The 250307-nt window shown below is 40.0% G+C and overlaps 13 protein-coding genes and 2 long non-coding RNA genes across 31 annotated transcripts; 6 read left to right on the top strand and 9 right to left on the bottom strand.

The window, feature by feature from the left end:
- The first annotated feature begins 1363 nt into the window (after positions 1-1363).
- Positions 1364-11508, top strand: dpf2 (double PHD fingers 2). 2 transcript variants are annotated; one of them, XM_074671866.1, is made up of 12 exons: positions 1364-1445; positions 3028-3188; positions 3803-3910; positions 4112-4290; positions 4378-4470; positions 4577-4655; positions 5121-5162; positions 7334-7471; positions 7580-7711; positions 7830-7942; positions 8030-8111; positions 9142-11508. In XM_074671866.1, exons 1-12 carry the CDS (start codon positions 1414-1416, stop codon positions 9222-9224), a joined length of 1242 nt encoding a protein of 413 aa, XP_074527967.1. In that variant the 5' UTR covers positions 1364-1413; the 3' UTR covers positions 9225-11508. The 2 variants fall into 2 exon arrangements, with proteins under 2 accessions (XP_074527967.1, XP_074527968.1); XM_074671867.1 differs by lacking the exon at positions 5121-5162.
- Positions 11509-12898: 1390 nt separating this feature from the next.
- LOC141792032 (sodium/potassium/calcium exchanger 3) lies at positions 12899-44568 on the bottom strand. The gene is made up of 17 exons (XM_074672783.1): positions 44085-44568; positions 36808-36918; positions 22887-22963; positions 22622-22696; positions 22440-22524; positions 21745-21848; positions 21599-21673; positions 21464-21489; positions 19709-19762; positions 19472-19614; positions 19190-19356; positions 18829-19066; positions 18052-18218; positions 17844-17958; positions 17630-17742; positions 17411-17476; positions 12899-16619 (listed from the first exon to the last, which is right to left on the bottom strand). Exons 1-17 carry the CDS (start codon positions 44185-44187, stop codon positions 16509-16511), a joined length of 1830 nt encoding a protein of 609 aa, XP_074528884.1. The 5' UTR covers positions 44188-44568; the 3' UTR covers positions 12899-16508.
- A 6225-nt stretch (positions 44569-50793) lies between these two features.
- sipa1 (signal-induced proliferation-associated 1) lies at positions 50794-94519 on the bottom strand. 2 transcript variants are annotated; one of them, XM_074671849.1, is made up of 16 exons: positions 94140-94518; positions 76059-77696; positions 74219-74343; positions 73834-74022; positions 71938-72112; positions 71492-71595; positions 69242-69399; positions 68256-68865; positions 66418-66692; positions 65310-65696; positions 61925-62051; positions 61697-61820; positions 60106-60204; positions 59132-59204; positions 57433-57511; positions 50794-56085 (listed from the first exon to the last, which is right to left on the bottom strand). In XM_074671849.1, the coding sequence occupies exons 2-16, from the start codon at positions 77170-77172 to the stop codon at positions 55942-55944; spliced, it is 3783 nt and encodes a 1260-aa protein (XP_074527950.1). In that variant the 5' UTR covers positions 77173-77696; positions 94140-94518; the 3' UTR covers positions 50794-55941. The 2 variants fall into 2 exon arrangements, with proteins under 2 accessions (XP_074527950.1, XP_074527951.1); XM_074671850.1 differs by having other exon boundaries at positions 55948-56085; positions 57433-57500; positions 94140-94519.
- A 660-nt stretch (positions 94520-95179) lies between these two features.
- LOC141792207 (uncharacterized) lies at positions 95180-98104 on the bottom strand. Its single transcript, XR_012598360.1, has 4 exons — positions 97960-98104; positions 97475-97725; positions 95818-95894; positions 95180-95416 (listed from the first exon to the last, which is right to left on the bottom strand). It is a non-coding gene; the product is annotated as an uncharacterized LOC141792207 (long non-coding RNA).
- Positions 98105-99694: 1590 nt separating this feature from the next.
- LOC141791997 (histone acetyltransferase KAT5) lies at positions 99695-109035 on the bottom strand. Of its 5 annotated transcripts, XM_074672740.1 has the most exons (17): positions 108958-109035; positions 108810-108876; positions 107835-107903; positions 106893-107029; positions 106180-106248; positions 106025-106093; positions 105771-105938; positions 105032-105205; positions 104872-104946; positions 103846-103908; positions 102673-102921; positions 102494-102583; positions 102259-102399; positions 102079-102172; positions 101823-101982; positions 101312-101393; positions 99696-100793 (listed from the first exon to the last, which is right to left on the bottom strand). In XM_074672740.1, exons 1-17 carry the CDS (start codon positions 108985-108987, stop codon positions 100659-100661), a joined length of 1872 nt encoding a protein of 623 aa, XP_074528841.1. In that variant the 5' UTR covers positions 108988-109035; the 3' UTR covers positions 99696-100658. The 5 variants fall into 5 exon arrangements, with proteins under 5 accessions (XP_074528843.1, XP_074528841.1, XP_074528845.1 ...); XM_074672742.1 differs by lacking the exon at positions 105771-105938 and having other exon boundaries at positions 99695-100793; XM_074672741.1 differs by lacking the exon at positions 106180-106248 and having other exon boundaries at positions 99698-100793.
- A 3039-nt stretch (positions 109036-112074) lies between these two features.
- Positions 112075-127115, bottom strand: abcg4a (ATP-binding cassette, sub-family G (WHITE), member 4a). Of its 2 annotated transcripts, none has more exons than XM_074672570.1 (15): positions 126218-127115; positions 124195-124432; positions 118959-119076; positions 118712-118844; positions 118570-118620; positions 117955-118100; positions 117720-117843; positions 117391-117505; positions 117168-117307; positions 115956-116054; positions 115642-115810; positions 115450-115550; positions 115210-115368; positions 113768-113886; positions 112075-113657 (listed from the first exon to the last, which is right to left on the bottom strand). In XM_074672570.1, the coding sequence occupies exons 1-15, from the start codon at positions 126317-126319 to the stop codon at positions 113432-113434; spliced, it is 2040 nt and encodes a 679-aa protein (XP_074528671.1). In that variant the 5' UTR covers positions 126320-127115; the 3' UTR covers positions 112075-113431. The 2 variants fall into 2 exon arrangements, with proteins under 2 accessions (XP_074528671.1, XP_074528672.1); XM_074672571.1 differs by having other exon boundaries at positions 126024-127110.
- Positions 127116-132028: 4913 nt separating this feature from the next.
- Positions 132029-136853, bottom strand: hinfp (histone H4 transcription factor). The gene is made up of 9 exons (XM_074671485.1): positions 136379-136853; positions 135825-136051; positions 135529-135640; positions 135235-135387; positions 135079-135156; positions 134364-134484; positions 134137-134275; positions 132924-133048; positions 132029-132829 (listed from the first exon to the last, which is right to left on the bottom strand). The coding sequence occupies exons 1-9, from the start codon at positions 136536-136538 to the stop codon at positions 132499-132501; spliced, it is 1446 nt and encodes a 481-aa protein (XP_074527586.1). The 5' UTR covers positions 136539-136853; the 3' UTR covers positions 132029-132498.
- A 935-nt stretch (positions 136854-137788) lies between these two features.
- dpagt1 (dolichyl-phosphate (UDP-N-acetylglucosamine) N-acetylglucosaminephosphotransferase 1 (GlcNAc-1-P transferase)) lies at positions 137789-142031 on the bottom strand. The gene is made up of 9 exons (XM_074671853.1): positions 141546-142031; positions 141303-141423; positions 141005-141218; positions 140402-140548; positions 140216-140300; positions 139952-140140; positions 139752-139839; positions 138916-139071; positions 137789-138825 (listed from the first exon to the last, which is right to left on the bottom strand). The coding sequence occupies exons 1-9, from the start codon at positions 141698-141700 to the stop codon at positions 138760-138762; spliced, it is 1221 nt and encodes a 406-aa protein (XP_074527954.1). The 5' UTR covers positions 141701-142031; the 3' UTR covers positions 137789-138759.
- Positions 141346-169468, top strand: c2cd2l (c2cd2 like). Of its 2 annotated transcripts, none has more exons than XM_074671852.1 (16): positions 141346-141462; positions 142910-143212; positions 143483-143910; positions 155920-156015; positions 156272-156391; positions 156859-156969; positions 157768-157881; positions 159199-159298; positions 159384-159516; positions 159692-159756; positions 159974-160095; positions 160610-160781; positions 160884-160976; positions 161440-161534; positions 162042-162255; positions 164157-169468. In XM_074671852.1, exons 3-16 carry the CDS (start codon positions 143557-143559, stop codon positions 164405-164407), a joined length of 2040 nt encoding a protein of 679 aa, XP_074527953.1. In that variant the 5' UTR covers positions 141346-141462; positions 142910-143212; positions 143483-143556; the 3' UTR covers positions 164408-169468. The 2 variants fall into 2 exon arrangements, with proteins under 2 accessions (XP_074527953.1, XP_074527952.1); XM_074671851.1 differs by having other exon boundaries at positions 161401-161534.
- A 369-nt stretch (positions 169469-169837) lies between these two features.
- On the top strand, positions 169838-170465 carry h2ax (H2A.X variant histone). The gene has a single exon (XM_074672619.1). It carries the CDS (start codon positions 169930-169932, stop codon positions 170356-170358), a length of 429 nt encoding a protein of 142 aa, XP_074528720.1. The 5' UTR covers positions 169838-169929; the 3' UTR covers positions 170359-170465.
- Positions 170466-172656: 2191 nt separating this feature from the next.
- Positions 172657-213704, top strand: phldb1a (pleckstrin homology-like domain, family B, member 1a). Of its 7 annotated transcripts, none has more exons than XM_074671634.1 (25): positions 172657-172851; positions 180976-181074; positions 181694-181817; positions 182632-182802; positions 184485-184610; positions 185856-186874; positions 190121-190342; positions 190428-190559; positions 190643-190780; positions 191295-191423; positions 192193-192348; positions 192448-192558; positions 192660-192749; positions 192851-192973; positions 200203-200325; positions 200479-200637; positions 200816-200956; positions 203226-203333; positions 203402-203480; positions 204105-204252; positions 204543-204633; positions 206078-206224; positions 208781-209000; positions 212079-212164; positions 212881-213704. In XM_074671634.1, exons 2-25 carry the CDS (start codon positions 181015-181017, stop codon positions 213019-213021), a joined length of 4044 nt encoding a protein of 1347 aa, XP_074527735.1. In that variant the 5' UTR covers positions 172657-172851; positions 180976-181014; the 3' UTR covers positions 213022-213704. The 7 variants fall into 7 exon arrangements, with proteins under 7 accessions (XP_074527735.1, XP_074527734.1, XP_074527737.1 ...); XM_074671633.1 differs by lacking the exon at positions 172657-172851 and adding an exon at positions 176317-176472; XM_074671636.1 differs by lacking the exons at positions 172657-172851; positions 191295-191423 and adding an exon at positions 176317-176472 and having other exon boundaries at positions 212881-213702.
- Positions 176036-178644, bottom strand: LOC141791309 (uncharacterized). Its single transcript, XR_012598313.1, has 3 exons — positions 178554-178644; positions 176219-176311; positions 176036-176133 (listed from the first exon to the last, which is right to left on the bottom strand). It is a non-coding gene; the product is annotated as an uncharacterized LOC141791309 (long non-coding RNA).
- Positions 213705-219476: 5772 nt separating the features above from the next.
- On the top strand, positions 219477-223694 carry atf5a (activating transcription factor 5a). Of its 2 annotated transcripts, none has more exons than XM_074672294.1 (4): positions 219477-219735; positions 220642-220974; positions 221189-222377; positions 222497-223694. In XM_074672294.1, the coding sequence occupies exons 2-4, from the start codon at positions 220749-220751 to the stop codon at positions 222681-222683; spliced, it is 1602 nt and encodes a 533-aa protein (XP_074528395.1). In that variant the 5' UTR covers positions 219477-219735; positions 220642-220748; the 3' UTR covers positions 222684-223694. The 2 variants fall into 2 exon arrangements, with proteins under 2 accessions (XP_074528395.1, XP_074528396.1); XM_074672295.1 differs by having other exon boundaries at positions 219481-219735; positions 220642-220890.
- A 1363-nt stretch (positions 223695-225057) lies between these two features.
- On the bottom strand, positions 225058-231343 carry stk36 (serine/threonine kinase 36 (fused homolog, Drosophila)). Of its 2 annotated transcripts, none has more exons than XM_074671418.1 (20): positions 230871-231343; positions 230645-230785; positions 230454-230531; positions 230239-230369; positions 229896-230145; positions 229590-229683; positions 229280-229467; positions 229021-229193; positions 228858-228936; positions 228689-228763; positions 228428-228604; positions 228255-228346; positions 228076-228139; positions 227790-227900; positions 227618-227692; positions 227409-227526; positions 227201-227327; positions 226921-227101; positions 225773-226714; positions 225058-225412 (listed from the first exon to the last, which is right to left on the bottom strand). In XM_074671418.1, exons 1-20 carry the CDS (start codon positions 230952-230954, stop codon positions 225293-225295), a joined length of 3300 nt encoding a protein of 1099 aa, XP_074527519.1. In that variant the 5' UTR covers positions 230955-231343; the 3' UTR covers positions 225058-225292. The 2 variants fall into 2 exon arrangements, with proteins under 2 accessions (XP_074527519.1, XP_074527518.1); XM_074671417.1 differs by having other exon boundaries at positions 225059-225412; positions 226921-227104.
- Positions 231344-233076: 1733 nt separating this feature from the next.
- Positions 233077-244632, top strand: LOC141791835 (A disintegrin and metalloproteinase with thrombospondin motifs 15-like). The gene is made up of 8 exons (XM_074672496.1): positions 233077-234012; positions 238571-238703; positions 238846-239013; positions 241114-241397; positions 241484-241661; positions 241753-241925; positions 243310-243485; positions 243626-244632. The coding sequence occupies exons 1-8, from the start codon at positions 233077-233079 to the stop codon at positions 244416-244418; spliced, it is 2841 nt and encodes a 946-aa protein (XP_074528597.1). The 3' UTR covers positions 244419-244632.
- Positions 244633-250307: the final 5675 nt, after the last annotated feature.

Here is a 250307-nt window from a genome sequence, read left to right as displayed (position 1 = left end):
AACAAATTTTAAAAAAGTTGAATTCTACGTTGCAACTTTGGATTGGCTAATTTTGTGTTTGGGTGTGTTATTGAAGCGGCATCCTAAATGTGAAGAGCAGTTTGTTCAGTATGAAGAGAAAAGCTGCTGCAGAGCTATGTTTAATGATGAATCAATGATGCAACTGCTGCAAATGAGGTCAGAACTGATGGAGTAATGACTAACAGAGTAGGTCCATGATGAATCACTGGATGCTGGGAAAGATGTCATCATCTTAAGAGCAGGAAAACCTTGAATGGGATTTTTTTAAGAAGATCATGAGGCCTAGTTTCTCTCAGTAGCTATAAACACTTAATAAAATGAACAGGCATAATAACAGGACCACAAACTTTGCAGAAAGAGGGATGTTTCAGGCGCTGAGAGTATGTTTCCCAGTATTTGAAAGGGTTTAACTTGGTTGGGGCGAATATAACAAAAAAGATAAGAATATTTTTTTAAACAGAATTCATGATTTTACCATTGAGACCTGCACTGATAAAACCTGAATACAAAGGAGGAGTGAGAAAGCAGATAAAGTGAAACTGTACACCTTAAACCTTGGTATCATTAAAAACAGGGGAAAATAATATCACATAATAATGGTTTGTGAATGTAACTAAGTAAAAACTTATCTGATGCCATAAAAATGAACAACAGCTATTTGTCAGCAAGCATCCCTGTAAGCTGTGAAACTGACATCCATATAGAATAGAATAGAATAGAATAGAATAGAATAGAAGATACTTTATTTATCCCCGAGGGGAAATTCTGGAGTCACAGCAGCAATCTGAAAACAAAAGTAAGATAGTGTAAAAAAGTGTCCACAAGAAAATAGCTGCTGACAGCTCGGTCGGTATATATGAGAGAGCTGAGATTTAAAAAATAAAAATAAATAAAAATAAAAAACACTAATTTCAGCCAATCTCCTAGGGACATGCAGTTTTCAGTTTGTGTTAGTCATAATTAACAACATTAAAATGTGTTTTATACAGCCCTATCATTCAGGGACATCAAAAATAACAAAACAAAGAGAAAATATCGTTGAATTACAGTGTTTTCAAGCTCAAACAGGACAGGACAGGTCTCAGATAGGAGCAGAGGTGAGTTCCTCTGTGTGGGGTTTACACCAAATTGTTTGAGTGGAACTTTCTTTTCGTGCAAGAGGGACCAACCAAAAAGTTCACTTATTACACAAAAGTGATTATGAATGATTCATTCTTCAATACTGTATCTTCTGACATTTTTTTGCGGTAACTGCAGTGCTGTAGTCAATAAAAAATATCTGGTAATGTCGAAGTCCCACCACCAGGGGGCACGTTCCTGGTCACTCTGCCTACAAGTCCTTACAGAGGGCATACATTACCCGTAGCCACTCTCTCGGTGTTTCAAAGCAAGATGGCAGCTGTTGTTGAGAATGTTGTGAAACTGTAAGTGCTGGACTTTTCTACACACCTTACACTCAGCTAGTTGACACTCCCCGCGGTCATATCTTAGCGGCTTTAACACCAAGCAGTCTCTTCTCTCTGTGTCGTTGGTTGGCTCTGCAACACTTGTACTGACTTACTGGTGAGGTTAGCCAGCGCTGTCGGAGCGTCGTGTGTTGTGTTCACATCCTGGAATGGAAGTGTAAGTTAGCAGGCACGCAGATGACGTTTCTGAAACATGAATCACGAGTCAGTATAACAGAACATGCGTCAGTTTGCTCAAAAATGTATTGATAGACTTGCGTAGCTCACTTTGTTTGTCTGTCTAGAGAAACAGCAACTATGGTGCTAATGTCGGTGAAGTACATTAGCTACATGGCTCGCACGCTAACAAGCTAAAGTGAGTGAAAATGTTGTTAGCACAGGTTTGAGTGCTGTGGCTAATGGCCAAATAGTTCAAATGAATGAAAGACTGGTTTTTAAACTGGCAACCACAATGTTTTTGTCACGAAATCGCAAGTAATAACTTAGGGGAGCGTCAAGGTAAAGTTTCCTGTTACCTGGTTGTGCTAAAACGTGCTTTCATTTCCTGTTTTCACCTTGCGGAGGTGCGCAGGTGGCCGACGTTAGGACGTTTGAGGGTCTGTGTAACTATGGAAACACGTGAAATCATGACTCTAAGCTGTTAAACGATTTCTTTCTCTCTTTTTTTTTCTTTTGTTAAATCTGAAGTAACAATTGGGGACCACTCATCAAAACACCTGACAGACCTGAATATGTTGACGTTTTTTGCCCCCCAAGCATGATAATGAAACCTGCAGAGTTCTTCTGAGCACAACAAATAACAGATTAGACTAGTTCTCCTATCTCTTCTTTCCAGGGTGTTTGAAAACAGTACATATAGAAGACAAGACTGTATAAAACAGAGTAGGAAGAAAACACGGCTATGACTTTAAGTAAATAGAACAGAGACAACACAAAGGTGGTAAGAAAAAAAATACCTTTTAAAAATTTCATAATCTTTTAAGGTGGACTGGCCCTTGAGACTTTTTTCACTGCAAGACTCATGAAGTCTGCAATTCCAGTTTAACAGGACAATGCCTTGCTCCAGGGTATGCTGGTGGCTATAGCACAGACGCAGCTGCTGCAGGTGTGAACACTTGTTATCACACATCTTTTTTTCACACTAATAAAGGTATCTCTGAAAAGCTGAAGTTTCTGTTATCTTGTTATTTGGAAGGAGACAGAGCTCACTGTGGTGTTCAGGTTTATGTTGGAAATAACACATGCACAGCTGTGTTGTCTACAAAGCTTTTTTTTTTTTTTTTTTTTTGGTTGTTGTTGTTATTGATGTACTTGCATAAGTGCTTCTGCTTCTGTACCCACTTCTGATTTTTATGGTACAAAGTCACTTCTTGTTGAGTGACTTGTTTTTTATTCTAAAGCTGAAACACCACAGAAGATGGCAGGCTTTTAGAGTAAACTGACACAGAGTTTAAAAAGTCTGAAGTTAAACTGCTCTAAAGCAGCCACACCTGCTGATTTTGTCTCTTTTAATCACCAGCTCTTGGTTTGTGTGTGGCAGGTTGGGAGAGCAGTACTACAGAGATGCCATGGAACAGTGTCATAACTACAACGCCCGGCTCTGTGCAGAGAGAAGTGTCCGCATGCCGTTCCTCGACTCTCAGACCGGGGTGGCTCAAAGTAACTGCTACATATGGATGGAGAAGAGACACAGAGGACCAGGTAAAAACTAAAGAAGAAGAAAAGATCATATGCCACATGGTCTACTGTACAATTATGAAATCAGTTAATGAAGGTGAATTTGTAGGAATATGCCCAAACAGTTATTGTAAATACACTGTTACAGCTGAAGGAGTAACTGCTGTGATTAAAGAGTAGAAGTATACCTTTTACATTTGCAAGATTCAATACCGATGCCTGATGTCTGGCAATTGATATTGAAAAATAGTACCAATTTTCAGTACTTTGTTGTGTGTTTATGTGCTGATAAATATTAATTTAATAATTAATAATTAAATATTAGAGTCTAGGACGCGTTTGGTACCATTTGATTTAGCAAGAACCAACACTTGGTACTACAGATAGAATTCAGTCGGTACCTAATCTGGTACCCTTCCATACTGCAAAGAAAGGGTTTTTGAAAGAAAAGTTAGCATCTTTCTGCTGCCTTCGTTTTCAAAGTTAATGCTAGTCTTGCTAACAAAGCAGGGATTTCTCAGAAACTAATCTGCAGATGTTGTATTATCGTTGTGTTAGTTTGTGAAACAGCTGACATGTTCTGAGGTGAGAATTATGGCTCAGTGTCATGTAGATGGATGTGTTCTGATGGCCCTCAGGCATGGCTCCAGGGCAGCTCTACACCTACCCTTCCAGAAGGTGGAGGAAGAAAAAACGCTCTCATCCTCCAGAAGACCCTCGGCTCATCTTTCCTCCTGTCAAGTCAGGTACCAGCTCGGTTCATTTCTCTTTTCCTCAGATCAGCCTTTAGGAAAGACATGCTCTGCTTTCTCTGTCTGCAGTTAGTGGTGTGTCTTGTGGTAGGAATGTATCATTTGGTGGTGGTGGATGGGGGGGGTGTTACAATTAAAAACCTGTCCTGGTCCGGCTTGTGCTTATGTCTCAACTCTGATCATTTTTCTTCACAGAGCAGGAATTAGGACTGAAGAAGGATCCTCTGTTGTCAGCAGACGGCAGCAGCCTGGAGGCTTTACTGAAAGGGGATTCTTTGGAAAAACGCACGGCCGCAGATCTCCGAGGATCTGAAGAGGACTCAAACCAGAGTGACTACACTGGAGGCTTGAACCCTGCTACAAGGATCAGAAAGGTTTCTTGATTGTTAGCTTGAGGCATCACACCAGCAAGGTTTTAGTCCAGAAAATGATTTGACTATCTGATTATTTCCTTCTTAAAGAGAATCCTTGAACCAGATGACTTCCTAGATGACCTGGATGATGAAGACTATGAGGAGGACACGCCTAAAAGAAGAGGCAAAGGGAAGGGGAAGGTATTCATGGCCAAATAAGAGAAGAGATTCTCCATGAAACGCATCCTGACTCTTTGTGTTTGTGCCCCTGCCTGCTGGTTGACTCTATTAACATCCATGTCCTCAGGGTCGAGGCGTCGGCAGCACCAGGAAGAAGTTGGACACAGCAGCGCTGGAGGACAGAGACAAACCGTACGCGTGTGACAGTGAGTCCGGATGGGGGAGGGTAGATTATGTGACCTTATGTCTACAGGTGTAATGTTTGGTGTCATGTTTGTAATCCAATCAAGCAAAGACTCAGCCTGAGCCCTCAGTCTTTATCACCTTCTCTCCAGTCGTCTCCTCTTTCTCTTGTTGTTCTCCATCATCTATCAAACTCTGTGAACTTGATGTCTTTTCAGCTGGTCTAGAGTCAGCTGTATTTTTCTCTTTGTCAGTGATATTATACATGTCTTTAACTTGTGTTTCAATCTTTCTGTGTGTGAAGTGAAAGTGTTTCTTCTTTTCCTGTGTCGTCGGGCTATATCTGTACTGCTTGATGTGTTGTTTTCCTCTTTAGTGAAGCATTTTCACTTTTTAGCCAGGTTCTCAGCAGTGACTGACTGATCTACTGTCAGTCTATTTCTCTGAGTCTCTTCTGCTATCTCTCCTCTCTTTCTTCTCTCTTTCAGACACTATCAAACAAAAGCATATTTCAAAACCTTCTGAAAGAGGTATACTTCTCTCATTGCTTATTACTCCAGTCTGCCTTGTCTGTCATCTTCACTGCCTGTTTTTTTCTGTTTGTGTTACCAAGTAGACTTCCTCTTTGTGTAGATTAGCCATGGTGTAAATGTTCTGCACAAATGACTGTCGTTAATGTCGTTAATGTCATTAACTAGGCTTAAAAAGGTCATGACCATGTTGTTATACTTCTCTATTAAACAGTAGTCTGTGTGATGAGCGGCCTCAGTTAGAAGAGATAAGCTGTGGCCCATGAAAGCATTTTTTCCCCTCGATCTGGCCCTGAACTCCCCACAGATTTAGATAAGCTGGAACTGCTGCTGATTTTCCTCTCCCTGCTTTGTCTCTTATCTTGCTGCTTATTGCGTCCACTTTGACTGCATTACACTTTTTTTGTCCTCGCTTTTATTCCCCCTTTTACTCGTATTCACCACCTCTGCATCCTGTGAAATCTGACTCCATGTTCTGTGTTTAGAGACAACTGCACCTTTGGTTTTAAGTCACTCTGATGCATGTTAGACCCTTTCAGACAATTTTATCTCCATGTTCCTTTGTATGTGGGGAACAGGTTTTGGTGACTTTGTTTTGCAGAAGCTGAAAAAGTTGTTAGGTTCAGAGGAAGTGAAAATGATAGAAAGTATGGAAGTGAAAGAAGAAGTGTTTTGTGACACATATCACACACACCCTGTGACAAAGACGACTTACAGTTGCATATTTTCTTCACTAAATCAGCCAAGCTTCTTTTGCCCCACATGAACAGAATGTAAAATATGATTATTGGCAATAAGAAAAGCTGTTCTTTTAAATAATAAATGAAGCAGATCCATAGATGCATTGCATGAATTAAGACATAAAACTACAAATCTTTGTTCTACACTGTCACTTATTTATTAATCAGATGACTATTAGGTAGGGATGCACGATATCGGATTTGTGCCGATATCCGATATGCCGATATATCGAAACCCCTTTTGGCTGATACCAATACCAATAATCACAAGTTTGTTTGTTTTTTTCACTGTAAAGAAAGCGAAGTCTATCTTGTACTGGAATTTATATGTTACTCTTATTGTGACGATCTTATTTGTTTAAGAAACACACATAAAACAAGACAAAAAACATTTGATTTTACCATAAACAAGAAATGTATTATTTTTTTAAACTCAAGACATTCAGTATTGAAATACAGAAAAATAATTTTTAGATCACATGAACTTTAAATGTACAATACATTTTCAAACACAACCAAGTTGCATTTGATTATTTTAGAGCTACTGTAACAACCTGGTGACAGACACAGAGCTCTGCAGTGCAAATAAATGAAGTGCTACATTTTATCACAGGAGCTTATTTTTCAGATGGAAAATAATAATAATCCTAACTGAATAGCACCTTATCGGCTGTGCATATTGGCAGAAATTTTCATATCTGCCGATACCGATAAACGTGTTTTTAAGCTTGTATCAGCCAATACCAATATTGTGCCGACAATATCGTGCATCCCTACTATTAGGTGATCAGAAGTGACGGTAAATATCTGACTCGTCTGCGGTCATTCACTAAGTACATATGTTTGGAGCTTAACAGGATGTGATGACCATTTTTAGTTGCATCAAAGCATGTTCATCATATTCCAAAACTTCTTCCTTATGCTTCATTTTTCCTTCTTATTTCATGACCTACATATCCATGTGCGTTTTGGCTTTATGGATATTAAACCAAAATCAGGATTTAAAAGAAGTGCTTGTTGTCATCACTTCCATCCAAGTGACATCACATCACTGAGTTGAATGGATTAGGATCAGCTTCCTCTGGAGCAACAAAAGGCTTCATAGCTTCATAGTATCACAAGTCAAATCCAAGATGAGTGAAGAGACTTGTGGAAACTTTGTGGGGTTCCCCTTTAAGGCATAGGAGATATTACAAACAGGTTAATATCACTGTTTCCTGTATGGGCTATAAAAGAGGGCGAATGAACACAAAATCCTCGACAGTAGAAGTGATGCATATAGAAAGTAGTGTTTTAATTTCAGCTGTGCTAGGAATATCATTTGGTTGGAAGTGTGCATGTCATGATGGCAGCTAAAGGAGTATCAAACCCTCCATGACTTACCCTTACTTACCTTTTTACACACGCTGTGTTTTCTGGTTTTGGTGGCAGTTTGTGGGAAGCGCTACAAGAACCGTCCTGGCCTGAGCTACCACTACACCCACTCCCACCTGGCTGAGGAGGAGGGGGAGGAGAAGGAAGAGATGGAGATCAGTGAACCTGCACTGCCTCTGCCCAGTGAGCCCAAAAGTGAGAAACGAGCCCCCTTTTAAATTTCACTACTCATTCACTGTGGTGCTGGACTTCGGAGAACCGAACTCTGATAGTCTCTCTGGCTGTTTCGATCTTGTTTCTCAGCTCCAAAGAAAGGTCCAGATGGTCTCGCGCTGCCTAACAATTACTGTGATTTCTGCCTGGGAGACTCCAAAACCAATCACAAGACGGGCCAGTCAGAGGAGCTTGTGTCCTGCTCTGACTGTGGACGCTCAGGTGGGTTAGACACATACAGCTGCTAGGAGTAATACTGGAGTAATGCAGCTACAGGAGTTTGTTCACAGAGTAGATGTTTCTACAGCAGAGTGAAGACGCTTCATGTTTCTCCACACAGGTCACCCCTCCTGCCTGCAGTTCACACCTGTCATGATGGCCGCAGTGAAGACGTACCGCTGGCAGTGCATAGAGTGCAAGTGCTGCAACATGTGTGGCACCTCAGAGAATGACGTCAGTTCACCTGCATTTAGACAGTCACGTTTGTTTTTTGTTTTGTTTTAACAAGATGCTGACGTTTTCTCCTCTCATGTCTCCCAGGATCAGCTTCTGTTTTGTGACGACTGTGATAGAGGTTATCACATGTACTGTCTGAACCCGCCTATGTCTGAACCTCCAGAGGGTAAGTTTAATGGACTTAGTGCTACTGACTGTGATTCAGTGAATTTTGCCTCGAGTTTGCTTCTGAAAATGATTGTTCTATGTTCAAGTGTGAAGTTATCAGAGATACAATATTGTTTTTGAAAAACCCTTACCTTTGGGTCTGAGGTTTGGTCTACCAGTGAAATGTTAAGTTCAGTCCTCAAGGCAAGCTGCCCAGGTGACGCTGAGTTTCATTGCATATCCACACATAGCCGAGTATTTCCAAAAACAAGCTTCCCTCCCCTCATTTGTTTTTAAAAATACTTTCGTCCACATGCAGTGGGCAAATCTGCCGATAAGTACAGCTCGAGGCATGCCAAACCCATATTTGGTAGTGTTTCCAGACGTAAAACCCGTGCCAGCCAGTCAGAACGAGCCCCCATCATTCAGCTGTGACATTTGAGAATCGAAAACTCTGTTTACCGGTGTCCACACGAAACCATAAAACTGGAGTTTTCCAAAGTCTTCACTTTGATCTGAGTTTTCAGAAAACATTGTTTTCAGTGACGTAAATTTGCTATTTTGTGCGGACTACAGGGGTAAAACATATAAAAAATGTGCATTTCCCAAACACCCGGCTACGTGTGGACATGGCCTTAGTCTCACACACTCACATATTCATCATCTTGGACACAGCCTACACACAAATTTATCTCCATCTCCTGGATCCAAGTCCTGCCAAACCTTGCCATGCCACAAGAGAGACCCTGTCGTCTGTGCCTGTTTAGGTGCAGAGGAGTAGAGCATGATAGTGATAGAGCTGTAGCCAAAGCTTCAGCCTTGTCACGGAGCAGGGGGCCTGCTACACCTTAGATGCGACATATGACAGGTTTTCCAGGCCTACAGTCAAGATATTGATAAAAAGTTTCTCACACTAGGTGACAACATTTGGATTACTGACACATCCCTAATAACATTGTCTCCCTTTATAACCCCTTTAGCCATTTGCAGCTGTAAACCTTTCTGGTGTTCATTTAATTAGTGTTCATTCTCTTTCTTTCTGTACTCAGGGAGCTGGAGCTGTCATCTATGTCTGGACCTTTTGAAAGACAAGGCGTCCATATACCAGACCCAGAATGCTCCACAGTCGTGATGGTCACTCCCCCCCTCTTCTGCACACAACTCATCACTCAGCCGTCCCTGAAAGTTAACGTTTTACCCGGAAAGATCGATGACAAACTCCTCTGACGAGCTGAACGTGGAGGGATCATGTTCAGAACAGACGATTGAGAGTGAAAAGGGCAAGAGTCCCTTAACCAGCCTGGCCTCACTTAGCTTCAGATGTGATTGTTGCACAGTTTCAGGCTCAGATTCTGACACACATAGTTTTTATTTTTAACTTTCTGCCCCACAGCAAACTCAAGCAGTAATGAGTTTAAACAAGTTTTATAGCCTCACAAGCCAAAATTTGACCTCCTGTTCACTTTTTTTTTTTTTTTTACACAAAGATGCTTAAAGCTCTGTACTGATTTCTCCATGAGCAGAAATAGAGCTTGGAATCATGTAGCATGCCTGTGCTTGCTATCAAAAAGAGACATTTTATAATATTTATATATTTCTATGGTATATAATAGTGTTAAGTATGTACAAATTGGAAAAAAGATTGGTCATGAAATGATCATTTTATTAGTGCCCATCTTAGCATTTAAAAAGAAGATGTATAATCACGTGTAATTTTATGGCGCTACTGATATTTGGAGGTTTACTTGATAGAGTCAGGGATCTGCTGAGACTGTAAATGATATTTATCTCATCCACTGCCACCTGTCACGACGATGAACTTATCAAAGTGGCTCCAGGGGCTGAAGGATTCTAGGGAGGTTTGACTTTGTGGCTGAAACCAGCTGCACACAGATCAAGCAGTTGACACGAGCATGTTTCCCTCAGGCTTCGGGGCCTTTTCGACAAATCTGTCTTTTTCTCTGGTCTGGAAGACTGCAAAGATACAAAGCAGACGTGATGCTGAACCTTGACTGAAAAGATATTCTTCGATCTACTCACCTGGCTTTTGTCCACAGATATGATAATGTTGCAATGATGATGGTTATTACCATCAAATCAACAATAAATCCTTTGTTTATTTTCAAACAGGTGAAGAGAGTAGATCACCTTCATTGCTGTGTCCTGGCAGTTTGAGTATCATGCTTCATATCCAGTAACTTTTAATGTTGTGACACCACTTGATTTATTTAATGTAACTGACTTGTACGCCACCTTGCAGATGGTCACTTGCTGACGATGTAAAAGCAATACATTGATTCCTGTAGGACGAAGGAATATAGGGTCTGATCACAGAGTTGCTCTCAGCTCTGCAGGCAAATAATGTGCGATACTGTAATTATTCTCTCTGAAAACATCACAAATTGGGGACTGCATCAGTAATATGCAAGATACCATATTGTAAAAAAAGAGATTATAATGTGTTCATGCACAGTCCTGAAGGAACGGCTCTTTGTTACTGCTCGCGTGGATTTATTATGCAATGGTTTCCTTCTGTGGGAAGGCTACAAGAAAAAGTTTGTCTGAACTGCTAAAGCAGTTTCTTTACCTCAAACAGAAACAGTATTTAAGGGACTGAAACACGCTGTTGAAAGATGGGACAAAGGCAGCGCGATGAACGGTAATGAACAGTGCAGTTTCTGCTTCAATAACTGCACACTCTACTGGCTAACAAGTGCATGCTCAGTAATTGTCTGCACTATCATATACGATGTAGTCATATCAGCGTCAGGTCGGCAAAGGTGATGGGAAGTGGTGTAGTATAAATTAACCATGCTATTATGTTGTTTCAATAGCCAACTAACAATTACTTAAGCATTACACAAGTATAACTCGGTTTATTTTCTCATCACGTGTAAACTTACTTAGAGACTGTGGCTACTAGAATATTCAGCTGGTTGTTTTTGTATTCATGGATGATGTTTGCGTACTTGATGTGTGGGACATTTTGGGACTTAAGTGGATGTTGCTTTCTAGTTAATCCTGTGATCCAGTTCTCAACGGAGCCGCTCTCATCCAAAGCTTGAAACGAGAAAGCTCAAAGCTCATAATGTGATTAGGAGGCAAATAGTGGATTTGCACCTGTGGCACTGAATGCTTAGGTAATGATGGACCCAGAATCTAACTTCAAGGCTTTACGAGGAACAGAGCCATAAATAAAAAGGGAGACGACCTGTTGCTTATCAAAACATAATTTTAAGTATCGCTCCATGGTCTCGATCTCCAGCTTTGGGAGAGAGCTGTTCATGATGATGGCTGAAGTTTAGAGCCAGATCATAGGTTTACCAAGTAGGTGAGTTCTCTTAGGGTGGACTTTCATTTGGGTTGTGATGGAATGTTTTATTGTAAGAAATTTGTCTTCAGGAAAATAAAATACTAGGCACTATAGTCTGCTGATGTTTTTCCCTGACTCTCTTTGATTAAAGTCTCACTACAGCATTTGGAAAAATAGTAAAATGCTGAGGATAAAAAAAACAACATTCACAATACATTCAGAGCACCCCAGAAAAAAAAAAAATCACTCGTTGATATGCTTATTTTGGCATTTTGGCAGTTTGCAGGTCATCACTGCCCAACACTTGCACAGCAATTTCATGAAACAACAGTGATAATGCAAAAGCAGTCAAATTTGTCACCACTGGTCTGGCTTCAGGTCTAGGTCATAATTTAAAGCCCCATTTCCACCAAGCAGTTCAGTTCAGCTCAGTTCAGTTCAGTTCAGTTCAGTTTAGTTTAGTTTGTCACGGCACAGCACACAGTTTACCACCTTTTCACTGAGTAATCCCTGGACAGACCCCCCAAATAACCAATACAAGCCGTCCCACTTTTTTGCACCCTTAGTGGTGCCAGACTAAACTGATCCGATCTCGGAAGGTGGAGCTACAACACTTCAAGCCGTTGATTGGTCGAAAGAATTGTCACTTACCGTGCCACAGTGGCTGTATTTCGCCTGGCGGCACACAGACTTCTCTGCAACAAAGCTTGATTTTGCTTTGTAACGATGTAAAGATGAAATGCTGGATGTCTTCCATCGTTACTCTTTGTTTACTGTGTCGCGTTTTTCTTCTTTGTTGGATTTATTAGCAGGGTACACTGTGTAGTGCTGCTATGGCGTCACGCTATTATGTTACAGAAGCGGCTATCGACTTCCAGCTTACACACCACTTACCACGAGGGGGCACTGTTGGCTGTGGAAACGCAGTTGGTACCAAGCTTAACCGAGCCAACCCGTACCAAACCGTACTGATCTAAAACCAGACTGCTTGGTAGAAACGGGGCTAAAGGCTGCTGCGTAACCACCTGAAGACTCCTCACAGAAGCTTTTACCAAACATCTACATATATAAGAGTCACAGACTTCCCAAAGCTTTGATTTAATCCTTCATTCTTAATCATCGACATCTCATTACATCAGGGATCTCAAACTCATGCCATGGAGGGCCAAGAGGTTCCAACCAAAAACATCACCAGCTGATTTCACTGATTACCTTACCTTCAAGCCGAGAGCAGGGACTAATCAGTGAAATCAGGTGACAAAGTTTTTAGTTGGAAAGAAAACCTGCAGCCTCTTAGCCCTCCATGGCACGAGTTTGAGATCCCTGCACTACATGAACATGATAAGTTTCAGGTTTTTGTGCTTTTTCTGGTTTGCACCATTAGATGGCGGTAATGAACTGACCACAGTGCGGTGCATACAGCAGCATGTCCATTTCTCACTGTCGGACTCCCCACAGAAAACAACAGGAGATGGAAGTATATTGTTATTGCACAGTTTTTTTATTTGACTTAAGATACAACATCCTTCTATGGCCCCGTAAGATCGCTAAGCAATACATTTCCAAACTCTGAAAATATTTTTCTACTTTGAACATCACAGCAGAAGAAAACAGAACATTCACTGAGTGCTGTGAAGACTCGAGTTCTGTAGATCAGCTGATTGGTTTGGTGCCATTGTGTGACTCTGCAGAGCAGGAACAGGTGATCAAAGATTATCACGACAGCTGGATACAGAATCTCGAAGCAGCCAAGTGGATGAACGTATTAGCAAGGAAGAGTCTGTGAATCATCTTCAAATAATGCAACACTGGTTTGCTTTGTTTGACAGGCTGAGGAAAAAAAACAACTACTTTTCCTAACTAAAAAAAAAAATTATATCTTTTTAAATCTTTTAAAACTTTTTCAATTTGTGACTCGCTCAGGTATGAAAGTGAAAGATGTCTTTCTTTCCCTCAGTCTAAGGAAGGTCATTTAGATCAGCAAGCCTTCCCAAAAAGAATAAAACAGCTGTTTATTCAGATCCCTACTCTGTCTTCTTTTTCCTGACATTTTAACTCTATACCCATCACCCAATGATGGATTGATGCAGACGTGATGAAATGTGAAATGACTTAAAACAATAAAAACATTGTAAAGTTTAGTAAAAATTGAAATAATCATTTGGATTAGACACAGAGTTGTCTGTAACGCAAATTAACTCACTGTACAAAAAAAACATAGTACAAGAACATCAAATGGTAATAATCAGCCCAATTGGTTTCATGTAAAAACTAATTTCCACCACAAAAACCACAACATTTAAATATTCTAGCCATTCTTCAAAAAATTGTTTAAATTACTGTTTTTTTTTCTTTCAAACTGTAAACGTTAGCTTTACTTTCTTGCGATCTCTTTCATGAATTCAGGTCAAGTTTGTCAATGAAGAAATAGTTAAATAGAAGAAAATCTTAGCACTCAAAGATTGTAAGACACAACCATCACAATTTAAAACTAATGAAGGGCTCACAAGATTATAGCCTTCAAACAACAACAAACCATTCATTCAATCTGCTACAAGTATCACTTCAAGGCTTACATTAAGAGAATCAACAACATCACAAGCTAGTCTCTGTCAGACATTCATCTTGTAAAACTATGGAAATTAAACATTTACAAACTGATACGTATCATCCAGTAGACAAAGCCTGTAATTATACAGCTATTTGAAATAAAGAGAGTAACAGATTATTTCTTCCTTTTAGTGGAACATTTAGTCCCGTTTCATCATTGCCAAAATGCAATGTGAGATTAAAATGTGCTGGTTTAGCGCTCCTCTCCAAACATTAAAATGTTCCACCAAAGAGAAATAATCTCATAAAATGTACAAAAAACAAAAACATCAATAGATGTACTGAAAGAGAATTCACACTACTAACCTTCACTTAAAGTCATCAAAGTTCGTGACATTCAGGAGACGACATTGTATATATTAATTTCATATAATAAGAGTTTAAAAATACTGTAATGCTAGATTAATAATCTCTTGACGTACATTAAGCTGTACCAATACTTGCTCATAAGCAGTGAGGCAAAATTTGTCACAACAAAATCACAACAGTGTGCATTTCAAAATCAGTGTCTCATTCTAAAAGTCTTTTCTCGCACACTCACACACACACACGCACACACACACACACTGCACATAGACACAGTATTTGCTGTAAATCAGTGCTGACTGCTACATTTGAGTGCATGTAAAAATCTCCACACTGATGCTAAGGTCAACTAAAGAGCACATTCAAAAACATGTAAGGCCAACAGATAGTGGTTGCTTTTGAACAAAATAGTCACTAACACCAGGGTACCATGTAAAAAATATATCAATATTTACAAAATCTATAAACTCTTCATTCATTTGCTAAATCTCATGAACAAAATATGGTATCTGATCCCTGACTTAACCTTGTTCTATAGTTTATTTCTGAGTGGTGATCCTCTTGGATTTTATACAGTGGTTTTTTAATTTAACACTTTTTTCTGCCTGCTACTTACAACATGATGTGCTGTTTGGAAGAGGCTCACATTGTTGACCAGTCTTCATACACTGATGCAGGAGAAAAACAAAACAGTAAAAAAACAGTCTCTATATTGAATAACAGGGGAGGGTGAGTACTGGTATCAGTATTGGCTATCTGGCTGATACCAGCCTTTTTGTAAGGTATTGGTACTTGTGAAGGCTGCTGATACCAGGATACGGCAAAAAAAATGTTACGCCGAGTAAGTCCTCCTTGCCATTGTTATTTTTTAAATTGTTATGTTGAAATGTTTTTTGTTTTGTTTTGGGACCCCCTTGAAAACGAGATGCTGCATCTCGAGGGGCTATTCTAAATAAATGCAAACTCAAATTTCATTAGTTGCCGCTATTTGCTGCGGTTCAACACCACAGCAAATGTGCGTCAGGTCCTGTTCAGACAACACGAATGAACCAGAGTGAGTGAACAGTCAAAGTGCTTTATTTTTCACTTTAGTTTATTACAAAAAATACTTTAACTCTGACAGCTGTTTTATTTTGTGCTTTTGTTAATTTATCTTAAAAAAAAATGTAATCTCATAGAGAGTTGTTTGTGTTTTATTTTGGACTCTATGTCAGAGAGACTGTGCTGTCTTTGTTCGAAATGATCTGTCACTGTGAATTTAAATTTTAGGCATCAGAAGTACTAATAGTATTGGTACTCGGTATTGATGAGTATCCAGAAAGGGAATACTCGTACTGGTATCGGTCTGAAAAAAAGTGGTGTCAAACATCCCTACTAAACAAGTATTTTTGAGCTGTTGATGAAATCAACATGTCAAAAGTCCTGTTGTCATTTGTTCTCCACTGTAACTACTTTCTAAATGTTAAAAATCAAAATGAATCAAATAGTTGTCTGAGTCTTCCTGCAGCTGCAGCTCTTTTTATCTCTCACTTTTTCTCACTACTAAGTAATTTGATGTGAATAATTAACATTTGGGAATAAAAGCAGTGTGTATGATGTTAAACAACACCACATTTATGTTAATTTAAAAAACTAAAGTTTTATTGCTATAAATAAAAACAATGATACTTACTAGAAAACAGTCATTAAGTATGTGCTGCTAAGATCTGTAGTTGCTAGTTAGCTGGTAAGCTAGCTTTGGCAAGAACTGTGATCTCTCCATATCCTAAAGCCTTCAGCTGAGAGAGTTTATCAGAGAGCTCAGTTTGAGATTTTTACATGCCTAACAGGGAGGAAATATCTAACCAAAGTTCCCAATGTATACAACAGCAACAACACTTTTTTCTATGATCTACCTGTCAAGGACCAACACAGTTTGTTTAATGCAGTCATAGTTTTTGTTGATGTCACTTCCTGTGGCTTACCTTTGCCACATTGTTAAAGTTTTTGCTGAGTTAATGCTTCCAGGACTGACTTCAGTGTGTGTTTTTGTTGTTGCATGTGCACAGCCACAGCCCCGTGGATCCAACAGATGTGATAAAGCATCACCAAGAGGCACCACGCTTCCCTTTTTTGGCTCCATGAGTGTGGAAGAAAGGTGGGTACTCAGCAGGTTGTGTGACAGGGTTGAACTTTGACCTTCAGGCCTCACATGTGCCCGAAGAGGATGGAGCAGAGCAGGAAGATGGCATAGAGGAACATCAGACCCAGACCTAGGCGTCGATCCAGCCTCCAGTGGTTCAGATGGACACTCGCCACCTTACAGCAGAGAGCAGGAGAGGTGTGAGGAGGTGACAAAGGTCCCACAGGTACCGTTTTAGGGTCAATACAACCAGTCATTTTTATCCAACAATCTTAATCACTGCAGATAGTGAAAAACTTTTCTATGTTACATACATGAACAGAGGTCATGAATTTATACTTTTCCGCCATGTTTTACTTTACATTTAACTCCTGAGATAAATTTCTATCATATAAGCTGTCAAGTGGTCCACAATGACAATCACTGATTATTACTTCTACCACTGTGACCTTGTTTTGAATTTGTAAAGTGGGATGGCCTCATTCCTAACTGAAAACAGTAACCTACTGATACTAGAGGCATTAAAAAAACACTGTAGGAGTTGAGCTTCACATGAGTTTCGTGAAAAAAACCATCCAGCTATGATGACAAATATCTGATCTCCTGTGATGCTACATTTCCAGAGCGGCTGTAGTTTTGTGTATGCTCAAAAAAAAAGTTTCATAAATCCAAACACCCTCATTTTGAGAAAATTTTCTGCCATCTCTTCTGTTGTCACACATTCACGCTGTCCTCTCTGTCCTGCTGTTGTTACAAAGTGTCTGTTTCAACCAACATGATTTCGAGACATGCTGCACTCTCAGTTTTTCAGCTTTTTGTATGAATACAAATATTTTTGAGATGTCATGAGGTTTTATTACAGCCTGGGAGCATTATGATTTTGGCCTACCAACACAAAAGTAAATCTGACTTATTTCAATAGATATCAATCAGTTGAGCTACAACAAGTACATGTCTCTTTCTTTACCGTCAGAAACACAGAAGCCAGCAGCAGGATCACAGAATACACCAGACCTTTGTTGTTTATTGAAACCTGGGAGAAGGAGAAAAAGGAAGAAAAGTCATTTTTCTATGATATTTATGTGTCAATAGTGGTCTCACACTAATGCACGCATCAGTCAATCAGATGCAGAGTAGACAGAAGGAAAAGAAGTTTATGCTTTTGTAAGATTAAAGTTCAGCATACTGAGGATCCGTGTTCCACCACAAGGGTTCGCAAAGCCCAGGGGAAACCCAAACCCAGTAGGATGTCAAAGATATTGCTGCCTATGGAGTTGGATACTGCCATGTCCCCCATGCCTGAGAAGAAACATCAACCGTAGAAGAAAAAAGTTGAAGTTAAAAACCTGAAAGAAAACACAACCAACTTTAAGCACAAGAGTCAGAATGTAGTTTTTTACCTTGCCGAGCAACAATCAGACTTGCCATGCAGTCTGGTACACTAGTCCCAGCTGCCAAGAAGGTGATACCCATGATGTAGTCTGGGATGTCGAGTGTGTGACTGATGATGGTGACCTGAAACGTTGGACACATTAGAGTCAAGCAGTCAACTGGTGCACAAGAGGTATGGCTTCTGCTGCATAGATAAAGACATTTAGGATCCCTTACCATCCAAACCATGAGGTAGGAGAAGATAGCGATCCACAGAGTGGAGGCCACAAAGGTGACCATGAACCAGCGGTGCCAGCGCGGCAGAATACAGTTAGGCACAGTACAGTAGAGCAGGAGGCCCAGAGGCCATGTGATCACCCACTTCACCCGTGCACAGCAGCCTCCTGCGAAGAGCAGGAAGTCAGTCAGACAGTGGGTCTTGTGGTTTTTTGAATCAATCAAAAGTTGAAGGAATATTTGTCAATTAGAATCCTTTTTGGTTTCAAACATTTTATCTAAGATCTGTTGTTATTTTTCAACACGGTAAACAACCTTAATTTTTAATCCCACTGTTCAGTCTTCCTTATTCAAGTGTAGGAAGTATAATGCTGGCCCAAATATTGTCTTCACAACCTACTGTTACTTTAACTTGGTTTATATCTTAATATCTCTATACCTAATATAGAAAATCACTTTTAGTTTAATTCCATGCAGCTCCTTTTTTGACCAAGTGAGGGGAATATATTTTTTAACAGGGCAGGCTAAAATCTATGGCATGGCATTCTTGAACAGTTACAGCACATACTCTCCATCCAGTACTTCAATATCACTTCTTTTTGCCCTTACAAAGAACCTTTGGCGGCACAGTTACACTTTTAAGAGAAACAACAAACTTGGATTTTTCTATGCAGATGATCTGCGTCTTTACGTTACAGATCCCCAAAGAATAACACGACTGCCAAAAAAAGGAAACAAATGCCAGATGTTGAGTCTTTCTTGTTTGTTCTTCCTCACCTGGTATGCGCACAGGACTGAAAATGCCATCTTCATCATCCTCTTCTTCCTCTACCTGACATGCCTCATCCCCAGGCTTGTCTCCTGACTCTGCATCTATCAGCCCATGTCCTCGGCCCCCATTCTCCACACTGCAAGAGCCAGTCCTCTTTAAGCTATTGCTGGTCGACCCGCTCCGTGACCCCGAGCTGGCCTCGCCGTCCCGCTGGCTCCTGGAACTCTGTATGAGCCTCTGTCTCTGTAAGAGGAGAGCAACATGATTATGTTGCAGATGGTATATCAAAAGTGTTTCTAATCATGAAGCCAAAAGATCTCAGAGCTCTGCTTAGTCACCAAGGTCAAGGTCACCAAGGTCATTTACCTCGCTGATGAGCATCCGCCCGGCCATGGAGAGTCTGGTTCGTGGGGAGAAGTGGGGGGTGATCATGATGCGCAGGCCGGCCTCAGAGAAGGACAGTTTGTGGGGATTGAGGATGAGAAGCTCATCCACCATGATGACAGGAGAAGGCTCCTGACCATTGGCTTGGCCTGTGACAGGATGGGACACATGAAACTTACAATATGTCAACATCCTTTTTTTATTAGCTGCTTTAGCTCAGATGCAAATCAGTATCGACGTGAAGCTGTTCTGTTATCTTCTGACCTTTGTTGATAAGAACCATAGAGGTGTTGCAGGCAGAGGCATCCTCTCCCATCTTGACGTCTCTGTGACCCTCTGAAACGTGGCAGCATGGCCTGGAGCTCCTCAGCTTATGTGTCACAAATACCATGATCCTGGAGTTGAACCTGTGACAAGCATACTTTTCTTACACCTGACTAAAACAAAGTCAGACTTTAATGGAGCGAGATGATAAGATGACTAACTGTTAATTAAACTCACTTCATGATGAGGATGTAGATTCCGTACATAGTCATTAGGAGTATTGATTCCCACCTAGACAACGAGACGGTCACAGTGTTAATGTGTGAAACACAACCGTGTTAACAGATTTGGGTTTGCACAATAAGTGATTCTATAAGATCTAATATTATTAACAAGACAACATGGTGGATATGACTCTGCAGTGGAAATCACTGCATGAGCTCAAAATAACATCCAAAAACCAATGTGTGGATGCTGAATCCTCCGCTCTAAAGAAAGGTAAGTGAACTGGTTTGTTATCAGTAAACAGGGTGGTATCCTTGTTATCCTAGCTTGGTTTGCTGTGCAGGTCTCCCTTGGAAAACCTTAAACACATCAAGAACCTTTGTAAGATTCAGAAAAAAACAGTATTTGAGTAAAAGTTTGATGAGTGCTCGTGATGCCAGAACAATGTAAATACAAGCTAAAGAAATCACACTTTCGTTGTTTTGATGAAGTAGAAAGGTCATTTTTTTATGTCAATTCCTAAATTAAATAAATAAGAATTATTTTATTCTATACTTTGACAATGAAAACAAAAACTTACATTTTTAAAAGAAATACTTCTCATTTGAAATGTAGTCTTTAAAGGTTGATGTAGTGTCTAGCACTTTTGAGATTCAAACACAGGATTAAGGATACTGGTAAAGATAACAGATCCTTTGAGTAAACAGGGCTGAGTACTACTATAAGACTAATATCGTAATACATGCAATTTGAGGAGCATGTTTTTCTGATAAGACAAATTGTACTCGAAATAAGACAAACACTTCAGTTTTCGCAGTGTGTCCTCTCCTTCAAATGTACAGACTTACATCTGAGATTTAGCTTCACTTGCAGTACATGAAATGAGCTAAGACATAAATCTGACAGACTGTTTTCAGAAGGAGAGTGGCGGGGTAAAGTACTTGAAGACACGCTCGGCTTGGCACTCTACAATTTAATTAACAGGCCACATTAGATCACCAATGAATACTCTGCTGACATTAAGTCCATGAATAAATCTACTCTTTCACTAAAACCAGGGACACAAACAACAATAGCTAGCCTTTCACAGAAGAGCCTGAGGTGGACATGGTGGAAAACATTCAGAGCAGCTATTTTCAAACCAATCTTATAGCCTCAAATAACTGAATTCACTGACAGACTCCTCTCCCCCACACACAGAAAAAACAAAATCAGTCAAAAACAGATCAAGTGTTCCTCATTACCTCTGCTGACACAGAAATCAACCAGCTCTGAAAGGAGCCTCGTGTTCACATAGTTTTCCAATTGTTGAGTATAAATCAAGAAAGAAATCAATCACACATGCTCCACAGTCACTGATTGTTGTTCAGCTTGTTGACACCTTCATCTTCTTGATTGTAATTGCATCTATTTACGGTTATCAACTTCAGCCAGTTGAGCAAAGCTGATTAAGAGTCACTTCTGATGTGTGACAATATTAACAGAAAGTAGGGGACTTGGATCATATAATGAGGAAGGCTTGCGCAGTAAAAAGTGAATGTTTTTCATCGTCCTATGAGCATGGCCAGAACTCTTTTCTGACTCTCACCAGTGTGCCAATACTCTCACATGATTAACTCTTAAGATATTTGCTCCTGAAATTAAAACTCAAAATCACTCCCACCAAATTGATAAATGCATTGAAGGCAGTGTTATTTAGTACTTCAGTCCTCCAGTAATTCATTAAAGAAATAAAAGAAAAAACAAATAAAAGTTACATGCACTCACCAGACAACTCTTGCATCATAGATAACCTAAAGAGAGGAAAAAGCAGATTCTTCAACAAACAATGAAGCAGCCAGAATAAAAGCTTGACATATATAAATATGTATATTGCTGAATATGTTAAAAAGCACATCTTACTATGATGAGCGTCAGCACAGAGAGGATGTAGTAGGAGGAATCTCTGAAAAGGGACCACCAGGTCAGAACTATTGTCTGCAATGAAAAATCACACATACATTAAGTGTTCAGTCACAAAGAATCTGCTCGTTAATAGTTTTTCCTACCTGTCCTGCAAAGATCCCACTCAAACCGATGATGACCAGGATGTTAAAGACAGCTGATCCGACGATGGTACCCACGCCAACATCTCCTTTAGTGATGAAGACGCCTGAAGGAAAGACAATCAAGTGAGCCATTAAGTACCTTGTTTTGATTTCATAAGATTAGGTGAAATTTGTGCTATAACCTGTCTTCCTTCTGCCTCTGTGGGCTCCATCTTTTACATTTAATCCAAACAGTCAGAATAACGCACCCATACATTATTTCAATAGTCTCTAGTTCACTATAAAGCGGTGGGATTTATTATAATAATCTGAAACTCACCTTTCCTCCCCTTACGCTACAGTTGGATGGTCTGTATTGTCTCCTCATAGACAAATCATCACCATGTTCATATCTTTAAGGCACTTCTTACCTAGCTTAAATTTTATTTATGCGATTTAATCAATATGAAAAGTGCAGTGGCTGATCTTAGTCAAGAATCTAACAGAAATCTGATCTAATCTTAACACAACACATAACTCTGAATTTGGAGTCTCCAAAGTTTAGGGAAATCTGTTAAACTGAGTAAAATCTAACTGCACTCTGCTGACATCTCCTGGATACTTTTGGTACTGCTGTGTTTGGGACTTAAATTTCAAATTAAAGCTGCACAGAGGTAATTACGTCTTGACATGCTTTCACAAAACTTGCCACTTACCTATGAGAGAGGTGAAAAGCTCTGGAGCAGAGCTTCCTGCAGCCATAAACGTTGCTCCAGCCACATCTTCACTGAGCTGCAAGTTCTGACAAATAAAAGCAACCGAGCAGAAAAATACTGTCATATCAAATCATTATTGATTATACAGTACATCAAAAGCCTGTGCACTACTTTTTTCTCACCTCAGATATTTTCTCCAGAGAGGGGACAAAGTAGTCATCACAAACGATAGCCAGAGCGTAGAACATGTAGATGGCCTGGAGAGTACAAAGGAGCGCTCGTAAGAGAGAGCACAACACAAAAATGAAAACGTGAAAATTTTATCAAGGTAAAGCTTCAAACTTCAAACTTCCTGCATTTTCTTCTCATATTGATGCTCACTGTGAAGCGTAAAAAAAATCAATGAAGTTATTTCACTTTTACAGATTGTATGTGTGCGATACTCACACAGAGTGCATGCAGTAAAACAGCCCCTTTCTTCCTCTGCTCCTTGGTGAAGATGTCCTCAGGAAACTCATGGATAGCTGCAGGAAGACAAACATGTAAATAAATGCATTACAAACTAAATACATATCAGCTATTTCCATGTGAAAACTAGCATACTATGCAAGCTGCAAGTATATAATCAATACCCAATAATAACTTGAATATACCAGTTAATTTGGATATTTCAGAACATTGTTCCTCTGGTACCTCTTTAAAAGCTTTGCATGATTTACAGTTTACAAAAACAAAACAAAGTAAAAAATGCCACATTGGTGTTTCATTCATTCATTCATTCATTCATTCATTCATTTTCAGAATGGCTTATCCTGTTATCCTGTTCGTGGGTGGCTGGAGCCTATCCCAGCTGTCAGTGTTTCAGAAAACCCTTATTTCAGCCTCTGTTTGACACTTTGTTTTAACTGCTCCCTCTTTTCAGCTCCCTGTGTCAAAAAAATCCCCTTCCCTCCAGGGATGGGAATTGATAAGATCTTGTCAAAACCGATGCCCTTATCAATATCTGTTGTGCATTTTCTTGGTACAAAAAGTAGCTTTACAGATTTTCTGTGTCAATAACATTTAATTGAGTTTGTACTGTAAGTGAATAAAATGTAATTGGTCCCTGAGTCTGGATATTTCTGGGCATAGTTATACAGAAACAGGTAAAAATTGCACACAGTGTGACGTTGATGTACTGTGTTGTAATATATTAATAAGTCAAGTAGGCCATCTAGTGTCTCAAAGTGGTTATAGCAATGGTTTAAGTTGTTTGGAAGCTTTCCGTAGTTATGAAGTCAGCCATGAGCCTTTCAATTGTCTGTTAGCTTTTGACATTTGAAATTCTCAGTATTTTTTACAAATAGTTGATGTGATATGTTTCTGTGATGAAAGTTGAAATTCTATTCTGAAGCTAGAGTTATACTGATGTATGCTAACTGCTAGCATATCAATGCAGTTTCCCTTATACGTTAGCATCAAGCTTGCGCTATTTTGTTATTTTGGTAAATAAGGTCATTTATACTATTTTGAATGCACTGGATATGAATCTCCTGAAAGAGAGTAATGTAAATTTCTTTATGAAGTCAGTTCTTCAGTAAAACTTCAAGCTGAAAATCCTGAATCAAGAGTTTTCTTGAGAAATGTTATCTAACTGCTAAGCTAAGATAGCTGCAGGCCCGGTGGCTCCAGCACAATGTAAAGAATTGATAAGAGAATCGATAAGGGATTGAAACATATCTTATCGATTCTTAACAGGAACCGGTTTTCGATTCCCACCCCTACTCCCCTCTGATTGGCCAGGCTCCCAGAGGCCTATCAGGAGCAGAGTTATGGGCAGACCTTGGTGTTTGAGGTCTGTCCTTCCAATGTGACACAAACCAGTTGTGTCAGAAGATCTTGTGTTATATCAACTACAGACAGGTTTGAGCAGATAACAGACATATTCAGGGATTTCTACAATCTGTGTGAGTGTAAATCGAACATGACAATGTAAGGGAGAAATGATGGTTAAATTTTGTCTCAACCCATCTGCCTTCTTTTTAGCACCATTACTTTCAGACACTGTAAACTGACAGCAGCATCATGCACACACACTTGCTTAGGGAGCTGTGAAGATTAAGACAGGAAGTGAGGTGGAAATGAAACTAGCAGCTGCTTCCTGTCTTTCCTTGAGTGTATAAGATGTTTTCAAAAATGTTAATGGTGTTTTTGCCTCCTGCATTCCCCTGATGTTACATCTGTGAGCCTGGGGTGTGGGGTACATTTCCAATTTACAACTCTGAGCCGAGCTCCATGAATTCAAACTACTGGGGAGCGTGGAGCTATAAATAGCTCTTCTGCTGGGTGAGACAACAGTGGGTCGACATGCACACAATGAGTGCAGCCGGCACTGTGCGTGCTGCGCCACAGAAACTGAAAACCAGATTGAACGGATTAAGAGAAGGTCTCTTATGATCATCGGTTTGGGATGAGATCCTCCAGACACCGTGGTGTTAGGGAGAAGGAGAGGCAGAGGCCATATGGTGCTGAGGAGGAGAAATGTTCTGTTAGAAAATGTAAATGTTTGTGCTGAAATGTTTACACGTTTGTGTCCACGCCAGAGAGTAACACAGCGTTTCTTTGGCAAAGACAGGAGTGCCTGTGTGTTACAGCTGATTCTTGTGCATGACTTTAAAGGTTCAGAAGTTAGTTTTATATCATTGTTTTATTAAGGACAGAAAAGAGCCCCTTTTCCTTTTTCCTAATCTAGTCTAGTTTTCTATTTTGTTTGAAGGGAAAATAATAGAAAAAAGAGAAAAATTGGAATAATAAACTGTTGAATTATTTGAACATGAAAACACCAATAAGAGAAATTAATTTGATTTTAACTTACATAAAGGAGGGAGGACCCTGTTTTCTGTCTGTTGGTAATGCACACACCTTACATTAAAAAAGGTAAGCAGGTGAACTTTCTGTCAGGTCATTGTTCTGTAAATGTGAAGTTGTATTTTGTGTCTTTCTGTAAAGCTGATCAGCTGTTGGATTTGCTCTCTGGGATTTTTTTTTTTTAAAACTTCTCCTTCTTCTTCGTTGTCTTTTTCGTCTTCCTACTGAACTCTTTCACTTTCCCTTTCTGCCCTAAAACATTTACTCTCAGGTTATTCTGGACTGAGAAAAAAGCCAGGCGGTGACATGTAGACTCAGATGGATGCTTGGAGGAGTTTCGCTGGTAAAGGTAGTTGCTATGGCGACCCTCTCCCTGGGGGCTTCTGCGTGTGTGTGTGTGTGTGTGTGTGTGTGTGTGTGTGTGTGTGTGTGTGTGTGTGTGTGTGTGTGTGTGTGTGTGTGTGTGTGTGTGTGTGTGTGTGTGTGTGTGAGTGTGTGTGTGTGTGTGTTTTCATGGGTGGCAGTAGAAGTCTAAAGGCAGGGCAATTACATGAACAGTGAGAAAGGGGGGAGGTGAATATGTGTTTCCCATGGTTTATGAAGGGTTTAAAAAAAGAGAGTGACAGCAGCGCTGGACCTCAATGTCTAAAAATATTTATTTTCCTTACAAACCTCAGGAGAGGTCTGAGAGCAGGGACGGGGGGAGACGAGACACAGACACATAGAGAAGGAGGACTGGTTAGCTGAAGACTGCTTGGCAGAAATATGCTTCGGCAAAGCTCTTCCACTCATACGTATTGCAGATCAAGCACAAAAACATTTTAAAAAATGTTTTGTTTTTTTATTTAACATACCATATCTTGTGCCAATGTACCAAAAAAGCTCTAAACCCACTAATACCTCTGTATTATTGAAGCTTGTTACATTTAAAACCAAACTTTGTCTTTTAAATTCCACAATGGCTTCCTCTGTTCAAATAAAATACATATTATCGTCCACATTTATTTCTGAGACTTTTTATTTAGTTACAACTAGCAAATACTGGGAGTATATTCACAAAAGTTGAGCATAACATATGCTCAGTTGGATTTTTCATCATTTCCTCAGGCGCTCTGCTCCCATCTCTTTAACTCCTCCTTTCACAAACTGTCATTGATAAGACAACAATTTCAAACTTGGATTCACCCCTTCTTAACTCTCTTTTCCATCAATTTTATCCCAATCTTTGTGAGCTTTGAGCTGTATATCTGAGCCCTCGGACATAGTTTCCCTTCCAAAAAGTGGTTTCTTGGCTGCTACCCTTACCCCCCAAAACATTTTTCCTGATTAGGCCTCTTTGGACCATAGAAGGGCCGACACAGATCTCCACGAAGCTGCCAGATGCTGAGACCAGTACTTGCTGGTCTCTCAAGAAGAAGAAAACTCTCAGAAGTTTCTCATCAGACTTTAAAGACTCCTTGGCCTTCCCCTCTTTTTTGTCCTTGACCTCCACTGATTCTTCAGATTAAATCATATTAGCTAGTACGCCACATCTTGTGGGTCCAGTTTCCTTGCTAACAGCCATTTGAAAACAGCTTTGCTGATAAAAAATGATTTTTGTCAGCCCGTTTCTGTCATCTTTGTCATTTTGAAATTGCAAATTGCAATCAAATTGCAAGGTAGTTTTATACAGTTTTGTGGCTTACATTAACTTTACATGTAGCTCAAACCATCAATTTTTTTTACTGTGTATACATAAATCTAGCATTTTCCAGTTGACTTCCAGAGATTCAGATAGAAAGTGGGAAATAAATAAACACAAATAGGTATATATGGTATATACATGGCCTTTTGTTTTGAAGGAAAAATTAATCTTCTTCTTAAAGTGCATGTCATCAAAATTAATTCCAGCTTGTTTCATAACTAGTTGAAAATGCTCAGTAAATTCCTTCTTTAATTTAGGTACTATTTCTATTTATCTTGAAATTTTGTTCTGATAAGCTCAAACCTCCTTTTTGAAAAGTTATCCAAAGATTTCTCCGCCTGCAGATGCAACACGTTGATCAAGTCACCTCTGAGATCACATGTGATTGATGCACAGGATCAGCTGGAGTGATTTAAGTCTGTCTCTTGTCAAAACTGAAAAACAACTCACCAGCTTTTAGGGATTTCATTTTATATTGTTAGATCCCTTCAACTCAAGTTTCATTTTAGTATTGATTATATATTTCTCTCTATTTCTCTATATTTATGGCTCTCTGAGAGGATATTAACTGTTCATTAAATGGATTTAATTTAATACCGATGCTACTTTATGAACATTATGAAGTTATTCTGAGAAGGGGTACTGTACAGAAAGATTTCAGGATTTCTACAACATATATGTAGTGGTTTGAAAACCTGCCAATGTTTGATCATTGAGCATTGTTGCTTTGTATCCATGTTTAAAATATGGGAAAGCATTATACTCCCTCTTTAGTATCTGTAACAGCTGACAACAGGGCCATGCCTAATAAAGGTGAGCATGTTGCTGAAATTTCCCTTGTTTCCATTTAAGGTGAAACATCATAAACTCTCGTTCAAGACAAAAAAATGTTCCAAAAAGGTAAGAGTCACCTCCTTGGTAACAAAAAAGAAACTAAAAGTTTCTAAAAGTTGCATTTCCACAATTAGCGATGAATTAACACAATCAAAAAATGTGTTTGTGCTGGGGAAACGAATCACATTACAGTATCTGTAGCTTGTTAAGGAAGAGTCCATAGAAAAAAGAGATGTAATCTTTAGCCCTAAACTGTGTTTTCAAGCAGTAATTTTACAGTGAATGTCACAGACATTGTGACTTTACGACATGATGTATCTGTCATTTATGCCCCCTCACTCTAAGAGCTTCTTTACCTCTTTTTAAACAATATATTAAGTCGATTTATGTTGGATGTAAAGAAAGCTTATTGGTTGTTTTCTTGTTGTTTCTTCTGTCAGAAAGGGACTAAGGAAAAAAAGGAAAGTAAGGACTCACAACCTAAAATAACTTTTATTAACTTCACAGTCATTAAAAATCGGGGGGCATATGTTCAAACGGGACAGTGTTTGCCAAGGGGCACTGTGTAAATAGACCCTCATGCACCTGCTGTCTGGCTTAACATACTGAGCATTGGCTGTATAAAACTTTATTAGCTTTTAGCTCAGTCCACCACAACCTTTACAGCAACTCTGTTTCCCAATTTGAAGGAGAGACTTAAAAACAGTGGGCAGGAAATGATAAATAGCAAATGATGGAGTGATAATAAATTCATTGTTGTTGAAGCCAGGTCATGCTGCAGTGTCAGAGCTGCCACGTTTTTCACAGGAGACAGATCTACCTTTAACTTGTATTATATTTGTATTTTATCTATTTCTGGATCAATAAGTCCTGCAGCAGTGGTGAGAGGTCAGTGCTGAGCAACACTTTTTTCAGATGGCATTTAAAGTGAAACCAGCACTGAGGGGGACAGCTTGTACTGTAAGGAGCTGAGCTCACTGCTGGGCGGGGGGGGCAGGGGTTAGTGTGGCTGAATGAAGGGGCAGAAAAATGTTATCGACCTGAAAGTAAGGGGCGTCCAGGAGTCAAGCTACGATATTGACTAGGCAAGCCGAGTAGAGTCGTATCATGCATCAAGGAAAACTACAACTGGGAGGACACACACACACACACACACACACACACACAGACGCAAACACACACACCTCTGCAACGAGGCTGAATTTTTCATGAGGAATGAAAAAATAAATGTTTCATCTAGGTGTGTAATGTAAATTCAATTATGCATTTGATCTTTGATTTACTTTCCTTTGAGGCAGTTTGAATACATCATTAATGAAACAACAGCAGGACTTCAAACTGCTCCCCTGTCAATAAAAACACTAAACATCATGTTGTGGCGTGCAGAACGGGAGGCAAAACAGCTCAGGGTGTTGCGTTCTCTTCTGTGCCGTCATCAATCATCGTCTTCACAAGCTTTTGGAAACATCCTCCTTTTAAGGACACTCAGCCTCAACCTCTGCCTTTGACGCTCTTTACGCCGGTCAGGGAGTGAAAAGGGAGTTAGTAAGATCCAACACTCTGCTTTGAATTTTCCAAAACATTTCTTGATGTTTGCTTTGTGTTGCCTCCACAATCTGACTTGCCTGACAAAGTTCCTTGGACTACTTGAAGACAGTTTCTGTCACATAATCTGCCAGCTTCTTATTCTTGATGCTTTCCCATAAATACCACAAAAATATTACTGTGGAAAAATACTATTCCCAGCTGACCATCGCCTGCCAGAACAAACAACAACAAGCCTGGACGACGACTCACAGTATGAGCCTTTAGCCTCATTTACATCATCTGGATTCATCTCCCTCTCCTCAGGCTCTATTTTTAGACCTTTGCTTTGCACTTTTAATGCTTGAAGGACAGAATTGTCTGGGTTTCAAAATTTAGCATTCAGTTGCCTAGCAACAGTGGTCTCCGAAGGCGGGTCACACCGTCTCCATCTTGTTAAGCAGCATAGGGATGAAAAGAGAGGAAAAGCGAGAGCCTGGGGCTGAATGTTACCGTGCTATCCCCGAGATAATATCCCGCAAGGCTCAGGCCTGGCTCTTTAATCACACTACAGATTATGCAATCACTGCCAGGCGGCCTGCTGAGGAAGAGGCAGCAGCCTGAGCCTGGACTCACTGCTGGGTCTCATACTACCTGTCCAGCCTTTGTTCTACCACTCGTCTCCAGTGTCTTACCACAGAGAAGGATCCAGCCTGCAGTACACCGGCGTCTTTGACAAAGATAATGAGGGAGATCTGTTTGCAAAGCAGAAACTCAATAAAGGTTAAGTGTGTTATCAGGTAGAAAGACACAAACAGCTGTGTGGAGCAAATGGAGCAGAGGTAGAGACAGAGACACTGAGTCTCGTTTTCAGGCTTAAGTGTGGAAAAAAAAAAGATTTAATGAGGTATCACAGAAGAGGATGTGTAGACAGCAAGGTGCCTGTATCGTGTCAATTTCCAGGAAGTGTCAAATCAGTCATCCCTGAAGTATGCCCAAGGGTTTATTTTTACAGTCCCAAAGCTCTGGACTCAATCGTGTCCATGCAGGTGTATCTCTACATCTCAAAGAAATTCTTTTTTCTTCTTCTTAAGCCATTTAATGGTTTGAATATGCTCTGTAAGAACTCTAAAACTTAAAGCATACACAACATGACACTGTGAAACAAGGAAATAAATCTAGTTCATACAAAGCCAATACCTGCATGTGAGAGTGACACTGAATGCAGTCTTGACCATGTAAGGAGGCAGACGCAGGAGATGAATCAAACCCACAGATCATATTAGATCCACTATGTCACAATGTATTGGTCACGGGGTGAACTCCTCATGTCTATATATGTAATCTTACTTAGTTATAACTATTGCGTGTACTATACTCAAATTTACAATCTCCACTCGATTTAACTTGTGAGAATGCAAAAACATATAAAAACAATCTTTTTTTATAATTGTTCATTCATTCAGGCATTAAGGGGTTAATAATACCAATTTACAAACCCCCAACCATGAAATACAGCAGCTACTACAGGTAAGTGATAAGTGATGGTGTGAAGTGGTAAGAGGTAAGTGATATTCACGTTAGCTTTTAATTTATACTGAACTGTTTTCTCCTTTTAATGAGCATAATGATCTCAAAGCGTAGTCAACTTATTATGTGCTCCTCATAGGTGGTGCGGCCAAATCAACCCCCCCCCCCCCCCCACACACACACACACACACACACACACACACACACACACACACACACACACACACACACACACACACACACACACACAAACACACACACACACACTCACATACACACCATAAACAAAACCTGAATAAAGTGTATTTGCTGAATTACCCCTAAGGCTCATCCTTTGTTGTGCATTTGGTGTTTTTATTCTGAAATCACAGCATACCATGGTCTATCTGTGCAATAAAAAACAATGTTTTGTGTTTGTTTTGTTTTTTGTTTTTATCCTCTGTGAGGCACTTTGCGTTGCACAAGTGCATGAAAAGTGCCATATACAAAAAAATAAAGTTGAACTTGAAGCTGTAACACTAGATGACCAAATCCCCAGATATCTGCTCCAGCACTAACAGAGACTGAAGAGACCTCTGTTACACTTCACTTCCAAAAGTGACCACTTTTTTGTTTTTTATTTAATTTAGTTTAGTTATAAAGGAACCATGTACAATATTTAACATTAATGTCACCATTTGATGCATTGTAACACAGTTAGCTTACAGCTAATTTACATCTGCAGTCCTTTGGGGTCACAATTAAATCATTTCTTTGTTGTAAAACAAACATATGCCTCCACCCCCAACACACACACACACACACACACACACACACACACACACACACACACACACACACACACAGACATATTGTAGTTCAAGTTAAAAGCAGTTCTATAAAATCAGTGGTATATAGCAATCTTTAAAAGAAGATATCCTTGTGGATTCATTGGAGTTCACTGACCGGAAGTTGACAAACTGACACAGTGGAGGCAGGGCCAAACCATTTACAATTTAATACACAAGACGTAAATTTGAAAACATCCTAAAGTCCTAAAAACTCAAAAGATATTGTTCCGCCGGTATCCTGCAGTGGTGGTATTGTATTGATTTTCTGTCTGATATCTTTAGGGTTTGTTTATAAAGAGACTTCAGTGGTTTAATGACTATCTCCCCAGCCTGGCCCCAGCATGTAATACAGTCTGACACATGGGAAAGGATCATAGGATGCATAAAAGTCTTGGCTGCATTCACTGAAAGGCAGATTCTTAAATGTTTAAATTTTGCCAAATTGTATTTGATGTTTCTGTCTCCCAAAGTGGGCCAACTCCCATGAGAGCCCAAACAAAAGATTACAACTTCAGACTTTTCGGGGTTGAATTTGTTTCATTCACACATCTCAGTCATAATTATTGAGGGGTTCAGTAAACGTGACAGGCCAGTGATACACCGTTAGCTGAACTTTATCTCTGAAGGTGTCATTGATGACTTCCACAGATGTTTTTCCTTCATTAAGAATGTATTGGGAACAGAATGGTAGGGCCAAGTCGTCCCATTGCTGGGTTAGGATTGGTGGTAGTAACTGAGGCCTTACAAAGATGCCACAGGATGACTGTGAGCTGTTACAGCAGGCAGCCAGAGCTGTGCATGTGTAGGCATGCATGTACGAGTTCTTCTGTGTATATATGAAGCTACCACTCTGTGTTTTCCTTTCATGCTTCCACAACACCAAAGCACAATGTGAAAGCAGACACTGGAGCACCAACACTACAACACTGAAGGGTGAATATAACTGGCCTGTTCACAGTTCACCTACAGGGGGAGAGGCAGAAGTCTCTGATACACTCTGCCGTCTTTGTTTACCTGCACATGCCACACATGAGCACTGATAAACATATCTAGCCTTACATAGATTTTATAACTAGGCTAGACAAGATAAAAAGATCACACATGGTAGATCTTATTTTATGTTGCTGCTGGGGAATTATATAAGAAAAGGGTTGTTGTTAATTACTGTTTGCTTATCTGGAAGTAAGGACGGCAGATTCAGTACATACTGTGTTAAGAAGTTTCTTTGAAAAAGGGCAATAAGGGTCCCTTTATATAAAGAAATCCTTTATATACGAATAAATACTATTTAGCTACTACCCAGGACCTTGAATGGGATACACAGGAGATAATGGATTAATAGACAGGCGGATATTTAGCTCCAACCATAACATTGTGGAGATCATTCAGCAGCTAATAAATCAGCCATGGGCAAAGACTGAGAAGCTCTGATAGCTCTAAATTTGCCAGTCTTTTCATGCTCTCCAGTGCCAAGCTCTTGTCCAAACATGGTCAATTCTTGTTCAGAAAAAAACAAGTTTTTGTTTTTACCTCCGCTACGGGGGTTTTGTTTTTGTGAGAGTTGGTCTGTTTGTCTGTGAACAACATAACTCAAAAAGTAAGGAACAGATCTTGATGAAATGTTTAGAAAATGTTCATAATGGGATAAGGAAGAAGTGATTAAATTTTGGATATGATCCTGATCACTGTCTGGATCCAGGATTTTTTTAAAGGATTATTTATCATTGTGAGATAGGGCTGTTTTTACCTTAAGTGTGTAGAACTCCATGATAAATGGTTGGATTGCTTTGAAAAACAATACAAGACAAGGTTACCATAATTTCTGACAGATGTAAAAGTATGATCCAGATCCTGCCAATATTCTGGATTCTGAGATCTGGAATATGAAATATGTACTGGGTCATCATAATTTTCAACACTGTCTGGTAACAAACGTACAAACCTGTAACTGACACTAAATTGTAGCTGACAGTCTGAAAGGGAGTATAACATTAAAGTAGAACTAAAGTGTTGCGTGACAATCACAATATGCTTGGTGGAGGTCTGTGCTCACTGAGTGCTTTTCCAGTTTTTGTTTATTTCATGTTTTATGAGTTATATGTCAGTCTGTAAAATCTTGAACTTTTCCTGATGGTTGTGGCGAGTGAAACCTTTTTGAGACTTTGTACACAGAAGGTTTAAATGATCTTCTGCTGCCACATGAATATGTTTTTGCATGCATTGTTATGTCACCGAAGTGTTTAACTCTATAGCATAAGCGTTGAATTATTCATCATATATGTACTGCGTATAAGTAGAGAGAGCACACCGCAGGTGGTATTTAGGAGTGTGCTGCTAACAGGCTATTTCCATGGTATTATCATAAATAGATTTGCATGCACTTTTGTGACAATGCCCCTGGAATTGTGCCTGACAGCTACTGTGCAGTTTGCATACAATACAGCACAGAGACAGACCGTTCGATGTTAGCACAGTAATGGAGTAAATGCAAATGACCTGAAGCTACAGCACTGTATCGTCAGTAAAGCAGATAATTTTCATTAAGCAGCCAGGTTATTTTAGCTTCTCTGTGCTATTATCTACACCCAACAATAAAGAGCTTTCCTCTCTATCTGAATTTGTTATAATAAAACTGTCAGTGGTGATGAATGAGGCTCATGTCAGCCATGCAGCAATCAGCCTTAAAACCAGAGCAGCAGAGGGCTGATTGCAGCCGCAGATTGTCGGCATGTTCCAGTTACAATTTCATGAAGAGCAGTTTCAATCCTTTCAAACTATTTAGCTAACAAGCATGCTTAGAAATCAAATTTATAAAATTGAATCTGACTCTCAGTCCAGCAGCCTCATCTCAAACATCTCCTTCAGTCACTGGCTACACTCTCCTGTCGACGAACACACATGACCTTTCAGTTCACCTGCAGGGAAGAGGCACAAATCTCTGGAACACTCTGCCTTCTTTGTTTACCTGTACATGCCACACATATATATGTCAAGCCTTACATAAACTTGACAACTAGGGTAGACAAGATAAAAACATAAAAACATCAGTCTACAATACAACTCACCCAACGTTTTTTATCAGCACAACTGGTTATGAGGTTTTATCACTGCACTATCTCCACTGCTGTATTGGACTGCGTCAGATTAAGCTAGGTGTATGACAATATGACAGCAATATGATCAGCACTGTTACATCATTTTATGACCAATCTCTATCAGACAGACATTTGTGACATGCCTGTCAGGCTGTTTTGTTGTGTTTTCTCTTTCCTTCCTGTGCTCCCAGTTCATTTCTTGTTTGTTTTTTTTGTTTGTTTTTTTTAATTTTGGGTTAAAGTGTTCTTTTGTTTTTCTTAGGAAGTGATACTCTTCTCTTTTTAAATATTTTGATGCTTGTTTTATGTCGCCCATTTGTCTTAGTTTCTTGATGAAACTTTGCTTATGCCTAGTATCTTCCCATTTACCCTGGGTGTCATTTGTTTTTTATCATCACTCACCTTCATTCCCTAACCACCCTTGGAGAAAACAACCAATTGAATTGGCTAAAAAAATATATTCCATTTGAATTCTAACAGAAAACATCACATATCACAACACATACTGACATTTTGATGTTATATCATTGTATACTGGCCACTTTATTAGGAACATCTGTCCAACTGCTCGTCAACACAAATTTCTAATCAACCAATCACATGGCAGTAACTAATTGCATTTAGGCTTGCACATGGTCAAAACAATCTGCTGCAGTTCAAACCGAGCATCAAAATGGGAAAGAAAGGTGATTGAAGTGACTTTGAACGTGGCAGACAGGCTGGTCTGAGTATTTCAGAAACTGCTGATCTACTGGGATTTTCACCAACAACCATCTCTAGGGTTTACAGAGAATGGTCCCAAAAAGACAAAATATCCAGTGAGCAGCAGTTCTGTGGGCCAAAATACCTTGTTGATGCCAGAGGTCAGAGGAGAATGGACAGACTGGTTCGAGCTGATAGAAAGGCAACAGTAACTCAAATAACCACTCGTTACGGCTGAGGTCTGCAGAAGAGCATCTCTGAACACACAACACGTCCAACCTTGAGGCAGATGGGCTACAGTAGCAGAAGACCACACCGGGTGACCCTTCTGTCAGCTAAGAACAGGAAACTGAGGCTACAATTCACACAGCAACACCAAAACTGGACAATAGAAGATTGGAAAAACATTGCCTGGTCTGATGAGCCTGGATTTCTGCTGAGACATTCAGGTGGTAGGGTCAGAATTTGGCATCAACTTAAAAGCATGGATCAATCCTGCCTTGTATCAACGGCTCAGGCTGACATTGGGCCCCTTAGTACCAACTGAGCATGGTTTTAAGTCCACAGCCACAGAATTGTTATTGACCATGTCCATCCCTTTATGAGCACAGTGTACCCATCTTCTGATGGCTACTTCCAGCAGGATAACGCTCCATGTCATAAAGCTGGAATCATCTCAGACTGGTTTCTTAAACATGACAATGAGTTCACTGTACTCAAATGGCCTCCACAGTCCTCAGATCTCAATCCAATAGAGCACCTTTGGGATGTGGTGGAACGGGAGATTCTCATCATGGATGTTCAGCCCACAAATCTGCAGCAACTGTGTGATGCTATCATGTCAATATGGACCAAACTCTCTAAAGCAGGGGTGTCAAACTGATCCAGTAAAGGGCCACTGTGGCTGCAGGTTTTCTTTCCAACCAAGCAAAAACACACCTGACGCAAATCATTCAATCAATCAACTGGATTGTCTTTACATGGTTCATTTGTTGGATCAGGTGTGTTCTTGCTTGGTTGGAATGAAAACCTGCACCCACAGTGGCCCTTTACTGGATCAGTTTGACACCCCTGCTCTAAAGAATGTTTCCAGTACCTTGTTGAATCTATGTCATGAAGGATTAAGGCAGTTCTGAAGGCAAAAGGGGGTCCAACCCCGTCGTAGCAAGGTGTACCTAATAAAGTGGCCTGTGAGTGTAGTTATTGTTGTTATTTCATGCTTCTTTCTAACACTGAACAAAATCTGTAGGCAGTATTGGAGAGAATCTACTTGTGTGATCTCAAGAAGAAAAGGAAACTATCTAGGTGAGAGAGAGACTCACCTGCCCGAGGCTGATCCAGAGTCTGGTTGTCTGAGTTCTCCTGCATCAGCCTGCGAGTCCATCGCGGCGTCTCATCGTTCACACCCGGCAGGAACACAGAAGACTCAGCCTCTGTTAGAAAACAACATCTTAGACACTTCATGGCAAAACCAGTGAGCTTTTTTAATAGAAGAGAGCTCACACACACAATATCCTCAGAAACAAATCTTTGGCCTTTGATTCAGCAGTGGGTAAAAATGTTATTTATAACTAGATCACTATTGCTGGATTAGTGGCTTTTTCTTCACTCGTAGAACAAAAAATAACCATCAACTGTTGTCACTAAAGCTAAAAATAACACATATTACCCTTTCAACTTTTCATTTGTGAGATTTGCCTAATTTTCTCTGTATGAATGCAAACCAAGGATCTCCCAGTTAATGTCCCATTTTCTTTTTTTTTAACACATGGCATTCAAGGTGAAGAATTCTGGCATGTTTTGTGAGGACAACAAGGTTGTAGACCTAATCAAATACACAAAGTTAAACACCAAGCTTATCAAAGTTAACAAGATGCCTAAAGCATGATTGCAAAAAACACAATGAGCTGTTTATTGTACAGTTAATTGTCAAAGTATTTGATGGAATGAACAACAAAAACTGAGGTCACTGTTGATTTTCTGTTTATCACTTACTTTAATTATCCCTACAGAAGGACGGTGCAATCAACAGACACCATCTTTTTATTTATACAGCCTCCAACCAAAATAATCTATTCCATATTAAGGCAGTTTTAAATTACAACGTATACACTTATCTTCAGAAAATCCTCTAAGTATTGTTGTTGCATTTTTCCCATGCAGCAGTTGTCTCCAGAGTTATTCTTGACCCAGCAGACTGTGGCCTCATGTTTCTGGCTCAGAGAGATAGCGGCTTGTTCAGTAATACAGCCCATGCTGCCGTCAGCTGTCCTCAGCCATCAACTCACACATCTTTATGGTGTTTATTTCAGCTCTGGATTTCATTCCTCGATAGATAATCTCTGTGTGGGTATCAGATTTTACAGCTCAACTATGGAGGCATCTGAGGAAAACTCCCCACAGATTGAACTGTCTCATCACCTCTTCAACAGGAAAAAAATACAGATTTCCTCCATCACCCACAGAGGTTTTTGCACCAAGTGCAGAGAAGATAGTGAGGTGGTTATTACACTTTGTACTCTACACTGTCCTCTCATTCAAGAGGCAGCTTGGTGTCTGATGCATTTGGTGATTGCCAGGCGCTGTAGAGTCCCTTTGTACCTTACAGCTCAATGAGCCCATTTCACAAGGGCGGAGGTTCGTGGTTGAGAGGAGACGTGAAGGCTTTCATGTCGAGGCATCAAGAGCAGCCCCACTCATTGGAAATTCAAAAAGGGTTTCAGAGCAGGGGAATCATTTTCACACCTAGAACTGGGAGCAGGCCCCAGTACACAACCACATCATGCAGCATTGGAAAAGGAAACCTAAAATATGTAATGTCGATTGTGTAACATATTCAGTTTGTATTCTAAAGACTTGCACTTGATTCACTTCTAGATATATCAGACATAGAAAATGGATTATGGTACTAACGCCCGACCTTTGGCTTTGTATAGAAAAAAATGACACAAGACCCTGAGCCACGTAAACAAAGAACAAGTCAAAACTAAAGACCAAAGTGTGTGAAAACCACAACAAGATCAAGGCTTTAAGAGAAGTAAAGACCACGGACTGCTTATTGATACAACAAGCCTTCATCTCCTCCCATCATGAGATATGACACCAAAGTGCCACCTCGATGGGCGCTGACATAAGGGGCGAAGATTCTCCCAGACGCAATGTGATTGACGTCACACATCTTCCACTAAACACCTTTTTAACTTGGTGAAAAAGCCAACGATCCCTCGGTTTGGTACAATCCACATTCCTCCTCTACCCAGCTAATCCAGAGAGATCTGCCGCAAGAACTGTCAACCATCTTTTGAACATTACATACTGAAGTAAAATAAGTACTTACATTATAAATCATGTATCTACTACCTATGAAGTCATAAAGTATGTTTAGGGAACATTTAATTGACTTGTACTGTGACTTTTTAGCGTGACCCAAGTTACATTTGTTATAATGAAGGAGCTGGGCTTCAGGACCTTTGCTTCAGCCAATCAACAGAGCCATCTGTGAAGTAGATTGCTGTTGTCCTGTTCATTGTTTTACACAGTCTTTGATGACACCCTGCACTGATCTGACAGAAGCCCATTTCCACAAAACCACATGCAGTAAGAATATTTTAAAACTACAAACGAGATAATAGTTGACTTTTCAGGACATTTGGCATTAAATCACAGAACTTTTAAAAAATAAGAAAGCAAATTTCCAAAGTTGTATTAGGATACAATCCAAACAGCTCTTTGTCTGATGATATCAAGATACAGTAAAAAAAAATCCCAAAGAAGACCAAAGCCTATTAAGTCTTGAGGCAAATCGACCAATCTTGAGCTCTACAACAGTGCAAGACAAATGGCCTCATCTGCGAAGGTGAAATGTCATCCCAGAAGACACCTATTGTACCTTGAATGTTACAGTAATGACTGTTTAAAATTAATAGACTGCTTGAAATGTACCACAGAAAGTCCTTATTCACTGTACTCGCATTTTTAAACTCAATCTATTTGTTATTCGTCTCCAAGACAGTTGCCACTACAAAAGCCAGACTTTGATTCCATTCAGGCCTTTATATCTTCCAGTGTGTTTGGCGCTGGTGCAGCTAACACTAAACAGTCTTTCTCCCAGCAGCAGTCGAGCAGCTGAGAGCCTAAACAAAAGTGACACTTGGTCCTATAGCTATTTATCCCTTTTTCTTTATGTTTAACTTCATGAATGTGTAGACAGTGAAAGTCCAGGCGTGCCAACCAGAAAAAAAATAAAACCAGAAAACTGAATTTAAGTAAACACGAGGAGGCTGCTTATAATTTTTGTGATTCATGGTGTGTAATTTCCACAGCTACAGTGACTGTTCCTCTAGATAATATCTGCCGAATGTCTATAATGTAAATACAGAAAAAATGGGTTACAGAGGGATCTGTGGTGACTGCTGTTGAAACATGAGATGTGGTGTTTGTATGGAAATATCTTAATCCTGCTGCCACATTCCTCAAAATAAACAAGCTGGATGAGTGAAGAGAGGAGTGTAAATACTGTAATTCATAATTCATCTTTTAGTCAATTGTCACTATAATAAAGACTTTAGGACAGATTCATGCTGAAGTTTTGAAAAAGTCAGAATCCCAGCCATATGTCTTGTTGAAACATGCTGTGAATAAACACCAAATGGTGTCACTTCTTCACTTTAATTAGAGCCTTTTTGAAATATAACAAGACTCAGAGGAAGAAAGTTCTTTAATCATCACAAGACAAAAGCCTCTGTCAAGAATTTATTTTCTTCAGGAAAGTCAAACCACAGTTGTTTCTGTATGTAGCAGAAACAAGACATCTGATCCTGTCAATCACACGTCGACTGGACAGACCGGCTTGCTTTGGTCTTACCTCAAACACTTTCACCACCTTCACACAGAGAGACTGCAGTCTGTGCTCTTTAGTGGTAAGGCAGGCAGGCACATCGAAATCTGAGTCCTTTTACCTACTGCTTCAGTCTTCAGCTCCGGCTCTTTTTAGATAACAGTGCAGTCCACTGACAGTCAGTTTGAGATTGTTAAGATTGTAAATGTCATGTTGCAGTGAACAGAGAGCTTATCAATTTTAGATCTGATCTGAAGTGAGATTCAAACCACTCTTTTTAAAAACCACTGATATAGACAAATGAAGATATAACCCTAATTCAGCATTAGAGATTATTATTACCTCCGCCAGGGAGGTTGTGTTTTTGGAAGAGTTTGTCTGTTTGTTTGTCTGTGAACAACATAACTCCAAAAGTAAGGAACAGATCTAGATGAAATTTACAGGAAATGTTCAAAATGGGATAAGAAAGAAGTGATTAAATTTTGGAGGTTATCCAGATCACCGTCTGGATTCAGGATTTTTTTAAATGATTCTTTATCATTGTGATATAGGGCCATTTTCACCATATGTGTATATAACTCCACGATAAATGGTCAGATTGCTTTGCAAAACAATACAAGACAAGGTCACAATAATTTTTGACGGATGTAAAGGTACCAGATCCTGGCAATATTCTGGATACTAAGATCCAGAATATGAAATGTGTATTGGGTCATCACAATTTTCAACAGTCAGGTAACAAATTATCGTACAAACCTGCAACTAACACCAAATTGTAGCAGACAGTCTTCTGAAAGGGAGTAAAACATTAAAGTAGGACTAAAGTGTTGCATGACAATCACAATTTGCTTGGCGGAGGTCTGTGCTCTCTGAGTGCTTTTCTAGTTGTCTATTAGTGGAGGCCCGTCGTGTAAAGATCTAACATTCAATTCATCTTCATTTCTCATTTATTCCGCTTTAATGGCACAAATGTTAATGTTAAACAGAAACCACAACAAAACCAGAAACCAGTGGGTGTCTAATGCTGCAGCGTCTATCATATCAGAGGGTATTACAGATGAAATGAGGTACTCGCACCCTAAGTCTGGGATTCCAATCAAAGCATTATTCATTTAGCTAGATTTAGTTTCTAGTTTGACTTTCCTGCCTTAAACTTCACAGTTAAGCTCTCTAAACTCACTGCCACATTCAGTGTCATAACAGGCATTAGACCGAACAAATCTCTGAAAAGCCATCGAAGCACCACCTCTCAGACAATGTTAGAAACAAACAGCAGCAGCTAAACAGACCAGTGTTTTCTTCAGAAGTTACTGAGAGCAAAACCAGGACTTAAGAGTGAATGTCTGATTGACATTAATCAGGAGTGCACAGACTTGACATTGATGTTTCTTTGTGGGTGTGATCAGAAGATACTGTTTCCTAGGACGTATGAAATTTAAAAAGCACAGTATACTTCCTGTTTGTTTCCACTGCTCCTAAACGGCCCAAAAAGGGAGCACAATTCAGAACATTTTTTTGACCATTTAAACAGATCCAAGGAAATAAAAACTGAAAATGGGACAATATTTCCAAACTTTCCTAAATACTTCACTTCAGTTAATTTGGTGTGGTGTTAAAAATGAATATGAAAAGGAATATGTGTGTCAGTTTTTACCAGTGCTGCTGCTTCCATGGCTTGTACAGAAAAGCTAGCTTGGAGAAAAAATGTTGGCTTTAACTTCACAAACATGTAAAACATTTGTTAGATTGGATGAGCAGTGTTATAAGTTATCAATTAAACTGTTTCATTGTTTTTTTCTTAGAATTTTCACAAAGCTTTCTTTTTGCAAGCCTCTAATGTTCAATGCTGTCTTTACATATTTTGTGTCTTGGAGACTGCTGTTATTGCAATGCTGTGTTTTTACCAACACCCAATCTAATGTTCATCCTCCAGAATCAGATTTACTGTTTAATGATAGTTAAATGATTGTTGGAACCACAGATCCATAAAAGGCTCTTCACACAGTGACATTCAGAATGATATAGTGTGTGTTTTATTTACTGAGTACTGTGTCAGTAACCTTCCTGTCAGTATTAAAATTAGCAGGCCACATTCTTTGTTTAGTGCTTTTAAATGTTTAGTTTTGGATTGGCTGTGTGTGTGTCCTGTAAAAACAAAATATGAAAAACACTTGGTTGTTGACACACTCACATATTTAAATGAAGTATTAATGTTCATGATCAGGTTTGTTTTCCAGGATACTATGCATGTGGTCTGAAACCAAAGAGTAAACCAAATGCTCCCTTTTAAATATTCATATCATCAAAACGGGCAGTGATTGCAGAAAAATGGAAGAGTAGTGCTGAAGCAGCTGATTAGTGTGACAATGTGTGACCACCCAGATACAGGTGATGAGAGAATAATGAGCTGTACAGAGGGCAAGATGTCAGGTACACTGCAGCGAAATGCATTGGTTAAGTATCTTATTCAGACGTATTGATGAAATAAAATTAAAAAAGAATGACTTCTGGCTGTTCATAGGGCTGTGAATTAATTTTTGATATCACATTTAATTAAAATATAATGTAAAAGAACATGTGCGGAGAAATGGGGTCTTGGTGCACCTGAATCAAAATAAAATCCAATCCATTTGTTTAGAATACACAAGACCACACAATCTGCATTGGTAGTACTGAACTTGTGACGTACCAGGTCTTTTAAGCTAAAGCCACTCTGAGGATTGGTGAGGGGTCAGTGCACGGGGAAATCAGAAAACCAAGTTTTGCATTTACACTAACATGTTCACAAAAATCAGTCCTTAGCATGGTTTGTAATGCTCATAGACAAAAAATAAAATCCTCTTTGTATGCATGTAGAATTGAGAACAACCTTTAACTGGACTTCTCCCTGGTGATTGGATTTATTCATGCCACAGTTTGAGTCTGCATCTGCTTTATGTAATCAACAACCTGTCACCTTCCTGCAGTGTGAACATGATGACAGAAGCTGGGAGATGGCTCGTAGAATATTAAACTTAAAGTATTCAGGTATTTACAACCAAGCCCAAGGTGTACTGCAGGCAGATTAGGGCAGATTTATATCTTTGGAGAAAAGGTTTTTAATGGCAGAGTGCTTTTATTGTATGAATTTTACTTTTCTATTCTGCAACCACATTTTTATTTGTATTTAAAGTTAAATGCCATTAGGTTGACTTTTTTTCTGTAATCACAGATCTTAAATGAGACAGCAAAACTTGCCAATAGGAATATTTGAATTTCTACACCATATTTTGTTCAGCAGGGAGATTTTTTTGCTTCAGATGGAGAAGGGACACTGCATAGCCTGAGGACAAGCATTCTCCAGCATTTTCTACAAACAAATGCTAATTGTAAGACTAATTACCATTGTATGTGGACCTTCTTCAAGATTTGAATATCTTAATATTGTAGACACATGCGTTTTTAGCCAAATCTATGATCCAAATGACCCTCATTCGATGCTTGAAGAAGAAACAATTTTTAACTCAGCATCCAGCCTAATAATAAGAATCAGAAGAGCTTATTTCTGCTTTAACTTATCTTTTATCATGACTTTATCACTTCAACAATGATTTGTATTGCGTGTACTATTTACTTATCAGTGTTTTTTGTTTGTGTTTTCATAAATAAATGTGATATAATTTTCATCGTAAATATGAAGCCAAAGAATGTCGTAGTAATTTCTGTGCATGAATGCACGCGAGCAGGCGCGCGCAGCCTGTAATATCTATATTAAGGTCTCACCTGGTGCCTGGATGACCTGCGCGAGCCAAACGACAGCGAGCAGCCCGACTCCACAGCAGCAGAACCGCTGGAAGGGCCGCCGGCGCCTCCCCGCTGCTCTCATTCCTCAGCCGGCCACATACCCGCCACCAAAAACATCTGTTGCTCTCTTCCTGACACTTGTTTCACACTTTCTCTCCGCGAGCTGCTCCGAACAAACCAACACACAACCTCAAGCAGCAGCAAGCGACTTCTTTGCCAAGTTGTGTCAAAAAGGTTTCCTCAAAGACCAGCCTGGTTCCCCCCTCCAGACTTAGAGCAGACTCTGTGCTGCTTCAGTCCGACAAAGCTCGGGGTCTCGTAACCAAAGTCCTCTGCGTTCATGTGTTCAGCCTGAAAGGTCGACAGCAGATCCCACAGTGGGCTTCAGCAACAGGAGGCGACATGCTCTGAGACCTGTGTGTGCCTCTCTCCCTTCCTCTCTTTCTTTTCCCCTCTTTCTCTCTCTCTTCTCTCCTCCCCCAAGTTTGACCAGCAGGCGGCGACACACTCAGCAGTCTTCGTTTCGAGGAAAAAGGAAAGATAGAGTGTATGAACTATACAATACAATACAATACAATACAATACAATACAATACAATACAATACAATACAATACAATACAAGGGGTGGACGACGATAAGGGAGCACCTGTGACATTACAGAGGTGTCAATTTCTGGTCCCACCTGGTCCCAGCGCTTCATCACATTTTCCATCTCTTCCCAATTTTGAGACACCTAATTAAATGTTGGTTAGTTAAACACACCTGGTCCAGCCAATTAAGCATGATGAGAGAAGGAGACAGGTGTGCAGAGCAGGAGCTAAGAGTCACCACTGAAGCATGTATGATATTTCACAGATATCAGATTTACTTGCATGAACTACCATCTTAAACTGTTCCTAATTGAGTTCCATGTATATATACTCTCTATTTGAGTACATCTCAAGCTGTCCATTGCCAGTTGGTTCAAAACACTGATGTAGCCCGACTACTCACTGGTTCAAGCAAAATTAATATCATATTCTCAATCCCAGTACATGTATTATTTCTAAAAATTTCACCGCTAACTTTTAAAGCTCTTCATTATAAGACACGCTAGTATCATTGACCTTCTATGAGCCTAAACATGCCCTCTCAGACCAGCTGCTATGAGCTGTGTAACTGTGATCTTCTCCTTATTGAATAGAATGGAATACAATGGAAAGTACTTCATTTGTCCCAGAGGAGAAATTCAGGAGTCACAGCAGCAATCAAGAAAACAAAAGTCAGAAAGTGTATAGGAAGGGCAAAAAGGTCCAAAAGAAAATAGATGATGACAGCTTGTCCATCATTGTCCAGCCAGCCTCCACCTCCACAGGGTCCAGGACTGAGCTTCTTCAGCAGTCTGTTCAGTCTCTGTCTCCTGGATCCTGTCTGCTCACAGCAGGTGAAGCTCTTCCAATGTGGCATTGATGTCTGATGTTAGCTCCGTTAGCCATGTCTGTTAATACCATGATGCTTCTCTGCCTTCTGGTATTTCCGCTGTTGCAGGGTTAGCACAGCTAGCTCGTCCATCTCATTGGAGATAGATCTTACGTTCCCAAAAACGATGGATGGAGGGACAGGTCGATGTTGTCGCTTCTTAGCTCACACCTGAGAACCAGCACATCGTCCTCACCTCCCCTTGTGGGAAAACATCAGGCCTTGCACCAGATAGCATTGGCATGCTAAGGGCTGCTAACAGCTAATTTCACATGTTAACAATTTGGCCTTGGTTACATGTAGGAGCTCCAGACAAACACAGGAGCAAAAATAGAAAAAAATATCACTGAGGACATAACCAGTTTGGTGTCTATGACCAACAAATGCGCCGTACAAAGTAATGACCCACTCCAGATACAAAGTTGATGAAAAACAGACGAAAAAATTACAAGAAACAGACAAAGAAGAGGGAGCTGCCAAAATAGGCAGCCACAACCAACCACCAACCAGGCGACGCTTAGCATGTGTGGATTATGTCTGATGATTTAGAATATCCACGCTATTTGTTTGTTACAGGCTACTGACTAAACTCCAGGCTCATACCCAGATAACTCAAATGACATCACCACAAAATAACATGGGTCATTTTTTTTTAAAAAAGCTCTCTCTCAATATTTTTTTAGATAGCAAGTAGCACAGTGAGTCAACTTAAATAATGTTACGTTCTTGAGTGGAAGTGTAGCCAGGTTTCTTTTTGAAGGAGTCTGGAGGAGTGTTATCAACATTGAAAGTTTGCATGCAGTGTTTCTCACTAGATATCATTGTATCTATTTCAGCCAGCAAACAAGACAAATACAGTTACCAACTCAAAAGTTTGAAGAAAAGCTTTTTTTATGTAACAAATAAAAGAAAAAAAAACATTAGAAAGAAGATAGAGCACTTTTAAGAAATTATTTCCCCTGACAGGAGGATTCAACAGTCTCCTGTAAAGTTTCACTTTCTTAGATGTGATTATTTTCTGTTTGTGGCCTTTTTGTTATTTATTGCTTTAAATGCATTTTGTGCAGGTGTTGCCTCTCTTGTGTCAGCCCCTGCAGCCTGCACGCAGCAGGAAGAAAATTTTGAAGCTTCCCTCCTCCTGTGAGCTCCCACTCACAGAAAATGTCCTTTCCTGACACTTTATTTAATACACAGTGTTACTATTAGCAACAAAAACAAGAGTAGAGTCTGCCAGTTGGGTGAGATGGCTTGTTTCCAACACAAAGGACTTTGAATCAAGAGAAATCCAGCAGCACTGTATTATCAACTTGAACACATTAAAGTTTTGACTCATGTTTTACCCGTGGAGGTTTGTATTTGAAGCTGCATAAAAAAGAAACTACAGAAACTGAGAAACTACAACTAATCCCCACAGATAATACTGAGTTTTTCTTTTTCCTGTTACATTTTTAACCAGAGCTGGAATTTATACGAAACAAAAGCTCTTTAAGTGAGGAGGGCACTGCTCTCCTGTCTGTTTAGGGAAACAAAGACTTCTTGTCACATGGAGACCTTCCAGAAACAGGGTGAAGATTATGAAACACTCCTTCACTGCTATCTGCTAATAATCCACCCTGCCAGCTCCCCACAAAGTCCAAAAGGACACACAGCCTTCTGCATAAAAGTGTGTGTACTGTACAGTCAAAGGAGTCTGGATAATGTCTCCAGCTGAAACTAAAGACCCTGGTTACACTTTACTCACAAGATCTCCATGTGTGCCCTGTTTTAACTCAGCACCATCTGTTAGTCCTGAATCAGGAGTTGTTCTACACTTACAAGCATCAGAATTCAAATTAATACTTAGGCCCCTGTTAAAATCATACATAAAGTTGGTATATAAGATGTCTAACATTAGTTCAATAAAATCACAACAAAAAAAGAACTCAGTTGACATCAGCAATCCTGAAGTGACCCAATGTTTCTCATTCTTTAATGTTTAACAGCAGATTTTATGGCACAAGGGCAAAACTGTGTGATAGGTTTATCACTGACTTATTAACAGGATGGACACTTTTTAAAAACTGGTGTTTTTTTCTAGAGCAGCATGTTCAGCAAGTATACAAGTTTTCTGCATTTAGGTATTACAAAATGAAGAGGGAAATGAAGAAATGAAGAAGCTTTAACTGGTTTCCAAACCGTCTACTACACTAGTAGTACCTACTATCTTGGCTGAAATGCAGTATGCAAAAACTTGGGAAATCAAAACCCAAAAACCCCCGGATGTCCTACTGATCCAGGAAAATTTCTCAGTATACACAGACCAGCCTACTTAACATACAGTTTCCCACTTTTCACAGTGCACAGCACTAACACTGTTTGTCAATGCGAGTGGCAGATTTTGGTACAGAAATGAGTCAGCAGTATAACTTCAATACAACAACACTAATGTTTCGGTCTGTGAGACAGAAATGAAGTGATGCAAAAGAAACAACCGTAAATCTTGTCACTTTGAGTTGTAAAAGAGGTGTTTACTTCTACATCATTAAGCCCATATAGACCACTAATTCACTTTTCTAAACCATATGTGGATTATATGGAAGAGAGTTTTCCATCAGCTGTAAAAAGACTTTTTTAGTCAGATTTATTTAATTAAACGATACATCTTTTGGTATAGGATTAACCTCTTAAGACCCGAGCTTTTGCCTGGAGTGCTTTTTTTAATTCACCCTGCTATTTGAGACAAGTAAGACCTAAAAAGTATAACAACTAAACATGCTCTTTGTCCAAGAAGTTTGATTATTTGTGTTAAAAGTTTTCTATTAGTGGTTTGTTAGTAGTGTCATTGCACTTAATTAAGTTGTTTTGCTTATTTTTCACTAAAATGGCTGTAATGTTGTGATTTCACCAAAAGATGATTTGGACAGTGTCCCTAAATGTGGCTAATAGGTCAAAGTTAAAAAAAAAATGAAGTATCATGGATCTGAGAGGCAATGTCCACATATGTGGGCGCCGGATATATAGAGGTTTAAAGCCAAATGTGATTTTTCTTCTGTAAAAAGATTAGCAAAAAAAAAAAAAACTAAAATATCATCCATAGTTTTTTTTGTACATTTATAATAAAGGCAAAAACATCCACCAGTTGTAGCTCTGCTTTCCAAATCTGAAAATTAGAGAAGTATTCTACAAAACAGACCCGCAAGAATAGTCATACTACTACATCCAAAAGCAGTAGGCAGCATGCACTGCTCACTCCATATTACATTCACATGTAGAAGGCGGTTTGGAAAACAGCCTTTGTCTTTGGTTGTCAAAATGTCAGCACTGACTTATGCAAGAACACATAAGAACTTACGGTAGTTCCCCATAGCTGAGGTTTAAGTCCATTTTATTCGCAGGAGAACAGCAGTGAATCTAAACAGAACCTTAAACTAGGCCTCATCCACGTGTTGTGTATGGAGCAACACTGCCTGGCCATTAAAACACAATATACAAGCCAGGAGTCTAAACACACACACACACACACACACACACACACACACACACACACACACACACACACACACACACACACACACACACACACACACCAGCACATGGCCTCTGTATTTACAGAACACGGATGAATCAAAGCGGCGTTAAGCCCTTGAGCTGTGTTTGACACATAGCCTTAGGAAAGCGTCCAGCTTGCACTACAACCCCAAATAAAGACATAGGCTACGGCGTTGTTGTCATCAGTCCTCCTCCTGGTGTCAGAGCTGGGAAGATGAAGCATTTTTCTGCGGCTGTGTTTATGATAGCCGTGCAGAGGACAGAGCCCTGGGAAATGTTTGTGTGGTGTTGTCGGGGTATATTATGATCATGTGTTTATGTGTTACAGTCTGGTTTACGGTTTATGTTTATCACTGAGCATATCTGTGGTCAAGTTAAACTGACTAAACAAGTTTTTTTTCTGCACTGATGGACATTCAGGGTTCCCAGATGATACACTGGTGGATTTACGTTCTCCAGGTTGGACCTCCTGTGCCATCACATCAAGGTTTACTGTGAAAATCTGGAACATCCTTGAATCAGTTAACATAAAACTTGTAAGATGAACATGAATACCACCATTAATGTCAGAACACATTGATCATATGTAATTTTAGCACTTTGCAATGTCTGGTTGCTATCCACTTTTATGCAAAACTTGTAACACTCCCTTCAGCCAGCTGCACATTTTCTCTTGCTGCTGCTGCTACTTTGCCTGTTAACATGCTAAATATGGGAGCATCATATCTGCATTGATAGTTTTGGATCCCAAAGATAACTCTTGGTGTTCGTGGTAGCTGAACCTTATGTGTGAAACAATAAACATATGCTGGCTCAGAGAAAGATATACATTTTTTTTTTTTATTTTAGAATTTTTAATGAATGAATGAAGTGGCAGCTGGACAAGCAAACACAATTTTTTTTACCTCCTTCTTTACTTGTTATGTTTTGGCTATAGCTCTAGATAGACACTTTTCTTTCTCTATTTACTTATCTCAATCTATATTTTGTAGAAGTAAATAGCTAAACCTTTCATTGAGTAGAGTTTTTGATATGAAATACAAGAAAGAATCACAGGAGCATCATTCAGTTGAAACCGTTTTGTTTACCTGGATAAATGCTCTTTCCTCTGAAAAAATATATTGAAGAAGCAGAGCCTGGTGTCAGAGAGCAAAATAATCATGATTATTTTAAGATTATGGCCCAATAATTTCAAAACATGAACTCTATCAAAGGGAAGTGGTATATTTGTGTTGTGTCAGCATTTTTCAGTTCCTAGTTTGATTGTCAGGTCTGACCAGCTCTGGACAAACATGATTTAACAGTTATATCACTTTGGGTGAGTTTTTGAAGGTTCTGGTTATCACAGTGCTGCCTGCTTGGCTAATTTAAAATAATGAAAAGGTGATCTGCTCGTGTTACGGCTGTAAAAGCCTGACTCAAACTAAAACACATTGTTTTGTTTCTTGAGACATTTACAGCTCCAAGAAAATAATGTATCAGAGGGCTGGTGATAAAACCAATTCTCCACAGTTAGAGTGACATCTCAATGAAATCATAAATGTTCCCTCTAAAGATACATTTATAACATCTCTAATTGGTTTCAGGTGTATGAAGTAGTTAGATTGAAAAAAAAAAAAAAAAAAAAACACTTCCGTTTTTTTTTTCTTTTTTCTTTTTTTTCTTTTTTTTTAAATACTGCCTTTCAGATCTGATGAGTTTACTTTGAGTTGCAAGATTGATTCCCAGACAAATAACCCTTCTGCAGCTCTTTAAATAAATGCTCTACTTCTCATAGATTATTCAAATTCATTTTCAGAATCTTTTTAATATAAAAAAAGTATTAAATGGTGTGCTTGTGCTTACTTTTTGCATTGTCAATGCATAAAAATCTTTTTCTTTTTAGTAAGCAGGCGTAGTTTTCCCCTCTTAGAAACGGTTTTATAACCTGATCAAATATTACATTATAGACTTTTCCTTTTGTTTCCAGCAGAAACCTCTGGTTTTAGGAGTTCATTAGCCTGCCAAAGTTCATGTTTATGTACATTTCTTGTGCTTTCATCTCACTTCATAAACTGACTTTTACAGCCTATTTTCTTTGCAGCCATCAACCTTATTTTGGTCACAAGCTCTGGGTTCAGAAGGTCGGGGCCATTTTCTGGAGTTCTTGCACAAATCCATCCTGCCACACCTTCAAAGATCTTTCAACCTGCAGTCATTGAAGCCACGCCTAGATTATTCCCTCCACTTGAGCTGGACTCCGGTGATGTCCCTGTGATGTATTCAAAAGCTCCTGTTATTGGAAACATTTTAAAACTAAAAGAGTCTCAAGAGTCTCTAACTCACCATATTAATACGGCTGACATTTTTTTCTGAAGTCCCATGCAGGTTGGGAGCCTTAGTTGGCTTTAAACTGATATGGTACAGTACAGTGAAATGAGGTTATCAAATGGTATCTATCAGTTAAATCATTTCACAGCTTATGCTTCATGCATCAAGTACTGCATAACTACATAAGTTGGTGAATTGTGTGAAATCCTACTTAAAAATAAAAAATAAAAAAATCTGATGGTTTGCAAATCATGGTTACCTATTTTCCATTGCCTTTTTGGCAGAGAAAACATGTCAAATCATGAAGAAGAATAAACTGTTTAATGAAACATCTAACTCCAGCTGACTAGGTTAATATGCAACAGATTAATGACATTATTGGACTTAGAAAAAAATAATAAAGAGCTTTCCGGAGAGGTTGAGTCTCTTAGAAGTGAAGTTGGAAAAAAACACTCATAACTTGTAGCTTATGAGAGACTGTGTGAGCTTATAGTTTAACAATTTCTGAATTATTCTCCACAGTAGAACTTTAAATGGCATATCATCATCTGCAGTACATAATTTAAAAAGGCTCAGAGAATATGGATTAATATCTGTTCCACTGGAAAAAGGCTGAAAAGCAGTACTGGATGGTCATGATCTATTGCCCACATGAGACACTGCATCCAAATCAAACATAACTCTAAAATCAGTTTGTCCCTAAATCTATAAAAATGGACTAAAACTATATCACGTTGAAATAAAACCATATGCAGACATGGTCCGGGAATGTCTGAGGCATTTCTCTGCCCCAGCCCACTAATGATTTACTTGCAGACTGTTGTGTGGTCTAATAAATCAAAAAGACATTATTTCTGGAAATCATCTATGTTGGCCTGGGTTTGAACAACTGTCAAGCATTTTTGATACAGAGAAGCTTGCATCAAATTTAAAATGAGCAAATAGTTCTGTCAAAGTACAACCTCAAGTTCAGCATTTGACATGTTGCCTTAAGAGTATTTCTAAAAATTAAATATAGGATTAAAAATATTTGCAAACCATCATTTATTAATAAGCCACATATTATGGGGAAAAATATTAACTTTCAACCTCTTTCTTTTTGCTTTTCTGTGGATCTGATATTACACGATAGCCAGTAGGGATGGGTACCAAAATCTTCAACCAATTCTGTCTGTAGTACCAGGTACTGATTTACATAGATTCAAATGGTACCATGTTCAGGAACCTAAACGCATTCTTGTGACTGTGAGGGAGTGGATGAGTAGGCAATTTTTCCATGCTGGACATGAACACAGCATTTCAAGTTTAGGTATTGAGAAATGAATATTTTAAATAGAAAAACTTTGAGGTTTTATTATCGCACAAATTAATATTATCACCACGTAAACGTACAAAATAACCAAAAATTGGTACCATTGAGTATTGATGCTAATTGCCAGGAACAGGGCATCAGTGCCATATTGTTCAATGTGAAAGGTACCCATCCCCAATAGCCAGTAATAGGTGTATGCCAGGAAATGCTTGTCTAAGCAGTAGATTCAAATGCACTGGATGTATTTTTAAATCCATTTGATATATATTCCATTTCCGTTGAGTCTGTTCTTCTAAATGTAACAAATTACACACAATAATAAATCTCATAACTTTCAGCTGATGTATTTTAGAGCCCTATAATGGTGCATAAACTCTATCTATTAGCCCTTTAAGGTCAGTCAACCACAATCAGATTTCTTATTTTAGTTGGATTTTTTGAGACAATTTATTCTTAAGTTTTAAAATACCAAAATAATCACCCAATCAGGGAAGCATATGCCATTCAACACATTCATTTCAGCTCAAACTCCATTTCAATGCATAATCGGTCACTGTAAACACCATTTTGTGTTTAATTCTTTTCTAAAAACCATATATGTTTATCGCTTTGCCTCCATGACTTACTGAGCTTCATTTATTCTTCAAACCAACAACACATATCTGTTATTATTGTTGTTATTATTATTATTATTATTATTATTATTATTATTATTATTATTATCTGTTCTTTCTGATCATGTATGACTCGACCATTTTTCCCTCACATAGTGGATGGACGACCAGATGTTAGGACGGTCTCTTGTCTTTAAAACCTCAGTAAGTGCAACCAAAGACATAGAAATGAGGTCACTGTGCTGAGTTAACATACATTACATTTTCAGGTAGGCACAAAGTCAGAGAAATAATCCTTCACATAACACCAGTATGACCAGTTTGACCCCACTCATTAAGGCGTACCTTATGGTGTTATAAGAACTTATTAGATATTAAGAGCTGTAGCTGCAATAGCTCTGTATTCAAATGATAATAGGAACTATTACCATGATTTGCTGATAGTATTTTGTCATTTCATGTAACGGTTGTTGTTTTTTCCTACAAAAATAAAAAATAAATAAATCATAACCAAGTTCACCTTTCTTTACTATCCTATTTCACGTTGTACTCCCCAGACTTCCCTCCACTTCAAACAGCTACAAGAAAATCCACATTTCCATGATTAATAAGTTACATTTTTATACATACACACATACAGAGGGGGAGCTTGGAAGTTGCTTGGCACATTCTCATGCTTGACCAACCTCCTACAATCTAGATAACTATACAGGAGACACAGTAAAACAGGTCTTCTTACACCAGTGTCTCCCTGTGGTCAGTCATGAGGCTTCAGCATGTACAGGAGATGAAACAGGAGCCTGCATGGCCACAATTAAAACACATTATCTGCATAATTATCCTGCAAAAAGGAGGGCATACACAACCCAATGCACTAAGTAACATGAACAGTTCAGCTGTACATACAGTATCTTCACATACTGATAAAGTTTAGATTCATAATTTAATCTGTATATACTGTATCTTAATATGCTGGTACCAGGTATTCACAGTGACTCTAAAATAAAATTACAAGAGGAAATTTGTACAAGAAAAACAAGAGTCTGAGTGACTGGCGAACATTTGGCATCCTTTTTTGTCCAAGTTTGTTGTCAAGTCAGTTCTGTTTGATTCCTCTGGGTTTGATAGAGCTGCCTGGGCTTTTTTCGTTGGCACTGAGGAGAAGCAGTGTGACTCCTCTGAACACACACTTTTTTTTCCAGCAGCAGTGGACACAAAAAGGTGAGGTAAGGTGGTGTCAGGGGGAGGAGATCTTTTCCACCTTGTTATGTTGAGCAAGACATTAACCCGGGCATGAGAATCAAATCCAGCATGTGCCCTATCCAGTGCTGATTTTACCTTAAAAGAAAGTGCAAGAAAGACACAGAAACACACAAACACACATCAGGTGTCCTTACCGCTACCACTCATAAGCCATATTTAACAAAACACTCACTGTATCATCCCAAACAAAACATTTTTAAATACAATTTTCTATATTTCATTATAACTTGCTTTCAGACACCAAAGGCGATGTTGCCAGCTGAAGGAGAAGCTGCCTTTTGGGGGCATTTTGTGGTTCAGGCCAGCAGGAGGAAATCTTCTACAGTATGGCTGCTACAATAGTGAGGTTAGAAGAAAACAGCTACATGGAAGGAAGCTGAAGCAGCTCTTTCCTGCCATTGTCTGTGTCTTCAGGAGAGGTATAACCCTTTTCAGCATCACTTTAATACTGTTTCCATACACACTTCTGGAGGGGAACAAGCATGCTCAGGTCATTTTTCTGGAGGGACTCCCAGTTTATGTCCTTTCATCTACGATTTTAAGATCTCCCTCCTGAAAACTCCAGCATTTCTTAAAAATACAGTACAGCTGAGGGGAGAAGAGGGCAGAGAGTGATATCCTTACGCAACAGACCTCACTCAGGCGACTCAGTAACCATCATTACATCTTTTGAAGTAGAAGGCTGCCTACAGGCTTGTCATTGTCACGTTCCCTTTTTTTCTTGTTGTGTTGTCGTACACGACCATCCCACACTGACAGAACTACACTCACGCAATGCAACTACACGTCCGGCAGAGAGGATAGCAACACTACTGTTCACATATATTATTGGTGATATACATTTACACTTTTGGTCATTTCAGATAAGACACCACCTAACATGCTATACAGTGTCTCTCAGTCTTAATTGCCACTTTTTATGCAAGTGCTATTCAGCCCAGCTAGTCAAGTATTTAAGCAAGGTACAGTATGGAATGCACACACACACACACGCGGGCGTACACACACTCTCATACATGCTGCATAAACATCCACACACATACTTTTGTGCCATACACACAAATAGAGAAGCACTCTGGTAAAGAGGGTTGCACATCAGTCTGTCAAGGTGATGGGATGCTGAAAATGTCCTCTTTGTCTTTTTTATACAAGTTGATTTGCATACTTCCTCACCAGCAGGCAGGTCCAGGATTCAGGATTGAGATTGTGGTAGCACACAGATTGAAGAAGATAAGTGAATGTGTCTCGTTTTGCAAATTTGCTTGAGATTAAATGAGTATACTGAGCGCACTTATTACAACTTGCATCTCTGCTGATTTGTGTGTTATTGTGCACGCAGCAGTGTCAGAGCTAACAGGGCTTGTTGACGTTGCACAGCAGCTCGGTGACTTTGATGAGGCGAGCCACCGTGCTCTGAGACTCCTCCTGCAGCCGCTGGTTGTTCTGCCGGAGGCTCTGCACCTCAGCCTGCAGCACCGCCTTGTCCTCTTTCTCCTGAAAGACATCGGCACACAACAAAAACAAAAGCCGTCGCTCAGATCGCTGTGGCAGGAACGGGAGGGGAGCGACAGGTACAGCGGTGGCTTTAAAGTAACTAATGGGCACACACAGACACAGAGCTCGGAACAAAAGTGACAAGAACAGTGTGGGAAAGCACATCTAGTTGAGAGAAACGAAAATAATAACATCTGAGCCTGGCAGAGTTTAGATGATAATGGAGTCTCTGGTTTGGTTTTATGATTCTAGTCAGTCTGAGTAAGTTACCAAATACCTACAGCAGGTACAGATAATAATAATGCTATCATAAAATAATATATTTACACTATAAAATGTTTTAAAAGTACATTTTATTTTCACCAAAAGCTCACAGGGTTTTCGTTAAAGAGCCGGTTCTATCAAACCAACAGATTTCAACCTAGAAATATGAAACTTTCTGCCTACAAACAGAGAAAAGCAGCAAATCCTTACATTTTAGCAGCTAGGACTGGAAAAAGTTTAAGCATTTGAAAATGACATACTATTACCAATTAGCAAAAACTGTTGTTGAAAAGTTTTCTGTTTAACAAACAACCATTAATCAAGTAATTGTTGCACAACTTAACGTGTGTTAAATCACTGTTTTTGACAGTTCACAGATTGAAAGGTCACTTGATTGCAAAAACATTTAACAGATGGATTGGTAATGCAAACAGTGTTGTTGCAGTCCTTATAAAGGATATCAAAATAAACAGAAAACATTCCATTTAATTAGAATAAATAATATTTTATATGTGTACACACAGATGCACATACACTACCAACAACAGAATGCTGTACACACTCAGTCCACTTGTTTAATGCTGAGTGACTTCATCTGCTGAAGGCCGTAAGAAGAGGCAGAAAGCTTCAGACACACAAGTGGACAGAGTGTTTAGTCCTCCGACACATTTTTCTTACAGTATTTTCTGACATTAAAATAAACATTAACAACAGATTTATGTTGAGTAGCACTGAATTATAAAATACTGATAACAGCGTTTAAGGAGTTGACATAAGTCCATCTTAAATATGATATTTGAATATAACAAATATGTCTGTACAAATTTACAATAACGTCTCAATAAATAATGAGTGTTTTTGTTTTTAATGCATCACTTGTGAGTCAGCTAAGACTTGACATGCTGAGTAGACGGGAGGATTTGTACATGTAAACAACAAAGTTGCATCAGAAAATACAAAACGTCTCGCTTCAGCGACAGAAGCTGAAAAACTGAAATACGTGTTCCTACCTGCTGACTCTCCCGTGGAGCTCACTGAAAGTACATATCACAGAGAGAAAAACATTCATGAAAGTCAAAGCACCTTTTGCAGGTCATCTTGCAGCTTCTTCAGCATAGCTTCCAGCTGGGATACTTTCTCCTCTAGGTGACCTGGAGAGTCACTGCAAAGAAGAGATGCAGTGACACTTTGTCAGAAGTAAATTCAGCATTTGATATTCTGTATTCATTAAGCCAAAGTATTTCAGCACCTTCAGAAACAGTTCAACAAGACGAACGCTTTCACTGGTACCTGCTGCCACTTATAGAAATGTCTTTAATCTGCTTGAATGCCTCACTTCAGATCATTCAGCGTGAACTGTTTTAATTTGCCTGATTGGTCGTGGAGCTGTGTGTCACCTTTAATGTAAGCTGTAATACCTGCAGACCAATTACAATAATTGCTACAGATGACGGAAATATCCAGTCTAAGTGGGTACAGTCATCTCTTGATGCATTGCATCTGACAACTGGTGATGTCAGCTGTGTGACAAGCTGGAGCTTTTATATGAAATTGGAAACACGGGAAATCATTCTTTTGATGAGGCTTTACATGTTTTCAGTTAAACCTTTTTTTTTTACTCTCTTCTTTATCTTCTCTATTACCTGGAGCCGTATGTAAACGGTAAATGGACAACATTCACATGAAGCTCTCTCTTGTTTTCAGACTGCTCAAAGCACTTACATGTCATATTTACCCATTCACACCACATCCATACACTGATGAAACAGGCTGACATGAAAGGCACCTATTAGTATTAAATCATCCCATTCACACGCTGCTGCCACAGCCACCAGGGGCAATTTGTGTGTGTCTAATTCATCATTTGTGCATAGATACTTGGTGAATAAGGCTGGTTTTGATATGGACTGCCTGTATGCTAGTGGTCAACATAAGACTGAATATTAACCTCACTGATATGTAAAAGTGCTGCTGAGTGTTTTTAAAGACAGAAAATCTAAATTTCTCTCTTTTCTTAATCCAGGGATATGCAAAAAAACCAAACATTTGGATGTAAGTTTCCCCAAGGAACATACTGTACAGACATGGTGTCTTTTTCTAGCTGGAGCCAGATCTACTGGAGAAACAGTCATCAATACTGACCTCTACAGTACGTGGGAGGACATAAAACTGTGTGTGTAATAACCACAGACCTGGACTGATAAAAGATTTACATTTTGCTCTGTTTTCATTGACTGATTTTCTATTGGCCGATAGTTCACTGGTCTTTAAATGTTTAGACACAGCACGCGGGAGAGGAGTGCGGCCAGTTCAGGCAAAGAAGGAGCTGTATGAAGTAGAGACGACAATTAAAAGAGACTGGAGTGGGAGTTTCACAGAAAGATGACAAAGATTGTGAGTCAGACATGATGCCAAAATGTGTGTGTGTGTGTGTGTGTGTGTGTGTGTGTGTGTGTGTGTGTGTGTGTGTGTGTGTGTGTGTGTGTGTGTGTGTGTGTGTGTGTGTGTGTGTGTGTGTGTGTGTGTGTGTGTGTGTGTGTGTGCATCAGTGTTTGCATGCTCACAAGTGCATCACTGATTCAGTGTGATGAGGGCGGTCTCTTTAAGGGCGAACCCATCACGCTGACCAAACAGTTGGATGATGTTGATTAAGTTTACAAAAATTAAGAGACAGAATAAAAGACAAAGGCTGATGAGGAGGGTGTGTGCCACAATTAAAAAAGAAAGAAAACCCAAAAGACCATTACAGAGAGATAACTGTATGAACTTTTTGGCAACCCACCTGTCTTTTGAGTCTCTTAGCTTGCCATCTGTCTGGTCAGCACCAGCTTGGGATGGGTCCCCAGCTTTACGGTCTGTAGAAAAAAAGACATTAACATTTGAAACACCAAGTCACAATAAACAAGAGCACATCTCTGCCTGCATTGTAGTTTTATATGTATTTAAATTGTATCAAAAAGTATGTGGACAGCCATGTGCTATAGGTGTGAAGACTGTTTGTTTACAAGACTGCTCCACATGTTGATACTGAGCGAGTTGAATAGTAGATTTTATCCTTTTTTTAAGGCTTTATACTGTCCCCCTGTAGTCCTGTAGTAGCTTTATATGGTTTACAGATTTAAAAAATACATATTTTTCTTACAGTGATGTTGATGAAAACCCTTATACCAGCCCCTGTCTGAAACACTTTGCTGTTTCTTTAAGGCTCCTGACTGTACAAACCCCCTTTCCTCTGATTGGTCAGTCCTATTGAGGCCTTAAGGGTGCAGAAATATTGGCAAACCCTCATGTTTGAGGCCTGCTTGTCCTTACACCATGACCTTATCATTTCAGTAAGTCTCATGAAGAACTTGTGTTGTTTTTTTTAATGGACCGCCATCAGCAGTTTACTGGCAGGTTCAGGGATTTCTACAACAAATGAATATGCAGCTGTTTGAAAATCTGCACACACTAAATTTGGACATCCTGCACTTTATATCCATATTCAAAATATAGGAAAACACAGTCCCCCTCTTTTGCATTTTGTACATCTTTAACAGGTTAGTGTCTTTTCCACTCTTTTACCACAAAGCTGTAAACAGATCGAGTCGAGAAATACAATCTGAAACAAAGGGCCCAAAGCAGCATCAGGTAAAAAATAAACAGCTAGGGATGTCCCCATGTTTTGTGAAAGCATGTATTAGTTTTTCAATGAGACAGTGGGTACACACAGCATAACTTCATTACATCTACTAGCATGTTAAAAGTAGTCCTCACCCTCTCGCGACAGAGCCTCTAGGATGCTGCGGCAGGCAGTAGCCAGGTCAGCGATTGACTGCCACTCCTCCTCAGTTGAATCTGTCGTCTCTGAGAGAACTGAGAGAAAGAAAGCTGGGATTAGCAATTTAAAAAGCTTTATTATCTGAGCGTGGATAATATCAACCTGTCGGGTACAAAGGAGCACAACAGTGGGACTGCAGATTGTTGAGCTGCCTTTCTACAACTGCATGGAGTCACCACTAGGGGATGCTGCTGTGTAAATGATGCTCAAAGTCAGGGGCAGGGGGAAGTGTAGTGTTTCTAGGTTTCACTGAATTGAGTGAATTAAAGAACCTTTTTTTTTTGGACATGAATTTAAGCCAGCAAGACACTTAAAAGTAGTAAGTTGAAAAAAGGGTGAGGCAAAGACCTGGATTTAAGAGAAAGAATAGAGTTTCGGGAAAGTCCTGATGCAAATTCCAAAGAAACAAAAACATGCATTCATGATCTTACACCTGCACTGCAAAAACTGAAATCTTATCAAGTGTTTTTTGTCTTATTTCAGTGAATCATGTCTTATGAGAGTAATATGAGCCACATTCACTTGACCAGTTCAGAAAAATGTCTTATTTAAAGACAAACATGACACCTTAATTGCTTATAACAAGTTAAAAAATTGCCAGTGGGTTAAGATAAATGTGCTTGCCAAGACTAGAATAATGTCTTAATACAAGTACATTTTTCTTACCCCACTGGCAGATTTTATTTACTCATTACAAGCAATTCAGACCTCATTTTTGTCTTTAAATAACTTAAACTGGACACTTTTCTTGACTGGTCAAGTGAATGTTGCTCATATCAAGTATAAAAGGGCATTTCTTACTGAAAATAAGATAAAAAGACATGGTAAGATTTCATTTTTTGCAATGTTAATGTTGTAAGTAAATCCTTGTAAGTTCAAGGACTCTTAGACTTCCTGTGCAAAATGATGACACAAAACAATCAGAGGCTCAGAGGATGCACAAAAATCAGAAGAGTAAAATGAGAGGATGAGCACTGCACTCTTCTTATGGAGCTTAAACGACGAGTCTCATAGTCTCAGCAGAGGCCGAGCAGATGGTGTAAGAGGGGCTCCTTGATTTGGGGCTGCCTAAAACTCCACCCCTCCCACCACCCATCTGTCCCCCTTTTATCCCCGCCCTGGCAGGGGGTGGCAGCAGAGCAGGGCTGATATTAGATTAGTGGGATAGGGGGCAGCCCAGATAAAAGAGGAGGGACAAAGGGGATATAGAAGGGGGCAGAGTGAGGAAAATGAAGAGAGGGTGAGGGTGAAGAGAGGGCAGAGAAAATCTGGTTAAAAAAAGAGGAATTTGAGGATTTAATCAGGCAGGGATGTTTTGCTAACATGTGTAATTGTGACATTTTGGCTTCATTTAAAAGGTCAGATCAGTGTGCGCAAGGGAGGACTTTTGTTTTGAGTAATCAGGGTCAGAAACTTCATTTCCTCCTTTCGTCAACATGCAGCTGCCATTGTTCTCTCTTAAAAGGATTATGAATATTCTAATTCCATTTGTTTCAATAAAATCTGCACTCATGACTGTGTACTTACTCTTAGTGATGGAGTTATGAAGACTCAGAGCTCTGGAGTTTCTTTCAGCTCGGTCCACACATGACAGCCTGGAAGAGGAGTCACTCGCAGAAGCTTTGTCATCCCCAAATTCAGCCCCCATGAACTGAAGACACAGAGAGACACCAAGAGGAAACAACACTGTCAGAGAGACAGAGACGGAAAGCTGAGCAAAAACCAATCAGGTGACCTCTCATCTCAGTCCATCACCTGTTCGTCCTCCAGGGGAACTTTGGGTTTGACAGCCAGGATCAGATCAGGTGTGGCGTCTCTCAGCTCGCCAACATTCTCGTAGATGTGACCGTCGCCTTTCAGTCCCACATTGTCATACACGTGCCTGTCAGAGACACAGACGTACAGAAGTCTTAATCTCCTGTGATGCTTTGTGACATTTTTCATTCAATATAGAGGCTGAAAACAAAAAGTAGCACTTAGACAAGTAATCTCCAGGATGGCCTGGATTCGGGCCTGATTGATGTTTGTAATTCTGAGCTCACAAAATGATCCATCACAAACATCAAATCTGATGCGGTTTGGGTTAAATTATTCAGCTCTGCTTCCCTGTGACAATAAATGCAGTAAGATTCATTTTAGAGAGCTGCAGAGTTTAATATCATCCTCATGAATAATTTTTCATGGGAAACTTCCTCTTTGAGCTGAAGCTTCATGTTCTGAAGGTGAAACCAACCAGGGAGCGAGCATTTAGATTTCTGATAGACTCATACCTGAAACATGGCTTGTTCACATGCCTTTCTCTCTGATAGAAGACAACTTCTCAGAAAAAAACTAAAAGGACCTTAATGCTTAAAAGCATTAAAATTGAATTTATAGTACATAAGCCACTAAAGGTTTAATGTAACAGTGTAAAGATTAACTGAACCAATTCAGGAGCTGATCTTAATGTCATACACTGCAAAAAACTGAAATCTTGTCGAGTTATTTTGTCTTATTTTCAAAAGAAAGTGTCTTTTTAGACTTAATATGAGCCACATTCACCAAAATAGTCCAGAAAATGTCCGGTTATGTTGTCCTGAAATGCATGTAGCAAGTGAAAAAAATCTTCCAAATGAAACAAGAGAAAAGTTACTTGTTTTAGGACATAATTCTTGTTTTAAGCACATTTTCTCAAACGAATAAGACAATTTTAACTTACAATAAGACAAAAACACTGGATAAGATTTCAGTTTTTTGCAGTGTGGATCTGGGACCGGATCATGGGAACCTTGTTTGCTAAAATGTTACATGAACTGGTTGATGGCCCATTTGCAAGGTTGACTGTGACCCTGCAAACTGAGATTTGTCTGTGTTTTGGTTTTGTGTGTGAAAACAAGACCATGGCATCTACAAGCTCTGCTTCAGCCGAAACCCTTTTCAGTCAGTATATTTTATATTCCCTTCTAACGATTGCGATTGTGACAATTTCTGCTGCTGTTGTTTGAAACAAAATTACTCATTTATTCATTCATGCTTAAATTGAAGGTAAATGTAGGAACACAATACAGTATTTTGAAAATGTCCTGGAAATGAGGGAACTTAGAAATGAGGGAACATGTTAACAATGGATGACCCCATTAAAACAACATCTCACATTAGCTTTGAAGCCAAAATATCCTCGTCACAAGCGCAGCCATTGAAGCAGTTGTGCAGCCAGAGTTTGCGCAGTAGAGACTGTGAGGGATTCTGGGAGAATCTGAGTGGAGCCAGGTGACAAAAATATATATTTTTTTAATTTCAAGAGTCTAATCACTTCTTGACTTTACCTCCTGATATATTTTACAATCCTAGAAAAAAAATACAAGAGAACAGCAGCTGTCAATCACTGTTAAACGTGATGTAAAACCTTGTTTTCAACCTCGGATAAGTAATGAAATGAAACTTTTCAGAAAAAAGAGGACTTGAATACAAGGCAGCCAAATGATATCTCCAAATCACCACAACAATCAGACATGAGAAACATTTCTACGAGGTGTATTAATTTTTTAAAGTTTGACCACAGCCCATCTGGAATGGCTGGAGAGTTGGATTTTTTGACCTAAACTGCAGCCAGCCACCAGGGGGAGCAATTTTTGTGGCAACCTCACTTCGAGCTGTGCAAGATGACGTCCATTTTTTTTTTTAAGTCTATGAGTAGCCCTTGATATTAAATGCTTTTTCCACCCATAGCTGGGTGAAGTCTACTGTTATCGATACATTTCTGGCCCATTTTAATACTCAAGTTTATAAACTTACCTTGTGGTTTGGATTGATGCCTTTAAAAAATTGTTAACACATTGAAGTTAAGTTACAAGGTGCCAAGCATACAGCATTTAACTGGAATGAACAGAAATGTTTCTCTACTATAAGAATAAAATTAATCAAAAACTGTAAATTATCGAGAGCAGTGCAATTGGTAAGGGCCATCAGTATTAAAATTATATTCTGCTTATATGTGACGAAAGAAATTTTAATAAGATAAAAGATGCATCGAGCTAAAAATAACACTTATTCTCTCTCCTGTGTGACACGTTGCTAAAAGCTCTGTCATTGCTTTAATATTTGAATCTTGGGAAAATTAACACTTAGTTTAGGAGTTTATTTGGGCTTTGTAAAGCTAAAAAGTTACAGTTGATGTCAAAATAATTTACCCCTTATGAAGTTTGATGATTTTTCAAAAATTTCCCAATTGCTGTTCAACAGCTTTTCCAAACATCCTGGTTTAATTTTGGGTGCTAACATTATTTGACGATGCACTCAGAAACAACATTATTTCACAAAAAACAAAAACTACCAGGGTCAAAATTGTCAGCCCCCTTATGCTAATAGCTAATTTTAATGTACTTTTTCCAGGATAATTTGCAAATAATTTAACCTCAGTGTATTGAAAAGCAGAGGTTTCAGTGTCACAATGAGACCTCAGTGTTACAGTTTCTAGTTTTTCTCCTATTTTGTCTCATGTAATAAGCTCAATGACCAGTCGGTATAGCAGGTAAAAAAAAAAATTACTTGGGACCAAATGTTTAGTTTGCATAGCACATTAAGTCAAATCAAATCAAAGCAAATTTTTCAATATTTTCTTGAATCAGATCATGGTCATCAAGGTTTGAATTGGAACACTTGAAAAGAAGAGGTGCACTGCCTTGGTTGAATGGTGCATTGTTGAACTTAACTAATGGGAAAAAAAAGTGCGCTGTCATTTAAATTTTTTATTTTTGAAGTGTTTGAGGTTTTTCATTAAATGAGCTAGGTGCTGAAGTTTAAAAATAAAAAGAATGAAGACCTAAGTGGTTTTTCTCATGAGAAAGATTTTAACGACAGAACTTTCCTGTTAAGTTGACACACTTCAGTGACGCACTGCTTCATGTCCTTCTCTGTAACTCGTCCTTTGCAGGAAAAGTGACGCACTGACTCAGAGATTAAAAAGTGATGAGTCAGCTTCAGCTCAGGGGTATTTTCGGCCATGTTGGATGATTTAAGAGCTCTTTTACCTAATGCTCTCCCGATGTGTGGCTCGCAGTAAAGCAATCTTGCAAAGCAGCTTTTCTTGTTACTTAAACTCTCATTTTCTTCATATTTTCTCCATTAATTGAACAGTGTTAGAAGCTTTACCAACACTCACCCATCACATGTATCCCTGTAGGACATTTTCTCCAATGAGCAGCTGCGTGTGAGCTGTGGGCCGCTGCTCTCCTCGCTCTGATTGGCTGGTTGGTCCTGCAGTGAAGTTGCCCGTAGCAAAGGTAAACTGGGCGGCGTGAGAAGCACGGTGTGACTTCTCTCACTTTGCTCTTTATCATTCAGGTGCCCTTCACCCTCCGAGGTCCCCACCTCGATTATGTGTACTTCATCAGCTCCACCACTCCTCATCTTGTCTTCCTCCTTCGTTTCCTCCTCCCTTTCTTCTTCTTCTTCCCTCTCATCCAACACCCAGGCCTCTCCGGACTGATCCTCGCCAGGTTTACACTCGGCATCCTTAATGGCTTTCTGGTAGAGCTCAGAGAAACTTCTGCAGATCATAAAACACAGACACACATATTCAAGAAGAAATAAATCACACCTCCTTTTTCTTCTTATTATTATTAAACTGTTGAGTCAGAAATTAATCTAGACGGCAAAAACAAAAAGTAGAGGAAAAAAGAGCTATATTTGTCTGAGCTTCATCTATATTCTTTTGAAATCTCAGAGCCTCCATTTCCTGTGAAGACATCTTTGAGACAATTTGGGCTTTGTTGTCACTGAAAAGCCTCTCAGAAGTGAAATATAAATAAAGCAGGGGATGTTCTCTGAGGATGATTCTGCTGCCAGCTTGAGCTGTTTCTTTAAAATAAAGAGCTGCAGAAGTTCACAGCTTGGTTTTGTTTTTATCTATTTGGTAATTTAAAAATTCTGTTTATGCCCTCTGACTGCAGCTGAGTGGAAAGTGTGCTGGACAATGTGTGTCACTGTGATAAAAGATCATTGGAGGGATTGATTAGTTGGGAGCCAGCTGGTGTGATACAGACTGTAGCGGAGCAAACTGTGACCTCAGAGTGACACCTCCCATGTTTTCCTAAACTGTCTTGTTCCACTTGCCCCCTCTTTCTTTTTCATTGCCCACCTCCCTGTCAGCCCCCCTCTGGACCTTGCACGCAGTTTACCCATGAGCCTCTCCTCCAATCTTACTTTATGTCTGCTGACCTACATGTGCCCTTGTTAGCACTCTCCCCCTTTTACTCCTCCTCACCCACCTGCGAGGCTTCCCGTTCTCGTCTGGTGGGATTACGGTGATGTGGATTTTGTGTGCCGTGCGTAGCAGCCTGGTCCTCTCTTCTGGGCTCAGGTGAACCAGGGAGTGTCCACAGAGCCGCACAACGCGAGCCCAGAGCTGCAAACCTCCGCTCTCTGCATAACAGAACCGCTGCAGCTCTGTTACAAAGCCTTCTTCGTTCATGAGGAAGCCCGGCTGTCCGACACCATCACGCAGGGGGGTGACCTCGAAAGCCTCGCAGCCCCGGGTAACCAGCTGTAGAGGGGGGAAACATTATTGTTTAATTAATCTCCTTTTTTATGCTCAATTTTTTCCATTTTTCTGTTCAAGTCTACGTGAAGCATTTTGGGCTGCATGGTATTTATGAGAAATCCTAAGTTGATAAAGATGCCAAAGTGGCATGGGAAATAAAGAGATTAAAAAAAAGTAAATGTCTGAGAATCCTTAGAGATTTTCTTCATTTCAAAAACTCTGTACTTGAAAATAACCTTAAATTGAGGTTAAACCTGAGATAACTATAAATGTTTTTAACTTTATTACCTCCGCCAAGGCGGTTATGTTTTTGGGAGAGTTTGTCTGTCCGTCTGTCTTTCTGTTTGTTTGTTTGTTTGTTTGTTTGTTTGTTTGTTTGTTCGTCTGTGAACTCAAAAAATAACAAAAGGATCTTGATGAAATTTTCAGGAAATGTTCCAAATGGGATAAGAAAGAAGTGATTAAATTTTGTAGGTGATCCAGATCACCGTCTGGATCCTGCATTTTTTTAAAGGATTCTTTATCATTGTGAGATAGGGCCGTTTCACTATATGCGTATATTACTCCATGATAAATTGTCGGATTGCTTGTCATGGTAATTGATGTAAAAGTACCATCCAGATCGAACTAGGACCAGGACACTAAGATCTGGAATATGAAATATGTACTGTGTCATCTGTCAGGTAACAAATTATCGTACAAACCTGCAACTAACACCAAGTTGGAGCAGACAGTCTGCTGAAAGGGAGTATAACATTGAAGTAGGACTTAAGTGTTGCGCTACAATCACAATATGCTTGGCGGAGGTCTGCGCTCTCTGAGTGCTTTTCTAGTTGTATTTATTAATTGTACTTTTATGCATCTTCCAGTTTCAGGATACAGCTCAAACTGTCAGCTTTATAAAACTAAAGCATGTTTGTTTATGAGCAGCTATGCACATGAGGGAATGTTGTGTAAGGATTTAGTGTGCTGACGTTCAGATATCAGTCAAATTGCTTCTTTGCAAAAAGTTTTAACAAGCAGTATACAGTATTGTAGGTAATATATGATAAATAAAAGATAATTATGCTTTTTGCGGCACATGCGCCCCATGTACATAGGCTATAACCCTCATGGCAGTAGTCCCTGGTTTGACTCCCAGCCTCCATGTTTCCCCTAACTCTCCACTCCCAGCATTTCCTGTCTCTCTTCAGCTGTCCTTTCTGATAAATGAAAAAACTGCCCCTGAAATATTTTTTAAAAAGAGACAACTTTACTTGATTTACCAATCGTTCATTTGGCTTCCCCAACAGAACTGAACTAAATCCAGACTCTGCTGAAACTAGGTCTTTTCTACCAACTGTTAATTTAATAAACACTGTCCAGAACTGTCCAGAGTTAGAGCAACACAAGCCCCGATGCTGTTAGTTTGTCTCTTTATCAGCTCTCACTAATAAACTAAATGGTTCTAATCTAATTATAGTACTCAGTCTTGACTTACTGTTTAGTAGCAATCACTACAGGATGAATGAGGGTTATCATATGATTTGTCGCATCACAAGCCCACAACCTAACTCATTTACCCACCTCAAGTCTCTGCACCACTTCCCGGATGTCCTCCGCCTGACTCTCCATCACACATATGGACACGGACTCTCCACGCTCATAGAAGATATCCAAGCATGGTCCCCCCTCTTTCACCTCCGTCACCGCCTTCCATCCAACCACATCCCGACAGGAGCAGTTAAACACCACCCTTCGAGTACACCTTTCAATGAGAACTACGGACTCAGCTGACACTCCCAGCAGACAGGGCAGCTTGTGCTCCCCCGCCTCCCCGTCGTCTCCTCCGCTGTTAACCATCACGGCCCACACTAGTGCCCCGGCACTGTGCAGCTCCGCCCCCTTGGTGCCCTTCAGCTTATCTTTGCGTTTTCCTCCCAGAGAGAGCAGGGGGAACTTGGTGGAGGAGTCGATGGGTGTGGTGGTGACGTAGTTCTCTGCCAGGTCCTTCAGATATTCCTGCCGTGTGCGGGTGGCCATGGAGCGGAACTTTTCCGACTTCTCCGCAGCGTTTTCAGCGTTCACCGCCTTCGCCAGGAGGAAGTCTCTGAAAGCGAGTGAGCGAGGGAAGCGGGCGCCCTTAGGGAACAGTGGGCCAAATAATGGGATGTCTTTTGAGCGAGTCACTGCCACTCTGGGGGGGAGAGAGGAAGAGGAATGACAGAGTTAAGAGACAGAGCACAACAGACACTCTATCTCTGTCTTGTTTTCAGAGCTCAAGTGTTGTGTAATACTCTCCAGAATAACAAACACTGAAGATGCTGCAGTGATGCAAACACTCGCCTTTGCATTCTTCTACTAAATTAAATTGTCTGTTTGGGTATTTTCATCAAGGCCAGAACTTTTCATAACTTTTTCAGAGCAGTAAAATCCAAACACAGGTTCTAATACCAGCATGAATTTCTCGCCTTAAAATATCTCGGCCTGTAAAAGGAGAGTGAGATCTTTTTTGGGGTGTAGAGGAAATGTATGTATTCAAACAGAGTGAGACAGAAAAGATGACATCAGACCTGTAGTAGGTGTTTTCAGTGCAGGGCTCATGGACCTGTACAATGATGAAGACATGCTGGAAGTGAGAGCGGATTGATTTAGGAGTGAAAGGCAGCGCGCCTGGCTCCTGGAACACAATTGTCACAATGTCGTTACCGATGTGTCGCTTCCTCAGCAACTGTTGGGAAAAACAGACACAGAGAAAAAAGCACCATGTTAGACCAGGGCTGTTTAATATTACTTATCAACCTGTTAAATTTCTCTATTCTATACCTGCAAGTTCTTTAATACTCGTAGTATGTAGTGTGTTTGTGTAAACAAAGCAACAGTTATCAGTGTTGAATTTAATCCCTTTAAGAAGTACTGCAGTTTCTGAGGCTGACTACAAAAGCCAAAGGAGACCCTATTACCACAGCCATGTTAAAGTGTCCATCTCTACAGCAGAAATAAACATGCTGATGAGCTGTTTCTGAGGTTTGTAATAATTAAGCATCATTAAGGGCTGAATGAACTGACAGGTGGGCACATTATAGCACTTTGCCAGGAGGCTAAAGGCTCATCTCGACTCCATCTTTAGGTCTCTAGCTAGGTCAACCAAATGTAAGGTGTAATCAGGGTTAATAAGATAGTAACCATCATCACAAGACTTTAAAAGTCAGAAACTAACGGGTGGCATGATTCTGAGTTAATCTATTTTTTTTAAACAGTATGTGATTAACACTTGTGTTTAAACACTAATTTTTAACAGCAGCTGGTATAAAAACGAATGTTTAGGTCTAAAAACCCCATATGTGTTTGAACATACTGCATTAGAAATTGTGTTTTTATAACTCATTTGTTTTAGAAAAATTAAGAGTTGAGCAAAGATGCCTAAAATTGGGGATAGGCCTGGCGTGGCAAAGGGGTCATGTAACTAAAACTATGTTTATGTTTTATACAATAAATTGTAGAAAACAAAGGATGTTAATATGTTATTTACTTGAAAACAGACAAAAAGTGAAAATAGGTGTTTTACTGTTCAACTGACAATAAAATATAGAATGAACTTAGGTGTTAAAAACAGAGGTTTGACGCACTAGCAAGTAATAGAAAGTAACTAAAGCTGATTAAAAGAATAAGAAGCTATAAGAAAAATAAAAAACTTAATATACTTGTATGGCTGTGACCATGCTGTTGCTGATATTTAATTATATATTTTATATTTAATATATATTATATATTTAATTTTTAGAGCAGGGGTGGCCAACCTGTGGCTCGTGAGCCACATGTGGCTCTCTGCTTTTCGGTGTATGGCTCTTCGATCCATTCATAAATATATATATATATATATATAGTTATGAGTAGTGGTGTGCCAATCAATCTAAACTATATATATATGGATGACAGTGTTGGGATCAGTTGGGATTGATACTTAAGTTTCAGTTTCTCTTCTCTAGTATGAATTTAAACACACAAACACAGTAAATCTCGCTTTGAAAATTGGAAATGTATTGATTTCATTTTATGTAATTTTGTTTACGTGTGAGAGGCAGTGTTCTTGTAAGACCACGTGTGTGACGTGGCTCTCTGTAGTACCACGGTCATTTTTGTGGCTCTTGGTCTCTGACTGGCTGGCCACTCTGCTTTAGAGGTTGTTTGGAAAAACACATAGTCTTGAGGAGTTTTTAACTTTTTTTTTTCAATTAATAAAACAAATGATTGATGTATTGGTTAATAAGTGAAGCAAAAATCAGTAGTGAATGTTACATTCAGAAGCCCTGAAACAAAAACAAAAAAAAACCCCTAGCAAATTATTCATCTAAAAAGCTCCAATTAAAAGCTGTCTCAGCCCCAGTGGTTTTAGGTGCAGTGTTTTTAATCTAAACCTTAAATTCACATACTTATTATATATCTAATGTGACAGCTAACACTATTAAGGCAAAGGCTGCTCACAAAGAGCAGACAGTGAGCTGAAGGAGCAGACTGTCTGACAGGCTGCAGTGAATATCTTCATGGTGGGAGTGAACACTGGGGGGCAGGATTTCGATGTCATGCTTGTTGCAGAGCACAGAGGCTTTTCCTGAAGCATTTACCAAAGCATGACAGCACGAACAGACAGGGTTGATTAAGGTTTTACCACGACTGATGTATTTTTCTTAATAACAGAAGGGGACTGGATTGTCAGGTGGACAAAGACAGATGCATCTGGGACTGGAAAATATTTTGCTGCAACACAAAGACGGCTGTGTGGCAGCACAACGATGTTGAAGACATAATTTGGTTTATTTCACCTGCTGCGTGTTGTTGGAGGTGTAGGGCAGCATCGTGGAGACATGGAACATAATCTCATAGTCCTGGTAACGTGTGTAGAGAGAGTGTGTCCCAGTTGAGTCCGCTGCACAGGCAAAAGACACACGGCGAACACACACACACACACGCACACATCACACAAAGAGATTAAGCAAAATCAGTCAACATCTGTGAGTGAAAGAATAAACTCAAACTGTCAGAGTCAGGGTGAAATGTGTCCTATTTACTGTCTCTGTTGCTCAGTGAGGGGAAAACAGCTCGGAGATAATCAGCAGTGACTATGCTCTTTTACAGGCATTACTCAGATTACATGAGGCCAGATAGCAGTTATCTCAGGCTTTCAGTGCTGCACTGATGCCCTTTGGATAATGGCGACAAGGTGAGATGCAGCCAACAGATCGAGTAGTGGTGTGTGTTTCCAGCTCACTCTTATTGTCCAGCTGAGCTCGGTATTTCTCCCAGCCCTTCAGGCGCACCCGCTCCCCAAGCAGATCCAGAAACTCCTCAAAGGCCGGCCCTGAGCTCTCGTTGTTGTACATGTCTTCCTCTGAGCTCTGCCCGGCCCGGCAGTACATCACGCCAACCTTTCTCTGGAAATTCAGCTGCAATGGAAGACAGAGAAGTTGATCATTTATTCATAGCACTGACTATTTTCAAGACACTCTTGATATTTTGGCTTTTTACTTTAGATCTGCACTGTCTGTTACAGATATTTCTGAAGCAGGTTTACTTAAAATTAACATGTAGCTGTGTGAGATTCATTTAGCTTTTACGCCAAAGCTCCAAAAACTTCAAAGAGAAGGATTTCCTTTTTTGTGGTGTTTTTTTCTTTTGCTTGAGTTCACCTATGGGGCTCATCTGGGGTTTAAGTACGATTCAAAAGTCAATGAGCCTCATTCTCTATTCGTGCATATACACAAAAATGTGCCTAAACTATGTGTGCAAACGTCTGAAGCACAAGTATGGGATTTCTCAATATAGTCTTACTTGTAGGGATGCACCGATATGAAAATTTTGGCAGGTATCGATAGCTACCTAGATATTAATATTGCTGTTATGGCTGATAACCAATATTTACCAATATCAATATTGATTCAAAAAAAACAATCTGAGATGATAAAATTGTGAACAAACTGAAAATCATGCAAACTGAATTTTTCAACATTTCCCCTTATTTTCAAACTAGTTTTCCTTTTTCACTCTTCTTAGGTAGTTTTGGTGTTTACATAGTCAGAGAAAACAATATTATTTGGGTCTTGAAAGATTGTTCGAGATGCTTTGAAAATGCAGCTAATGAGTAAATATCGGCCCACTTTTACACATCAGCTGATGCAGATATATTTAAAAAAATGACCAACATCAGCTGATACCGATACTAATACCGATATTAATACCGATATATTGTGCATCCCTACTTACTTGCATTTTTTCTGCACTGCAAACAAAACTAGAACTTCCTAAGACCATGCATACGCACATATCGTGACAACCAACTTGCTCAGAGGACGTTAACACATTTTGGTTTTAACTAAATGCATGACACATTTAAAATACTTTCAGAAAAAGAAAAAAGCTCTAAAAGAATATAAAAATAAAAACTGTGGATTGACTCAATGTATCAAACAACCATGAAATTGCCGCCTTTCACCCTTATCGTACTTTAAGTACTGAATCTTAAATTAAATACTGAGTTTATAATTGGAAATATGCTAATGTACATACTAAAATCTCACTTTGTTGATGACTCGCTTGTCAATTTAGATTTATTCTGATTACAATAAATGCAAGGTGGTCGAAATTGTCTGGTACGCATGTGTAATGAATCTGACGGTGATTAATGACCTGCCAGAGTGAGAAAATATTTTTACATTTGTTGGTAAATGAGGCCGAATGTTATGATTGTGGTAGTAGTATCTTTTTTGATCTCTTCTTTTCTCTTTTTTTTTTGCATCATCTTTATGTTAATCTTTTTTTATATCTGTGATCTTTTTTATTATTTTGCAAGACATAATATGGCAGCCAACATAGTGAGTATATACCCACAATTGCTCATATATTCAAGTGCTATTTATATTGATTTGTCATCAGATATTATATTAAGATTTTATAGGTAGCTCATCTATATATCTGGAATTTAAATAAAGATGCAGCAGTATGAAGGTATGATCACTATTCTTTCTTGTGTGAACACACAATATTGATCAGACTACAGATGTACCTAATTTTTTTTTTTTTTTTCTGTGATTTCAAGATTTCCTGAAATACTTTTCTTTTCGACACACATCCATCAGTCTTAGGTGTCAGCAGAGGCAGCCTTACTCACCCCTTGTTCGTCAAGTTTCAGCAGGGTGTCGCGGACCTTGGGGGAGTTTGAGGCCAAGCGGAGGCAGTGCAGGTTCAACTCAGGCATGATGAACTCCAGCAGCCTCTTTGGAGACAAGCCTCTGGGGGTCGTGTGTCGAGCGGCAGAAGGCACAGACTCCTCGAGTATGGAACCTCGCAGTGTCTTCATCTGAGGAGACGACTCACAGTCATCACATCCAGTCAAATCGATTTCTCGCACACTCACACACACACACACACACACACACACACACACACACAAACACACACACACACACACACACACACACACACACACACACACACACACACACACACACACAGAGCTTGACGAAAGCTTTGAAGAGGGCAAAGGGACGGTTTACCTCTGTGGTGCGAAAGATGATTCTGTAATTGTACTGAGCTCCACTGGATCCCTCCTTCTCTTCACGACGGAAACTGATAGCAACTGGACCGAGGCGATCATCCATGCCGAAGAAATTCTGGTGTTCTGTGATGACACAGCAGTCAATCATCAGTGCAGAACAATCATGACAATGCTGCTACTGGACAAAAGGTTGTGACAGTTGTAGCTCAGATGTGATGCTAATGAGGATTTATTTTATCACCTCTACCAAGGAGGTTATGTTTTTGGGAGAGTTTGTCTGTCTGTGAACAACATAACACAAGAAGTAACAAACAGATCTTGATGAAAATTCCAGAAAATGTTCAAAATAGGATAAGAAAGATTATATTTGATGATTATATTTTGGAGGTGATCCAGATCATTGTCTTGATCCTGGATTATTTTTAAGGATTCTTTATCATTGTGTGATAGGGCCGTTCTCACCATATATGTTAACATAAATGGTCAGATGGCTTTGTGAAACAATACAAGACAAGTTCAAAATCATTTCTGACAGATGTAAAAGTACGATCCAGATCCTGGCAATATTCTGGACACCAACATCCGGAATATGAAATATGTACTGGGTCATTATAATTTTCAGCGCTGTCAGGTAACAAATTATTGTACAAACCTTTAACTAACACCAAATTGTAGCAGACAGTCTGCTGAAAGGGAGTATAACATTAAAGTAGGACTAAAGTGTTGTGTGACAATCACAATTTGCTTTGCAGAGGTCTGCGCTCTTTGAGTGCTTTTCTAGTTTCAAGGTTTGGCCCAGCTAGGCCTTTAGCCTGGCCTAATCAGACAAATTCTACATCTGCGCTACGACTTTCTCATTCATGTTTGTGTTCACAGCGCTGTAATCAATGGGCAAAGACACCTCTGGATGCAGCAAAGAGGTTGATGTATCAGTGAGACTGTGGGCTTTGAATCTTCCACAGCTTTAAGTTCAATATAACAATCCGACATGTGGCGTGGCACTGTTCGTGTGCGCATCATGAAAACTGCTCTCCAGTTTGTTTGGTATTGGTGACGTAGCAGTTCCAGGGCATTGCAGATCAACAGCCATCTTGGCTTTTTTGGTGCTTAAATCAAATCAGATCAATAAAAGATAAATGGCTGCATGGGTAGGGGGTCTGTAGCACATGCATCTGGTGGAGCAAAAAAAGTAGAAGCTCATGGATCTGTCTGGTTCTCATGCTTGTTCTCTTCTGCAAATGGGCAAAGTGCAGCATAATTATATGAAGGAAACACAAAAAAAAGGTTTTTCTGTGATGTCTATTTACACAACAAAACCCAAGGGCATACTGAAATTAAGTTTGAATCCGGGCTTAAAGTTTAAAGAGACAAAAAAAATCTGACTGCTATCCACTACAGGAAAAAAAAGATTTGTATATCCCCTTGCTTTGTTTAAAACGCCCCTCCATTATAACTATTGTTCAGTCCCTCTAGAGTAAAGTGACAGAGCAGAAAATGTGTATCCTGGTAAAGGATGATCAAGCCTTAAAATGAGGCATGAGCTCGCACAGTAGTAAGAGCAACATAGGATACCAATTTTTTAAGCTGAAAAGATATTTTTCTAATTTTGTACTATAATTGTTTTGGCCATCGTCTTCATTTGTTAGGGCAGTAGATGGAGTTTTAAAATGTGGGGAAGAGAAAGTAACATTTACCAAAGGCCTGGAGGTTAAAGGAAAAAAACCTCTGATCATAGATTAAGGTTAAATGGCACCACAAGCTGAAAAGGCTCAGTTTCAGTCTTTGTGATGTTTTCCACACGTTGATGAACAGAGTGAGCTGTGTTGTGCTTTACTTACCTTTCATGTAGAAGTATTTGCGATAGTAATGGGCTCCCAGATCTGCGTGCTCTATGAAGTAGTTGCTCTTGCCCTGTTGTTGGATGTGACTCTCTCTGGGCTCCTCTAGGACCGACACTGCATCATTGGGGGTCCGTAGGCTGGACCAGAGTCCTCGCCTCCCCTGTGATCTACCCAGGCCCACCTGCTCCTCTCCTCCTGTCTCATTGCGAAAGTGTGGGCAGCTAAGCAAGAGCTCGTTATCGTTGCCATCCCCCTCGTCCAGCAGCAGTGACTGCTCGGGGTCATCGGTGTTCCCCCCGTTGCCTCCACCACCCTGTGCAGGTGAGGATGGGGTGGCCTGTGATAGAGGCCTCAGCTGGGAGGCGGCTGAAGCTCCTGAGGTGATGTTCTTTTTACGCCCAATGCTGTCTCTGTTTGTGGCTGCCTCAGTTAGGTCGAACAGGATGCTCTGAACATCATAGTGGGCAAAGTTCCTCACCCAGGCTCCACCACCAATGTTGTCATATGGTCCTGGTTGGGGGATCTGAGGAGGCACAGGTTTGCTCTTCTTACCTAGACCTTCAGGCTTTGGAGGCTTGGCAGGTTTTGGGGAGTCCCCTGTGGAAAGAGACAGACCTCGGAAGAATCCGTCAGGCTCTGGAGGGTTCCCTTGCAGTCCTAGAAGCAGGAAAGGGTCTTTGAAGCGGAGGGCATTTGGACTCAGAGGCCCCTGGTCTGCAGCGCTCGCCTCCTGGGCTTGAGTCTGTCTTTCCAGTGAGGACAAGCTGCCGTATTCTCTGTGCAGCAGTACTCCTGAGTCCCCTTGAGCTCCAACACCTGCTTTCTCTCCTGCTGCCCGAGCTGTTTTCCCCCCAGCCTTCCCAGAGGAGTCCAAGTCCCCTAAAGTTACATCGCTATTACTTCTCTGCATGATGTGGCCCCGGCCCACCGATCTAAGGTTCAGGCCCACACGGCTCGGAGTGAGGCTGTCTCCATCGACCCCATCACTCTCCCTCCTGGGAGGCCACTCCACCACACCTGCCTCCCGTTTAGGGTCAAAGTTCACTGTTGCGATTGGAGGCCGCATGTTCTGACGGCGAAATTTGCGAATGAAGAGATCATCTGACTGCATGGTGCCCTCAAAACTAGCTCCAGTCTTTCAGTCCTGTCTTCACTCTGGGCTCCCAGAGCTTCCTTCTCTCCCAGCTAAATGCCTGCCCTGGTCTCTGTGGTACCGGTGTGGAACTAGAGTGATGTGCTTGGAGAGAAAAGACCCCTCTGAGCGAAAGCAGCAAATTTAGAACTCATTCACACCACTTAAGATGTCTGACCTTTTTCAACCCTTGGGCTCCCATAGAAATCTCTGTGAGCTGTTAAATAAGACGACAAGTCCTTGAAGTGTAAAAATGAAGAAAATTGAAGTGAATTTGAAGCATATTTTTGTTGCAGGTGTACAGATGGGTGTTTTAGTGGAACTCCAGTTTTGGGGTGCCCCTTCCTGCAGGGTAAGCATGTGAGGATCATCACTGGAGCCAGACTTTCTTTCCTACATGTGGGAGAGGTAATGTCTCTATCAACCGTCCCAACATGGCATCCATTCTTCTGCACTCTTCAGTGCCTGCTTCTTCCCTTTTGCCCTTTTGCTCCACTGGCCACCTGCAAAAAAGAAGACAGAAACCTCTTTTATTAACATTATCTTACACATCATTTACCCACACTACAATTTTCCTCATCTACAGATCCTTATTCAACTCTAAACAGCTTTTTTAGTGTGGGCACAGAAACACTTTGTAGAGAAGATTTGATAAACAAGTATTAAATGCCAAGAATAAAGCAGCAAGCAGGTGGGATTTGTGTTTCATTGTCGGGTAATGCCTTGTACCTCTGTTTTTCTGTTTTCTTTTATTAATACTCTTTCCTTTACACACTTTCCGTTCCATAGTTTCCCAAAATAGCATCACAGCGGACCAACCGCTCACCACGTCCAGCCTGCACACGCTCACAATAGTTGGGCACTAACTCAGAGGAGGGGCCCTTCCTGGCTCGCTGACTGTGTGCCAACATACAAGAGAAATAAGTCTAACAATCTCTCACCTTCACATACATTAACATACAAACACACAGTTGTTTTATTTAACTTCTTCATTAATATTCAAAAGACGACATGAAAAGCAGCACAGGAATTTTTGTAACTACCTGCTGGGACATTATTTCAGATCAGCTGCTGGGACACTTTCATTTTACTTTGTCGAAAAAAATGTTAAAAGTCATTTCAGTTATTTTAAGGCAAAAGTATCTTGCTATGCAAAAACAGTATGCTTCCTCTTTCCAAGACCAAACAGCATTTAGCTTTTGAAGTTTTGCAAGCAACTTACCAAAAACTGTTTCAATTTCATGCAGTGCTCAGTCAGTTTCTGTCGTCGTTTGTTGCCTTTACCCTGTCTTTGACCAGACTGACGTCAATCAAGCAATGCAAAAGCTTTATGCTGCGCTCAATAAAGCACGCGGCTTCTTCCTGTCTAGCTTTTTCTCATGCATCTCGTTTCTCGTGCGCTTGCAGCCCACAGAGCAGGTGCAGTAGTGTGGAGCTGCTGACAGAAAGCTGCACATACGCAAACACTCACTGACACACATACACAAACTGCTGTAGAGTAACGTGAGGAAGTCACAAAACATCCTGGTTCCCTTCCTTGCTCTCACACTTGACTTTTTTTTACTGGTAGTCTGAAGTTTAGCTGTGATAAAGCTGCAAAAAATCGATTCAGATCTGGGAGTTGAGTTATTGTTGTCTCAGATCACGGATCAGAGGTCATCATTGGTTTAAATGGCATGTCAAGATATGCTAATGTGTGTTGAAGCTTTCATATGCACTTTAATCATCCAGAAAACAGTGGTTGACATTTAAGGTGGTCACTGTAACAGGAAGTGGTGCTGACTGCAGATTTAGCTGCGTTCTCCCCAAGGTTTGTTCAGACAGAGCAGGACAATGGCTACTCTTCAAAGACTGAAACATGGGTTATTTAAGGGTTGTAACATAGTACTAAGTGTTGTGTACTGCATTATTTGATTCCTCTTAAAACTGTCTTAGTTATCATTATATATTGACCATCATAAATAATCTTAAAAGAACAATTTATTTTGTTTTTCTTGAAGTAAGAGCTGTCTGAACTGTGTGGAACAGGCAAATGAAAATATGTGTTATCATGAGTTGATTTAACTCTCAACCCCCAGCATCTGACCTCCATGTTTTCTCTGTTTGCATCAAAAATAGCATTTTCTATTTTGGTGGAGTGCGATGCTCTGAAACTAGCCGATACAGACTCAACAGAGCTTGAAACATACAGTATTCAATGAAACTGAGTTCACACAAAAAGAAGAATCAGAATTCACATATTCTTCATGGTGATACAAGCATGAGCAAGGTATCAACGAACCAAAATAGAGCATGGTTTCCTTCCTTTGTTTAGTGTATACTTCAAATGGTGGTGATACAGAGATGCTATGTAAAAAGGTAACACATCACATACAAAATCGTACAGGCATCAAATAGTCTACAATAACTGGAGTGTTATACTATATGTGAGATTCCACACACACAGCGCGCAGACAGAGAAGCCTCTGTATCATCTTTATGGTGTCGCTGCGGCTGACATTAGGATTCTGCTCGGGCATGTGGGAACCTTCAAATGATCGTAATACATGTGGGCACAAATGATGTTTGTATATCTGCAATCATCTGCATGCTCCATAACAATGTCTTGATAAGTGTAAGCGATCGGTTTTCTTCCCTGTCTTGGAGTGGGAGTGCAGATTTTTGGCAGCAGGATTTTCTTTTTTTTTTTGCTTTCATGTTGTTCCAACAACAAACTGAACTTCTAGGATCTGCCAGAAACACTCCTGCTTTCCACCAACACACAGCACCGGCTGAACTTGAACACTTACCACTCACCACCTTGAACAAATCACATACCCCTGAGCTCCTGAAGACCCCCAACCCATGAATCACTCAGTGTTTCCATAGCAACTGGTCTGGTGCCACCCTCTCCCTCTCAGTGTGGTATCTAGTCCACCAGTGCAGAAACAATAATTCTGTTTACTCTTGAAATGCATCAAAATTCTCTCAAAGTACCCCAAAAGGATTTGATTTTATCAGTGACCTTATTCCTTGAAGGAGGTAATGATAAAAACAACGATCCTGACATTTGTTAATCTGCTTGATACCAGAAGGTGATGATAATTGGCTAAATCGCTAAACTGCTGAACACCTCAGCCTACAACTGGGCAATAAATTGATTTCATCAAATAACTCAAATGTGTGGTTAAGTATGACTTTCAAAATAAAAAACAAGATTAATTTTACTTTCTCCATTGATTGCCTTGGGCCCCAACAGTTCACACCTTCCCCCCGTCTTTAATCCTCACAGGGACAAACACACAACAACAATTATGTGGCTGTCAGAGTAAATTAAGTTTGTTTCCAAAATGTGCCGTTGGGAATTGGTTGATTTTGCAGCATCAAACCTCGAACAAATCACAGTCTGCTGCAACTAAGACAGCAGCATGACCAATTTATTTTAACATCCAAAGCAGAGGGGGAATAGTATCATTGCACCACTAAAAACAACCTTTGAAAACCAGCCAACCTGAGTGTAAACATGCCACTGCAATCGAACGACAACCAGGGGCAAAGTGGAAAGCTATGCTAACGAGTGTGCCATGTTAGCCACCTGGATGAACTCAGTAAAAAATAAAAACAAGATTAATGTGCAACTTAAAAACGTGGCTTTCACTTTTTGGTGGAAAACACATGTACAGTTGACAACAAACAATTTACAGCACCCAATGGTATCTCACCAGAGTCATTCAAAAGGGGGGGGGGGGGGGGGGGGGATAAGTAACAAACAGAGGATGGTCAGTCACGCTTTTATTTTTGAACCTATAGCTTAAGATATGTTATCCAGGGGAAAGCCTTGATTTATCCACAAACTAAAAACTATAAGGCACAGGTGTATGCTACCTGGCTGCAAGTATTGTGATGAAGTTACCCTGTCTCAGGGCAATATCAAATAACAGCAAGACCAAATACAAGAGCTCATGTTTGGCGGTCAATATCCTCAAAGTCACATGACAGAAGCTCACCTGTTCAATATCAGCATGTTTGCAACTCAACACATTTGAAAGGTAATGCTAATGTTTAGCTTAGCAAAAAGCTGCACTTACAGTAGTTTTACAGAGGTGTATGGTTCTGTTAGTGCTTAAGAACAATGAAATTGATAAATAAACATCGTGTAAACACTGAAACAGAATCCTTTTTTTTTTGGTCACTTTTTTATACAACTATGTGCCGGGTGACAAAAACATGCCTGACAGCTTGGCATTAAGAAAAAACAAGATAGGCAACTCTAACCTCTTCTTCTTCACACATAAACTTGTTAAACAGAAGTGATACTAGAGGTGATGTCACAGCAGGCATGTTAACAGTTCAAAGTGCCAATTAAAGATCTGTTGTAGTTTTTTTCTTTTTTTTTGAATCTGTTAAGTTCAGAGTCAACGTTAGGTGTTCCTTTGACTCCTTTGACCTTTTGAACGGATGACAAAAATATTTTTGTGTTTCGTTTTTAAAGTTCGAGTGGATTATAGGGGTATTTTTATTACAGCCTCAAGTTGTTAGCATGATTTTTAGCTGCATTAGCCATTTTTTGTTTCAGTATTTATCAATACAGTATAAAAGTATACAGTATAAAATACAGTATTGTTATCAGTATTTATCCCTGTGTGGATGACAGAAAGTCCATTAATATATTTCCTGTTAGATTTAAATACACAAAGAAGAAAATTGTACTTAGTAACGACAAGTTCCAAAAGAAAATCAGTAATTTTCTTACCATGAGTGGAATGAGGAGTCTTCAATGAAATCTTCATAAGATGGGAGAGATATCATCTAACTGTGACCTCCTCTTCGTCTGTTACAACTACTGAGAAGTGTGTCATGCACCTTGCACAGAAGAACAAAGCAAAGAGGAACTAAGGTCGTCACTACCCCCTCAGCTGTCTGCTCGGTTCATTTAGGAACTCAATGTAGTTTCAGTATATTTCCTGCTGTATGCATTAACCTTACAGTTTAAATGCCATGTTACATCCTCCACACTCAAAGGCAGTGAGGCTTTGTCGTTTGAAAAACAAGGCTAACATCTAAAGCAAATAAAGTCTTCTCCAAAACAACACATGAATGATTAATAACATGCTTTATGTGTTCCCAGAATATTTCTAACTGAACATGAACAACATCAACCAGAATAAAACAAAACCCTAATATAATCACAAAAGGATGATTTTGTGATGGCAGGACAGGCTGAATGTTAATAAAAAGGAACTTATTATAAAGGCTGGAGACAATAACCAGGCTTGGGAAGTTGTTTTTCCCCTTTTTTCATGATTGTAAACACACAGGACTTTAGCTCTGAAGATGCTTTATCTCAGCTTTCAGGGCAAGATCATTTATTTATGTTTAATTTTTATCAGCAACTTCATCCTGTATGTCTATTAAGATATTTACAGGATGCAGGTTTAAAAGTTCCCCCTGCGAAATTTGCTTCTTGAGGTATATTTCTGTTATCTATAGATGAAAGCTCTCAGACAGATGATAAACACTCTTTTATAGTGCAGGTGCATCATCTTTAAGTAAATATTCACACAGTTTACAGCTTTTAAATTCAAGTTCATTGCTTATCCAGCAGCTGCACAGATCAACCACAACTAAATACTCCATACAGGCCCTGCTTACTCACATCTGCACACAGCATCTAATGGAAATCATCCATGACCCTCGACACTCCCTAAGCCACAGCTCCACCATCACATCAACAGAAACTTGACCTCTCTCTGGCCTGATCAGAAGAAACCACTCAAACACTTTGAATTAAGTGACTTTTAGTGGTGACCAACACAGAATTTGATTTTCCGTATTTCTAGTTGGATTTCTGTGAGTTTATAGTATGTCAATGATTCCCTGACATTTCCATGTCATCAGAGTTGAAATGGTCTAAAGGAAAACCTCAGTAAGTCATTACTCAGCCTTTCATCCTCACTGACTGAAACCGATTCACCACATAATCCCTATCATAATCCCTATCATGGAGTAAAACTTGGACATATTTTTATTTGGATGGACAGATTTATAAAAATAGAAATTTGGTAGACAGTGTCATTGGGTACAGTAGCAATAAATCCAAATCTTAATGACGCAGTGTCTTTTGTCTGTCCCACCACAGGATCAGCCCTGGCTGCATGACCCAGACACACAGCCAGTGCTGTCCAGGATTTTTTTTTAATTTGCAGCAATCACTGAGAACCCTGGGATGATGCTACCCTCTGCAGATCCCCTCATGGAACCAGTGCTGGTCTCCCTTCCCCGAGAATGTCAATAATGCATGTAGGCAGCAGTGTTTAATCCTGCATCTGAGAGCTTAAAACTCTGTTAGCAGCCAGTGGACAGTAATGATTTCAGTATTGTGCTCACATGCTGTGGATAAAATAGACTTTATTTTAGCGCTGAAAAATCAATTTCTTTGTGCGCTGAGCTCATGTGTCAATCAGAGGTGAGGACAGTGTCAGGTCAGCCTGAAAAACATCATCAAAACAAAAAAGGGGAATGTGAAACGAGATTGTGCAGCAGCATTATTTTATCTGCTTTCAGGGATTATAGCTGTTTTTATAGTTGTTTTTGTGTTTTCTGTTGCTCAAAAATATTTTTGTATTTGCACCAGTGCTGTCCAAGGTGGATGTTAGCTAAAACTGACAACAAAAATGTGGCCCACTTCCATGTTAAATCCAGGACAAGGTTAATGAGCCTCTGGTGAGTACTAGAGTACCAAATGAAGTCAAGAGGACAGATATCAAACAAACAGCATTTTGGGGAAGTCGTGGTTGCTTGACTTATTTTGTGTGCTGGTCATGCAAGTCTGCATCCTGTGAAACAGGAAGAGATGACTGACTTCTGAACCCTGAGAGGATGGGTGTCGTCATCGGTTGTACTTTACTCTTCCACACCTACAGCAAGTGAATGAACAAGAACAGAGGTTGACTTTACCTCAGCTTGTTTTTTAGTCCTTTATGTTTTGTTTATACTGATACATGTGAGTGAGATTTGGTAATTCACATGTGAAAAAGACACAGAAGAAATAAGCCTCACAGCTTAGCAACAAATAGATGATAAAAGTGACTAAATGTTTTCTGCGCTTAATCATCACATCAAGCTGCATTCACCGTTCTGACGTGCAACTTCATGCAGTGCTTGTTTTTCTGCAGAAGCTCTGAAATGTGCTGCATACTACCACAGATAAGCAGTCTTGAGATATTTTAGACGGATACCAAAGCATTGAAAAAAAAAAACACTTAGGCACTCATTCTAGCAAGATCCATGGTACGTCACCTCAGCAAACATTTCACAGAGCGGGTAAATGGCTCAGGTATCTCCCTAAATAGTCTTGAATGTCCAGCTTTCCAGTCTCCAGATCTGCAGCTGCTTCAGTGTCACTATCTGTCTGTGTAGTTAAAAGCTACCCTGCCAATTCTTAACCACAAACTCTAAATCATCTCCTAACAGTGATTGATTTGGGGAACTCTAAAACCAGGCTCAGTCTCACTCTCCCTATTGATCCTGTTTCTTCTGCTATCAGGTTGCCTCCCTGTTCTGCAGCAGACTATGTGACACAGACCTGTTATGCTTTTAAGAAACTAAATGTGTATTAATGTGTCTGGATCTGTTTCAGAAAATGAGTTCATTTAAATGCTCAACTTCTGCTCCAGGTATCCTTGATCTTCCCCTGCCGGCCCAGCCCACTGCGGACAGTGAATTGGGCCGTGTCCAGAGGCTGCTAAGTGGATGCTACTGCAGCACTCTCTCTATCTCCCCCTCTTTCATCTCTCTTTTTCATTGTTACAGTTTGCAAACGTCAGTCCAAGCTATTGGTCCCCAAAGACGCATAAGCCTGCATCTCTGACACCTGGTGCTCAATTTTACAAAGAGAATAACTATCAATGAGGACGGAAAGGAGATTGTTTATATATAAAGGTATTACAGGTTTTATATTGCAGTAACAGACACCTGCGCTCTAGGCCCGAGTGTGACTCTGTGATTGATAATCTGCAATATGACTGCTGTGTGTTCAGTTCCCCACACATTTTAGCTTTGAAATTTAGTGTTGCTTTTATGAACCTGTCTTGACTGATGTTTTTACAATAAGGTGATGCTCACATATAACAGAAGTGCAGTGGCATCACTTACACTTACAGAAGTTATTGGTACTTATTCTCTTCCAGGGTGAATCAGAATCAGGATCAGAATCAGAATCGCCTTTATTCACCAATTATCTCAAGAATACAAGGAATTTGACTCTGATTAGCCACAGTTTCTCTGTACAATTATTTAAAATACACACTAAATATATCAAAAAAAGTTAGAGCTTAAATAGTAAGAAAAAATAAAATAATAATAATAATAATAATAATAATAATAATTATAATAATAATAATAATAATAATAATAGTGATGATAATAATAATAAAATAGTTTTGTACAAAAGATGAAGATTGAAGATTGAAGATTGAAAATCAGAGCAAAGAAAATGAACTCCTTTCTTCTCTTATTTTCTTCTGTAAAATATGTTGCAACATAATAATGCTAATCAGATCTTTAATGGAAGGCTCTACTACATGCTTTTAGCCTCCGAACGAGTCAGAGAAAAAATATGATAAAGACCTACATTTTTCATTGCATCCAAAAAGTCTTTCATGTGAAATATTTGTTGAATGCCTCATTCCTGGAATGGACCAATCAGCAGTAAGATCCAGTAAAATGCAGCCTTTGTGTGCATTAGCTCTGCTGTATAACTCTGTTGTAGTGGTTGTATGTGGAGGTTAAGCTTCCCCCCCAGCTTTGCAGCAGGATTAAGCTTCATCTTCACACCATCAAACACCTTTAATTTCAAGGACAGCTGCCCGGCTCAAAATGTGTCCTTCAAAAATTGAAAATAAGTCTTCTGGCTGATGAATTATTAATAAGGCAGGGTGAAAAGGGGGCGAGGGTTACCAAGATTTTAATTATTCATTGGTTGGTTGCTCCCTTGTCCACTCTCGGACCATCATGGATGAACACGCAAACAGGGCAGAGCAGATTTGTTATGATTTATATCTGAGTCTGTGTATCACTCCTTTGTCTTGCAGTTTGGTCGAAGGTCACCTGTCATGTGACTTCAGTGATGTCTGCACCAGTTTCAGTTCACTTTTGGCCATTATGTAAGATGTTTTGGGGTTTTTTTTTCAAGAAAAGGTTTTACAAAGAGAACACATTTAGAAAGAGTTATTTCACAGAGTGTAAAATGTTACACAATTCAGTGCATGTAGACTTTTCAATGTATTTTTGTTTGGCTTTTTATGGAAGTATCATCTACGACCCGCCTCCTTCTGCAAATGCAAAGAGGAAGTAGACTGAGAAAAGCTCCATCTTGTTCATATTAGAACCTGACTTCCTCTTGTAAAAAATAGCACAACCTTAAACTGATGCACTCTTAAATGTGACTGCTATTGTTTCCAACACAAGCTACGTGCTTCTCTGTGGGAGTGGAAAGAAAGTACCAAACTCTTTTGGCTATTGTTTGACGTGTTATTCACCGTGACATCGACACTGTGTGCTGGCAGAGCACTGCCACTTCCTGTGTGTTTGTGAATATACACCTTGTGGCAGGCCCTGTGCTGGTGTGTGAGTGTGTTAGTGTGTGTGTGAGTGTGTTAGTTTGCGTGTGTGTGTGTGTGTGTGTGTGTGTGTGTGTGTGTGTGAATGTGACTGAGGGGACAAGCAGAGAGATTCAAGGCCTCAATGTGAGAGTGCATGTGTGTCTTTGCTGACTCTATAAAAGCCTCATAGATGTGACAGGAAGAGCAGCTGTCCCTCTGTGAGTGCCCTATGTGTGTGTGTGTGTGTGTGTGTGTGTGTGTGTGTGTGTGTGTGTGTGTGTGTGTGTGTGTGTGTGTGTGTGTGTGTGTGTGTGTGTGTGTGTGTGTGTGTGTGTGTTAGAGAAAGGAACTGACCCTCAGCTTCATGACTGTGTCTATTATGTTTCAGTACAGTCCCCGCTACTTCTGCGTCGTACTGTAAGCTGTTCTAAAAAGGGAGGGAAAATCTCCTCTCCCATTGCTTTCGGATCTGAAGCCCTTCCTTTTCTGCTTTTACACTGACCTCCTCCTCTTCCTCATCTTTTTTTATATTACTGAAATACAGCTGAGTGCTTGTAAAATGGCTGAAGCTCTTATAGTCCCCACACCCGTCCCTATTTATCAGCGGAAAATCACTTTTTATGGGACCAAATCTCCAAAAGCTGTTTGCACTTACTCTAAATAAGTGTTGCTTATGACTGCAGGGTGCTGCAGTGTGGGTAAAGGCCACACTGTTTGAGCCTGTGTCCATTATGATCATAGTGGAAACAAATTGCCATCATTACTGGAGAAATAGACTCCAGCTTCTTGTTGACTCCCAGAGCCGAGGCAGCGCCTGCCTGAGTTCATCAGCCTGTATGGAGGCACAGCTCATCATTTATTCGCACACCCTCTCATCATTCCACAAATTAATTGGTTTCTTTTTTTCTGTTTTAGGCTTAATTATACAAATCATGTTTTACTCACCATAAGTTCACTGTATGCAACAGGAGTAACTCATTTAGAGCTTTAACACTGGCAGAAGCAGCAATGGCCGAGTGAGGGAGAAGAGGAAGGGATAAGAGCTAAATTGGATCGGAAATGCAATCTTATTTTTGTTTTGTTCTTAATCACAGTCTACAAATTGCCATATTTTTAGGAAGTGCAACTTATCATGCCTTTGATTTGAGCATTATTACAAATGTGTGTATGTGTTCAGTGACTTTTCAGCACAGCATGTAGGTTGGTGTTTAAAAACTGAAAAAGCACATTTTTTGGGGGGCCCTACATTATTTTTTGAATCACTTTTAAATCACTTTTAAAATAGGCACAAGACACTGTTCTTTACACCTTATCTGAATGGATCTATGAATGAAAATCAAGTTAGAAAGGAGACGTAGTGTTGAAGCTAGAGCAGCTACCCACCCAAACTCTCTCACTTGCTTAAAGTGTTGCACATTAACCCTAAAAGTGCTGCAGAAAGCTCAAAATAATGAAACCTCAAAAACAAATATCATCTGAACAGGAATAAAAAAAAAAACTAACTGCCTCTTTTCTGCACAAAGCAGGGCAGCACTTGCTGCAGTGAGCAGCCTCTCACCAGCCTGGTGGCCTTGTGTCATTAACACCAGCAGCTCTGTAACTTTTGACCTACATAAAAATGAGCAGATCCTGCACCAACATGATAGCTGTAGTGATGCAGATAGCTGCTTGTGAACTGCTTTCTTTGTAGGCCGAAGTCATAAGAAGGAACCAGTTGCGTACATTTGTGGCTTCCCACTTGAGAACCAAGACAGTCAGTGCGTCACATGCAGTGCTGTTATATATGGTGTGATTTAAGAGGGTACATTAAGGCTTGCATGAAATGATTCACTGAGTCATTACAGAAAGAACCTGCTCATTTGTAGAGTTTATCAGTGTGTGCCTGCAGCCAGCTTTATTATTTCTGGAGTTAATTTTTTTTCACTAAGGTAGTAACTAACACATAACTGCTGTGACGGAAAGTCATGTGTGTACGATGTGTGTACAAACTTAATTCTCTAGAGAACGTGGTGCTAACCCCTCCCCTTCTTCCACCACAGAGGCCACATCTCTCAGGTGGTTTCTGTGTGCAGATTCTGTCTGGTCCTGTGCGGATGGACAAAGCAGCACTGAAAGTATCTGCACAACCTGCTCTCTCGCTTCTCTATTTTCACTCCCGAGCACGTAAAATGAAACTGTTGATGTTGCTACTTCCTCTTTGTATTTGTGGAAAAAAAAGTTCAGTGGTGAAAATACATGACTTCGTTGTTAAAGATGCTACAAGGAGGCTCTGTTTAAATTGGACTGTCTCGCCACCTTCTGGCCCGGAGTCTCATGCACACTGTTGTAAATTTCTTTTAGTGAGGTGTGTGTTTGTTTTGGAATTGAATCAAGATTGTTCTTTGTTCAAGACAACTTTTTACCGCATACAGCATGGCGAGGTAAGGTATTTATCAGTATAGTAACGTAGCGCTGCGGTTTGAAACGTGACATCAAGCATCAAGCCCCTTTAATCACGGCTTTATGTAGCGCTATCAGCAGTGCTCCAACATATCTGTAGGCTAACGTGATAACAAGTAAACACTGTCAGTTTGTATGTAGTTTGGTAGCCGTCTATATTGAGCGCAGCTGGCAGCCCGGTGCTCTAAGGACATCACATGTCCGTAACGTGTAACATTTGTAAATCCTGGTTAGCTTTGTCCTGCTAGTCATCTACCAAGCAGAGCTAACGTAACCTCACTCTTCATTTTATTGATAGACTCTCAAGTTTGAACAGACCACTGCAGAATAACTGCTGCATGTTGGTTGGAATAGACATTATCACAAACAGCTTAGCCCCTGTGTTAGCCTTTAGCTCAGGCTGTATCACTCTCCCCTTTGGCTTTTTTCTGCTCTTCTGTCCTTTTTCTGTCTAACAGTTAGGCTCCTGTGTCCACCATCACTACAAAGTTAGTCATAGAAATCAATTTTAGCAGAGAAAAACACAGATCTCTGTGTTTAATCTCTTCTCAGCAATACTTTGTCAACCTGAAAGGTGTTGTCATAGAGACCTAGACGTGCCGTAATTTGATCAGGTCCGGCTCAACCTGCTAACCTGTAATATTGACGCTGATAATCTCATTTTAAAATGTGGATTACAATTAGGCAAATATCTAGAAGGGAGACTTTTTCAAGATCACTTTCTAACTCCTCACAGCCCCTTTAATCACTGTTGATTCTAATATCACCACATTCACTATGAAGGTGGTTGGAGAATCTCCTTAGCATGGGATATTTTCTGCCTTTTTGATCTCCATCTGCAGTGTATGACGATGAAGTGACATAGTGTGAGCGTAAATGGTCTCTCCTGGTCTGCTTTCAGTGGCTCTGAAATACCCTCGAGTGCACTTCTCATGTAATGGCAAGAGAACAATGAGAAGGAGCCACTGCACCGCTTAATGGTTTAATGTATGTATGACATAACTGAGAGGAACAAAGGGCTCCAAAGGATACATTTTACAACATAATCCTTGCTTTATTTAATGCGTGTATGCTGCTTATATTTGATAGATAGAAATGTGAGAATTCACTGTTAATATGTCTCATCAAGGCTGCTGCTTTTACATATTTTAATGCTATAACTTGAGTGTTTTGTTGGTGAAAATCCCAAGTCAATTTCTTATTATCTTGCTCTCCAGCTCTATACAAAATACAGTAATTAAAAAACCTATTCATGTATTTAAATGGGTCTAAAACTTCATGCATCAATAGTGGTTTTGTTCTCTAAGCTAGAGGTACCTATTTCATTGTTCATCCTTGACTAAACTCTCTAACAGCTAATGGATTTTTAAAGGGGTATTAATGACTATTATTCCTTTGTGTCATATTAAACATCAAACAATATTGTGCTGTGCTAACAGAGGAAGTTTTAAAACTGTTAGGGGACTGTTTTTAAAAGCTGAAGCTATAAATGATATATTAAAAGAAGACAAAAGACACTCTTTGGAGATTTGACTCACAAAATATTAAAATCTCAATTAAATTTGTTTCTAGTTTATCTCTAATGTGTGGAAATACCATTTCTTAAACTCTAAGCTAGCCGTTTGCATCCTCTTATTGGTGCTCTAGGAGAGAACAGTGTCAGATAAACCCAAAGGCCTGATCCTCCATTAAGACAAGTAGCCAACGGGGGACAGGTGACAACCCGGAGCACATGCTAAGAGGATCCACCCAGAGGCTTACTCTGCCAGCATTGTGCCATCCGACGAGGACAAGACTCCGCCTTTCCAACTGCCTCCCTTACTGAGCCCCCACGGGGAGCTTGCCGGGGTGTAGCCATGCAAAATGGCTCCAAATGAGAGGAGTGATAGGATGCTGAGTCAGACCAGAACTAAATCTGCCTGGTAACCCTCCAACGTGTTTATCTAAAACTCAATGACCTAGAAGAGAAACAGATCAGAGTCACTTTGCACATTTTTGTCCTACATTTTTGCAACTTCTGGTTCAGATACATTCACACTGTCTGTTTTGTGTGTTTTGTACTGAATGTTGCTTCAGAAATGCCTGTTTTACAGACTGTATCTTCCTCATTTCATCAAGTAGAAACTGCAGAGTGTGACTGCTGGAAGATTTTTTGTTCCAGCCAAATCCTTTGGAGACACAGGATAAATGATGTGATTTAAAGTTAGAATCCTTGCAGACAAACAGCATCAGGAGACATCAGTCTGATCTTTCAGCCTTGAAAGTGATTCAACCTCGCTGCATAGCTGTGTGACGCCGTGAACCAACTGTCATCTTCATCATTTAAGCATACTAGCCCTGATTTTAAAAGGGCAGACGGCACAAACACAGCTCTCACCAGATCTTTCTATGCTACGGTAAAGACAGCGGTTTCTGACGTCAGGGGCTGGAGTCAGCATAAACAAAGGGGAGCATTACGGATTATTTTAATGGCATTACCTCCCCGCTTCACAATAAGAGCTAAACATGGCAAACACATACACACATACATAGGCAGGCTCTTCTGGTGCTTGTTTGGTGGATGAAACAAAAGTAGGCCGATCAATTCAAGAGTCTCCTCTGACTCTGCTCTCCCTCCTACTCAACCTGGAATAGTACAAGTCCTGCACAACACACAGGTCTCTCAGAGGAAAACAGACCCCTGGGTTGTGTATAATTGCATTTAGAAAAACAAAGCTTTAATGGATGCTGGCTAGTTTTTTGGTCACTTGGATATCTCTGTTTTTGTCTATGAGTTCAGTCAACAGCAACAACAAGAAATGTTGTAGAAACAGATTGCTGCTGCTGCTGGGTTTAAAAACAACAGTGAACCGCTTCACCTTTAGACAGAAACTTCATGAAGACTGACTCTCAAGTTAAAAAAGTGTCAGATGTTCCCTATACCCTGATACCAGATGCAGCGTTAACTCAAATAATCTTATGATCTTGTGAGATAAATGTGCTGCATCTGCAGATTTAGCTCTTTGCTCACTGACTGATGGAGTCCTTTGATGTGTTTATAAAACAAACTTAACAGTTAAAAAAGGAAACATAAGATGCAGGTATAAAACACGCCTGCTTACAAACCAGTGCCATTAGATTTTAAAAGGCAAAGGCACCTCTCCATTGAATTTTTAAAATTATTAAAGCTCACATGTTTTTATTCATAAGTGTTCAGTGTAACTGAAAAACAAAGAGTGTTGCATGTCATCTTAGTCATAAATAAATAGGTCTTATGAATATATCAGTTTGAATATAGTAAAACTATGACAGAGAAATAATGAATTAAGAAATTAAAAACTCAGATTAAACAACACGGGGGACTCTGAACTGAAACAAACTATCAGAGGCCTAATCCAAACATCTCCTATCTGCTGTCAACACTCTCATTTAATACTTTAATTCTTAACTGTGGCTACACATACGTGTGATCATCATACATGTAACTGAGTTAATTCAATAATGGAGAAACAGTTTGGTGCAAACTACAGTAACGGTCTTATCATGAAGCACATACGCTGGCTCTAGCTAAATTGAAATAATGTTTATTTTTAATTGCACCTTAGCACCTAGCATCCCTGCATTTGAAGTTGACCCTAATGAAAAACATCCCACCCTCCTGCCAGCCCCACCAGGAACACAAACACACCAACACAAAGCCAGCGGGTCAAATTCAGCCCTCACACATCCTTCCCTCCATAACATCAGCCCCAACTGCATTTATATTGTTTAAAATGCTCACATCAACCACAGTGAGCACCACAGTGCACGAGGAGCCGCGTGGCTCAATGTAAATTAAATGGCCCGTCCTTTGAGTGCACTGGCTTATGTAAGCCGCTGCTGCTTGCCTCCCCCCCTCCACCATCCCCCACACCCCCCAGCAGCTCTCCTTCACTGCCTTTCTTTCCCTTCAGCAGCCTATCCATCCCATCCCCTGAAACCCTAATGCCTCGTAAACACACATCAGCCCAGTCCCAAATTAGAGGGTGCAGGAGGGGGGTAAGGAGGGATGGAGGGGGGTCTGACTCCCCGCATCCCTCATTTTCTCAGCCACCTTGAAAACAACACCCCAATTCCGGTGGTGCTTCTCCATTCCATCATTGTTAGTGCTCATCATCACATGCAGCAGTGTCACAATGCTCCCTGTCAACTCAAACCTGCCTGCACGCTCCACACTGATGCCCTTTTTTTTGTCTTATGGAAATAATGAGCACAAAAATGCATCTGGGGAGAACAATCTAGCTCGTCTTTTTGTTCATGCATCTTCTGTTTCTCTTCCATTCTCTCAGTATCCCTCCATCCTCTCCCCTCCTCCCTCCACCTTGCCCTCATCTCTCTCTGTGTCCTGCAGCCACAAGCGCTCCCTCACAGGCACAGGCACAAGCAAGGATTTTTGCAGGAGCTTCTTCTGAGCAATGTCAAAACACTTTTTTTGAGACAATCTCCTTCCTGCCTGGGTCATCGGAGTGCAACACAATGGAGGAAGACAGAAAAGATGATGGGGGTTAGAGTCGAGCGAGGAGGAGGAGAAGGAGGAGGTAAGGGAGGAGGGGGGAGGCCGGGGATGAAATGCGACAAAGGTTGAGAGCTGGATTCAAACCTATAATGTAAATGGTATGTTCAAGGCCCCCGAGTGGAGTGTGTAAAATCCATTTTTAGGAGCTGACATCAACACAATGGGCAGAGGAGGAGAAAGGATGGTGATATCATAACGCACAGCCGTTATTTCATCTCTGCTGCTCTCACACATTGTCTCTGGCTGGATTGAGCATGCCTGTACAGAGGTATGTGGTGTTCACGGTGTGCACATCCATCCATCTGAATTCATTATCATCAGAAAGAGGACACAGGGAGGCTGGAATGTGAATTCTCCATAATCTGAGCACAGTCAAGAAAAAAAAGGCTTACCTCCACATTTCAGCTCCGCTCAACCCTGCCTTGTTTCATCCTGTTCCTCTCTGCCGACTCCCTCCCCTGCTCTCCCCATGACAGCATTTTTCTGCTATCTATCTCCACGGTGAGGTTCCTTCTCCTCCTCCTGCTTCAGTTCCTCCTCCTGTCTGCCGATCCCTGTCTCTGTCTCTTTCTCTTCCTCTCCCCAAAAATAAAATCAAGCGACAGAGATCTTGTACACGGAACACACAAAAAATGCACACTTCCTCGATCTCTGTGGCGTCTAAACCGGCTTCTCTTATTCTGTTGTTAAAGTCAAGAGGCAGGTTGATTTGTGCCGTCCTCCTCCCTCTCTCTCTGATTCTATTCCATTCACATCACCCTAAAGCCAGCCCCTCTCTCTCTCTCTCTCTCTCTCTCTCACACACACACACACACACACACACGCAGCTTTACCACCCCCCCCGATCTCCTTGTCAGAACGAGGCTGAGGCAACGACAGACAGCAGCGTCCAAGAGAGCTCCCTGTGTCTTCAAATGAGCTGCAAAATGCTTCAGTGGCAGGACTGTGAATTTAGAATTTGTGCTGAATCAAGCATCCTCAAGATCCTTGAATAATAACATGACACGCACATCTAAGAATGTGGCAGATTAGACGCTGATGCAATGCTGTATCAAGATAGTCACCCCCCCTCCTCACAGACACAATTTCCGCATCATTCTTTTCCTGATATATTCACAGGAAGAGGAACCCATGCTGTCAAACAGCAGCTTTCATTTAAAGTCTTATTCTTGTGACATTTCTGCATGAACGAGATAAAGGCTTCAGAGCAGACTCAGGGGCAAAGGTGAAAATGTCACTGAATGTGTGTGTGTGTGTGTGAGCATGTGTGTGAGAGTGTTTATTTGTAGAGACCTTTGTGTAATCCCAAAACATAGCCAGGGTGGCCTGAGACCATAACAAACAATCGAACTGCTTTAAGAACAATGACAGCGCAGCAGAATAACAACAAAGCTGTTTTTGTTTTTTTTCTTAAGAGGAAACATACCTGGGAGTTTCTTGAGGACCTCATGATGATCAGAGGAACTGTGCTTTTTAACCTGCTACTGCAGCAAAGCCAAGTGTCCGGCACCATCCCCCTAATTACTGAGTGGAGTGGAGTCCCGGCTCGGCCATATGGCTGCGTGTGTGTGTTAGCAGGTCAGTGGCTCTGGTCTGGTCTAGGGTTTGGTTGGGTGGGGGCAGGGGAGGAGAAGCAGCCTGCGTTGCTGGTGGTGGAGCTGGTGTGTGTCTTTGGGAGATAAGGAGAATAAAAACAGAGGCACCAGTTGGTACAGAGTTGTCAAAACAAAAACAAGCATTCAACACTGAAATGATTGGTGATCAGGTGGAGTTTAGCATCATCATAAAAACAGGAGCAAGTAAAAAAAAAGTCTAATTAGTCATTATCACACACAAGTCAGAGAGTCTGAGGTAAAATACAGTGAAATATAATCAGTAAATATTGCTAAAGGCTAAATGAGAAGTAGATCAATAAAAAGATGAATGTTCTTACTAGTCAAAGTACCAGCTTACAGCCAGTTTGACTACATTAGACAATCTGCTCTCACTGACATTGAAGCTGAAGAAACAGTAGCTTCCATGGAGCATGATTTGTGATGGTCTGAGCCTCTTTAAAACAGCTTGTCATACCAGAGGTCATTTCCTTAATGGAGGTCCACGAGTATCAGTGCTGCAGTGACACCGTGTGGAAAGATTCTTCAATGACTCTGCAGAAAAACAGATGCCTCTGCTTTAACATATTAAGAGAAAACAAACTACAAAAAGAAGCATGTGCCCCTTGGCTGTTGACTCAATAGAAAAACAAGTTTCATTCTTAAAATTCAAGCCAAGTAAATTACAATCAGAAAGCTGGAGACCCATCAATGATTCATACCACAGCTTATTCTTTCCTCCAAAGTGAAAGCTATTAATGGATAGCTTTCAACATTATGAACCAATAATCTGTACGATGGATACAACCCAACTGCAGCATACATCAAGGCTGTGTGTATCCATTAAAAAAAAATGTTCACATTACTTTCCTCATTGTTAGCCTGTGACATGGCAAAATGTGGGTTACACGTTTTGCAAGAACCTAAGTTAAAACAGAGAATCATTAACATTGGCATTGCATATAAAGTTAAAACCTGGTGCAAATCCCTTACAAAAAAGAAGTTTATAAAGTATGCTATTGGTATACTTATTTTCAAGACAGTACACTTTCAGTTTACTTTCGATGTACTTATCCCAGGTATAATTAAAAAAGTAATGTGTAAGCATACTTAGATTATGCTTAAAAGTATATTTAAAAGTCTGAGTATACTTAGCCTATAGTTAAAAGTATAAAGAAAGTCTAAGTATACTTGGCTTTAACTGGGAAGTATAAGGAAAAGTCTGTGTATTTGGCATATACTTAACCCCTTTTGATCAAGACATACAAAGGAAAAGAAACAATAAATAAAAACTCAAATATAAGTATGATGTTAAGTTCACCTAAGAAGAACTTCAGAGTATACTTACAGTTTAAAAACTATTAAACTAGAAGCGTATTGAATTTTTTTTTACTATACTGAGGCTTGAAGTATACTTAAGAGTGCACTTTCATAGACTACAAAGTGGTTTGGAAGTTTATAAGTTGTATACTTGCAGAATACTTGTAGTATTGTTGCAGTACCAAATAAAACTTTAATATGACCTAGCTGTGTACTCAAAGTTTACTACTCTTAACTTAACAACATACTATTCTCTTAGTATACTTTTATGAACTAAAAGTAGACTACTATCATATAATTAGTGGACTTAAAGTGTACCAGCAGTACACTTCACAGTATACTTTCATAAACTGAAAAGTGTGCTACAAGTATATAACTAGTGCATTTAGAGTATACGTGTAAGTTTCGTTGTAGTATACTTGCAGTACAAAATAAAACTTAAACTAGCAGTGTACTCAAAGTTTACTTCTTTAAACCTAAAAAATACTTATAGTATACCTTTTTTAAAACTATAATGGGCCAATTTAGTCACAATAAGTATTGAAAAAGTACACTGGTAAGTAAACTACTAGTATATTAATATTAGTACACTAGCTGTAAAAAGTGTACTTGAAAAATACACTTTAACTTTACTTTAGTATACTTAATAAAATTAACTTGAAGTATGTTTCTTTTTTGTAAGGGATGTGACGCATGTCATTGTAAGAATTTATTAGATTAAACCTCTTAAGTCATAAATATAAAATTACTTTGATGCCAGAGGTTTTAATAGCATAAAATGTGTCACCAAGACGATTTAAGATGAGGATCTGTACCGACTGTCAGGATTTCCCAAATGACTGATGTGGAGAGGAGATGAGATGAGTGACAATTCCTCTCTGTTCTCGTGGGGCTGGCGCGAGACTCAGCCAGGTGTAGACAGAAAATGGGTCTGGTGGTAAAAAAGCGGCGGTGCATAGAAAACTCTCACAAGCAACAGATAACGACAAGATATCGTCAGCCTGAAGATTCGTGACATTTTAGATCAAATCTTGAGCTTTGAGAGTTTTGAAAAAGTAGTCTCCACCTGCAGAACAAGAATGGCACAATACTTTCTTTAAAGTTTTGCTTATTAAACAAAATATTTATACATGCATTTCTTTTTTAGCTTTTCAGCTTAGCTCTTTAGCTCTCTAGCTTAACGTCTCTCGACCTGGTTCTGGCAAGCTGTATGGTTTTTTTTTTTGGCTCTGCAGCAACTTCAACATCAACTAGCTTGATTTTTTTGAATTATGTTTGGAATCACAGGTTAGTAATTTACCTGGGGCTTGAATTTCTTAATTTTATACACTGCCGATGTCCACTAGTTGTCAATACTACTGAAACGGTTGTATCATTAAACCTGTCGTCTTGGTCTGACGTCAGAAGATTAACCGTTGCTGCCCCCTGGTGGCCGCTACACGAACTTTCAGCAACTGACATCTGCTGTGCACCAAGGGTTTTACCATTTATTGTAGTTTTGTGTGTTTGCAAATTATATTATTTAGTGAAGATGTGACTTTTACAATGGAATACCTGGTCTATAATCAAAGTTTTATTTTTGTTGTATAAATACTGCGGGATCTCTTTTGTTTTATATTGACCAACCATAACCGTCTCATTTTTGATTAACAATTTTGGTAGTAATAGCAGTTAAATAGTGACCTATGTTTAAAGTAGTGAGTATACAAGTGCGTCTTAAAAGTAAAAATCATAGAAAATTTCCAAATGTCCTTATGTTAATTCAGTAAGTAAATAAGATATTCTAGACTAATTACATGCTAACTAAAATGTTTTGAGCATTTTTCTCACTGAATTTTGATGTTTATAGCATACAGTTAAAACACACACACACACACACACACACACACACACACACACACACACACACACACACACACACACACACACACACACACACACACACACAAAATAAATTTAAAAAAATAAAAAATCGCAAAGTGATAGTATTGTAAAGCATAAATGCCATGTAACTCTTGATCTACTACAATAAACTCAACCACAACCGTGGTTGACTGCTGACTTTAAGGTTGTCCACAGGATACTGAGGGAGTAAACCACAGTCATCACAGAAATGGTTGGGTGTTTACAGAAGGCTCTTCCAGAGCTTATTAATGGCAGAGTGACTGAAATGGAAAAGAGGGATAGAAAGGTGAACAAGCAACAGAGATAACCGCAGCATTGAGAGTATTATCAGGCAAAGTCTTCTTTTCAACTTTCTGGGAGAGCTTTATAGGAAAGCTAAACCTGAGAGGGGTCTCCTCTTACCTTGGCTTCAGAGAAAAAGGAAGAAAGGTAATGGGCTATAGCTCAGTGCTCCAAAGTTCTCTTTTCAGATAGCAGCAAGTCCAGCATTTCTTTCAAAACCAAGGTCTGGAGGAATAGTGGAGGCACAGAGTCCTAGGTGTTTGCAGTCCATTGTGAAGTATGTGCAGTCTGTGATGATTTGGGGGCCATGTCATGTATGGTGTTGATCCGGCATTTTTAAGATTTTAGAGCATTTCATGCTTCCACCTGCAGACAAGTCTTAAAAAGATACAGATTCCATTTCTATGAGCAGGACTTGGCACCTGGCCATGGCACCAACACTAATTCCTGAACAATTTACTGACCATTTTCTTGTGCTTGACTGTGTCAACTCAACTGACCATAGCCCCTTTAAGAATCTGTGGGTTACTTTTTAAAAGGAGGATGAGAAGTTAAAAGCAGCACGAGTTGATCATCCCCACATGGATGCAGGGACTCATGTTAAAAAAAAAAAAAAAAAAAAAAACTCTACACAAGTACAAATAAACATACTTCTCAGAAAATTGGCACAAGTGTTTTCACTGGATTATTCTCATAAAGTGAGATTTAGTTTTATGATTTATAAACCAAATAACGAAAACAAGTTTAAAATACTGTTGGAGCTGGTCCAAAGGCCTGAACACATTTTGGACACAGTTTTTAGAAAAAAAATTTAATCAACAAGTTTTTCATATCAAACTTTGAGATCATACTCTTGACTGTTTATGATATACTCAATCATTTCAACAGGGTCATTTCTTTTGTGAAATGTAAACATAAAGTACAAACAGAAAGTAATTTATCACTTTCACATAATTTCCTGTTCGTATTGTGCAGTCAGTTAGTTTATATTACGATAAAAAAATGACAACTGTACACAAAATTTACATTCCGCTAACAGTTCAACATGGCTTCTGTCTTCTAAGCTATTATTTTTACAATCAGGTCCAGTATGTACAGTAACAGGGAACAAGTGTTTAATTTAAGAGGGTGATTTGTCTCATTGCACACTGTACTGATGGTCATAGAGGAGAGAAATGTGGGAAAAAGAAGAAAAAGTCACCTGAATGATCACAAAGAGCAAAACAATCCCTTAAGATTTCAATGTAGCTAATGTGGTTCGCTATGGCTGTAGATCTTGACATTTGAAAAGTGTCTGCATCCACACTTTTTATCTGAATGTACATATTCTTACTAGTGAATACTGTTAGTCCAATAAGACCAGTAAAATGATCTGAGCCCAGTTCAGGGACTCAAGGAAAGATATGTTGAAATCCAGGCACTCAAAGGGAATCACAATAAACCAACATTTTCAGTGGGACTGATCAGTTTCTTTGTCTCAGGCAGAATATAATCATAAACAGGGTCTAGTAAACAGAAGAGAGTGTTTTATTTTTGTTGTTTTTGTCACCGCTGACTTTTTTAAATCAAGTGCTGAGAGCCTTTCAAAACCTCTTTCTATGATGAATATTGACAATAAACGCTTCCAGATCTCAAGTAAAATGTGTTCATTGCTTCTTTTATGATGGGCAGTCCTCTTGTTGGTTCAGAAAGTGAGTGGGTTTCCATGTTTCCAATAAGACAGTCTAATAAAAACATTTATCTGATCCACAGTTTGCTTTGACTTTGCCATCTGCAGGTTAGAGAAGGTAATCAGTGAACCAGGCCGGGACTCTACCACTTTCCCCTCTTGCTCCAGTCTTTTGGCGTGAAGTGGAGACATTTTGGATCTATGCGCAAGTGTCTCTTCTGCATCGCCCTTTCATGACCATCCACAATGTCCTCTGAAAGAGTTAGAATGTACTGACCCTAGATCCAAGAAACCAGACAAGGAAACAGTTAGGACTTAAAGAAACTACAAGCCTTTCCTGTAAACTGCTTGTAATTTAGTATCAAATATAGTTTATATCTTTAGCAAAAGCAGTTTGAAAACCTTCAAAAGGTTTTTCCTTTTTATCAAGATATTAAATAGTGTCAAACAAAAGATTCAAACAGCTGCAAAAAGTAAACTTACTGTAAGCTAACAGTTTTATAAACTGGTGTAAAAACCGTAACAGAGTCAGGAATTGTTTAAATCTAGTTCAAACTGTTTTTCTTCACACTATATCAAATCACTTGATGCAACTACTAATACATTTATATCCCAGTTATTTGCCTGTTATTTTCAGAAAGTTTTCAGACCAAATTTAAAGGAAACTAGTTTCAGTTTAAAGCTGGGGTGGACTGCATGTCACTGATGAGTACTAGATAATATTTGTACACCAGAGAAGGGAAATTAAGAAGATTATGGTAATAAAAGAAATTGGAAAGCAGCAAAAGTCTCCTACCTTGTAATAGTTGATGAGGTTGAGGTACTGAAGTGTTGAAATGACGTCTTCTTTCTTCACACTTGTGATTTCACTGATTTCACTGGTGGAACAAAACAAAAACAGGTCAAATGAGAAGACAACCTGCTTTTTAAGGTCTCTCTGCATCAGATGACACAATTTACAGTGCACTGCAAAGATGGCCAGTCAAAAAAGACAGAAAAAATTAAAAGACAGTCCCACTAAAAAAACTAATGATCTTCAAATAGTTTGTCAATGTTTGTACATCTCTGAGAGAGGGTGTGCTTAAATTATTCTCTACGTTAAGATTTTTTTTTTAATGTCCATTGTAATTTGAATTGGTTGGCCAAATTGCATACACGGATCAAATCTTTTCAAAAATGCATTTCCTTTTTTTTACCCAAGGACTTGTTAAACATTTTTTCCATAAAAAAAATCGGACAATAGTTGTGTCGTGAAAATCATTTTTAGTCAAGCTGAAGGATGATACATAATGCTAATAACCACATACTTGATGGTAATCTGTGGCCTCTCTCCGTTGTCAGGTTTTAGATCCATGAGTATTTCCAGGATGGTTTGGGACCAGTAAGAGCGATAGGACAGAAGACCCAGGTCAGAGAGCGGCTTTTCAGGAGTACCCGTCTTCCCTTCTACTTTGGACAGCTCATAACCTGACAAACACACACAGAGTGCAGAAAATCAGCACCAATGAGATGATATTGCTGATTATTTACTAAGCTTTGGTCCAAAGCTGGTTCTGCACTTACTAAACTCAATGAGCAATTTGCCGTAACCTCTCCTCTGGTAAGGAGGTAAGGTCAAGATGCAGGCAACATTATAATCTTCCGTCGACTCTTTTTCCTGCAAACACAATATAAAACTGAATTAGGTCTAAAGAAGCCCTGGGTAGGAATGACTGGGTTAATTTGTTCTAACTCACTGTTTACCTTAGAGAAGTAGCCCACTATGTGAAACCCTTTGGAGTCATACTCCGTCATTACATAGAAGAGGAAAGGGTCTGTGTCGTAATACAGGGTTTTATGGTCCAAGAAACACTTAGCAAGTAAACACAAGTTCTGGGAATATGTCTGAAAATAACAAAAGCAGACATTAGTAAGTGCTGTAAAACATTCAGTAAAATATAAAACTGCAAAGGGAAGAGAAACGTATCATATAACTTACTTTATTTTTCCTGCCATCAATCTCAAAGAAGGAGATGGTGCCTTTGCGGTAGATCTCGTTGCCTGGTGGGTGTCTGAGATTACATTTTGTCTGTCAAAGATGATAGACACAAGAAGATAAGTGCAAGAATCTAAACAGAGATTAAAGGCTTAATCTGGTGACATGCTGATGATTCCTACCAAATGCCTCTGCAGACACTTCAGGCTCTTGAGGTACTTGAGACAGAATTCACAGAGGTAGAGGATGGGCAGCGTGGTGAGTTCCTGTGGGTACGGTGAGAAGTACCAGGGCTTCAGCCTGTGACGTCCCAGCTCTATACACTCAATGTTTTTCATCCGGGTGACAATGTCATCATGACTGCGGTCAGACACCAAACTGCCAGTCATGCGGGGAGCAGTCGGGATGCCATCAGAGCTGTCCTGGGAGTCCTGGTGGTAAATAATGTTAAGGCATTAAAAAAAACGAATGTAGTTCTTAGAAGATTTTTCGCACATCATGTTCAATCAAAGTGGCTCTGCAGGCTAAGGTAAGCAGAAACTCCGTGTTATCAGACCCACTAAGGTACAGATGATTTGGGAAGTAGCTGCGTTTCCATTACACCCAGAATTGCACATAACGTAAATATCGCAGTAAAGAAATGGAAATGGAAACACTACATTTTTGAAAAACGTCTCAAATATTGATAAAAAGCTTAAACGCTCTCATGAGGTGGTTTTTCAGAAGTTTTGATATTGAACTTTATTGCAAAAGTGCAATGGAAACACCTTTTTCGCAAAAACAAGTTGCGTTGTCATAACAACGCACCTCCCTCACCTCATCGCACGCGTTCACTGCCACACATACAGACCGGCGTTCATATTTTGACAGCTGTGCTGTTATTTTTATGTTCAGTGCAGATGTTTGTGTTTTTGACCAACATTTGTGAAGGCATCAGGACGGCTGTGAGCGGGTCAGAGTCAGAATGCAGCAGGAGGACGGGCGTGAAGGTTGGTGAGTGAACGAGCAGACGAGCTGGAGATCATGAGTTTCATTCATTGTTTTGTTTCCGCTTTTTTACAGTCTATGGTTTCCGCCTGTTTTGAGTAGGTGTGATCACGGCCAACAGTTTGACCAGTGAATAAAAACACTAATGCATGAATTGGCATCATCATCAGTGCAGCGTCCGGACGCTGGTTGCGTTTTCTTTTACTCAAGTTGTGCGCAATTCTAGTCTGGTGGAAACACCAGCAAGGTGCAATTATTCTTTATCCAAAATTCAGGAATATCACTTTTATTTTGCAAAAAAGTGTGATGCACAGCTAAACAGAATCAGTGGGCAATATACTAGGCAATAGATAGGAAGTAAAACAGACCTCTGGTGGTGGTAGAAAGACACTGGCACTTTGAGGGTTGTTATACTGTAAGACCTTTATCATCTGTCAGAGGAAGACAAAAACACAGGCTTTAGGACTTCAGAACTGGAAAAAAAACAGTTGCCAAGCTTAACTGACTGGACAGAAAGTAAAAAAAAATGTGTAAGGAAAGATCATGCAAGCAAATCTTGTTCCTTTGTTTTATGACACAAGTGTGTTTCACTGCATGCTAGGGTTTGAAGTTGAGTACACAATCAAAATATAATGGGATGCAGTAAGCACCTTTAATGGATTATGCCATCCAACCCAAAAAATACTAACATACTGTACATAATCCACTGCGATAGCAGAATGTAAAACAAAGTTAAGTGATTAAATTAACCACTACAGCGAACTATCAAATGTTACACGGTTTTCTGTGATTCGTGTTGAATAGCACTTTATACAGCATCATCAAAAAAAAAATTAAAGCCAGTCTTTGCTGACTGGATGTTAGCTGCACTAACATATGACTATAAACAGAGGAGTTGTTAGGTTTTATGTCCAACACTTACCATAAAGAAAAAACACAATACTCAACCACACATGAAATTAATTACTGAATGGAAAACTGTTGTGTCAAAGTACTGAACGAGGACGATGATAGCATGAGAAAAGCTTGAGAAGACAAAATCTTTGTTTTACCAACGAAAGACAGAAAGTGGGAAAAAAACAGGCCAAGCACCAATTTAAGAAATTTAAAAGAATGTTGGAAGGGTATATATTTGTTTTCCTGCAGATTTTTCTGCAAAACCCTCCAGGAATCTTTAATCTTGCTTATACTGTCAGAGTGTTTAGGTTCTTTTTTTTTTTATTTAAAAGTATTGCAGATTTTCAAAATGGATGAAATGTGACTAATTTTACAGTCACAATTATTTTATTTTGTCTTGACTGAAAATGCGTCCAAAATCAGCAAATACTGTAGATTATTTTGTAGTTTGCAGTGAAAAATAAATACAGCTGAATATAATGCAGTACTGAAGTTACCTCGTCAGCTCCTCCACAGTTAGCTTTTCGTTTTCTCCCGGGCTGTGAGGGGATGAGTCGCCTGGCGGTTCCGTTCTGTATTCATAAGAGGTGACGCATTACTCTGACCGTCAAAAAACTTAACTCCAACGTAAAATAATTACAGGGGATCAGTTGGTACCGTTGTAAGCAAGGAGAGCTGTTCGTGGTCTTCCCGTGTCTTGAAGTTGGAGTTGGTCTCTCTCGCAGCAGGAAAAACAGATGCCTGAGAGGCTTCAGCTGAACCTGGCAGGGAGGGCACAGGGGTGGCCGGGGATACCTGAGTCGCCAAGGGGACGGCTTCTACTTTCCTCTTCTGCGGTAAATAAACATTGTTAGAAATTTGGCTTTAATGAGATTACACTTGCACACAACAGAGTCAAGGTTTTTTTATCCAATGATTCTAGTCAGATCAACACACGTCAAATCTTTTGAGACAAACACATGTAGTGATAAAAAGCTCAGGATGTATTTCATGAAGAGTGCCACAGTGATACTACCTGCAGTTTGCACACCGATAGGAGCTAAAACTGTGTCTTTTTAATAGTCAATGCACATTTTTTTGATTAGGCTTGAACAGTATTAAACTACTGTAAATGAACCCTATTCAAACCTGGTATTAAGATGCAGTAGACACAGATCAGCTGCAGCTGCATAGATACAGTTTAGATATGCAAACAGGAGTCTTTTCTTTCCACAACAGAGGGCCGGCGGGCACACATCATTAGCTTTTTCAACATGTTTCCAATTCAATAAAAACTTTGTCTGTACATGTGATTTTAGGACATATTTCATTTCAAGATCTGCAGATGCTTATTCAAACACTTTTATGAACACTTGATGAGAGAGAGATCACAACAGAAATAGAGAATGCTGGCTACCTTGACTCGTGGCTTGTCAAGTCCAGTGCAAACACCGGACAAACTTTTGGATACACTGAGTGTTAAGCCACTTCCAGATGTGATCTGCACGACTGAAACTTCATCTTCTTTTTTTGTGTCGTGGTTGTTTATATCTGGAGTTCCATGCAGTTCAGCATGACCCGATAGCTGTATGATCACACAAGATGCACATTAACACCAGGTTCAAACACGGGGCTTAGGTCATTTTGAGAATGGGTCAATTCAAGTTGTACCGGTGTGGGGAGTGTTTTGCCTCTGGAGGGAGCTGTGGCAGATTGTACGTTGAGATCTAGACTCTTCCTCTGAATTGAACAGAAAGGAAGAGAAGGGAAAGGGTTAATTTACATTCATTTTAGCACTCAGATTAATACTTTGGTGTGAAATTTACCTCATCTTTTGATAACACAACATTTAAAAGAACAGTCTCTTCTGGTTGCCCTTTGTGGTCAAATAATTTCTGAGGAATTATAAACAGAAGTTTAAAAGTGAAAAGTGATGATTTTAGTGTTCCTTACAGGTGGAATCTTTTTGACAGGCACAAAACACACTTCAGTGTTTTGTTATGATTCTCTTACAGTGTCAAGACTTAATCAGGGGATATGCTAAAATCCATTCAACCAACAAAGTAACAATATACTCTTTAATCATTCCAACAGGATGCAATGCAATATGAGTAGACAGTAGCAAGACCATGTAAATGGCTGTTAATACGCTAAAACCGTACAGAATCAAAATGTGTAAAATTGTCATTTTCTTTTTCTGTGTGTGTGGGTGTGTGTGTGTGTGTGTGTGTGTGTGTGTGTGTGTGTGTGTGTGTGTGTGTGTGTGTGTGTGTGTGTGTGTGTGCTGCTGGCAGTTTTAATCGCCAAACACCAATTTTTAATACAGCTTGATATGATCTATACCACAAATTATTGAATCAAATGTTTAAAAAAGCAACAGACACTGATGAAAAATGTGTTTCTGTATATCTTGACTTAAAAGTAAAAAAAAGTAAAATGAAGCATTCACAATGATCAAACAACATTATACATCTCTAAGCTGATTGCTGTTATGTTTCGGGGTCTGAGACAAACACTTGGTGGAGTAACTTATGCTTACCACTTCTCTTTCAGGAGAACTGGGGCGGGAGCCGGACAGACCATTCTTGGTTGGTGTTTTAGCTTCTTTCTTAGGGAACTGAAGCTTCTTCATGTCCAGCCTGTCTCCTGTGACCCACTCATCCAGGCGCTTGTTGACTTGAGATGAAAGCAGTTAAACATAAACAACATAGTTCTGCTAAAAACTTTCTGTGCAGAATCTTGTTGCGGCTCTGGGTTTTTTAAAAGATTTTTGGAGACATAATCTAGTCTAGTGGCCATAAAGAAAAATATATTGATAAGCAATAATGATAAAACTGACACATTTAGTTGTAGGAAAATATGCTCATGTTCATAAACGAAGCACGTATAATATTTCTGTATCAGTTATTTGACTTTGATTGGAACAAACTGTTCCAACAAATTGGTTAATGACTGATTAGTTAACAGCAGTGGAAAAAACAACAAGATAATGTATAACTAGCAAGGATTATAGTTAACTAGGGCAGATATAAGCAAGAGAGGTCAAAACATGAGACAGAAATATTGACACACTTTGCTACTTTGCTCAGGCCTCCATATCTTTCATTCCTCTGGTGCTGTTGCAGTGAGTTACAGCTGCCTGCAGCCATTAGGGTTACAATCACATTGCAGATCCACTGTTTTATTTTTTATTCAATAGTTCTATTTAACCTTCACTTATCCAGGGGAAGAGAAGCTAATTATAAGCTCAAAATCTCCTTTTCATTCAGGTACCTGCCAAGACAGTTAATTAAGTTTCTGACAGTCAGTCATGCACATTACTAGATAAGCTGTATGTATTGGCATTTAATTACTTAACTGCAAATACAAGACAAGCGCACATTTTTACTTGTATTTATATGGGGAAAAACAGCTTGTCTCATATGTAAAATAAAATTAAAAAAAAACAAGGCAAAGCAGAAGTTACACAAACTATACTCACAGTCAATGTAGTGAACATAGTAAAGCTTTCGTGATGATACTTCCTTCACACTTAGAATTTCAGCCAAAGCTGCAAAAGAAGAAAAAATCCATTACCACAACATATTTGATTTACCAGCATGCCACAAAAAGCTTTGAAAATACACCCAAACATTTGTTTGCTTTGACAATAATAATAATAATAGTGATAACAGCAGTTATAATATTGATATAAAGTGCTCCTCATGTAATGCATGTCTCTAAGTACATTTAAAAAATAGATTGTAAATTAGAAAATAAATGTGCTGGGACACTTTGATTTTCCCCCAAAAAATATCTATCAGACAGAATTATGGTGTCATGTCTCCAATATTAGGGAAAGAATGTGAAATGGTAGCCGTTTCTGTTGGTCCAAATGTTTGGATTTGTAATATTTAATCAATGCAAAGAGATACACATTGATTTTTGTAGGAAAACGACATTTAGCTCATCTGTATACTCGCATAAAGTCTGATAAGAAATGACCAGAATTAAAAGCTCTTACTTACACAGACAAAAAAAACCGCTAAACCACATGAAAAGCGTTGCAATCAACTACTTGTCTGTCAGGCTAAACCGTTATAAAAGATCTTTTTTCTCTAGATTTATGCTAATAAATAATACAAGTTAAGCTGTCAAATGAGCCATTCCAGCGTTTTAAACACTCACCCGACGTTAAAGAAAGGGTTTCGACTAAAATCTAATGTTATATTTTATTTGTATTGCAAAATAATGTACGTTATAATTGTACTGATTCGTGCTGAGACAGTGTGATGTTGATGACGCTGTCACAAACGTTCGTATAAGTCCACTGATGCTGTCCCGCTAAATGTGTCTGCTGTGGCTGTGATGTTTACAGCGCCTGAGCTGGAGGCCATTGAGTCTGTTAACAACAGCTGAGGTTCGCCTGTTAGCATTAGCTAGCTTAGCACTGGAAAAACAACCGGACAATACTTACGCCATTCGTCCTCGTGTTCTTGGTTTTTCCGAAGAACGGGGAGGCGACAGCCCTCGACAATCTCGACCTGTTTAAAAAATACGTTCATTTTCATCCTCAAACCAATTAATGTCTGAATACCAAAATAATATATACATCGAAATCCTACCGAAGACGAGGGATCCGCCATTTTCGTCATCTGTGAGAGTGGCAGCAGGGTGTTGTGGGAAAATGCCGGTCCAAGACAAAGATGATAGAAACGGCAAGATGTTGGCTCGAAAGGAGCGGAAGTTTGAAAACGAACCCGGAAACACGAGGCAGTTCTTAAGCTGTCACGTCCCGACAAATATCTGTGAAATACGGATATTAAGACCGTTTTGTTTTGAAAAATCCCCGTCTTTCGACTGAATAGGCAAGCACAATACTGCGTTTTTTCTCCATGCCTATTCACTTGGAGTGTGTTTCCTACATACCCTTATTATTTTTAGTCAGACCATCTGTGACTGGTTGATCAGTGTGGCGCTTGTGATAAGTCTGTTCTCCCCAATTATAACAGAAGTAAATTTCTAATTTTAATTGTGTTTTGCATTTGTTAGCAACATGCCAATATATTCTGAGTTCCCACTCTAAAATGTCTAATTACTTTAATTTCTTTACTAGAAACACCCAAATGTGTTTTCCAACGTGCGATTTTCTGGGGGAAGTTTCCGGTGACATGCGGCCTGCTGTGAGACTGGGTTGTTTTTCCTGGTCAAGTTTTCAGTTGAGTTGCGTTAAATAAATTGTCTCTTATATTTATCGATAAAATGTTATCTATAAAACGACCTCCTCACTCAGAACCAGCTTAAAACTGACTGTTGGCCTCATTTTTTAAATTACTTTGCTTCATCCAGTTACCTTGCAAAATACCTCTGTTTTCGGTATTATTATCAGGTGTAGTTCTGCAATGTAGTTGAGTTTTGTAAGAGAGTAGCCTACAGCTTTCATCTCTTGGACCAACCCTTTTTAGTAATTTAGGGCTGCTTTTCTTTCTTCCTTCTGCAAGCTTCCTGACAAAAGCTGCATAGATTCTGGTGTGTTGTCATAACAACAGTGGCTTGATGCAAGGGCTCTTACTTTTGAATTGGGTCTTAGAATATCCTCTCTCTACCTGAAGGTTAACTCACAGACAGCAATGTTTGGAGGGTGTAGAGCTGGAGGAAAATTACATCATTGCATTGCAAGGTTGATAGTCATAACTGGTGCCTGAGAGCTGCAAGATCATTAAACAGTCTCAAAGGGGCCAAAAACCAGAGAAATAATAACACAGAGCAAAGGCAAAGGTTATAAATGATCTTTATTATAATCCTTGGAACAGCGTTCAGTATACAGAACTTGCATTTTTGAGTTATAAACCAAAAGTGAAACTGTAAATGATAAACAAGTGATGTCAGACATAAATAATCTAGTCTTATATTCATTGCTGAATTTCAATCAGACAGTAATAGCTCTCTGTAGGGATTGCCTGAATATTGTTGAACATGCATGATAGAGTGCACTGAAGTCGGTTGGCTGATAATCAACAGGTGAAATTATATCAGAAAATAAAGGATTTTAAAAAAACTTGCTTAATTTGAACACAACCTCATTAGCTTTCAGCATGATTACTTCCAGAACCTTCCAATTAAACCTACACATGATAATCTACATTTGATTAAAGATCAATTGTTTACTATAATCACTGGAGCAAAATCAAATCAGTGCTAACTTCTTGGACTTGAAGGGGAAAACAAACAAACTGAGGTACCCTGAAAATCTAAGGAACATTGAAAATTTTTAAATTTGAACACAGTGTTCACTAAGCACCTTTATATGTCAGTTTACAACAAATTGTCACTGAAAAATGGACCTGTTATTTTTCACATTTCGCTCTAGATAAATGATGATTTGTTTCTTCTTTGGTGACAGAGAACCCTATATCACAGCCAAAGACATTTTCAGACACGAAAATGACTTGAGCACCGTTCTTTATCCCTGCTTTGTTCTGGAGTTGGGCCTGTATCTTCTGTTACAGTAGAGCTATGGTCATTTATTTATTGATTTGTTTATTTCAGACAAAAAGGCAAGTTTACTTGATTTTTACAGCTTATGGCTTTTGATGTAAACTGGGAAGGTTCATATATTTATATATATTCTTTGATGGTAGCTCATAAAACACTTTTTTCCCTTTTACACATTGAAATTGGTGTGCATTTGCTTACCCTCTAGACCTATCCACAGTACATTTTTACCAATAAAATCCTCTAGTCCTTTTAATTACAACCTAAAAGAGGGTTGACATGTTGACCAAATGAGCCAGTTTGAGAGAAATAGAGGCAACAAAAACACAACTAAAAAAAAGATGATAAAAACACATGTAAAAAGTCACATTTTCTCCTCATGATATGGATCTTGTAGATTCTGAGTACCTTTGGATGGTTATTGCACATACTAAAATTGTAAGAAACAAAAGGACAAAAATCAATTGTTCATATATAACACATATAAAGTGACCAATGCCACAGCAGTGGGAGGTATAACGATTAAACATCACAATGTGGACTATTGCTATTAATGAAAGACATGAAACGTCCACAGCTGCAGCCTTTTCTTTTTCCAGGACCCCACCTGAACACCAACCAGCTCTACGATTTAGACTGATCCATATCTATAGCTACACTTGAACACATCTGGTTGACAGTCTTACAGTCGTGCCTTTTCCCATGCAGCATTTTTGCATTCTTTTCTGAACCTTCTCACTCTTGATTGTGCCTTTTTTTCACCTACACCTCTGCCACAACTGGTTCCAGGCGTTCTAAAAATGTTCAGCAGAAAGCAGAGGATTCCCATCTCCTCAAACATGGCAGGGTACATAGATTTGCATGAGGAAACAAAATCGTAATGCTTTACTCTGACATTTAATATTTCAGCAGTTTCATTCCTAAAGTGAACATGCAACATTCAGTTGCTGTTTTCCTGTTATACTTTCAAGCAGCGCTCATCACATATATATATATAAAAATAAAATTAAATACAAATAAATAAAAAAAGAATAAACATACATTGAAAAGTGCAAATGTACATTTGTTTACAGCATGACATATTCACTGTACAATCATTGATTATATACTCACATCATTTTATGCATTATAATAAGGATTACTAAGTAGCATAGTTTGAGTAAGAAATATTTCATAGCAAGTCTATTTGAAAATATTTGCATTGCCCTGTGACAAAGAGAGGCTCTTCTTAACATTGTCAGGGGAAATGTGTGTGTGTGTGTGTGTGTGTGTGTGTGTGTGTGTGTGTGTGTGTGTGTGTGTGTGTGTGTGTATGTGTATGTGTGTGTGTGTGTGTGTGTAGGTGTAGGTGTGTGTGTAGGTGTGTGTGTGTGTGTGTGTGTATAAAGGATGTACATTGCAATAAGGTGTCCTGTCTGTGCAAACAATGAAGCAGAGGAAACTGAAATCATTCTCTAAATCAGAGGCACAAAAACTGCCCAGCCTGCGTTTCAAGTATCTAGCATTGTTTTGGACAACACATATCTGTCAGACATCAGCAAAGCAGAGAGAAAGAGGAGGAGAGGGGGAAAAAAGGGATACTTCTTTTTGCAGCTCAGAGATGAGGCAGATAGAGAGTGGAAACAAGCAGTTCAAACACTTTTTAAACCATAGAATAGGCTATTGCACTTCACCTAAAACACCCTACTCTTGGTGACCTGCATGTTTAGGACAGCTCTCTGCAGCAGGCTGGAGACCGCAGCCATGCTTGCTTTCACATTATGCTTCATATTGACCAAATGTTTTCTAAGTTTTGGTAAAAACAACTGAAGAAACCTTGACCTGTTCACAGGGTGAACTCACATCAGTCTCTGTACAAGACACTCTGCTTGAGTTGACCCTTTTACAAACACTATCCATCTGTAGGAGGGCTGAAAAATAATCCACTGGAGATGGGAATTGTGGAAAGTTCCTCCCTGGCAGTTCATTTTGGTCACTTTCTGTGAAGGAGCCATCATGTTCGGGTCTCAAAAAGGATACCTGATGGTATGATCCTACAGGGGGGTGAGAAAGGCTTTCTGGCACTGAAAGTTTCTGCTTTTCTCGGTGGAAAAAAAAGAGGATATCCAGGTTGGAGTCTTGCCTTTTAAGAACTGTATTGTGAAGCCTTGAGATATCACACAGTCCTGCACCAGGATGGTTGCTTTCATGTGGCACTTTCTTGGACAAACAAGTTCAGATCCAAACTTCTCAGTCTGATGAAACATGCGTTTATTACCTTGTTGTGTATTCTGTGTATGCATGGTGCAGATGCACACTATTTTTGGAGGGTGATGGTGTTCTGAAAAATACTGTAACCTGGGAGGCCCCTGATTAGTGGGCGGGGACAGAATGACAATCCAGTCTTGACATTTGTTTGGCTTGAATAACAAACCATTTCAGTGATATCATACTGTACAGTTCGATTAATGTTGCAGCAAAACTTCCGTTGCTTTTCGTGCGGGGTTTGTGTTTGTCTTTGTAAATGTGTATGAGATAGAGAAAGAGACTATATGATTGCTTCGCTCTCACACTGCAGAGATACGTGGGCGTGTCCAGATCCATCAGGGTTTTTTTCTGGATGTCTTAACGCTCTGACTTGACCTTGTAACGCAGAACCAGGTAAGTAGCTAGTCTGAGGATCAGAAAGAAAGCCCCCAACACCATGAAGTCCACGTAGAGCTTTGCATCCTCCACATCCAGCAGCTGCAGGACCTCCTCTGGCTTCTGAAACTTACATACCAGACCTGGGCACTCGAGCTCTGACCGGTTCATCCCATAGATGGAAAGTATTACCCCCTCAAAGCCGTACCTGAAAGTGGACATCTTTGATGAAATCTCACCAAACCTAGCTCATTAAAAAGCATCAAATGGGAGAATCCCTGACCATATAACTAACAGTTAATGAACAAAAGTCTTTACCTGACGTAGGAAACATAGGAGCTCCACTGTAGGTATTTAGGGATGGTGTCAAAATTGACAAAGAATCCAGAGAAAAGGAGCACAGGTATGGCTGTTACTGGTCCCACAAAGGTTGCAACCTGCGGAATAAATGATAAGAATTAAACAGTGGAAAGATTGAAAAAACAAAACTGTTAAAAGTGATACAGCACAGTCTGAGAAATTCTTCGTTTATTTCACACAGTCAAGTTCCGAGTTCAAGTTTCTTGAAATAAGAAAAATGTCTTAAAGGTCCCATATTATGCAAAAAACAGTTTATTAAGTCTTTTAGTGGAATTTGTGAGTCTTTGGCTTTTCCCCCCAGCCCACAAAATGTGATATTTAATGACAAAACCTGTATTTAGTAGCGCTTGTGAATGTACAATCCTGACCGAAAACGAGCTGTTTGGAATTTCCGGGGTTTGCCAATGTCAGCAAGTCCCTTTTTTGACGAATCAGGAGCAAGTCTGACCTTACTGGTCCACTGGAGCAGATACCCCTGAACCCCCCTCCCCGCCCACTCCTCTCCCCGCATCTGGAGAGAATCTCGGAAGAAGACAAGCCTAAGTGGCTAGAGTTCATTTATCAAGGAAATGTGCCAGCTACACTCAGTAAAACTGTGCATGTGTGTGCTAGTCACTTCACGACCAACTGCTTTTCCAACTTTGGATAGTACATCAGAGGGCTAGTGAATAGACTGTTCCTGAATCCAGGCACATTACCAACCATCAGCCAACAAACCTTGAACCCTGGAAATGTGAGTATTTTAAATGCTGTGTGTTGTGGAGCAGATGTAAGAGCTTTTCCTCAGTGTCCTCCTGTCTCTGTGTTAGCTTCAGGATGCTAACTTTAGCTGCGGTTAGCCTGTTGTTTCAGCCTGTAATGTTACGGTAAACAAGCTTCACTGTTTTCTCAACATTGTGCACTCGGAGCTCGTGGCGCCGCTCTCAGTGACGTGGAAGAGCGGGGCGGTATCAGCGGTGGCTCATTTACATATGAAGGTCACGCCCACTAAATCAGACCATTCTGAACAGAGGGGCTATGAGTGCCTGGAAACAATGCTACTCTGCTTGATTTGTTGGCTTTTTGGACCAAAACATGTTACTACCATTTCATGAAAACATCAATGATCCATATTAAACTGCAGAAAAGGAGCATAATATGGGACCTTTAATACAAGAAACTAAACCAGTCAATTTCTCTTACCCCATTGGAAGATCTTTCTTTTACTCAAAACAAATGGTGTAATAAGACATTTTCTGGACTTGTCAGGTGAATGTGGCTCATATTCATTCCACTGAGACAATTATTTTTCTAAGAGTAAGACAAACTCTTGCTTAGATTTCGGTTTTGCAGAGTAATACAAAGAAAAGAAAAACTAACTCAAAGACAAAGAGGACAGTAAGGTATGTTGGTGTGCCCACCTGCAGGGATGTGGATGCTGCTCCAATAAGCAGGCCTAGGGACTGGGCCACCAGGGCTGTGGATGTCGACAGTGCCATAAAGAGCAGGTAGCGACCCGCTTCTGGAGGTTGCTCAGTCATCCAGTACACAATACTACAATACATTATCGGACAGATCACCTGTAGAAGAGATCTCACCGTGAAACACACTGTATCTACTGTATATCCAACCCAATGTTGACTCAGTCTCTCAAACATTACCTGAAACGGCACATCAGCCATGGTTTTTGCCAGGTAGTAGGCTTTCAGGCTGTACCAGTAGTTGAGATGTTCTCTTATAAACACAGACATCTCCAGAGGAACTGTGGAATGACAGACTTATTAAAACACTTTTCCCTTTAACCAGGTAAACAACACATCAAATCAATGTTTCTTATCTCTGGATATACTCACAGGTTAGGACGGTGGGCATCAGGGCTGCAAACATGAGGAACAACATGGAGAAAAAGAGGAAGCCAGTGTTGTTGAAGACTTTGCTGGCATCGTTTCCAATTTTGAGATAAAGTAAGCCAATCAGAACTCCAATACACAGATGGGACATCACCCTGAGGTGGGTCAGCACCTGAAAAACACCCAGAGACAAACAGCTATATTACTCAGAATCCCTCCAGGGATACTTTAAGTCCAGTTACACAGGATTTTGGAAAATATTTTACTTTTGAAAATCTAAGTTTGAACTGGAAAACTGGGCAGAATAATCATGTTACCGTGTCTCTGCATATTGTGATGAAGGTTCTCTTGAAGAGGATGCAGAACTGTGTGAATGTACTGGTGGCAAAGCTGTGTTTCTCCAGGGTTCCTGTGTCCTGTAGAGAAACCCAAAAAGAGCAAGGAGTTGGTGATGTGATACACACAGACAAAAGACAATACTTGGCAGCAAAGGCAAAACAACACCTTTCATCTACTGGATTCTTTTTATTACCATGTCAAAAATGCATTATTTGGGTATTTTCTTGCTCTGAATACCGATTCACTGGTAACAACAAAAGTGAGTTGTCAGTGGAGTCACATACAGTTTTTTCCAAGCAAATTTAATCCCCCATTTGGGCCAAACTCATAGTAACAGAAAAATAACAACAAATAATAGCAAGGATTTTAAAAGAAAAAAAAAAATTGAGGCAAATGCCAGAAAACAAAGATATAATCACACACTATAGAAGATAAATCTCCACAATGTACAGTTTTTCCACGTAAAAGTTAGTGCCTACAAAAAAGAAAGAAGAGCAAAAGGGCAACAGATGAAATCAATAAAAAGAAAGGAGAGCAAAAGGACAACAGATGAAATCAATAAACTGATAGTGTTTAGAGGAGAGGAAGAGCAAACCTGCACGGTGTAAGAGACAAGCTGGAAAGAGCTTTTGGTGGTTTAGATTTACAGTGTTAGCATTTAGCTGATGCTCTTACTAAAAAAAACTACTCACAAGGCTGAAAAAGAGGAAGTGAGAGGAAGCTGAGACGGGCTGGGGAGACGGATCAAGTGAGCAGAGAATACAGAGGAGCTTTTGGAGGGAAATGAGTGGTTTAACTGACAGGTCCCGGGGTATTTTGCTTTTATGGAACACAATTTGCTGGGTTGTTAAAGTTTATTGTCCATGAAATCTTATTTGAAATTCTTTAATTGAGTTATCAGAGTACCTTTGGTCAAAATGGACGAACCAGACACTATTTTGTTCCACTCTATTCAGGAAAGAGTGCATGTATCATTAATACAGCGCTTAAGCTTTTTAAACCTAAAATGATTCAACATTCTCAAGGAAACTGGTGAAACCAGAAGCAATTTCCTGTTATTGATTAGTAGTAATTTGCCTTGACATGTGAAGGCATTTTCAATTTATCACAGTCAAAGGGTCTGCCTTTTTCCATGATGGTGTTAGTATTACGGTGTGATTTGGTCAGTAGTTGGTGTTGTTATCACTCACACTGTGACATTGTGAGGGACAGGAGGAGTCACTTTTGTCTCTGGAGTTCTTCTTGCCCCCCTCAGAGCACAAACCACCCTGGACCGCCTCGAACAGGACTGGATTTAGATCCCCATACTCTCCTGATGCAACCTCGATGACTAGAGAAAGAGGACAAGCTAATAAGAACACAAACTCAGAGACATAAAGAGTTTAGTTGTACTTTAAGAGCTTCTTGACTTACTGAAGTCAGCAGGATTGTGATACGTGGGGCAGTGGAGGCCCAGGTTCTTCAGATATGGGATGAGGTAAGGGACTGTGCCCTTGTATATGCACTGACCCTGACTGAGGATGTAGAGCTGGGGGAGGAAAGCAGGAACACAGTAATCAACATAGTTTCCAACACACTGTCTCTGAATAATAAATGAGTATCTGACAAAACAACAGGCCTCTAGTATCGAATGCACCACTGCTCATCCACTGGATAAAATGAATCATGCTAACCTGTAGTCTGGTCTGAGCAGCAGCTAATGGAAGGCTAAACATGTCTAGCACTATAAGCCCTCAAATTACCTTATCAAACATCTCAAAGAGCTTGGCACTGGGCTGATGGATGGTGCAGATGATTGTCCGTCCGCCCTGAGCCAGAGACTTCATGAGGGAGACAACCTGGAAGCAAGATGCACTGTCCAGACCACTTGGATGGGACGCATGAAGGGACAGAAATAAAAAAAGAAAGATGTTTGTTTAATCTGAATTTATGCTTGGATGCACTGATTTGATACTTGAGGCAATTAATATATACTACCTTGTTGGTTCATCGAAGAACATGACAGGAGGATTGTTGACCAGCTCTTGGGCAATGGCAAGTCTTTTACACTGACCCCCAGAGAGACAGCTAGTGCGTGTCTGAGCACATTCCTGGAGACCCAGTGCAGTCAGAATCTCATCCACCTTAAACACAAGCGGGGACCAATGTATGCAAACCATGACACACAGATCTGATAAAAGGACTGGGGAGCATCAATAAAATTTTGAATATGAGTACTTCTGAGCACCGTTGTCATGAATAAAAATAAATAAATAAATAAAAATAAAGAAATTAAAAAAAAACGATAGACAGAGGGATGGTCAAAAGTCCAAATATTTTGTGCTTTGTTTGGCAAGTTTCTTCCTGGATGCACATATCTGAGATAGTCCTCAGTCTTATTTCAAAGATTTTTTTTTTTTTTGTTGATTTCTGCAAATATAATGCCATAGAGTTCTCCCATATGAAAATGCAGCTTCACATCCTTTTAACTGAAGACTACTTTATTTTTGGACTGGGTGCCAAAATATTCAGTTATTACAAAAAACACATGTATCACTGTAAGGATTAAAAAAAACATATGACAATAACACTGAGCAATACTATTCAACTTACAAGCTCCTTTTTGACCTGCATGCTCTCATTCAGTTTCAGATTGGCAGAAACCTAAAAGACAGACAGAAGCACATTGTTATTGATGAGTATGAGTTCATGATGAGCCGGGGTGGTTCTGACCTCATTTGGAAGATGACCTCACCATCATGGCCTCCCTGGTTGTAAGGTGTGGCAGCAGCATGTCATCCTGCATGATGTAGCAGGACATCTTCCTGAAAGTCCTCAGGTCCCTTGGTCGACCGTTCACCAGAATCTGACCCTTCATCCCCGTTTCCCTGTTTTCACAGCCAAAACAGTGCTGCAGCAATTTTGTAGCATTGATGTAAATCAAAAGTACACGTTTTTGTGGGGACCTAAGAGAATGACAGCTATGCAAATTCAGATCTTACCTATACCCGGCCAGAATATTCATCAGAGTGGATTTCCCAGCTCCTGAAGGTCCCATGATACCAATCAGCTCTCTGCTGTTAAACCGCCCTGACAGACACTTCAGAAGAGCTTTGTAACCTGAAAAAGATTAGAGAGGGCAAAACTATTTATAGCACTTAAGTTGGTCTGAAATTGTATTATTGTACACACACTCTATGTTCTCCGCAAGAGCTATTTTTTCAAGTTTTATTCTGGGGACTTTTTATGCTTTCATTTAAGCAGATAGAACAATGGATAAAGCAGAGGACTGTCAGTAAAGAGCTGCAGGATGAAACAGAGCCTGGGCTGCCTGTGTTGTAGCCTCTGTAAATGGGGCATGCAATTTAACCGTGTTCAAGAAATTTTTAATGGAAAATAAAAAATACACAGACAGATATTGCAGCAGGACAGGGAGTGACTAGACAATAATGGCAACAAAGGATTCTCCTGACAATCTAAATGTTTTGTTTGCTTTAGCCACACATCATTTCAGTAATGGTCCATCTGCTTGATCAGTTATGGCCACTTTAACAACATCTTTATAACCTTAAGCAGTGACAATAAGAAAGTGAATCAGGCAGAACAAAGGATGTGTTTCAGTCTGAAGGCCTGTTTCTTCAGCTGGAACTGAATAAATGCTTAGTGCTCAGTTCACTGATTTCTTTAGTATTGTTACGGATGGTTTAGTAGATAGCAAGCATCTGCATGGGAAGTCAGGGAATTATCTGAAGACCAGAAACCCAGAGAAAGTAAATAATTTAGCAAATATACTGAAGCAAATATAGAAAATGTATCTATATTTGCAGTTTACACTGACTACAGTCACCTTTTATGAATAAACCATTAGAACCGCTGGAGATGTGGAGTAAGATAAACAGAAAAGTGGGGGCTGTTATCGTTGTCTGGATTTTAAAAAAGTTAAGCTGGCAGTAAATAATAATAATAATAATAATAATAATAATAATAATAATAATAATAATACCTAAAAAGTACTTTTGAAGAGCTAAGTATCAGGTACAGCAAAGTGTGAAATCAAAGACAAAAATCATGCACACAGAAAGATTTAAGATGAGCGACTCCAAAAGAAAACAAACAAACAAATAAACAAAGGAATCATGTTCATGCCGTGGTTTTAACAGTAATCACTGTGGTGTGGCCTGCAAATAAAGATAGCTCAGGTTATTTCCTGATGTATTTCTCAACCTTTGCAGTGTTTGAAGTAAAATGGAAGCAGCGAAAAAAAAAAAGGAAAAAAAGAAAATTTAAAAGTGACACGCTCAGAAAGCTCTCAGATATGAGGAGTTAGAATGAACTATAAGAACTCTGCCTCATTGTCACCCTTGTCTCCCACATTCCTTAACTGTCTGCAGGGATGTCTCAAGCTGCGTAATTAGGGTCTCACCAGAGCCTCCAGCCCCCTCAAACCATCACTCTATGAGCTTAATAGCAGGGCCTTCTCCTCCCTCACACTGTCATTACATCAGAAAGCCTTGACTCAGACAGCTGAGCAGCCTGCTGTCAGTGAAGCAGCCCTGCTCAGGCACAGGGTGCATACTGATGATCGAACCCTCTGCTGTAGGTTGCCCATAATAGTGGCTCTATCTGTGTGCCCAATTTTTCATGGGAGCCAAGTGCACCACAAAAGTTTCCATTCATCACACCACACAGATATTAATTTGCAAGAGTTGATAGTAACTTGCTTGCAGTGCTTCAGGCTGGATCATTACATGGCTCAAATTAGAGTAGACTCACGTTAGTAATATTTTTTCTATGGCATACTCACAATAAGTCCCTTATTTTCTCAGTTATTATTTTTTAGTTTCCTTACTTTTTTGTGTCGATTCTCCTCTTAAAGAGGACGAATCTTAGTGGAGTTGTTTCATGTTGTTCAACTATTCGTTCTCTAGGCCTTACGCTAAGGCTGTAATCTCGCACTGTTAATTAAATATTAACCAATTTCATCAGAAAAGTATAACTTCTACATCACTTTTTGACTTAGAAAAGTTAAATGAGATATTTACTTTTCGTATATGCAACTCAAAACGTTTTTTCTTGGTGCTTTTAACCCGTAATGCGACTCAACCCTGGACCGTTAGGCTAAGGCTATGCTAACTGTGGCTAATGAATCCTCGAGCTCCTGGCCTCAAGAGAAGATGAGAAACAGGCCGCAGAATTCTGGTATTGTCTACACACCCACATTTGTATAACTTTTGAAGACATATGCATCTCCTCGACTCTAACTAATGCCTGTATCTCTTGAGTGAATTCACCGAGGCACCCCGCAGCCATGATATTAAGTTAGTAGCATGTTTTCACATTTACTTGTTTAGTTTATTTGTGAGCTGGAAACTGGATTCCCATCTAACAAATAAACTGATGATTTTAAGTTAATGTCTCCTTGACGTATTAATCATGGTGCTTTTGAAAAGGAGCGGGAAAGGAAGCTCATCATTTGGTAAAGCAAAATACCAACAAAACAACTTCATTGAGATTCTCTTTTAAAAGTTAACATCTTGCTTTGTGAACGTTACTTCAGTAAAAATATCAAACACTAATGTGCTCTTAAATATTTAAAGAGATGGTGCTTAGTACAGGAAAATTAATTTTAACGACTGTAATGATATTGAATATTGCTTAATTAGATTAATATGCAATCATGCATAAGCTGAATTCAGCTTGTAATATGTAGTCAAGGTGGATCTAGCAGTTTAAGATTTCTACTGGGGCTTCAACATTTGATCAAATTGTTTCAATTAAGACTGTGACATGATTATATTTTTTCTCTTTCAATTAATAGGCTTATTATAATTTGACTTTTTATCCATCCTATTTCCCTTTTCCCTTTATATCTAATTACTTCCTTTATTGTTTTACTTGTCTTGGTTGCTTTATTAATTCTATTGCTTTTATCTGCAGATGTTGCTTTATCTCTATTTTTGTCCTTTAGCCCCTGTTATTGCCTTTAAGCTTTTAATTATTTAGTTTTAATTTATTTGATATTTCTATCTTTGCTTTAGCAATCAGTTTTTCTAATACTCTTTATGGCTTTTATTTCACCTAATTGCGTTTACTCCTCTTTTACTGCTTTATTACTTCCTGCTGCTTTTAGCCTCTTTTTATTGTTTCCTTCCTTTTTATTTCTCTAATCATCTCAATACCTTGGTCACTTTAGTTTCCTGAGTTTTTGGTGTTTAGGTAATATTTTTTCTGTTGGGATCATACAAGAATAGGATGATTTTTTATTTGTTTCATATATGTGTTTCATTTTTATTTTTGGGTTTAAGTGGTGTTCAGCTCCACAAGCTCTTTTACTGTTTGAATCTTGTGCTTAGTCTTATGTGAGTTCTGTTGTCTGCAAAGCACTTGGTTTATGATATTATTGGTGTTAAGTATTTAAGCTGTGCTTAAAACTTAAAAAGTTAGTGTAATGCAAGTACCTGAAACTTGTACTTCAACACAGTGCTAGTAAATATCTTTGGCTCAGTCCATAGACCACACTCTTCTTCTTCCTTATAAAGTCAGATCATCAATGTATCTGCAGAGATGCAGTTTGCAGTATATAAAACACAAAGCTGAATCCACCCTGAGGCATGTCAACATTTTCCTACTCTCCCTTCCTCTCTCCTCCTGTCTTCCTGTGTTTCCCCTTTGATAGCCGGTCTCAAGTTTCACCTGGAGAGTACTTCAACAGGAGGAGAAAACCCTCCACATTAAAATCAGGTCACAGCATCCCGACCAGGATTAATGGCTTCCCTCATGTACTACACGTGTAGGTTGTGCAAACCTACAACAACTTATACAAACAGAGGGTAGATCATACTTCAACTAACCTATCTAGACCCTGATACACTTTTGCTCTTTATAATCTGCACTTACTCCATCTTCCTTAACTGTCTGTTTGTCAGACATTTTAGAAAATGAGTCAGAAAGCCCTTAAATCACAAGTGACATCATACAAATGGCCTCAGCTCATGGATCATGCTGCACATCATCTTTTTCCCAGCCTCTTGTCTTTTTACCAGTGGTGGAGCTGCATATAAAACAGCAGAAAAACAAAACAAAACAGGGTGTGTGTCTTCCAAAAAGATATGATCACTGACTACAAAAGCAAAAACAGAACAACAGCCTCACTTTGATTAAAACTGTTTCCTACAGCTTTGATCAGGCAGACAGGCACTGCAGAGAATCAGTTCTGCGCTCGGCTTGTTAAATGAGACACAAACACACACACACATACGCACACATACACACACAGACAACCCCCTCAGAATAAACTACAGCATGGGTCAAACACAGACAACTCACTGATATTAAAGGAAGGTGCGGCTTGTTGTTTATGTGAGTGGTAGAGGCAGCAAAATAAGATATATGTGCACTAAATGAGAATGTAGAAAGAATCTGTTTCTGTGTGCTTAATTAGTTAAACCTGAAACACATCCTGTTCACACATCACTGGTCTGATGGGCTCAGATGCCCTGAAGAGACAACGCAAACAAAAGCACAAACCACAGGTTGATTTGACAAGGGGAAACATGCGACATCAGCAACACACAAACAAAAGCCGGCGTAATGACCACTGCTCCCTTGCTGCTTCCCATTTTACTTCACAAGTAATCTGAAGGCTTTAACATTTTCACACTACTCTGCATGGCTTTTATAATGCATATCAGTATTACACTGAACGGGAATAACACAAGACCTGCAATGCATCATGTATGAACTCTTTATGTAAAGGATGTATTGAGGATTCCTCTATAGGACTTAACAGTTTTTACTCCCAAGCACAGTTGTTCAGGAATCATAATCGTTACATCTGGTAAGTTTGATTTCTGTTTGTATTTCATCCGCAGATCAATCCTGACTTGCCACCGCCTGGTGTCAGACAACAATGTGGAATAGAGGAAAGCAGTGTGCCAACCTGGGGTGTAAATTATTTACTATGTCTAAACTCTGCTGAGCACAGCAAGCCTTACAGACACACTGCCCGCTACAACATGGAGGAAGTTTGCATTCATGTGTATGTGTGTGAGGATGGGGCTGTGCTACTTGTGTCGGACAACAACAGAGCGAGCCAGAAGAAACAATATTTTTCTCAAATGTCACAAAATGCCTTGCTGGTAATATTCTGCACTCTTGATATTGATTGGTATGGGTGGTGCTTGCTTGCTTGCTCATCCATCATGGTTACAACAGTATTATCAGCTAAGCATGCAGTACCTCTCCTTCTCCACCAGGGCCCCTCCCTGATTGTGTAAGAGAGCTCATTGAACTCCAGGTCCACAGCAGAACGACGCGGGAGGTGGGAGAAGCGCTGGGCCTCTGTGATGTGGTTCTCCACTTTCTTCAGGTGGGTGAGCAGCGGCGCCTCCTGGGGAGCTCCGCCTGGGAGTTTGGTCTCCTCCATGGGGATGCTGACCGAGCCTGGCTCCAGGGTCCTCTCAGCCATGCTGAAAAGCTGCGAAGGAGGACACAAATGCATGTTGAATGACTGTAAACTGAAACCCACCTACAGATATACTTTTATTTGGAAAAATATGAACAATTGCCAATCTTAACTTTTATACTATATCCCTTTGTTTTCTAGATATCCAACTTACTGAAAGGCCTCCTGTATGTAGTATGTTTCCTCAGCATATTTGGACACATAGGTGCAGCTGCAGCAATGATTTTTGAATGCCTGCAGACATCATCTTAAAACAAGGTGCTGCCAGGATCTGATTACAGTTTATCTCATGGAGCGGCTGCTTAAGAGGAATGACATTTTGAGTGTGAGGAGTCGGGATCTGGTTTCAGCCCTGCAGCCGGCTCATACTGCTGATCCACAAGCATTTCCTTCTAAACATAAGTGTTTGTCAAAGCTAGCGTTGAGTCTGCTGATCCATCAGCTTTGCAGCAATTTGAAAACACATTATTTCCCCACATAATAGCAGCATACTGAAGATGTCAAGATATCTTTAGAGTTATGTTTCAGTTTTATTCATGAGGCTGCAGCCAATAGCATTTAAACAAAATAATGTCCACTATGTAATGAAATTAATTAATGGTATTATGCGCATAATTTAAATGAGTTTCCTAAATTTAAACAAGTGGCTTGCTTCAGATTAAAGTCTAGCTGTAAATACTGGGCTGTTATTAATCTGTGAAATACTGATATATAGGAGTGTTACTGATAATAATGTAACAAAAAAACAGCACTAATAAATAAACCATCTGATTATGTCCCGATAGCACTACCTTTTCAGACGAGGTAACCTGATTACATGCAGAATACAAAAACCTTTTAGAAAACAGTTTTTAAGTACACAAAGGCCTAAAAAATCTGATTATATCTGCTTCTACCCAAAAATTATCTTTAAGACTGCTATAAAACTTTTTAAGAGAATGCAACAAGTAAACAACAGACAGAATGTCAGTTTGCATCTCTGCACACCAAACCTCAGGATATCAACATCCACATGCACACCTGAAGTACTCTCAGACTACTTCCCTGTGTCCATCCTCTTCTGTGCTTTATGTGTCATAAAATATCTTTATGTGAAGAGGAGCAGTGAAGAAAACTGACCGTGACTTCTATTGACCGTTCCACCATTAGTGAATTTCCATTACCAGCCTGCATATAAGCTCTGTAAAAAAAAACACTGGCAGGCTTTAATGGCCTCTTAGTCAGATGAGGGCCTCCATGTTCTGTCATGTGTGGCCCAAAAGCCAGGACACGTGAGCATGCACACAGATGTAGTTAAAGTCTGCCACAGGGGTGAAATATAGTTATTAAATTTCTTTGAAAGTTTTGTAGTGATTCTGTGCTCTGCAGTGACTCTGAGCCAGGATGAGGTTGGTCCCTGCTCATTCAAAAGCACCTGTTAACGCCAAACTGATGGAGAGATGACATGAGACACATCTCTGGCTGGAAATGGCAGGTGAGTGTGGAGAAGTGACTTCTTTCACATGGTGGATGAGTCATAAATGAGCCTGATGTGTGCATATACAGTCAGTCCTAGAGTATGTTGCATTGCACTCCCACACACACACGCGCCCATAGCACATACTTTTAATTTTGTGTTTAGATGACCAGGTGAGCAGCTGGGCCCTGGTTTCTCCTCCAGTCAATCAGAGCAACAGTGCTCAAATGATGCCTCCGGGTAAAACGACACACTTCCTCCACATCAGAAGGTCCCACCAACAGTCCCGACCTGCCCAGAAAGAAAAAAAAAAACAACAACAAAAACAAATAGATGCTCACTGTGCGCCACAGTCCAGGAAAAATCCGCTGAGATGCATTCAGGGACCGAGCTGTGTTCTCTGTGTCAATATGTCTCGGGGTGCGGCGCACATCGTCCCGCATCCACTACAGCAACTCCACAGATTAAAATCATGTCCGGCCTCAAACTATGACTGCATCCCTGGGAATCGTCAGGAGATCAGGATGCCTGTCATGGTTTCTTTTTTCCTCGGTACGGTTGTTTCCGTCATTTCATCCATCCGCCTCGAGCTCGCACAGCCTGGATACACATCCTCAGCAGCAATGACAGTCGTCAGTGTCTGAGCACATCTGGATGGAATAAAAACAGGCGAACGGTGCTGCAGATACTTCAACAGCAGCAGCTCGGTGTAGCAGCCGCCGTGATCCTCTTGTTACCGGTTGGTGCGTCTGTGTGGTACGCACGCCGGTCTGGGATGCAGGGCGTTGCTGACAGGATGCAACTGGAGGAGAAAAAAATAGTGTTTTGGCTCTGATCGCTTCCTCCTAATCCTAATCCTGTCCTCATGTTTTGGGAATGAGTACAGTCCAAGAGGAAGAAAAAGAAAACAAATATTTTACAAAGGCAGTTTGGGCATCAGTTTACCATAAACACATTTTAAATCTTTGTGAAGAGATTTTAATGATATGGCTGTGATTTATAGCTTGATCTCTTAAGTTTGAATTACATCATACTTAATTAAATCTATTACAACCACATTGACCGGCTAAGCCTTTTCATTAAATTAGCGTCTTAGAGGCCAATTTAAACCCTTAAAGTATTCCATTTCCTATCCCCGGACGACTTTTGGCTGTTGTCTCTGGAGAATGGTAGAACAATGCTGAAAGCTCCTCTGTGCGTAAGGTGCCTTTTTATGTCTCATATTGCCACTCCATACTAACACAGATGATGGATGTGGGCTCCATCGCTGTTCCAGTAGGTACAAACATGAAGAGGTTTTGGTGAGATTTTCGGCCCCTCTGTCTCTTTAAAGCCCGCACCTGCGCAGCTGCCTGCCTGGTGCTGATGCTGCAGTGCCCGGGTTATTTTCGGTAAAACAGCCGGGGTTACTCGCGTTCAAACGGGCCCTACATGCCTTACATCACCCCTGAGAGGAAACTGAGACCATTTTTAGCCAATCACACCTGCCTCTTAATCAGACCAAATTAAAAGGAACTCTCGTGTCGCAGCATGAGCATTAATTCAGCACATCATTCAGTCTATCAATTACTTTCCTCTGTAAATTCAGTCATCACGTTGAATGCAAAGCTATAAATCAGAAAAACTTCAGTTCAAGGCACATGGGTCTTCTGTCCAGCCTTGGTCCAAGGCAAACAAGTCTGCATCCAAATTAAAAATGCATTGTTTTCCAGTGAATGTGCTGCAAAGCCATTTCCAGGTTTTATTAATAAGGCTGCCACAGAAACAACACTTTTCTTCAATCTATTCTGCTGCAGAGCTCTACTCTCAGTTGCATGGTTTGATATTTGCCTTGAGAAAAGAGATATTAAGTTTCCTCTTATTCTCGGTGGAATAAAAGTTTGCATTTTTATTATGTAACAATAAACAACCAGTCTTACTTATGCCTCCTGGAAGACAAAGGGGAAGATAATCGATAGACCGATGACCATGAAGTTGTTTTAGAGATAACAATATGTCATGTTTCATAAAATATAGAGTCATATGTGTGAGATTAGACTGATTCTATGGTTTTAGTTTCAGTACGTAATTACTTATATAAAAATGTGCAAAGGCTGGAGGAGTGACTCTTGCTCACAAATGAGGGTTAAATACACTAAACTTTGCACAGACAGAAACTTTAAGCAGCTCTTCTAATCTCATTTACATTTTCATTCTGACTCATACTTGTTACTTACACAAAAAGTTAAATTTCGGACAAAATAAACATGAAATAAATTACTTTTTGTGTCTGGATGACGTATGAAGTCTCTATGGCAGATTCCAACATGATACACACAGGTGCAGCAACTTTTCCTGTTGTCTGTAGAGAGCAACAGAGGTGTTATTCTGGCTCTGTGTCAGAAAGAGCTGTCCAGCTGAGAGCTCTGAGTGAACAGGAAACACAGCAGGCCTGCAAGTTAGGCCTCCCATGGCATCTCCTCTAACACCTCTGCACTTAATCCCCCATTTTTATGAAGGTGTCTTTCTGTTTTAAACATGTAAAGCAGGACAGAGGATTTCTGTTTGTGCTTCATAGTTTGTGTTTTTTTTAGGATTACAGCAAAAGGAAACAGCTTGTTTCTGCAGAGAGTGAATGGAGTCTCAGGAAGTGTGCGTGAGCAGACGTACTGGGAGATCCTGTCAGAGAGCTCAGGAGAGTACAGCAGGCAGCTTGTGGGTGAGTTTCCTCTCCGGAGTTCAGGGCAGCAGATAAGACGAAGACTTAATGAGCTGTAATGAAGCAGGAGAATTGACTGTTCTTTCACTTACTGCCAGATGTCCCCGTGTGAAATTATTCTTAATTTTTATCGTTGTGATGACTCACGCTGTGTATTCAATATTTTTGGTGAGATTTTTGCAGCTCGTATGCAAGCAGTGCAAAAGTGTTTAGTCAGTTTGGCTATTGGAGAGAGTGAGGAGCTTTAAGACAGAGTGTTTTAGAATTTGTTTGTACTGAAAACAAACAAGAAATGTTAGATTTAGTGTCATGCACGTCCTCTTTAACAGGGATTGGCTGCTTCATACATCAAACAAAGAAACACATATACCTCCGTTAAATCTCACGCTCCCTTGGGCCGTTAACCTGGCTCATGCATACCACTAATCCTCACTTAAGGCTGGTCATGCACAGAGCCCTGATTTCTGAGAATTAACAGCATCATCTAGTGGCTCTCAGGAGTAAGGCCACAAATTTAATGTAAGTTACTAGCAGGGTGAGTTTTATTCATCAGATTTTGAAAACTCAACACAACTTCCATAAAATATCAAACTTCTGAGGTAATTATACATGGTGGCAATTATTTTGCCATTTTCTTTTATGTATAAAGAAATTTGACATTGAGTTGAACTTCTTGTGTTTTACATGTATCTGGAGTCTGGTTGGGTGGACACAATGTTTTGGATGGAATCACTCTGTTCACTTTAGACACATTTGACAATATATAAGGAAACTACTGCAGATTCAGATTTTAAATTAATATTTCCCCATATTATTAAAAATGTCAGACATTCTCAGCTGTTCTGGATAAAACATGTAGATCCATCTTTGGGTAACAATTAAGATAAATTGATGGATGTTTTGATGTCAGATGAGCCAGGAGTTTTTTTGTTGTTGTTTTTTGTTTTTTTTTTGCTTTCATTTTATTCTTTTAAATGCAACAGACAACATTTTATATTTATCTAATCCATCTCTAAAATATGCCTCAAAGTGGAAAATTTATTTATCTATGTATACAAAAAAAGCTTTCAACAAAAAAACCCAAAACATTTTTGCAATAATGTTAACATCACTCTCAAAGATAACCGTGTCACAAAACCCCGAGTCCCTCCTTCATAACAAGATTAAGGTCTCATCCCTTTCCAGGACAGATGGACTCAGAGGAAGACTGATGAAGCAGAGCGGCTAATCTCTGTGGTTTCTCTTTACTTTCTACTTGATTTTATCTCTATCTTTTCCTTTGTCTTGAAGACAAAAACATGTGACAGTATTTGAGCCAGTCCTTGTGTCTACAATAAAGGTCAGTATTTGGCACCGTTTTGCTAACCGAACACTTTTCATTTAAGCTTTTCAAACAATTACCTCATGTCAGACACAGACAGTTCTTATCTGAATTAACTTTCCTTTTCTGACCCTGCTGCAACCTCGGATCTCACATATTTAATTTTTAAGTCTTGCTTTCCTTATCTAGCTCAAGGGGATTTCAACCCGAGGCACTGAAAGGTTCTTCTCTTTGTGTTAAGTCCTACATACAGAAACCAAGGAGACATTGGTGCCTTCATTAAGTCAAAATTATTGAATTAATGACTTAAAACATACAGGTTTTGCTCCGCTGATGAGTCCACCCAGTTAAATGAAGCATCAAAACAAAGAGTGGCTCTGCTGCGAACAAGCTGTCTGAATTTCTTCTTCATCTGCTGAACAGTCAGCATGTTGTTTTCTTCACATATTAGCCCGCAGATGCTGAAATATAAAGACAAATGTGCTCTCAAAGACCGTAAAACTCACGTTTAAAGAAAAAAATCATATTCTAATGTTTTGCATGATGAGAAAATTGGAAGATGTCCATTATGCCTGTTTAACAGCTTGTTAGGGTAAATACTCACTACATGACAGAGCGCAGTCACAAATGCAAGGAACACACTGTGCAAAGAAGCGCTTCCAGCCTGTCTGCTTTTTCGTACAGTTGTCCAGCCTCGAGCAGCCTTGCTTAGAGGGGCCAAAGTAGCTCTTATTCGTGCAGGTGGAGTTGCATGACCCACCAAGCTCCCTCTCACTGACTTCAACTCGTCCCTGTGGACACATTCCTGAAAGACAGGCAGAAAGAAATCATGTGATTAGCTTAAATGTTAAGTGCTGCAAAATTATGAGTGTGTCGTAGTGCTGGCTTACTGAGGCAGGTTGGTTTGGGGGTCCAGAGTCCATTAGCCTGACAAGTTCTGGTAGGGTTTCCCAACAGCATGAATCCAGAGCGGCAGGTGTACCTCACCACAGAGCCCACCCACCAGTCATTACCATACACCACTCCATTGTAGTCCACATCTGGTCTTCCACAGTTCACTGCAAAAAGGGCAAAGATTAATGCACAAAGCTTCTTAAAAGACTGAGAAGCTACATTTTTTTCTGTCCATTAATTTTAAGACCATTGTCATGTTTGTGGTGGTCTCACCTCTGCACAGGGACTTGTATCCAAGCCAGCAGCAGTCTGAATCTCCACATGGATCTCTCCTCAGCTCCTGGTGACGTCCTTTACAGCCTCCAACACAAACTGGGGCTGTCCCTGACCAATAGATGTCATCTATGAAATCTGGCTGGGGCATCCATTCTGTCTCACCTCAACCAGTAACAAAAAAAAAACATAAACTGGGGACATTTTAATCCTTGAAGTTCTTGGTGAGGAAATTTTTGTTGTTATGTAGGGGTTTATAACAACTGTTGCCATCATGCAATAGCACCACCTCATGAAATCACATCAAAAATATTCATAGGAGGTCTTACCACTACCTTCCACCTCTTCAATCCATCCAGGAGACTGAGAATTGGCTCTTTGCAAAAATACAACCAACAGCAGCAGCAGTGGAAAAAAACTCATCATGCCAATCCTCAGATGGATCCACTGAATCAAAGACTGGTTTACATCCAACAGTATTCAACACATTATCTCTTCAAAGTCAACAGTCATGAAGCCATTAGAAGCTACCTCGCTGGCTGCTGGGTGAAGAATCAAAGAGCAGGAAGTGACACTTGCACTAATCTCTGTGTGCTGCCTAATCTTCCACACACGGCTAATGCCACCACAGTCTGTGTGTCATGCTGGGGCTGGGTTCATTGCTTTGGCTAAAGGTCTGTAGGGATTTAAGTCAGTGGATCACCTGAGACTTTCAGATGATCAAACCAAAAAAGGAAAAGAAGATAACATAGATAACGCAGCACTTTTTGACAAGTCTTTGCTGGTAGAAAAAAATACAATTCAGTAGAAAGCGCCCTAACTGATACTATGTATTTATGGAAGTGCATATGAAGAAAACGAAGATACCTTTCCTCCTCTTTCTGACACAAGTTAGGAACCAGGGCTTGATAAGACTTCAAGATAACCTAAAAAACAAATAAGTCACAAGAAACCACTTTAGTCATTCCGGTAACACGTTTATTCAAGTTGTTTAAGCTTTAAAAAAAACAATGAGGTAGGCCTCCCTTGCTGGTATTCACACGTTTTGGTGAAGATTTCAATTTTCTCAGATAGCTGCATGAACGTTCTCGCTTAACTTGGGATCAAGCACGAGGATCCAAGGGTAAGCATTAGGAATTATGAAAAAGACTGGCCAACATTTTGCCCACAACCTCAATGAATGCAAGCGAGACATTAAAAAAAGCTGTGTTGCCTAATATAGGCTCAATGACAGTATGGGTCATCGTGAAGCACACACACTTCACTAGGACTTCTTAATTTAACATCAAATGTCTCCCAGCTTCATAACATGATCAAAGGCTCAGGAGCTCCACTTCACTCTTCAATAAGTTGCCTTCTGCAGAGTCCATAGCTTCATTGTGTAGCTAACCATGCACCAGTCAAGCACAGGGATGTGTGCAGGACTGCCATGTCAGTTAAACCACCTGCATCTCTTGCTGCTGAGCAGAATCCTGCATGACAGAGTCCTCCCCTCCAGTGAGAACATACAGCATTCCCTCTTCATTGCTGTTAGGTGGCTCCTCACTCCTCTCCTCCTCCAGCAGCACCCCCCTCAGCTCCTCCTGTAACTCTGAAGGGGCTGCTCCCAGGTCTCCTTCCTCCATGTCCTGATCCTCAGCCTGTCCACTGTCTTCATCATCCTCTGCTTGTCTGTTTTGTCTTTCTCTCATCAGCTGCTCTGTCAGTTCCACGCTCTCGTAGCGAATCAGCTGCAGACGGAAGAAGCCATCCTCGTGTTTCTTGTACCTGAAGAAGAGACATAGAAATATTAGAGCTGCTAATCCAGACCCACAGGCAAAATTCTGAACTGGATTGAATGACATTTCAGTGTGAAAGTTACCTGAACCTGGGGTGTCCAGAGGGCCATTTGAACTGATGCTTTTTGTGCAAATGAACAGTGAGGTTGTTGCCCCGGGTGAAGCACTGATCACAAACATGGCACTTGTATCGGGCTACAAAATTCCCCTAAACACAGAAAGACAAATTTTAGAATCAAAAGTTGTAATAACAGGGTAGATGCTGAAATCCTGAGGTTAAATTCAATACCTTTTTAAGACTTTTTTAAAAACCTTTCAAAAAGTCTTAAGACCTCACCGCGACTTTAAGCTGCTGTTAGCAACCAATCTTTGATGATTGCAGTTTTCATTTTAACATAAATTAGAAAAGCTGAGAAGGAATAAAGCTTGAAAGTATAAATGAAACTAAAGGCAGGTTAATTGACATTCCCATTACCACAACAAGTAACAGTTATTTAAGGCCAAGTTGCATAAAACATATACGGACGGCTACTTAACTACTGTACAAACTGAGTTTGTTGTCACATTAGCCTACGGATATGTTGGGCTGCTAGCACTGCATATAGCCCGTGCCTCACAAAATTACAAGTTTGCTTGTTGTCACATCTCAAACAACTGTGCTACGTAACTGTATTGATAAATACCTTATCTCATCGCGTAGTATCCAGTAAAAAAGTGATTTTAACAAAGACAATTTGTTCCAGAACAACTGAGATCAGGGAAAGCTGAGGGGAGCTTTCTCTAAATGGTAAGAATCCAAAATCCCCGGTCATCAAAAGTCAGAGAAATTTTCTCGGGAGGCTTGAGAAACTCTTGTGATCTAGCGTAAAATATTTTGAGATGCTTAAGCTTTTTCCAGATCCTCACGCTGGTCTGTGATGAGTGTGACGACCAGAATAATTGCCCAATCACCAGGTGTGGTTATTTTTGACCCTGAAAACATTTTCAAACCACATGGACTATTTCTGTGGCGGATATATGGAATTGTCTGTCTGTCGTGTCAGATTAGTTTGTAACGGTAGCAAGAAAGAAAATAAATATTCATGGATACTTTTAGAGTCAAAGCTTGAACACCAATAAAATTTAATACCTCATAACATTACGATTAAGACTTTTTAATACTTTTAAGGGCCTTAATTTTCCCACAATTGATTTATCAACTTTTAATACTTTTTGAGACCCGGCGGGCACCCTGAATAAAAGCTGTGTTCTAAACAATAAGAAGAAAAGACACAATTAAAGACTCCATTCATTCACCTCATGCTCCCTTTTATGGTGAATCTTCATGGTGATGAGTGTGCGAGAAGTGAAGCCACAGCCGGGAACATCGCAATGAAAGGCTGGCTCGCTGCTGTGTGTGTCCAAGTGTTTGCGTAAGTCAACCAGGTTCTTGCAGCTGTAAGTATGAAATAACAAAAGCAACATGAAGGAAACAGTCATGGAAGTGTTTTTTTGTATCGTTGCAGCTTCAAATGATGTGTAACCTGTATTCGCAGTATTCACAGCTGTAAGGTTTCTCATTGCTGTGGCGGAACTTAATGTGGTTGCGCAGTGCAGAGGGTGATGGACAGGTCATGTCACACAGCGGGCACTTGTAGTGGCTCACTATTCCAACGAGAAAAGAAACAAAGAAGAGATGAGTGTAAATCTTATTATAGCACTTTAGAGGAGATAATTGCCGACAAGATAACCAAACTGTCTTTGACATGAGAGTGTGATGCAATAAAACAGCATAAAGTTGTATATTTCTTTCATGTGGTTCCTTATTTTAAATCATGGTACTGTTGCTAGAAGCTAAACTCAGCTCACTCATTCTGGGGTCAAAATGTCCTACTGGGAAGTCAGTGGATCCACACCACCACTAAGTTTACAACCAAAGATGGCTACCCCTGGTGTAAACAGTAATTAAGCTCCTGTTATATTTTGTTTATTTAGGTATTTCTGACTCGTGTTTGTCACAATAAATCAGCCATTTACATAGTATTATTCTATGTTTATATATAGAAATATTGCTGTTATGGCGAGTTTTTCCAATTTGGTAAGTGAAACACTTTTAACTCGGGGATGACGTCATTCCCACACACCATCCTTATCACAGGGGATACAGGGCTCTCTAGAGTTGAGATTTACAAATTCCCAAAATCACAATATGAGTTTCTGTTTCACTGTTGTGAATTAACTTCTCTGAATGGCACTAACCGTGGGTTCTCATGTGATCTCTCAGGAGTCTTTCTGTTGCAAAGCGTTTGGAACAGTGAGAACACTGGAACCTCTGACCTGAAACGCACAAAGGAAGAATTAGTGAAAGTTGCACACCATGTTTCCCGTAATAATCTTGGAATTTGCTCTTTTTACCTTCCATGGCACTCTGTCGTATAACATGGTCAAAGAGCTTAGTGTTGTTAGCATACATCCCCCCGCAACCTGGGCAAGCAACTATCTTCTCCTGTGTGTGACTGCGCAGGTGCTCTCGCAATTTAGGACGCCCTTTTGCCGTGGCTTCACAATCTGTTGAATGACGAGCACAGTACCTAAAAGTTCTATATTTTTACAACCAAATAAAAAACACTCTCTTTTGGATTAATTAATTTGACAATACATGCAATTTTTTAACTATGAACATGAGACCAATCGCACTGATTTACATACCTTTCCATCTACAGTGTAATGGGATTTCACAGTCTCCTGTTGGTATATCTATGCACAGGCTATGCATCTCAACATGGCGATAAAACCACTCTGGGTTCTCATATGGTGGTTGCTGTAACAACATGAAAAAAAGAACAGCCAAGGCCCAGGGATGTTAAAGAGTCTCTGATAAAACTTGCAGAGCAGTCTTTATTGTGGATATTGTGGATTTCTAGTTGGGCAGAAGCATTTGGAGTTTCATAGGATGCATGCTCAACTCACAGGGGTGAATTTTCATGTTATCTTGTTTTGCTTACCTCACATTCCTCCCAAAGGCAAACAAAATTATCTGGGATTTCAGGGATGATGTTGCGGTTTTGGTATCCGATGGTGCAGGTACCAAGCTCTGGCTGTGCATCAAGAACATGCTGACCCAACTGCTTCAGTTTGGTGTGGTAACAATGAAAGAACAGGTGTCTTCGGAGCTCTTCAGGACTCTCCACAGAGCAGAAACCACAATCTCTCCAGAGACAGCTTCTCTCCCCTGCCCACAAAAACACAAGGAGTGATGGGTTATTAAGCATTATATCTGTTGAATATGATTCAACAGCTTTGATGTAGGTTGTTTGATGCCTAAACAGATGCTTGGTTGAGCTGTGATCAGACCTGTGACCACACAAGAAAAGACCACCGAGACAATCTGTTCAAAAACAAGTTTTAATCCTTCAAGGTGGTCTACATTAGCTCGTAGCTTGTACGACGAAGGGAAAAATAAATGCCCAACACGTCTGGCCTTCACACTGACAACATGCTATCTCTGTAGATACATCTAGGCCAGCCACCTTGCATTAACACAGTAAAAACTTCTTACCCTCAGCCTCCTCCTGGTCCTCCTCCTCCACACTGTTTATTGCATTCAGGTGAGCCTCCGCGTGCGTGAAGAAGTTATCCATGCGAGAGAACGACTCCTGGCACGAGCCCCATTCACAAACTAGTTTCAGCGTTTTCTTCTGGATACGTCTGTTAGGCATTTTAGTCAGTCGAGGTAGGATAGTTGGTGTCAAAGAAAAACGTAAACTACAATCTTCCTTGAGCTTGGATTTTCATCAGGCATGTAGTCGCTGTTGGCTAACCTGCTGGTCCAAACCCAAACAGGTGTTTCTAAAACATCCTGCAGCTTTCAACGAGCTTCAGACACATCCTCCCGAGAAATCTGGACTAAAACAGTTTAAAAAGTCAAAGTTTTAATGCAATACACCGCGAGTGTGAAGTACAGACATGATGTAGAAGGTGAAGCTACCCCGGCTATTTCAACCGAATGCAGGTTGTGTGCAGAGCGAAACATGTCCCCCAGAAACAAACGCTGTTATTAAACGTTCCGCGTGTATGTAAGAATAATAATAATAATAATAATAATAATAATAATAATAATAATAATACTAATAATAATAATGATAATAATAATTTAACGTTATTATGTGTCCTAAAACAGTACTGAGGATTATACTGAAGCCTTTTTCAGCCAGTCAAGAAAAAAAAGTGAAGGGGGAGGTTATAAGTATGAAATATGACCTCATTATAAGAATTTACAATTTTTAAACCAATTTAGATCAACTTTTCACTTACTGGTGGAAATGGGCTTTCAAATGATTATCCACACTGTCTTACATAAATTATTTTTTAAATAATATATAATTGAAATACTGTATATTTTACTGATTATACCAAACAGTATTTTTGGATAAGAATGCTAATATATGCTCTTATTAGTTATTTTTAAGTTTCCTTTAAAAGTTTATTTGAATTTACTTAATGAATTTTTATATATAAATCTTAACCTTTTGAGCTCTTAAGCATTTGCTCCTGCTTTTATGACCTTAGTGCCATTGTGGAAAAACTCCAAAACATGGATTTTGAAAACTGCTCAGAAAGGTTACAAAAACTGTACTTTAAAATTGAGGGTCAAACTGCACTGCAGTATCTGCCATTGTAGTTATTGGTTTAATTCCTAACTGAATATATAAGTTGCTTTAGCACAAGAAAGTGTTGATATTGTTGTGCTATTGTTTGTATTCTCCATTTTAGGCTGATTAAGAGACAGATTGTAAAAACCTCAGTGGTAAAGTTTACAACATAACCCTTGTCAAAACTAATGGGTGAGATTATGAGCACAGGACTATGATTGTCATGAACTACTTACATTTTACCATCAGGTACGTTACAAGATCATCTTCAATCACAACAAATCACAACAGTAGCACAAATTTAAATTAAAATTTCTCAGCTTTAATTTCTCAATTTAAATCTCTCATCCCAGCAGTGGAGTTTCTGACATATTACATTCCTTAACAAAGTAGTCCAGTGCCAACTGACTTCACTTTGATTTTTTGCTGAACCTTGGGAAAATTCATATCATTCATAAAATACAGATATGTATTCAATGAAACCAGGAAATGTATCAACAATCAGTGCTTATCATTGTAACCTGGATAGACTCCACCTTCTACAGACCCTAAGTAACTTTTAAACCATCACAGGTCCAATAATCCCACTTCTTAATCTTTACTAACACATCCTCTATTTGCCTGGACTAACTCCTGCCATGATCTTCAGACCAATTATAACCTCCTGACCTTTCTTACTGCTTTTCTTCACAATCACCATTTTTGTGCATTTGTACAGAGGTAAAAAAAAAGAAAGTATATCGAAAAACAACAGCGATGACTTTCCCACTCATGCTGCATGTGTTCATAGCTCTGAAAAATGAAGTGTGAGTGGGAGCATTTAAGCTTAATTAGCAGATTCAAGCCTTAGATCATTATTTGAGTTTGTATATTTCTAAATAGCTTCCACTTTCATACACCTGCTATCACACTATAACAATTTAGCAGCAGACAGCCACTGATGTTTTCTCCCCAGATGCTGGAAAGGCATCCAAACTTTTTAGAAAATATACTTTCAGGGGACTGAAGGCTCAGCCCCAATCTCCTGTTCCTCTTCTTACTGAAAAAACAGAAGGTTTAAAGAAGTCTGATCCTTGAGTGTTCATGCTTCTGTGTGATGATGTAAAAATTGAGGCATAACTTCAACCTCACTCTGGGTCTTAAGTGCAGGTCGAGTATGGGGCAGAAAAGTAACAGTGAGGTAATGACATCTAACAAAAGGCAGATGAGACATGAGCCTGTTAAGTAGTTTCATAATAAAATTCAATTTTTTTCAGTCAGGATTCTCGCCTCTTTCTTGGAAAAATGGCTAGACATCGTAGAAGAGACGCACCAGATGATAACGAATCCCAAAAGCCACAGTGCTGCCCATCACCTGAGGGACACAAAAATTCAGTCAAAACATACAGTAACTTCTCATAGCTTTGCATTATGTTTGGGTGGAGCAGCAGGTGCTTTGTAATACCTGAATGATGAGCATGATGGCTGTGAGGTTTCTCTCATGAGTTGGGCCAAGTAATTTCAGAACCAGATTTATTAAAGTCATGTTGTTGCATTCAATAAAATCATCATCTCCCTCGTGGGAGCTTCGCACCTCGAGCAGCTTCAATAACTCTGCCACCTGTTCAGGAAGAAAAGCAATTTCATTATCAAACAATAGACACAGCTGGAGACGTCCCCTTGGTCTGCACACACCAACCCTCACAATGTGCACTCTTACTCCAGGTAGACTGCTACAGGACCTTTTGATTGCTTCAAATGTGTCTATTGTTTCAGCTTTTTTTTTAGTTTTGACATGATGATGCTGGAAAAGGCAACAATGTGCAGTTATCCAGCTAATGTGTGAGAGAATTTTCCATTCAAGACTGGTATAAAAAGTTTTAGGTGTTTTTGGACTGGGGGCATAATATGCAACAACAAATGAGGCAAGAGAAATCAAATAATTGTCAAAAAATGTATTTTCATTCATGTATTAAACACTAACAGTGCAAGTGAAGGTAGGCAAGAAGAGGCAGAAGTAATTACTCTGGTCAATTCACTTAGTTTAGGGACAACATGAGGGACTATAATTATCTTATTTTTATTTAGTTTTTGCTCTCTGATAAATCCAACAATTAAATGAATGATTTGGTTCCAAGCTTCTCTCTTTAAGTTTTTTTCAAAATTAAATCTATTCAATTTTTTTCCATTCATGGCTGTTTGCTAATATAAGAAACCTTAAGACATCCACTGTTGCAGGTCACCATTTTCAGATGCTTTAACAAAGTCAATACAGTGGAAAAAAAACAAAAATCTTTTTACCCTTAAAATGAGGTGTCCCAGTTTCGAGAGGTCCTTTCTTTTGAATTTGGAATAGCTCATCCACAGTTTCCCTGTCTCTGGTTGCAACCTTTCATCAGCAATGCCATCAGGAGAAGGACAAAAAAGGAAGGCAGGCGTTGAGAGTGCATAATGAGTGTAAATGATGAATGAAAAAATATGACAACTCCACAGTTTCTTACCTAGGGAGCCGGTGTCTGGGACAAGGGATGATGCGAAAAAGCTGAGGCAACGAGTAGATGAAGTTAATTACTTGAGGGATGAAGAACAGTAACATTGTTTTGCTGAAGTGTCCAAGGATGCCGACTACAGCAAATGTCATCCCAGCAAAGTAGCAAAAAGTGTCCCCCACAAACACAGATGAAGGGTACCTGTGATGAAAAACACTGCAAGTTAACACCCAAAGCATCCACACTTTTCTTTTAAACCATATCGGTTTCACTTACCAGTTGTGGTAAAAAAGTGCTAAAGTGGTGAAGAAGAATGGTATCATGAAGTAGAGCGAGAAAACATGATCATCACGGTAATCCCCTGGATAATAAGACAACACAACAAACCAAACATGAAATCAGGACTATTAACACTTATTTTAAACCAAACTAACATATGCTTTAACAAAATAAAAAACACACCACTGAGCTCTAGCAGGTTGAAGATTATGAGCGAGCCAGAGATAAACAGGGCTTGCCCCGACTCAATGCCATTGATGCCCGCTAGGATGTTGATGGCATTTGTGCAGAAAACAGCAAGCATTCCCATATAGACATAGTAGAGGATACCTGGGAGAGTAAGAAAGGAAGTCTAAATTAGAGTCAAAGAGCAATTTTAAATAAAACAGGTTTCTCTTCACAAAAAGGAAGAAAAAGTTTCTGTAATTCTGTTGGTGTAAAGACAAAAAACAATGGTTAAGATAGCTGATTAATATTTGCAAAGACTGATCTGCACAAGTCTTAAGAATATATATATGTTGAAAAAAAAATAGCAAAAAGACAGAATCAGGGACAATATGCAAAGCATTTTTCTTGTCTAGGGACTTGACTCTACTTTCAGCATCCTGCAGAGGTTAAAGGACTCAAATTATGTGCATGTCATTCAGTTTTTCCCACCATCTTCAGTGTTGAAGCTTTGATCTGTTAGTGTGTATTGCTATGTGTGAACACTCTTGAAAATAAGATTTTTGATGTCAGTGTGTTAATTCACAGTATAATAAAGAATAAAAACATGCATGAACTCACCCAGGTCCAAGTGCAACCCAAGCAGGGCTCTGAAGGGCTTAGGAACTACAATAACCGTGTTGCCAAAGTTGGTAAAATAGACCATAAGGAGCGGCAGTGAAGCCATGGTGGGAAGCAGAAGTTTGTGTCTCCATTGCAGGTTAAGGACGTCATCTGCAAAGCCCAGGAAGATCATGCAACAGATGGCTAGAAGGGCTCCGATCAACTGTACAAACTGAAAATCGCAAAACAAAAACACGGATTATTGAGCTGTGGTTTCGTATTTAGAGAAGCACGCGTGGTTGATCAGTCAGCCCACCTCGTTATGTGGGAATCCAGTGCACTGATCCCCTACAAAGCAACTGAGGAAAGGCACTGGGATAAAGCAGAAAAGGATGATGAGGAAGACCGTCCCACTGATGACTCCCTGCGATTCTGGACTACAAAGAGAGACAAGCAGGAAGAGAAACAATGTCAGGGTAAGGACAGATGCCCATAACTTATACGTTTCAGCAAACGTAAATGAATAATACTGGATCATCAGGCAGATAATATCACTCACACTTTGTCTTTATTTGTTTTGTTTAGATCCACTCCGTACAGTCTAGCTGAGATGAAATGGTCTTTGAAAGCAGGAATGAGTTTCAATGTGGCCAAACAGCCAAGCGCAGACATGAGGCAGTTGATCACCAGCGGTAGGACGGGTACAGGTGTCATGTTTTCAGGTGTTTAGGTTGATAGGGTTTAGACACAACACATAAATCTGGTTTCTAGCTAATTGGACGTTGCCCCCTCAGGCTATCGATAAACGAGCTTCGGCTGTCTCCACGTAGGTAGAAACATGTCGCACGTTATTTTACGTCAAGTTGCATCATTGTGTCTCCGGAATTGAATAAAATACATCCATGGGTCACACAATTTTATCCATATCTTGTTTCATTGCTTCGTCTTTTCGCCATTACCCGTAGCTGTCTACTCGTGTTAACTACACGTCTGTTTTCTGTTTATTGGTTAAGTCTTAGTATTTGTAACACGACAGTTTTCCGATGAAGCCCTTCAAAATAAAACTAGCTTACACAGTTTGCTCCAATTGACCGTTAAAAATAATCTTATATAAGTGTCTAGTTTGCTTTGTGTGTTTTATATGTTACGTTTAACAAAATACCACTATATTCAGTGGTTTGAAATACAGTTATAAAAGTGCGTCATTGTAGATAGCGTGAGTAATCTTGCAATGCTCATTCAACTTCCGGTCCATAGTGTTGACACGGAAGTGGTATCTCCCTTGGTTCACATGACACTAAATAAGTGAACGTCTGCTATCTGATATTCAAAATTCTTTCTTTCTTTCTTTCTTTCTTTCTTTCTTTCTTTCTTTCTTTCTTTCTTTCTTTCTTTCTTGCTTAATGAAAAATAAGTATTGTGTTTGATAACTTGTAACGTTTTCTAGTTTCTTGTATTTATAAACGGATATTCAAGAAAAGTAAACAAACGGGAAGGCAATTTTAATTCTGAGGAAACGTTTAAAAATTCTTGCACATTTAAAAAATGGAAGTATATAAATAAATGAATGAATGAATGAATGAATAAATAAATAAATAAATAAATAGTTAGATAAATAAATAAATTAATAAATAAATAAATTAATAAATAAATAAATAAATATCTTTTTAAGGCTTTGAAGCCCTTTTTTGAGATATGGTCACAAATTGCACAGGGCTGGGTTAGTACTAAAACTTCAAAACAAAGGACAGAAAATTCTGATTAGTTGGCAAATAAAGGAATGGACCTAATTCCGATTTTACCTAATTCAATAACGAGACGTGAATATCTACGAGTAATTATTTTAGTTTTTAAGTATCGTGCTTTTATTCTGAAAGGTTCTTCTCTTCACTTCCTATTTGCTGTTGCGTTCCTCCCCTGCAGCGCCACCTGTAGGTTACTGCAGCTCTCCGTTATTATCATCGTGGAGAGAGGTTGGAGGAGGAGGGTACCAGCAGCAGAGATTCGAAACCCACCGGAGTCCTGAGGGAGAGCGCTCTGAAGGGTTCGCTTCTGGATCGATAGATGACAGCAGAGACACACCGGTCAACACAGCGCAGATGACTCTGAGATGGGACACGCACATTTGTTGTTGGCAGCGCTGCACATCGCCACGGAGCCAGCTTCATGTTACCGATGTCTTGTCGATGACCTGCAGCCCGCAGCTCGGACTATTTAGGTTAAACGGTAGGTGATGAAGACTTCTGCTCTTTTCCTTTAAATTGCTAACACAAGCTGCGTCATCTCTTGAAATGCGTGCTCAATTCAGATACTTTTGAAAACGTCCACGCATATTTTAAATACATCAGGTTTTGCTTTCATTGCATTCAAGTTGTGTTTTAATGTGATCCTAAACAGTAAACTAAAGACACCCTCCACGCTATTCATCTTAGTGTATTTATTCCTGTGTATAACTTGTAAGTCCTGATGACTGACACTTGCTACTGCCACTAACAGGCTAGAGGAACCTGATTGACAGTCCTGATATTTCCACCCGGACCTGGTGATATGAGAGGCTCCAGGATACGCTGATGGAGCTCCAGGAGTTGGGCTGGCTGTGTCTGGTGGGCCTCTTCCTTGTCTCCTTGCTGATCGTGCTGGGATGGCTGCTCCAGTACCTGCTGACCGTGCTGCGGCTTTGGAGAGCCAGGAGGGCAGCCAAGCAGGACGGGACAGATTCTGCATCCTGGAAGAAGCCCCCTCATAGCCAGTCTGGAGGTGTGTGGGGCTTTCTGCTGAAGCTGCGCTCTGGGAGGGACGGAGGTCCTGCGTCTGAGGCCGGGGTGAAGGGCTTGTTGACCTCTCTGTTCTCCTTCAAATCCTTCAGGGAGCACTTCCAGAAGAGTTGGGTCAAAGCTCTAAATGAGCAGGCCTGCAGGCATGGGGTGAGTTAAAAATTTAAGATCTCTAAGCCATGATGTTGCGTAGAGGGGTTGTGCAAATTAATAAACATGATGCAAGTGTGTAGAAGAGCACACCTAGGGTTACTCCACTCAGTAGACTAGAACATAAATAGTTAAGTAAGGGCTCGCACTGTCAGTGTGCCCATGTGTGCTGGTTGGAAGTGTGTGTAGGCAGAGAGGTGGAGGTGTGGGAGATGGAGTGTCTAATCAGAAGAGGATGGGGAGCAGAGGCTTGCATAACAGCTCTGAATCAATGCATATAAGAGCGGAGAGGCAAAGGCAGGCAGCATAGCCACAGTATAAACACCCACACCTTTTAAAAATAGTCTGATACCCGGACTGTGGGGGGAATGGATGTGTTCGATCACAGTGGGAAGAAGCAGAATCAAACACACTTTCCTACAGCTTGTAACAATAAAAAAATCAACCTGTTACAACTGCAGCTGGTATAATAATGCCTGTTCTTGTTATTATTTCTGAATAAATGGCAGCATTAATGTTTGCTGAATTGCGGAATTACGTTGTTTTCGTATTTCTCCATCGACACCAGGACTTCACACTTCACTACTGAGTTTCCACTACTCCAAGCCAATATCAGCCTAGCATGTGATCAAAGCTTATCATACCTTCCTAAAGGTCTCTCTCTTTTAATGTAGCCCTTTTGATCTGTGTGAATCAAAGTCTGCCACACAGTCAGATGCTTCTTTTTGGGTGGTGAAAGAGGAGACAGATCCTTTGCCCCCCACCCGCAAACTGTGTGTGAGTGTTGAATGAGAGATGAGTTTGCAGGGAGTTTAAAGGGGTCATATGGATCCACAGAGTGAGTGTGGACAACAAACAAAACTTTTGAATTTATAAGGGTCAGCCCACCTTGGCTGACTCAAAGTTTTCCTCTCAGATGTTAAACTGTGGGGAAATACTCTTTGGTATCAAATCTGTAGTTTATTTTTAGACATCCAGAAAACAAATCCATAGTCATAAAAACACACATATTACATCGTTCAAAACTTTGGCCAGTTTTAACGGGAGTGTCATATTTCAGTGTAATTGTCCATCAGGGATTTTGTGCCATCATTTCAAAAAGTGGACATTTACAGCAATTAAGAGGATTATGGGAATTTATATTAACTGCATTTACCTCTATAACTATTAAACATCCTGGTTTGTCAGAAGCAGACACGCATGCAAAAATGTCCAATGCTATTTTTAGAATGACATTTTAAATGAATTTTCAGGGAAATTTTCTGAAATATTCCCTCCTGATGGTCTCTTTGCCTGTTAATTTGAATCAGTTTCATATCTGAGTTGATATTTAGAGGGTAAAAGCTTCTGTCTTTCATTCTTTACAAGTCCATGTATTGAGTCACATCAGGAAGTTATCAAAGCAGACACTGTAACACAACAATATTAAATCCTCATTCAAGAAATGAATTTAAAAATATTTGATGCTAAGATGAGATAATTTCAATTTTATTTTTTCCATTTTCACAGGTAAATCATGATCTTAAAGGCAGACATTTGGAAAAAATGTGCAGTTAGCTGGGTTTTTTTTAAACCAAGCAGGCTAGTTGACATCTTCTCTTTCCTGTCTCCGTGCTAAGATTTGCTAAGTTTCTGCTTGCTATAGCTTCATATTTAACAGGAATATGAAAGTACAAAAACTGTGAGTGACTGTCATCAAAGCTCCTGCTATTGTATAATGAAGTATAACACACTCTAATAATACACAATATAATCCAAAAGTTAAACTATTATGCTGTGTGCAGTACAAACTGGTGCAGTTGCCCACCAGCTTAAAGATGTTGCAGGGCTTTGAAGACCTTCGCGGTCCAAGGTTTGTCTTTCTGAATTTCTCTACATACCACATTATGTTCTGGTATGCAACGTTAGACTTTCAAGCTGGTATCTGTTTTCATCAAAGTGCCTATCATATTTTTCTGGTGATAAGAGGTCAGTAAACAAAGCACTTCTGCTTCACTTTGATTGATGGCTTGAAAATTTGAGTCTGCCGGCTCACTTATCTTACAGTAACCCTGGGTAATGACTTGCATCAGTTACCAAGAAACTCAACAACATAGGAGCAAACCTTGGCTGAACTGTGGTGTTAATACTGCAGTCTCATTAACAATTATGAGAAACAGATCCTGATAAAACCTGGTTGCAGGTGGGAAGAGTTAATATTGCTACTATTAATTTTTGTTTAATTGTTGTAGGACTGTAAAAGGTTTCAAAGTGGGGTTTTTTTTTTGAGGGGTTGTATGATGAAGAGGAGGTAACTGTGTATTTTGTGTATGTGTGGCTTTCATCTCCTCTGTGAGTTTGATCCAGAATGACCGAATGACCTTTGGGCTTATGAAATGCTTGAAAACCCAGCAGCTCCAGGGATTTCACTCAAAGTGATAAGGCGTGTTTTGTTTATTCCGATATAACTCTCCAGGCTGGGTGAATACGTCATCATTGGCGGAAACAGAGGCAAGCTGTCCAAGTCTGTCTGTCCATGTGGTGTTGAGTTTGAGAGCTGAGAGTGTGAGCCAAAGCTTTCTGAGCTCACTCATCACAATGAAAAATCTGCGAGTCATTGTGCCTAAGTGCAGAGCAATCTGTTAGACTAAATGTGTCTGGGCTGTATGCAAATCAAATTTGTAAATGAAAGTTGGACCTCGGCAACAATGGGAAAGTCTCCTGCATTTCTTGCTGTGGTGACACAGGACTCAAAGTCGTATCTTGTAGTTCACCTGTTCTTCTTACTTTTCACCTCCTCCCTTAAAACCTGACAGGAAAAACCTGCTGCGGGGGTTTGTGGCAGGTATTAAGTCTCCCACAAGCTTTCTCATACAAAGTAAGCACCAGCCACCTGCCGGACCGCTTTCAAAACAGAGAAACCATCCAAATTACAGTCCTCAGCACACTGGCTCTCCCCTGACAGACACTTCTTGTTTATGTTTCTGCATCAGGCTGAGCTTTATAGAGGGCACACAGTGCAAATGAAGATACGACTTCAGTGTCAATGCCTCTGGGGATTAGCAGCGAATCCATTATAGAATTAACCTAAGTACTTGTGTGGCATTTAAGATTGAAGCTGACAGAGGTCTTTGAATAATTATGTTGAAATTCATCCAAAAAAAGTAAAGTGAATTAGTTACAGCAAGAGCATAAATCTATCATCTGTAGCCCTTGTATGTGTGGTCAAGGATTATGGAGCATTTCTTGTTTTTTTCTCCAAAATGATATTTGAGTGTTTATAAGAGCATAAAACTGTCAACTAGCACAGGAGTCTGCATCATTAACAACACTTTTATTAGAATTAATTAATACAGCTTTTTAAAAAGAGAATCAACAAGTACTGTTGCTTTTGTTTGTCTTATGCTAAAGTAAGGTACAAGTCTGGGGCTTTTAAGCTGTCAAAGAATTTTCATCCTGCTTGGAGAAAATGTATTTCTTCTGACTTTCATGCAAGAAAATGAATTTAATTGAAGACCTATTGGATATTATGAGGAGTACTCCTATTCTTCCCCTAAATTAAAAACATAAAGAGCAAGAAGCTAGCTTGCTAAGTATAAGGGATAGAAGAAGGGAAATTGAACCCCCATCAATTTGAAAGCTCACAAGTTAGAGCATCTTACCCTAAAGTTGTGCAAAGATCATTAAGAACACTGAACTGTGGTTTCACCAAAGATAAGGTGAGGTTGCAAGGCGATCATGAACTATTAGTCTCAGAAGTTGAGTCCTCGTCTTTCTTGAACTCCAAAGAGAAAATCCATCTAGCACATCAGTAATAAATGCCAGGTAGACCATGAATTACACAGCAGATAAAACCTTGTATCAAATCAGGTTGTTGTAAACGTACAACAAATGATCTCTAGGAATTTGTTACGGCAAGACCTTGTTGTGCTGTGTTTATTCAGTTCATTGGTACATGAACGGTTTTAACATGATTGATAATCAAAGTTTTAAAAAAAGTGAAATACAAAATGATTTAAAATCAAGTTCATTTATTATTCACTGTTTGCTTTATTCATTCACAATCCTAGTTAGAGGAGCATGCTGGTTGTGTGAGGTTGGATGGGCTGAGAGCTCCTGACTGCACGTCATTGCAGTGGATTTAATCTTGCTACACCTGGTAAGGAAGAACACCTAAGGACTACTTTGGTGAAAACTACTTGGCTTAGATGATCTCTGTAGCCAAAATAAACAAACTGAAAACTTCCAGGTACAATCAAACTACAGCGGCATAAAATTGAATCTAAACTGGACAAACTTGTACAACTCAATTCTGCTTCCAACACAGTTGCTCAGAGAGTAGATGTGTCTCAATGTAACAATGGGTAGCCTGTTGGGTGATATGCATGATCAGGAAGTGAAGTTACTAGAACTATTTTTTTACTCAGAATTTGGCTTTGTGTTTCTCCATTTATTTGCTAACTCTTACCCAAAGTAATGTGTACACAACAACATCAACCCCTTTTTTATTCCTACTTCAGGGATATTTTTCAGTCTAAACCAAGCCTCCAATTATTGTTACTGACTCCCTGACAAATTGTCGTCTAAAATCTATCTAAACCAGTTGACTCCTGATCAGCTAATAATGTCAGAGAAGTGGAAACACCACATGAGGACGGGTGTGGCCAACTAGTTTAGCACATAGCAGAATCCTAATTGTGTCAAGACTTGCACAATTGACTCATGCAACACTATCAAAGTCACTCACTGAGGGTAGCTGTTTACTGTCATTAAGTAATTGAAGGTTTCTGCTCTTTTTTTTGCTTAAACCTCATTCTGTGAGTACTTTTTTTTTGTTAATCAGTTGGTAGAATAAATAAATCATAGAATAGAATATGATTGACGGCTCTGATCATTTGCAGAGTAAAACGCATGGCTGAGCTTATGAAGACTTGAGGTGTAGCTGACTGTAGTTTTCAGAAGTCAGGCTTAACCACCTTTATTGTTATCTTGTTCACTGGGGCGGAGAGTGATATCAGCCTGGACCCCCCCATTACTCCCATGTAAACTCGACTTGCTTACAGAGCAACTCATGCTGTCTCACCAATTTTGAGAGCTCTCAGATTGCTGTGCCCTTGTAATAAAACACATCCTCCTGAGGGAAGCCACGACCCTGACCCCTGAAATCCAGTTGGAAAAAAAAACCCACAACTCAAAAATTATTGCATCAAGGGGCTGAATCATGACAGCACATTCGGAGGATGTTGCATAAACACAGCGCACAGCAACAAATGCTTGAGTTGAAGCATTACTGTTTGAGATTTTTGTTTTTATACCAGAAATTTACACAAGGAGAAATACTAGTTGAAAAAAAAGGGTTTTCATAATTTAAAGAGATTTTCAGAGCAACTCTCCAGATGTGGATTGGATGAGACATTTACAGCTGTAGGGGAAAAGCAGAATAGCTGAGCGCTCGTGATGAGTTGCAGCTGGGATCTTGACACGTCTTTAGATATTCAGTCTATAATCGTTGGCTTAAAGCAGCATTATAGCTCCTTGGCAATGTCATCAGGAGGACACCCCCACACCGTACATGTATGTGCTAGCTCAAATGATGGTGATTTTTTATAGAGTAACCAGTTAGCAAGATGTACTTTTATAGATATAAGGTCTTAAAAATGAAGCACTGTGATGTTTTACGTATATACCTCCAGAGACTTATGTAAATTAAATAAACACCATTCAGCATGGTTCATGTTCTTTTGTAAACACCGGTTAGGTTAAACAGACGAATTAAAGATACATGAATCTTTTCAGCTGCCTCTTCTGCTCCTTTGAAGGGTAATCCCATAATGCAGTGTGTTTCATGACTCAGTTGTTTATCCTGTGAAAGTCTGTTTACTGAAGTGTTACTGTGGGAGCCTTCGGATGTAATCTTGCCTTGGCATGAGGACTTGATATGGAGCTGCTCAGATGTCTGTTGCTGGATTAGTATCTGTGTAGGGTTTGAAGGACTGGACTGGTTGGCCTCTTTAGACCAGCAGATAACAGCATTGTGAGGCGCTTGCTACATCTTCAGCTGACACGTGATGCCCAGTCACCGTCTCTTGGTCCAGTGGGTGGTGAAGAGAGAGTAATAGAGCATTCGAATGTGCATCTGCAGGGAAGGAAGCTCCCTGCCCATTCAGGATCTGCAATTATACAGAGCCTGGTGATTAGTTTGAGGGCACAGTTCACTTCTTCCCTCTCTGGCTGCGAGCTGCCGGTCGATGATTAATGCTTTGTGATTAAGCTCAAGTAGATTCTTCTCAACAGCAGGAGATGTTAAGCACCCTGCGCTCATTGGCTTCTGTTGCAGCTGTTAACAAAATTCACAAGCCAGTTTATTTTAGTGAGCAAATTATATGCCACTGACAATCAATCATTTACGATGCTGCTCTTTTGACTCAGCATTTAACACAAACTATTAAACGAATCTGAAGTACTGCAGTCGTGCTAAATAAGGTGTTCTTGCAGTTTCGCTCTGTCTCTATTTAAAGGTTGTATTTAGGTAATTTGATTAAGTGTAGACAGCAAGGCAAATATTTCCTTCAGCACTTTATTTGAAACTGTATTAAAAATGCCTAATCATTTGAACTTCACAGGCCAATCTACAGTCGTAAGCTAGCTTTACTTGCAACAGTGAAAGCTACCTTCTAACAAGTGTGTGCTAAAAGGCTCAGAGTCACAGAGATGAAATGCTAACATACATTTACCTGTTGACCTAAGTTCTTAAGTTAAATTTGTTAGCAGTATCTACAAGCTAGCATTTACTTTTTCATAGCAGTGCAGCATGCTAACGTTGCTCACAAATGTCAATATTCTTTCAGCTACATTGCTAGACTGGGTTAAAAAAGCACAAGTTTGTTATTCAGCCGTTTCATGTTGCCAGAGCAGTGGGTCTGGGTCAAACATTTTTACCTTTTAATAAGAAACTAAAGATGTTTTACCGTTCCCTTTAAGTGAATAAAAGAATAGACCCAGCCTTTTCTACACCACCAGGTTTTTACCTTTTTGCAGCCTTTAACTGAAATATATGCATCCAAAAGAAAAGAATATTAAAGAAGATGAGGGTCATCAAAAGCCACAGGGGGAGTGTATTTCTGGTTGACCCACATGCTTTTCAGACAGCCAGACCCAAGGGGTCAACTCTGACAAACCTGAAGTGACATCGTGGATGTCCTCAGGAACTGTCTCTCTCCAGAAATACCTTCAACATACACCCTCATGCAAACAGCGTTTCACAAGGACAAATGTACATTGCATCTGAAAAGTATTCACAGTGCTTCACTTTGTCCTCAATTTGTTATGTTACATCATCATTCCAAAAAGGAATAAATATATTTTTTCCTCAAAAATTCTACACACAACACCCCACAATAACAACGTGAAAAATGTGTTTTTTGCAAATTTTTTCAAAATAAAAATCCAAGATATGACATGTACTATTCACAGCTTTTGCCACAGAGCTGAAAACTAAGCTGTGGCAAAGGTGCATCCTGTTTCCACTGATCATCCATGAAATGTTCCTACAGATTCATTGGGGTCCCCCTGTAGTAGATTCAGTTGATCGGACACGATTTGGAAAGGCACACATCTGTCTATGTAGGGTTGACTGGCTGGATGGAAACCATTCCCTACTAAAATGACCATGATAAAGAAAATTCTCCGGCCTAATGAGACAAGGATTGAACTCTTCGGCGTGAATGCCAGGCACCATGTTTGGAGAAAACCAGGCACTGCTCATCACCTGGCCAATACCATCCCTACAGTGAAGCATGGGGCATCACGCTGTCCAGAAGCAGGAACTGGGAGACTAGTCAGGATTGGGGAAAAGATGAATACAGCAATATGCAGAGATATCCTGATGACAACCTGCTCCAGAGAGCTTTTGAACTCAGACTGGTGGTTGATCTTTCTGCAACACAACAACCCTGAGCACACAGTCAAGATATCAAAGGAGTGGCTTCAGGACAACTCTGTGAAGGTCCTTGAGATGAGTTTTTTCAAGTTGTCATCATGGGGGTGTGTTGAATTTTGAGCGTAAAAACTGAATTTATTCCATTTTGGATTGAGGCTGTAATATAACAGTGCTATGGGCACTTTCTGGATGCACTGTAGTTATGCAGCTAACGTTGTCCTCTTCATGACACAGTGAGCTCTGTAACTTCTGCCAGGAGGACACACAACACCACAGAGCACCAGATGGCTATCAAGAGGCCACTAGATGTAAAATGTCAAAGTCAACTGTGCTAAGAGGTGTAAAGAGCCATAAAAAGATGAGTATGTACTTGTACTATGGTCATTTCTTGGCCTCATATTATCCCTTCAATGGCTTTGTAGTAGACTTGCATGATGTACGGCATGTTTTTCAGACTCCTCATTTCAGCCTCTGTCTCCCCAGCATCCGTGTCTCCTTCACTGACGTGTAGCAAAGTTGTGTTTACCTTTTTTCTTACTTGTTGGTTCGACATGGACAAATACAGGAAACATTTCTACATAAAGTATACAAAGAAGAAGCCATATGTTTAGGCATCCAGCCATGGATAATTTGCAACTCGTGTCCCTGGTTAGGCGTCTAAAATAAAAACAGAAGTTACAGAGTGTTGAGTTTAACACATGACAACATTAAATATATACATTTGGATCAGATCAACCTGCAATTTCTTCACTCCAACAAATTTTCTATCGAGTTTTATTTACTGAAATATCAGCAGGTTTTGCAATCCTGATTGAGCAGGTACTCTTCAGAGTATCAAGCTAGCAACAGGGTATAATACGCTGCATATATTTCTGAATTCACAGTTAAGCCCAAACAGTGATTGCCACAGTAGATAGTAACAGCACTGACTGTCAGACACAACAGACTTAAATACTGGATGACATAACCTTCCCTAAAGGCATGCAAAAATTTGATAGACATTGATATTGATGAGCCTCTGCTGCTACATGTTTGAGATATAAGGATACAAGCCAGCTGCAAATGGGCAGTGACTTATATTTAAAATTTGAATTTAATTTCTGAATTCAATCTGAATTTAAGTATTCTTACATTCATAGATTGTTATACAGAGGGGAGCGTCTTGTGGTATAACTGTGAAGGCGCATGTGATTTAAGTGTAACAAATGCGGACAATTATTTGTTTAAAAACATATAATACCACATCCCAGTTCTCTCCCGGTATCTTCTATGTCAGCAATATCAGACTCTGTTATTTTTCTGCCGTCATATTCCTTTTACAGAGTGTGTGTGTGTGTGTGTGTGAGTGTGTGTGTGTTTCAAAATATCCTGACATTTAGAAGAATTTGCTCAGACCCATGTGCCACCCCTAATTAGCCTCACTGCAAAGATGCCGGTGGTGTTCGACTGCAGTGACACAGCCATCCGCAAAGCAACATCTACAAACTCCACAATCAGCACCACGTGGTTATTGGGTTTCTCCGTAGCCCTCACGATCTGAAATACATCACATCATGTTTGTTCTGCTCTCTGGATGTAATGAACGGCTGGGTGACTGAGCAGTTTTAGAGGCTCCAGCCAACCGAGGTAAACACAGCCGGTTGTACTCTGTAGTCATGTGACTGCAGTGATGGTCCAGGGAACCTACGTCAGCTTGCAGCATTGCACTTGGCTTCCTGCCCTCCTGGCTGGAACACTCAAACACACACACAGACACACAGACACAGGCACACACTACAAACTTTGTTATATCATCCACCCACCTCTGCCCCGCCTCCACTGTTGTGCATGATAGTGATTGGACTTGGACCTGGAAGAACATATGCTCTGACAATAGGGGATTTGTTTTTTCTCGTTTGTTTATCCTGAAACAGTTAAAGCTGTCGTCTGAAACAGATCCTCTGGCACTTTCACACTGTGATAGTAGGCCACTGGTGTTGCCACATTGCTGGTGAATCTTTTCTTACAGCGAAGACAATACGTCCTCTTGTTAAGGGTCTCTCCCAGGTCTAACACTCCTACAATAAAAGCTGTGCCTTGCTGTGAGCGTGACTAAGCACTGACTGATGCAGTCCTGGTAATCGGTACTTGACGGGTGAGGCAGAGACTCACTGTACTTTCTTTATCAGCTGGATCCAGACAGGAAATCCAACATCTTCTGCATTATAACAGGAGCTCAAACTCACATCATGTATTCACTAGCAGCCTTTGGTCAAACATATGCTGTAGTTTTTTTGCCAGCATCTTCAGGCGATATTCATCTGAGCGCACAAATCCACTGAGCTGCCTGGAGGAAAATCTGTCTTGCTTTGCCATTCATTCAATACACAAGCATGACCGTAGCAACTGCTGCTTTCCAGACTTTATATACACATTACGGCACCTTATAAGAGAGTGTTTGCTCATTTAGGAAACAGTGAAAGTTTTTGTCAGTAGTTCGTTTTCTTGACCCAATCACAGAATTTGCCAGAAGGAATATTTCTGTTTCTGCAAAGTGTATAGGCTTTGCAGAAACAGGAAAGATGTACATATACCAAATTTGCTTTTCAAGTTTATATTCCATTATTGCTGCCCAGTAGGCTCAGAACAGCAAATGCATCTTACACTTATTACCTTCGCCATGGAGTTTATGTTTTTGGGAGAGTTTGTCTGTGTGTTTGTTTGTTTGTTTGTCTGTGAACATAACTTAAAAAGTAACAACAGATCTTGTTGAAATTTTCAGGAAATATTCAAAATGGGATAAGGAAGAAGTGATTGAATTTCAGAGGTGATCCGGATCACCGTCTGGATCCAGGATTTTTTTAAAGGATTCTTTATCATTGTGAGATAAGGCTGTTTTCACCATTAGTGTATATAACGCCACAATAAATAGTCAGATTGCTTTGCAAAACAATACAAGACAAGGTCACAATAATTTCTGACAGAAGTAAAAGTACGATCCAGACCCTGGCAATATTCTGGATACTAAGATCTGAAATATGAAATATGTACTTGGTCATCATAATCCTCAACACTTTCAGGAAAGAAATTATCGTACAAACCTGAAACTAACACCAAATTGTAGCAGACAGTCTGCTGAAAGGGAGTATAACATTAACGTGGGACTATAGTGTTGGTGACAATCATAATATGCTTGGTGGAGGTCTGGACTCTCTGAGTGCTTTTCTAGTTAAGTATGGCGCTACGGTAAAATGTGAATTTATTACAACAAATCATGGTAAATATTGAATATAAAAAAGCTCTTCTTTAATACTTAGCTATAAGTTTGAGATCTCAGTCTTAGGGCTAATATTTTACTACATTTTGATGCTGCTGATTTAGATGAAGTACGACCTAGCTGTCACCCCTCATCAGGCTCAATTGTGCTGACTTAGCAATGTAAAAAAATTATTGGTTTTGAGAAATGGCATTTTGCAAACACAGTTGTGGTGTGAAACATGCAGAAAAAGGGGTTGGATTTAATCAAAAATGTGGTATTTTCCTTGTAAACCCTCTTCAGTTGTTGTTTTTATTCTGTTTGTTTAATCACACCTTTAATCATTATTGTAACTCCTAATCTGAACGTTAATCAAGCAGGCTAGGCATATGTATGTTGCTCAATGTTAGCCATTAATTTAGGCTCATATTAATGCACAGATAGTATTACTTCAGGCCACACAGTAACCGACGGCCAATCATATGTGGATGGGTTTAGTCGTAAGCAGTTCATAAAAACATCAGACTGACATGCTGTTTTTCTAATCACGGTTGTATCTAAGGGGTTTTTGGTATCATAATTAGATCTAGATATCTGATTTGGTATTGGGAAAGAGACGATGCCATCTAGTTAAAATTCACAACATGCCTCAGTCACTTTGCATTTTTAATTGAAATGTATGTAATTTAATTTCCTAATTGACACAAGATCCATGAGCACAGTGGCTTAACTAACCATCTACATGAAAGGCTGCCTCACTGCTGTACAAAATCTTTTATGTCTTCCCCAAGTGTCTCCTCTCTTCCTCTTATGTAATATTTAGGACATTTGTTCTCCTCCTCCATCTCTCCCCCAGAGCTCGATCCAGATCACTTTTGACAGCAGTCTCCAGCTAACTGCTGCTACTGCCATTGATAGTGTGACGTGCACTGACCAATCAGCACACAGAATGGTGAGTAATCTTTGTGGTTGATGTTCATTAACACATGCAGGGATTAAAATCTGAAGCAGACATATTAAGTCACTCACCCAGTAAATTTTAATTGGGGCAAGACGTTATGAAAACATTCATGGCCTAAAATTTTGTGCAAAATTAGGTGAGCTGCTTGAAGACACATTTTACAAAATAAAAGAAAGAAATTTGAGTTTTTCTGTGGCTTCAAACACATTTTCTCGATTCAATATTTTGTTTTAATTTTTTTTCACAGGTGTTACACTGTAAATGTTGGGTGGACACACTGACATTCCCTGTGACCGTCACCCAGCAGTCACCCGCCGCTGTTTCCATGGACACGTATCAGATCACCATTGCACCCATGGTGGCGAAGGTACAAAAGCGCACCACCTGGATTTTTGCAATTTGCACATTTGAGGGAAGGCCTCTAAAACAAATGAGCAAAATTTGCATTGTTATTCAAATGCGTTAAAACAAATCCCAAGTGACCTAGTCGACTGTATTGATCAGTGCATGATGAATCAAGTATATTTGAGGATGAGTTGGTGATGATCAACAGCCTTTGTGTGTGTGGGGAGGTTATAGTTTCACCAATACACAGTTGTCTGCAGGCTTTCCTGTATGGCTTGAACTACAGTGCTCTGTTTGTGCTGTGCTGTTCTGTCCATAGGATGAGCCAGTTAAATGAGTTTGATTACTAATGATGAGATAATGCTGCATACTAAATTGTACCATTTTGCTCCTGTAATAAGATGAATCCTCATCCCTGTTCACTCGTCCAGCCTGCCTCTGTGTTATCTGTGTCTTCTAATCCTGCTTCCGTTTGTCTGCCTCTGTTAGGTGGTGGTGTTTCTGGAGGAGATGGCGGATGAGGGTCTGCTAATGTCCTGGACTCTTTCCAAGCAACCTTCATTTACTCTGACTGTGTCTCCATGCAAGCTGCAAAGACAGGTGAGAACATCTGACACCGATACCACAAATATGATATGTCTGCCTCATGCAGATACAGACAGACGGTGTCATGTTGGCGAACAGCTCAGAAACTGTTCAAATTTAAAAACCAAAGAGATTGAGCACAAAAAAAGAAAATCTCATTATTCAAATTATTTATGGGCCTGACCTCATAAATCTCAGTCAACTCGTCATGCTTTGCATGTGAGTCACTCTCTGCCTCGTTACACTCCTTGTCTTGTGAGTCATGAAGGAAATGCCGCTCTAAATATGGTTGCATAAATGTGCCTGCTATGTTATTCTTTTTGTCAGAGACAGCAACAAAGTTAGGAAAAGAGAAGATGTTTCACTACTTAAGACAGCTCTTGGGGATAACCACTGTGTGATAACAAAAACATAGTAAATTTTCTGTTTTGATGTCAGGCTAATTAAAGTATGAAATATTCCGAGTTTGGTCGCCCTCGAGGTGCAGCACTTAAAAAAGAAAGAGAGATTAAAGCAGCAATACATTAATTTCTATTTGTTCTGCTTTGATATCATTATAATGATGATGACATGTCACATGAGACAAAAAAAGATTTGAGTCAAATAATTTAGTCTGCTTGACTCCCTTGTGTATGCATGGCAGCACCTGTGTCTGATCCTCTGATCGCACTTGAAGCTCTTACTGGTGTTGCTTCTCAAGTGGATCCTTGCTTTTGTTGTACTCTGTCACTTCAGACAGAAGCGTCAGCTAAATGAAATTGGAACACTGAATAACTCATCAATGAGTAACAAGTTGCTTCTTGTTTTTCTCAGAGCCCAGAGGGTGATGCAGACCTGGACACCATTAAGGGACTAATAGAGGACACTCTGTTCAGCACTCAGCCAGCAATGGTCCTAAACCTCAAGACTTGTGTGTCCACTCCTTTGGTGAGGAATATTTGGGTTTTAATACTTTGCAACTTAAAACAAGCTTACTGAGACACAAACAATAGGCTATAATCTGAGATGATGCATTTCTTTAAAGAAGGCCACATATTATGGGTGAAGCAGCCGCAAGGGATGGACAACATACAGAGCACACTTTCCTTTCTCAGGCTATGTTGACAGTTTAGTTAGCAACTTGGAAAGCGATCGTGTTTTCAGGATCAAAAGGAAGGTGAAATTTACTCCTTGTGATATATCTGCATAAAAAAAACACAGAAATGTTTTTTAGGGATGCACGATATTATCGGCACAATATCGGTATCGGCTGATAAAAGCTTAAAAACATGTTTATCGGTATCAGCAGATATTAAAATTTCTGCCGATATGCACAGCCGATAATGTGTTATTTAGTTAGGATTATTATTATTTTCCATCTGAAAAATAAGCTCCTTAAATAAAATGTAGCACTTCATTTATTTGCACTGCAGAGCTCTGTGTCTGTCACCAGGTTGTTACAGTAGCTCTAAAATAATCAAATGCAACTTGGTTATGTTTAAAAGTGCATTGTACATTTAAAGTTCACATGATCTAAAGAAATTATTTTTCTGTATTTCAATACTGAATGTCTTGAGTTTGAAAAATAATACATTTCTTATTTATGGTAAAATCAAATGTTTTTTGTCTTGTTGTATGTGTGTTTCTGAAACAAATAAGACGATCACAATAAGAGTAACATATAAATGCCAGTACAGGATAGACTAAGCTTTCTTTACAGTGAAAAAAACAAACAAACTTGTGATTATCGGTATCGGTATCGGTATCGGTATCGGTATCGGTATCGGTATCGGCCAAAAGGGGTTTCGATATATCGGCATATCCAATATCGGCAAAAATCCAATATCGTGCATCCCTAATGTTTTTTGTTCATTACAACCCACTGAGCAGTGCCCTCTTATCTGTCTGTGGTGAGCCTCACTTTCACTGTAAATAGTGAGTTTCTTATTTCATATTTTGCAAATGATAGCTTAAATTAAATGATCTTCAGTTTGCCAAATTTAACAACATAATTCTCCTGATTTTTTCCTGCATACCCCAAGCAAACTGAGCTGATATGTGATATGCCAAGTCTACTCAGGGTTGCAAATATTTTACTAACAAAAGGCAGAACACTTCCCCAATAACATATTTTTACATTTGTTTGTAGAACTTGCATCTTACCATAAAGCAAGACATAAGCTACATTTTCAGACTTACTGGTGCATGTTTCACCCTGAGCTTCAGCTGATTTTGCTCTTGAACCCTCTTTCTACTCGCTCCCAGGCCCCCATGGACCATCTGTCTGTGGGATTAAACTCTGCACCCCAGAGCGTCTTGGTGAGACGACTACTGCTCCGGCAGCTTCGGGTGACCTTAAGTAAAGGTCAGACATTTTCCCTCAGTTAAATTATTTCCGCCCAGCTTCCTGCTGATTGCCTAGGTCTCACTGTGTCTCTGTGTGCAAGCAGGTCAGTGGTCCAGATCGGGGGAGCTCTGTTGTGTCCTGAAACTGGACCAGCCCTCCACTGAGAGGTCAACACGCTTCCTGTCTATGCCCAGCAACTCCAACACCCCGCTTGAATGGAGTGAAGAAATTTCTCTGTAAGACAGTGTCTAGGCGTCTGACCATTCTAGTAGAATTTAAGTAGCTTGTAGCTTTTGTAAAGTAAGGATTCCCCTATCCTCCACCTGCTTGGGGTATGTGTTTAGATAAATGACATTTGGTTGTTTTTGCAGAGTTGGGGTTTACACCTCTCTTTTTTTCTGTGTGTTGCAGAGAGTTGGGCCTAGAGACCAAAGAGCTGAGAGTCAGACTTCTGGAGCGAAATGGCAAAAGAGAACGTAAGGCACTGCGATAGAGCAATTTACTATTGGCTGCAGTTCAGAAACCTGATCAGCAGGAATGTTTAGGCAGCTTAAGCAGAATCACTGATGCCTTAAATGTACTGCTGGCAGACTGTAATGGACTTTGTTAGCATTTTGAAGATTTGGAAGATGAAAAAGAGCTGCAGAAATTGATTGCATTAATGCTATAATAAATATAACTTTTGTCTTTTAGAGTTCCTGCCTGGTCATGCCTCCATCACCTTTGACCTCCGCAGCAAAGCGCCCACAGGACAGCACACACTGTCCATCAGCCCCGGCCATGGTTTGGCTCCACACTCCACAGTCACAGCAGAGGTGAGTGAGTGAGGAGATGCAGCACTTTTCAGTAAAATGTTGGCAAAAAAAAATCTTTCAAAGCATTTTTCATGCTTTGAAGTGTGCCGTTACATCACAGTTTATTATCCAACGTGGAGCAGGCTGGACTGAAACAAAGATTCACAACAAAGGCAGGGGAGTGTTGTGTAACAGCAGTCCATTGTCATTCCAGTGACAGCTGTCTCTGCAGACTTGTTGCCTTTTATCTATGTAATTTACTTTTTTTTTTTATATATAATAATGCATTGCAGTAACATTTGCTATGTCTCTGAAGACTAATGTTTACATTGACACTACCTGTTGTGATATACACCTCCTGTTCCCAGCTTTACCTACACTGATAGATGATTATTATTTGCAGATCAGTGGCACTTTAACTAGAGCACACTTATTTCATTTACAAGTCTGACTCCTATGAATGTTTTATGTTAAAATAAAAGTCTAAAACCCTGCAGACAGAAATTATTGTACTTTGTTTTTTTGTCTCTTGCAGCTTCAGTACATTGAAACAGAGGAGCCTCGCTGTACCCTCAACGCACTTCCACTTCGTTCCTCCCTTACCCCAACCAAGAAAGTGGATGTTGACCGAACCATCATGCCAGATGGAACCATTGTCACCACTGTCACAACTGTCCAGTCTAGACTCAAACTGGATCACAGTCCAGGTTACTTTAACTGATTTAAGAATAACATTTGCTCATATAAGATTAAAAAATGATAGTGTCAGTTTATTTGCAGTGGCATAAAATAGCTGCGATGCTTTTCAGGTGATTCTCCTTTGCGCTCCCCATCCAAAGTGGAGGTGACAGAGAAGAAGCCCACCATCCTGACAGATGCCAAAGGCAGCCCCAACCCAAGCAGTGAGTCCAGACTGGAAGGGCAGACGTTGTTTTACATAACAGATGCAAAGTAGGATAAGCAGTGGGCTGCTGTGTAACGTGAGAGGAGAGGAATGCACTTTTCAGCACGCATCATGAAGCCTCTGTGCAGGTGCTCCTGGTGTAAAAACTCCAACAGAGTTTACAATAAGAACCCACCACCTGCTTATGTGAGACAAAAAAAAGGACGAAGGACAAAATCTGCTCCTGATAACAATATATGTCCTCCTAGATTTTTTAAAATAGTTTTCTTTTTAGTTTGATACAAAATATATGATGAACCACATGTTTGCAAACTGATGTGTTCCACTAACAGAAATCCACACAGAAAAGATGTGTTATTTTTAGAAATAGTGACATTTTATGAGTATAGTGCTGATTTAAATATTTGTGTTTTGTTGCTCAGAGAGCAGCCGCCTCTCTAATGGCCTGGATCCTGTTGCAGAAACAGCAATTCGGCAGCTGACAGAGAACGCCTCCAAAGCAGTTCGCAAAACACCAACAAAAAGGAGCACATTGATCATCTCGGGCGTGTCAAAGGTCAGAGAATATCCCTTCGTCAAACATAGAGGCCTCTTAGGTTAGTGGAAACACTGATAAATCAAAGTGTAATGAGCCATTCTTGTCTACTTTTTATACAAACGTAACCTTCAGGTCTCAATCGCTGTCATTCTTTTGATTTGAAAACATCTTTTTCAGTAGTTGAGAACTCATTAGAGGGATGCCTGTTTCTTGCACAGCGAAATGTACAAATATTTACTCTGCTTTTCAAACCTCAGTCCCAGTGACAGAAGCTATGACAAAAACCTACTTTTAAGAAATCAGTAATACAATGAGGAGGAGGAGGCTGGATGACCTTGAGCTAAATTTAGTTCGCAGGCACAGAACACATTATGGCAGGATGAGTCTTTTGACCTGATTTTGCCCTGAAAGCTTTTGCCATGTTTTACTGCACTACAGTGAACACACTTGAAATAAGACATAAAGTTTACAGGACAAGACTCTTTTAAAAGGGCATCATTTGATTCAGATTCTGTCACTCATTAGGTACCACTCTCAAACGATGACTGTGCATTATCCAGCGGCTATGCTGCAGCCATGGACGCAGCCATGCATGGCAACCACTATGGCGCCGGGCATCATCAAGATCCAGATGAAACCACACCTTCAGACGTGTCGGAGCGTCCATCTGTGGATGATGTGGAGTCAGATACTGGTTCAACTGGTGCCTTGGAAACTCGCAGCCTCAAGGACCATAAAGGTAGTTTGGTTGCTCTCTGTCGCTGTGATAGAGAAAAATAAGGGTTGGTCTCAAAAACATGCTTGAAATTTGTAAAAAAAAAAAAAAATGTTGGATGTTTTTTAAAATGTGTAGTTTGCATTTCTGTTGGTATCATAGTGTTTCATGTGACATTTCTACCACTTAAAAACAATTAGAGAATCAGTTCCATTAAATTATTAAGTGATATAACCATAAAAGCATGACAGGTAATAAATAATCCACTCTTCTAGAAGCAATGCACTGTACTGATGAAATAAGTTATTTGTTATGAAGTATCATCTCAAGGTATATTTAAGATAATTCATTTCTAAACTTGATTATATTTTGGTTTATTGAGCAAGTCAGTATGTCGTAGACATCCATGTTTTCTCTCTTATTTTAGGTCAGTTGGTTTCAAATCATTTTAAATGTAATTCTTACAGTGTATTAGACTGCTAAAACCGTATAAATAGTACTTTTTTTTTTTTGCAGTATCAGATTTTTATATGAGGAACACTGGCTACACAAATTGACATTCATCACTTTCACCAGCTTATCATGACTAAAAATTAAAACTTTAGGTAAAGCAGCATTTTAAAATAGGGATGGACTGATTATCAGGGCCAATATTTGGCATTTTGAGGCATATCGGCATCGGCTTTATTTTAATCCAACAGCCGATAAGAAACAAATTTAAAACTGTGTTGTTGCAGCTCTGATGCAGCCGCCCCGCTGTCTGCAGTCACTACTCAGTCCCCAGAACTGTCCCACCCACAATATCATCCGATTGGTTACAAGCAGAGCATGGCTTGGAAAACAGCCAATCAGCAATGCAGTTATTACAGTTATTGCAGTTATAGAAATTTTGGAAAACTTTATTTACTGTAGAAAAACTTAGCTATTTTTTTTTTCATGCTCTGAGCCTGGGAGCTGTTTAATAAACATATGCTTGAAAGTATTTGAATACAGTTAAGCGTTGGAGTTTGTATTATTCAAAATTTTGACACCAATATTTTCACTTTGACTGCAAACTAATATTGGCTTCAAATATCGGTTACCAGCCTCCTTGACTACAAATAATCGGTATTCATATCAGCCCTGAAAAATCCATATCGGTTTATCTCTATGTTAAAACTTTATGTGATTTCACTGTTCTCATAATAGAAGGGTGAACTAAGGATTAAAGTGCAAGATTTTTTAATATAGATAACCATGAAAACATTGAAACTCTTTGTTTGCATCTACAACCCCAGTCCTCCAAAATGGGGAAAGTGAAATGTTATTTCCCACATTCGCCTGCTACAGATTTTTCACGCATACTTCAGGCACTGAAACATCCCCATCCACCACCCACCACAAACAGTGCCCTTTTAACTCTGCACTGATAACTAGTTAGTTAGTTAGTCCCTTTCCTCCAAAAGTTTAATATGTGATCAGAATCTCAGGTCTGACACAGAGGAGTAACTAAAACACTGTAAAAAAAACAAAAACAATATACAACCCAACCTTAACTTTTTTTAACATTCCAATTAAAACAAAGAGCATCTTTTATAGCCTTACATTGTTAAGAGAGAATACTTGAGCATGGCCATTTATTGTTATTCTATTAATGTATTTAATCTGAAATTTATCACAATTTTTTCATTTACAATATATACAATAACAATCTCCAAAGCACTGCTGCCCTCTAGTGGTCTTTCTGTAACACAAACCCAACAGACCTGAGTGCCTTGATTGGCTCTTTACTGATTTTCCTGTGAAAATGAAAACTTGAAACTTGAAATAGGAGCTTAGCCTTAAACTCACTGCATGTTTCAACAACTTTTCAACACTGCATTCATAGATGTTTGAACATAAACAGATGTTTGATGACCCTGATTCGTTCTGTCTGTTTCTTGTAGTGAGCTTTTTGCAGAGTGGGACAAAGCTGTTGTTCCGAAGAAGACATCGAGAGAAGGAGTCTTGCCTCAGCCAATCACATGAAGACATCTCCAATATGGGCAATAACTTTACTGCTGCCACAACCAGCAGCCGTAAAAAGTCTGGCAGCTTCTCCAGGCGTCTCATCAAACGCTTTTCTTTCCGCTCATCAGGCAAATCGAAGGGCAAAGCCACAACGACCAATGGAGGAGCAAGCTCTTTGGATATCTGATTTATTTATTTATTTATTTTGGTCATTTTGACAGCAAGACTTCTGTTTTCACGGGATGAAAAAATGCAAGTGTCTCGTCTCTTACAGGGTGACACCCCAGGTGGGTCGACACCTAAAGCAGTGAAAGGAGGACACCTCTGGGAGGGCTTTCCTTGGGACAGAAATTGCACTCTCAGGACAGAAGTCATGTTTTAAATTATTGCTGAAGTTTAAAAAAGGGTAATGAAATCAATTTCTTCTGCTGTGATGAGGAGAAGTTAGTGGTTGCTATGAAATGTCTTGTCCACAGCTGGAACATAAATAACAGCAGGAGGGTTTTAAACTGATGCTGAAAATGCTCTGCATTATTTAATGTTATGAAACGCCAGTTTGATGCTACTGGCTGCACTTTGAACAGATTTTTTCATGTAAAATTTTGGGTTGTATAACAGTAATTTATTATGTGGTTCATATGAAATAGATACTATTTATTTCACCCTCCAAATTCAAGTTATCATTGTTGCATTGCACTGTAATATAGAAAAAATGCTGTTTTTATTCCATACAGATTTAATTTAAAGCCAAAAAAGCTTAATCTAGCTGTAATGATCATTCATGTTCATTCACCTTTGTACATTGGTTTGAAAATGTTGTTCAGTGTTGTATCTTATATAAGACAGGAAAAATTATATATTTACTGTAATTTTTATTTTATAAAAATACTGTGTGTGGAACATTATAATGCATTTAAGTTAACTCTTAAAACTTCAGCAATCAGGAATTTTATCTGATCAAGCAGGGCAATACCTTTTTCAATCTTGACTTCTTTATTTTAGTTAAAAGAAGAAAAAAAACAAATAATTACTTTTCTTGTGGCTTGTTTTGACTTCATTTAGTCTAAAAGTGCAACAGAAAAGTGCTCATACGGGCTTTCATTAATGCAATAAAAATCATTAGCTTGCAGCAAGATTGCATATATTAGGGGTAATGCCTTGCAGAGTTGTGAGCCTTCATTTGCAGAACAGGCTGAACTTATTATCATAAACTAAACAATGCAAAGCTTATTTTATATTTATATTATGGAGAATCATTAGGCTGTATTTCTTTTATATAAATATAAGTCTTACAATGTCATTAAGTCATGATATTGTGGAGGTGACTTTAATTTGATACCATGGATTAGACTTTACAAGTACCTGCAGTGACAAAAGAAATATGTCAAAATTCCTCAATGCCCTATTACAGGAAATGGGAATGTTTGATGCTTGGAGGAATTTGTACCCACTAGAGAGAGATTACACTCACTACTTTGGAGCCCACTTGGTCTTTTCTAGAATTGACTATTTTTTAGGAATACTATTGAAAGTTATAGGGTTGGGAAATGTAATATTGGAGCGGTACTTAAACAAAAGAAAACAAAACACAACATGGAGGATGAATGTTGGTATTACAAACAATAGGACAGTAGTATGACAAATAAGAGCAGAAATAAACAATTATATATAGAGAGGAGAATCACAATGGGGAGGTGGAACCCACCGTATTGTGGGAAGTTATAAGCAGTTTTGTGTGGTAAATTAATTGCCCTGTCCTCAGTCCAGAAGAGGGCAAGAAGAGCCAGATATGATCAGCAGTTGGGTACCCTGATGGTGTTGGAGGGACTACACAAAAAGTCTCAAGATCCAGAAATTTTACAACAAATCAAAAAAGTATGGGAGGAAATAGAGAACATTTTCAGAGATGAAACAGAAAATAAAGCTAGATTTTTAAAACAGAGATGTTGTGAATTGGGTCCAAAGGCCACTAAGAATTTTGCAAGACACTTATGTAAACAACAAGCAACAGACACAATTAATAAGATAAGAAATCCCAAGACACACCAACTACTTTTTAAACTAGGTGAAATGATGTGGTGATGTGTTTGAAGATTACTACAAAGAGTTATACACAATCCCTCTTAGCAGATTAAGATACTCATAAAAATTTCCTCAGCACACTTGATCAGGCATCTACAAGTGAAACTGAGAATAAAACTCTTAAACCCATCATGGAGAAAGGCAATCAACTCGCTCATGCCAAAACAGGGCAAGGACACCGAACAATGCAACAACTTCCGACCAATCTCTGTTCTCAATGTTTATTACAAAATATATATCCAATACTCTGCAAGAGATTTGACACCTCTTTGCTGGATTTAATTGATGAGAATCAAACTGGGTTTATTAAGGGGCGCCAAACCCAAGGTGATATCAGGAGAGCTGTGCATATTGTTAATCAAATACAAGATTTAAAAACAGTAAGAGGCTGCCTGAATCAGCCTTGACAGTGAAAAGGCCTTTGACAGTGTCCATTGGTATTTTGTATATATCCTGTACTGGAAAAATGTTGCCTAAATGAAAAATCAATTCAGATTCAAAATATATATGATTCAAAATATATTCCAAGGACCAACAGCTAGAATTAAAGTGAATGGACAATTATCAAAAAGGATAATAGAAAGAGACACAAGACAGGGATGTTGTCCCACACTTTTCGCCCTCTATACAGAACCTCTAGCACAACCCATCCAACTGAGCACTGACCTGGAGGGTTTGGGGATTGGAGGGGGGAAACATACAGTGGGCCTCTTTGCAGATGATTTGATTGTCTTTTTGGGACGCCAAAACAAATAGTTCCTTCTGCTGATTCAGTTACTATTCTGAATACAAAATAATTACTGTAAAAACTCAAGATCTTACAATTAATTTCAGCCCACCTCAGCACGTTAAAGACACGGCTTTAACTGGAATTGCTAAACCTTGAAATATCTCGGAGTAACAATAACCAAGAAACCTTATAAACTATATGATGCCAATTATAATGTGATTGACCAAAACATCCAAAAAGATATGCAGAGGTGGTCAACTTTTCCTTTAGACTTTAGCTATAGACTCAAGTGTGTTGATATAAATATTGTCCCAAGGTTATTGTACCTGTTTCAATCCCCACCAGTAATGATTCAGCAAAGCAAATTTGACTCTTGGAATAAAAACATATCCAGGTTCATCTGGAATGGCAAAAAAAACCCAGAATAAGATATACAACCCTGCAACTTCCAAAGAGTAAGAGGGGAATGTCCTTGCCAAATCTGCAAGAATACTTCTATGCAGCACAGCTGAGACCTCTAGCTTGTTGGTGTATACCTGTGTATGAATTGAGATGGAAAGATAAAGAGATGGAAGTTACTGATGGCCAAGCCCCAGCTGTGTTAGGTAAAATAGAACAGACAGAAGCCATAAAACAGGCGATGGATCGAAAAACACAAACACAGTTGCACAAAGTGTAAGAGCTTTTAAGAATTAAAAGCAAAATTTGGACTAGATGAAAAAAGAATTTAGATACTTACGAATATAAGATTAGTTCACTAAAGAAGTCAAAGTTGACACTAAAGCTGAATTTCATGGCATAATTAAAATCATAGTAGGGGCTCACCACCAGGGTAAATCTTGAGTCATTGCATCCTTTTATAAACCTTTAGAGGAAAAAAAGATAAACTCAACACCTGACATAAAAAACAATAAATGGGAATCGGTTGAATATTGTAATACCAGAAAATGATTGATGTAGAATGTATGTGACACAGTGCACCACCACTAGCTCACTGGTATGGAGAGAGTTTGGATGTAAAAATCTCATAACACCCCAGATGAAGAGTAAACAGCTACAAACACCCCAAAACACCCCAGCCATTCTGGAGGCTTTGTGGTGGCTCAGAGGCCAACCACACACGTTCTCTGGAACTGCTCTAAGATAAAACCCTTATCACTATAAATGATATAAAAGATTATCAGATTCCAAACAGTTGTTCTGGCATAGCTGGGAAACACTGAAGAGACTTTTCAAGGAAAAGACAGGTATCTTATTGATATTCTACCCACAGCCAACAAGCTATCACCAGTAACTGGTAAAAAGCAGAATCCCCAAAGAAAGAGCACTGGTTTGGAATAATTCAGGATATCTATATAATGGAAAAGCTGATATACCAAGATAAGCTCAGAGGTCATATCCACAACACCAACTGCAGAAAATGGACCACAAACAGGGAAAGTGAGAATAATAAGTAACGGAACTGTTTGGAAGTGACTGAAAGAAGGACTCACATACAAGAAATGTCCCTGGAAATGTTTGTATATGCCTATGTACTGTTCTGTTACTGTTTTCTAAAATGAAAATGAATAAAAATTAATAAATAATAATAATACAAGTCTTGCATGAGAAAAAAGCTTGAACAGCTCTTTAGATTCTAAAAAGGTGTTGGTTTGAGTGATGAAGTGGGGACATACTCAGGGCAGGCAGTGACGTTGAGACTAGCAACTTAAATTTTGGGTAAACCTGTGACTACAGCACACAGAACCTGTATGTAGGATTGTTATATTTTTGGACACATGTAATTCAGAAGAAAAGCTAGCTTTGATTTGGGCCTTAGAACGACTAAATGACTTGGATTCATTTATGAATTAATCGTATTTGTGCCTGCTAAGGGCTGACTATTACAAAGGGTTTACACAGATTGGGACCCTCAACAGGACTCTGATGGAAATGTTCACACTTTCAAATTGCTACAACTCGTTTAAAGTTAAAAAGAACAAAGCTTCATTGTCTGAAGGCATGTTACAGACTTCAGATGGCTTGAATGTGCAACAGAAAAACAGATGGGGGATTTAAGATTTAAAATTTGTTTTAATATTTGAAATGTTTAATTCATGGCAAATAATTAATTTTCAGAGCAACATTTCTTTGTAACATTACTCCTGGTTACTTTTGGACATTTCAACCGGACGTAACATTTTCTATCACCCTTATAGTCTGTTTTGTGGGGGAAGGGAAAGTAAAATGTGTCTGTGTAGAGTTGCTATGGTAACAAAGAACATAAATGCGTTTTAAAGCTGTGAAATTATCTTTTGCAATTCTAAAAGTAAGCTCTGCCCAGAAATGATTCTCATTTTAGGATTTCTTTAATCTTAAAGGCGACATTGCTCGATTTGGGTGATGCAAATTGTCTTAATGATAACTGAATACACAGATGTGACAATAAAGACGAAATAAACCTCCTTTTGTCTAAAAATCACTCACTATTCCTTTATCCAGATGTGTTTTACACATATATGGTTTAACCCATACTGCAAATTCAAACAAAGCGCCAAAAAGCAGAGGCCGGAGGGAACTTTCTCGATTGGTCTTGTGTTTCCGCCCCCTTTCATGCGACCCTCTTACAACAAGGCAATGGAACAAGAGCCAATCCTCTGTTTTTGGATCTGTGGCGCCCATCGATGATTGGTCCAACACCACGGCACGTTTAACTAACAGTCGCACTGGCTTCCGGAACCCTTTGACCTTTGAGAACCAATCAATTCGCTTCATTCTTTACTCAAGCCAATCACGTCTTGGGGCGGGACAAAGCTTGTGTTTTATATCCAGGTCGTGCTTCCTGCTGCTCACATATCTTGTTTGAGACTACAGCTTTTGACTATACATTCGCAAATTTCTAAACGAGACTATTCACGATGTCTGGAAGAGGCAAAACCGCCGGAAAGGCTCGCGCTAAGGCCAAGACTCGCAGTTCCCGTGCCGGACTCCAGTTCCCTGTGGGCCGTGTCCACCGTCTTCTTCGCAAGGGTAACTATGCAGAGAGAGTCGGCGCTGGAGCCCCTGTGTATCTGGCTGCTGTGCTTGAATATCTCACTGCTGAGATCCTGGAGCTGGCTGGTAACGCCGCCAGAGACAACAAGAAGACCCGCATCATCCCTCGCCATCTGCAGCTGGCTGTGAGAAACGACGAGGAGTTGAACAAGTTGCTCGGCGGTGTGACCATCGCCCAGGGCGGTGTCCTGCCCAACATTCAGGCCGTATTGCTGCCCAAGAAGACTGGTCAGTCAGCACCGAGCTCCGGCAAGGCGGGAAAGAAGGCCTCATCACAGTCCCAGGAGTATTAGCTTACAGGCGAATAATTCAAACACCAAAGGCCCTTTTAAGGGCCACCCAATTCCTCATTCAAAGAGCAACTTTCCTGTCCATCGCTGTCCTGTTTCAGTATTTAATAAATTCGCTTGTTTTTTAATTGTGGTCACCGATCATTGATGGTTCTGTTTGCTAAAGCTGTGTTTGACACTGTGAGTATTCTACAGTCAAGCCTTTTTCTGTTGTTTTAATGCAGGTTAAGTTAATTCCACTATTGAACTACCGTCACAATGAAACACGTGGCTCATTGCATAGCTCAACATAATCTAAAAAGTTAGACGACGACCCCTACGTAACGTAACGGGACTTCAGTATCTGGTCTGAAAACAGGCCGGGTGACCCGGAGTAAAATGGTTTTAGGCCTCATGGAAAGCATCCCATATGTGCTAGGCAATCTGACTTCATCTACAGCAGTCTTGGGTAGATCTTTAAAGCCGAATAAGGGTCTGTATCAGTCAATGAATCCATTGCCGTAGGAGCCCCGCATGGCTACAGCCATAGAAGTAAAGCAATGTAACTATGGCGCATGGAGATTGAGGAGATAGTTCACAGCCAACTCGTCAACCATCTCGTCCTGCAAAACTTGAATAATTAGGGCTTTAGAAACTTCTTTCAACATACAAACGTCAGCCCAAACATCTCACACCAAAATGCTCAATTCTTGTGAAAATGGGCTCTTGAGCAGCCCTATTCATCATCTAACCGGGTGAGGGACGCAGACGAGTTTTCAAACTACACATTTCGTTAAAACATCTGTGCATGGTTAAAGTGCCCTGGAAATGTTTTTGTGCATCAATGTGGTTAAAAGTAAAAACACAATAACGGTTTGTGCATGGTGGTGCTCCAGGTGTTTCCTTTCCAACTTTGAAAACAACAAATGTGCCTGATCACACGCGTGGCTCTAGTGCAGCTGGCTCTAGTGCAGCTGGCATATCCAAAGTATCTGAATTTAACCCTGGGTAAACTTTTTCTTTACAAATTCTAATATCAGGTGTGATTTCTTAACCGAGGGATGAAAAGAGATTGGAAAAAAACAGACTATTTGGCCTGAAATCTGGGGAAACACCTGTATATTACAGGTTTATTCTTGAAAAAATTAAATGGTCGCATTGTTTTACTAACCATACACGTAAGGAACAGCAGCTTTTAATGTATCAGTGAAAAAAGTTTTAAATTAATTGCAAGTTTTCAGTGATCATCCACTCATCCTAGATGTAGTGACACTTCAACGATATTGCCACTAGGGGTCGATAGTTATACGTCAGGGTCTGGTCTCATTCTGGGAAACAAGTGCCGTGTTGACATCCACGTGTTTTTATTTTAAACCGAAGTCAGATTTCAGATACTTAGCTTTTCAACAAAACACCAGGGATTTCGCTACGTCGACACTTTCTGTCTGAAAGGACGAACTAAATCTTTACCAGCGACACGTGAGAATAACAAAACCTCAGAACTCATATTGAGTATCCATTAGCCCACTAAATCTGCTCTGTTTTAGTCATCTGAAGTTTAGATGAACTTCTTTTGAATAACTTTATTCATTTATATAACTACCTTAAACCTTTTTCACATAAGGAGATCACACACACATATTTCTGTCTGCTTTGGCTGTTTTATTCCTGGGAAAAGCAGCATGACGCACCGAGTTTGAACTAAGCCCAGGACAGGCTGAACCAATTACTTGGTCCTTGACAACGTGTCCAACACCAACAGCCAGGCTAAAAATTCCAGCTTAAGAGGAAAAACCTGAGTGTCCTTTGGCTGTGATGACTATAATTTACTGATTTGCACTCTGTCAAAGGGCTTTAAATAAGTAACCAGCATTTTTCTTGCAGCTGTTTGGGACAGTGCAAAACTAAGACAACACAGAGATATTCAGCCCTTCTGTTTACCTCTTTTGGTGTTTTATGGCTGTTTCTTTTTGTTTTCATAGCAGGGATGTGAAGACACAGAAGTGGATAGTTAGAACAACAGTCAGTTTGTTCCAGGACAAAACTCAGCTTTTGAGTTTAGACTGTCATCATTTAATAGTTTTTCATATAATTGATTCTTTATATCCATTTGTGTCTTTTTTGTAAACTAAAAGACTGAGTTCAAATAATCAGAAGTTATGTCAGGAATTTTTAGAGGAACTAAGTACGAGTACTTAATCTGAGAAAAGTCGTAATCTGTCTCTCAGAGGAAAGCAGGGATACAGAGTAGGTTGAGCTCAATGAAAAAAAAAAAAGGAATGATGAGTGGAGAGAGGAAAAAAGGGCCGGAAAGAGGGGTGGACCCGGCAGAAAGATGCATGTGGATGCACTGAAAGTTTCACCCACAGCTGAGTGCTGGGCTGACAGCATATTTCCATCCTGGAGGGGAGAAAGAGGGACTACAGGGAGTTTTCCCAGGAAGACTTTGGTTCTGAGGTTTTTTATTCTCAGGGATAAACCATCTCACTGACAAGACAATGATCGGAGCCAGATCTGGTAATGAGAAACAAAATATTTGCTTTGATATATGTGTGTGTGTGTGTGTGTGTGTGTGTGTGTGTGTGTGTGTGTGTGTGTGTGTGTGTGTGTGTGTTGCAAAAGTGAGTTCAAGCAGGAGATAATGGGGTTATTGTTGCAGTTTGAGCTCAGGCTTTACAGTCTATATATAACAACCTAGTTATTCTTCACTTTCAGTGCAATGTGTGTGACATTTTATATTTTATTGAGAGTTTTACAGCCATTTTTCATTGCTTGCACATTTTTGGGAACTTATGTGTAAAGAGCCAACAGTTGGAGGTTTAAATTATTTACAAACAAAGAGAACTTACTTTGTTGTGCTCTTTAAATAGACACTTGTATACCAGTTATATGTTTGTATGCGGGATCACGATGGCTCTGGGACCCATGCACGGAGTTGTCTTTCAGTAGTTTACAGACTATTGACGTGTTTTCTGGAACAAAGATGAAGTGCACAAGTACATTTAAAGAACAGAGTGAAAACCCCTCTACTGTCATGCATGTGGTGGTAAAAATGAAAAACACTCTGCATCACTCTTCTCATGTACATCTATGTTCTGTGACCCAAAAAGCACAGATGTGGAGGAGAAGCACACCTGTCTGATGAGGGACTCAAGGACACCAGCAGCCTCCTGTCGGCATTTTATTTTTCTGTTTTTTTTCCTGGTGGAAAAAAACAGTGGACTCATGTGTTTTCAGAATAGCGTTTGCTTTGTTATATGATGAGAGTCTTTACTTTTGGTGCATAATGAGGACTTTGTTTCCTGGGCTATATAAAGCAGTACATATTTATTTATTTATTTAATGGCAGTTCAAATGGCTTTCATGGATTTGTCTGTTACAGAGATGATGTATCATGGAAAATGTTTAGACTTTGCTGACAATTCATACTAGTGCAGTAGAGTGTTCAGCCTAACCCTGCAGTGGTCAGTCTCTTTGAAACCCACACTGGGGGCCATAATGGAAAGGCTGAATTCAGCCTAACTGAAATGGTAAAGAGGTGAAGTTGAGGTGGGCTTCAGGTGCATGAACAACAGCTGAAGTGTGCTCTCCTGTCAGTCAGGTCAACTGTGCCTCTGCAATACTCATAATCTTAGTATCTTCGAAACTAGTGAGTTGTATAATCAACTGTGATTGATTCTGTGAGCACGTACATCTCAGGTTGATGCTTTGTCTTGTCTTGAGTCTGTCAGAATTGCACGCCATGCTCTGTTACATTTAAATTACATTTAGGGTTAGAGCAAAGGTCATGTTATGGTCCATCAAACTCAGCAGAAGAGATAGAATTGGTGCACAGACCGGGAGGAAGTGCAGACTGGGTTCAGGGCAAAGAAGTCAATATTACCCTGTTCCACCTGACTGCACTTGTGCATTCCTCCACTTGCGTACGATAATGTCATGTCCAGACTTCCTGAACAGATCTACAGACATCTGCGCAACATGTCAGGCTGGACAGAACAGAACAGTGTGTATTTACAAATAGACAGTCCAATATGGACCGAAAACCAGACATATGATTTATGACCAGTTTTAAAACTTCTCTCAAACTGGAAACTTTTCTGTGATGATGAACTTATGTCATCCTCCCACAGCACATATATAGTTTGTTTTACTGTTGAGTTGTGTCTGTTGTCAAGTTAAGCTTTCGGCTGAGATCATTTTGGAAGAAAATAAAGTCACAATACTGGCCAGTTATCAACATCTGATGGCATGAATGTTTGAACTGCATAGCTAAAGATAATCTAGGTGTACACTACTGGTCAAAAGTTTTACAATTTTTCAAATTTTCCATTTTTAAAATAATTGAAATCCAAGCAGTTCAATTTGAACACATAGGTTAAAATGGGGCAAAGGTAAATGAACTGCCAGAGGCTAAGAAAAAAGGTAAGGTTACCCAAACCTGAAAAATAATGTACATTTCAGAATTCAACAACTTAAGGCTGTTCTGCAACAAAAGTAGTTGATAAACCCTTCAAAGGTGGTTCTACCAGTTCTTACAGGTGTCACGACTTTTCTTGATAACTTAAAACCAGTCTGCATTAAAGTGGTGTTGGTATACACTGTGGCACCATACCCTCGCCTGCATTAATAAAAAGTATTGTACTGCAAAATGAAGTGTAATGCTATGAAGATGAGAAGGAAAAAGCAATGAACAGTGAAAGAGAGCACTGTTTTAAGGATCCAGGGTCTGTAACTTTTATAGAGTAAGAGGCACCTGCACCAAAATCTGCTATCACAGCTTTCTGCAGTATACTCTTTGGTTTGTGTTTAGTTGGTCAGGGATTCATCCCACAGTATGACAAAAACATAACCCTGATAACGCTGATCTGCCAGAACTACTTAAAGAATAATGAATGTCACTTTACTGCCTCTTCTTGGTTTTATGAAAACCTGATTTAAAACACTTGTATCTGCAGCTGTCCTCAAATTCAAAACAAGGAAATTCACCCCCCAAAAAACAAACATTAGATTCAAACGACAGTTTCAAACTGTCCAAAACTGTGACACCTTTGTTTAATGATTTTATAAAGTTTACTATATTTGTGATAATGCTAAACTTAAAGATCATCTCCTGTGCCTTTTAAAAAGATTTTAAATGTTTCTGTTTACTGGACAGTTTGAAGGGCATTCAGCAACTTTCACCCCCTCAGCTGCATTCTCCCCATCATCTCTGGCTCTGGACATCAAACCTCCTCTGCAGATTCTGCTTTGAGTCCATCTGGTTTCTGAGCTGCCTCTGCTTGTTTGTTTATATTTTCCTTAGTGACTCCTCTGCTTCTTCATTTCCTCCATCCTCTCTGGCCCACCGACCATGGGAAAAGCCCTAAAAGATCAATAGTGGAGTCTTTCTCCCACTCTTTCTCTTCTGTGAAGGCCAAATGGTTCCTGTGGGATGCCTTGGAAGATGGCTCACACATGTTAGTTTGCTTCCGGTGGAACGTAGTAATTCTCTGTCCCAACATTACTGATGTATCAAGCACAGTGGGTATATTATAATCCATAGTGCTTAGTCATGTTATCACTTATACTTATGGGATTGTTTTCAAGAGTGGAAATACCCCTCTCTTTGGCCATTACATCAGTGTTACAGAGCAGGATCAAGAGGTCAGGAGGACACAGGGTGTTTTGTAACTCCAACACTATGTTTTTATTCCCTCTCTGGATCAGACTCTAAACACCTGCTTTACTAATACACAATGAGACTGCAGCCCCCTCAGATCATGTGGTGAGGTCTTTGTGGTCCTTTAATGGATGGAAATCCTGGAGGAGTGAATAAATCTCAGTAAATACATCTCCAGCTCTCGCTGAATACAGACACATTTAATAAGAGTAAAATAAAAATCACCTAAGAGCCAGACACAAGTGCAGATGCCGGGTCCCCCTCCATTGCTGCGTGTCGGGGATGTAACTCTGCACCGGGATGAGGGAGGAGAAGGGGCTGGGAGGAGGGAAATAGCAGAGGAGCTTGCAGTGAGTGAATGAAAAAAGCAAAGAGTAAGACGTAAACAAGCATGTTAACACTGCTTTATGGATAAGATAAACTTTCGGACAACTGATGGATGCTGTTTATCTGGAGGAGCCTGCTAGAGGGGAAAAATGGTAAGAGCTGCATGATGGTCTTTAATGCATGTGAGAGTGCTGCTTTGTGTGTGTTGTCTATCTTTATGTGGCCCATAATCAAATGTATTCTTTTGTATTAATGTATCACTTTATGGCTATTTTCACCTCTATTTTCCCCCAGTGTTCAGTCAGAGCTGAAATCATTTCTCTTTAAGAGTGGCTGTGCAAAATGTGCGGCTGGTGGTGTCTATTTTCAGAAGCTCATGGCAGCTCAGAAGGGCATAACTGCCCCCGTAATGACAGGTTACAGTGCAAGGCCCTGCATTTTCAGGCTTTAAAACTATTCTCCGGTTTGGGTGTGTACATGAACTCACTCAGGCTTGTGGGAGCACATGTGTGCAAAAGTGTGCATGTGTATGTGTGTATGTGTGAGTCAGACAGCCAAAGACACACTTCCCTGCCCACTCTCCGGGCTCTGTGTCTGGCTGCGTGGCTCAAAGAGGGCCAGTGTTGACAGGCAGTGGGCTGATGGCAGAGGCGTGAGGGGTCCAGTGTCAGAGCTGAACAGAGGGGACAGTCTGTTCTCTGTGTTACACACACACACTGGATGGGATTGTCAGATATGTGTGGTTTCAGCCGTCTGTGGTGACATCAGACGCAGATAGAACGTCCTGTTGTCTCAGCTTGGTCTTAAGTTGGAGGCCAGCAGCTGTGGATGCTTTTTGGAAAGTTTTTAGAAAAAAAATTCAAGTGATTGGTGATGTCAGTATTTGACGAAACAGTCTCGGGTTCATGTGTGTCAGGGTTGATGTGATCATTTCCTGGGGCAGAAAAGACAAAATAAATGAGCAATACAAGTCATAAGATCTTTGTGAATGACTAAGTTAGTGACCAGAATCACATGCTATTTAAATTCTTCAAACTGAGGCTTTTTTAAAATCAAAATTATTTTTCATTATATACAATGTCAAAGATTTAATACAGTGAGATGGTTACAATGATGGTTTCAAGCTACAGGTCATACAGTTAAGGGTCTATGGTAAGGGTAAAGCTTAAATTAGCATTTAAACACTAAGCTATGGTTAAACCATTAGCAAGGAAGTAGCTTAGAGCTAATAAAACTATTTAACAGTTTAAAATGATAAAATATGGTAGGCATCATCCCCAGACTAAAATAAGCTGGCTTGAAATTAAATATTGATAATTAAATGTGCAGCTACATAATGTTACATCTCTATCTTTGTTCTAGCCATGTTCCTAACAATCATCACCCTAGCTAATATAATGCTAGCTCAGTGTTGCCAACCATAGAGTGTTAAAAAAAATGGACGTCCGCTTGCTCGGCTTGAAGTGAGGTCTCCACAAAAACTGCTCCCCCTGGTGACTGGCTGTAGTATAGGTTTAAAAATACGTCTTTCCAGCCATTCCAGATGGGCTGTGGTCAAACTTTTAAAAATTATAACACCTCGTAGAAATGTTTCTCACGTCCGATTGTTGTGGTGATTTGAAGATATTATTTCGCTGTCTTGTATCCAAGTCCTCTTTTTTTCTGAAAAGTTTCGTTTTCATTAGTTATACGAGGTTAAAAACAAGGCTTTACATAACGTTTAACGATGATTGACAGCTGCCGTATTTTTTTTTTTTTTTTTTTTTTTTTTTTTGGGGGGGGGGGGGGGGGGGGGGGGTCAAATATGTCTGGGGGTAGAGTCAGGAAGTGATTAGACTCTCGAAAGAAAAAAAATAATTATTATTTTCGTCACCCAGCTCCACTCAGATTCTCCCAGAGTCCCTCATCGTATCTACTGCGCAGACTCTGGCTCCAAACTGCTAAAATGATGGCGCCTGAGACGGCGGTATTTTGGCTTCAAAACCGTACAATGATAAATGGCGGAGCCACGCTGTCCACTCTATATACAATCTTTGTTGCCAACGCCCCAGTAGAGAAACTAGCTGCTGGCTGTCCTAGAAGATGCTAATTGATGCTATCTCCTATTTTTTTTTAAATGGCTATTTGCATGCAAGTATCATGGACGCTGTAGGAGAGAGGGAAAAAGCCTAAAATACACCAAAAACGTCTGCACTCCGGTTCTGCTGCGTATTAACTGCGTTTGTAAACTCACACAAGCTGTTCAGTCCGACAATCTGCATGACTGACAGAAAGCTAGAGTTGTGTGGCCGAGGAGTTCCCACGCTTCCCACTCCATTGATAAGGCTCTCTTTATTCATGTTGTGCTGTAAAACTACAAACCTATTGACTCCTGGTCTGGCTCCGCTCATTATGTCCGTTTGACGTCGTAGTCAAGGTAAATACAAACTGACTTTGACACGGTTTGTTTTATTTTGAAAGCTACTGGGTGTTTTTTTAGGTAGTTTGCTATACTGAATATAATTCAGGCTGGTATCGGCGATACCGATATTCAATACAAACTCCACGCTATACGCAAATACTGAATGAGTGACAGACTGAGCAGCGTGCAGCTAGTCTTATGCATTACGCTCTTACCCAGGCGGAAGAAAAAGTAGTTCCCACCAAACGGCCTATCATATACGTTCTCAACAGTTTGGTTACTTCACTGTGTTTCTGTCAATGATTTCAAGTACCTCAAATGACAGAAGTATCATAAGTACAGATATTTTGTTCTGATAATCGATTTTAGAGTACAGAGAGCCAGCATTAGAAGGATCAATATTTCAGATCCGCATTGGGTTGCCAACTGTCCCGTATTAGCCGGGACGTCCCGTATTTGAACCTAAAGAGGCGCAGGCCGTACGGGACATTGTTTGTCCCGGCCGCATAGGTAAAGGCAAGAGGCATATATTTTTCTCTCTGTGCGCCATGCATTGTGTGTCTGGCAGCCTGCCATGGCCGTGCTAACGGTCGTGTGACCCAGTCCCAGTCAGTCTATGACTTACTTATGATACAGTCTGTGGTCCCAGTGCGTGCGCGCTGTGCTGCGTAGCGAGCATAGACTGTACGGTAGCGAGAGACTAGCCGTCCTCTCAATGTTAGCATTTGCACACTTAACGAAGGACTGTAAAGCTGAGATAACTAGCCTACTGTGATGTTTTCAAATGAAATCTTAGAAGACAGACAAAGTGTTAGATTCAAAACTATTTCTTAGCTTCGCTTAGGCCTATAACCTAACTAACTAACTAACTAACTAACTAACCCTTTTTGTCAAATAAGTGGTAAAGTTACATACATTTAATAAACAAAGTGCAATACAGAATGAACACAGTGTTGGCTGTATAATTTAAGATACAAAGGGAAGAATATATGATATAAAATAAGCATATGTTACACATAGGCCAGCAAATTTTCAGTGAGGGACTTTTTTTTACTTTGAAAATAATCCCATGTTCAGTATTTTCACTGCCCTGCTAAAATGTTACAAACTGGGACATAGTTGAATTGTGTTAGCTGCTAGCAAAGTACAAGTTTTTTTTTTTTTTAAATCATAGAATGTGGTTACGGCTCCCTTTGAGATGACAGTGATTATCTTCATGTTGCTCTTTATAAAGATGTAATGTAACAATTTGCCAGATAGCCCAAATTCAACATCTCATCCAGAGTGTGACATCGGGGGACAATGGCTTCTGTGGGGATAGAGTGAGAGTTGATTTTTATGTCATCATAGCTCATCTGTAGCAAAATTTCTTTATCCTGTACATACAAGCTCCAACACACACATCATTTTGACCATTTTCATGATATTTCTCAAATATTGTACTGCTTTTGTTTATTTAGAGTAGTTATTGTGAAATCAGTATGGTCATTGTAATTCTGAACACCGTCAAGTCATTTTTATTTTGCTTAATGGTAGACAAAACAGACGGCACATTGAAATAAAAAAGTTGTGTCTACCTCAGTTCTGCTCAGGAATGCTGAGCTGATACCAAATTGTTAACAGGACAAATGCAGACAAGCTTTTAGCAGAAAAATATGGTGACTCATCTGTGCTGCATATGTGTGCGTGTGTGTGATTGTTTGAGGTCTGTCTGGTCCTTGCGGGTTGTTCTTTCCCTCTCGTCTGATGAGCAGACAGCTGGGTGTAATCTGCAGCATCTGTCTGCTGTCATTGAGTGTGTTTTAGTTTCTGCATGTGTGTTTGTGTATGTGTGTGTGTTAACTTTGTGTATGAGTCACAGTGAGACACCATGGTCTCAGGAGGCAGTGAAATGATTTTGGAATGCAGGCACCTGCAGAGCTCTTTTATTTAGGCTCTAGCGTTCACCTGTGCTAATACTGAGGTAATAACAGCTAGTGTGCGCTTGTTTTCAAATGGTAAAACCAGTTATTTTTCTTAGATAAATCCATAAATCAGTGCCAGCGTTATGATGGATGGCTTTGTGTGTCTGTTTCTGGTGAGACAATTACCCACTATAATGGCTTGGTCACATGGGCTCATAAGTGGGGCAGGCTGGTTTCTAAGGAAAGCTCTGTTCCCATTGTAGTACAACTGTAGTAGCAGTATTCCTTGTGCCCCCATTCATGCCCTGCGCCTCTCTCTCTCTCTCTCCCTGAATCGGTGTCGGCTGCAGGATCTACATGTGTCAGATAACTCTGACAGTCGAAGAGACATGGAGCATATAAGCAGAACTAAAGGGGAACAGGGGCGACAGATGCACCAGGTCTTACAGGTGAGTCATGTCTTACGTCAGAGTGTGAGGGATTGACAACACAGTGCAACAAACTATTTGGCAGAGTTACTTAACTTAACCAGTTTCAGTAAAAATGTAAGATTGTTTAGACTTTGGAAACAATATTTTCCACAAATTATATGAGGTTATTGTATGAAAGGAAAAATATGACTTCTATATTTATTAACAGTTTCAAGTGGATGAAATGTATGTTTTTGCCTGTTTATGTATATACTTAAGTGTATGTGATCCTAAAAACAGAATTCTCACTTGGCTGGGAAATGTGCATTTTGCATTTTTTCTAAAGATATAATATTGAAGCAGCTTTAACATGCTGTGGTATTGTGTTGTAGCCAGTTTAATCTAACCTCACAGAAAATCATGAGGTTCACATCATGACTTATGTCTTTTCTTATTTTAGTATGTTATTAAATGAAATACAAAAGTGAGGACACATTGCAGAATGAAATCCATGTGTTTGATTTATCGGCCTTATTTGAATCTATTAATATGAACGATTTCTAAAATGAATACCAACTTTAAATGGTATGTACTATGTATAACTTTGATGTAAGAGGATCATGCAGAGATGTCTTTCCCATTGATTTCTTTTACACAGAGCACTCCTTTAGATCTGATTGAGACTGGCAAGTCCCTGAAGGTCCAGGCAGAGCGCCCTCACCTGGTTAGTTTGGGAAGTGGACGTTTGAGCACAGCCATAACCTTACTACCACTGCAGGAAGGTAAAGACCTGTGAGTGTGTCAGCATAGTTTGGACTGTTTGTGTCTTTGTTGGATGGATAAGTAATGGAGACTTTCAATTTCTATACATTAAAAACAGGACACAAACATCTTGTGCTACACTGAGTTATGTTATTGATATTTGAATGTCCGGGATGAATGAAATCTCTGTGCACAGCAACACACAGTTTTATAGATAGAACATACAGACGCTTGCATCAGCACATTATCCCAAATGATATAGTTGTTCTTTAATCAGTAAGCAGCAGAACTTGTCATTAGTGATGAGTTTACAAAAACTGATGACACATAACTCTGTAACAATCATGTTGTTGCTCACACTTCACCACATTTGAAATTACACCCTTGTCTGTATTTTTTTGCATTGAGCCCAGACGCCATACAGTAAAAGAGGGTGTGGAATTAGCACCTCAGAAAAAAAACCTTCCCTGGTATTTTTTGTGCTACATTGCCTTGTGGTATCTCATTGGAACAACTATGGCATGTGTTTGTGCTGAGTTAACCTTGTGCACTCAGACAGCTGTATCAATATAACTGATAATTGAATTACAAACATTAAATAGTTGTTACATTTACTCTCTGCAGGCTAAACACATCTTCAACACCTGTCCCTCTAAACTCAATAAGGTCACATGCTGACTGAATTTGTAACTCCGCCTGTACGGCCTTGACCTCAGAGATGACATCTGTCACCTCTGGCTTCAAACAGCAACCTAAGAATACTTCACAAAGTATTTGCAAGCCCACATGGCTCTCCCGTAACTGACGCTGTGAAAATGTTTTCTCTGGTTGCAGGGAGGACCACACTAGGCAGCGAGGGGACTGATATTCCTCTGCAGGGGCCTGGCATTGCCGCAAAGCACTGCTACATAGAAAACCAAGCAGGCAGCATCACCCTGTACCCATGTGGAAACCAGTGCTCTGCGGATGGGCTTCCCATCACCAAACCACACCGTCTGACACAAGGTATCTCTGACGCAAGACTCTCTTAAGGCTATTCTGTGAGTGTTGATGCCAAGGATTTTATGACTCCCATCTTTGATCAGTTAAGCTGTATAATATTTGGCAAATGATATCTAGTAAGTGAAAATAACAGCCTGTGTTATATGTGTGTACAACAGGCAGATACTCAATCAGTCCTTTTATTTGCTGTGCTTTTCCAGAGGGGTGGAAATCCTTTCCAACAATGAAAAATAAATAAACACATGTTGTGTTTTGATGCTAGTAAGACCATCATGGTCATGATGAGAACACAGCTTTTGTTGCTTTTCATAGCAGGATAGTTTAGTGAACCACTGTGACCAAGGCTGTAATATTTCAATGATGACTTTAATGGATTTACACCAAGTTTTGTCCATTCTTAGCTCCCAGAAGAACAATCAAAAGTATTTAAGCCACTGCTGGCTCAACAAAAATATCAAAAAGTTCACCTTCCCTATAAAATACCTCGTCTAGCTCTGTTCATAAGACGGGCAGGTACAAAATTTGACTCCTGCACTCATGGTTTCAGATGATAGATTCTAGGCACTGTACAATTCCCTGACTTTCCTCTGATGCCAAAATAATGCTAACATTTGCAATTGTATTTAAAAGTCTTAAAGGTTATTGATTTGAGTGCCCTTTAAATCTGGTCCACCAATGGATGAGTTATTACCAAGAATGGTCATTAGCTTAAAGATGCTATCTGTCCAGCTATAGTTTTAAAACCTGATACTTGTCACAGTAGCAGGTAGGTGCTAGCATGCTGTCAGGCTAAATTAAGATGATGTTTGTTGAAAATAAAATCTGCTTGGCACTGGCTAATGTCACTGACAGACTGTTAGCATGTTGAATTCATAATTTAGCTCTGTTTACTGACATATATGGCTAACACGTGATGCAGTCCCTCTTGTTTACCTCCCTTGTGATATTAAATCATGTTGATGCCATACTAACATCAGTTTAAATGCAATACCATGTTACATACATTAGCTGGGTGTATGCAAGTTTGAAATACAATGGAGGTGGACAATAACAATGTCCAGCTACACAAAAACAAGTCCATCCCATCTCCTTCCAGTAATGTGCCCACAGTCCAGCCCCCTCAGTCCCCTCTCTATGGGATTCAAGCCAGCAGCTACAGCAGAATGTCATTTGAAGCTGATCCACTCGTGTGTGGAGGCAGCAGCTGCTCAACAAGAATACTTCAGGCTCTACTTCATTCAGAGGACGGTGATGAAATACTGAATAAAACAAACTGTAAATGAAGGACGGTGCTAGACCGCTATCACAAGGACCATATCGCTGCCGTTTGGACCTGTGACTTTACTTTGAAGGATGGAATAAGGTATCTTTGGAATATCAACAAGTGGAGACAAATATTCAGTTTGTGTCTGGAAAAGCTTCACGTGGTCCCAAAAGTTCAGAAAACTGAGAAGGGATAAATTTCATTTGCTAGGTGATTACATGTGAGTTAAACTAGTCTTTGTTTTTGATGCAAGTTTGCTGCTCTCTGTTTGTGTCTCCTGTTTACCAACTTCTGCCAACTTTTCAGGTACAATCTCATCCGAGACGTGTTCGACTAGAAACAGAAATGTGTATTTACACTCGCACCTTTGGCTTATTTAACTCGTGCTGCCTGATGATGGTCATCTTTCCTCTCTTGGCAGGGTGCATGCTGTGTTTTGGTCAGTCTGCTTTTTTCCGCTTCAACCATCCAGAGGAGGCCCTGCGGATGAAGAGCATGCTGCCTGGAGGGAGCCAAGGGCTGAGCACCACAAGATCCCGATCTACTGGTGAATGCCCATCTTTAATGATTACACATCTTGTTTCAGATCTATGATTACTGCAGTCCAACTGGTCTAGCTCATACTCAGTGCATGCAGGAGGTGAGAGAACTTGTTTGGGATAAAGAAACTGGCCTCTCAAACAGTTTCCTTTTTCTTTTCTTTTCTTAGTTTTCTTGGCTTTGTGATGACTGAAATTCAGTCACAAATGAAGCTCCATGAGTTTCATTGAAATTCAACAAAAATCTGACTTCTAGTGCAATGAATATTGCGGCTCTGGCCTCAGGAGAGGGAGATGATATGTTGGGATCAAACAAGTGTTTCACTCTGTCAACATTTTAGAGTATTAGATTTTACCAGAGGGAAGCTTAAATGATTTTAACTCAATATTAATAAGTCTAAGAGTGAAACCTGGAACATAGTGGCTGAATTTTCCTTATAAGATAAATGAAAAAAAGTATTTTCATATTGTTGCATCTAAATCAACACTTATTTTCCAGCTCTCAGCTTTCATAGCTCAGGTACAGTTGGTTTGCTAGTGTAACTAAAATATTGGTCATCAGTGTTATCAAAATGCAAAAATAACTTGTCCAGGACTAATTATCTTTGGCCTACATTGTGATCTAGTTCATTAAACTCTGTGTTCTTTTGCTCAAGGTGTGACCTCATTTTGACATAGGGTTCCCATAATCTCTCTTTCTCAGTAGATGATGTTACGTAATCCTCAGCGGTTCCTTGCTGTCGATGATATTTAGCATCCATTCTCCACTGACCTTATGGGTTTGACTGTACAATAAGAGCCACCACACCCTTCCAGTGTGCGTATGGCCCACTCTTTCCTGACCAGACCCTGATTTCATCAGCTCTGAATGAGCTACATGGCTGCAGCTTTTATATTTAGCAACTCCCGATCCCTGCTGGATTATGACACAACTGAGGAGCACTACTCCCAACTGCTGAGCTTGGTTCATACTCACGGGCCCTGAGACACTCATCACTATTTAAAGTGGGCCACGGAGACTCTGTGGGTTGATATGTGCAACAACATGTGGGGGCATGTGTGTTTTTCCTTACACAGGCCACCTGCTTTGTGCTACAGCCCTGACCTGAGGTGAAGTAGATGTTAGGAGGACAAAGATGACACAGGACTGACAGATCCCTCCCACAGTGTTTGTTTATGTGTGTTTTTGCAACTGTCCTCTCAAGTGTCTTCTTCCGTTATGCTCATGCACAAATGTTTATGCCTCTCTTCAGACTCTCACAATGCCCTGAATGGAAACCACCGGTCCTCTTCAAGCAATGGTGACTCCAAAGTCAACAACATAGCAAAAAACCTGCAGAACACTTTGGTGCTGAAGACTCCCTCATCAGTAGGATCTAAACTGCCGATTCGCCAGACCTCTCCATCAAACATGCGCAATGGGAGAAACGGTACCATGACCGAGGACTCTAGCAGCTTTTGTGGTCAGAACCTGGGCAGCAAAACTCCTCCAGTACCTTCCAGGTCTCCTCATACCAACCACGCTCCTGTGCCCCATCCTCGGAGCTCGCTCTCTCTGGCTCCAAGCAGTGCCATTGGTGCTTCCAGGGCCCAGGAGAGCCCAAAGCTTATAAGGAATGTGAGAGCTGAAGCCACCCCAAGCCCCACACCAGCTAGCAGGGGGTCAGGGCAGGGCACAGAAAACTCTAAAAAGCCATCCTTGGTCAAATTATCCCCTACAACTCCATCCAGTCCACAAATGAGAGGTCCCTCCCTTCAGAAAAGATCCCCCAGTCCTATGAAAGACCTTTCTAATGTAGTAGATGTTTCTCAAAGAATCAGGACTCCTGAGACAACTGGATCCACAAACCTGAGAAATCTTCCTCCTCACAGCCCCTATACATCCCGTAGAGGGACTCCAGGATTGCAGGGCTCACCTTTTGTCCCTGACAGCCCCCAGGGTCATCGCAAACTGACTACTTCAAAAGCAGAAGCCATGAGGGCCATGTATGCCCAGAGTCCATCAGCACTCTCTGGGTTAGAGCAGGAACCAGGAGGGAAACAATTAGCCATGGGCTCACTTTCTGGTTCATCTCCCTTTTCTAGTCCTGGAAGCCAAAGAAGGACCCCCTGTATGACAGGATCCACGAGCCGGGACCAGAATCTTATAAAACCACGTGCAAGGGAACGCAAGAACAGCATCTCCGAGATCAGTGACAATGAAGATGAGCTGCTGGAGTACCACCGCTGGCAGAGAGAGGAGAGGCTGCGGGAGCAAGAAATGGAGAAACTGGTAAGTGATGCACATGAGACGAATGGCTAAAGAAAAAAAAAACTGATTTATACAGAACAGGGTCAGCACAAGTCTGGATGCTTATGTGATTTTCACTGAGAGAGTCAGGAATGTTTGCAGCTTTGGTTTGACACTTATGCCTTTTTGTTTGTTCTATGTCATTTAGCACTGTAGTTTGTTTACACTATATCTGCAGGAGTAGATTTTTTCCATAATAGGAGATGAACTTGTGGACTAGCTAACAGGTCCAGAGCTACTGCTGGATGTGGTACAAACTGTTGGCTTCTTTTTAAAAGTTTCAACGGCCAGCAAGCAACACGAGCACTCTTTGTAGGTCCTCACTCCAATATCTTTCTAGCTGAGTCAAAAGAAAAAAACTGTGAGCTAGCTTTGCTAAAGGCGTGATTATGTTCACCATTAACTTAGTCATTACAGAAAAGACATACAGCTTTCAAGCTCTGTCAGGAACAAAGTACTGTCTCTTTATGAGTTGCTTTATTTAGTTTGTACATTCCAGGATTTACAGTGTTACAGGTTTTCTTAACCTAGTAGTATGCTAAGCCATGCTAACCAGCTACTAGCTGTAGTTTTCTGTTCTATAGAGTGGTATCTAGCCTCTAGTGGATTTTAACCACAACTATTTCTGATTCATTCATGCTTTTTTATTAAGTACACTTTTGTACTTCAGGTTATTTATGTAGTTAGCAAGAGGGCTAGTTTGGTTGACTTTTTTCCATGATGTAAAAAATCCCAAAACCTAGGCTTCACCACACAGCGTTAAGACTGTACAGAGAAATCCAAAAGTACAGAGACATGAGAGACAACGACTTTCCATATTTTGAAGGACATGAAATGAGTGAAGTGTAGAGGGTGCTGAGATTTCTGGCGCTGCAGACACCATGACAGTCTGTATTCAGATATCTTGTCTAAATCTCCTGGCGCGAAGCCACCAGCTCATCTCTCCAGAGCATTACTGGCATCGTCGGCCCATGTGGCCTTGAGTAACGCGGGCTAAACATTCTTCCACATGTCTTAAGGTCCAGAGCGGAGGGTGCGGCTGGTTATTGCTCAACACTATATTTATCAAAGGGACGAGTGGCTTTTACTTTCTGAGCTGGTCCTGCTTGGCTAAAGGCTCTTTCTTATCCAGACCCACAGAGATCAGAGGCTGCATATTTGCTATCCATCTTCAGTACACACCCACCAGCCCCCACTCTGGCTTGTTTCTAACAGCTGAACAGACCACAGGGGAGGAGGGGGGCATTTCCCAGCCCTCCATGTCCAGAGACTATTTCAGGAACCAAAAGGTTTCTTGTAACAAATAAGAGAGTTACTGACAACATGTGTCCGAGTTGGACTGATGGGAGGTGATACAGTTTGTATTGAGTCATCCTGCGTGTGCAGACAGTGTAAGCAAACACATAAACAGATGATGAACAAAAGGACAAACATTTCCCTTTGGCTAGTGATGTGTTGAGTACTGGTGTTATTAATTTATGGAACTTCTACTACTGTGACGTTTTGTTAAGACATATCTATGATCCTGATGGTGAAACCTTCACATCAACATACGATCATTCAGCTGGAAAATTGAGATATTTCAGCGTTGACTGCGTTTTTAAATTTTCTCAAAGATTTCTGGATGTTTGGACTTGACTGAAATGTAAAATTTCCAGGCTTCAAGTCATGCTTTAAAACACTGACATCCCCAATATGAAAAACACACAGATAAAGATTAGATATCAACAAGTTAAACATTGAGTTCTCTTATCATGCTCTCGGCAGAAACTTTTTGCTTTTTCCTAATTATACTTCTTTTGAGATCAAAATCATTGGTGTTTAAGTTTGAACATTGGGTGTAACTGCAGTATTAAGCTTTGTGTTGTTAATGTGTGCTGGACAGAGTATCCAAAATATCCCAAGCAACCAAACAGCCGACTTTAGGTAAGCTATGTTTTTGTCCAGAAGATAATCTTTATATGTTTATCAGCCAAGAAAAGCGCTTTGAATTATGAGTTCTGTACTTACAGATGAGACACAGACAGAGGATTTCTTCTCCATAAATTGAGTGCACTTCATTAGGCACACTGCTCTCTTGGCACACTTGGCAAAGCCTTGCATGTTTTTTTAATCTCATTATATTAAACCAAGCATCATCATTGAAAGTGCTGAACTTTAAAAAACACTGCCACACTTTATCTCTCACTGAACGTAAAGGGCAGAGCTACTGTTGGGAGGAAGAGATATAAAAGAAAAGTTAAATTTAGCAACAGTTCCACTGGAAAGAGGCCAAGCGGCTGGCTTACCACAGAGTAAAAATATTTATATTTACACTGAGGTTTTGATTCGCAAGTGTTTCTGTGGAGCTTTTTCAAGCCTTTCTTTTTTGTTGCAAATAAAACAAAATAGAACATTTTGGTTTTTTATTAGTTAGAAGAATAAATAACTATTTTATGGTGTTTTGATCCTCCAAATGTCCTTTAATCATTTCAATTTGGCGATGAAGTGAACTTTGAGGAAGTTGTGTTCACTTTCTTTCAGAGGTTAAAACAAGAAAGCTACCAGAACAAAGCATGTCATATAAGGCACAACACTTAATGAAGTATTAATCAGTGCCTTTAAAGGGCTAATCTGAAGTTAAGTTGTGTTTTTTGTTTCTATTTTTGATTTATTTTCAAGGCACAAACTTGACACAGCTTTGAGGCTCTGTGGTATAAATGTTAGAGTTTAAGCTGATGACAGTCAGTGCAGTTATTTTAACAGGCCACATAAATTAAATACCAGACAGAGGTGGGCGTGTGGTTTTAGAATGAATTGTAAAGTCCAGATTTCTAATTATTGTCACACATTTGTGCTGTTATTTTGGTAGATAAAAGCAAGGCGTCCATTGTTTGAATTAATTATGAAAACACTGGTGACAAGCTGGAACTATGTTGCATTAAATACAAAGAAAGAAATTAGAAATACACAGTGGAAGAAAGTCTAATCAAAGAGCAATTATCAGCCATCCCTTATTAGAAGGTTTGCATAAACAGCTCTTACTCTGAAGGTTTTACTATGAGCCCCCTCCTGAGAGACAAACTACATCAGCTTTTCTCCTGCTATCAGATTACACTCGTCTCGTGCCAGTGTCTGAGGGACAGCTGCCTAAATGGGACAATGTCAGCCAAGGACACGTGAAGCTGATCTGCAATATGAGCCATAATGTAGGACGGCGTGCTTGTATCCTGTTTGTCTTCTTTATAGGAGCGACAGAGGCTGGAGACCATCTTGAATCTATGTGCAGAGTATAACCACGAGGACAGTGCTGCAGAGCTGGCTGAGGTGGTGAAGAGTGGACTTCTGAGAGGCACCTGCTCAGACTTAGCAGGGGGATCGTCTCTTCCGGGATTGGACCGACCCCAGAGAGAGAATGACGAGGAAACTCAGAGAGAGGAGTCCAGCAGCACAGAGAGCACACACCAAGAGGTAATAAAGTCTCCTGTGGGTTTAACAGTATGGATTCTTTTTCTTCACTGAGGAACTCATTTTTCGTTTCTAAATACTTCCTCAGTGTGAAGAGCTGTTTGCCGGTCAGGAGCAGGTCTACCTGGAAGAAGAGAGAAACAGGATTTTGGCTCAGGTCGATGATTTAAAGCAGAGAGTCAGTGATTTGGAGCAGCAGCTACAAGAGACCAAACAGGAGGTTGATGCTGTTTTAACTTCAAGTATTTGTTTAGCTGGACAGTGCTTATGGTTTGCAGACCCTGACCCTATATTTGTCTGTAGGTGGAGATGGAGCAGGCCCTACTGCAGGCAGAGAGGCAGGCCGAGCAGGAGCAGGTGGAGGCTGAAAATGAAATCATCTCTCAGCTGCAGCTCAAACTGAGCCAGATGGACAAGGCCACCCAGAAAGAGAAGGACAAGGTGGGCAGCTGGGTCAAAACACTGACACTGTAAATGCTGTCAGTTTGCACGTACATGTTCGATGTTTTCTTAAACACTCTTTTTTGAAGAAGATCTCAACTGACTTGCACTGCTTATTTACTGTATTACCTGTGTGTCCTAAAACACAAAGCACAAACTGTCTTCTCTTTCAAAGCTTGTTGGGTTTAAAAGGAGTGTGTTAGGCTCAAAGCTGGATGTGACAAACACTAAAAGTTGATTGAGACGTGCGTGTAGCTTGCGGTTTCCTCCATGTTTAAACTTACAAAATATTAAAAGCATCATAACTCCTAACCCTCTTCATAACTTTGCCTCTGCTCTAATCCTCTTATTCTTTAGCTGCCCTGGTCTGGTAACTTAAAGCTTGGCTGCATGGATTTTGAGTTGTCTGTGATTTTTGTTTTGTTCTCCCTCCACTGGTGTGTATATGTGCGTGTGTGAACGTGGACAAACGTGGCGCCTGTGTGTGTGTGTGTGTGTGTCTGTTTGTTTTTAGGGGAGGGCTAATGTGTCGGCTGAGCGGAAGGCCCTGGAAAAGCAGAGGAATGAGTACAATGAGCTGAAGAGGCAGTTTGATAGGTGCCCCTTGTCTCAAAGGGAACAGTTACAGGAGCAGCTCAGCAGGGTCAGTGTTCTCACACAGCCCACAGGCTGGCAACAGTGAGTTATAAAATACCAGAAAACACCGTGCTGTATGATCTGCACAGAAGGCCGCAGACGTAACCCTGACTCTGTTTAGAAGCACTCAGAGTTACTCATTCTGCAGACTGTGCACTTCTTTCTTTTCCTGCTCGTGCTCTTCATGTAATCGAAACATGTGAGGACTATCCCATTTGTCTGTTCCACTTTACATCAAGCTACGCTTTTGCAGCTCCAGCAACTTTTCAAACTGCTGCTCTTCCCTGCAGTTCCTTCTTTCTAGACGCTTGAAATAAAAAATGCAACTAGTAAACTTAATCTCATTAACAGCTTTGCCCTGAAAGTTTGCATGCCTTGTACGATGAACAGTTTTAGTCACATTTGGCACACTTGAAGCCTTTTAAGCAGATCATTGTCAGATTGACGGTTTAGTCTCAGTCATGGACATTTTTTCTCTTGCAAACATATCCCATGAAAACGACTGAAACAATCAGTCCAGACTGTCTTAATCTGAAGACAGTCTAAGGAAAAATCAGAGTACTCATGTCATGAGCACATGTTCTTAAAACAGAGGTGAAAGTGCATATGTTCTGTACTATTCCCAACTACTGATGATCAATGAAGGAGAATAACATTGTGGTTTTGGTTAATCACTTCTGGTTGAGGTCTTTTCTTGGGATTTTGTTTACCACAAGAAAATCAAAGAATATCATCTATTTTATTTGTGCATAACATGCTTTTAAATCTGCATGTAGAAAGCTGAAGCTCTGGAGTCTGGGACCAAGCAGTTTGAGGAACTGGAGTTTTGTCAACTGGAGGCAGAGAGCAGCCTGGAAGAAAGGAAGGATGCTCAGAGCTCACAGCTTCAACAGGAGAGAGCAGAGTATCACTGCAGCGTGGCCAAAAGAAAGGTAGGAAACAGAAACGGGAAGTGCAATAATTGGGTAAAATCTCATCATTTACACAAGACTCAGTGTGGCATTAGAAATGTATTTGCTGTTTATTTGCAGGAGAAGATGTGTGTTCTGGATGCTCAGGTGAAACAGCTCGGGATACAAGCAGCTCAAGACTGTGAGAGGATGGCTAAAGACAGGATGCTGACTCTGCAGCTGTTATTCAAGGTTAGCTTGCCAACACAATGAATTAACCTAGGGAGACTATTTGATTTATGATAAAAATGCTGTGCAGAGTGTTTACTGTTTATGCTCCCTTTACCTTCAAGGAGCAGGACAGGTTGACCGCCCTGGAGAAGAGGTACCAAGCATTGACAGGTGGAAGAAACTTCCCAAAACAAAACAACAGCATGAAAGAGGTGAGCAGAAACATGCCACAAGTTATTTCGCGGATCTCTGTGGTTACTTAGCTGGGGAAGGCCTACTGCTTTTTTGAAACTGAGATGAACTTTTCAAACAGGAGTTGCTTCACATCAGTGAACCTGACCTTGCTTGTGTGGATGGTAGCTCCTGTCCCTCTTCTGCCTCCTACTCCTCCTCTCACATCCCTTCCCCTGAATTCTTTCCTGTTAAACCACAAGAGGTAAACTACAACAAAATACTAACAACATAACCAGAGTAAACCCACTTGGTTACTGTGATGTAGGGTGTTTGTCTCAGTGTTTTTCAGGTCTGAACATTCTGCAGATTGTCAAGTATACACTCTCTGAGTGAATTAATTTATTATAGTCACACAGCAGCCAGCCATCTCTGGGTAGGAAACACAAATGCTCTGTAAGATTCGGTTTTGAAGAAAAACAGGGAATGGGGAAAAATGGTCAACTGATTTTATTTAACTGTTTTTCCAAGCTAGCAGAGCAAATTTCATTGGCCACCTTAAGCTAAAAGACAACAACAGACTCATGTGGAAACCTGAACCCAAAATGCAAGGAGTCTAACATGCTTGAGGGCAACTAATTGCACAGTCTCAGGGGCATTTACATTGAGTACCATCACCATTAGAGTTCTGACTCAGGCATAATGAAGAGCACAGTATGTTAGACAGACGTGGGCGTGTTGGTTGTGGCATTTTGCCAAACAGCTCAGTTTTAACCCCAATTTCATCCTTTTCCACTTTATTAGTTGGTTTAGCTGGAGGTAACACTGTACTCATGTCGTGTCAGACACCTCAGAAAAACAAGTTTCTGATTTAGAAAATTCATGTGAAGTTGGATAAACAGCTCGGGACTCTGGCAACAATTTGGTGTCCACCTTACTGATGCGACATCTTATGCTTCAGTCAAAATCTTATCAGTGTTATAAAAGTAACTAAACTGGTACACAGATGGACCTGATGTTACATCTGACTTTCAAATTGCACAAGAATATGCAAGCCAGAAAACAACGTTTGAACTCAATAACTGGGACCGAAAGCAACACAAGTTAAGCATACAATATAAAACACATGGTCACTGTTATGTTTTGGACTTTACAATGCCTTTGAAAAACTAACATCACAATGACAATGTCCATTCTAGGGCTGGGACAATATGCTTTTCTCATGATACAATTCTATTATGACTTTTGTAATTTAAATTGCGATTTGTTGATAGTTACTAATCTTGACGCTGAGGAGTGCAGACGTGCCTCTGCTTGCTCCTGCTGCTTACTGCTTTGCTTTGCTTTTAAATCATTCTACTTTTTCTACAAGTCTTGGATATGATTTTATTCTCTTTCTTTAATTGAACCAAGACTTTTTAAATCATTTTATGTTTTTTTTACAACTTATCTGACGAGCCTGCGACTACAATCTTCTCAACATGCTAGAAGTGGAGTCTCCCTGTGAAAGCTGTCGGATGTATCAACAGGAAATCTATGCACTAAAAGAAAAGATTTTTGCCCTGGAAACTGAAAAAGGACTTCATGAAACACTCCCAGTGGAACCCAGTGGTAAGAAGTCCACTTTTACTTTTAAAGGAAAGGGTGAAAAAACGACTACCTTCAATGTAAAGCTAAATGATACCGTGTCTTTTCCGAGACTCTGCAGAGACATTTATGATGAACTTGGTGCTAAGCCAAAGCGAAGTCAAAATGTTGGTATCAATGGAAGATGTGCAGCATCACCCGTAAAGTTAACAAACAGATTTTTACCACTGTCAGAGCCAAATGTGATGGACTACAACAAACAGAGAGCAAACAGCAAAATTCCTGTGCATAACAGTAACCATGAAGCCAGTACAAAGCAGCAGACGGACAGAAAAACTGTGCCACAAGTCAAGGTCAAAGATACCCTTGTGCTTGGAGACGGAGCCATATCTGATATAAGCATGAACAGAATGGTTACTTGCAGCTATCCCAGTGCCACTGTCTCTGACATCACTAAACTCCTACCCAAGGTACTGGCAAAACACCAAGGAGTGAAACGGCTGATTGTTCACGCAGGTGCAGTGGACGTCAGGAAGGATCAGTCTGAAATCTTAAAGAAAGACTTTGATGAGCTATTTGAGAGTCTTGATAAACTGGAAATAACAACGTTTATCAGTGGACCTCTCCCAAATATTGACAGGAGGATAAACAAATTCAGCCGGCTGCTTCAATTAAACACATGGCTGTCTGGAGTCTGTGAGTCCAGGGGACTGCATTTCATTGAAAACTTTAACCTTTTCTGGCAAAGAGACGATCTGTTTAAAGGAAAAGGCCCACACCTGAACAGAGGTGGAGTGAGTCGACTGACGGATAATCTTCTCCATGCTCTGCGGCATCATAAAAGGCCGAGACCTGGCCCTGTGCTCCCAGAAAAGGAAAGGAGTGAGAAAAGAGCCCCTGCCTTGCCACCCAAGGACCCAGCAAAAAACTCAGCCACAGCAGCACCTCCAGCATCCAGAAAACAGGATTCAGACACAGCGGGACCTCCACTGCACTCACCACGGCCCTCACCACGGCCTTCACCACAGCCTTCACCACGGCCTTCCCCACAGCCTTCACCACGGCCTTCACCACGTCCCTCAACACGGTCCTCACCACGTCCCTCAACACGGCCCTCACCAAAGCCTTCATCGAGGTCCTCAACACGGCCCTCACCACAGCCTTCACCACGGCCCTCAACACGGCCCTCACCACAGCCTTCACCACGGCCCTCAACACGGCCCTCACCAAAGCCTTCATCTGGGTCCTCAACACGGCCCTCACCAAAGCCTTCATCTGGGTCCTCAACACGGCCCTCACCAAAGCCTTCATCGAGGTCCTCAACACGGCCCTCACCAAAGCCTTCATCGAGGTCCTCAACACGGCCCTCACCAAAGCCTTCATCGAGGTCCTCAACACGGCCCTCACCAAAGCCTTCATCGAGGTCCTCAACACGGCCCTCATCAAAGCCTTTATCGAGGTCCTCAACACGGCCCTCACCAAAGCCTTCATCGAGGTCCTCAACAGGGCCCTCACCACAGCTTTCACCACAGCCCTCACCACAGGCCTGGGACCCGCCTGCTGCATCTACACCCTCCGGAGACGCTTCGCTGTCGTTCTTGTCTCCACCCTCACCCATGAGACTACCTGATCACCTTGAAAGCTTGGTGAAATCAGGGATCAAAATGGTTCCCCTGACGCCAGATGTGACAAGGTCAAGGATTTTATGCTCGAAAAAGAATCCAGCCCCCCTCCCACCCCGGGCTACTCCACCAACCAAAGCCCCCCCAGCTCGGCCCCCACCATCGGTGCCCACAGCTGTTATCACCAGCAGCGTCACTGCTGTTGTCTAGGACACTGAAGGCCTCTGTGTTGCTCTATCCCATATCAACCAGAGGCCCAGGGAGGAAGTGTTGTCTTCTTCAGTCATAACAATCATCAAACCCTGCAGATTAGAAAAGAGAGGGACAGTCAGACTGTCCCATCAGAGAAATCTAATCCATATCCCTTGTAAGAACACAGCGCCCACTTCAACCTTAGTTAATCTTAAACATGCAGTACTCAATGTCAGATCTTTAAATAACAAATCACTTTTAATTAATAATTTTATTTCCTCTTATGATCTTGATTTTATGTTTTTAACTGAGACATGGCTTGACAAAAACACAGCTAAAGCAGTCCTGATTGAGTCTAGTCCACCTCATTTCAGTTTTGTGTCTGAAACACGACAAAACCAGAGGGGTGGGGGAGTCTGTGCCATATTCAGGGACAATATACTCACCCGCAAGTTGTGGTTTGGAGTTTTTTCATCATTTGAGTATCTGTCATTCAAAATGGAGCTAAAACAGTCTTCCATACTTTATATCACCATCTACAAACCACCTCAGAGTTGTTTTATTGATGATTTTACCGAATTTCTTTCAGTTGTGTGCACTGATTTCGACTGTTTGGTCATAACAGGGGACTTGAATGTGCACCTGGATGTAGCCCATGACAAACAAGCCAGAGAACTCACTGCTGTCCTTGAGACGTTTGGTTTAACTCAGCATGTAACTGAACCCACCCACAGCAGAGGACACACTTTGGATGTGGTCATTACTAAGAATGTTTCCATTTCAAAAGTGGATGTTGTCGATGTTGCTCTGTCTGATCATTTCTGCGTTTTTTTTGACCTGTCTGTTACACCCAAACCAGCATTTGGGTCTGCAGTCGTTAAGAGGAGACTCATAAATGACAGCACAGGGACACAGTTCAAGGAAATGATTCAGTTTGATGATGCCCTGTGTTCTAATGTTGATGACCTGTTGAGCTCTTACACGTCAAGTGTTTTAAATGTTTTGGATACCATTGCTCCTGTCAAGGTTAGAATGGTTAAAGATATGCAAAAGGCGCCATGGAGAAAAGAAGACTCAGTCAGGGCACAGAAAAGGGAGTGCCGTAGAGCTGAGCGGAAATGGCGCAAGTCAAAGCTCCAGGTTCATTATGAGATCTACAAAGAAAAGTTATGTGTGTTTAACCAGACTTTACGTAGAACAAGAGAAAACTATTTTTCTCAAATCATCAAAAGCTACAGTAACAACTCTCGTGTCCTGTTTGCTACAGTCAACAGATTAACAAATCCTCCAGCTTCACTGCCCCCAGAACTCATTTCTACATCCAAATGCAATGAGTTCGCAATATTCTTTAACGACAAAGTTCAAGCCATTAAAAGTACAATAATTCCATCAATACAAGGAACTACTCTGCAGCCACTTAGACACCCAGAACTGACACATTTCTCATTAGTAACTAACAAAACAGTTGAAGAGATCATCTGCAATCTGAGTCCATCAACGTGCTGCCTTGACGAGTTACCCACTAGATTTCTAAAGTCTGTGTTGAGCAGTTTGTTACCACAACTCGCTCATCTGGTCAACATCTCACTTCAGACTGGAACATTTCCAAAGGCCTTAAAAACTGCTGTCATTAAGCCTCTCCTGAAGAAGAGCAGTCTTGATGCCACAGTACTGAATAACTACCGGCCTGTATCAAACCTGCCATTCTTAGGCAAAGTCCTAGAAAAAGCTGTATACCAACAGCTTACCGACTTTCTCCTGCATAACAATGTGTTTGATACTTTCCAATCAGGCTTTAGGCCCCACCACAGCACTGAGACAGCTCTGGTCAAGGTGACAAATGATATCCGCCTGAACACAGACGCAGGCAAAGTCTCAGTCTTAGTTTTGCTGGATCTGAGCGCTGCCTTTGACACTGTTGACCATGTGATCTTATTACAGAGGTTAGAAAACTGGGTGGGAATATCTGGTACTGCTTTAAACTGGTTCAAGTCTTATCTCGAGGGCAGGACTTTCTTTGTTGAAATTGGTAACTGTGTCTCAGACCAAATGGCCCTGACCTGTGGTGTTCCCCAGGGTTCAATCCTGGGACCCCTATTGTTTAATTTGTACATGCTCCCATTGGGTCAGCTAATACGCAGCTGTAATGTGTCCTACCACAGTTATGCTGATGACACTCAGATCTACGTGTCAATGACGGCAGGCGAACATGGGCCTGTAGATTCACTCTGTCGCTGCGTTGAACAGATCAGTATGTGGATGCAGAACAATTTCCTCCAGCTGAACTCAGACAAAACTGAAACCATTGTCTGTGGCCCACAGAAACAAAGAGAAAGGGTTATCAGTCATCTTCAGACTCTCTCTCTAAATGTGAGTAACCAGGTTAGAAATCTAGGGGTGATATTGGACTCAGACCTGAACTTTAACAGCCACATTAAATCAATAACATCAGCGGCTTTTTACCATCTCAAAAACATTGCCAGGATTAAAGGAATAGTGTCTAAACCTGACTTAGAGAGACTGATCCACGCATTTGTCTCCAGCAGGTTAGATTACTGTAATGGCCTGCTCACTGGACTCTCAAAACGAGCTGTAAGACAGCTGCAGTACATCCAGAACGCTGCTGCTCGGGTCCTGACCAGAACCAGGAAATATGACCATATAAGTCCAGTGCTCCGGTCTCTGCACTGGCTTCCTGTGGCTCAGAGAATAGACTTTAAAACAGCTCTGCTTGTTTACAAGTCCCTTCATGGTCTAGCACCAAAGTACATCTTGGACATGCTAGAACCATATGAACCAACTCGGTCTCTGAGAACCTCAGGGAGGGGTCTCCTGCTGGTGCCCAGAGTCAGGACTAAACACGGTGAGGCTTCATTCCAGTTTTATGCCCCCAAAATCTGGAACAGTCTGCCAGAAGATGTGAGACAGGCCTCAACTCTGACAATGTTCAAAGCCCGGCTGAAAACAGTTCTGTTCAGCATAGCATACAACAACTGAAAGTATTTTATCTGCACTCTCCTCTTCTAATTTAATTAATCATTTTTAATGTTTTATGATGTGATTTTATGCAATGATTTTATTTTGCCTATTGTGATTTTATTTTATGTTAGCTGTAAAGCACTTTGAATTGCCTTGTGTATGAATTGTGCTCTACAAATAAACTTGCCTTGCCTTGCCTTGCCTTACTATTTTTGCGATTGTTAGTTTGCTTTTTTTAACATCATACCATGTGAAAAAGTTAAATGATGATGATAATGTCTACAGACTATATCAGGAGCCATATTTTCCCATAAAGTGCACATCACGTGAGTTAGAGAGAAAAATTTCGCCCTCTGCTGGAGAAAGGTGGTAACTTTTTTCCAATCAAGTTTATAAACCAAGACTGAAAAGAAGAATTTGAATTTGAAAGAAAAAAAAAAATTGACAAAGAATCATAGTTGTGATATTGTCAAACAAAAAATCTTACTATATCGATTTCCATTTTTTTCTCCCACTCCTTATCCATACATGATAATATTTATCTTTGCACAGCAGATAACTTTTAGCGTCAATATCTCACTCAATATTTCTGTTAGCTTCTTAGCATTACTTTTAGCTAGGTATTCAGACCCTACCATGTTGTTTAATATAATCAAATAAAGTTAGTCTGAAATTGGAAAGCTGTTAGATTAGGTGTTGTTTTACTGAAGGAAATTGATGAACATATATGGATTTTATGAAGGATCAAGCACGTGATATTAACTATTAAACATGTTGTTAGCTTTGGAGGAACTGAACCCACATCTCTTGTATGTTGTAAGAAATTGTTTAAAAATATTTATTCTTCAAAGTGGTTTTCTAAATGTTTCCTAAATGTTTCACCAGAGAAAAATAGCTGCTCTGGGAATTTGGAAAACTGAGGCTAATTGTTTCATAAGCAAGTGTACGTAAGATTTAAACCTGAAAGATAATTTGGGGTTTACTAGACAGTAGGGTGTCTGACATAGCTCCGTCTAAAACAAAGGGTTAGTGAGCTCTCATGTCTGTATACAGTATAAGCTATAGAAGCATGGCTCTTCAGTCCTGTTTTCCCTGTGTTTGGCTGTTGGTGCAGGAGTACCTCAGGCTCTCTGATGTCTATAAGATGTATGGAAATGCTGCTCTGCAACCTCACTCCTCCTCCCCTGCTGCTCTCCACTGCCTGTCCCTCACTGTAGCTCCAACTCTGCCCTGCGAGGTAGAAACTCTGCCTGCTCACTGATGTTACATATCTCAAAATGTCTTTCTTGTTGATGCACCTTCTAAACTTTATTTTTCACTTTCTTTCCCTCTTCCTTGTCCGTATGTGTCCTGTTCCTGTGTGTTTATGCTGACTGTTGTCTGTTTGAAGGAGTACATCACAGTTAGTCAGTTGAGCCATATCTTTGGGATGCAGAGACTCGATCCCTCCTCTTCCATATCTACTCCATCATTCCAACTTGCCAACTCTCAATCTACCTTTTCATGCCACTCTACTGCATGTGGACCTTCCTCCTTTCTCTCTGCGAAGGTTTGCTATTCTTTCTGCACTGATGAGGCCTTGTTTTTCTGATACCACTGCCACCAAAGCATTATATTGCAGCAAGAACTCTGTCCTGTTTCTTTTCTACCTGCTTGGTTCTTCTGGTGCTGATTTCTGCTCCTGCACTGCTCCCCTTTCTTTGCCCAAATGCTTTTCATCACCTTAGAGCCAGCCTGAGCTGAGCAGGAATGTAATGCCTCCACTTAACCTCGAACGCTGGTACCAGGACATCATGGCTGCTGGAGAGCCTCAGTCATGTCCTCCACCACTGCCTGCAAAGACTTTTTCCACACGCAGACAGGGGCAGGTACAATCTCAAATCTTTCTTTTTCAACTGCATTACCATAACACTCTCAGAGTGCTTTGATCTTATCTACCATCCACATTTATGTGACTGTGAGGCCCCCTAGTGGACAAACTAAAACTAGGTAAACATATATTATAAATTAACCAATCTGTTTACTCGTTTATTTTAAACAATTTTACCTTTTTTATTTATAGAGCACCAAATCACAACAAATATTGTCTGAAAATACTCTGAAAACACTTAATCAGTGTATTTTCAGACAATACCAGCCCTACTGGTATTGTCTGAAAATACACTGATTAATGTTAGACTATTAACAAAAACCCAACATCAAGACTAGATAAAGGGTCTCATCTCATCTTACCCCCATGAGTAGAGAACTTTGCACAAATTTTATATCCATGTTTCATAAAGTTATGATTGAAAGTTGGTTTCAAAATATAATTTTAAAAGGAGATTCTGTATAACAGTAACATATCATCACCAAACAGGCCACCTCTTGTAAGAGTTGTTGAGCATTGACTTGAATCCTCGCAGGAGTCAAAGATTTTTTTTTGTTTGAAAGAAGAAAAAAAAAAAACAGAAAAAAAAAACCACACACAGTGTGAATCATTGCAAAGTGAAATGAAGTAATCAGTCCTTTGTTTACCTTTGTATTATTATACATGCTGAAATAAAGGAGACCAGAATGTAAGTGTCTGAAAGCTGCAAAGGATCATTTTACATCAGCAAAGCTCACTCTAGACTTCTCTGCTGCGTCACATCAGGTAAATGGTACTAAATAATGTGTTGTTGACTGAACTTTGCCAACATTTTGGAGATTTAAGGGTAAGATTAGTCTGTAAATGGAGTTTATGGTTTCCAAGCAGAAATAAAACATCCCATAACTTTGTATTAAAGCTAGAAAAAGTCTGCTTGACTGATACTTAAAGTGCACAAAGCGTTGTCTCCTCACTGCTACAGATTCAAGAAAATTAATTTCTCTGTCAGATCAGAATGGAACAAAAGAAAAAAACAAAAACAAACAAACAAAAAACCTTTTGAATCAGAGGTACTTGTAAAGAAGGCAAGGCAAATTTATTTATATAGCACATTCCAGCAATTCAAAGTGCTTCACATAGACATACAAATAATCAATTAAAAGGTCAGCAAAACACATCAAAGAAAACATCTAAAAACCAATTAAAAAAACATTTTGGTCCAAGTAAAATAAAAATAAAATAGAAAATTAAATGGAAAAATCAAAAGAATTTAGAATATATTGACACAGATTTTGAGATATGAGGTATAAAAGTTGTAGTGCAGAGTTGTACAATAAAAACATGTAACAACATGATTTGTTTAAATATTTTGATAATGAACAGCTGCCCTGAGCAGACCTAATACTTTTCTGGGAGTTTGTTGATGGAGATATTTGGAGCCTAAAATTTGGATGCTGCTTCTCCATGTTGGGACTGAAAACAGACCTTTTCCTCATGACCTGAAGGGTCTTAACGGTTCATACAGGATTAGAAGGTAATCAATACATTTTGGCCCTTATACAGTCATTGATTTCGTATAGTATTTTTACATCCATCCTCTGACAGACAGGCAGCTAGTGTGAAGACCTCAGAACTAGAGGAATGTGATCCACTATCTTGGTCTTAGTGAGGGCTTGAACAGGCTGCTGCTGCCTGGCTGAATTTTTAGGGACAACTGTAAAATGCTGTTACAGAAATCTAGTCTACTGAAGTTAATGCACGGAGCAGTTTTTCTAGGTCCTGCTGACACATTAGTCCTTTGATTTGCGACTCATTCTTCAAGTGATAGCAGGCCGACTCGGTAACTGAGATCAGTTGTTTTTAACTTTAGCGTCAGGAGCTGCTTACCGACTTTTACTCCCTCTGCTTGGCTCTAAACTGCAGGAAATTTAGGCACACCCATTTGTTGATTTGTTCAGTACGTTTACCCAGAGCCCGCACGCATCTATGATTGTCTGGCAACATTATCATTACAACTGTGTGTGTCTTGTCTTCATAATTATGGTCCCAACTTTTTTTTCTATAATCTGAGCCAGTGGGACCATGTAGATGTTAAAACAGAAGAGGCCGCAAGATTGAGCCTTGAGGGACTCCACATGCTCAGATGTCCAGTTACCTATACACACAAAATAGTCTCTGAAGAACATACTCAGATATATTTTAAGTTGATAAAAACCTTGGAACAGTTCTTCCAGATAAATGCAAGAAAACAAAAAAAATGCTAAACTGATGACTGCTTCTCCTCTCAGCTTTTAAAGTCCAAGTCTGATGGTGAAGTTGGACAGGCAGCATTGTGCAGCGCTGCGGCTCTGCTGCACTCCAGTGGTCCTGCTCATGAAAGGAATGCATCCAGCAAGGTGAGTTCATGAGTTTAACACACGTTGTTTCCAAGCAGTTGAGTGATATTTTATGTGTGTTTTTACAGGGGTTGCAGCTGATGCTGAGAGAGACGTCAAACCCATTGGACATGGAGTCCAGGAGACAGTTTGTCATGCAGAACAAAGGTATTGTCCCTCAATTTTGCGTTAAATATTCAGCACACTGGCATTATTTACTCTTTAGATAAGAATTACCCAGGTTATGAAATACGCTGTTATTGCTGTTCAGGATCAGTTCATCTAGTTTGCTCGCTTTTGTTCATGCTTTTCAAAGAAAAACTGGATTAGACCAGATTTATCCAGATACACACTTAGTAAGGATGACCACATCTGCCCCAGTTGATCCAAATAGGACTTTGACTGATTTAAACACTTTGACCACACAAAAGATCCTGAAAGTGGCCTTCAATTAAATACTTTATGGTTAATAGTTGCATCTATTTGGTGGAAGTTTAATGGAAATAAAACGTTTATTTTTGATAACTTTTAGGATCACCTCATCTCAAGTTTTCTCCATCTAAAAAATAATTGACCAAAGCTAAACAGAGATAAGCTCTTGACTGGGGCTGATACAAACCTGGTCTGATTTTTTGGAATCAGTTTCATATTCAAAACCTGGTTCAATATCAAATGATTTTTGATCACGGTGTCTCAGATCAACTTTGTGTACCAAAGTAATGGTGAAGTCTTGTCAGTAGAGGGCACTGTGAGCCTATGACAGCTGTGTCTGTCTCCTCTCTGCCTGCACAGATATATCTCCCACAGTCCATCACTCCATTCTGCACCATCAGACGCCCCCCAGTGGAAACCAGGCGTACGACACCCTGAGCCTGGAGAGCTCTGACAGCATGGAGACCAGCGTCTCCACCGGCAACAACTCCGCCTGTACCCCAGAAAGGTGAGAGACTGGGAAATGAGCATTGGGCTCTGTTTCCATGGGAACACTCAAATCTGCCCCGTCTCCCAGGAGAAGGGTCACTGGGCTTTGTTCCCGTGACAACATGTTTTGCTACATGTCTGGTACACTGGCTGTTGCCATGCCAACTGTTTAAGTTTTCCTTGTTTGGGTAAGTTGAAAGCTACAGTTTGTCGCTGCTCTTTGTTTCTGTTTGCGTCTCCTCCTGCTGTCAGCATTTACTGTTGTCACAGCCGTGTCTTCACACACTCCTCTCCCGCTGTGTGTCGTAGTGCCTGCGGGCTGGAGGCCCAGAGGATCGAGGAGATGGAGAAGATGCTAAAGGAGGCTCAGCAGGAGAAAGCCCGACTGATAGAGAACAGAGTGAGTGTCTGCGGTGGAGGCCGACACTTCATTAATCATCTCTGATCCTGTCACTGACCACATGAATCCTGTGTTTTTAGAGCTGCAGCACCACTTCATTCATCACTTCGCTGATTGACAAAACACATCTGCACCTCTTTACAGTTCTAGCTTTTTGATGCTTTTCTGACAATTATGAACAGTAAAAATCTTTATATAAGAGGCGTATTTTTGCTGTTTTAGTGTGCTGTAGGTAAAATATTTTTTGTTTAATGGTAAAATCAATTGCTAATAGAAAATACAAAAGGCTTAGTGTCAATAGCAGCTCTAGATTTAAATACTACCTGTAATTCATCAGATTTTTACAGTATGTTTAAACTAAAATTTTTTAACTGTGAACATCATAGGACCATTTTTTTAGGTTCAACTTTTTTTCCACATAGAAAAAAGGGATTTTGGCCACGAGAACAACCTGACAACCTTTCCACTGTTTTCAGAGAAGGAAATAAAAAAAGAGTAACATAAACATTTAAGGGCATAATGTTCCACAAAAAAAGCTCTTTGAAATACAGCTTTCTCACATGTTTATTTAAAACAAACAAACAAAAAATGACCAGAAGTAAATCTAACAAAAGCTGCTAAAAGGTAGGCACAGACTTTAAGGCTTATAAAGACAGTAATTGTGTTGTGTCTTAATGTAGGAAATATGTACAAATATTATAAATTAATCAGTCTGTTTACTCATTTATTTTAAACAATTTTTCCATTTTTTTAATTATAGAGCACCAAATCACACCAATATTGTCTAAAGATTAACATCTCTGATTAATGTTAGACTATTAACAAAAACCCGACATCAAGACCAGATAAAGGGTCTCATCCCATCTTACCCCCATGAGTAGAGAACTTTGCACATTTTTATATCCATGTTTCATAAAGTTATGATTGAAAGTTGGTTTCAAAATATAATTTTAAAAGGTGATTTTGTATAACAGTAACATATCGTCACCAAACAGGCCACCTCTTGTAAGTGTTGTTGAGCATTGACTTGAATCCTCACAGGAGTCAAAGATTTTTTTGTTTGAAAGAAGAAAAAAAAAACAGAAAAAAACACACACAGTGTGAATCATTGCACAGTGAAATGAAGTAATCAGTCCTTTGTTTACCTTTGTATTATTATACATGTTGAAATAAAGGAGACCAGATTGTAAGTGTCTGAAAGCTGCAAAGGATCATTTTACATCAGCAAAGCTCACTCTTCTATATCCAGACTAAAAGGATATATTTTACAAAACCCTGGATTGGGACTTGAATTCTCAGGTGCCTCTTCTGACACTCACTCACTTTGTATTGCAATATTTGCCTACCATTTACATACTGTCCCTGTCTCCCTTTTCCCCCCTGTTATATTTTCCCTTTCTCTTCTCCCCATCTGTGCCTCTGTCTCCTCTCCTGATGCTCCCAGGAGAGGGAGGTGCAGGCTCGGTGGCAGATGTTGGAGGAGGAGCGGAGGAGGCGAGAAGAGGCTGAGAGGAGGCTTCTGGATGAGACGGCCCACAGGCAGAGGCTGGTGGAGGAGGAGGTGAAGATGAGAGAGAAGCACTTCTCCCAGGTCAGTGGAGCAGCAGGAGGAGACGCGCGGCGGAGGGAGGAGAGAGGTGGGGAGGGAAAGAGGGAGGGAAGGGAGGAGGGGACGCCAGACTTGGGGGAAAGGATGAGAGGAGAGACACTAAAGGGAGGCTGGGTGTGCGGAAAGATCAAAGATCCTGAGGGAAGGGAGAAAAACAGGGAGAGTGTGGCAAGAAGGGTGGAGAGTTTGAGAGGAAGAACAGGGAGGAAAATGCACAATGTGCTTACAAATAAACCTTAATCTTTACTGAAAGCATTTAATTTCCTGTCATCTCAGGCATGGGTTGTGTTAGTGAACAAAATCTCTCTTACTGTTAAACACAGAAACACTTAATCTATCTTATTTCTTTCCCTATAATAAAACATTAGAGTGTAATATAAGACAGAATACGTCTGATCTTCATGATCATTATTATATCCCTTAATATACCAGCTCCCATTAAATTAATCTTAGCTTCTTTCAGCGCATCATTTACTTCCACCTAAACAACTTCACTGTTTTGGTTCACTCTCCCCGCTCCTCTATTTGAGTAATTTTTAGCCAAAGCCGACAGATGTTTTCTTGCGTATAAGATCTGTATGCAAGCTGTACACTGCTAAACCTTTAACAGACAAAAGCTGTTACTAACTAACTCTGACAGGAGAGCGTTGAGCAACAAAAGGATCAGATCTTATCCTTGGAGTTAAAAAGGATCAGAAAGGAGGAAATAAGTTTGTCTTGCATTTATCAGGCAAATCTAAAAAACAAAACAAAACATGATGCTAGTGTTGCTACTTATCAAAAACTGAAAAACACTTAATTTTCACAGGCCAAGTTAGTCAGATTCAGACACCAAAACTATGTGAGGGCCTAATTGTAAATCATAATGAGACTAGATTTCTTGTTTTAATTCAAAGAAATGAAATGAAAATTATTGGCCTGAACTTGCTGAAAAAGTCCTTATGAAAAACTAGTATTTTATTGGTGTGAAGGATTGGAATGGCAAGGATGACGCCCTAAGCACATTTTTAGAAAAAAGGGATTCTGCATACATGAAATTTGATGTAAACAGTGTAATCAGCATCCTGAGACTGAAAAAAGTCTGAACCTCACAGTGAAATCTCAGCTGGATGTTCACCAAATTAAAAGATTTTTTTCTGGTAAAATAAGAGAAGACTTTATTTTTGTGGACACTATCACGGGTTAGTTCTTTATGGAGCATTTGTACAATTCACTCAGGAGTAGAGTTGAAAGAGAATGTTAAAAAGTTATTCAGCGTGGTGAAGCCTGAAGGTTATAGCGAAAAGTTTTCTTGTTTGTGAGAAAAAAGGGCAGCTGCAGTATCTCTGCTAAGAAATATCTCCCCATGAAAAAGGAAGAGGCTGTAACTCAGACATAAGGAGGCCAAACTGCTTCAAATTTAACATATTATATAAAAGTCATATTCCTTATATTTTCACAATTCTTGATGCAGTTTAAGTCGGTGCACCTCAAACAGGTGATATGCGCCGTGAGTGATACACCTCAGCAACTCAGCATTACATTACAGTGTAGTTTCACATCATGTTGTGCCCACATGATATTTCTGCTCTTTTTTGACTAACAAGATAAATCTTAAGCTACAAAAAGCAACAGAAGCCAAACTCTGGCATGCATTAAGGTGCTTGTTCATTACTCCTATGGTCATTCTAGTGCAACTCACTTTATGTCAAGTCTGCGTGCTCTCTATTCAGTGTATTCATCCAGTGAAAAACAGCTTTTTGAGGGAGTCCCAGCTTGGAGCTTTCAGCTTGTTTTGGTGAAAGCTCGTGAGTAGTCTTTTAGTGGTTATCAAACCCACTGAAACTGATGCTGATGCCTCTGTCTGACCTACAAGAGCATGTAAAACTATGAGTGAGAAAATTGTCCTTGTCTATAACTTAAAAGTTAATGTCTTTAAAAGCATCTGCAGATTGGGTTTCCAACAGAAAAACTTGTAATTATTACAGTGGCAGAGATTTATCATTGGTGATACTTTGGGCTGTTTTTATTATAAGAGAATAAACTAACACATGTTCAGGAGAAAATCTACAAATAGAGAAAAGAGGGAAAACGACCATAACACAAACTAAATGTTGCTAAAAAACAAGCTTTTTCAAGTTTATGGTGCTGCTCGGTTGATGTAGATAGCTACATTTCAACACATGCGAAGCTAATTTGTCTGCTTTGTCAGACTTGTTATTGTGCCCCTGTTTTAAAAAGAAAACCATCTCATGCAGCATTTATTTATTAAAATCAGGATGTGGAATTTGTTTCATTTTAAACGTTGACTCCATATAGAGTTGAATCGACTTGAGCCTCAAAAAGTGATGTCTTTGCTTAGACTTAAAAAAATCTAGATGCATCAAAAAGTGAAGACATTTAAACCTTGATGAATTTTTAACGAGTTACCCCAACAAGAAAGCGCTGTATCTACAAAAGTCTTGACTCAAAACTGGCTAAAGAACACTTTGGGACCTAACTTTTCTTCCTGCACTAACTGGTTGGCATTGAATGATATCAAACATTATTTTTTCGCAGGCCCGTCCAATGACGCGCTACCTGCCAAACCGTAAGGAGGAGTTTGACCTGCGTTCCCACGTGGAGTCATCAGGACACAGCATAGACACCTGTCCCTTTGTCATCCTCACTGAGAAGATGTGCAAGGGCCACCTGGTGAAGATGGGAGGCAAGATCAAATCATGGAAGAAACGCTGGTTCGTTTTTGACCGCCTCAAGAGGAACTTCTCTTATTATGTTGGTGAGGATACAGCAGCACTTATGTGGAATTTAGGAGTGCACATCTGCAAGGTTTACAAATTTGACTTAACAAAAACAGACATTGCTACAGAGGGACGAATAGCATTAAACAACAATGTGACTTACAGTTTATCCTGGGTTTCAGGGCAACACAGGAACAAAAGTAAAGAAAACAAAGATATTACAATGTAAAAATGATCATTAACACAATAGATAATCACTCAGATTGATCTTGTCTTCAAACATCGAAGAGCGTCGTAATAATTCTACTTATTAAAGAAGCTTATAGAAATTTTTCAATTAACTAGTATATGTATATATATATATATATATATATATATATATATATATATATATATATATATATATATATATATATATATATATATTCATTTATTTGTTACATGAACCTCTTGTTACTTCTACTCTGCTGTTTTAACTGCATTATTGAGCTAAAGTTGAATAATAAAATGGATTGTTCCAATTATCTGACTGGAGCAAACAAAATTTAACACTGATGCTTTAATTTGTATTTGTTTTTCAGCTATAAAACATGAAACATCTTCATTGTGAGAAACTGGCCTTTTGATTTTTTTCTAAATTCAAAAATACCTGACATCCCAACCAGCAGTGAAATGATGTAGCTGTTCTCAGCCCAGCATAAACATAATTTGTCTTTCAAACATTTCCATAAATCAGGGCTGTCCTTCTAAATCTATTTCATTGTCTGCAGTTTCATAAAATAATCAACCTATAACTCTTGTGAGTAACTTCCTCCCCTCATGTGTTTGTGGCCTTCAGGTTCAAGCCTCACTCAGAGATGTTTTAATACCCTCTGCACTCGCACACTTCGCCGCAGACAGTACATAAAAGAAGTTTCAGAAAAAAAGATTGTATTCTGTTTCAATTTTGCTTGACTCTGCTCATCTTTCTGTAGTTTCTGGCCTTTTGCAGAGGCTGATAACATGAGAGGAAACTCACATCTTGTATTCAGAAACTTTCAGTGCAAAACTTTTTGTAGTACCAAGGTCCAGACCTGATTTATGCAGTTCAGCCAACAGCGGTGCTGCACTCTGCTGTGTTTTTCAGCACAACTTCTGTCCCAAGCAAGCGTTTGTTCATCTGGAACCAAACAGTAATTAAAGTCGTGCTAAGTGGAATCTCCTCCTTGTTCTTGTGTGTTCAAACTGAAGTGAGTTTGTAATTCACGGGTATCAGACTGTCCCCTGAATCTGAAACGAGCACAGTTAGTTTTCTGAATAATTCACGAGCGTGTTTTGGAGACATTATTTTACAATCCTGTTCAAAATAGGATCCAGGGATATTTTCATTACTGTCGCCCCTCTTCTCCTTTCTGCTTCTCTCTCCACTCACTTGCCTAGCCTTTTCACCCTCTTACTCCTGACGAAGATGATGGTGATGATGGTGATGAAATAAGATGCAATACTTTCTCTGGATGTGTTTTTCTTGGGGAGGAGGCTAGCTCCTGGCTTGTTCGCGACTAATAAAACGAAACTCACATTTCAAAAACATTTATCTCATTACTAAGCAGATTTGACTTGTGGAGAAGGGGGAAGCAGGAGAAAGTGTCAGACGTGTTCAAAATACTTTTTTTAATTGTTGCTGGATGTTTGTTTCATAGCTGGGCATGAAAGAGACGAGAGGATCAGTGTTTGTTTGGACAGGAGTAGAATACAGAAACTCTGAAAGACGTGTGAAAACACTGATTTAAAAAAATGTTTCCTTCACAGTTACGCCTGCAGTTAATCCCAAAACTAGAGAAATCTATTAGTTTGAGGGCTGTGTCTGATCAGCTTCTTCCGCAGGTTCCCTCAAAACTAAACTACGAACTCTGCTCTACAGAGTGACATTAAAGTTACTCTGAGAAGAAATAAAAAAGATCCAAAGGACTGGACAGAAGGTCTGACCTGCTTTAAGGGAAATGAGAGATCAAATCAGGAACAAAAGAGAAACGCATCTTTTTAAGATTTACAAAAGATGAAGATGAAGCAGCGAACCTTGCCGGCAGGAGAAAGCCTAAAAAACACAGAGACAATCCAGAAAGTAGGAGTGAAGAAAACAAGTCAGATTAATAGGATGGTAAAGACTGCAGGCATCGCTGGAAATAGACTCACTGTTGTAATTAACTTTTACTGTGAAACAGTGCTGCTCATACCTATTCATGGGTTATGTGTTGCTGAGAAAAAAAGGTAATACCTCCATTATTTTACTGTTTTTTTATTTTGTGTTATGTTTCTTGATGAATGTTTTGGTTTATCTGTTTTATTAACTTTTGTTAAAACTTAGTAAAAAGACATGAATTTACATTTTGAAAAAATCCAGTTCAGCCTATAAACAGTGAGAGTTCATAAACAAACTTAATATATTTTCCTTTTTAATCCAGATTTTTTAAGGGTCTTCAGCTTTTTGATTGGTTTTATCTCAGGAACTCAAAGGCAACATTATTCTGAAGGAAATTTTAAAAATGACGGTAAAAACTGATTTTTAAAGAGGAAAAATGAGTCTGTTGTGGTTTAAAGTGAAAGCACCCTTACTACTGACTTCATTTCTTTTTACTTGCTGGAAAAAGTTAGATTTCACCTGCACTATAAATTTACAAATCAGTCCCACAGTGAAAACACTCGCTTTTTGCTCAATTTTGAGATTAAAGGGTTTTTTGTGCATCTCTTTTTACATCATTATCCTGAGTTGTAATTTATTTTATGAAACATTCATTTGAAAGTTCCTGTTTTGTGAGAAAAGTTAAACTCATTTGTTTCTGTGTCCGACGTCTGAAGGCTCAAACTAAACAAACGAAAAACAGATACATAGTTTTAGGCAGCAGCTGTAACAGTAAGAAATAAATGTGACCATTTAATTATAGAACTTTAAAACGGTCAAGAATAACCAAAAAAATTGTCTGAATGAGGACTTTTTTTCTAATTTGACGGGAAACAAACATTAATATGTATCCCCACATCACAGGCTGATGCACTGCTGGGGCTGACAGGGGTCTTGCATCAGTACAAGACATAATAAAATGTGTCTTAATATGTTTCTTTTTTCTTTTTCTCCCCAGACAAGCACGAGACCAAACTGAAAGGACTCATTTACTTTCAGGCAATTGAAGAGGTTTATTACGATCACCTACGCAGCGCTACAAAGGTAAGAAACATTCCTTTAATATCACGTACCGTTCAAAACTTCTTCTTCATCAGCTATTTTAGCACGTTTGACATGGATACATACATTACTTTTATGTGAGTACTAGAGCAAGATTTTACATTTTCATTTCAAAACACAAGTTGGCTTACTTAATAATGTGGGGGTCTTAAAATAATGACTCTCCACTAATTGGCATCATTGTGTCTAAAGATTTTGAATATGCTTTTACTTTAATTTCAAGAAAATGTGCAAGAATTGTTTAATCTTTGTAAATGCTATTTATACTCATTTTAGTATCCTTTGATTTTTATTTTCTGTAAACTGAATAAAATTAAGAAGCTTTGCCCTTTTTGAGCTGTAAATATACAAAACTGAAAATTAAAATGCTCCCTTTATGTTTGAACCTTTATGTTTTAAGTAAGTGAGTAAAGTAATCATCATATAATTATAATGATTTATATTAAACTTTTTTGTTTGCATGTTAGGATCTGAAGTACAGCAGACTGGATCAAAATCTTTTTTTTCAATCTTTAATTTACATCACACATCCCAGATAGAGGATGTTAGAGACTAAAAATAAAAAAAGACTGGAGCCTCAGATGTCTGTTTGTACATGATGGTAAATTGTGTTGTTCAGATTTACACCTCTGAGGAAAAAATGCAACAGGTGCCGCCTGCAGTGTTATCTTAGCTTCCCCCTTTCTCTGATCCTCCAGAGCCCAAACCCGTCTTTGACCTTCTGTGTGAAAACCCACGACCGCCTCTACTACATGGTGGCCCCATCTCCGGAGGCCATGAGGATCTGGATGGATGTCATAGTAACGGGAGCCGAGGGCTACACGCAGTTCATGAGCTGAGGGACCAGCAAGCGCCAGATGTAGAGACGATGGAGGGACTGAATGAGCACCCAGACACCTGAGCAGTCCACCTGAGCTGCTCCCTGACAGAGCTCCAGCTGAAGCCTGACGGTGTTAAAGGATGGACGTTTGAAAGGAAGAAAACTGTGGAGCTCTCAACGAAAAAAAAAAAAAGCCTGATGCCTTTGAGCAAGTGAGGGCTGAGTGATGGAGGTTCATAAATAAGAGTTTATGGTTTGTTGTTGTCTCTCAGCCACCATAAGAAGAAAGAAAAGCTTGAGCGACTGATATAAAATCAAAGACATCTCACAAACAATTATTATTTTTTAATTAAAGAAAAAACAAATTAAAATTTTCACACTTCAGCTCAAACTGTTCCCACTGTGCAGACGCTCTGTTATCATATTAACAGGTATTTTACTCATATTCTTTTTTTATACATTTTGAATTTCTCTCTTGAGTTCATGAACTTTCCTCTAATAAAATTTAATACCTTAATAATGTACAAAACAAAAAAAAAGTCAGAAAAAGCTAAGCTATTTTAAGACCCATTTGTCACTTATCAACTGAACATGGTGCCAAATACTTTATTTAATGTTGTAAGATTTTTACAATATGCAACAAATGTTAATATGACTTTATATATTGGTATACAGGCCTTTTATTCAGGAGAATAACGCAGCTTTGTGCATCTGTATTTAACACAATTTATGAAAGAAAACTTCTATAAGCATTTGTAACTGAATTCATAGACTTTGCTTTAATAGAAATATTGAGAAACTATCTGTAAAAAATAAAAACCTATGGTGCAGTTTTTTGTTTGTTTGGTTGATGCTGACAAACTGGCTAAACTGAGAACATTCAATTACAAAACTGTTCTTGATTTCTTAATTAGTATTTCTTTCAAACACGTTACTAATTAATGAGCTTTGTTTAATAATCTCACATGCCCTAATGAGTTTAAAACAGAGCAGATAGGTGTTCTCCTTACACAGGAATGGTCAGGTGGTTGAATTAGTTAATTAGCTCATTAGCTCTGACTTTTTGTAAAAAAATCATACCCTGTGTATTTGATTCTAGCACAGTGTAATTAACGTTGTGTCTGGCTCTGTGCTTATGCGGATCATACTGAATATAAAAACAACATGCAGTAAAATTACATGCAACTTAACATGCATGATTCAACATCAAGAAATTTAAAAGTGTCTCTATAAGTCTTCACAAACAACTTCTTGTTAAAATTCCAGCTTGAAAATATATTCACACTCTGTTTCTCTTCTACATGTGCAGATGGATGATTGTATATGACCGGGATTCATGATTAATTAAAGCAGGGATTACCAGAATGTTTAACAGACATTCAGGTAATCACAGAAACACACATTCTCCTGACAGGGACAGATTAGATTTAGATGGTTAAGTTTCAATTTGCCCAGTTTTGAAAAGAAACGTTGGGTTTAGAGAAATTTATTAAAACAGACATCCAGGTTAGTTCACAACAGGTAGAGCTGGGGTTCGTACTTAAGTCTGTGTGCAATTTTAATTCCAATCATTTGCTTTTCTTTGACCTTGGGAGAGATTTTCACACATGGTGCCACACTCTGACTTTCTTTAAAGTCTCTGCTGCAGCCGTCTGAATAATAAACAGATCTTTAAGAGGCCGGTGTGAGCTCATTACCGCAGTGATGAGTGTGAGTGACACCCAGCCTTATTGTTGGTGAAATATTAATGAGACCGGCCTTCCCCCAGGCCTGTAATGCACAAAATAAGATGGGCGAGCTGTGAATTAGCACTAGTCTCACATGTGTTTTGTCAATATTAATGGGAGATATTAACCTCGTCTGAAAACAAGCTCAAATATTCTGATGAAATAGAGATATCTCTCTGCCATGGGAGTGAGTTTATATCCGCACATGTCAAAAACTTCTACTCCTACATCCTTCATAAATCTTCAGCAGAGACATGTGTAATTTATAAGTTTTTATATCCGCGTACGAGATTCAGATTAATTTAGGAGATTAAAGAGGAAATTCTGTTGCCCTTCCTCAAACTTACCCACACCCTCACAGCTCACACACACACGCACACACAGAGGCATGTATAGAAGATGAAAGAAGCTTTCACTAAATGCATCTGATGTACCAGTGAAACTCTGTATGTTTACAGCTTTCAACAAATCATCATCACTCTCTTTGAGGCACATTAAAATGACAGTAGCTAAATTAAAAAGAGCACATACCATACATACACTTCATTAGGTTACAAAAAAAGAAACATGTTTTTCAGATTTCATGCCAGGCACAACAATGAGGAGTGAAAAATATCCAGAGGGGAAAATGAGTTAAGCGCTGCATGTTGACCTAATGAGGGCAACAAAAATATAGATAGCAGGCTGCACCCCAGTGTGAGACATTATTCCTTTTATTGAAGTGAAAGCAGCCATGAAAGTGAATAGTGTGAGCTCAGGCGGAAAACTTGATGTAACTGTGCGTAGTTGTCTCAGTTCTATCTATCTATCTTTCAGGAATAAATAATTTTTCTGTCTTTAAAAAAAAAAGAGTTAATTGGTGAGTATACTCACATTATGATGTTACATATCAAATCAACAATGAGGAGCTTTGACTTTATGGGAACATCTGCAACTCAGACTCATTTAATTTATGATAAAAATTCAACTCAAAACCTACCTTTTAAAAAAAAGCTGAAATGGGGCATCTGCTACCTCCTTATCTCTATGATGTCTTAATAAATCAATTAATAATCTATATAAAGTCCAATAAATTATTATTGTCTATTATTGTTATTATTATTATTATTATAGAAATTGTGTGAGCCAAAATAAACGCCAAAAAAAGTTCCACAACTGCTTTGACATCTACTCTTTGAAATCCCACTTTACTTATTAGGAGAGTGATGCGATGACCTTTGACCCTATCTGTCCATTTGTTTGGGTTCAGATGGAAATGGATCAATAGATTAATTCTCAAATGTCCCTTAAAATCAAATCTTTACCTTAAAAAAAGCTTCAATGTGACATGAAAACAGACAGGACAGCGACAAGGAATTGATGCGTTTCTGCTCAGCTTCAGTCAGGCCGATTCAAATTAAAGGTCAGTGTCAAAAAGAGGAAGCCGTGTGACAGAGAAGTTAAACAGAAAGCATTTGAGCTGAATGAAAATAGGTGTAAAACTCAAAGGCGACAGACGTTTAGACTCTTGGGGCTTCGTGGCTCTGCAGGGCAGCGTGACAGTCTGAGTGCTGTGAGAGGAAACTATTGAGACTTGTTTATTTAGGACTAGAATTTAAAGTGGTGCACAAACAGCGGGGACAAAAAATATTAAATTCACATCTTAAAATGTTTTTAACTCTATGACTGTTCTTTACAACATACTCCAGAGTGTGAGTTTTTCCTCAAACGCCTTTAAAATCTTAATTTTTCACCCACGAGAAATACATATTTAATGTATTAACATGAGGATTTGAAAGAAACTTTCACAATCTAAAGTTTGTTTATTAGGTGTGAGCTTTGTTGGCCTACCAGCTGTCAGTTAAAGTAAGTTCTCTCCTTAAAGCTGTGACATCCCAGTGGAGAGCAAACAGGAGCCCTAGCCCTTTTCATCAGAAACCTCTAATGTAGCATGGAGTCCTTGAGGAATAGTAAACAAACACTACCCTGTGACTGACTGCCTTAGATCTGTCATGGCTGAATGTAAATAGCCTTGATAATGTTCGTGATTGAAAATTATAATGCACTTGTCTCTTTTTGGAGACTTGATTATCTGTTTTCAAGCAAAACACTGAAACAAATGAAGTGATTTGTAAGCTGCACACACACAATAACATCCCCAGTCCCCACTGAGAGGCACCCATTCACAAGTTGTAACTGAATTCCATGTTTTCATCGTATGTTCAAAGAGGGGCAAAAGTTGAGGACAATAAATTCTGAGAGAGATGATGATGAAATGATGGTGAAACCCCTACTAACGCGCCATACGTGTACTTGGCGTGCAGCTTTGACTTTTCAGACTTCTGGGCTCATACACAATATTCAGATAATGTTTGGATGTCAAGTGATGGACAGACTTGTCTGGCTTTGGAAATCATAAAACAACAACCTCTGAAATACATTTAAAGTCCAGTTTGAAGAAAGTTGAGGTGTCTTCTCATCCTTCTAGGAGTTTTCAAGCTATTCTTTGGTTATTTATTCTGTTTCTTTTATTCATTTTTATGCCCCTAAAAACCTTTAAAATTTTGGCTTGGGTGTCACTGAGTTAGCTAAAGTAAGATAGCAGGATAGGTTGTCCTGTGTGACTAACTTGTTTAACCCCTAAACAAGTAATGACAAAGGAAATCATACTGGAGACAACTTGGAAAAGCAGCAGATCTTTTATGAGAAGCACCTTGGATTTCTCTCATGATGCGCAAACAGGAAGCCCTCGGTGGACCAATTAACACCGACAGGGAAAGCTGACAGCCATTTCCTGAGAGACTCTCCAACTTCACCAGCTTCTACCATCTCAATCTGGTCTCCATTACAACTACATTTATCTAGATTGCATCAGGTTGCCTTTCTCCAAATGTGTAAAAGCTTTACTCTTACCACAGCCATCACTTGGTGGACATTTTGCTGAATAGCTCGCCTGAAACAGGACCGTCACTCTAAATGACTCAGATCAACCACTTAGACTTGTCAGAGTCCGAAAGAACATGAGATCCAATTCAATATAAACTACATTCAGATCAACTCCTCTCAAAGGACACATCTCTCTTTGTGCAGGAAAAACAGCTCTCTAACCATCCTAGATAATGTGATCATGTGTAATCAGTAAAGCTGGATGTTTTAAGGGTATAAATCAATACACAGACATGCTGTTCTGTGTGCAAATCCATTAGAAAATTTACACTAGTGTCCCGTCAATATGCAAATTCAGCAGAACTGGAAAGGAGCCAATTGGTTTTGGCAAAATGTATAATGTCACAGAGAAGCAACTCAGCAAATGAGATGGAGGACCTGTTTGGAGAAGGAGGGGTGCACAAACAGAGGCAAGGTGGAAGGAAAACAGCAGGTATCCTGTGTGCGTAAGAGAGAGAGAGATGGAGAGAGAAAGAGAGATGCAAATCCCATGGCAACAGCAACCAGAAAACAAGTCTAAAATAGGGGGCAGTGTCCGCTATTACTATAGCAACAGGAGAACAGCTCATTCACTTGGTGTCAGGATTTGCTGAAAAGAAATAAAACAAAGCTTTATTCCTTAAATAGTAGTACCTGTCAGTCATTAACAGCTGATAAATTTGATTGCAGCTGAGGTTCATTCAATTAGCCAGAAAAATAAGTATTCTGAAAATAGATTTAAATAAAAGTCAACAATAAACTTTAAATTAAGTCACCTCACACATAAAACAATAATCTTTTATATATTTGAGAAAATGTAAATAAACCATTGTTTGAAAAATGTCAACAGAATAATTACAAAACATTCATAAATACATTTACAACAGATGGAGTCTTTTGAGTCACTTAATAAAGTGTATATATTCGGATACATTTTGCCTCCGGAATTGATCACCTCGAGCTACTTCGTCCTGACAATGTATGAATGAGCTTTGTGCCATAAGACGTCTGAGTGTTTCTTCAGTCGAAAAACTGCCGCACTGAAATCCACGCCCGGTTTGTTTACTTCCAACATGTGCACAGGCTGCACTGCAGAAAAAAAGACAAAACAACACGGTGACGTAGGGTCCTGTCTACTAATAGCCAATCAAAATTCACATCGAGCTGATTCCAACCAATGGCAACGGGACAGTCTGAGCACGCGCAGCCAATCGCTCTAAGCGTGGACCACTGATGCAACGGAGATGCAACAGAGTGCTACCGCAAAACAAAGTACGGTGTGAATCAAATAGTCCCCCTCCAAAACAAAGCCATGCCACAGGGTTGTGTACAGTTTCAGAACTGTATTTTTAATGTGTTCAAATCCTATCAGCAGGTAATAATCAATCATTTCAACTTTTAAACGTGGTGGTCTCCGCCTCTAAACTGTGGTGCCACCCAAATTCTTTCAACTACAGCGGAAGACAAGTTTTTGTTTGAAACGATAACCTTTAAAGCTTTTTCTGTGAAAGCTTAAAAACACTGATTGGATGTACTTGCCGATTGTCACCTGCTATAGACACGTCAGTATTTGTACTCTTCCATTGTCTATCTACTTTTAAATTTTAAACTCACGGCTGTCCTAACGTTTTGAGGTAAAGCTGGCTTCTGTTCACGGAACTAATTCATATCCAAAACAATGCCTATTTTTCCATTTGTTATTTTATTGTTACATTACTTACTTAACTTAGAGACAATACAACATAAAGGAACCTGGAACTGTTTACTTTCACCATGGAGCGGAGCAAACCGTTTGTGGGACGTCCTTCGATGGCACGCGGGGGGAGGGGCGGAGTGATCTCCACTGAGCAGCACGGTTTGTCCTGGTGACGCAGTTGGTTGCTAGGTGTGAATGAACTGATGCTCTCTCACAATTAAACTGCTCCTCAGTTTACAGGTCGACCACAACAAAGCAACAACTCGTCCTTGTTTGCGCTATCCCGGACATTCAGAGCTAAAATATGGCTCTTTGAACTCGCTACTCGTTTGGACCTGATCAGAAGTCGTGCTTTGCTTAAGCAACGCACCTCCAAGAGCTCTACAAATTTCTCTGCAATAATGGAGTAAGTGAGACCCTCTACTACTGTGTGAAGTTTGTTTTTGTAGAGGTACATGCACCTGTGTATTGTATGTTTACGGTGGCAGAGTCTTCCGTTGTTTTTTTGTCTGGTTTCGCTGCATTACATTTCTTTAACGTGATTTGTTTCATGCTTTGCTGAAGAAGGTCCTTTTAGGATACAGTATGGTTTTGGTTTTCAGCATTATACATAATCTAAAAAAAGGTAGTTGTTTTAATTAGTAATGGTATGATAGTAATGCATACATAGATAAATGTATAGTTTATGTTCTTTACAGGGGATACATTGGTCTGTCTCTTTGATGTAGTCAGGTTTTCATTCTAATACCAAGTTATTGTCACTTAAACTGCTAACCTGATTATGTGATCAAGCAGTGGTGATTAATTTTCAAAGAATCTGGGATCAGGAGTAGCTGATCTGCCTTAATCTGGATTACTGATCAGTGACTCACTATATCCAACTCAGGTGCTTCTTGACAACAGTTTGGCCCTCGACAGTATCACAAGGTCCCTTGTGTATTTAGCTTTGAGGCAGGTCAGCACCCAAAGGACACAGCTTCTGCTTCGACTTCAGTATCACCAACTTCCTTATGTTTCTATTGTTCATTTAAATAGCCCTGAATTGTTGATATCTGATTTATACTTAATTCTTTTTTTGAGTTAAGCAGCAAGTTGGTAAGATAGCTGAAAACACTTTTATTCCTACATTATGTTTCAGGTGTGTGTGTGTGTGTGTGTGTTTTTTTTTTTTTTTTTTTTTTACATTGTAGCATTTCCATGGACAGAATAAGTTAATTAGACAAACTTTTTGAAATCAAGAGTGGTATTCCCATTTTCTGGTTGCATCTTTTCAGCACCACGTTTCTGATGTGTGTTTGCGTTTTCCCTCCAGGTTTCATTATGCTCACCCAGCCCTGCTCTCTGTGGCCCATCTGTCAGACCCTGCTTACTCTCAGCATATGCTTGGAATTGGACTGAATCAAAGCACCAGCAGACAAAATGATGGCAACATCAGCTCCTGTTTGGAAGAGTCTTCGTGTCTGCCCGGCAGACCCCCTCGCTCTCTCTCACCCACAGGCTAACCACAGCCAATCACAGGGGTGCAGGGGGGAGGTGTCAGAGGAGAGTCAGCACTTAATTGGTGAGTTGCGGCGAGCACGCTTTTTTATATTTTTCCCCATTTCAGGTGGGCTCGGCACTGCAGCACATTCGTCCTTCCTGAACAGTAAGTAATAAACTAGCTACGTATAATATATTAATATACTACAACTTTAGTCTAAAATTCTGTACTCTTATTACCTGTTATTGATCGAGTTATGAAGTTAGGTAGTAGCTTGTGTTAGATGATAGATTTTTTTAAAAACCGTAGAATGAGTGTTGTTGTGTGCCTGTAACATTTTTCTTCATGAAACAACTCGTAACGAATTTCTCTCCCATAGGTGATGGTCTCACTGACTGGATGACGGAAGAAGTGGATTTTTCCTCGTACCTCCCAAACCCTCCTTCCCCTCCCTCCTCCACCAATGCCTCCCTTCCCCCGTCACCCCTTCACAATGATATCCAGGTGCCCTCTGACTTGGAGGTCATGACCTCTCTGCTGCAAGAGGAACTCGCCCAGCTGGAGGACTACTTCCTGTCCGAACCACTGCCGGAGAAAGGGCCCAGGCTGGGAAAATGCGACAGGGGTCCACTGCCGGTGGGTCCCCAGCCGTTCACTCAGCTGCCATACGCATCATACTCAACATCTAGCCAATCAGAATCCAGCCCACTTCTTGTTACCCTGGCAACCGGAGAACTGGACCTGCTAAGCATCTGTGGCGGGCCCATTGGGCGATCCAAAATTCCACGACACGCCCCGTACAGCTGCAGTCGCCCCAGTGGGTGTGGTAGGAAAAGAGTCCCAGACGGTGTGCGCTTCAGTGAAAGCTATGATAACAGTTTGTTGAGTTCCAAAGGAAGTAACTCAGGTAACTCAGCGGTGACCCTTACAGGTAGCTACGGCTGTGTTGAGGAGGAGCAGCTGGTAGGGAAGAGCTACTGTCTGGGTAGTGCAGTCGAGGTCAGGCGATGCTCTGTCCTACCAAAAGAAGAGAAAAACTGCTGCTTCAGTCAAGATGTCATAGGTGGTGCGAAGGTCGTCGGTGGTGGATTTGGCTTTGGTGGATCACTTGATGTCCAACACAAGAAGGAGGATCTGCTGATGTACAGCATGAGGGAAGTGAGCGGGGGCAGCACTAACAACGAGGTGCTGAACAGTATCAAAGCCAGCGTGGAGGTCACAAAAGCTAGTGTCTCCTGGAAATCAGAGAGCAGTGAGGGTTGTTACATTCCCGCTACACCACAGTCCGAGGCCTATCACAGCTTCCTGGGCAACATCACTGAACAGGTGAAGTCAGAGAGTCTGCAGATAGCGCAACATGATTTACACTGTAACTTCCTGGAGGATCCGGGTCCAGAATGCCTCCTAATGGCAAGAGAGAGTCTGAGCCTAGAAACATCGGGGCACAGACAGGCGTGCAGGCTGAAGGATGACCACTGTGCTGTGAAATACGAAGAGGACCATTTTCCAGCTGAAGGTGGCGAGCGCAAACAGAAGAAGAGAGATCAGAACAAAACTGCTGCTCACAGGTACAAAGTTCAGTTACCACTGTATGAGGCGTATCTTTGTGGATGGTTTTAAATGTGAGGATCTCTAATTTTCTTTGTTTTGTGTCTGTGTACGTGCATGTATGTGTGTGTTTTTATAGGTATCGCCAGCGAAAAAGGGCGGAGCTTGATTCTTTGGAGGAACAGTTGCATTGCCTTGAAGGAAGGAACCGGGAGCTTCGGGACAAGGCAGAGTCGGTAGAACGTGAAATCCAGTACGTCAAAGACCTGCTGATTGAAGTTTACAAGGCTCGCAGCCAAAGGCTCAAGCAGGATTCAACAGCCTAATACCAAACTCCTGCAAGTACAAACAAAGCAGGCAAACAGGGAAAACGTTTGTGTCTTTATGGTTGTCCAGAATTGAATGTTTAATCTTTTTATTTTATGACAGATGGGGTAAATGCATGCTTGGCTAATGTGTTTTTTTAACTGTTATTTTTTAAATTAACACTATCCAATGCTTCCATTGCTTTTGCAATTCTGATCACTTGAGCCTGCACTGTGTTATTGCAATGCTTTAAATGACAATCATTTTCAATACAACTCGCACTGCATAAATCTATGAATTTAAATAGGCTTTTTCTTAAAAAAATAAGATGAAATATGCTGTATCACACAGGTTTAATAATTTTTGGAGCCTTACGTTGGAATTGATGTCAGCAATAGAACTCATGTTTCTTCTTTGTTACAATCTCCGTTTGTGTCTCCATATAAAACAGCCTCATCATTTCTGTCTGAACACATTTTTCTAACCAAATATTTTAGAATTCACAGATCCCCCTGAAATAGCGAATATTAATTTCACTCGCTATAAAAATGTTCACATATTACAGGCGTGATGAATGCATTGACTTTTACAACCAGTGATGGAGAAGCTTAACATGGATTAGCCAAATGTAGCATTTTATAATTTATCATTTTTAAAAATAACTTCAGGAAAATATGTTGAGTAGCATTACCTTTTCCCTTCTTTTGCTTTTAGGTTTCGCTTCCCTCAGTAAGCACACCTTCTTATCACCCATTGTTTATAGGACTTTTAATCAACTGTTTTTTTTCTTCAGCACTGATTGAAAAATGATTATAAAATCCGAGACCAAAATTGATTTACTTTATTATTTACACTGTTGTAAAAGTGGCGTTTTTTTCTATTGCATATTGCAAATAATACAATCTATTTTGCAGCTCAGGATATGCAATTTGCTCTCCAGTGCAACAATTTAAGGATGATGAAATGCAGGAGTGTACAGCCTTGTGTCCTATATTTCACATGGTAAAGATTTCACTGCTGTGGGTTTTCCTGATATTAAAAAAAAATCTCTGTACAAATATTGTAAGTATAGTGGAGATCTAGCAGCCTTCCTCTGCATGTTTTACTCTCTATCCTGGAATAGAAAACGTAGGGTTTCAGAATGAGTCAAGGACACTTTCTCTGAGATGCTTGTTAAGGCAATAAGTTTTCTAGGCCTCTGGCTGATCTGCACTAATTTGTAACAACTTTTGTATGTTCAGGGAGTGGAGTGTTTTAGCCTTTTCTTTGTAGAAAATGAAGTAAAAATCTCATTAGATTATTTGTGGAGGCTTTCAAAGTGTTAGCATTGGTGTAAGAGAAAATGTCTTAATTATTTCACTTTATTTTTTCTTGCTAAGCAAACAACCACAACTGTTACCGTTCAACATGCCTATGCCGAGGGTAGATTTATTTCTATGCATATTTATTTTGAGACAATCTTGTTATGATCGCTAGCTCACCGATATTTATTCAGACCGTGTGTTCTGATTTTGTATTTTTTTTGTTTTCCACTGATTTTCACGTTTCATTGTTTGACCCCTGCGGTGTACTATCAGCTGCGATTGTTACAACCAAAAATGTGAAGTGAAAGCACATAAAAGCGCTTTGTAATTTCAAGTTCACTTACCCGCAATGCACATTTCCTGTGTGACGTCTATTTTTTTTCCCATTACGAATAAAGTCATCAAATCAGTGCGCTGTCTCTTTCTAATGTTTTCTCAGCGAGTTTGGAGAGTCAAATTGTGTGATCCGTACAAAACAATAAAAATGAGACATATAAATCTACTTATAATTAATCACACGCCCCTAAACGAAATGTAGGCCTCATAAAGTTCGTTTTTGACAAACTAAAGTTAGAAACTGTAAGGCCTAATGGACGCGACAGGTCTCCTTTAGATCGAAAATTTCGGTCGATCCATCACAGATGACGAGGATCCATATGGCAGACAAATCTTTTCATTAATAAAACCTTATTATTTTTTTAATGCCGCGTTGCGGGAAATAAGCATCTGATTTTTGCTTTATAAAAAATCATGAAAAATCCGCGATGGTGACGGATGTGACCGGCTCGATAAAACAAGCATTTCTTTAAAAGGTAGACCAAACTCACAGCTTTACTGTATTTTTAGAAAAAAAATCAAAACAATCTTCGAGTCCACCAGGGAGACAATTTTCATCTAACAGACAACAATAACTTTATACATTTGAAAACGACCAAAATGTACAAAAAGTTTGCTTTAAGTATTTGTGTCTTTCGTGAATTTTAGTGGAGAGTAACAAGAATGTCTTCCTAAATTATTATCATTAGCCTGGTTTGTTCCGTTTTAGGTGCATCAACCCTTCTTACAACTAAAGAGAAAAGGCGGTAAAATGAAACGAAACGGCACGTGTACCTTTTAAAAGAAAAACGGGGTTTTAATTTAAAACACATCAAAGGGTTCTCAATAAAAATCTTCAATTACTAGGACTTTTTGTGTTTTTATTTGCATTTCTTAATTTTACATATTCCCCTTTTCACCCCCTTCAAATTTATATTAAGAATGCTACAAAGAGTAATTCTCAAAGAGGTCGTTCAAAGAAAATACAATTATTCCTGATGGCAGTGTTTTCACTCCCTTTGACCAGAACTCTCTGTCAGCTGTGCAATAAGGTGCTGATAGTCACAGGACAGAGAAGCCTGTTGGGCAGCCTGGCAAAGTTCTGCAACGGCATTCGCGGCTATCAGGACCTGCCGGGAAGACAAAAGCAGGAAACAGCAGTGTTTTTTATGCCAGTTTATGCACACCAGAGTCTAATTTGAAGAGAACATTTAATTTAATTGTTTAAGAATGTGCAGTTATACACTCATTCAAGGAATTAATGTATTAACTTGGTCATTGCACATGCTAGTTCTAGGGGTTTGTAGGTCAGCCCTGAAAGCATCAGAAAGAAATAAAGTGAGGTGCTTTGCCCTTTAAGAAACTACATACACCTGTAGCAAAGTCTATGTAATTATATGATCAAAAGTAGTAAACAAAAAGGTTTTATAACTCAATCATGAAAACTGAAACAGACCGTATCACGGACACCCCCCATCTCATTTCATTACCTGCCGTATTGCATCTTGCTGGCTGTACAGGTACAGGGTAGTTATGGCAGCCCGTCTCACTGCATTGTGGGAATCAGCACAAGCGATTTTCAGAAGTGAGTTTGTCACGTCTTGCTGCAGTAACAGGGATAGAGCCCCTCCAACATTGACCAGGTTTCCCAGTGCAGCACAGCAGTGCCGGCGCATGAGGGCATCAGGGTCAGAGAGCAGAGGTGCCAACATGGCCACTGTTCTTCTAGCTTCTTCAAGCCACCTGCTCACCTCCACTGTATCCACTTCCAGTCCCTCTGTAGAAGCCAAATCTCCCACAGCTTTACTGTGTGGAAATATGTGTTTATTTTGTCCCCCCTCTTTTCCCCATCCCACTGTGTCTCTACCCTTTCCATTCATTCTTACTTTTTTAAGCTCCTCGTTTGCTGCGATGTACCCTAGCCAGTTCCCAACTGCCCTGCAAGCCATCCGCCGCACAGGCAAGCAGGAATCATGAAGAGAATCTATCATGCTTTTGAAGATGTCTGGTTTTGAAGTTTGTCGTTTAAGGAGGTTGAATGGATCCAGATTTCCCAAAAGTCTACATGTGGCAGCCCTGACCTGGTCATAAGAGTGAGCAAGCGCCCTCTGCAGCACTAAGGCCTCCAGCTGAAGCTGGAAACAACCACGTGGAGGGCAAAATCGCGCCACATGGGACAACACATTCAGGAGCTCCACAGCGGCATCCCACAGCACCTCTACTGGAAGCAGGTCAGAGAGCAGAGAGCAGGCAGTTCTGGTAGGAGAAGCCTGGCTTTGGATGGCAGAGACTTGACCATTTCCAGGTGACACAAAAAACCGACAAACATCTTCTTTGAGGCGAGAAACAGAGCGCTTGGGGTCACACAGGAGCAAACGGCTCAACAGAGAGAGAGGCAGCTCTAATAGCGATGGGGGGAAAAGTTGAATTACCTGCCAAAGCACGAAAAGAGAAAATCATTCAGACAGCCTGTCACAGATCAAACAGCTGTCAACAAACACAAAGCTCTCACAGGAGACATTAAGATGTACAGCGGTGTGTTTGCCTGATGAGAGACTGTTGCAAGAGTTATCCTGTGTTGCATCAGAGTATTATGTTTGTCAGTAAGGTCTCTATTGGAGCATGTAAAGGCCCTGACCTGCAGGAGGCTTGTAACAATACCACAACTGTCATACAGCTGGATAATGGTGGACATGATGTTTGAAGGCAGGTCCAGGGCGAATGGGAAACACAACAAGTGGCAGCTCAACACAGACAGGCTGTCGTGATTCAGACCCAGCACACGTCTCTCAGGACTGACTCCAGCAAACAAATAAGGACTGCTGGGTATAAAGGATGTTATTGTTAGCTTCAGGCGCAGTAGTTTTGCTATCATACATAAAACAGTGAGTCAAAAACTAGAAAATTTGAACACTAACCACTCAGTGCCCAGCAAGCGGCCAAGAGTGAAAACACTTCTTGATTGGCTGTCAGAAAACAGAGGAATACATTTGTATGGAGCCTTGGTGAAGACTAACAGCACAGCTGACAAAAAGGAAAACAGACCTGGCGTGGAAAGAAAAACATAAAATAAAAATCAGGAAAAGTTATTTAATCAAAGGTGGTGTATGGAGTATAAGTGTTTACCGTTTACTGAACAAAAGTCTGTTTCTGGTTTTGTCGCTGCCAAAGATGAACCAATCCTTTTAAACAGGTCCACAAACAGTGTTGGATCCAAATCTGATGATCCAGACTCATTTTCATGCTGTAGAAAGAAAGAAAGCAAAAAATAAAAAGGGAAAAATTTTGATTTTCATCTCTGAATCCAACCTGTTACTTTGTAGTCACTGTCTGACCTCAGAGAGTGTGTCCAGGAGCAAAGACAGGAGGCCATCACAGAGTCCCCAGTCAGGAGGAACTGCAAACTGAGACTGAAAGGGTAGAGGAAACACTGAGGATCACTTTAAATCTAAAATTGTTAATTTTTTTTCAACAATTATGCAATGTGTCTTTGTGTGGGGACTGTACCTCAGATGAGTCCAAAAGTATGCTTTTCATCAAGGAGGTGAGACAGTCAAGTTGGACTTTGACATTAGTATTGTGTTTTATAAACAATGACAAAACAGAGGCAGCCAGGGGCTAAGGGGAGATCAAAGGTCAACTGGTTATAAAACTGAAATGTCACTTTAAACCAAAATCAGTGGCAACACACACACACACACACACACACACACACACACACACACACACACACACACACACACACACACACACACACACACACACACACACACACACACTGAAGGGTACTCACCCCCAAATGTATGAGCTTTGGTTGACTTAGAATTGTAATGAATGGCTGAGTGAACTTCTCTAGTCTATATTAAAAGAGGAGAGGTTGAAAATAAATATTTAAATGACAGCAATCTATTGTATCCAGTCTAATAATTAAATAATACAGCTTCGGCAAAGAAAAAGCAGGAGTAATCAAACCTTTCCCCTGTCTTCGCCCAACCACAATGTTTCTCCCAGTAGATGAGAAGCACAAGTATCATTTCTTTCAGTGCTGACAAACCCAATGGTTGCTAAGGACAAAAAAATGGGCCAGAAAAGTCTATATACAGAGTATTACAATTTTTAATATGGTTCTGTTTCTGTGTAATAACCTTGTTGAGAGTTATTTCCTCCACTGTATCATGGATAAGGTCGAAGAGAATATGGGGTAGTCCAAGTTCTCTGGAAATGTGGCTCAACTTCTCAGTGTCAGAGGCCACAATCAGGCTGCACAAACTTCTCAGAGGTATCTCAATTGGCCACTTTTTGTGTGCATCACCACTAGTTAGCTGTAAAAACATGAAAGAAGTAGAATGAAAAATTACTTTTAAGTGGAATCAATAACTTTACTGTTAAAAATAGTACCCATTTACCTGAGCTCTAAACTTCTGGATATCAGATTTCATAATGTTTAGTGTTTCTAGTAAGTCATCCTTGCCGACAATATCCTGAAAGGAAAGGCGATCAATGATGATGTAAGCTGTGTATAACATCTGGAAAAAAAGCAGTCTGCTCAACCTGCCCACACAGTGTTTGACTAACCTCACACCCTCTCCGCACCAGCCGTGGTCCGACCTCTACGGAGGGGAACTCCTGTTCGTAGTCCATGCTGATCTGACCCCTACAGCAGAATGAAGCCCATAGTCAATACACAGAGCTCACCCAGTTATTGATGCTTTTATCTGATCTGAATTTGAATAAACACCTGGGTCTGGGTCCCATGCAGGCTTGAGTCTCTGCATTGTTGATTTGACTGGAAGCTGTCTTTGAAGAACAACTTGAGGTAACAGAGACATCACAAGATAGGGATTTGACTCTAGGGCATGCTGCTTCCATCCCCGAGTTAACCCTTTCATTTCCCACTTCATCCTTATTTTTCTGTAAATGCAGACAGGATGGATTAGGGATCCACACTGAGTCTCTGTGTGACTAAATTGAGAATAATAAATCTATGTGAAACTCACTTTTGCAGAGTCCATGCCAGCTGCATTCCCTCTGTGACCAGCCTTAATCTGTTCCCGGACCCTCCGCAACAATCTACTCTCTCCAAACAGAGGTACCGTCTTATCTGCTACCTGCTGACGTCTTAAGGCCAGTATGTCTGGGCTGGGTGTGACTGTCAGAGGCCTGAAATCAGTTGTTTCTGACAGCACTGTGCAATGAACATCGAGAAAAAAGAGTGAGACATGGACATAACACATCAGAATAAACTCGGGTAACTTAGCAGCATCAGGTTAATGCAGGAAACATCCCATCATATTTTAAGTTCTTCACCTAGAACACCATCAGCAACGAATGGGTGGTGCATGAGGTCTGGCCATGATAACCGCTTCTGAGGGTCTTTGTTCAGCAAACCTTTCAGGAAACTCTGCAGTGAAAACACAAAGTGAGCACTGAGATTTTTCTGTCATACATCAAAAGGGGGAGTCAGGACACCCTGGGAGGGTATTCACAACTGGTTAATTTAGAAACATCAGCCATATGTACAGAAAAGTAGTCTGATTTTCTATCAGTCAGTTAAATTAAGTATGTTTGTTTTTTGATAGTCCTATTAATGTATTCCCAAGGCAGATCCTGTACCATACAGATGGGGCTCATACTGTCCGGCCACTTGATTGGGTCCCTCACTATAAGCTGCACAAGTTGGAAGATGGAGGTAGCACAGAAAGGAGGCGCCCCCGTGTGGAGTTCATACAGGATGCAACCCAGAGACCAGAGATCAGCAGTGTGGTCGTATGGCTTCTCCTCCACCTGCTCAGGAGACATGTACAGTGGGGTTCCCTTGATGGAAGTCAGTACCAAGGTGGAAACACTCATAGCCCGGGCAAACCTGAAGGAGGTTGGCATCATAGATTTTTACCCTTTGTGTGTGGAATCTTTCAAAACATCAACTTCTACTTTAACTTAATAAACATCTGCTTACCCAAAGTCACACAGTTTCACCACCCCATTTTTCCCTAGCAATATGTTCTGTGGCTTCATGTCCCGATGAAGAATACGATGAAAGTGTAAGTAATACAGAGCTGAGACCAGCTGGCAGGCAATCTCACGGACCTTGGAAGAATAACAATGAGCAAATGTTAATGATGTGACCCCATACTGTTTTTATGTAAAGGATATTTCCCTTATAATGAATACCTGGCTCTCTGGTAAGTGGCCATCATCCTCGAGAATCTGAAATAACTGTCCCTCTGCATACTCAGTTACAACCACAACCTGTAACATACATGCAAGGCATGAGTAAAGATAATCACTTTATAATAAATACAAGGAAATTATAACCTAAGCGATATGTATGTGAATTATTGTGTGGAAGACCGTTCACAGACCTCCGTTTCAGTTTCAAAACTGTCATAGAGTTGAACAATATTTGGATGCTGAAGACCTCTTAAAATCTCAATTTCCTTCTTCAGGCTCCGTAGCTCCCTTTCTGAACGATTCACTTTAGGCATGAACTTCAGAGCCACCACCTAATTGACACGGATGCACATAAAGTAAAGTGGTAACTGAAAAAAAAACCCTTTGCAACAAAGAAATACTGCAAAAGTTTCTTACTTGGCCAGTAAATCGTTTTCTCCCCTTGTGAACCCGGCCAAACGAGCCCTCGCCCACCAGCTCCAGGACGTGGTAGGAATTCATGTCGACCAAGTAGTAAAATATGACCGTTACAGACGTTTCGACAATTCTTATGACGGCGCCAGTGAACACGCTCCAGTTTGCTTCATGCTTTACAACAAATGAAGTAACCTTAAAGTAAAAAGTCACGAATTACGGAAAGAGCATAACGTGAAACACTATTGTCATCGACGTTGATGACTTTACTTTTGTTGGTCACCTCTTCTTGGTGAAGCAAAGCACACACGCTAACGAGCAAATCTAACTGCCGTTTCACAAAAGTATGAAAAGACAAAGTTAACTCTTGCAGTCCATGCTTTAAACTCCATATTACTGCACAAAGCCTCTAGACGGTTTGTAAAGGAAAGAAGTAATTCTTTAAGACCTCATTATTTTAATTCGTAGTAGAAAACTTAAACTGGCGCTTTTTAGACAGCACCAAATCAGAGGTCCTTACCCAGGCGACCACTCCTGCGTACCTAGCAACGGGCTGCGAGCAGACAACAAACGTGGAGAGCTCTACCAGACTAGCAGTACAGAGGGCGCTACGTCTCTGTTTATCGGCATAACTAATCACAGAATGAACTCCAGGTATATTCAATGATCTAAAAACGTTTGAAAACAACGTATTATCGTTACTCCAGTTTCTGGAGTCACAGATGTGTAAATTAGCCACATGTTTGGATCCCTACACCATCAGGGATGGTGGGTTTTTGACTGTGCGGTTATGATAAGCCATGTGGTCCCTGAGAGGATGGCTTTCATAATTTCCAAAAAGAATTCCACATTTAGATTTTCCAGACCAAAAGGCAATATCTGATAATTATCTTAAACACACTTGAGCCTAGGAATGTCATTTCCGGTTCATGTCTGCATGTTAACGTGGGGAGAGAGTGACAAACTCTTCACAAGCAGTGGGTTTTGGATGAGATTTCAAGCCGATGCAGTAATTTCCCCTTCAGAGTCGTTTCATGTGCCAAATTTGATGACCTCCTAAACTTCTGTGCAATTCTTTGTCCAGAAACAATTTTTGGGGGGGGATTGCTGAATTATTTCCTTACACAGTTTTTTTTTTTTTTTTTTTTATCACAAAGAGGCGAACCTCTTCCTATGTGTACTGCTGAGAGCCTTTCTGTAAATTCCTTACTCTGTTCCAAATGTTCTAAAATGTTTTTCTGACATCAAATGTGTTTTAAAATTATCATTCATTTACTGTATATTAATCTTTTCTTATTTTCCGTTGGATGTAGCTTTTAAGTCACTGGCAAGTAGACATATTTTGATTTTATCAACATTTTACACTTCCTAGATTTAGTACTATAAAGTGATAAGAGGAATTCCAGTTCCTCTTTCGTCCACCAGGTGTCATGCTTAATGTAGTTTAAAACAGAAACCTATCCATCAAAAAAGACACTAGAGAGGAAACTTGACCACACTTTATTACATGAAGATGTGCCATTTACCCCGTCTTATACCCCTTTGGGTTCTCGTCAGCTTCGTGACAGTGACTAAAGATGCAATGCTGTACAACATAACTGCAGCATAATTTATTGTATTTAAATGAGATGTTTAGATGTTTCATGCATATGTAAGCACTTCCATTAACATGTGGGCTGTTTATACGTCCATTAATTTCATTTTTTAATCTTTCCAAACATGTAACTCTCGTGATGGAAACATGATGGAGTTTAGTATGTGGCGCCTGTGAGCGTAAAGCCTAGAAATCTGTGACCTGCTGATTCATGACACTGTGTTCAGACAAGATGATGGGGTCTACTATTTGCTCAGTTGCAAGTGGCCGCAAAAAAAAAAGTTGTGAGACGAGAAAAAGAGCGCCTCTAAAGACTGCCCCCTTCAGATAAGACATTGAGTTTCCGTATTTCTTACATAGGAAGAAAATACACAAAGACCACAGACACAGAGGGCAGTAGTCGACTCAGCACGCACAGGTAGAGATGGGAATGGGTCATGACCAGGAGGAGTTTGCACTGAGTGGACTTGTGCGACCTTCATTGTGTTAAAGTCCTGCGCTCTGGATTATGCTCTTCATCGTCATTTGTGGCTCTCTCTTCCTCTGAGCTTGCAAATTCCAAACGATTTATTTCTCCTTTGGTCATTGCATTCTTCATTGAATGCAAGCATCGTCATGTTTATCAGAACAACTATTCTCCTCTACTTTGTTCTGACACTGTTAGGACCTGCTCGCTGTATGGAAAGTGAACTTTGCTTCCCGATTAGACTGGACAACCACAACCATGATGGGAAGCATTTGGACAACGAAGTGGATATCCTCGAAGGAAAACGTGTCCTTAAAATTAAAGCTTTCCATCAGGAATTAGTGATCGATTTAATTCAGGACTCCAGTTTCATCGCCCCTTCCATCTCTGAACAGGACACATTCAGGATCTCCAACACCGATCCAGCAGCTGACCCGAGCCGGTGTTTTTACTCTGGATATGTAAATTCAGACCCGTATTCCTATGCTGCTTTGAGTCTTTGTAAGGGTTTACAAGGAGCGTTCGGCTTTCAAGGATGGGAATATTTTATCAGCCCGGTGCAAAATCACACCTCGAGCGCAGAGAGCGCGCACATCATCCAGCGCAGAGCCGGCAACAACTTAAAGCTCAATTCAACCTCTAGGTGCGCAGTGCACAGCGAGTCTACTCTCCAGCTTGCGCAATCATTGGAGAAATACAAGTATCTGAGAGATTATAGTAATGTGACAGAAACGATGTTGAAGAGAATTGCGAGAACCAAAAGATTCGCATCCGTGCCCAGGTACGTGGAGACACTCGTGGTGGCGGACGAATCCATGGCGCAGTTCCATGGAGATGACCTAAAACATTACATACTGACCCTGATGTCAGTGGCAGCGAGGCTCTACAGACACCCCAGTATCCTCAACTCCATCAATATTGCAGTGGTTAAGATCATAATTATAACCGAGGAGGACAAAGGACCCAAGGTGTCCGGGAACGCAGCCATGACGCTGCGAAACTTTTGCACCTGGCAAAAGAAGCTGAACAAGAACAATGACAAGCATCCGGACTACTGGGACACGGCAATCCTTTTCACGAGACAGGTAAAGTAGTTTCACAGGGTAATATGTTGGGGAATATAATTCACGCGTAATTGCGCACAGACATGCGTAACTCTTATATTGTTGTTTAATGCACATCGTCATCTTCTTAATCTTATGAATATTAAAAACATTGATCTTAGTAAGATATTTTCTTGTCTCTGGCAGGCAAACGTGTTTATGATAAGATATTTATTCGTTCCTCAAAATGCTGTACTGACTTTTCCAAAACCACTCCAACAATCACTAAATAGTTATTGTGCTCTCCAAACACACTCTCCACCTCTGGTGAACTCAGTGAGCATGCACTCAGTGAACACCTACCATCATAGCTTTGACTCTGAGGCTGGGTCACTTAAGGAATCACTTGAGCTGAACAGAGGGAGTCTTGATTGCACTTCATGGATCCTTTGAGGGCAGTTAATGGACTTGGAACTCACCTCTGAGTTCTCCCTGCACTCCCAAATACTTGGCAAATGACACATGGTCAGTGCTGATGAAGTCATTGCTCATATTCATTGGTCAGAGTTTATGCATGCAGTGAGGGCTTTGTAGAGCTGCAATAATTTCAACATTCACAACTTGGGGAAAGGTCAATAAATTGACTTGGGGGATAACTGTAGAGTACAGACAACTGCTGAAAAAAATCAAAACCACTTCTTGAGAGAAAAACTTAAACGTAATTAGTGTTTTTTCTCAGTGCATTTGGTCACTGTCACTTTCATGATGTGACACGTGACTTAAAACATACACTTGTTAAACCTGTAGCTATGCCATTTTTAAAAACCCTCCAGTCCTCAGGGATGCAACATTCGGAAGTGTCTTGTTTCTCTCAGCCCTTCCCATTCTTCCTCCAGCTGTGGGTTTTCCAGCCCTACCCACCACCTTCCCTGCTCCCAGTTAAACAGGCCCCTGAAGGGAGAGATGGTGGGTGTGTGTGTGTGTGTGTGTGTGTGTGTGTGTGTGTGTGTGTGTGTGTGTGTGTGTGTGTGTGTGTGTGTGTGTGTGTGTGTGTGTGTGTGTGTGTGTGTGTGTGTGTGTGTGTGTGTGTGCGTGCTCTCTGTGCATGTCCGAGAAGTCATTCTCCTTAATGTTTCTACCCCACCTGCTTACTCCAAATCCAGGGGGGCAGCTCTGCACAGCTGCAGTTGGCCAGTACTTCTGCATCTCTACACCAAACTTACTCTTCTGCATGTTCTTTCTCATTCAGTCCCTATACTGGTGCTCAGTATCAATGCTCTCCTGGTATGCTCTGTCTGGTAGGGCCATGACTCCAAACACTGAAAGTATCCTCCATAAAAAGTATTCCATACATGATGTCAGAGGTGTTACTGGGTTTGTGGATCAGAAGTTCAATAGACAGACTTAATGGTGTAAACCATTACAAAATTAGATGACCCCATTCAATGGTACTAGACAGTGAGTCATGTGGTTGTAAACTGCTATATAAAGCAGAAAGACACACGTCAAAGGACTCAGTCACCCCCAGACTTAACATTATTTTGAACTGTATGAGGTAGCTTAGCTGCTTTGGTTGGAGAGCTGACAAACTGTCCAAGTTTCTGTTATTTTGGAAGCAGGTGGGCATTAGCCAGAGAGAGAATAACTTGGTGACTCTTGCCAATGAAATTTGCTCTGGGTGAACTATCTTAACTATATAGCCCAAGAGAAACTAACCTTACATGAGAATTTGCTCGTGTTAATTCTTATAAATCATTACCTGTGCTCACTGCAGTACTTAAGAAGGAACCACAACTGTTACTGCTGAATACTTATTTTCACTTTTCTTGCAATAAACAATTTAGCTTTTTTTTCTAGTTTGACATAGTACTTAACAGAATGAAGTACATTATTACTCAATATTTCTTCAGTATGATGATGTAATCTGCAAAGTATCTAGGATCTCAATATGGAAAAGTACTAAAGTAACTGAGTCCTCAAGCCCTCCACCATTGAGGAAGAGTTTGTACAGATAATTCACCCATCACACAGAAGATGTTACAGCTTCAGGTGTCAAACTATCTGTTATTTATGGTGCATTCTGCACAGCCAATAAGAGAAGGTAAATTAATTCAGACAGCGCTATCTGTTGTTCATTCTCGACTTGGTGACTCAGATTTAGTCACGTTTGTCAGTGGTGCTGTTCAGGTTTACCTCAGTTTTCAGTGGGCATTCGAGACATACCCATTGTCTGCTGTTTACGGCCCACAGAGTAATTTGTTGGTTTTATGAAGACCAACTCGGTGTTGTCCAGAGGCAACTGTGGTTGTCTTTAAACTTCCAGCCAGGATATTTTTTTCTGCAAAGAATGTTTATTCAGTTCATTAAGTTGCACAGAAAGCTCATTGTGAGCAGCCACTTTGTAAAAGACGAAACTTAACTGTAAATCTAAAGTATTCATGCTCCCCCCTGTGCGAGAGAGGATGGTTTCACTTTAACTCACAGCATGTTAGTCTTTACTTACATAACAAGTAATGGGTTGGGAACAAAAAAGGATACCTTTAATGTCAAGACATTGTAGACTGTATAAGAGCTATATCAGACCTTTTCCCATCTTCTCATAGTTTTTAAACAAAAATACAAAGAAAAACTCCTAGCAACAAGAAGGTTTAAATGTTGCAGCCAAAACACAGCCTGTCCTAATCCAGATGGTATTCACATGCACCGAACTGTGTACACAAAATTAGGTAAAATATAATTGGCTGAGATAACCCACATATTGTTTCTAAATTGCACAAACACTTAAAAATGTTAAGATAGATGACAGATGTGGGAAGTAGGTCAAAGCAAAGAATAAACTCATTGACATGACTGTTTCTTCTCTCCTGTCCGTCCTACACTTGTTTTTTTTTTTTTGCTCCTAAATGGACCAAACATTCAGATGTCGTCTGCACATGAGAACATCTGGACTTGATTTGCACTGGCCAACAATTGTGGTTCTGTGGTTTATTCGAGGCATGATTTGTCACAGCACTTGAGGTCTTCACTTGGCACATAGGTTTTGTGTACATTCAGAACAGCACCGATTTTTTTTTTTTTTTATGGAGCAGTGTGACGTAAACTAGATCTGTGCTTTATCTGTTTTAGCTGGCTACTGCTGGTTTTCCTGAATTTCTAGGTTTGTAGAGACAGATCTGTTTACAGGCCAGGCAGATGGGCGGTTCCCTGTGGCGATGACCGCTGATGTTGTCCTGTGATTAGGAGGTTCAGTTCCAAATGGATACTCTCTAAGATTAGGTCTTAAACCCTTGTGGTGGAGAAATAGGTCATCTGGAAACTCTGCTCTGGTTGAGCTATGGAAACGTTGTGATGGAGATGGTTACCTTACGTCATAGAAGTAGGTTCTTTAAACATTTGGGCTAATTTACGACACAGGGCTGGGTGGTTAAAATCCTTGTTAATACAAATATTTTTTTCCTCATACTTAACCCAACAGCTCTGACCATTGTTTCTCCTGTTTTCAGCGGCACTGTAGTTGTTGGTTTAAATGCTGAGGTCTTGAAACAAGGTGAAACTACATCAAAAGAAGTCAGACATGGCAAGGCAATGTCATAGCATTGGTTACTACCCAAACTAACTACCAGCTGTTCGGACTGTTCATTGTACTTACAACCATAGTATTCAGAGCTCTTTGGCCAGTATTTACCTTACATTTAGTATTTAGTAATCCACCTGAAAAGATCAACTTTACAGGTCACACTAGAAATGTTTCCAGTTTCAGACCACAGCCAATAACTGATGAGTGCCTGATACTGTTATAGCTATAACACAGAATGACCCTAAGTTACAACACTGATGATGTATTCCAATACATCTGTGTATGTTGCAACAGGATGGCTATGCCAGCAAAACAGATAGATACAACATGCAAGTCAAATCATCCAAAAAAAAATCCACCAAAACTGCAACAAACTGAAGTTCTTTGGGTGTCCTGATCTGATGTTGCTTTTCCCATAGTCCGTATAAATAGACAGTGCAACAGATTTCCAATGGTAAAGTCTAATCACATATAGCTCCCCCTGGTGGCTGACTGCTGGGTGAACAAATATCAAACAATTTTTTCTAAAGTATGCTTCCTGTCATTAGACTTGTTTCTTGACATGTTAATTTATGTCAAGCTTATTTTTCAGAAAAGTTGAGTTTCAGTTATTTCACGCTGAAAAGAGTGACTGTGACATCATGATTGACAGCTCTGTAGGCAAATGCAGACTGCTGCAGTGCCCTGTGCCTGATCAACGGCTCAGAGGAAGATTGCCAAGAGAAACTGGAACAAAAATGGGGTTCATTGAACTGACTGACACAATGATTGGGAGCTGCTGCAGACTGTCTTGATTCGATTGGTTACATGTCTGTTTTAGCTAGCAGGTCAGGTTGGCTAGCATATCATTATTACTTCTGCACGTGCCACAAAATATGACATTTGGGCAGTTTGTCAACATCTGTCACAGCAGTGATTGGTGTCACTTTTTTATGACAGGAGATGGTTGGACATTGACCATGATTTACAGTTAAAAGTTTTGATCCATTTGTATTTATGAATGCAATGTTTTCTTTTTGCCAGGACCTGTGTGGAGCCTCCACCTGTGACACTCTCGGCATGGCAGATGTCGGCACCATGTGCGACCCCAAAAGGAGCTGCTCTGTGATTGAAGACGATGGGCTCCCTTCAGCCTTCACCACTGCTCATGAGCTTGGTGAGCTGCCAAAATTTATCAAGCCAAAGCATTAGCACTGCTGAGTTTCCTGTGTTTTTGGTGCAAATACCAAAAAATCAGCAAAACTGTGTTGTGTCTTGAATTGACGGAAGAAGTCTGACCTCTCATTCCCTGATGATAGGACACGTGTTCAACATGCCCCATGACAATGTCAAGGCCTGTGAGGATGTGTTTGGGAAGCTGCAGGACAACCACATGATGTCTCCCACTCTGATCCAGATCAACCGCACCAGCCCTTGGTCCCCCTGCAGTGCTGCCATCATCACTGAATTCCTGGACAGCGGGCACGGTGAGTTTCCACAACCTCTGACCCTCATGTTTGACTGCAAACAGCCTCAAAGTGTGTTTGAAGAGGTGGGGATGGTGGGTACTGCTACATACGTGTTAAAAATGGTTGTTGAAGGGGTGTTTAAAAACAGACTTCAACGTTGACACATAGAACAACAAGTTTATATGCCGATAAAAACATGGAGCTGTGGAGTTGGGAAAGGTGATCAGAACTCAATGGCCCTTTTTGTCATCCCTGTGTGAGTCTGATAGCTCCAGGCTTTACTATTTGGTGCTTCCACTCCATAGCACACCTTTATTCATGTCAAACTGCTCTAACATTGCAGTGAGTAGTTAAAGAGACAAGGCCTCATCTCAGTTTTGCTTCAATATTTCATCAAAACGTGACTTCTAATCACTTGTTAGAGGCTTCTTCCTTTGACTTTTTTCAAGTTTTGAATTTATTTTCCTGTGTTGTCAACATCTTGGGTTTCAATTTAGCCTCAATCATTTCAAACCAACACAAGTAAAAGCATAATTTAATTTCAGTATCCATCTGTAATTCGAATGTGGCATCCCTTAACGTTCTTTAGTACCGTGGTCAGAGAGAGAGGGCTTACAAATGCCAAAAAGAAATGTATTTGGTTGGATGCAGATTGTTTGCCAAGCAGGCCAGACCACAGGACTTGGCCTTGGAGCAATGTTAAATGTTTGTTTTAAAATTGCCTCCACATCTGTCCCTAATTAGAGGGCTTGTTCTTGGGAGAGTCACCACAGCGGTTTGGACACTGAGGTGTATCTGCCCAGTGATTCCCATGCAGGTCTGCTGCAAATAGACAAACTCTTTCGCTACTTTCTGAGTCCATTTCACAGATGATCTTAAAAAAAAAGAAGAACACAAACCGGAGACGAAAAGGAACTATTTTGACTTGACAGAGAGTGATTTCTTACGATGTTGTAACTTGGTTTTCCAGGCTGCCTGTCATAAATCTACACTTCAAAAAGCGGTGGGGAGTAAAAAACATGTTATCACATGTTTGGGGCAGTTTTCATGAAGTGCTTTGTCCACAATCATTTGTAACCTGTTCTGGTCTTCACACACACGTGATGCCAGCTATTGTTTTCCATAATTGCTCTTTGGACAAAGAAAAGGAAGCAAGAGGAGGGGTCCAGCTGTTCCAGGGGAAAGTGGATTGGTTATATACAATTCCATTAATTAATCTGAGCGTTTCATCTGCCAAATTTGCTGTGAAATGAGAGGAAACAAATTTGCTGACACAGCCTATTTACTAACTGCCCTATAATTTGTTGGGAATTCACCGCAACACAGATGGCATTATAAACAAATTAAGGAACCCTGTTTCACCCTGGTGTGAATGGCTTGTTTTGAATGTGTAAATTCCCCACAAGGGTGAGGAGCAGTGCTTGTTTTGAGTGATAAAAATCTCCACCTGGAAACCTTCTTGTCCAACAACACTGACCTTTTATGTTTCCAAGCACCTGCCAAACTACGCCTATTAAAAGCCTGTTCCTGGAAAAGTTTCTGTACATCATTTTTTGTAAACAGAGTCCATGCAGTTGACCTTTGCCCTGTATGCTAGCCGCAGGTCAAGAGTTGAACTCTAAGGTTTTCAGCTTATTACTTGAACCAAAAGATATATCTTATTCAGATTTCTTTGCAAGTCATGCCTCAAACAAAAGTCGTGGGTTTTGCAGTAAAAATTGAACATTTGATATGGGTGGATGGCTGTGTGTGGGGAGCTTTTGTTATATTCTTTGCTTATGTTTGTGTGTTTAAATCTGTGTGTGGTATGTGGTATACACACCATCAAGTTGTGGTTTCCCACCAAAGAGTCAAAATCACAGTTGCAAACTACCCCAAACCCACACTGCCACCCACCCACAACACTCTCATTTACATTCATCTAATGGAAAAGTTAGAGCAAATAGTGAGGCAGCAAAACTCTTTACCATTCTTTTATTGTGATCTTGTACAGACATTTGAGCTTTCATCTTTGTTATGGATTAAAAGGCCTAACAGCGTACCAAGAACAGTCTTTAAATCAGAGGACATTTGGTGTTGCCGCCTCAAAGTTTTGTTAATTTAAGTTTCTTCTTTCAGGGGAATGTTTGCTCGATCAGCCTCAGAAACCCTTGGCTCTCTCTGAAGTCCCGCCGGGTGCATCCTACAGTGTTGACCGTCAGTGTGAGCTTGCATTTGGAGAGGGCTCCAAGCCCTGTCCATTTATGCAGCCACCATGTGGCCGCCTGTGGTGCACAGGGAAATCTAACGGCCATTTGGTGTGTATGACACGCCACTTCCCTTGGGCTGATGGCACCCATTGTGGGGACGACCAAGTCTGTGACCGGGGCATATGCTCTTATAAACAAGTCCAAACTGCAAAGGTGAGAGCTGACTTCTTGATATCAACACACAGAAGGTTCTCTCTGTTAAACCTTTTTCAATAACCCACTGCTTTATACATTTTCAGGTGGACGGACGCTGGGGTAAATGGGGCCCATTCGGTTCTTGCTCGCGTACATGTGGAGGCGGTGTCCAACTGTCTAAAAGGGAGTGTAACAACCCAATTCCGTCAAATGGGGGTAAATACTGCCAAGGGGTCCGGGTCAAATACCGCTCCTGCAACCTGAACCGCTGCCCTGACACAGGTACGAGTCGTTCAAAACTGACATTTTTCCCCCTAAAGCATTTCCACCTCTCACCTCCTGTCCCCTTCTTCCTTCTTTACTCCATGTGCAGGTAAGACTTATCGGGAGGAGCAGTGTGAGAGCAGTGGACACAGCTTCAACACCAACAGAATTGCTCACTCTGTGGTTTGGGTGCCCAAGTATTCCGGCGTGACCGCAAATGACAGGTGTAAACTCATCTGCCGGGCTAATGGCACAGGCTACTTCTATGTCCTGTCACCCAAGGTAAACCCTTATATATATTTTCTTTGTTATATACTCACGATTGCTAAGAGACTGTCAGATGAAGTTTTACTTTGAGATATGTGGGTAAAAAAATAAGTTTATTGGAGAAGTCTCTATCTGCTGCTTTGGGACTCAGTGCACAGTGTGAGGGGAGGAATGAAGGGCAGACAGAGTACAGTTTAGCTCATTCAGATAACAGGGTGTGGAGTGAGATTTCGCAGCAGTGAAACTAAATTCACACTTCACTCCATCATAGCAGCTTAGGAGGAGCAGATAAGAGCACTTAGGGGACACGTAGCTCTGAATCACTGAGCAGCTGAATGTCTCAACCACAGAGTAATACACCAAAAATTCTGTCTTTGTGAAGTTAAGATTGAGAGCCAGGGTTTGGTTTGTTTGGTGTCACCCCTCTTCTCTGAATGAACTGTATCTTTAATCATCCTGGTATCTGATGGGTCACACTCATCAAGCTCTCTTAATAATTGATTTATGGAATACTTTTAAAGTTTATTGGAGGCCTGCTTGCCTTATTATTTAAAAATAAAGGAGAGTGTTATTTGAGAAAAAACATCCCCAGTTCTCCCCCTTGTATTACCCCTTCATCTACCCCTTCCCTTTGGCCAAGGGGTAAGAAAGACGCCACTTGCAACGTCATCACCCCTTGTTGCTCACTGGCTGGTTTAATGATAAACGGATGTCTAAATAGGGTGACAAATTAACAGTAAATGGATTGCACCACAATATACTGCATTACTTTAGTGATGAGACAGCCAAGCTATGAAAAGTGAACTTTAAGCAAATGTTAAGCAAACATTATAGTGTTCAGACCTAAGCTATAGCTTAAGTCATACTATTTCGCTCCTGAATAATGTAATGTTTGCCTTTCATAGCAAATGCAGCTCCGGAATGCAGCTCAGCTGTCTAATCATTCATGAAATGCAGTTCATTGTAGTGAAGTCCGTTTGCTTTGAATTTGTCACCCTGGTCTGACATTGCTGTAGTATTAGCTAATTTAGAGTTAGGTAGAATGATTTAAAGAAGAGTTTCAAAATACATCAAACAATTCAAAACATGACTAGTATTTATGTAAAGTAGCAAAGGATTAGATATCTGGTAAAAAAAAAAAAAAAAAAAAAATGAGTACCGCCATTTCCAGCAATTTCGATTTCATGGGAAGTTTGTCATACCCCTTGCTTTTAAGTGAGGTCCGGGTTTGTCTTCATTTCAAGGGCTGTGTAGCCCTTCCCCTTAACCTTACGAAGATTTGGAATACCCCTTCCGTGATTTGAATGCACAAAACCAAGGGCTAAGGGGTTAACAAAAGGCTAAGGTTGTGCAGTGTATGGTAAAGTGATGAAGGTTCTGACTTTTTTGTGCTCTCCAGGTTGTGGATGGGACACCATGTTCTCCAGACTCCACAGGAGTGTGTGTCCAAGGCAAGTGCATCAAGGCTGGCTGTGATGGAAAAATTGGCTCCAACAAGAAGTTTGATAAGTGTGGAATCTGTGGCGGCGATAACAAAGGCTGCAAGAAGGTGTCAGGACTCTTCACAAAGCCTGAGTGAGTAAAAATCACATTGTGTTTGGACTGACCTTTGAGGTTATAACATGCTGCTTTATTTGATTCCAGTGTTTGAAAAAATTAAAGAATATAAGCTTCACTTCATGCTCTCATTAACTGTAATATGTTTTGATTTTCAGGCATGGCTACAATTTTGTGGTCATGTTGCCAGTAGGCGCAGCCAACATAGACATCCGTCAGCGAGGCTACAAGGGAATGACGGGTGATGACAACTACTTGGCAGTGAAAAACAGTCAGGGCCATTACCTGCTCAATGGGAACTACATTGTGTCAGCTGGGGAGAGGGACATCATCGTAAAGAACAGCCTGCTGCGCTACAGTGGCACAGCAGGACTCTCAGAGACCCTCCAGGCTGTGAAGCCTTTGGGAGAATCATTGACTGTGGAGGTGCTATGTGCAGGCCAGATGACACCTCCTCGCATCCGCTACTCCTTCTACCTCGCCCGTCAAACCAAAGAAGACAAGACTCTGAAGAAGGAGGTGCGTGTGAATTCCCATAACAGTGTCCTGGCTGAGGATGGTGTCAAGGAGAAGGAAGATGACATGCTGAAGAAGTCATACAGCAAGGTGGATCCCATACTTGGCAAATGGATATCCTCAGGTTGGGACAGGTGCTCTGTGACCTGTGGCAGTGGGATCCAGAGGAGGATGGTACAGTGTCTGACACCAGATGGGAAGCCAGGGCTGGACTGTGATCCTTCTCAGAGACCCCCTGCCACCAGGGTTTGTGGAGACCCATGTCCTGAGTGGAATGTTGGGCAATGGTCGCCTTGTTCCCGAAGCTGTGGAAAGGGGTTCAAGAGACGACCACTGAACTGCAAAACCCAAAATGGACAGCTTCTCCCAAGGGACCACTGCACTGGCTTGCGTAAGCCTCAGGAGCTGGACTTCTGTAACCTAAGCCCTTGCTAGTGACTTAAACCCTGCGGACTAAAAATCTTTGTTTTATTTTCAGTAGACTGAATTGAGTCCACATGCAAAGATCAAACACCAACTCTAACAGGTGCAGGTTTTCCACCTGCATCATGGGAAAATTGTTCAGAGGAACTACAACAATATCTGACACAGAGTGAAAGCTGCAGGATAAATGCTGGAAGATATTTTCACTGCCATCACTCTGATTTCATAAGATGCTGTCCAGGCTTTACTCTGATTGCAAAGTAACAAATCAGAAAGTCAAGTTACATTGTTGCCAAATTCTTTTTATCTTTGGTAGATACAGACTATCCATTTGCAAGTTATTAATTTAGTTTATTCTCAAAGTCTGGAACCCATTTCAAGTCATAATATTTGATATGCAGATTTGAAAGTTTTGGTTCTGGCTTTCAGAAGACAGAAGAAAAACTGCGAAAATACTAGCATGAACATCCATAACTTCTTACAAAATGGACTATTAGGTAATGCCCATGGGCTGCACAACACTTTACACAGAGACAGAAAATATGTTCATAGTTCTGAAGTGCCCTCATTACACTTAACCCTGTGATTTTTTTTTTGATGATATGCTAATTTAATAATTTCCCTCTCTTAACTCTAATTGCTGGATTTGATTGGCCGCCAGCATAAGGGACTGCTCCTTTAATCAAGTGCAAAATCACCTACATATATTACTGATGGAACAGACTTTTTTTTCTATGATTTATCTTCAAGCACTATCATTACATGGTAATCAACTTTAAAATAGAACCAATATTGGAGCAACCCCAGGTTTTTTCAGGGAACCTTTTTAAAAAAGATAAAAATTGATTCAGAAACAAAAAGGTCAGGTTGTTTATTTTCTGTAGGTGTTTTAAAATCAAATGTGATTTTCATCTCTTTCATTTGACTTAAAAAGAAAAATTCCTTGAGGAAGACTTTTTAGATTTTTTCAGCATTTCTCCTCTAAGACTTGGACAAACTCGTCTGCCTTTTAGACACTAATTGTCTGCACAGCCTACTTAGTACCAGTCATGGAAACAGTTAAAACTCGAAGTCACACTGGTCCCTTTCAGGACAGATCTGACTTAATGAAGCAGAACAGGAAACAATGGCCAGTGGTTTTTCTCCCTGTCAGCTCATGGCTGCCAGCTCAGTGACATCATCAGGCTGCACCAAACATCATACAGCTCATCATATAGGCTCACACACACCCACACAAGTGTTCAATTCCTGCCTCATCTGTGCAGCATGTTTGATTGCCTCCCTCACTTCCTTTATTATGTGACCACAACAATGGTCCTCTCAGTTCAAAATGTTCTTCCATGTTAAGTCATGCCTGTCTGGCACAGTTATAACATATAATTTATTATCAATGAAATAATAAAGCAGAGAGGGAGGAAAATCTGGCAGGTCTTCTGTTACGCTGTACAGATGAGTGTTTTCCTGGATCTCCTCGTTCATGGCCTGGCAGCCTGAGCCAAGCTTTCCTCTCTACACACTTGATGAAATCCTGTAATCCATTATACTTTTTGTTTTGTTCTTAAAAGGGCTGCATTGTCCAATCAAACCTCCAGCTAAACGATGGATCCTATGTTAGTCGGTTTTCACTTTCTTTTGTTTTATTTTATTTTTTTATTCTACAGCTTTTGCACTTTGTACAGCAAAAGAAACTTATGACTTGCATAGGCTGTACTGTATACTATGTATACATTTATTCAGCTCTGTGCAAAAATACTGTAAATACTTTTTTAATCTCTTTTTTTTTACACAGGCATTTGTAGGCCTAATTGTCTTTGACTTAAATATATTTATTCAAAATAAAGCCATCAGTGGAAAGGTACAACTCGTATTTCCTTTTTTTTTTCAAATTGAAACATGTAGAACGCTTTAACTAAAATGCTCTCAGTCTACTCCATAGCAGGTGAGTGGAGCCATTTGGAACAATTTTGAAGCAATAATGTTTGCAGTTCTACGGCACTTTACAGATAAACTCTGACACTCAAGTCCAAGCACATCAGGATATCCACAAGCAAGAAGGGTAAGCAACCCAAAACCCAGAACTTTACTGTCATTGTAACAAGTACAACGAAATTGAAGTCACAGCAGCAATCAAGAAAACAAATGTAAGAAAGCATATAGAAAGTGCAAAAAGGTCCACAAGAAAATAGATGATGACAGCTTGTCCATCGTTCTTCAGTTCAGCCAGCCTCCACCTCCACAGGGTCCAGGACTGAGCTTCTTCAGTCATGCTCCATCTCTGTCTCCTAGACCCAGTCTGCTCACAGCAGGTGAAGCTCTTCCAATGTGGCGTTGGTGTCTGATGTTATCTTCGTTAGCCATGTCTGTGAATAGCATGATGCTACTCTGCCTTCTGGTATTCCCTCTGTTGCTGGTTTAGCACAGCTAGCTCGTCCATCTTATTGGAGATAGACTGTACATTCCCAATAACAAAGAATGGATGGACAGGTCGATGTCGTCACTTCTTAGCTCACACCTGAGAACCAGCACCTCGCCCTCACCTCCTTCTCCTCACCATGTGGGAAGACATCAGGCCTTACACCAGTTAGCATTGACATGCTACAGGCTGCAAACAGTTGAGTCACATGTAAACAATGCAGCCATGGTTACATGTAGGATCTCCAGACAAACACAGGAGAAAAAGTAGTAAAAATATCGCTGAAGCCACTAAAAGTTTGGTATCCATGACCAACCAAATTGAGTCCTGAAAAGCAATTCTGACTCTAGCAAAGACTGTGCCAAATAGTTGGTTTGCTAGGTGTTAGCTTGAAAGCTACAGCAGCTCACCATGTAGCCCTACCAGTGGCCTGCATCGCCAAGCTTTCTCAGATCAGTTTCAGAACTCCTGTTACAAGTCCACCAACTTGCTGATGAGAAATCTGGATAACTAAGCGTTCAAAATCCAAATGTTTTTCCAGAAAAAAAAGAAACACTTATAACGGCCGAAATCTGATCTGGTGTAGTCGAGCTGCACTCTGTCACCCAACAGGATCAGATAGGTCTCTATTCAAGTCAACGTGTCAACTTACATTGGATCTGCTCCACAGCTGTCATTGCTGGTCCCAGCAGATATGGAACTGTACTATTTTTTCCAAAGCTGGTCATTTCACTGCAGGCAATGTAAGATCATTCTAACATGTGCTCACTGCATCATTACTTTAAGAGTAAGACACCCCTAGTGGCATATCATGTTGTACCACGTTGTTTTGTGTTGTATCACAATGTACACAGCACAGCGTTTGCTATGATATGGTATGGAACAGTACGATATGTTATGGTAGTGAAGGGTATCATTGGTTATCCTGCAATTGTCACTCCTTGTACTTAAAAAAAGAGAGAAAAAAAATCCACATCTGTCAAATAATACTACAAATCAGCATTAAAATTCACTTAAGTGAGATAGTGTCCATCATAAAACATGTTACAGTAAATGTGACAATATAACTGGCAATATGCTTTTGTCTCCCAGATGTCTTGAACTCTATTCTCTGAATCATCAGGAGTTCAGGCTGTCTCATCTGCAGCACCAGTGAGTCTGGAGGTATGGTGGGTGGGTGGGTGGTCAGCATACCTTCTAGCAGCTCACTGTAGCTTGTAAACTCCCCTCTGCTGTGCCTTTATTTCACGGTCAACATTTCAGACATGCAACTACAGCTATTTTCCGCAGGTTGACGTGGACTCATTCTGCCTGTCTGTGTCCATGACCAGTCCAAGAATGCAGCTGTGTGTGAGAGGGTGGAAATTTTGTGATTTTGACACCATGACTCATGCACGTCTGGGGACTTGGAGAAAAAGGTCAGAGCCTAGCACAGGAGGTCTTATGTCAGACATTTTTTAAAGTTTTTGTGAAAACGTTGTATGTTAAAAGGGCTGCAAACAATGACCTACATATGTGAAACTAGAGAAAAAACTGGAGGAGAGCCAATGGAAATGTTTATTTTTCCCCTATAGTTGCCTCTTGCCTGGTTTTATGGTCCTATCATGTAGCATGTTTGAGGGATTGTCGAGCAGGACAAAAGATAGTTTGGATTTACCAGCTCTACTGTGATGTTTCTGAATTGAATCAGTAAACATCACAAACTCAGAGGTTTATGTTATATTTTATCTTAGTTCTGTTTGCAGTTTGAATAGCAGATAATTTAATTAGAGAAAGCTCTCATACAGGTGAGTTTGGAAGGATACAGAACAGAGACTGTCACTGAACCAAAAGAGGGATCCTAAACTTTGATCCTTTGAAAAAAAAAATATTGGAAACAACGTATCTCCTGTATGTGTTGTTAGAAAAATGTTGGGAAAGAAACACTTATGATAAAGAAACAACAATAAAATTCTTAATCACACTACTCTTTTACACACACCACTGTTTACACTTCCATGGTTCTCTCTGCTCCTGGTCTGCTTTGCCGCACAGACTTTAAACGTGTGTTTTCCACTTACTTATTCCCAAGATATTTTGTTTTAACCTCCAAATAAAGTGGTGGAGGTAATTTGGCTTGACTGATGACTTGTTTACAACCTATCTGACCATTAAGCTGCTTTTGTTTGTTCAAAGAGTTCCCAGAAGACAGAAATTGCTTAGGTAGGTATGTTGTTGTTTACAGCCTGAACTTTTCAAATAAGACCCATGTTTTATTGAAGTAGAGCTATCATTTCATCTTTATTCCAGGTCCAGAACAAATCTCACCATTAAACAAATAGACAAAGGTTGAATTTTCTTTATTTAATTTCTGCAAAAAGAAGCCCTTCTTAATTCACCACTGCTGCAAAAGATTAAATCTGAGCCACAGTCTTAACTAGCTTGGGAAGCCAGAAGCGCATCATTACATTACCACTAAAAGTCTCAACATAAGTCCACATTCTTTTCTCCTTTTTTATAGTCCCCCTACCAAGGAAAGGCTTACCCCTAATTACTAAAACCATTATAGACCCAAGGGTTCCTGTAAGTAATTAGGATGAGGAGCCCAATGATAGCTCATCCATGCGGTGTTTTCTGTCTGATACGCAGCAGATTTTGTTTTTGCAGTATTTGCTGAGTCAGATAGACTGCATGCCACAGCTCATTTTAAAGAGAAGTGTTTTTTACACAGTCCATGTGATTCTGAATGGGTACATAGATGAGCTCCGTAAACAAGAGCTCATTAATGCACATCTCCGAGGAGGTCTGCTGACTGCAGCAGGAACAAGAGCCGTCTGAAAAACAACCGTGATGACAGATCCACAGCTGTCTGCTGCTAATGGAAACTATTCCAGTGATTCAGCAGAGGATGGCTGATTTATACTTCATGCATCTTTGTCTGATACACACTGGTTTATTGTGGGTTTTTGGCATTCACTAGCCCTAGAAATGTTAGCAAGCTGTTGTCCAAACACGTAGTTAGTCCTTTTTGGCCTTTTTGACCTTGTTTCTACAACAAAGCAAGGTTTAAGTCCCTGTGAGGACTTTCTAAGCAACCTTGAAAGTGTCTCACTTATGGATATATGCCTGATCTTAATCCACATTTTAAAACAAGATTATTAGCCCCAAAATATATTATTTCTAAATGCTATTTCTCAGTTTCCAAAATGGGTTGGGTAGGATCCATTTATGGGGCTAGTCATCACGGCAGCACCAAGACTGTCTACAATGTCATGAAAGGACACAAGGACACTGGCAATACCACCAGCATCTTCTGGAAGAAACACAGCAGAGAAAAAATGCAACACAGACAAACGATTTCAGCCACTGCAAAGAAAAAATGGCTTAATCGGGAGAAAATGATGCTGCAGGAGATCCAGAGTGCCGCAGAAAAAGTCCTGGTTTGGTCTGATGAGAAGATCTTCACCGTTCAGGCAGTGGTCAATTCCCAGAATGACAGGGTTTATGCA

The sequence above is a fragment of the Halichoeres trimaculatus genome, unplaced genomic scaffold, assembly GCF_033239565.1.
Source record: "Halichoeres trimaculatus isolate MK-OKI-2021-1 unplaced genomic scaffold, fHalTri1.1 fHalTri1_scaffold_6, whole genome shotgun sequence".
NCBI lineage: Eukaryota > Metazoa > Chordata > Actinopteri > Labriformes > Labridae > Halichoeres > Halichoeres trimaculatus.
The sequence above is the reverse complement of the archived record's forward strand: the minus strand, read 5'-3'. Positions and strand labels throughout refer to the sequence as shown.

Coding starts and splice junctions, on each gene's coding strand:
- dpf2 (XM_074671866.1), top strand. CDS start 1,414: ATGGCAGCTGTTGTTGAGAATGTTGTGAAACT. Junction 3,911..4,111: donor CTTTCCTCCTGTCAAGTCAG/GTACCAGCTCGG, acceptor TTTTCTTCACAG/AGCAGGAATTAGGACTGAAG. Junction 4,291..4,377: donor CTGCTACAAGGATCAGAAAG/GTTTCTTGATTG, acceptor TCCTTCTTAAAG/AGAATCCTTGAACCAGATGA.
- LOC141792032 (XM_074672783.1), bottom strand. CDS start 44,187: ATGAGAGCAGCGGGGAGGCGCCGGCGGCCCTTCCAGCGGTTCTGCTGC. Junction 19,615..19,708: donor ATCTACATCCTCATCATGAA/GTGAGTTTAATT, acceptor TGCTTGTCACAG/GTTCAACTCCAGGATCATGG. Junction 18,219..18,828: donor CAGTCCTGTGCGCATACCAG/GTGAGGAAGAAC, acceptor TGCTCTTCGCAG/GAGGCTGCTGTGCACGGGTG.
- sipa1 (XM_074671849.1), bottom strand. CDS start 77,172: ATGCAGTCAGATGATCTCTTCATTCGCAAATTTCGCCGTCAGAACATG. Junction 69,400..71,491: donor CCTCCAACAACACGCAGCAG/GTGAAATAAACC, acceptor TTTTCCCAACAG/TTGCTGAGGAAGCGACACAT. Junction 62,052..65,309: donor TACAGGGATACATGTGATGG/GTGAGTGTTGGT, acceptor TGTCTCTGACAG/GCACGTGTATGACAATGTGG.
- LOC141791997 (XM_074672740.1), bottom strand. CDS start 108,987: ATGACGAAAATGGCGGATCCCTCGTCTTCG. Junction 105,206..105,770: donor TTGACAAGCCACGAGTCAAG/GTAGCCAGCATT, acceptor TATTTACCGCAG/AAGAGGAAAGTAGAAGCCGT. Junction 103,909..104,871: donor ACTGTGGAGGAGCTGACGAG/GTAACTTCAGTA, acceptor TTCCTCTGACAG/ATGATAAAGGTCTTACAGTA.
- abcg4a (XM_074672570.1), bottom strand. CDS start 126,319: ATGCGGGACGATGTGCGCCGCACCCCGAGACATATTGACACAGAGAAC. Junction 119,077..124,194: donor GCCCTGGTGGAGAAGGAGAG/GTACTGCATGCT, acceptor AATCTTTTTCAG/GTTACAAAGCTCTTCTGAAG. Junction 113,887..115,209: donor CAGCATCCACATCCCTGCAG/GTGGGCACACCA, acceptor TTTATTCCGCAG/GTTGCAACCTTTGTGGGACC.
- hinfp (XM_074671485.1), bottom strand. CDS start 136,538: ATGCCTAACAGACGTATCCAGAAGAAAACGCTGAAACTAGTTTGTGAA. Junction 136,052..136,378: donor GGACCAGGAGGAGGCTGAGG/GTAAGAAGTTTT, acceptor TTTTGTGGGCAG/GGGAGAGAAGCTGTCTCTGG. Junction 135,157..135,234: donor ACGACAGAGTGCCATGGAAG/GTAAAAAGAGCA, acceptor TGTGCGTTTCAG/GTCAGAGGTTCCAGTGTTCT.
- dpagt1 (XM_074671853.1), bottom strand. CDS start 141,700: ATGACACCTGTACCCGTCCTACCGCTGGTGATCAACTGCCTCATGTCT. Junction 140,141..140,215: donor GCACTTTTTTACCACAACTG/GTAAGTGAAACC, acceptor TTTTCATCACAG/GTACCCTTCATCTGTGTTTG. Junction 139,840..139,951: donor CCCAGACACCGGCTCCCTAG/GTAAGAAACTGT, acceptor TGCTGATGAAAG/GTTGCAACCAGAGACAGGGA.
- c2cd2l (XM_074671851.1), top strand. CDS start 143,557: ATGGAGCTCCAGGAGTTGGGCTGGCTGTGTCTGGTGGGCCTCTTCCTT. Junction 156,016..156,271: donor ACCAATCAGCACACAGAATG/GTGAGTAATCTT, acceptor TTTTTTTCACAG/GTGTTACACTGTAAATGTTG. Junction 159,299..159,383: donor TCGGGTGACCTTAAGTAAAG/GTCAGACATTTT, acceptor GTGTGCAAGCAG/GTCAGTGGTCCAGATCGGGG.
- h2ax (XM_074672619.1), top strand. CDS start 169,930: ATGTCTGGAAGAGGCAAAACCGCCGGAAAGGCTCGCGCTAAGGCCAAG.
- phldb1a (XM_074671633.1), top strand. Junction 184,611..185,855: donor CACAAGATCCCGATCTACTG/GTGAATGCCCAT, acceptor GCCTCTCTTCAG/ACTCTCACAATGCCCTGAAT. Junction 200,326..200,478: donor CTCCAACTCTGCCCTGCGAG/GTAGAAACTCTG, acceptor GTCTGTTTGAAG/GAGTACATCACAGTTAGTCA.
- atf5a (XM_074672294.1), top strand. CDS start 220,749: ATGATGGCAACATCAGCTCCTGTTTGGAAGAGTCTTCGTGTCTGCCCG. Junction 220,975..221,188: donor ACATTCGTCCTTCCTGAACA/GTAAGTAATAAA, acceptor TCTCTCCCATAG/GTGATGGTCTCACTGACTGG. Junction 222,378..222,496: donor AACAAAACTGCTGCTCACAG/GTACAAAGTTCA, acceptor GTGTTTTTATAG/GTATCGCCAGCGAAAAAGGG.
- stk36 (XM_074671417.1), bottom strand. CDS start 230,954: ATGAATTCCTACCACGTCCTGGAGCTGGTGGGCGAGGGCTCGTTTGGC. Junction 230,786..230,870: donor GAAAACGATTTACTGGCCAA/GTAAGAAACTTT, acceptor CGTGTCAATTAG/GTGGTGGCTCTGAAGTTCAT. Junction 227,527..227,617: donor TCCTGGACACACTCTCTGAG/GTCAGACAGTGA, acceptor TTCTTTCTACAG/CATGAAAATGAGTCTGGATC.
- LOC141791835 (XM_074672496.1), top strand. CDS start 233,077: ATGTTTATCAGAACAACTATTCTCCTCTACTTTGTTCTGACACTGTTA. Junction 234,013..238,570: donor CAATCCTTTTCACGAGACAG/GTAAAGTAGTTT, acceptor TCTTTTTGCCAG/GACCTGTGTGGAGCCTCCAC. Junction 241,926..243,309: donor TCTATGTCCTGTCACCCAAG/GTAAACCCTTAT, acceptor TGTGCTCTCCAG/GTTGTGGATGGGACACCATG.